The sequence below is a fragment of the Pygocentrus nattereri genome, chromosome 1 (assembly GCF_015220715.1).
Source record: "Pygocentrus nattereri isolate fPygNat1 chromosome 1, fPygNat1.pri, whole genome shotgun sequence".
Lineage (NCBI taxonomy): Eukaryota > Metazoa > Chordata > Actinopteri > Characiformes > Serrasalmidae > Pygocentrus > Pygocentrus nattereri.
Genome location: NC_051211.1, coordinates 44081026 through 44318466, shown reverse-complemented (window position 1 = coordinate 44318466; position 237441 = coordinate 44081026). Strand labels below are relative to the sequence as shown.

The window sequence follows — 237441 nt, the reverse complement described above, 5'->3', positions numbered from 1 at the left end:
TGAAACAAGCAAGGAAAAGTCAGTTTTCTCTTGAAACAATTTTAACTGAAAAATAAAACAAATTACTGAAAATGAAATGACAGTTTTCATGCACTTCTTTAATATATCAGTTTTTCATATTCACAACAAATACATTAAGCTCTTTCTTCTTTTATATTATACAATCTTAAATATTTTTACACAGAATTTTTTTTCAGAATTTCATCTATCAAAATGTCTTTTCTTAACCTTTATTTCTTCATTGGAAACATTTTTTAACTCCATGCCTCCTAGCAAACGGACAGTATTTCCTTTGTACAGCTATTTACAGGTGAAAAGAGTCTCCCAAAAGCTTTTATGATAGTTCTCAGTTGAATTAACTTATACTAGGGGGTTAAGGTGCAGGCAATGCAAAGGAACAAAAGTGGCTGGAAAGGGTGGGCGGGGAAGAGAAAGGACACGAAGGGGACACAAAACTAAAATATCTGAAAAGAAGCGAAGAGGAAAAGGGCTTTTAGAAGACCCCAAAAAAGGGGAAAAAAGGAACTGTCCCCAAGTGTTCCACAGTCAAGTGAGCAATCCTTCGAAAGATAAACTTCTTTAGTAACATTCTCATATAAAATAAGAAAATCTTGAAAATAAATACAGCACTCTTAAAATCTCACCTCCGTTATTTCCTTGCGTCCGGCTTTAAGGTCTGCCAACTAAAAGGAGGGTTGGAAGAGTCCACAGCATGAGAGCAAGAACTGGTCCATTTAAATATCTCCAAAGCTTGAGGAGACTGAACGCTGTCACATAAAACAGGGCTCCTTCGAAAGACTCGTGCACTTCCTTGTGTACACTTTATGGTTAATAATGAATTCACAGAGTGTCATCACTGATACTGAGAGAAAAAAAATGAAAACAATTCCATCCTTCAAAAAAAAAAAAAAAAAAAAGGAACTGGGTAGAAGTTCTCGTCTATGTAATGGAGCGTAAGTGACAGATTCTTTGAGAAGCCTCTAATCGATCAGTCTAATGAGCAATTTGGGCATCTGAAAGATGTAAGATACAGAGAAGTGTGCAGTGTTGTACATAATAGAGAGCAAACTGGTAACAAGCAGACAGATCTGCAACCTGCATTCTGTTAAAATGTGTCATCTGAAATATCCAACAAGCGTCAACACAGTGTCAGAAATCGCATTCATTTTTAAAAATGGTGTGGTCTGTTTCCTTTCCCCCCCTAAAGTTCTGGCTCTATCTCCTAATGTGTAATGGCATTTTAATCCCATTGTGATACAGAGAATATTTAGTCATGCTTAGAAACGTTGACAAAAATGTTTTTGTCCATTGAAAGGCAAATTGCTTGTTTTGCATCAATGTTTTACAAAAGTGCAAAGGACACAGCTTAACATCCATTTAAGCAATCACAGAAAACAAGTAGCTTTAAAAAAACAAAAACAAATGAACGAAAAAAAGAATCTCTCCTAGAGGCGAGGGAGAAAATGGAATAAAATTAAAGCTACATAAATAAATCTATTCTGCAGGCCTGCCTGTCCATGAAAAGACACAAAAACATAAACTCAACAGATACACTGGAATGGATGCCCAAAGGGGGGGGGGTGGTATGGTCCTTAAGGATGTCTCAATTCTGTCTGAAGTCAAAGCTCAGAACAAAGGACATAGCATTAGTTTCTCTCGGCCACTTCACAGCAAGTCTGGCAGTAGCATTAATCTGCTAAAAGATGCTCTGCTAATATAAAGTAAATGATGGATGTAGAATTGAACATTTGGGCACACGGGCATCTCTGGTAGGTTCCAGAACAGCTGATCTATGATGAGCTCTCCATCCTTATGAAGCTGTACTCAATATGACAAAGCATGAACTTGATCCTACATCACTTTCAGCCTTGCAGTAAACCCCCTCAGGTCGCTACAATAAAATGGCTAATTTTATTAATGGATCTTACTTGTCTTTGTGAGTCCGTAACAAAGCTCATGAGCTTTTTCATATGGCTCACACCACATTTATAAATACAACAAAAGATTCCTTGGGGTGGCATGTAGTTATAATGAATATCACAGTCACCATCCAGTAGAATGGAGCATATTTGTTTGGGCAATATTGGATATCTCCCAAACAAACATTCCACTACCGTTACTCTGTAAACGAAGCCCAAAAAGCAAAGTCCAAAAAAAAAAAAAAAAAAAAAAATCTACTGATGCTTTACCCGTCTCCACAAAGGAATGTACTTGATCTGACATCATGTTACTGAAAAAGCAAAGCTGTGGGACAAAGCAAACGAAAAATCAAAAACAAAACGAATAAAAACAAAGAGGACAAAAACATTATCAGCAGCTCTGGCCTTAGGCAACATCAAAACAAACTCAGTACAAAGAAAAAGAAACGTCTCGTAACATCATTCAAGTCATCTCCTGACGTCCTCTCCGAGATCGGTTGAGATCCAACCTCATTCCCTTATGATATCCAAAGAGAAACTGCAAATAAGGACACGGTATCGCTCGCTCTATTCTCTACTACAGAATCATGCCGTTGGTCAATGTGTAAATCCTGTGCTCCATTTGGTCAGCACTGCATGCTGACACCAGCAGAAACACAGAAAGGCTAGACAATCTTAAGCACCGTTCATCGGCCCTTTCTGTTTTCACGTCTCCAAAAGTCAGTCGTCCTTTTTTCCTCCTCAAGGCGAGACTTCTGACGCTTCATCCTCACGTCCTGCATTTGTCTCCTCTTTCATCCGGTGGCCACCTCGAAGGTTTCGCAACTTCAGTGTCAATTTTATTTTATGCGCATCATTTCAAGTTTTCTTGTTTTCAGGTTATGATATTTTTTCCTTAAAATCAGCGATGGATCCCAGCTGAGTCCCCCCCCACCTTGAATTTTTTTTGTTTGTTTTTATTATTTTTTAGCGATTCCATCAACACCGTTGCTCTTCAGGTAAAGAGGAAGAAAAACAGCACATTCTTTGAAACTAGGTGTTTTTTTCTGTTTTATGGATGAACCCACTGCAGGAACACAAGACATCTTAAAAAGTGACGAGGGATGGACTTTTCAGCTGGTGGCACTACTTAAATGCTGAGAATTCTCCTACAGGGAGAGAGAGAGAGGGGGAGAGAGACGTTTAGCACTTATGTTAGGAAAGGTATCTAGAACAATATATTTCAGAATAAATGTATGCATGTTACCATAGCCTCCAGCCTGAATGGGTGTTTTTGGAGAGGCGCAGGCGTACAGACTGAAGTCTTCCGTCTGGAAGCCAGCGCGATTGAGGGACGGTTCAGAGGCGCTGCGGTGGATCTTGGGTAGGGAGCGTGCCAAAAGCTCAATGGAGGCCAGGATCTGAGATGAACAAGTTAGATCAAGTACGTATCCCTAAAGATGACATAATACCACCTTTTGCCAGAATCAATGACATTTTTCCAATTTAATAATATTAAAACCTTGAGTGAAGGTTGTCTTTTAAAAACTATTAAAGTTTAGTCAGAGCTATTTTTAACTGAAGCACATAGGCCATCATGCTCTACTACCCCACAGAAAGAAATGTGAACACAGGACAATTTGAGTGTGGGATAATGGTATATATATATATATATATATATATATATATATATATATATATATATATATATATATATATATATATATATATATATATATATATATATATCGCTGTAGTTGGAAGAAAAAAAAATCTCTTCTGTCCAAACTGATAACTTTACAGAAGAAGGAAAAAACATTCTTTACTTTTAACTGTAAGTCAATGGAAGTAATTTCTGGTCATTTCTTTTAGTCCATTCATCATGAAATTTACAGAAAATGTAAAGGACATTATGTATTTTAAAATTATGTGATAAACTGGAAAACATCAAAAATGGGAATTTTCCTCTGACAACAGCAATATGTTTAATATGGATTAATCCCCCCTCTTCCATTTCCTGGTATCGGAGCATCATTTTCCATATAAAAAAGAAATATTTTATCGACTATTTGTTTATAGTCTATAGATTAATATATATGTGCAAAACTCAGAGGCCCATCATTTGATTTTCAGTCAAAACAGCCTTTAAGTTACAAGATACTTTTCGCAGTAAGGACTTCTGGACAACTACACAACAACGACACCCTTTCAGATCCATATTTTTGAGCTGTCTTTTCACAGTGGAAGAATGTACAGCTGGGGACTTTTTCACATCTGAAGTACTGGATACACAAATACAAATATCAATTCAGGAAACACATTCAGTGGTAAAGGCATTTAAGTAATTTAACTTACAACAATGGAATGATGGGAATTGTGAAATAGAACTGCTTTGAGTACATGGAGCAGCATGGTAAAGCCATTAGATAAACTCTGGTGCCATCTTGTGGTGATATCACCAAGCGCACTTATTGGGATGAATAAATTAGTGTTCTCAGTTCTCAGAGCACTGCCTTTTTAACGTTTCCTCTGCTCCAGCATATGTAATTCAACTTCATATAATTATAAACATACAGCCCCATTTCCAAAAACGCTGTTCAAAATAAACAGAATACCATGATGTGCAAATCATTTAAACCTATATTTAAGTAAAAATAGTACAAAGACAACATATAAAATATTGAAGCTGAGAAATGTTATTGTACTTCCCCACTCTTTTGTTCCCCAGTCTGTAAAAGACTTCATGGGAAAACAGTGCAACAATTAAAGAATAACTTGTAGCAGCAAAGAACTTGGGGATTTCATCATCTATGGCACACAATATCATTAAAAGATTCAGAGAATCCAGAGAAATCTCTATATGCAACGGACAAGGCTAATATTAATCTTTGGGCCCTTGGGCAGCACTGCATTAAAAGCAGAGATGATTCTGCAGTGGAAATAACTGCATGGGCTCAGAAACACTTCAGTCATCCACAAATGCAAGTTAAAACTCTACCATGCAAAAAATAAATCTAAATATAAATAAATATAAATATAATATATATAAATAAAACCCAGAAACACTCCTGTCTTCTCAAAGCTCATTTAAGATGGACTGACACCAAGTGGAAAAATGTCCTGTGGTCTGACAAATCAAAATATTAAATTCTTTTTGGAAATTATGAACACTGTGTCCTCCAGGCTAAAGAGGAGCAGCTCCATCTGTCTTGTTATCGGCACACAGTTCAAAAGCCAGCATCCCTGATGATACAGGGGTGTATTAGTGTACATGACATATGTGACGTGCACATCTGTCAAGGCACTATTAATGCTGAACAACACATTCAAGTTCTGGCAACAAATGGTGCCATCCAGATGATGTCTTTTTCAGGGAAGGCCTTGATTATTTCAACAAAACGACATTTAACCACATTCTGCACATATTACATAAAAGAGTCCAGTTGCTAAACTGGCCTGCCTGCAGTCACCCGTTGACAACATTCTACGCATTGTGAAATTAAAAATATAACAACAGAGACCCCAAACTGCTGAGCAGCTGAAAATCTGTATCAAGCAAGTACAGGAAAACAATTTACTTTAAAAACTACCGCAACTGAACTCCTCAGTTCCCAAACCTCACAGTGTGTTGCTAAAAGAAGAGTCGATGCAACACAGTGGTAAATTTTCCCTGTTCCAACTTTTTTTTAAAATGTTGCTGGCATTAATTTAAAAAAATGGGCATATACTTTTCAAAAAACAAACATTTCTCAGTTTCAACACTTGTCTTTGCACTACTGTCAATTAGAAATAGGATTGAAATGATTTGCCCATCATTGCATTCTGTTTTTATTTACATTTTGCACAGCATCCCAATTTTGGAAGCAGGGTTGTATTATTTTCATTTATACAAGCTATATATTTAGTTGAAGAACTGAATCTGGCATGTTGGAACAGAGGAAACACTAACCTGTTCAGAGCTACAGCTCCAAACCTGGTTTAGGAAAAAAACTACAAGCCTGTTCAGCACCGCATCTCATCTGACTTCACAAATTAAGTGGAAAGAAACAATAGCATACATCTATCAATTGTTTAACTGGTTACCTGAGGAAAAAGGGGTCGCTCCTCTCTTTTCTTCTTTAAGCAGTCAGCCATGAGCCTCTTCATGGCTTTGGGGCAGTTGCTGCGCACCTTACTCAGGTCAGGAGAAAGATAACCTCGGCCAACCATGAAGATGATCTACAGTGGGATGAAGACATTGCAACAGCCTCGCTCAGTGGTGAATTCATTTCTTAATATTTGCTGAGTAACATTGGAAAAATTTAAACATAAAATATGAAAGGAACTAAAGTTGTTAAGTCATTTCAAACAGACTTGCTTCTGTGCTTTCTGACACTATGACTGACTATTCTCTATAACAGGGGTGGCCAATTCTATATATATATATATATATATATATATATATATATATATATATATATATATATATATATATATATATATATATATATATATATACACACACACACACACACACACACACACATTTTGCACGCTTGTGGCATACATTTGCAGATTTTTCACACTGGAAGAAGCCAAAGTCTGTTGCCTCGGTGATGCTACACCCACACCCCTCCCCCTGCAAGGTGAACGTCGCAGCAGAACCACACACTGAACCAGGCTACTAGCTATCCAACCACAGAAACTTGGCAGCGTCAGGCCAACGTAAAGCCAAACGAAAATATGAAGATAAACACAGTACATTCTTACCGGGGGGGGGGTTGTATTTTTTTACTGGGCGGAAAGGGAAGCCGTTCTGTTTGATATGCCAAACGTCGTTATCCAATTTTACATTTTAAAGCTTCCAATCTTCAGCGCCACTTTACCTCACTGCATCACCTTGATCTCCAGGGGAAATTAAAGATGCTACCTGATCTAGTGCAGTCAGTATTTGCATTTGTTAACAAACTCAAACTGTTTAAAACTCAGCTTAAAAGGGAGAACTAACACATTTCCAGTCTGTGTCAAATGCAAGTGCCCAAGCAGCTAAGGTCCTAAAAGGTCCTTCACTTCCTCAGAAGGTTAAAAAAAAAGTCAACCTGCCACAACAGCTCCTCTGCAACTTCTACAGAGCCACAGTGGAGAGCATCTTGACCAGCTGCATCACTGTCTGGTACGGCAGCGCCACTGCTGCTGAACGCAAGGCCCTGCAGAGGATGGTCAAAACTGCTCAACACATCAGCTCGGCTGTCCTCCCAACCATAGAGAACATATGACAACTGATGTGAGAGGAAAGCCACCAACATATCCTCGGACCCCACACATCCCAGCCACCCCTTGTTCCATCTCTGCCATCCGGAAAGAGGCAGTGGAACATCTGAGCCAGAACCACCAGGTTCAAGAACAGTTTCTATCCTCGAGCTGTCAAACTGGTCATACTGGCAGCATCGACCTGAGCTTAACAACAACACTACAGTCTGTTAATGATCAGCCTGATTACCCAGCACACTACACACTGAGCTCCACTAGCTCAGAGGACTGTATGCTGTGCACTTCATCTCTGGCTAGCACTATTTCTAGTATATTTATACTGTTACTGTTTATTTGAGATGTTACCTGAACATTATGCTGCTACTCTGTTCCTTCACTGTCCACTTTATATACAGATCACTGTTTACATCTTTTTTTATCAATGGTACTTCTGCATTTACTGTACTGTACTGCAATTCACCATGCACATTTCTGTCTATATACCTGATACGCTTGAATATCTGACTATGCACTAACTGTCTATACGTCCAATACACCTATAACACTTGCCTATGCACATCTTGTCTACGTTCGACACCTGTACCTACTGACTATGCACATTTTATCTGTCTTTTGTCTTTGCACTGTTTACTATGCATCTTTTATTACTGCATTGGAAAAGTAGCCCAAAAGTGGTTCGTTATACTGTACTACCCTGTATTGTATAATGACAAAGTTGAATTGAATTGAAAAGGTAGAACTGCACACTATGCAACACTTCTTGACAGTCTGCAACAGAACTTTGAGGACAGATTCCATGATCTGCAGCTGAAAAGGCCACAAATTACATTCCTTGTTAACCATTTTGCTGCTGATTCAGACTGTTTGAAAGTCCCATTGGTGACAGATGAAACTACATCTCAAATGAAGATGACAACTTTTTGAAGATGACAGACTCAGGTCTGTTCTGAGTGAGGGAACCCTGGAATTTTGGAAAATCGTGCCTGTGGAGAAGTATCCCAATGTAAAACAAGCTGCACTGAAGCGCCTGTCAATGTTCGGCTCAACCTATGTTTGCGAATCAGTATTTTCCACAGTATTTTTTAAATGTTTGTGTAAATATAGCCTGTGGCTCCTAGTAGTAATGAGCATTTTGTTCTGGCTCTTGGTGTCTCAAAGGTTGGCCACCCCTGCTCTATAAGATAACCTAGAACATCCAATTCACATTTTGCTTTTTGCAACATAATATCATTGTGAAATATAATGACTGTGGAAAATGATTGCAGCTCAAGTCAGCTTAAATAACTGTAATCATCTCAAATAATTGTAACTGGTCCATTATGTAGAAATTGTGACAGTATTGTGTAATTAGTTGTAGCTTATTACTCAGCTAGCTTTCATGACTAAATACTACTGCAACAACAGCGACATCATTATCATCATCACCATCATCAATCATAAAGGCACACTCTGCACCACTACATAGTTTACAACCAGACAAGGCATTCATAAAATGTTATGTAGGTTATATTCAAACTTCACACACAAAAAAAAAATATATGATCTGAAAAAAATCTGTTGCTCACTCTCTCCTCCATGTGTAACTTAGGTGTGATGCACATCTGAGTCTGAGGCGACGGCAGGTTTAAAACAGTACTGAAAGGGGGCTCAAGGTTATGCACACATCTTCCAGAGGACTCTCACCTGGTCTCTGTTGTTGATGTTGGAGTAAGGCAATGCGCCTGACATGAGCTCATACAGCACAATGCCAAAAGCGTAGACATCTGACTGGAAGCTGTATGGGTTCTTATCCTGCAGCCGGATCACTTCAGGAGCCTGCACAAGAGCACACATATGCTAACTTAACGAAAACTTATTTCCCAAGCACATGAACCCACATTCATGCAATGGGTGCCATCCGTTTAAACAAAACAAACAGCCTGAAAGAATAAACTTCACCTGCTAAAACTGGTCCACAGAACTCCACAGTTGAGACAATATCATAAATCTAAATAATACTATTAACAATAAGGTTTATATAATATACTACACAATAGAACTCCTTAGGGCATTCTAGGCTTTCAGAGAAAGCAGTAGAATGTAGGCCTGGGCAATATTTAAAAATAAATAGCACACAGTATTTTGATTATCAATAACACCAACTTAACTGTACAGGACTGTTCTTATTTACCCTTTTCTGAGAACAAAGAAGGGCATTAGAGGAACTTCTGTAGGTTGGAGCTACCCTCTATAGTAACATCTAGCCATTTTACCTCATTTTTACTGCAGTGAGCCCACTGAAGCAAGCTATTTTTACAAGTTTTTTAACAGTAAATTAATCCTGTCATTCCTTCCTAGTTCTTTTCCAAAAACAGTGATTGTTTTTTTACACAACGCCGTCAGGCTACTTGTATATCATTGACGATATAAGATTACATCACCCTATTACCCAAGCTGAGTAGTACAGTACAGACAAGCCATGTCCCATAGATTAGACTTTCAGATCAACAACCAACCAATCTGTAAAAGTGGGATAAAACTAAAAATATGTCTTCGTTTCCAATGAGTGAGACCAAGGTCAAGAGAAAAACCAGCCATTCTATAACTTCAGGAAGTCCTAGATACATTACAAACTAAATAGGGGTGGTAGAATAACCAGGTTTCAGTCAAATGTTAAAAACTGAAATTCTTTACTGAAAGAATCATTAACAATTCTACATACAATATATATGTTAATGTCTGTTACAAGCTTCAAATAAAACATGCAGAGACTGTTACCGACCTCAAATACCCATGCTTAATCTAGAATGGCTACAAATGTATCTAATACACCACCATTAACTTGGCACCAAAACACTACTACAAATCTTATAACAACAAACATAGAAATTAGCATTATTGCTAACTGCTTATTATTACAGAGGTGTTTGGGTTTTTTCTCTTGTTTTATGACATTTGACATTTATGGCCTAAACTGAAGGCCTAGCTCAAACATTCAGGATGCGGCAGATTGCATAAAATATTCTACTCTACAATTTTCACTTAACTTTCAAGCAGATGCATCACAATAAGTATGCAGCAATTTACTTACCATCCACAGGATCGAGCCAGAGAGCTGCTCAAACTGGTGCGATCCACTCCAGCGGGACTTCACTGTAGCGAGACCAAAATCACCAATCTTTACTGTCAGGTCCTCATGCAAGAAGATATCTGGAGAGAGGGACTGTCAAGGCTTGTTTATCCAAATCTCACATTATTTTCTTTCCTAATCATACAAATATTAAAACATCATATTGTTTTATGATTAAATAATTAAGCATCATTATTATGGACATCATGCTCATGTAAATCCATTTCATTAAGTGAGAGCAAGTAAGGGAACCACTGGTCCAGCATGCAGAAAGGATACTGTTGCTCTTCAGGTCTCGGTGTATGATAGACTTGGCATGCAGATAGCTGCATTAAAAAAAGAAATTAAAAAAGAAAAAAAAGTTATAAGCAGCCATTCTAAGAATACATCCATAGAGAATCAGGATACAGCATTTATCATTCACAGCTTCCCGAATTCCCAAATTTGGGACAGTAGCACTGAAAATAACTCGCCGGCAAAGCAAGCTGATGGTCAGTCATAGGGTGTATTTGACTATGAACACCATGTGTGATATTGGCAAAATTTCCAGTAATGTGCAGTTAAATCCAGTCAATTGACATTTGTACTGGAGATATTTTACACAGTTACAAACTCTGAAGAATTATTCTTTTCTGACAGTGCAGATTACAGAAATCCATCACATCACAAAACTGTTTTGTTTTTGCTAAAATAAATATATATGACGACAACAACAAAAATAATAATTTTCATTCATAATAAATTAATGATTAATTTGTGTGGAACTGTACAAACTCTTTGGGACAATGAATTTACCACACACGTTGGGGAAAAGGTTAACATTAAAACCTGGGCTAGATTTTAACATTTGGCATCTCCAAACAAATAAATAAACCCCCTCCAAGAACTCACTCCATGCCCTGGGCTGTCTGGCGGGCGATGTCGATCAGTTTGATCATCTCAAACTTTGTCTCAATAATGTGCAGGTGGTGGTAGAGGCTGGAGCCTTCGCACCACTGTGTGACGATAGCCAGCTGGGGCTTGGTGGTGTAACCCATGAAGAGCAGGATATTGACGTGCCGAGTTTTCCTGAGAGCACAAGAGAGTTAAAGAGCACAATAGACAGAGACACACACACACACACACACACACACACACACACACACACACACACACACACACACACACACACACACACACACACACAGAGAGAGAGAGAGAGAGAGAGAGAGAGAGAGAGAGAGAGAGAGAGAGAGAGAGAGAGAGAGAGAGAGAGAGAGAGAGAGAGAGAGAGAGAGAGAGAGAGAGAGAGAGAGAGACTCATAAAAAGGGAACAGCTGAGCAGATAAAGTGGTACAGAAAAATACTGGTACAATTCATATATGACAGTAAATAATCTTCCTGAAAAGGTGATCTGTGAGCCATTCAGCATCTGATCTTAAATGTTTATTGTGAGGTATACCAATTTAAGACACCCTTCCACCCTTGAAGGCCAATAAAAGCTAGGCTGTCACAATTACAATAACCTGATGATAATCATTTGAATTGATCACAATTTTCCACATAATTTTATGCAAACAATTTCATGGACAAAACTAAATTGTATATATGGCAATTAATCATGATTTTGTGACAGGCCCATCTGATGCCTTAATAATATCATTTTTATAGATTAAGATTAAGAGACCCTTATTAGTCCCACGACGGGGAAATTTTCACCTCCGCATTTAACCCATCCGTGAAGTGCAACACCACATACACACTAGGGGGCAGTGAGCACACTTGCCCGGAGCGGTGGGCAGCCCGATCCGCAGCGCCCGGGGAGCAGTTGGGGGTTAGGTGTCTTGCTCAAGGACACCTCAGTCATGAGCTGTCGGCTCTGGGGATCGCTCTGGGGATCGAACCGGCGACCTTCCGGTCACGAGGCTGGTTCCCTAACCTCCAGCCCATGACAGCCCCCAAGCTATAGGCATGTTTACCCATTTCTCACATGAAACTACATAAGTAAGCCAATTTGAGAATTCTTAACAAAGATCAGTATCTGATGATCTAGACATGCAGTTCTGTGTGCCTGCTATATTAGTTTAGTAGCTCCAGGGCTAAAGAAGCAAACTTGAGATGCCAGTGTCTTAGCCGACAGATTACACCTGGGATAAAAAGAAGGGTAAGAATTGTATACACACAGAAATTTTACATTTGATTTTACTCTTAAGTATCTGTTTAAAATGATTTTAGAATTGTTCTGGTAACAAATGATCACAATGACTACCGAAGTAAGTCTTTTAAACACTCCATATAAAATTTTAAAGTTAAGTGATTAAAATCACTTCATTTAGGAAGGGGTTTCTCATTCCTACACTACAGACCGAACATACATATCAGCTGTGTGAGAGTTAAATCTGTTCAGTAACTCACATAAATTGGCACATGGTCTTAAAATGAGAGCACATTCTGCCTTACCTGAGAACCCCAACTTCATTCTTGAAGGCCTGTAGTTGTTGAGGAGTAGGGGCAGTGACATTCAACATCTTTACTGCCACATCACCTGTGAAGACAAAGTGCAGAAGCTGACCACAAGTTTGAATATCAAACTATAGCTTTGGGAGGTTTTGCACTGCTGTGTGCCATGCACGCAAGCATCAAGACATGGTCAGATGGGGGCTACCCGAGTCTGCTAGTCTATCCCAGCAGTAGTCATGATGTGGAAAGCCTCAATTATGCAGTGGTGGCAAGGCCTTTTAGAAAGCCTCTCTTTTAGAGAGACAAGAGTATTTATTTATAAGAAAGTGTCACCTACCTGAACGAATCAATATCCAAGTCCAAATTATTGAGCTGATCCATTACAAATCACATCAAATATGATTTCATAGGCAATTTCTCTTTTGCAAGGATGCATCCAACACTTCTAGTAAGACATTTTAGTAAAGGGGGATGAATCAAGCTGCAGAATCTACCCACTGATTTCCACTTTAGATTTTCATCAGACATAGTAGTGTTTGTATATTAACACATCTTGCATATCGTCACTGTTGGAAAAAGGTAACTTCAGAGGAGGAACAGAAAACATGCTTAACTTTCTAAGTAAATTAATATAGATTTTATTTCAATTTTTGACCATTTTTATTGGTCCTATCATCACCCATGTTTCATAAAATAGAAAAGGGCAGCTGGTATTTTCAAATTACGTCAGAAAATGAAAAGAACAAAAATGAAGCTACACAGTGTTGTTCCATCAGCAACAATATATGTCAGGAATCCAGACTGCTTTTTTATAGACATACCATGCCATTTCCCCTTGTAGACAGTTCCAAAAGAGCCAGATCCTATCCGCTGTCCCAAAGTGATCTGACCCTCTGGAATCTCCCAATCATCACTGGAGTCCCGTCGGCCCAGTGTTTTCTACAGGAGAACAGCAAACACTGTACCTTCTGCAATTCATGCAATTTCTATGGGACAGATTATATTTAATGAAATTTCTATAGGATAAATTATATTTCATGAACTGCTAAAAGATGATCTTCTGTTAGCAATTTTTCCAGCATTACCAAAAACACTTATTGTGTCACTCCATTGCCTGCACAACCTCAACTTGTAAAACAACATGAGTTAATTAAGCTAACTTGAAGTAACCAGCCAACGTCTAATTGGTCCTGGTACAGACCTAAGGATAATGTGTACAGTCATAGCAGAAGAACAAAAAGCCCCTCACCATTTTATTGCGGTCCTCAGATGAGGACGAAGACTTGCGCTCCCGTTGTTGACATGGCGACTTCTGCGGAATCTTCACATTGGTAAGGGAACCTGGCAAGGAGGCAGGGGGCGTGGCTGACAGTCCAGTAGTGGAGCCTAAAAATTTTTTTTTTTTTTGGTATTGTTTTTGGGGGAGGTTAGGGGAGGAAAAAGAATTACAGGTAACATTAAGGAGAAACAATAAAAAGAGAAGGAGAGAGAAAAGCAGAAAATTGTGAAATTGTAAAGTCTGTGCAGATAGAGTCACACCACACAGCCCCGAGACAGTGAGCAGTGGATGTAACATACTGATTCCAAACCAAATTCTGCCTGTTTTCAAAAGGCCTATCTAGCAAAACTATGAAAAACCATAAGCGACATGTGCATAAGTGACATGTGGCAAAACCAACCCATGTAAAATACTGTATATAATTATTCATTATATACACAAGGGGTGGGAATCTCTAAGCACCTCATGATCTGATTCAATTCAGTGTGCCAAGATGAGATTATAAAATGATTCTTAAAACCTAAATCTTGTTGCTCCATTTTTGTTTTCTACAAATTTGAATGTAGCTTACACTATGTACTTTTTGCACCATCTAATCAAACTACAATTTTATTAGTCCTTTGTGTCACATATTGCATTTAGCTCACTGTGTAAATTTTTCAGCAGGAATGTTTCGTCAGTAAGATGAACTGATTAACTGAAAATTCTAACAAAAACCATGTTAGATTAGACAATGCTGACTAATACTTCTTGAAAAATGTTTCACCTCGTTTTGAAAGTTGTTACTGTAAACGTGGTGTGGGTTCATGACTGGTTTTTCTCTTGCATGCAAATTAATAGCCCACCCATATGGAGAAACTTCAGACTGCTAAAGTAAACATGAAAAGTGAGGGATTTTCTGTTGTAACTGAGGTGCTCTGGAGTTTAGCTTTAGATGCCTGCTAGAATTGAAGCACTATGCTTGTTTATTATATTATATTGTTAGCTGCTCAGTAACCTCCTGAGCCGGTAGTTAAACAAACACGTTTTCCTATATAAAAGGTATGTTTACTATGGTTTTTAATTTATGTCTTAATTTATGTACATGAAAACTGACCAATTTCTGACTGTAAACATTTTCTTTCCACGTTTGTCAATGTATCCTACCTTATAAAGTCTACGGGCCCATGTGCCATTATTCCATAATAGGAGATATGCAGAGCCTATGTAAAAATCGGATTATGGCGTTTTATGAGTTGATTCAGAATATTTATAGGGAGAATCGCGATAACATTTATTTAAATTATAAACTAGGCCATTCAGAACTGCAAGATGGGCCATAGAAATGGGGCTGGATTGTGATTTGGAATTAGTGCCATTTTGCTGTGGCATACATGTATTTTTGTATGTGCATTATTACATCTCCACATGTGCCAACGTCAAGATTTTGATCATAGGTTTGATCATAGCTCAAAGGATGTGTCTCCAGCCTTTAAAAAGGCAGTGCAGGTGAGGGTGAGGGTGAAAGAAAAGGCCAAGCTTGAGTAAAACAAGTGAAAAACCAGTGATCAAGGTGGGGGCACGTCTGCAGACAGACAAACAGACAGGCAGACACAGATGGGGTGAGAACCACAGCAATGCAAAAAAGCCTAACTACCTCGGAACACAGGCTCAGGCTCAAAATCAAACACAATGTCATTGGGGTAGGAGTATGGGAGGGGAGCAGAGGTCCGTGTTCTGTGCTTCCTCAAGCAGCGGGCTAGGAGGGGCAGGGGGGCTGCAGGGGGAAGAGAGACACACATACGATCACTGGCCCCAAAGCCCAGGTACCATCTTCTGTCTGCTCCCAACGGGCACACATAACATTTTGAGAAGGAACCAGATTTGTACCAATTACAACAGTGATGGCAGGGACAGGCTGTTGATGGCTACAGCAAAAAGGCCACCCAGCACAGACAGCAGGAGGTCCAGATTTTTTTTCAGCTTTAGCAGGAGGAAAATGTATGGCCATATCATACAGTATGGCCTAGCCTGACCTTTCTAAGGCCAATGGCACAGAGACAGCACATAGACATGGGACGAGTGGAGGTACAAGTTTGTGTTTATACAGATGGGGAACTCTTACCTCCATCAGACCTCTGTAAACCTTGGTCACGAATCAAGTCCTGAAAGAGGAAGAGAATGACGCTTTCTAGCAGAACCACATAAAAAGCAATGTTGATAGTCACTGAGAAACAGATATTTAACAAAAAGACGCTCTTTGTTCAATCCAGTGGCTCTGAAACATGTCCCCATAGACTGTCCACACTGTGTTGTGAGCTAGGTTGGAGCAAAAATCTGGATCATCTCTGTGGCCCCTAAGGAACAGTTTAGAACTACTGGTTAATCACTTACTTCAATATTGACTGGCTCAATTGTGTTGATATGGACGTTGGGAGCTGAGGAAGACCGGTCTCTCTGGCCAAACTGGTTACGGTGGTCTTCCTCTCCTGGCCGGAAACTCTGTGGGATGGGGATGGATTTGGACGGGGACACACTTGGATGGCACAGTGACCTGGAATAACAAAGGTTTTTGTTCTCATGATTTTTTTTTGACTACATAAAACAGCTATTAATAAACAGTATTACCACAAAAAAGTAACAGCAAGCCGCCCTCCCATCCCCAGTGGTCCTCCTATGTTTTTCCAGTACTTTGCAGAGCTGTCTAGTAACTTAACTGCATGGCTGCTGAAACAAAATAAACTAAAAATAAAAGTAGACACAAAGGTTATGCAATGTCCATCAGAGTAATGGACCACATTTCCTCTCTCCTTTCTGAATGCTATGCAGTCCAGGACAAGGCTTAATATCTGTCCAGGAAACTGACCCATAAATACTTCCATGCAAGAATTACTTTAAAATAATTTACAATAATCAGTTTGCTTATTCATTTTATTGCTGTTCAGACCAAATATACAGACTTACCCTGTAGAGTCAGATGGTGGGATGGACGGACACATCTCTGAAACAGGGGTGGTACCCTCTGATGACACCTCCTCCTGGGTAATGGGGTGGTGCACCAAAAACTTAGATGCCAGTAATAAACTGCAGAGAAAGAAAAATAAAACATAAGTGGTGAAACAGTGTGGAATAGGCCATCTAGCTTCCACTACACATGTACCAGCCATTCAACGTTCCTAATAAATAGCTTCAGGTATGCTGGGAGCTGATACGGAAAATGATTTTGACACATTTCCTTGTAAGAACTTAAAACCTTAAAACTCACTTCTAACTAAAGCCATTGGGCAGCTGCACTATTCCATGAATAAAAGTGACTGATACAGGTCTAAGGATGAGAGATATTACAGAATGTCTTGAATTGTGGAGTAACACAGTAAAAAGCAATTCTGGTTATTTTTATTTTGCCTAAGATTTTTTTTTATGTCTATTCATGATCAGGCAAGATCTTTGGTGTTTATTCATCATCTTTCTTTTTGGAAAACTAGTCCCATTTGTTCTCAAAGAACAAATTATTGACAGCTTAATTTACATGTCTCATTGACTAAAGAATTCATAAAAGTGTTCCACAAAAATATGCATTCATTATTAATATTCATTGACTCAGGGGTGATAGTGGGAAAAATTCCTGAGGCTGAACTTTTTTCTCTGCTCTGGAGGTGACCAGGGTGGGGGTGCTATGTATGCGACACACTTAACACATAACTTGTTGGCCCCTGGGCGCAGATATACGTCTATGTATAACCCTGATCTTCATTACTGTCAAAGGATTTTTGCTTTTGAATTAGTCCCTTCAATGATAGATTGTGTTGAATTTTGTTGAAATACATGAACAACATTCAGACATGAGATAAACAAACCCAATATAAGCCTATATTTCAGAAGCTTGTGCAGATTACCAGAACTCTTGGAACTAGCAGGCCTGCTCAGGAATCCATACCTGTTTTTAACTAGTCACATACCTTATTGCTTCTATAGCATAGGAGACTACAGATACTACAGCCATACCAAGAACGGTCAGCAGGTGGCAATAACAATACTCCAAAGTAAACTAGGAATTGATTAGTAGCCTAACCATTGACTAAATGACATGAACAAGGACACATTAATTTCTTTTAAAAATATAATAGCAAACTATGGACCATGTATTTTAAATATTTTAAGTATTTTAAATACTGAGTTTATACGTTTCGCGTTGACAGTGGAAAAAAATTTGCATGTGTATTTCCCGGGATTTCCTACTGAATCTATCAATTTGTTTGGTCAAAGCAAGTCCTGTTTCTGACTGGCTTAATGGCTAGTAGGCTAGGCCTTGGTGTTGGTTACAGTGAAACCTGCGCATGTCAGATCAAGAGAAGTGTCAGATCCTATGGTCAGATCACGAGGCCAGGGGTTGGCAACCCGCGGCTTTGATCCCTCTGATGCGGCTCAGCTTTTGAAAATAATTAATTTAATTAACGTATATTATTTTTGAGACTTAAAAAAAATGTTCGGGCGGAATATCACAAACATCCGCTATTTAGTTTCGGTTCGCTTGACTGACATGTCGGCGTCGTCACCCGCCCCCCCGTTCGCTAGAGTGAGATGTCGTCGTCGTTTTAATATATTATGTGGGTCTCACTGAAATAAATTTCCAATTATTTTGCTTTTATGGCTCTCTGAGTCAAAAAGGTTGCCGACCCCTGCACTAGGCGAACCTTTTTTTTTTCTTGCAGATATGTCGGTTCGCCGGAATTCCGGCGTGGCGCCTGAAAACTATCAGGCCTGTTGACTGAATTGAGCCACTGGACATAAGAAAAACAGGTTTGTCCAGTTTAAATTGAACACTACTATGCTGTAGCCCAATACAAATCTCCAGATTTCGCATTCATGTACTCAGCAGCAACAAATCCGAACTGGGATGCCACAGGGCTGCAAGCATATAAAAGTATCAAGGAAAGAAGACTATTTTGACTCAACTGTGTGGATGATTCACATACTGTAAGAACTTATTCATTTGTCTGTAATTTTTTGGAACTGTTCCAGTTTCATCACATCACTATTGCCATAAATTTAGGGCAGCTTCCACAAACAAAGTCTGCTTTAACCATAAGTTATGTACCAAGCAGCTGCTCCAGATGAAGATGAAGGTCATGACAAATGACAGACTAGACAGCACTATGATGCTATGCATGGTAGGTCTGCATGTCTGCAAGTCCAGGGAAGACCAGAGTTTCAGATTGGGGAGTAATATGCCAAGCCTCCATCTCTTGTCTATATCTTCCACAAGCACTTACTCCAGCTGGTCGTAGTTGACGCACATGAGTGGGACCTCAGTGCTGCAGCGCTGATGGAATTTATAGCCACACGTCTGGCAGCGGAAACCCTGGAACAGCAGCTTCCGGCAGAAATCACAGAAGGCCAACGTGAAGAACGTCTTCCTTACCTGGTAACAGCGGCCATGACAACAGACAATATCAAGTAATAGCTAAGCACCCCACTCTAGAATTAGTTTGTGTTGGGCTTGGTAAGCCCCTACAAAGTACAAAAAAAAAAAAAAAAAAAAGGAAAAGAAAAAAAGAGAAATGCATTAGTATTATCTGAAGCAAATCTATAAAGCTATATTCTTGCTACATGCTAATGCTATACTTTAGTACAAACCAGTTCTGGGGGGTTACAAAAGTAGTAATAGTTACAAAAGAAAAGTTACAAAAAAAAAAAAAAAAAAAAAAAAAAAAAAAACACCTACTACTACTACTACTACTACTACTACTACTAATAATAATAATAGTTTGTAAAAAGATGGAAAAAATCCATCATGTCAAATGGCCAAAAAGTCAGTAAGTAAACTGGACTTTAAAATTATTTGAGCATATTAAAGAACTGCATGTCTTGTAGGGTAGAGTTTATACTGTTTAAATTAACAGTTAATTTATAGTACAATGAGCAATGCCACATATCAACAATCAGATTGCCTGTCCAACCAGCAGAAGAGAGAGCAGAGTGAGCAGGGTGCAGCAGTCATATGAGTATATAGTATATAGTTATTTTCAACAGATTATAGTACATTGAGGCACAATATTTAAGCAAAGTTAAATTTAGTCATCCCCAAACAAAAGACCTTCCCGCATAACTACCTCTAGCATTACCAATAAATAAACAAACATTCTGAATTATTCTTATCTTTGTTCCCCATGCTTCAGTATGCTCATATTCTTTCAACATAATATTCCAGCAGCTCCATGTCATACTCACAAAATTGTGGGTTGTCAGGGGCACATTCTCTAAAACCTCCACATGGAGTTCCTCTCCTGTCAACCAGGAAATGTCTGTGTCCCAGCCAATGGGCTTCTTTTCCCTGGTGAGAGAAGAGGGTGGTTACAAGCTGGAACTGTGCAAGTTAAAGTGGAATTTCACAGATTTCTCAAAATGTGATCATAGTTCAACCATTAAGACATAAGTCATTCAGAATGGTTTAATATGAAATGTTTCAATCTTCAGTCATTTTAGAGAAACTTACAGAGTCAGAATTATCCACATTGGTGGTGATAGGAAGCAGACATCTAATAAGTTTGTGTCTAAAAGCTTTTTACATTAAAGTTTTTACATGAAAAGATTATTTATTCACTGAGGCCCGATGCAATGTTTTACAATAGTTCTAAGAGAAACATTTGGCCTAAACATTTTGGGAAAACTGGAAAAGACATACACAGTCACCATTATAAGACAAAGTAACACCCAAAGAAAACCTTTTTTTCAGATTTTCCTAAGGCTGAATGATTAATTATTTTTATATCAATTTAATATCAAAATCATGCAATTTTCAAATAGCAAGAGTGGCTATTTTAATTATGTTCTACATTATTCAAGATTCTCTTAACACGTTTTGATTGCAGAAATATAACAAATTTAATAAATGTAATATTTCAATTTAATTAGTCAGGAAAAATATCACAGTTTGATATATTCCCCAAATTATTCAGCCCTAGATTTACTACTATTTTATAAAGATCAACATTACATATTAAACCACAAAAGATACACATAGGTTCACTGGTCATTTTAGACAATAACTAAAATGACTATATTTATATTACATAGCTTCTAAGATGTACAGTGTTTCAAATAAGTAGTAAAGTGATAATATGCTTCAGAATTAATTTATGTAGCATATCCTTATACAGTCAGCAGGCAGAAAAAGTATTTGCAAGCTTGAGGTGGTCAAATACCAGCTACCAGTTTTTCCCATCAGTCCACTTAATGCTGTGCAATGTTGACAGAAACTGAAGATATGTACTCAATTGCCCTGAACCACTCCACCCCAAAGTTTTACAGAGTGTTTCTGGAGGGAACTCTGATGGTTTCACAGGCATCTATGCCTTCTGGAATCCCCTGGGAACAGGCAACAAGTACTGCTACTTGGGAACTACTGCCCCAAGTAGCATTATTTGCATTGGCAAAGGCAGAAAATTATGTGATAACGTGTGAAATGACAATATGTGCTATTACCCATCCTGAATCCTGTAGACAGCACAGCATTCTGGTATCAGACCTCGCATCATTAGAGCCTTCTTCAAGGAGTCCCTTACGGTCATGCCGCAACGTGCCGGGACCTGAGACACATGCAAAACAAATGCGAGGTCACCATCAGTGTGCTTTGCTCACCGCAGATACTCATCAAGCTTTTATGTGCACCAAGTCTTGCATTTTCAGCAGCCTTGTTCTAAACCAACAGTCAGGCTCAGAATCTCATCAACGTAAAAGGGGTCACCTACATTTGCTGATTTACTGTGGACTCAAACTGCACCACAACTGGTAGTTAAAAAAGAATCCACAAAATTCTTGGCTTGCTTCATCCTTATTTGTCAATTAAAAATCAAATCAGTAAAGGTATCAGCATTTTGTATATGACCTTGAGCAGAAAGCTCAAATCAAAGCTTTCCCTCCAGTCTCCAAAACCAAACAAAAAGCAACGCCTTTGCAAAATGTGAGTTACCGTTATAATTCAAGCTTAATTTTATTGTTTCATTAAATATACAGTAACCTAAGGCAAGGGTTCACAATCCTGGTCTTGGAGTACCTCTGTGGTGCTGACTCTGAAAGTGAACAATCCATTAAAAGAAAGTATAAATGTATAACTGTACAAATATTACATCTGTGGCAAGATACTTTTTAAGCTAAACTCTTATCAAATTTTTGATAAAAAAAAAAATCTGATTTACTCTATTTTCAAAAACACTGGTCCAAAATCAACAGATGCTAGCTCACTTGTAGATAATAAACTACAATAACCAGTCCAAACCTCCATGTTTTTGTTTGCTTACAGCATGAAACACAGGAAAGCAATCAATTCAAATGAACAAGACCCTCTTTGGAGAAAACTGTTGCTCAATTTGCACTTTAAGGCAACATTAGAGCAGGAAAACCAGCAAATGTGCAGGACACATTGTCCAGGACCAGGGCTGGGGATCTTTTTGCTATTGAAATAATTTTCAATAACAGCTGAATAGAAAGCTTATCTGCAATTAGCTGCAACTTACCACTGTCCTCTGTTTGTTGGGCAGAAATACTCTGACAATGGGTTTCTGAGGCGAGCGGGGGTTGCCACGAGCAGCGTCTGTGGGGGTCTGCAACACAGCTAGGGTGTTTGGGGCAGCAGGGATGCCCTGGGCTGCTCCCAGCTTCACCTCCAGTGGGCTGGGGGTAGGAGAGGAGCAGAATTCAGTGCCATTGCCGATTGCCTCCAGCAGCTGCTGCTCCCTCTGCTGTAAAGCATCAAGCTTACTGGTGTACTCTTCATAGGCCTGGAAGGAGGAAAGAACAGGTCAGTTCTGCTTTGTAAATGTGTTATCACTATTGTGAGAAAACCTTGTATCCCCAAAACAGCAACTTTACAGAATGAGGAAAAAAATTCTCAATATCTATTAACAATATTTCATTTCAAACAATGTTGATCAGTATTGGTCCACTCATTATTAAGTGTTGCCATCATTATAGCTACAATATGCCACATGCATCCTAATTCTATTTGAACCTAGGGTGCAAGTTCAGAAATGCATTATGTTTAAAAGTGTACACAGATTAAGCAGTCTTACTTTGGAAAAGAAAGGCACAGTTCTTCATAAACCTAAAAATTATAATACATGCTCTATGTATAGGGCTAACAACTGTTGGCTGCTTATTTTTAAGTTCTCTAGTATTTATTTGGATTCAAAACATTGTGAAGTATAGGCTTCAATGTACCTTGGTCAAACAAATTAGTGCTTTGGGCAGTGAGGAGTATCTACTAGTCTTTCGCTTTGCCACTCGCTGCATACACAAGCTACATCTATCACCACATATATGAGGAACAGCACGTTTTGCATATGTAGCAAACTTACCTCCAGGTATATAGATGGGGGGTTGTGTTCACCACCAAACTTGTCCAGAAGTGCCTCTATGTGCTCTTGAGTCAGCTTAATCATCTGTTTGATGTTCCAGATCTGCAAAAGCAAGAAACATAACAGCACTATAACCAGTGTACAGAGTCTCATTTGTTTCTTTCATTAGCCTTAGGTGGACTTGCTCTAGCTTTATGCTAACAAAAAGCTGCTATGGACTCTCTTTGCCAAGGTGTAAAAACTGACACTGAATGCCAAATCTCTGGCCCTACCCAGAGAGCACACAGCAGCGTTTTTAGTTTGGTGCTGTGAGAACTTCCAGGCTTTATAGTTAAGTGTGAGCTGAGCTCTGAAACTCAGATCTTTCTTGAGAACTGGTCATACAACAGCAGCTCTCCAGCAGAGATGTTGATCAGATGTACAAGAAAGTAGACCGTTGTTATTGATAAGGTGAGAGTAAAAAAATATCATTTCTGTTAAATCATGGTGGCTGAAACAATTCGGTTATTCAATATATTGCAACAGCTGGAAATAACCCAACACCACCACTAAATTCCTATCAGCTTCAAAGACTGACACCGCGTGTCCAGTTTTGTATCAGTAAAGTATTCACAAAAGGTTTCCAAAACATTAATCGGTGTCAAGTTGTCCCATGAAAGCTTATGCTTTTTTTCTTTAAAAAGGAACGATTTATTTCTCCATAACACAGTCATATATCACAGTAATAGGATTTTTTTATTGCCCTCTTTCCAAACATGTACAAATGCTCTCAGGGATTTCCCATTACAATTGTAACTACTACACTCAAATGTCATTTTGCACGCTGAACTGGTCATATGCTCCTACAAGCAATCTGTGTCATGTGAGACCAGGGTCAGAAGAGGAAAACACTGCTGAAAGTATCAGCAAAACAATAGCTAGAGTAAATATGTGAAATACACTAATAATCCACAAGTCAAGTGTCTCATTGTCAGAGTTCAAGTCTAAAGAACCTCTATACACTTGGTCTGGTTTTGTGTGCAGATTATCTCACATTCTGACTGTTGAAGCTGCCACCTGATTATAATCTTCTGCGCAGATAAACTAGCTATAAATTAGGAGGAAAAAAAAACAAACACCCTCTGCTTCTTTTAAGAGACTCCTAAATGTGACTTAAAGGGTAACCACTTTAGCCTTCCCTCTGTAGTCTTGCCAGTATAAACAAATGACAAAGGTGTCCCAACGTTTGTTAAAAGAAAAATAAGCTCCAATTGTTCTGAACATGTCCTTTGTGAAATAACCTTCATGACAACAGTCCACATGAGCCTAATATGGTCAAAAAGCAGCAGCAGGACTATTGCAAAAGTAGACGTGACCAAATCCATCTGCGATGTTTACAAATGTAAAAGTAGGCCTGGCGTCAAGCAAATCACTTGCATGTAGGATCATAAAATTATTAGAATGTCACTACCATAAAAATGACAATTTAGACTCAAACTATCATTTAATATGCTAATTATCATCAATATTCTGTAGCGCAGCATTGCCTGCCTCAGCCTCATCGGTTTGACAGAACTCATAATTTTGGATCTTTCTCGTGTTTTATCAGTCAGCGTTATTTTACTACAATACCCAGCAAGCACTATGTAAATACATCATACAACCACTGGGAATCCCATAAAGAAATGCTGAACGCTAGCAATGCCAATGTACAAGCTAATCAGTAGAGACATGATATTCAGCTTCCAACCAATACAAGCAGGTTACATATCAGGCATCCTTCTAACCAGCTAGCAGAAAGAAACATGTTTCAAATAGTCTCTTTATCAATAACAGGCCCAAAGGTTCCCAGAAGTTCAATGCACCCTCAGGATGCATCATCTTCCTAGTCTTTAGACCATAAAATCTCACACAAGACTGCTGTAGCACTGCTATTAGAAGAAAGTAGTCTACTACTGTACTCGTGGCTCGATTTGTAGTTTGGGCAAGAGAGCCCCTTTAAGGTCTGTCTGAAGCCAAAGATGAAATAAACTGGTATTAGGCAAGCTCAGCATACACTTTATGATTATACAAGACGCCACAGAAAAACAGAGAGACCTTTGGAGAAACAAAACTTAAGCTAACATATTGGTTATAATGCCTGCATGATGTACTGCAACAAATTAGCACTGCATCTTCTTTCTTTATACTGCCTCGTATCTTAACCATGAACTGCCTTAATATCTCCCTTAACTTCCTTTTCTTGCAATAAAGGGGTTTTTGTGGTAGTAACATGGAACAGTGCAGCATCAGAAGCCCAAAGCCACCGACACACAAGTTACAGATCAAAAACTGACACATGTGATCATGCAGCTTAATGCAGTGTTTCTCAGCGCTGGTCCTGGAGGCCCACTGTCCCGCACGTTTTAGTGTGTTCCCTGCTCCCAACACACCTGATCCCACTAATCACCTTATTAACAGCCCTTTGTTGCGTCGAACTGGCCGTTAAAGCAAGACACGCAATAAAATGTGCAGGGCACTGGGCCTCCAGGACCAGGGCTGGGAAACAGTGGTTTAATGCACAGGAATATGTAATGCCAGTGCAGGCCCTCACTCCAGCAGCACTGGCAAATTAGGCAGACAGCTGGTAGGGAAGCACAAACCATCATGTTGCCCGTAAGAGTGGGCACTAACCTCCATTAAAGCTTCGCTAAATAAGTCAACGTTATTCCAATACATGCCACTGAGCCGTAATTCGGATCGCCGGGAACGAGAACGACACATCATGTAACCAACGTTAGGTTACGTCTGTCAGGCTACACGGACAAGATGACAACACTTGAGATTTGACCAAAAAGACAAATGCAATGCATGTAGTGCAGGTTCAGGACTGACTGTAGTTTTCAAAAAAACAGAAGAAAGAGAAAGGAGGCAGGCGAGGAACTGGTACACAATTTTACTTGGAAGTCGTTATTTCAGCGCAGAGAGCTAGGGGGCTAACGCAGATGCTAACAGGCTAGCCGAGCTGTAGCTGTGGGCTCCAGCTGCAGTGAGCTCGGGAAAAATAAAGCGAAAAGGGAATGAAATGCGGCCAGGCCCTGCTATAAACACTTTCTCGGGGAAACTGCGGGGGAAAATATGTCAGAAACTAAAAAGCTGCCGTGACTCGACAGTGCGCCTTGCGAGTGTTAGCTATATGCTGGCGTATTTGTCCGCGCACGACATAAAATTTAGGTTTTTGTGCATCATCTCGCCGCCTCCCCCCTCCCCTGCAATGCATCCCCACGATCCATATTAGAGCCGGTGTTTCCTGAAGATGTCCATCCAGCGAGCTCCGCTCAGCACCCGACTCTCCAGTCTCTCCTCTCCTCTAAGCCCCGTACCTCCTCGGGAATGTCCTGCTGAGCCTCGGGGATCCCCCCGGAGCAGGTGGAGGCCAGCCCCGCGCCCAGCTCCTCCAGCCCGGGCTCCCGCTCCGCATCGCGGTCCATGGGGTCTCCGTTGAAGACGGGCGGTGGGGACTCGGCGCTGCTCAACGCCGCCATTTTAACACTGCGAGAAACTGAGTGGAAAATAATAGAGGAAAGACACAGAGGAACGAGACAGGAGGGGGAGACAGATTCAAGAAATGTTTAAAAAATAGTGCAGGAGTAAACGGGGAGAGTGGAAATCAGGACGAGTCTCCCCCATTCATGTGGAGCAGTTGTTTATATTACGCTTTTGAAAACATAGTAAAGAAAGTAGAGCGTAATTTCTTGTGACGGTACTACAGGGTTACTGCTTCCTCTTTGGCTGACTGTTTACCACTTTCAACAGTTATCATTTTAATTTATTTTTTTAAAAGTGTTTTGTCCAATTTCAATCAGATTTAGATTAAAATACATGTCAACGCCAAGGATAAAAGTGGATAGTAGAAGTCAGGATAATTCTGCCCCTTTTTGCTTTTGTATGTTTGTTTTGGTATGTATTTTTTATATGAAAAATAATAGTGTATTCTCATTAAAGTTCTATTTTTATACTACAGCTTACCACTCAAGAGTTATGTCTGTGTGTACACCCTTTATCTTACAATTTTCTTGAATTACTTTTTATATTTGAGGTACTTTTAATGTTTGTGTGGTTTTATGTACCAAAAACAGCCATAATTCATTTTTCACCCTTTATCTCCTCGGATTAAAGGCTGTTTTTGTTACTGTGCCATTAAGACCTATATGTAAATTAGCTGTATTTTGATTGGCTGTCGTGTATTCTGAAACAGCTTTTATAACTTCAGCGTGAATGGGCGGGCTAACCTATGGCAGGCTGAACAGGCGGACAGGCGTTGACATAAAAGCAGAGGTGGACGAAGTACACAAGTCATGTACTTGAGTTAAAGTAGAGATACCCAAGGTAAAATTTACTCCAGTAAAAGTAGAAGTCCTTACTCTAGACCTCAACTTGAGTAAAAGTACAAAAGTGTTTACCTTCAAATGTACTTAAGTATCAAAAGTACTAAAAGAGTAATTTTGGCTCTGATGTCCTGTTATCATTTTTGTAACAAGACTCACTTCCTGAACTCATTTTAGGTGAAAATCCTCCAGTGTCTCTCTTGGTAAACCAGTCTTTTAATAGAACATCATTAATTAGTGACGCTGACGTCTATTAAAATGATCATAAGCATAAAACACTGAAGGTAAACAGTTTCCATCAGGGAGAATCGAGTGGCTCTGAAACCACTTTTACAAACAAGCAGAGTTTCAGTTTAAGGTTACTTTGTAAATTAGTTACAAGTTGAATAAAAACTTGCTTTAAACTCACGATCATAAATATGTTTTCCTTTACTGAATTGATCTGTAGGTCTCTGATCATAAACATAAACTAACCGAAACTAATTTACTATAAAATGAAATGGCGTTTGTATGAATTCAGAAAAAATTTTTACGCTGCTGCACTGATGTTGAAACGTGTGCTGCACTGGGTCGGTATGACCAACAGGTCAAAACAAGCTCAGAACAAAGTGACCGCTGTGCCCTGATTGGCGTTCTGCTTTGCACTTCTTTTGTTTTGACATGTTACATTTTTATACACACAAAAAAACAAAAGGAACGACAGATTTCAAAAAATGTAGTGGAGTAAAAAGTCAGATATTAGACTTTGAAATGTAGTGGAGTGAAAGTAAAAAGTCACATAAAATGGAAATACTTAAGTACAGATACAGAAAAAAAACTACTTAAGTACAGTAACTAATTACATTTACTTAGTTACTGTCCCTGCGACCCTGACGGAGAAGCGGCTTAGAAAATGGATGGATGGATGGATGGATAGTTACTGTCCACCACTGCATAAAAGTGTTGGTTCTTCATGGTATCACAAAAACAACGACTACAAGACAGGTTGATTTTGTAGCTTAGTTTCCAGATGTGGACTGTATGGCACAGGGAGTGAAGGATACGTTTCGAAACATAAACAGTGTTTGTAGAGCACATCAAACTCTTTGATTCTAAAAAGGATGTTTTGTTTCTCCATTATATGGCTCATTTAATTATTTAGATTTTAAGAAATGAGATAAGCAATGCATAAACAAGTAAAGTGAACATGAGATTCAAGTTTTATTCTCATATGCACAGTGAAGCAGGAGGTTACGCTGCACAATGAAAGTCTTACTTTGCTAATCCTCCCTCCGTTCAGAAAAAAGTAAGACATAATAAAGAGGTAGACATAAGCTTAGTAATTAAAATTACTTGTGCAAAATTGTGCAGAGTATGAAAGTAAAGTTACATGTGGAATGTTGTGCAAAGAGCAGTGAGCAGCAGTCAACAATAAAATGGACTGTGCATTATAGAAATAACAATAGTATGACAGCAGCAACAAATCAGATTTCCCTGTTCATTGTTGCCAGTTGTTCATACAGGGCTAATGGAAATTTGTCCAGAAAGTAGAAATTATTATTTCAATATTGTGAATATTTGTTACTTTTACTCAGCTACATCACATTTACATTTACATTTACAGCATTTAGCAGACGCTCTTATCCAGAGCGACTTACAAGAAGTGCTTTGTCAATCTAGAGAAAGTATCTTTGCTAGTTACCAATAGCTTAGAGAAAAAGACCGTCCTGAGCTCAGATACTGCTAGAAACAAATGTCTCTGCAGACACCAAGAGAAAAAGAACCAGAGTTGAACGCAGAATTCTGTGCCATTCAATGCAATACAATAACAATAAGATACAATACAATAAACTACAATGCAGAGTGCAGTACAATAAAATAAGTACAGCTTATAATTCAGTGCTCATTTTAGTGCTGTGTAAAGAGATGAGTCTTCAGTCTACGTTTGAAGACAGCAAGAGACTCTGCTGTTCGGACAGCCAGTGGGAGTTCATTCCACCAACTGCCAGTACAGAGAACATTCTCGACGCTTGTCTTCCGTGCACCTTGAAGGATGGCGGGTCAAGCCGAGCTGTACTCGAAGGGCTCGTGGTACAGTTCGAGATTTCACAATCAGATCAATTTATACTTTCCTGAGTAGTTTTAAATGATATTTTGACATGGACAGTAATTACTCTTCATTCAGTCACATTGTTATTTTAGGAAACGGTAAATTTATTTCATATTTTCAGAATATGCAGAAGTGGCCTGTTCCTGAACGTGCTCTCTATATGTAAAGGAAGTCATTTACACACACATGGCATTTGGCAGATGTTCTTACCCAGAGTGCCTTACAGTTGAATCATGATACAGAGGAAGGCTAATGCAGTGTTAGAGCTCTTGCCCATGGACTCTTACTGGGACAGCATAGTGAGCTTGGCTGGGAACTGAACCCCAGCCTGCATGCCTGGAGGGTCTCTGTGTCAGCATTCCTCAATTCTGGTCCCGGAGGCCCACTGCCCTGCGCATTTTAGTGCTTTTCCTGCCTTAATACACCCAATTTAACTGGAGGACAGGCTCTTCATGAGCTGATTAGTTGGATCAGGTGTTTTGGGAGCAGGAAGAACATTAAAAAGTGCACAACAGTGGGTCTTCAGGACTGAGAAACATTGCTCTGTGTTGCCCACTACACCAGTGTTGTAGTCAAGATCAAGACCCAGAGCAGCGAGACTGAGACCTGATTAAGATTTTTTATAAAATATTATAAAATATAATACACAATATAAGTTATTATATTATAGTCTTACTCCAACTGTGGATTGTAACCTTTGGAAGCAAATGATGGTGAGGTTATTCTCTGTCCCTTCTTCTCTAAAGCCTATTCAGAATCACCTCCTACAGTCAACAGAACCCAAAACCAACAACATACATCCATTTTTTGTTATTACATTAAAACATAGTGATAATAACATAGAGGACATTTGAATTTTGGAATTTATGAGCAAATAATATCCAGTTAAGCCGTCATGAAAAGATTAGTAAGATTCTCATCGAGCAGCGAACCCATTTTATTTAATGTAACCTGTAGGGTCATTAGCCTAGTGTGGGAGATTGGTGACTGTCTAGAGACAGACAGATACCACTGCTTCACCTGTATATAATTCTGTTACACCTCTGAATAAACTTTCTTCTCATCTGAAGAACATTAATCTGTCTTAGTTTATTCTCAGCAACCTTCAAGCTCAAAGAAGAATCTCAACTACTCACAACAGTCCCTAATTCATTTTGTGTTTAATGTCCTTTATGTGGGTGACAGCATCTGCACTGCTCTGTGATCTCTGACCTCTGAGATGTATCATTTTGTGACTTATTATTCTGACAGATGCTGGATGTACTTATGTCACTTGTCACATTTAACCTAGTACTTCTGTACTTTTATTGAAGTTTTTGTAAAAGTACTTTTTATCTTTTTGAGTCCCAGTTGCTGAATGAACTGACCAACATGTTGAGAGGGCTGCTGGCCAGTATCTGCACCAGCTGCACAGTCTTTTTTCCAGTCTATATCACTTTAGCTAATATCACTTTAGCTAATTAAAGCCCAGTTTAGGCATGCACTATAATGGTGCTTTTACACTTTTTATTTGCATCGGCCTTTAAGGTGCAAATAAAACACTGGACAGGTAGTAAATAACTCTCTAAGGCAATGCACCTTCAGGAAGACAAATCAAAGAATTATTCTCTGCATTTGTAACAAACAAAATTACTACAAACACCAACTTCCAACTTGGATACAAAGAATCTCATGATTTCTTTCCTCATAACTGCTCACATACTTAAAGAGACCATTTAATGGAAAACAATGATGATGTATATAAACCTTTTGACAATTTCAAAGTGGACCACACACTCTCCAGTCCATATGTGGGAAATAAGTTGCAAAAACAGCTTGTTTTGAATTCATGTTCTCTGATGTCACGAAGACCCAAGATATTTACACATATGCGCCTATTCAGCCTACAGCAGTTCAGCCCCGCACTCACACTGAAGTTATATGGAATGCTTCAGTCTGGCCTGCTTTTCTGAATGAGGCACAATGCAGGGCAGCCAGTCAGAACACAACTAATTTACATATATTGGTCTTAAAGGCAACATAACAAAAGACAGCTTGTTTAATTCTAATTGATAAAGAGAAGCTGAAAAGCAATTGTGTAAAAATGATTTATGGCTGATCTTGGTACATAAAACCTCACAAGCATCATTACTGGACCTCATGGAGAAAAATTAAATAATTTATGATCTGGCCTCACATGACTTTGTAAATACTTCCAAATGTTCTTTAAAAAATTATTTTAAATTGAAGCACTTAACCTACACTTAGATGCTCCTGTTAAGTGATCTGGCAGCACTTTTGTCTGATCAAGCATTTTCTAATTGCATTGGATGGATTGCATGGACACAGACATGCCATCTCTAATTGTACAGTATCTCATCACCTTCAGTGGTGTGAAATTAAAACAGGATGAGTTTTAAAGTGCACACCGTGGAACAGAGTACAAAGACTGTTAGTATTAACACAACCCCAAGGCACTGACAGGAAGTATGCCAGTTACATTTTGAGAAATTTGGGACACTGCTTCCCACCGATCAACATCAAATGAACTCCCAAAGACAGACTTAAATAAAAACGAATATTTAATTCAAAGAGAAAATATTTTTAAACACCCACAACAAGGATAACTGAACACAGTCGTTGAGTTTTGCACATTCCATCGACAGCTTGGTGGAGGTCACTATGTTCCAAACGAACATCCTCTGATCCATATTTATATGCAGGAACTCATCTTTATAGGTCCTCAAGCATGCTCCCACAAACAGGTCCAGGTGCAGAGTGTCTTCTTGTCTACTTCTTCTTCGTGGCTCTCTTCCCTTCTCCTTTCTTGGGCTTTCCTTTACCACGCAGCTTCCTGAGACGACGCATTTCCTCCTTGAAGTCCTCGTGTTCGTCTCTACACCAACATGAACACATCAGTCAGACCATCACTCACCTACACCAGTGTGTCCCAAACCTGGCCCGAGGCCCACTGTTCTGCACATGTGCATGTTCTCAGCACACCTGCATTAAAGGAGAATTCACCAGTTTTTCACAATTTGTAAATTTAATAGTTAAGAAGTAAATAATACTGTGGCTTTGTAATAACTCTCTCTAGCATGAATCAATCTGAACGAAACAACGTGCAATGTGCTCCTCAGTATATGGAGCTTTGAACAAGCTGGGATGTCTCAGTGTCGGAGTGATGAGGTAGGCGCTGGACAGCCATCGCAACGTTTAACATTCGTTTCCGGGTGCAGACCCCGGTACCCCTTCATGTGTCTAGTAGAAAACTGAGATCACTTCCAGCATCACATGTAACGCAACCGATTACACACATCAAGCTACGTAGTGCATGTTTTTTAGTTCACACTGCTTCGTCCTAATGGGAGTTACAGCAGAATACTCGGGGCCTCTTTCGAGTGAATCTCCCTGTATCATTAATTCAGAGTGGTCTGGTGCGAAATGCCATGTGAAACAGGAACCAGACATCCAAAGTGTTTAATGTGCCTAAAACAGGTGTGCACGATTCTGGTCCTGGAGGGCCAGTGTCCAGCACCGTTTGGTGACCTCTCTGCTCAGATACACCTGATGTAACTCAGCTGTTATTGTCAGGCTGATGCAGATGCATTTGAGAAGGGAAACTACCAAACTATGCTGCACTACAGCTCTCCGGGAACATCAAAATAGTGGCAAACGTGAAAACATAAGTTTTCTTTGGGGACTATTTTGCCTCAGACTACCCTTCTTGTGTCCTCCATGCACGGATTATTCAAATACATTGATTAAAATACATTGTAAACCAAAAATATTATCATAAAACTAAAACAATGTCTCAGTCATGAGGCCCCAGTGACTGTACTCATAATCATTTGACGTTATAAGTTTTAGAGGTATTTAACTTTTTAGATGTCTGGTTTTTATCACCATCACTTTGAACAGTTGTGACGCAATACCCACCAAACCACTCTGAATGACTCTGTTGGCATGTTAACCGTTTAATTACGCAGAAATTTTGAAAAACAGGTGGAGTTTTTTTTTAAGGACAGTGGGCCTCCAGAAGCAAGGGTGGTGAACACTGACTGACCTACACCAACACCACGCACCGCAGCTCTGTGTGGCACCGCTTACCTAAAGAGCCCCATGTACCGGAGCCTCTGGGTCAGGGAGTAATAGATCTTGTGCTGGGGGTACCAGTCGTACACCTCTTTCCTCTGGGCCATGGGCGGCTCCTTGAACAACTGCACCACCTTCATGGACTTGGAATCCGTGGAGCGCACCACATCTCCAAAGATGCGCGCACTAAGACGCGCCATGCGCACCGCGTAACTGGACAAACCGGACATGACTGCGCAAGGACAAGACGGATGGGTTAGTTTGCACAATCACAGTCCACTCACTGACCACAGGAGCACACACTCTTGCGTCGTTTCGCATCAAACAACTATGACGTGAACTGAAGCCGGACAACATTTACTGTGGTCACCGCGGTCACCGAGACAGAGTCGGCTTTCTGAAAGACAAAATGGCTCACCGTTCACTGAACTCCCGGAGGAACCTCTCCGATAACAAAGCACGGTTTTATAATGATTTTGCAGTTTTATAACGAAGCCATAATACCGTGTAAACACATCCGCTACATTCAAACATGAGACTTACTGTCTACTCAAATCGCTTTACGTGTAACCAGACGCTAAACCATCACGCGTGTGAAAACAAGAGAAACGACGCATGCGCCAGGGAGCGCTCCTGATTGGTGAACTGGTGACGGAGCAGTTTCCTTGTCTTTTTGCCTAATGTCGACAAAATTCTCTAAAATCCCAACAACTTGCATTATTTTTCATTTTAAAGGTAGTATTTTAGTAAATTATGTATCAGATAAAAGTTATCATGACTACTAGAACAAATAAAAAAGCCTTTTGCAAATATATTTATTATTGTGAGCGTTAAGGACCTGGCCAAAGATAATCGCATGTTGTAACTAGATAAGCTACTGTCTTCCGCTAAATCTTAGCATGTGGGCGTTCTTGGTTCGTGACTGCGTGTTTTAATCCTCGGAAGTGCTTCGTATAATGTTTTAATATATTTTGATAGGCGATTTATTCGCATATTGTCTTTGATAGTCAGCCTAAGTCTTTGATAGTAAATCGCCTAACCTTGCCCTCTAGCTTTCAAAAGATCTTTTCCAAAACGGTACGTCTTTGAATTGGCTCCGTGTGCTTAAACAGTTTCTGAAGGATGGTGCTGCGTTGGTTCGAAGAGCTCTGTTTTTTCACTTTCAGCAAACGTTTAAGGGTTAAAGCGCCTTTTTTATGACAAAAAGTGGTTATAACCATAAATAAAAAACAAATTAGCAAACAAATATCTGCCTTTATGTTATTTTAGCATATGTTATTTATTTTCTGTCAGGTACGGCGACAGTAAATGGGACTGAATTCTTGTGGTGTCCAGTAGTTATTAATAGTATTCTGTATTCTCCTGATATCACAGTGTAAAGGATTATAACGGTTTTACAGGTGTTCCAGGTGCATCTGCAGGTTTCCTAATGGGACCACAATGTCTGTAATGGTAGCCATTAATCTAATGGTTCTAAAACGCAGGTGTTAGCGAGAGGTTTCCAGTAATCTCACTGTGGTTGAGGTGGTATTATTGTCCAGTTAGGATGACCATTATGAAGCATTATGAGCATTATCTTCATAGCATCTACCCTCATTTTCAGCAGATTCAGTTATGCAGACATTTTCTGTTTAGTGATTTTGGTGATTTTAACACTGCGTTCATCATGGAGAGTCTAAATGATTTCACGAGTTTCCTGGATTTCTTGCATTACACGTTTAAACTGTAATACAAATAGGACGTGATAGAAACTGTCATGACATCATAATTGAACTGATGTTTGTGAATGAAATGCTCAGTATTTCTAAAATTTCTAGGTGCAGAATTCTATATTTTTATTGAAATACAACTTAGTTTGAATGACTTGTGTAATTAAAGTCTTATTTACAGAGAAGAGAAACCGGTAGAACAAAAAAGAACAACATCAGATGTACAAGTAGGAATATTTAACAAAGCAAATAAGTAAATCAAAATAATTCTTTTTCATCATAAAAACTTAACTGCTGCAATGCGAAAAACTAAAGTATTTGTGACAAAATTATTTTTGACAAAAATGTGATATTTAAATGTTATTTATTTTTACTTTTTTTTTTTTCCAAATTTAAAATGATTTTCAGTATAAGAGAATACATTTTACACTTGAATCACATATCCAAACTGGGGGGAGGGGACACACACTGCTTCCAAATGAAAGATAAGGAAAGAAAACAGAAAAGATTACAATCCTGAAAGAGGGGCACTGTTTTTACTGAACTCCACATATACGACCACACTATTGCAGAACTGAGATCCATCCATCCATCCATCCATTTTCTAAGCCGCTTCTCCTTCAGGGTCACGGGGGTGCTGGAGCCTATCCCAGCAGTCTTCGGGTGGAAGGCAGGATACACCCTGGACAGGTCGCCAGTCCATCGCAGGGCAGACAGACAGACACAGACAGTCACTCACACACTCACACCTAGGGGCAATGTAGCATGTCCAGTCGGCCTGACTGCATGTCTTTGGACTGTGGGAGGAACCCGGAGAACCCGGAGGAAACCCACGCAGACACGGGGAGAACATGCAAACTCCACACAGAGAGGAAATATGTATGAATATGTTTTTCTCTGTTTTTTTCCCTCTTTTTCAAACTTAGGACTAGACTGAATTAATCCCAAAGTTAGTCCCAATTAGTCCCAAAATGTTCTAGTTCATCACAAAGGTGTTGGATGGGGTTGAGGTCAGGGCTCTGTGCAGGCCTGTCATGTTCTTCCACACCAAACTTACCAAGTCATGCACTTATTGACCTTGATTTGTGCGCTGGGGCTCAGTCATGTTGGAACACAAAAAGGCCTTCCCCTAACAATTGTCCAGAATATCTTGATATGCTGAAGCCTTAAGATTTCCCTTCACTGGAACTAAGGGGCCTAGACCAACCCCTGGACAACAACCCCATAGCATCATCCCCCCTCCACCAAACTTTACAGTTGGCACAATGCAGTCAGGCAGGTAACGTTCTCCTGGCATTCGCCAAGCCCAGACTCATCCATCAGACTGCCAGATAGAGAAGCGTGATTCGTCACTCCACAGGATGCATTTCCACTGCACCAGAGTCCAGTGGCAGCCGGTTCTACCCCACTCCCCCCATCATCTGGCACAATGCATTTTGATCTAAGGTTTGTGTGTAGCTGTGCGTGGAAACCTGTTTTGTGAAGATCCTAACATGCAGTTTTTTTTGCTGATGTTGCTTCTAGCTGCGTTTTGGAACTCATTAGTTAAAGATTCAACAGAGGACAGGCATCCACCCCACTCTGTGAGTTTGCATGGTCAGTCGCTTGTGTGGTCAGTGGTCAGTGGCTGAGCTGTTGTTGGTCCTAGATGCTTCTATTTCACAATAACAGCACTTACAGTTGACAAACTTTACAAAGAAATTGCAGCAGAGGTGGGATCCTCTGAACGTACCATGTTTAAAGTCAGTGCGCTCATCAGTCCGACCCATTCTACTGCCAGCGTTTGTCTATTGAGACTGCATGTGCTTAATTTTATATACCTGTTAGCCACGAGTGTGGCTGAAACACCTGAACTCAGTAATTACGAGGGGTGTCCCAATACATTTGTGCATATGGTATATGTACATGAACATATACAGTACTGTGTGAAAGTCTTAGGCATCTAAGCAAATTTTTAAACAATTTACCTCAGTGAGTTTGTCAGAATATACATTAGAATAAAGTCATATTCAGAATTCAAATAAACAGAAAAACAATAAACAGTAACAAGAATTTCTTGGGTCCATATTTTTCCTTGACACCTTCACAGCCACCACAGATACTTGTTAATATCATCAATTACATCATGAGCTCAATTTACTGAAGCACTGATTGGTCAAACTAGGAGCTGCTTTTTAACTACATATAATACTGGGATATAATAATATATCGCTGTTGTCGGAAGAAGACCTTGTATGTCTGTTTTTGAAAATACACGTTACCCTTTACGTTACATGTAAATTTCATGATGAATGGACTGAAATAAATGACCTAAAATGATTTGAAAAAAAAAAATCTGGTTCCATTGACTTTCATTAAAACTAAAGCGTGTTTTTTCCTTCTCCATTTTGGAGATACAAGGTTTTCTTCTGACAACAGTGAGATTATTAATTATATATATATATATATTATTATTAATATTGTATAGATTGTTTATTCAAATATAATACTTATAACACTTTATTCAAATATAATAAATATAACACTTTTCTCAGCAAACAAATAGATTTTGAAAATGTTTCTTGGGTGCCTGAGACCTTCGCACAGTACTGTGCATGTGTGTGTGTTTGTGTTTGTGTGTGTGTACATATATTCATATATACATATATATTTAACTCTTAGAATTCCAGATGATGATAGGAGAGTAGTCCATGGTTCTGCAGTAGACACAGCGCAGTAGTACTGAGCGTTCAGCTCTGAGTGTTTAAAAATAAAACCACATCGATTTGTCATGTGTTTGTTTGTCCACTAGATGGAGATCTGCTCTTGAAATCAAGATCAGCCTAAAATAAATAATAAATAAATAACGTGATAGACGGCTCTCCACATTAGTATGAAAGTCACGACTCTCCTTCTCTCACAGAGGATGTATCTATTAACGCAATTCTGGGAACCCAAAAAAAAAAAAAAAAAAACATCCAAGATAACGCATCCTCACATAGCGCAAGACAAATTGCTCTGGTCTATCTGCTGCATTTTCAGATTACATTGTCTGGTGTCCCAGAGTGCTGCAAAGTTCCAGCCTTGCCTGAAATATAATTACAATCCAGTTGTCAAGCTGTCATTCACACTGTCCTGGGGAAAATTACTGTTGCATAGTCAAAATTCAGCTTAAAGTGGCAAAATACAAGCCATTCAGGAGTGGAGAGAACTATTGAAGCCACTTTTATTCACTCCCTCAAGGCAGAGATTATGCGAATGCTGCGTTTTGACTTCCACATTAAATACGCTGCTACTTTTCCAATCTCCCTAAAACACAGATATTCTATTGTTTCAGCTGCTCTGCCATGTCATTCTGACACTATGGCTCTCCTGAGAATGTCTGCGAGGTGGGGAAAACAAAGGCAGCGACTAGGTCCTGATTTAAAGTCAAGTGCAGTCAGTTTGGCCTCTCCTCTGTGAGAGGATAAAAGGACAAATACATAACCAGCCACTGTCATGGCCTTTTTACATGACTGTGCTGGTTTCACGGACATGGATGAGGACTAATCTGGGACCAAACTAAAGGTATCGCAAGCGGTTATTCGCTGTTAAAATCCCTGTTAGAATGATTCGGGCCCCTATCATAGAAACACATGCTTTAAAAAAAAACAATTTAAAGGGTCTATGTCTATGGAGCCCCGCTGGTGACATCCTGTATAAATAAAAATAATGCGTGGCCACGACTTAGAAAGGTGTGGGAATTAGATAATTAAGTCATGGCAATGACTTAGTAAAGCATGGGAATGAGATCCTAATGCGTGGCCATGACTTAGTAAGCCGTAATCTCGTTCCCACACATTATTTTTATTTATACAGGTTGTCATCAGCGGGGCTCCGTACATGTCCTATATGCTCCATGTAATATACTTTTTCCTCTTGAGATCCTCTTGCCATTTATGTGGTTTTATATAGCAAAAACAATCATAATTCATTTATCCATTACAATTTTCCAACCTTTCTTCATCTCTTAGAATGAAGTTTTGTTACTATGCCTTTAAGAACAGTAAATGCACTGTGACTAATTTGCAAAGCAGTGAATAAAAAGGCTGAAACACTGCTTATCATGCCCTTAGCAGGAGGAGCCGAACTGCTGTGGTCTGAATAGGGGAATATATGTAAATGTGTTAGTTTTTGTGACATCACAAAAATAATTATTTCCAAACACACTGTTTTTGCAGCTTACTTTGCATATACAGATTGCATTAACTGGGGAATGACATTTTAAAACTTTAACCATATTTGGTACTACATCAGATTTTTCTGAGGGAACGTTTTTCCATGATCTGTGCCCTTTAATGTGATGTGTAAACAATGTCCACACAGTCCAAATATGGAAACTAAACTGCTAAAAGAGCTGTTTTGATTTGACCGTCTTTGCAACAGTTTAGCTCCACCCATTAATTGATGTTCTCAGCAGTGTTTCAGCCTGGACTGCTTTTTGAATAAGGTGCAATATAGGGCAGCCAATCAAAAGTGAACTCATTTACATAATCCATTTTAACAGCACAGTAACAAAAGCCTCTTTATTCCAAGGGATAAAGAAAGGTTGGAAAATGGACATGTAAAAATTAATTAGAGAATTAGAAAATGAAAGACCCTTTATAACCACAAAGGTCTTTGTAGTTTTTAGAAGGACAGTTCTCCAAAGATGAATGACAAAAAGTGGTCACATAAGATACCCATATATAATCTGTGCATAATGCAATCTGTCAATAATTTGTTTTGCATTAATCATGATTAGGTTTAGCTGGGTATGTACACAGGCCCTTTGTAGATAAGACTGGACACCCACGGTCTACGTTACGTAAATTGCATACATGTTATATGTTTTATCACCAAACATTAAAGCCACCATACAGTTTCTAATGGTAATGAGAAGTGATTAAAGAATTGTTCAGGCAACTTGAAAACACTGGCCATCTGCAATTATGACTTACAGCATTTGAAATAAGATGTGAAACAAACTGAAAACAACTGTGCTATTACTCTCAACCACATGTTGTCTCACAGATGTTTCTTGATGGTTGTAAACAGAAACACACTGCACAACAAATTACAGAAGACTCTTCTTTCACTGCTTTGATAATAGAACACAATGAGAGCTATATTTGAATTCTCTTCTTAACTGTAGGTTAAGAAGGGAATTCAAATATTAAAATATGGAAAAAAACTATAACTACACTGATTTATGAAAAGGGTCTATCTCAAAACACACTGTCCCATAATACCTAACATACCTGACACACGCTGTCCCACAATACAGCAATGCCCAATAATACCTAACACACTGCCCTATAATACCTAATGCAGCTAACACACTGTTCTGTAATAAATAATACACCTAACACACTGTGCCATAATACCTAACACATATAACACATGCTTTCCCATAATACCTACCCACATAACACAACATCCCGTAATAACTAACACACCTAACACACTGTCTCATAATACCTAACACACCTAACGTACTGTCACATAATATGTAACACTAGCATAAATAGACTGACTGGTAAACAGAGAGCTTAACCTTATGGCTCAGCTCCCACCTCCTGGCCTCTACAATAAATGCCCTTCTGACCTCAACTACACCTTGATACACTGTCCATAAATATCGTGACAAGGTACAACCTTGGAAGAGTCCAACACCCACAATGAATGAACATGACTTAATGCTGAGTATACAGACACAGCTCTCACTCCATAAAATATCTCAGGGAACACAGTTGTAAGCATTCTCCCAGTCCACAAAACACATGTAGACTGGGTTGGCAAACTCCCTCATCAATCCACATAAGGGTGAAAAACTGGCCCATTATTTCACAGCCAGGACAGAATCTACATTGTTCCTCCTCAGTGAAAGGTTGACTATTGGTCAGTCTCCTTTCGAGCACCTTGGAATAAACTTTCCCAGGTAAGCTGAGCAATGTGATATCCCCGTAATTAGTGCGCAATCTCCAGTCCCCTTTCTTAAAAATAGGGACCACCAGCCTGGTCTGCCAGTCCAACTGTACTGTTCCTGATGTCCACACGACATTCAGAGCCTTATGCATTTTTTGGCAAATCTCATCCACATGCAGCTTATCAACTACCTCAGTGACCTCCACCAGGCAAATGGAGTCTGACACCCCAGAAGCCTTTGGCCCTGTGTCCCAGGAGGGAGGCATGTCTCTCAGGTTTAGGGGTTACTCAAAGTGCACCACTCTGACTGCTCCCGAGTCACCAGACAGTTGTCCAGAACCTCCCTGAAGCCAATCAAAGTCTTTTTCCATGGTTTCTCCAAACTCCTCCCATGTTCTTAACTTTGCTTCTTGCTTTTTTCCTGTAGGGACCTGTCTGCCGAGTCGGAATCCTCAGGGCCAACCAGTCCCTAAAGATCTCCTTTTTCAGCTTGATGGCCTCCCTCACCACTGGTGTCCACCAGGGGTTTCCACCCTGACAAGTACCATCAAGCTTTTGGACACAGCTACGCCTGGCTGCTTCCATGATGGAGGTTTTGAAGAGGATCCATTCAGACTCCATGTCCTCTGCCTCCTCTGGTGCATGAGAAAAGTTTTTCTGGAGGTGGAAATGAAATTAATTCCAAACAGGGGCCTCTGCCAGTGGTTCCCAGCACACCCTCACTGTTTGCTTGGGCCTACTAGGTCTGACTCCCAGTCTTGCCTATCATCTGATCCAACTTACCACCAGATGGTGATCGGTTGAAAGCTGAGTACCCAGAACATATGGTCCCAAGTCAGCTGAGATGACAACAAAGTTAATTAGTGACCATTGACCTGAGGACCTCTGGTATCATGTAATCTTGATGTGAACTTTGTGTTCATTATGAACAATCCATGGCACAGAAGTCCAATAACAGTTCACCCCCCAGGTTACCCCCTCCCACCCCCCCAAGGTTCTGCAGTCATTACCAATGTGAGCATTGAAATCTCCCACCAAGGCTATGGCATCTGTAGGTGGGGCCCTTCCAGAACCCCACCCACTTGCTCCAAAAAGGCAGAATACTCCTAAATGTTGTTTGTGCATACATACACACAGCAATCAGAATTTTCTTTCCTATAATTTTAATTAGCATTAAGGCAATGCTCTCATCCACTGGGACAAACTCCAATTGCACAGCAGCCAGCCGGGGGTTTGTGAGCATCCTCACACCCACCCGACACCTCTCACTCCTGAGTAAGAGAGGGACAAACCCTATCAAGAAGTTTGGTTCCAGAGCCAACACTGTGAATGGAGTTGAGCCCAACTACTTCTCAACCTCCTGCACAAGCTCTGGCTCCTCCCACCCAGTTTCCTGGCTCCTCCCACCCAGTTTCCTGGCTCCTCTCACCCAGTTTCCGCTGCAGGGATGCATGCTGTCAAAAACCTCCCGGCAATGTCCCATAGCCTATAAGGGACTGCACCGGCCCCCCCATGCTGAACCTTACCCGACAAACAATACCCTCAGGCCTGGCTCCAAGGATAACCCTCTCCCAGGCAGAGTACACGATGTATTGTGTTCACTGATCTGAAGTTGACTTTAAATTTTAAGTCGATGTTGATGTAACATAATTTATTCATGCACAACACACTGACACATTTGAATAATGTACAAGCATAATATGGTGTATAGTGTACCCAGCATTGTCTTATAATGGCTGACATCTCGCCCCATATAACCTGATGTCCTATAATACCTGAACCTGCCCCACCCCACAGCTTCTGTGACTCACCGTTTCAATACTGTCTGACAGACAGCTGCTAGTTTCATCAATTATTCAGCGACTCACTCCTCACTGCAGGCTGTGGACAGTACAACAATTCTGTATAACAGGCTGATTCTAGGGAACAGGATTGGTGTAGTCATATCATATCACTACAGATTAACCATATGTTATAATAGAGACACTAGCTGTTTGAAGAAAGCTATCCAAGCATGAAGCTACAATTTTTGACCCTGATGGGAGACGTGACCAGAGAAGAAAAATCTAAATAAACAAATAAATAAGCAAATAAATAAACCCTTAAAGAATGAAAGAAGCCTCCACTCCATCACTATAAATGTAACAGTTTCAATACAGTATTGAACACATATCAGTATTCAAAAGTGTATCAAAATTTAAAAATGTATCACTGATATACCCCCTAGTTTCTTTCTTATCGTTTGCTGCTTCTTAAAGTTTGCTTTACATTTACATAATCCAATTTTGTGTATTGGGGCAACATGAATAAAATATGTTGCAGATTGATCAGATTACATAATTTAACACATTATAATCATACAAATTCAACACCTATTTCATGCACTTGAATGTGTTAATATAGTAACAGAATAGGAAGAAGTGTAAGTATGTGTGGATTTTAAACCCCAATAACACTGAAGCGGCTGTTTACTTGCACAAGGCCGAGTGCGGTTCCTTTGAGATTACCAGGAGGGCTCATGTGTGAACAGAAGCTGATACATGACCAGGAAAGAGAACGGCGTCTTAATTACAGTGACAGGCTGCTTTGTTTTTAGGTGCTTCTGCAACTAAAGGTGTTTTTGGCTGCCAACTTTTTAGTCATTTTTTGTGAAAATGTCTGGTATTTTTAACCAAAATATTTTTCATAAATTACATTAGCTCATTACTTTTGGCAAGCATTTAGTATGTGAAAATTTTCTATGCATTATGTTAAAAATGTCAATGTATATGCAAAAATCCATAAACGTATCAGTTGTAATGACAATTTTAGTTACAAAGCTAGAGAAAATGTATGTTTCATTAGTGACAATTCTCAATGTTACACACTCATTTTCAGAATTTGGGACACATTTTCTTGAAAACAAAGAGGTCTAACTGCTAACCATGTGGCCATGAGGGACAGGGATGCAGCCTCACTTCCTGCTCTAAAATGCAGGACCGTGGCTAAAGTAAGCCTCTGCCTACAGACTAAAACTCTGAGTTACGGTAGTGACATGAAAACGTGGGACAGCATTTTTAAAAATTTCATTTAAAAGTAAAACTCATGATAAAACTAAATATTTCAGCTTCACTTTAAAGGGAATCAAAAAGATCTTTTAAAAAAATGACATATGCTATTATTTTTTAAAGTGCAGGGGTTTGGGAGTTTGGGACAGACACCTCCCAATAGAAAGTACCCTATGAATGATGATTTTGTATCTATTTAGCTTAGTACTATCTTAATCAATACACTGTGTTTAAATAGACCAACACAATCCTTGTAAATAACTAAGATCCGAATATTTATTTATGTATTTATTCATTCATTTATGTATCTATTTAATGATATAACAGTTTGAACTAATTCGTTGACTTGCTTCATATATCAGTGCACCTACACACAACCAGCACAAAAAAAAAGAAAAAAAAATAGCACTGGCCCTTTAAGAAGGTGCTTTAATAAACAATGAACGTCTCCCATTGACAGCATGACATCACCGCTGTATTTTCTGGAGCCTGAAACATGCAGAGAGAAATGTTGAGGCCATATTTGAGCCTGGCCGTGGGCTCTGCAGCATCCACCTCCTGATGTGAGGCTCTTTTTTCCCCAGCCTCTCAAACAGGCTGCTTGGGGCGAGCATCTAGTTTTAGTTGTGTGTGGCGCTGGAGACTCTAGCTGTAATTCAGCTTTGCGCGCTGAGCCTGTCTTCGATTCCGCTCCAGCTCTACGCTATGGCCACCACAGCAGCAGCAGCAGCAGCAGCAGCACTCGCTCAGGACCGGCAGAGCAGCAGGAAAACGGCCTGAGTCTGGGCTAACAGAGCCCGAAGATCAGCACTATTACTGCACGGTGAGTACGAACCGAAACACTGGAGCGTTTGAGCGTTAAAAAGGCGTTTGAGGGGGAAAGCTGTGCTTAAGCTGAGGCATTCCTTTACCATCATCATCATTTACTTCATTGATCTTTACACACTGTTAATAATCCTGCCAGTTCTATTCGTCTTAGTCTACATGATTAGAGCAGACACAGTAAAGCTGCTGTAGTAAATATATGTTATGAGCCAGTGTGGGTCATGGAGATCCGAAGGGATGAAGGGGTGGGGTGGCTGCTTATTCAGACCCTAGCATCTTCCCATTAATGCTCTCTGAGCCCGTTTTGTTGTATTTGCTCTTGGACGTCACGGCCAAAGCGCCATTACGATCTTCTTAATTTGTAGGCTTAAACTGCGACTGCTGCATCGTTTGTATTCACTTAGGTGTAGCAGCCAACACAGTTCTGGTGAGAAGGTTCAGATCGTAACGTGTCTTTTGTTTTTTTCCCCTCTTTCCTCCCAAAGGTTTGAACCGAGGACGCCTGTGTGTCTCGTTTCATTCACGGTAACTACAGCGGACAGAGCGGCGGATGCACGTTAGAGCCGGGATACTATAGGTATCTTCTTTTTCCACGGCCATTTACCCCTGACTCCTTACACCCCAGCCTCACGCCCCCCATCCCCACCCCCGCTGTCAGCGTTCTTTTGCCCCCCCTTCCTCCCCCTCCTCCCCATCCCAGCCCCCCCCTCCCCCCACCCCCGGGCGATGCTCTCGCGAGGTGATGTAAGCTGAACGCGCGGACGCGCGTGCACGCCCGAGGAGCCCCGTCCGAGGTGCGCGCGTACATTTGTGTGTTTGCGCGCGCGCGTGTGTGTGAGGAGGAAGAGGAGGTGGAGGTGGAAGAGGAGGATGGCTGCCGGGAAGCTGCTGCTCTACGCCGGCCTCTCGCTGTCCCTGTGCGCGCTGGGTATGCTGGCCGTGGCCGTGTGCTCCGACCACTGGTACGAGACGGACGCGCGGCGCTACCGCGAGCGCTGCCGCAGCTTCGCGAGCCGCCGCAAGGACCCGGGTTTCATCTACATCCCCAATAACAGCCTGCCGCTGCGCGCCTCCGCCGGCGGCCGCGCGCGCCTCGACCGCTGGGAGGAGAGACTGCTGCTCGCGCGCAACCGGCGCCAGCTGTTCGCCATGAGCGCGGCGGACGAGTGTAGCCGGCAGTACAACTCCACCAACATGGGCCTGTGGAGCAAGTGCCACCGCCTCGGCTTCGACCAGGACATCGAGGACCTAATTCGGAAAGGTGAGGCTGGCTGTGGTGGCGCTTTGCCCGGGAATCACAGAGCGCAGTAGCGGTTGGCTGTTCTTGTAGTGCGCAACGCTATGGGGAGGTGTGTGTGTGTGTGTGTGTGTGTGTGTGTGTGTGTGTGTGTGTGTGTGTGTGTGTGTGTGTGTGTGAAAATGCTCGATTTTGCTCCTGCCAACAGAAACCCTCTATAATACTTCTAAGAACGTCACTAGGTGTCCTCATTAAAGGGCCCATATCTTACACGTACCTAGCATCTTAGCCTCTTACCCGCCCCGAGGTCCAGTTATGAGTTGTGTGTGGGTTTATGACCAAAACAGTCACACCTTATTCTTCCTTTACCTTTGTCCTTTGGAATTAAACAGGCTGTTTTTTGTTGCTGTGCCTTTAAGACTGATATATGTAAATAATCTCTGTTCTGATTGGCCGCCTCACTCAGAAACACTTTAGTGTGAATGAGCGGAGCTACAGGATGAACAGAGGTAGAAATCTAAATGCTTTGTTTTTTGTGACATCACAGAATGGGCTGTTTTTTTTTTCAGCTTAATTTCCATGTGTGGACTGTATGGAGTGTGTCAATGTCCAAGTCTTTTATTTAAAAAAAGTGAGGACCAATCCATGATATGGGCCCTGTAAACTGACATATACCACTCTGTGTGGCTACAAAGTACACTAATAAACAAGAGTAGCACTTAGTAACAGGTTAAATATTCAGCATAGTACAGAAGAAGTTCTTATTTATCTATTAGCTATGTTACAGTTGAAGCTTAATGTGACAGAACACGAAACATTATCTTACACAGCCTAGCTCATGTAATGTGCACATGCTTTTGCCGCCTGGGCCTGATTCTTGTCCCAGCACATTTCAAAACATAGTTACGCCAGTGCCTTCTTTGGTCTTGGCCATGTTTTTGTTTGGTGCTTTAGTGAACATTCTAATGCAGGTTGTATAAGCAGTGTTTGTTTTAGCTCGGGCACTCAAAGTTGATATTAACTTCCCTTGCCAGAGCTCATGGCTCTCTGGGCCTTCTGAGCTGCTACCTGAGCCTGACTGCATAAACCAACTTATGTTATTTCCTCAGGATTATCTCTCAAGGGTTAGATTTCACTCAGATAAGCGTGTTGCATCTTAGGTAAGGAACACCTGTCTAAGTGTGTTTTCTTCAACTTGTCAACACTGTTTAAATTGAATTTCCATTGTTGCTGTAGAGTTAGTTAGCCACTGGGCTAATGGTTTTATGCTAGTTCTTGTAAGTTAATGGATTGAAATTAAAGAGACACCCAATTTGTGCAGTATTTTTATTTCAGTTATTGTTGTTTAATTCCCTATTCATTTTCATCCTACACTTAAAGTGAAAGTAGAATTTCACCCTTTTTTAAAAATTTCTGCACAGTTCTGTGGTTGAGATGTAAACAAAGTCATACAGCATGCTTTGATGTGAAATTATTTGATCTGGAGAAACTAAAAGAAACTTTCTCTAAAAGAAGAAAGAGACTTCCTCACAGCGGCAGTGATAGGAACCAGGAGTTTTAGGCCATTACCTTCTCTCAAAAGAAAGATTGTTTTAGACATCAGGCAGAATATTCATCTGTATTTCATGTCAACAACAACAAAAACAGTATTTTTAGAGGTGGGTGTCTGGTTTTTCTCAGCACAATTGTGAGTATGTCAGATCTAGTAGGTTTCTCTAGAGTGGAGCAATTCACAACAATTATACAACAATTTTGAAAAATTTGTGCAATTCCTCTTTAAAACATGAGGTCAGTTTAAAGGTGAATTCCACCGATTTTTCAAAATTTCAGTAACAAAGTAATTCAGAGTTGTTTGATGTGAAATTGTCAATTACAGAGACATTTACAGACTTCTTACAGATTTCCTTTCAGTGGTGGCTGTAATTTCATGGTTTGCAGTGGTGGCCACAATGTCATTAATACAAAAATAGCCATTCTGTTTACTATCTAATATGACCAGTTACCCTACGCATTTGAGTTTTAATATGTAATGTTGATGTTGGTAAGATAGTGATAAACCTGAAAATATAAGCTTTCTTTGCGTACAGTCTTGCCTAACAATGCTGTGTATGTACCTGGGCAGCATTAATGGATAAAAAAACAATGTAACTCAAAATCATGGCTCAGAACTATCATGTTCGTAACCACTGCTGGTAACGTCCTCTGAGGTAGATTTTAGAGGCAGTAAATGATTTAGACATCCAGTTCCTACCACTGTGAACAGTTGACTTGAGTTGTCTTGAGTTTCTCAAGAATGGAGCATTTTGCATCAGACCACTCTGAATGACTTTGAAAAATTGGTGGAAATAAATTAGGTAGGCACTCAAGATAGAACTTTAAGGTATGCACTTCAGTTAAAGTGCCCAGTAACCGTTTTATTCAGGAAAAAAAAACATACTCAAAATAATAGTTCAGTAAAAACTTAAATATGTGCTTCTTTATTTTTGTACTTTACAAGACTAATGTAGCTAACAAATATGGAAACTTACCAGTTAGTATTGTGCCTAAATTGCAATGGTACTGTTGGATGCTATTGGTATTTGTGGCCATATCATGTAGTGTAGTCAGTGGTCAGCAGTTGCTTGTATTTATGTCATTGTGAGAAGAGCTGGGCCGAAGCCTGGCATGCTTCTCTCTATAAGTCAATATGCTAGGATGACATGTCCAGTTCTCACCAAAAACAGACAAGACTGCCAAGGTTACCCTCCAGCTATGTCTGCCAAGGTGAACATGTTTTTATCTGCAGGTGGCAACACGAACTAGCCGGTGTGAAGTACATACACACCCAGTCCTTTACAAGGGTTTATTTGCGTGATTATGTAATTGTGTATTTGTGGTTAGAAGGCATCCTTGTAGTCCTGCATGTTACAAGTCTGTGTGTGACACAAGCTGCTTGTGTTTTGTCTGATCAGCAAAAGCTCATCTTCTCTCACTGGGGCCACTGCCAGATCCACACAAGAGCTCACTCTGCATTTGGCAGTGTTACTTGGGTGCAGCACCATCATTCCAAACCGCAAACCTTGTGTATTATAATCAGCACTGATAGACCATAGTTGTGCTGTCTGCTTATCAGAGACATTACAAAGTGCATTATGTAGTAGAATTTGCTGTTTAGAATCTGTTGCTGATTAGGTATTGCAGAGATTAGGGTGCATGTGCCTTACGCTTAATTTTGATGTTCAAGTATCCATAAGATTCAATGAATGGATGATTGGTTTACATCAGTGAATGAAGAAACAAGGCAAAAAATGGATGACATTAAAGGGCTGTAGGCATACCTGTTTGGCAACAGTGCTAGTGTTACACAAAAAATAGCAGCAAGCAAAAAAATACATTTAAAAACATTATTCAAAAATAGCTGAAGAAAATCAGGAGGTTTATGTTTTAGGTGACAGAGGCTGCATCTTCAGATGAGCTAATTTGATAACACGGCTATCCTGTACAGCACTGGATGCTGATGAAGACTTGTCTTATTTTCTCACTAGACGATGTGCCAACTTGTCAGTTTGTCCGAGAAATACATTTTTACTGTGTATCTGGATCTATCTTACATAAATTAGAGTAGTTAGCAGTAAAGCCACAGCAGTGCCCACTGCGCACTCACATCCTTACCATTGTATTCTTGGCAATGCACTCATGTTAGGCTCCCATGCTTCACAGTAGCAAAGTTAAATTTATAAAATGGATGTATAAGTCCATTTTGACTAAAATTTCACAATTAAAAATATTGTAAGAGTGATTAATTAGATACAGACTTAGGAACCAGTGTGATAGTACAGGTTTTTAAAAAAAAGTCTTTTATTATGGTTCTGAGGTTTTGTTCTTGGCTGTGTGAAGGAAGTTTTCACTATGAATCTTCAGGAAGAATTAGATGGTTGTATCCAGAAACTCACAGCTCCATCAAGAATCTTTGGTCGTTGTGTGTATTATTTTGGACTGGGGCTAGATTGGGCTTAAATGGACTGGGACTGGGGTGGTCTTAAATGGACTGGGAGTGGACTGGGGCTAAACTGAGCTTAAATGGATTGAGACTGGACTGGACTTAAATGGACTGGGACTAGACTGGGTTTATATGAACTGAGATTGGATTGTGCTTAAATGGACTGGGGCTTGACTGGTCTTAAATGGACTGGGACTAGACTGGGCTTATATGAACTGAGACTGGACTTTATAAAGAATATTAAGTATAAGTCTCAGATACACTATATTTCCAAAAGTATTCACTTGCCCATCCAAATCATTGAATTCAGGTGTTCCATTCACTTCCATGGCCACAGGTGTATAAAACCAAGCATCTAGGCATGTAGACTGCTTCTACAAACATTAATGAAAGAATGGGTTGCTCTCAGGAGCTCAGTGAATTCCAGCATAGTACCGTGATAGAACGCCATGTGTGCAGCAAGTCCAGTTGTGAAATTTCCTCTCTACTAAATATTCCACAGTCAACTGTCAGTGATATTATAACAAAGTGGAAACATTTCGGAACGACAGCAGTTCATGAAGTGGTAGGCCATGCAAAATGACAGCGTGGGGTCAGCGGATGCTGAGAAACGTAATGCGCATAAGTCAACAACTTTCTGCAGTCAGTCGCTACAGACCTCCAAACTTCATGTGGCCTTCAGATTAGCTCAAGGACAGCGTAGAGAGCTTCATGGAATGGGTTTCCATGGCCGAGCAGCTGCACCCAAGCCTTACATCACCAAGCACAATGCAAAGCGTCAAATGCAGTGGTGTAAAGCGCCACCACTGGACTGCAGTGGAGATGTGTTCTCTGGAGTGACGAATCATGCTTCGCCAAGAGAACGGTACTTGTCTTACTGCATTGTGCCAAGTGTAAAGTTTGGAGGGGGGGTTATGGTGTGGTGCTGTTTTTCAGGAGTTGCGCTCAGCCCCATAGTTCCAGTGAAAGGAACTCTTAATGCTTCAGTAGACCAAGCGATTTTGGACAATTTCATGCTCCCAACTTTGTGGGAATAGTTTGGGGAGCCCCTTCCTGTTCCAACATGAGCGCATATCAGTGTAAAAAGCAAGGTCCATAAAGACATGGATGAGCAAGTTTGGTGTAGAAGAACTTGACTGGTTCAAGTCCTGACCTCAATCCGATTGAACGAATGAATTAGATGACTTAGAGTGGAGACTGCGAGCCAGGCCTTCTTGTTCAACATTAGTGTCTGACCTCACAAGTGCGCCTCTGGAAGAATGGTCAAAAATTCCCACAAACACACTCCTAAACCTTGAGGAAAGACCCAGTTGAAGCTATTATAGCTGCAAAGGGTGGGCCGGCACCATATTAAACCCTATGGATTAAGAATGGAATGTCACTCAGGTTCATATGCGTGTGAAGGCATACGAGCAGATACTTTTGGAAATAGAGTGTATTTAGGTATTAATTACTTCTCATTCATTGAACCAAGTGGAGAAATTCTATTGCAGGGGAAGATGCAAAATTTTCGCTAAACAATGCACGAAAATGGGCCGATACACTATAAACATTAAGAGATTCTGGACACCCAAATAGTGCACATTTGGAAATCAAATAGAGATGCTAACTGAATTAGTAATTATTAATTAATCATTAATTAGCCTTGTCATCACAGTAGTGAGCAAATACTACTAATAAAGCCAAGGTTTTTGCATTAAGGAGTGCTTTATTACGATAAGTTCATTATTAGATGACAAAAATTCAGTAGTTCATGAAATGACAAAAGTAACATTCTCTAAAAGAACTAGGTTTCTTGGCGGAATAGTTGTTTTAGTTGATTAGTATTAAAAATAATTTTGTATAAATGTGTATTTTGACACATTTATTGTTGTCCTCATTTTAAGAAAGATATTAAACATCTGAACAGCTGTGCGTTACTGAGATTACTGATAAATTCACTGTAACAAACGGCTTCTTGAGGCATAAATACTTAACAGCACATAGGAATGAACTATTCATATTTTACTGTATTATTAAAACACATTAGTGGTTTAATGGATTGTTTGCCTTTCTGTGATAAACCCAATTGGTGATTTCATTGTTTAAATACTGGCACCTTGAACAGTTAACTGACTACTCAAGTATCCATAAACATCCCTAGGAGAGATAACCTACTGTCAGGTTTGTCAGAGCATGTTTGAAAATGGATGAAAGTACACTGTTTGTGTGTGCACACATGTGCGAGTGTGTGCCTGGCAGAATTTTAATCCATATTATTATCCAGACAAGCCACATATCTTTGCGTGAAATCTGCTGACTTTACTCGGCTTGGCGTCACCCCTCCACCTCTCCCAGAGGATGCTCATTCTGCTCCTACACACGCACCAAATCCCCAGAGAGAGAGAGAGAGAGGGAGGAGAAAGGGAGGAGGGTGTGATAGATGAGGCAGAGAAATAGAAGAGGAGAGTGGACTGATGAATGGTGGAGAAATAGGTTTGAGAAAGAGATCTATATTCTGCATAAGCGAAAAAGGAGGCTGAAGAGAATTCTGCTCTGCCATCATGGCTCACAAGCCCCTAAAATCTGACATAAAATATAGTAAGAGTGATTGATAAAATACAGACTTGTGGAACAGTGTAATACTACAGAGTGGTATTAATACAGCCTTTGAAAAAGCTGCAAATAAAAATGTCACCTGAGGGTTTTGAGGTTTTGTTCTTGGCTGTGTGAAGGAAGTTTTCATTGTAAATCTTCAGGGTGGATTAGATGCATTGCATACAGTAGTTGCATACAGAATCTCACAGCTCCATCGAGAACCATTAGTCATTGTGTTTATTATTTTGCATATGAAGAATATTAACCCCAGTAGTTATTTAGGTATTGATTATTTCTCACTCATTGCAACAGGAGAAATTCTGTTGGAAGTAAAGGTGCTACATTTTTGTTGAGGGATGCCCTAATATACGAGTTGTTCGTCAATGCAGATATCTACTATTTTTAATGTAAACATGATGATACATAAACATTAATATAATATAAAAATTTAGACTAAATCCGAATGGATTAGCAACAGAGAAATATAACGTTTATACTTTTAGGTTCAAAAATGAAGTGAAATAAATAAAATGCAGACATTTTAGCACAGTAGTCTGTCGTCAGCTGAAAATGAGTACTACCAATGCATGATCAAATACTGTGTTTAAAACGTCAGTCATATTTAAACAGCTGTTCGATTTGCCATTTTATTTGCTTAAATTTGATTTTTTTCCATTTAAAAGGCGGAGCATTTTATCACAATTGTAGAAAGGGACAAAATAAGCTTAATCAGAATTTATTGCTTTTAATAATTGGATAACATTCTTTTCATTGTGCAGGAGTAGATTCACATGAGTGAGAACAATAGTGGCTGCATGTTCCAGTACCTTTTACTGCTATGTTACGTTGAGTTTTAGCAGAACTGTAACTTTCTGCTTTGCTGTTGTTGTTAGTTTGTTGCTGATTGAATGATCAGAAGTTCTCCTGCAAGCTGTTGCTGGAAAAATGTCCTCCAGTGCTGGTGATATAATTTTAATGTAACATACTGGCCTAGAGCAAAACCACATTTCCGAACATCCTAACAAGTTTTAGTAGCGTTAAATAATGTTTGCTCCACACAACTACAGCAGAAGTGGCATGTGTTTTACAGCACTCAAACAGTCATATTTTAGTATTAGTGCATTCCCAAGCAGCCAAAGTCAAAGAAAGAAGTGGGTTCTTGCTAGTTACAGCACTGATTTAAATTAAAGTGTAGTGGGGATGCTGTACATGTGGCACGAGGGAGTGGGAGAATGCTATCTTCTCAGCTTAGCTGGCTAACTTGAAGCAGTGCACTGTTACTTGCACAGCACAGCCATATTGATGTTACTGTTAATAAATACTTTATTTGAACAAGGTGGCAGAGTTGCGGCAACAGGGCTTTGGGCTGGAACTATGGATGGTTTGAAGGATCAGACTAGTAAATTGCTGGTAAAAGCTAGTAAATTGATCAAAATAGTATAAATTGTGGCGTTAATAATTTATTGTGCTATCATGAACTTTGACACCACTAGTAATTATATTTTAATAGTATTGCTAAATGAAAGTAACAATGCTCTATCTGGGACATGACAAACAGAAACCAGTCAGTAGAAACTCAAGATGTGCTGTAGGTAAAGCTATTGAATAGTAGTTATTGAAGCTATTGAAGATATTAGAATAGTAGTTGAGGTAAATGTGGTACATCGGAATTGGAAGAATGTTTTGATGAAGAAATGAAGATAAAATAACGTGAGGAACAGCAGGGGAATGGGAAAAAGCAGAGGAAATGTAAAGTTAGGGGAAATGATGCACGAGACAGTGGCATCTGGAGTTTATGAGCAATAAAAAGAGCATAAAACAGAGAAAGAGCGAGAGACAGAAAGAGAGAGACAGGGATCACACAGTGAAAGCCAACCCCTCACATCGTCCACCATCTGTCCCCAGCTCCCTGCGGGAAACCCATCAGGAGATGATGAAGACATTTAGGCCACAGAGCTCAATCACTGAGAGCAGGAGCCAAAGTGAGGGATAGTCAACCCCCTACCTAAACCACACAGCCTGTGCTCTAACCTAATGAAAGAGAGAGAGAGAGAGCATGCAGGAGAGAGAGGAAGGATGGCGGTGAGTAGTTAGATGAGATGAGGATAGGATTACCCTCCAGCTCCACAGGGATCTCCCTATCCTTTGGGTGTCTAAATTTGACACTGTGGGGGGAGGGCTCTATGCCCTCTAGGTTCATGACAGAAGCCCTGATGGGACATGGGTGATGACACTAATCAACTAGAAGGCAACTAGGCTGGGACGCTGGCTGCGTCTCTAAAGAACGAGGAATCACCTGTGAAATTCAGGTCGTGGCATCTTGAATTTCACTTTAGAAATACCCTTCATCAAACATCATTTTGCTAACTTGCTGGCTTGTATGTTGCTGGCAGAGCTGAAATGTCTTTGCGTGACATAATTTCTAAGTCAGGGTACATTCTTGATAGAAAATTCTCCAGATGCTCTGGAAGCGACGAAAAAAACTTGTTCTTGCCTGACCCTGAAGGGTTCTTTAGCCCTAACCTAAAAGAGGAAAACCCATCTGTTTCTCTGATATTTAATCTGTTTCAGTTGGTGTACCATGAAGGAATTTAAACCTGCAAGTTTGTAGTTATGTTTTTGAGCTCTATTGTGCCACTGTCACAGACCATAAATTCCAAAATTCTTCAGATATTGTTATTGTGATACTGGCATAATTCTTCAGACAGCAGTGAACCATACAAAACACTTCTAGGAGCTCAGTCTCTCCTAGGTCTATCAATAGCCTTTAAAGAATCTTAATGTATTTTAAAAGTATTTTATGCAGGCCAGCACGGTCAATGCAGAGGAGTCCACTACTTCAGACATTGTATATAAGAAATCGACACTGATCAATAATAGCCACTCTAATATCCTCTTTCTTCACTTATTGGATATTATGCTCATGTGGTTGGGATCCTTGTGAACGGTTATCAAATTTACCATCCAAGTGTTCACTGATTATGGATATCTTCAAATTAGGTCATGTTCATATTGGTCAGGATGCGTGATATTCTAGATTTTCTATGACATATTTGTATACAAATCTCTCAGAAGTGATTTTATATGGTAAGCTAGATTAAAATTTCATTACTTTTCACTAAACAGTTTATAACCAATAAAAGCAAATGTACTTTTAAACATACAGCACTGTGCAATAGTCAGAGACCCTTCTATTTGTTTATTTTCCAGTTAGGATGTACATCAGATACAAGTTATTCTTTTTTGTCAGGAAAAAAGCAGAAAATATGCATTTAACAGAAAATTGCCTCAACAACTAAATATAATGTACTTTTTCCTTTGTGGATATTTTCAGATCTGAAGCAGGGATGGACCTTGATTTTCTCAGCTATAGTAGAAGTGCTAGATAGTAATAGAAGTATTATTTATCTGATTGTGATAAATCAGTCTACCAGGTCTTGATAGTCCAATACCTATATATATATATATATAGACAATAGACAATATATATATATATATATATATATATATATATATATATATATATATATATATATATATATATATATGTATTGTCTACTGTCCTCAGGAAATGAACATCTTAAATGGCCAGTGCCCACCAGCTGGTCCAAAATATTATTACACAGTTTTATAACCTAAAATTAGCTTAGCCAGTTTGCATTGAAGTACCTGTAGTTATTCAGTAATATGCCTTAGTATAAGCCTGCGGTTTCAAGGGGTTAAATAAATAAAGGGTGGTCTCTGACTTTTGCACACTACACCTAAAGGATTCAAATTAAAAGGCTAAAATTATGTTTGCTTTCAAAAATGTCATTTGAAACATTTTACTTGTGCTCTTCTGCTTAATTCAAGAATACAAATTCCTGAAACACTAATTGTAAACCACAAACAAGTGGTGAAACCAGCAGAATATTTTTATTAGAATGGTATTGTTTCAAGTACACAAATACATGTACGCAGTCTAGCTAAGAATCAAAATTAAGAGCAATCCATTGGCAGGACACCGAGAGTGCATAGTTGGCTTCATGGTTGGTCAGATGCCTCCCCATCCATCTCTTAGCATAATAGTAGCAACTGGTAGTTAATGTTCTCCTCCAAGCGTGTACAAGCAGCAGTTTGAAAAGATATGCTGATACTTCATGGTATTAGGAGGAAGCTCATGCTAGCCTTCACCCTCCTAGCTTGGTAGCATCATGTGATCTAGCTAGTAGATGGAATTGGCAATGACTAAAAAGAATGGGGAAATATAATAAACCTTGCATGCAAAAAAAAAAAAAGCTAATTTTAAAAACAGAAAAGGAGACAAAGCAGCAGATAATCACCTATGAAATCATTGTTATGGTAGATTAGAAAATGTAAAAAGACATTTTAATAATTTGGCTGTACAGAGGTAATACTAGTGGATATTTTTGCCTTGTTTGTCCACAAACAGAGACTATGACACTTTATAGGCCCAGTCGTTCATAGTAAAAACATTGTATTTTTCTGTGTGCTGTTGAATGCATGTCCAGCTTATTGCTCAGCTGAGCAATGGCAATGGTGCATGTGTTTTCAAATGAGCAGTGTGGGCTGGAGGAGTGGTGATAAATGTTGTTATTTCACATGGCCAGGAGCCAGAATGCGGGCATCAATGTTTCATGACCTGAAGTCGTTCGGTAGTTTTTTCCTGTGTCCCCCAGCGAAGCGCGCCATCGCACTGAACCAGTCTTGCATGGTAAATGCTGCATAGCTGCGATGTGGGAGTTGCTCTCACAGGAAACTTTAGAAGAGAATTGTGTTGGGACACTGATTGAAGGAAATAGTGGGCACACACACGGCACATGTGCACCTGTGGAACTATGGGTGATGTTCTAAAGTGGACACAGCTTGTTAGTTATAAGTAGATGTGGAGGGAGAATGAATGGAGGTTGAAGCTGAAGCATCTTTACCTCTCTATCTGACCTTGACTGATACGAACATTTTTTAAATTGAAGCATTAAAGACATAAAAATTTCCTTTGTTTCCTTAGATTTCCTTACTTCAGACTAACAACAGAAACTCACAAATTCTTAAATAATGTAAATATAGGTTGAGAAAGAGCTTTCAAAAATTCTTAGTGTTTTTTGTTTGTTTCTGCTTTTATTTTTTATTAATGATTATTTTTCATCAACAGAAACCTTGTGGAATGTGTTGTGGTATGTTATCCTCACACTCTTTAAAGAAAAGGTGCCTTTAAGGTTTCTTTGAGCAATCTCATAGAAGAACCTCTGTTGGTTCCCTAAATGAATCATGTTTTGATAAGAGATTTGAGTGTAAAAAGGCTTTAAGGACCTTAACATAATCTAAAAGTTCTAGAAAGAACCCATACATTGGCATGGAACCTTTACAATATGTGAGGTTCTTTAAACCTTTATGTTATGCACATTAAAAATGTAAAGATTCTACACTAGTTTTAGGGGTTCTTTCTGAAGCCTTCACGTAATGTTGGAGGTTTCTTAAACTTTTAAAAGGTTTTTCACACTCACTCTTCTTATTGAGAATAAAGCTTCTTAAAAGTAATTTACATTCAGTTTTTTTAGGGAATCAAAAGAGGTTCTTTTGTGGCATCATAAAAAACACTTTTGGAACCCTTGTGTTTTTTACAGTGCTATGGCAAAGGTTAGGTCTGGATGTGTTGTTTTTGTTATACTAATCATGATAGTGTTTTGTGTTGAAATATACCAGTTTAGCCTTTATTACAGTGACGGAAGTCACTTTTCCTTTTAAGTAGTCTTGTTAAAGTGAATGGTTTTCTTCATATCAGAGGTGTCTGTTTGTTACAACATGAAACAAGTAAATATTGTATTTTTCTGCAGGACATTAATATCAGCTGACATTATCAGCCAGTTGATATATTGGTCGGCCCCTACTCTGAATTTCCGAAATTGAGGTTTTCACAACTCTCCTCTATTGAGCTTGTACAAATATCCTTTTCTGCTTTTTTAAACGCTGCCCTCTTCTGTCTCCCATTCAGTTCTCTGGACAGAAATAACACTGAAAAAGCCATCATTGGGCCATAACCCATCATTGCCTCCTCTCAAGGCCACCATTCAGCCAATGCTGTTCACTTTCAAATATGACATTTCCATGGCGACAAGTTGCCAAGTGTTTCAAACTGGCTATCAGAAGGTAAAGCAACCCAGACCTCTAGAGTGCTTTGTATTCAAGCCATCAATCTACTAAGCTGTTATAAACAGTCAGCCACAGACTGATTGACTCTGCTGAAAATTGGCTGTCTTGATTTTGAAAGAATGATTGAGATCAGATAAGTTTCATTTGATATCGAAAGGGTCAAATTTCTGCACTCAATTTTCCAGCAGATAAGAACAGAGATCTGGAATGGATTGGCAGGGATGCAGCTGTCCAAACTGTGGAAAATATGGAAATGACCACATGGTCAGAGTATCTGAGTTAGAGCAGAGAAATAACAATTAACAGGCTTAAACTTCAAAGCAAAAGTTTTTATTAGTGAAATTACATGTGATCTCATCCACTTGTGCTATGATATGCCAGATAACATGTCTTGCTAAAAATAAAGCGTTCCTGAGTAAGGAAGTTGAACGTAGAGTAGAAATAGCAACAACTAAGAGGGAAATAAAGGTTTTTAGATGACAGGAGGTTCAAATTTAAAAACATGTTTTATGATTCAAAATTATGCAAGGAAAATTGGTAGGTTTTCATGTTGGATGTGATGTGAGCTGCGTTTTCACATAAGCTAATGAGCTCACACCAACTGACACATTGTTGGCTACCGATAAGGACCCATCATCTGCAAGTCTTTTCTCCACAGATGTTCTTGCCTGTTACTCTGCCGGAGAAATATATTTTCACTGTTTCTGGGCCTACCTAAAATCAGCTAGGGTAGTTAGACTAGTTAGCAGAAAAAGCCACGCCAGAGCTGTACACGCATTCTATGCCTTCTCAAACAGATCCTCAACAACACAGCCTTGCCAACAAACTCATGTTTGGGCACACTTGTTTCGTAGTAGTGAAGTATAATACACTTTCTTGCGAAACTGTCATATCAAAACATAACATCAGAATTTTCTTGAATTGCTGGCCTGCTTATGTTCTCTGACTTCCTGTGGTGAAATGCAACAAATACTCGATTTCAGACCTCAAACCCTGGCATCTTGAATGGGTAACCAAATGCTCAAGTACCCAGGCATATCCCTATTCATGAGGGATACAATCGTCCATCATCAGGAGATCCCTGGAGATGCCTCAGTAACCCATGTGATCCAAGATTTCCTAACTGGCCTCTCTTTTTCTGGGTGGGTAGCATGGCCCACAATCTTCGCATAACTCAGCACAGTGCTAGCTAGCTATTGCAGGCATCTGTTAACTCACAGAACTGGTAGTTAGTGTTCTTCTCCAAGCATACTCAGCTGTCCAATGAAATTGCATCATCAGCCATTCAAAAAGTGGCTTTACATGTCTTAAGTAAGCATGTGCTAACCTTTGCCCTCCCAGATTGGTGATGGGAATGAAAAACTGGGTAATACCATCCACTGAGGGTTCTTTAGGTAAGCAAAAGAGGTTCTTCTATGGCAACACTCCAAGAAGCCCTATTTGGTTTTTCAACTAATAAATGCACTGTAAATTTGAATCAAATTCAAATAAGAAGGGGCTGTTTAAGGTAAGCTCACACAGAAAGTTTCATCTGCACCCCTTACCCCATGTGCACTTCCTGCAGCCTTGAGCAGGCCTCAATAGGCTTGATTGAGCTGCTGACTGGGAACTTGACCAGCTCTGATCTCTGATGTATGACCATTCCCTCTTCCAGGTGGACATTCCCCCCTCCTTTCCCCTCTCTCTCTCTCTCTCTCTCTCTCTCTCTCTCTTCATCCCTTCACTTCTCTCTGCTCTCCTTTGATCAATGGTTTATCAGAAGGGCTGGACTTTGCCAGGGCCAAGCACACAGGGAGATGACACCAATCCGCTTCCTGTTCAGAGCACGAAAAAGATGAGGCGCTTGTTAAGAGTTGTGTAGAAGGGAAAGCTGTGGCTATTTTAATGAGAGCCACGTTCACTGCAGCTGCCTGGCTGAATGGGGAGCTTTCAGGCAGTCAACAAAGCAAGAATTATACCAGACAGAGGAGCAGTACAGCTGCTCAAACTATTTAGTCTAAAGAGTATATGATAGACAAGAACTAAACTAGTTAGCTTAGCATAACTGCAGTTTCCAAATGCTGATATTGCGTGAAGAAACAGGGCCATGTCTATAGAATGTATTAGGGCTGGGCATTTAATCAAAAAGTAATCAAAACTGATATTCAGAACCTCTACCTGATGTAATATTGCCCATATCAGTTATTTCAATTTTTTAAAATTGTGTTAATCCTTTCCCCATTCTGTGTGTTCATGTACTGTCCCCTTAAAAATGTACTACCGCATATCACATGACTCCACTCTGTGACATGGAAGTTAAGGCTCTGATTTTCTCACCAAATCCAATTTTTTTTGTTTGGCTGTTCACATTATCTTTTAAACATGATCTCTATGCGACATCAGTCTGAACAGATCGCTCCCAAACTAACCCACATGCACAAAAGAACAACGCATCACATGCTTCACGTGGCTCATCCAGAGGTAAACAATCTTGATTATGAATGAACACCAGTCACTCCCCAGAGCTCTCAGTTTCATCTTCACCAGCATCACAGCAGCCATCATGAAGCATCACTGACTCACCCAGAATTTATTCAAGCTTGCTGTAAAAAAGTCATGATCACTTTTTTGGTTTGCTAACTCAGATTCTTTAAACTTTGCCTTTAGACTTTTAACTGTTTTTTGATGTTTGGACATTTCTTTCAAACGCTCTTCAGACAAGGAGGTGTTTTGGATAAGTGTCTTCTAATTTTTGTACAGAAATATTGCCCCAAATGTTTATTAGGTCTCAGAAGCACGAAATTATGACAAATGTTGAGTTGGACTTATGTAAAATCTGCATGAATTCTGAACAGGCCGTTGAGGATGAATTGTTCAGATATTTTTGCGGTGGTCGTGACAGGAACCAGATGTCAGATGCATTTAAAGCCTCTACAAGCTACCTCACACATTTATTACATGAAAAAAAACTTAGACAACACATGTATGTTCACTGGTTATTTCAGATGACTAGAAAATAAAAAATGGCTATATTTATTAAGTAGCCATTGAGACCTGTTGTTCATATTACCACTGTTATAACGAAATCAATACATTTCTTAACAATAAACCATGTTACAGTAAACCACTCTAAAGGATGATTGAACTATGTAGAACCAGTGGAAAAAGCAGTAGAATTCTCCTTGATATTAGTTGTGACTAAGGTTTTGTTGGCCTTTGTGGCACAAATGGAAGCTTTTATAGATGTACTGAATGTTTCTCTGCAAAATACTTTTGGTTACATATCAGTAATTTTGTCTCAATTTGACTTTTGAGCATCGTCTCAGCCCTACAAATTCTACTGGCGAACCACATTACTAGTCAGGTGACAGGGCAGGATTTGTGCATGGTGTGCACAGCTGAACAGTGTTTGGCTCTCTGCAATTCTACAGTGAAATCATACTGACTTCAGACATGTTTGCATCTGGGACTTGTCAAGACTAAGCCTAGCCTGCAGACTGCCCGTTGGGTAGAGCGTTATGGAGGTGTTTCAAAGCGGCCTGTGGGTATTGATGTTTGTTTCTCGCTCCTCGCTGGAGCAAGCGAGCTGGCTCCTGAGCAGGAAGCAGAGCGACGTCATTCATCAGAAACAGAAAGAAAGAAGTGTAATCATCCCCCGCCTCCTGCTTCTGTTGTCATGGCAACATGAGGACACTGTTTGACAGATGTTATTTCTGCTCTCTGAAGCGGGCATTCGTTTCTTTCCCCTTGAGATTTTTAATTGCTTTGGTATTTGCAGTGCAGAACCGGAGAGAAACAGGAAGTGAGGTGTGTGTGTGCACCAAAAAATGTGGGTACTTTATTAACTTAGACGTTGCTCAACTGTAAGCGTCATTTGGTGAAGGTGCACAAGTATGAATATGAAATTCTAAATGACTCACCAACAGGGGTGACACAGTCATACAATATCTGTGTAGGTGCTTACAATAATTCTATTAAAATGCATCTCTTCAGTTTCATAGCAACTGTTGCTTGGTTGGACAAGTTTTGCAGAATGTGGGAAAAATCCCATTCAACATAACAAGAACTCACTTTGTATTAAAAAAATGTTTTATTTTGTATGCATGTGAAAGATCACAGTGTTAGGAATACTGGATATAGTTTCTATGTAGAGCAATCTAACTAATTGTTGAAATGGTGGCAAATTTGTTGTCGTTTCCATTGTTACAACTACCAATTGGTTCTAGAAACTTGCCATTATGTAGCAACAGGGGTAATGCTGTATAAATTAATGTGATTACGTTTTTTATGCCATAGTTGTGTAATGCACTACAGTTTAAATTCTTGTAATCAATAAATAACATACATCTCACACGGAGCAATAAACAGAGCAATTCTGCATGATGTAGGTCATGATGTATCACTGGTAACCTTTTTTTGTTATTGTTTCATTTATTCAATTGAAACGCATGTTTACATGACTTTCAGGTGGATTCGATCTACTGATGGAGTCCTATGGATCTTATAGAGACCATGCCAGCTTGAAGGAACACTGTGATTAAAGCAAAATAAAACACAAAAGAGTGCTAAGAAAGTCTGAAATGCACTGAGATGCAGTTTTCTCTCAAATTGCTATGCTGATAATGTAAATTGTATTAAAACTTTTAGTCCATAAAACTTTTGGACCATAGTGTATATACATTTACATGCATACAACGTAAAAGGCAACAGGCATTTTCAATGTTTATATATATATATATATATATATATATATATATATATATATATATATATATATATATATATATAGAGGTTGCCCTTTATGTTGCATGCAAATTTAATGAAGAATGGAAATGGCCTCAAATGACTTGGCTGGGTTCCACTGACTTGCATTAAAAGTTGAATAAGTTGGGGTTGTAGTGGGGTGGGCAGTAAGACGATATGTTATCGTTATCATGATAAATTATGTTAGTAGGCTATATTGTGGATATGCTCTCTACTTAAAGAACACTGACAAACTACGTTTCATTGCAAATTGAGCATATTTAGACCTGTTTAATTGGATATAGTGCAGTGCAGTCTGTAAACCATTGTAGTTGTAAGTTTATTATTATTATCAGTATAGCATTTTTATATGTGGCACTATAGATTTTGTTGGCATGACATCTGTCTGCAACACTGAGCATGTTAGGTTAATGTTTGGAAAAACTAATGTCTTCCTGTCATTTGCATAAAACAAATTAATAGTTGAACGAAAGCCAGCATTGAATGCATTTTTGTGGGCTGTTACTGCTCTAACTCGGTTAAGGCCTAGCATGATGCATTTAAAATTGAAATGTCCTGTATATAGATTTTCCATGCCTGTCCTTGTATGTAATTTGCATTCATGTGTTTCCAGCAGATACTGACTACATGAATTAACTTAGCAAGCAGTCTGTTGAAACCTCTACTCATTCTAATATGAAACTTATGGATGAAGATCTCCATCAAAATTAGAGAGCATCCCAATGTCCCCTACACAGACCTGACTTTATTTTAGTTCAGGAACAGCTTTTTAAGCTTTACATTTTATTCTGACTTCCAAGATGTTTGTTTTTGGGGTGTTTTTAGTGGCTAGGTTGTCTGTTTTTAAATAGCATTACCCATATTTAATTTTGGTAAAGAGTAACTGGCTATGTTCAAAGGCCCTTTTAAATGATATTTACTGTGATTGACTAGGACTTTTTAATTAAAGTAACAAAGGTCTATTCAGTTTTCCCATGTACTTTTCAGTTGGTACGGATTTGTATGGGTTTTATAGAGTAACATAAAAGTAAAGTAATAAGTAATGCGGTTGCTTTTATCAAGAAGCAATAAATCTAGATAAGTAAAATAATAAGTATGTGATATATTACTTCTTGAGTAACTCCACCTACATTGGTAGCGACACTAAAGAAACATTGTAGCAGTCTGATGTGTTTTTTCTCCTTATTCTCATCACGTTGAATGAGATTTTTGCCATCTGCAAAGCTTGTCCTACCTCGCAACCAAAGCTACGAAAGAACATGGTGCATGGACAAGTCAGTTGACAATAAAACGGTGAACGTGTACAAGAGATAGATGAAGGAGAGAGAGAGAGGGGAATGAAAAAGAGGTTGAGAGAGAAACTTGAGCTCTATTCTGATGGGAATCTAAAAGGACAAAGCGTTAAGTGGTGAGAGGAGAGACCCTTACAGAGGTTAAGTGGTGCAGCTTTGTTTCTTAACTAGACTTGCAACTGAGTGGGCATACACATGCGCATAAGATCCAAAGTGATTTGTTACAGGTGCTCACACAGATAGAGACAGTGCTGTTGAAATTGTATTTGCTTCTACACATCATACAATTTGCAATGTACATGCACTCACAAAATGCACAAGTGTTATTCATGCTCCACGAAAATGTGTTTAATTAAGAAGCCCTGCTTTTGGAAGATGGAGCTGGTCACCGAAATGGCTTTGACATTTGAATGACATCTATTTCCCAACATATAATTGGATCAGTCCCTGCCACTGATGATAATAAAATAGGTATTGGCTTCCGTGCTGCTATATACCCCATCTGGAGCTGGACACTGTGCCAGTGCTGGTCCAGCATTAGTAATGAGCAGCAACATTCAATTTTAAATAATTCTAATCCTGTTCATTGGAAAATAGAGATAGGAAATGCAGTGCTAGCAGTTTCCTCCAGCCAATGTCAAATTCTTCATTATTTTCCATTTGGTCTCATTTTAAAAACTGCACTTTACATTCGCTGTCACACATTTGCTTCATACTGGCAGTTTTTTAAGCACAGGCAGTGAAAGAATGTGGTTACATACATTTGCTGTTGTTGAGATGTGCCATTGTGTTATTCAACCTCTTGTTTTAATTAATTATACCCTTTGTGTTTGGTAAATCAGTCTCTCAGTAGGGATGAGTTAGAATTTTGAAATAGTCATTACTGTTTCAGAAGTTGAATAATAAAATAAAACTTCTGTCATGTTATACATTCTCATATTTAAAAGCCATTAGCAGAAAGAATTTGCATCTTACGTTTAATCCTATTAATGAAACATAGAAAGACTACTGCATCTGTACCAATCTACACTCTACTGGTGAGGAGTTCATCTAATAAAACTTACAACATCATGTAGTGAATTTATCACGTTTGGCAGTCAGGCACTGGTCAAGAGAAATAGCCAGGTAAAGATCTTAATGAAGCATTCTGAGACCTACAAACTAAAGCAAACTAAAGCCTGGAGGACTTAGCACAGTAATGCTAGAAATGCTTAAAATTCCAGTAATATTACATTCTAAGGTGTATTATTTAGTTTATTAGTTAATGACATGAACTACTAGACAAACTGACTGTTATTTATAAGTTATAGAACTCTGTAATAAACAACTACTTCCAATTGTGATGAGAATCCTTTGTGCTAAATAAACTTTCTAGTTAATACGCTAGTGTGTAATAGGCCGCAGCCCACATCTCCAAATGGAGTCTGACATTAGCTGACAACCGTTGCTGTTTGACGATGACACTGTGTGACATCTCTTGTATGAGACCTGGGAAATTATAAGACAACAGTCTTCAGATGTGCTCTGAGCAGACACATACATTTTAGATGTCATCTAAACCCTTTTCCTCTTCCCCTGGGTTCTGGCTTTGTGGCTTAAAGGTTCCTAATCTGTGTAGCTTCAGCAGGATAAATCTTGAAAGTGGTACCAGAGGGCAAATTCACCTACAGGTCAATCACTTTTGTTCACTGATGTGCATTTAAAAACTCTCGCAGTATGAAAATGTCTGCGTAGGCTAATCTACTCAGGTGAACCGGATGGGGAGTTCTGCCGCCCACATTTTCTTTGCATACAGCATGTAATACCAAATTCTTAAGTGTTCTCTGCCCAAGAGCAGACTGCAGTACTTGTTTGAATAGAAAAAAAAAACAATGTCTTATTTGTAAGAAAGGACAGATTTCTTGGGAAATAAGCAAAGCCATCTTAAGAAGTAGGTCTTCTGAAACATCTGTCAGGGTTTGAGCAGTTATATTTCTGGTGCTTTTACAGTACATTCCAAAGACATTGCGTATGGCTCATTTTCGAAATCCAGCTGTTCAACCCATTGTGAGTGAACAAAGTGGATTTTTGTGGAATGCAAGTATAAGTAAACCAATTTAGAAGTCACAGTTATCAGCAGGAATAATAAAAGCATAGTGTAATTCTATATTTTTTCTTATTGAAAAAGTGGAGAAATTCTGTTGAAAGGGCAGATAAGTTTCAATAAATACTACATGTGTGTTGGCAAGTAGAAGTGGAGATATTTTATCATGATTTGGTTTTGATAAAAGGTTAGTGCTGTGTACACAATCTCTATATTATTTTGCATATATTTAGCATATTTTGCATGTTTTTTATCATAAAGTGAAAATAATTGGAACTGCACATGCAAATGGAATGACTCACACTCATTGATACAGTATGTAAATCAAATATGAATGTAATTAATTACATGGTTTATTAATTACATAGTTTGTAGAGATGCACCAATCATGAATTTTTAAGGTTGATTCAGATTCCTTTACTGCCAAAATTATTTTTAGTAGCCTTTTTTCAGTTCAAAGCTCACACTCTGTGGACTAAATGAAACAGTACTATTCTATTAGCTAAATGTGCAATACAAGTAACATTATTTGCTCTTTAATGGGCCAAACTGGCATGTTGCGCTGGGATGCTGTGCAAAATATATATAAAAACAGTATGCAATAATTTGCAAATCATTTAAACCCTATCTTTAGCTAAAATAAGACAGAGATAACATGTCAAAAAAGTTGAGACAGGGCCATGTCTACCACTGTGATGCATCACCTCTTCTTTTAAAAACACTTTGTAAGCGTTTGGGAGATGAACTGTTGTAATTTTTGAATGTTTTCCTGTTTTTGTTTGATAATATGTGCCGATAATGGATTTGGCATTGTCTTGCTGAAATAAGCCGCCATTCATCACCACAGGATGCTTTTGCACTTTTTTCCATCCCTCTTAAATGAGCTCGGACCCAGAGAATGTGGTGGTGTTTCTGGACCCTGTTTATGTATAGCTTCTTCTTTGCATGGTAGAGTTTTAGCTTGCATTTGTGCATGCAACGATAAATACGAGTCTTCACAGCCAGTGGTTTTCAGAAGTGTTAATTAGCCCAGGTAGTGATTTCCACTACAGGATTGCGTTTTAAAGGCAGTGCTGCCTGAGGGCCCAAAGATCATGGCTAGCCAATACTGGTTTTCAGCCGTCCCTTAAATACACAAATTTCTACAGAAGCTCTGAATTGTGATTATGTTATGTACCGCTATTTTATGTTGAGAAATTTTAATCTTGAATTGTTGTACTATTAGTCTGTCACAGGGTGGTGAACTTCTCATCTTTCCTTCTGAAAGACTCAGCCTCTCTGGGATACTCTTTTTATAACAAAATATGTTACTGACCCGTAGCCAATTAACCTGATTAGTTGACCATTGCAAATTTCATGCTATCCCTCAAAAACATTTAATGGTTCATAAATTCATAACAAGTTATCACACATTCCTTGACTTAACTAAAACTTAGCTATGAACAATATTTCTGTTCCCCAACAGGATATTTTGGCCATAATCTCGAAATACAATGTTATGTGACAATTAAGGTGGATAGCGAAATGACATTTCTTAATGGTTAAACAAAACAAAGCCATGCTATCTGAGCTGAATTATCTCAGACAAAGATGTCGGTTTTCCTGCATAGCTAGTTAGAGGATAAAGCATAAGCCATATTCACTAAATGATGAAACTCATAATTCATTAAGGCTGTGGCTGGTGAATCAGTGCTAGTTTCTTGACGATTGCCTCAGCCTTTCACTAGAGAGAGAGAGAAAGAGAGAGAGACAGAGCCTCAGGCTATGCACAGACCACTCAGGAGAGCAGGGGTTGGCAGATGGAGGAGTCAGGAGACTGTCAAGACTAGAACAAACTGATGGGCAAAAAAAAAAGAGATAATAAAAAAAAAATAAAATAAAGCAACCATGTCCTCTAACTGCACACTGAAAATATCACAATAAAAGGATTACTTAGTTCTGAGGAGCTTTGTCAAAGATAACAAGAGTAGTAAAACTAAATAAAAAAATGAGGTAAAAAAAAAAAAGTGCATCAAGTTTCCATTTACACCCCAGCGATGGAGTACAATGGGATTGCTCTCATGCAGAGAAAGGAGATGAAATTCACTCTCGCCCGAAGGAACTGCCACTGACATGGCAAAGCAGTGATGGGCAAGAGACCACATTGATGTGGTCTGGCATGGTCTCTCTCACTCTCTCACTCTCTCTCTCTCAGATTGCCCCATAGAGTAGCACTTCAGTGCCATCTGTCCACAACACCACTATCTGTTAAATTCTCCAGCTGGAGTGAGACCAGCAAGATGCGTAGATTGGACTTTCACCTTGCCACCTGAAATGGACACAGAGCCTACTTTACTGTCTTGCAACTCGTGTTTCATTTCTCCATTTAGAATACATAAAATCCACCTACTTAGCATTCTCTACCACACAGCCATCCCACTCAGAAGCTTACTTTAATCCACAACCATCTTATGACTCAGACATGCTGTTTGAATAGTTAAAAAAACAACTGCTTCATCCTTATTTGCACAAAGACATTCATAAATACTGAATCTGACGTTCCATGTAAAAGTAGTTTACCTTAGATCTCAGTTTAAGTATCCTTATCCCAAGATTCAGCAAATGAAGACAATCCCATAATCTGTAACAGTGCCAAGAGGGGTTCTTTGGAGTGATACCATATCAGAACCATTTTTGGTTCCCTCAAAACCCTTTCTAAGGAAACCCTTTCATGGTTTCTTAAAGAGCCATCTTTTAAAATACAAGCACAGTTTGAAGAACCTTTTAGGGTGTGTTCACACAGGTTCCTGGTGTGTTACACTAGTAAGTGGACCTAGATTGCTCTGAGGAGGTCAGTTGTGGTCTGCTTCCCGATAAACCCTTATTCAGTTTGTTTGAAGTATGAATGCAGTACTGATCAAAGATGTCTATATCAATCCAACACAGACCTTCTAGTTTAGGTGCAACTGTCACAATTGGCCCCTTCCAGTCCTGTACGTGTTTGTGTTTTGGTATTGTCCACGTGCTTCTCTGTTTTGGTATAGTCCACATCTCTGTTTTGGTATCCATAGTCCTGCCCCTTGTTTTGTAACTCTGCCCCTGATTGTCACCTGTTCCTCATCTTCCCAGTGTTGTATTTAAGCCCTGTGTTTGCCCTTTGTTGTCGCTGGTCTTTGTTGTTTGAATCTTTGTTTGCTGTATTGGTGTTTGCTGTTGTTAGTATTTCTCATCATGTCTGTTTCTGAATCTCTCCGTGTTGGCTACATGAACCTGGACCGTTATGACCCTGATTTTGGATTTGCCCTTAATAAAAGACGCTTACCTCAGCGCATGCATCCGCTACCTCGCTCCGCGTTACATTAAAAGATCTCCCTCTATATATTATGTATTAATGGGCCAGGTTTTCAATGTTTTATAAAGCAGTAAAGCATGCTTTAAATACACAGTACAGTATGCATACAGTAATGCAGAGCAACTTTCATTTATTTTATTTCCAATGAAAGTGTCCATTAAGTATGTTATTCATTTTGTAGCATTTCTTTGTTGATTTTCTTTATTATAGCTTCCATTCTTTTCAGGAGAGTTGTTTTCAGTTTTTCAAAGAAATTTGCAGAGATATTTTTCCACACCCCCAAAGTTCAGTCTTTCCTGCTTCTCATGGTTTAATTAATCTTAAACACATTAATTGATTTAAAGGTTTCAGTTCTGAGAACACCAGCAGCTCCTTTGCTTGGTTCGCTAATGTTATCAGTAACAGTTTCTTAACAGCTACACATACTTTCAGACCCATTGCACCCATTTTTTCTCACATTGGAAGAATGGACAGAAACATCTGGGGATGCTTTCAGAACTGAAGCAGGAGCGGAGTTTGACTTCTCTCTCTCAAAGATGAAAGATCTGTTTATCTGAAGGGGACAGTTTTGGTGGTCTTGCATGGTTGTTAGGAGTCATTTTTTCTCTGTGTCATTTAACATTATTTTGAGCTCCAGGAATATCTCCTGAAAAATGGGTAACTTAATGACCACTTTGATTATAAATTTAATTTTTGGTACTTATGCACAGTACTGTACTTAAAACAAGACATAAATAAAACATGCAAGCTCAGATAGGTTAGAGTACAGTTTGGTTTTGACTTGCCTGCCTGATCTAATGTTATCCTTGATTCATTGTTGCCAGAAGTGCATCATGAAATCGGCTCAATCAGTTGTGACTTTTTATTTTTACAACTTTGGTTTTCTTTCTTTTTTGGTTCATTTAATGTGTCTGTGAATGTGAATGTGACTATGTATGTTTTTCTGATTTGATCTGGACCAAGGGAATGGAACTACAAAAATAAGGACACTTAAAATTCAAAGAACCTCCCCTGGTCCCAAACCAGTTAAAGATTTTTTCTAGAAGTGGATGTCTAAGAACCATTTTAAGAAAATTTAGATTTAAAAGTACCCATAAAACACTAGGACAGATATCTGGATAGTATTTGTCTGCTCTTTACCAGAATGGCATTCTTTATGGAATAATAAATAGAGACACACACAGAGCTCATTCTATATGGCTAGATAATCAGAGCAAATACTTTTCTCCCTCTGTCTCATTTGTTCTGTAAATTATGCAACAGTTGCATAATTGCACACATGATAAAGTTATGGCTTGAAGGGCAAACAGTGGCACAGCCGCCTCCACACTTCACTCTCAGGAGAAGGAGCAGACATCTCTTCCTCATCACTGCGTATTTGCAAGCTGCCATTTAATCTGCAGTGAGCTCCCTAGAGGTATTACCAGCGTCTAGAGCTATAAGCATGGCTGGAGCTACAGCCACTGGCTTTTAGCCTTTTACCAATGCATGGTGTAAAAGGTCAGTTTAGATCTCAAATACATGGATAACAACGAATATGTCAAGAAATGTAAATTTGCCTAAACTTATCTGGTCTTGTCCTTTCCTAGAGATTGCTAACTCTTGTGTCAAGAAAATACTGCATCAAAACAATGCATCAGTGCCACTGGAATATCATTAACATACTCAATCTGAATGCCTTTAAGCTGAGCCACAAGCCTTCCATAGCCATTCCTGTAAACCAACAGCTATCAGTCCATCTCCACCCGTCAGTCCATCCGTCCTCGTTGATTCGTTCAGGAGTGACAGCTATAAAAACAAATTTGCCATGCCGTTCCATTCTCATGCCATTCTGTGCCGACCTCCACTGTGACAGCTGTAAATCAAACTGTGCAATCAGAAAAAAAGACCCATCAGATGAGGAAGTAAACACAGACAACTGAGGACATCTGCTCATAGGGCTAAATGATAATGTGGAAAAAGTCACACTGTGATGTTTTGAAGAGGCTGATTTCTAGATTTTTCTTCATTTTGTCTTTTTTCCATTTGCTCCATTTGTGCCATAGGACCAAAAATATGTGGACCCTCCTAATTATTGAGTTCAGGTATTTCAGCCATAGCCATTGGTACCAGGTATATAAAATCAAGCACATAGCCATGCAATATCCATTGGCATATAATAAATTGCACTGAAGAGCTCTGTGAATTCAAGCATGTCACTGTTACAGAATGCTACCTCTGTCACAGGTCAGTTTGTGAAAATACTGCCATGCTAGATGTGCCCTGTAAGTACTGTTTTTGTAAAATGGAAGCATATAGGCACAACAATAATTCATCCACAAAGTAGTGTATGCAGACTTACAGACTGGGGCTGCTGAGCGCTAAAGTGTGTAGCACAAAAAAAACAACTGTCCTCTGTTGTATCACTTTGTCAGATTGCCTTTGGGAAACATCAGCAAAAGTATTGTAGGTCATAAGCTTCCATAGCAACGCAGATACACAAAAGCCTATGATCATAATACGCAATGCCAAGTGTCAGATGGAATGGTGTAAAATACCTCACCACTGGACTCATGACAAATCAAGCTTCACTCTGGCAGTCTGCTGGATGAATGCTGATTTGGCAGATGCCAGAAGAACACTGTAACATAGTGCCAACAGTAAAGATTGGTGGAGGGGGGATAATGGTTCAGGGCTGTTTGGGTTTGGCCCCTTATTTCCAGTGAAAGGTGATGTTAATGCTATAGCATACAAAGACATTTTCACAATTTTATGCTTCCAACTTTGTGGCAACAGTTTGGGGAATGCATGATCCAGAATGACTGCGCCCCTGTGCACAAATTGTGGTCCATAAACTCATGGTTTGATGAGTTTGATGTGGTGGAACTGCATAGAGCCCTGACCTCAAGTCCACTGAATACCTTTGGAATCAGTTGGAGTGTTGGTTGTGAGCCAGGCCTTCTTGTCCAGTGCCAGTGCCTGACCTAACAAATGCTCTTTTGACTGAATGGGCAAAAATTCCTACAGACACATTAAAACATTTTGTGGAGTGCTTTACAGAAGAACGGAAGCTGCAAAGGGGGGCCAACATCATATTAATGCCCATTGTTTTGGAAAGGGATATCCACCAAGTTCATATAGGTGTGAAGGTCAGGTGTCCATGTACCTTTGGCCATATAGTGTACATGTGAATGCATAATTTTTTGTGACATTGCAGAAAAAAATATTCAAAATGGCTTAGTTTCCATAAATGATCTGTTTGGACTGGGGAATGAATGGTGAATTTTGAGGCATTGACAGTGTGTACATACTGTGCATACTGTATAATAGTTTTTTATTCATTTTACATATTATGGGCAATTTAAAGAAATATATAATGTATAGTGAGACAGAGAAATATGTGGCAGAAAAAAACAGCTGTGAGAGCTCAGTGGAGAGAGAGCAAGCGAGCGAAAGCGTGAGAGAGAGAATGAGCGAGAGAGAGAGAGAGAGAGAGAGAGAGAATGTTTTATAAGCGTTTCCATTGCGGCTCTCTCACACTCTGCTGGTATGATGATGAAGGGAAGTCAGATAACTGTCTGTCTGGATGTATCTTGAGTCCAGCAGCAGCAGGGAGCCCTCCGGATAATTGCCTTTCCCCTGGGCTATCTGCACCTCTGCTACGGCTTGCTCTCTCCTCATCTCACTCTGCTCTCCCTGTCCCACACACTCACACACCTGCACACGGACACATGACATCACCTTGTACTCTTCACTGTGTCTTTAATAGCACCATATTCCTTTGCCCTTGAACCTGGGCCATGTATGCTCATGTCTAGGCCATGCAACAACCTTAATAATAATGGTTCCTTAAATGGTTCTTGGTATGGATGTATGAGTTTTGGAAATACTTTTGTAAGAAACACAGAAACTCCACATTACATCGAGGTCCTTTAAATTTTTTTTTAAAAGGTTCTTCATACTCCCACATCTCATTTACAGTGGGTGAAATAAGTATTGAACACGTCACCAATTTTGTAAGTAAATATATTTCTAAAGGTGCTATTGACATGAAATTCTTGCCAGATGTCGGTAACAACCCGTTCAAATCACACATGCAAAAAATTCAAACCATAGATGTCCATAAAGTGTGTGTAATAATGAGAAATGACACAGGGAAAAAGTATTGAACACACAAAGAAAGAGCGGTGCAAAAAGCTATGGAAAGTCATGACACCAGCTGAAATCTATCAGCAATCAGAAAGCAATCCTGCCACTTAGTGCAAATTAATACCAGCTGGTTCAACTGATGGCCTATAAAAAGGTGTCTCATTACCAGGGTGCCACACAAGAAACATCTCATGATGGGTAAAACCAGTGAGCTCTCTCAAGACCTTCGCAACCTTATTGTTGCAAAATATACTGATAGCATTGGTTACAGAAGAATTTCTGAACTACTGAAGGTTCTAGTGAACCTGTTCCACTGTTGGGGCCAAAATCCAGAAGTGGAAAGAACATTATTTCACCATAAACCGGCCACGACCAGGTGCTCCCCGCAAGATTTCAGACAGAGGAGTGAAAAGAATTATCAGAAGAGTTGTCCAAGAGCCAAGGACCACTTGTGGAGAGCTACAGAAAAACCTGGAATCAGCACGTACAATTGTTTTAAAGAAAACAGGAGGTGGGAACGTCATGGTGTGGGGCTGTTTTTCAGCATACAGCACTGGCACACCTTATATAATTGAAGGAAGGATGAATGGATAAATGTACCAAGACATTCTTGATAAAAATCTGCTGCCATCTGCCAGGATGATGAAGATGAAACGAGGTGGACATTTCAGCAAGACAATGATCCCAAACACACAGCCAAGGAAACTCAATTGGTTTCAGAGAAAGAAAATAAAGCTGCTAGAATGGCCCAGCCAATCACCTGACCTGAATCCAATTGAAAATCTATGGAAGGAACTAAAGCTCAGAATTCATAGAAGGACCCCACGGAACCTTGAAGATTTAAAGATTTTTTTGTGTGGAAGAATGGGCCAAAATCACACCTGAGCAATGCGTGGGACTAGTTTCTCCATACAGGAGGCATCTTGAAGCTGTCATCTCCAACAAAGGCTTTTGTACGAAGTATTAAATAAATTTCAGTAAGCGTGTTGAGTACTTTTTCCCTGTGTCATTTCTCATTATTGCACATAATTTATGGACATCTATGGTTTGATTTCTTTGCATGTGTGGATTGAATGGGTTGTTCTCACATCTGGTGAGAATTTCATGTCAATAGGACCTTTAGAAATATATTTACTTAAATTGGTAACCTATTCAATACTTATTTCACCTGCTGTACAAAAATAAGAGGTCCATATCTGAAATGATTAATTTTCTTTAGTCCAAATGTTCTCTCAGCTTGCCTGAGGATTTTTTTTTACTTAATCAAAACATTTGATTAAAAAATCTCTTGAACCCTTGAAATTTTACAACATGCTTCTGTAACCCATGAATAACTCAGCCAGTTTGCATTGTAGTCAGTGTAGTTACTGGAACCCGAACAGAAAATGATTACCACACTACGTTTAGGAAATGGCTCAGCATGGTTCCATGCTAACAATGTAGCTTAATGATGGGGAAAGAGGGAGCATACAAAATCTAAGTAGACCCTCCTCATTCCGTTTAATATTTCCTTTATTCTCTTTTTTTTTTTCTATTTATTCATACTATCTCTGTTGTCTCACATGTTTCAGTTGTTTGGATGTGAGATTACTTCTTAGATTTATTTTGTAGAATTCAATTTCTGCCTCCTGCATATTTCTTCTAAGATTTTTACTGCAGCGGTGGCAGACCCACACAGAAATCTAACTTAACATTATAGCTAGTTTAATCTACCTCTCTCTTCTCTCCAATGTCTGTCTTTCTCTCTCCCTCTCATAGACACAGGAAGTCTGGATTCAGGTTCAGGTTTAGATGATAATAATATGGATGTGCATGTTTACAAAACATGATCTGTTTTTTCCATTTGTAAAAGTTAGACAACAGCATAAAAAGGCTTTGAACTCACCCTACATTTGGGCAAATGGGCAAACATAATGGCACACATTCCCCATTATTTGGCGAATCAGTACAAACATGCCTGCAAGCCATAATTTAAGTGCTGGAGTATTCACAGCATACAAGCATGCGCAGTAAATGGTCAAGCATGCAGTACTCACACGATACGCAGTGTTGTGTAGGCTGGTCTTCGTCTGTGTTGTGTACACTTTGTGTAAGTTAGGTTTAGGTGGCCACAACTTTTAGGATTTAGCCAGTTGCAGCTTCGCTGGCCATCTCCATATTCATGGGTAGGAATCTCTCTGGTGCAGGTTTTATCACTTTTCAAGAACATTATCTTAAGTTTTAAATTGGAAAATTTAACCTAATAACACTGAGCTTGTGAACATTCTGTAGATGAATCAGACCAATCAGAAGCAACCAGATACTCGTGTGTGTAACAGTCAGACAGATTCGCAGACGCTCGCAGGTAAGATGAGGTGTTTTTAATGATCCACACGGTCCAAAGGGGAAAACACAGTTCACAGTGAATAGTCCAGTCCAGTAATCCAAAACATGAAGCAATGCAAAAAAGGCAACAGTTTCAAAGGGGCAATACAGAAATCATAAACGGGTAAACTCATCCAGCGGTCAAAACACTAAATACACAAAACAGTAGTATCAGAGAACGCTCAGTGATTGTCGAAACAATACCTCGCAAAGTTCTGAAGCTGATATCCTGCTTAAATATCCCAGTTGGGATTAACATCAGGTGTTTAAAGTTCAATAATCCAGCGACTGAGATCACTGATAGGTGTGTGGGGAAATCACGTGATAAGTCTGAGAATCCTGGGGGTTGGAGTCTACTAAGATGGAGTCCGCTAGCACGTGATCGATCACGTGGTCTCCCCTAGCACTCTGGGAGATGAAGTCTGGCTCTTTTGCTGAATGCGTGACAATGTGCTGTGACATCAGAACCACACTGTGTTTAGTGTTCAGTGTAATATTACTTTTTACACTTTAAATTTAGATTTAACAATTTAAATCATAGTCACAGTATTGGCCCAAAAAAATCACAATTAGATATTTTATCTAAATAATTTTGCCCTGTTTCCTGCTCTGTGCTGTCTTTTGGAGCAAAATATAGTCAAAAGTTCAAGATATTACATCTTCAAAAGTTATTCAAGAATATTGTTGCTTGTTCTCTGATGCATACCAATTTGTTGCAAGGGTTGGTTTGATTGTATCACCATTTTACAATTTTCCTACACATACACGTTATGCTAAACATATCAGACAAATTGCCCTTTCCCATTAAAAGAGTTCCTTGGCCACACTGAAGAAATACATCAGACCCCCTGAGAATGTGATGCATGAGACTAGGTGCACAGAACATAGGTAGAATGTTCTGAAGCAGCCACAAAAGCCTAAAGAATTGGAAACATAAGCATTGTAACCTCTTGGTCTAAAGCTTTTATACAAATGCAAACTCTCTCCATTGAACTACATACACACTTACTGGGAAATCAAAGCATAGATCAAAATGTCAGAGGCCATGCACCCTAATTTACCCTCCAAATCCTTTCAGCTGGATGAATTTATGCCCAGTCTGTGATGACTCAGAGGTTAGAGGCCAGCATTGTCCAAGGTATAGCACTGTCAATATGACAACTGGCCAGCACTCTGCTAATTAAGTCTGATTTAGCTTGTTTTTGCTTCTATCAAGTGCACTTTCCAAAAGCACTACAAAAAAAAAAGAAACAATAAACTTGCTCAGAAGCAGCAAGCAGCAATTTTTTTACTTTCTCTAACTGTTTCAAAATGAAAACCAAAGAAATGCTAATGCCAGGCCTGTAATCATCAGCAATCAGAGATTACATTCACCAATCTAATCTAAATGATATTTACAGCCTCCCATTAAAAGTCTTGCAGTATTTTTACTATGTGCAGACTGTAGCTCGATGCTGTGACGTTTGATCAATCAGCTTTGCAACTTTTCAGCTCGACAAGGTCCCCACTCTGCTAATGACACATTACAAACACAATTACAGGCCACAAATTGGCCATCTCTGCCTAAGGGAGTCCAGAGGGTACACAATTATCTGCGGGTCAGTGGAAGAAGGACCTGAAAGGTGGTGAAATTTTTTGAAGTGACTCTCTGATCAAGGCAGCTCCATTGATTTACACTCTCTTCCTGTTCCCCAGGCGGGGGTTCTGTGTAATTAGCATGGCTAGCCAGTGGTCACATGCACAAGAATCTCTAGGTTACCAACCTGCCCTCTAAATTAATGAATAAATCCTGTAAAATATTAATGTGGAAATGAAAAGTTTATGAGATCATGATATATGGCTGCAAAGCTTATTCATTTATTTTTAGCAAAAGATGCAATGTTTGGCCTTGCATGTATTAGTTAATACAGTCCAAATCTATTAATGATTAAAAGTATGTTTGCATGTGTACATTTTCACAACAGAAATTCCTTCAAATGCTTCAGATGTGCAGCAAATTCAAAATAATACATAATGGAAAATATTGCTAAGCACAGGGAAATCTTTAATTATCATAAAACACACTGTAATATATTCACTTTATTATTCCATTGAGAAGGACTTGTGCTAATGAAATATGATTTTCAAAAAGCAATGTTTGTAGAGCTCAGTTGTTACTCTATAGTGATAAAACTTTAATTAGAATAATGATGTTTCATTCTTAAATTGATTCTTTTAATTCAAAACTGTATAAAAAAGTATTTTTAAAAGTCTGTAAATGTCCCTATGAGTATCTCTATTATATATGTATATATGTATGTAAATCTCTTGTATGTAAATTGTATGCAAATTTATTTACAAAACCATTTGCTATTCTTTAGAGAACAATGCAGTGAAACAATGCAATTTCATTAGGCAACAATGCCTAATGAAATATTATATTTTGAATAATTTTGCTATTTTGACACTGTTCAGAATATTACATATTATAGATATTACAGATATTGTGTAATCACTTGATTACAATTATTTGAGCTCACAATTATTCCTGCTGCAATTATTTTCCACAGCTGCTTGCTTTTGCTTTAGATGAACTTAAGTGGATGCATGTTGCCCTCTTTTCTCTGTAGTTTCAAGATAAAGGAATGTAAATAAAAGAAAGCAAAAGTAGGCAAATTTATTGAGCCATGTCAGTCAGTAAACTAGCAAATCAACCAATCTGGCTGCATGTAAGAAACAAAAGAAGACAATTGAATCGTTCATTGCAGTTATTTATATTGCAGTTAATCATTAGTTAAAATTTCATAATCATTAAAAAAACACTGAGTACACAAGTGTGACTGGCAGAACAGTAGAGTTGAGTCGCCAAAATCACATCTACTGCATTTTTTTGGGAACCCTCACAGGCTCCCATTAGGCTAATAAGCCTAATCATTTCTGTTAGCTGAACAACACATGGCAATAATTTTCAGGTTGTTTTTATTTAATAAAGTCATCCTGCTTGTTAAACTCACCATGTATTGTAATACTAAACAGTAGTACAGCCAAGAGGATTCTCACATTGGTTAGGCATTCAGGAACTGGACAGAAGGCCTTACATGTTAGATTAACTGTCAACATAGTTAGGAAGTGGGGCCATTTTCATGTGAATAAAAGTCACTCCTTAAAGTTCTAGATACATCACTGTGAATTATGACCCTGGTCTAAACAGATTTAACAAGTTTAAAAAGTAGCAGCTCTGTGCCAGGATGCTTTATTGAAAATTCACTGTAAAACTGCTACACACACGATCGGATATATGTTAACGTCTGTTAAGTTTTAAATAAAACCTGGAATGTCTTTTATGAGCTTCAGTTGCCTGTGTTTAGTCTAAAATGGCCAAAAATTTGTGTTTTGACCAAGTTTTCACACTGATGGCCAGAACTGAAGGCCTAAGTTTGATAGTCATTGTGTAGCCCAGATATGTACTATGATATGGATACATAATACAAATTATGAATACATAATACATACATTATGAGCTCATTTGTTATGACCCTGCATCATCCTTTTTACTGAAGTGCATGGGCCAGTTTATCTAAATCTTCTAATGCTACACAGTCACCTACAACACCGAAAGCATATGCAGAGGGAGGCTGAAACTTAAGCATTAGCAAAATTAGCCTAGAGCTGCAGATGCACACCAGTTACCAGACAATCTGACTAGTTATACAGGGTGAGTCAAAAAGGTTAATCCAATTTCAAAATGATTTATTTCAATTGTAAATCATTACAGAACAATGCAGTAAATTGTAAATGGTTTAAATGAGCATAAAGTTTATTATGTAATCTTACAAGTGCTCAATTTGACCTCCTCCAGCTGTATGGACAACATCAACGACCATAGTCAGATTCTTCCCATACTTAAATTGAGCATGTTGGGTGTCACTGTACTCATGGCTCTTTCAAAGCGTTTCATTTAAATCATTCAGGATTGTGGAACCAGTGACGAATGCTGTGAGCTGTTGGAGGTTCATTATGGATGAAAATCACTTTTTCTCGATTAACTTACTCATTATGACACATTTACTTATTGTTGTGGAGAATTCAGAACACTTTCTGCACAGGGGTGACCATCTCTTTGCAGACTGAAGGGAGCCATCATCTGGTGACAGAAACCCTATGACCCACTTTTTCACTTTATATGTGATTGGTTCCTAGGCACCTCATGGTTGTGAAAATATGGTGCTTTGAAATCCACTTAATCTTTTGAATCACCCTGTGCTATTGAAAAAAAAACACTCACCCCCTATCCAATCACTGACTCACCTCAGCACAGAAAGCAGCCTGGAGGCCTACAGCTGGGCTGTTCACCATAGTACATTCATGAGCAAGTATTTTCCTCCATCTTTAACACTCTCAGTGTCTCCGAGCCCAGGCTTCATTAAGTTGAGTCCAGCGTGATGAGATGGAGAGAGTCTCACTGGTCTAACGTATCACTACACCAACGCTGTAATTGAATTCCTGCACCTAGCAGCAGGTGCAGGCTTGTATTGATGTGGAACACAGGGCCATCTGAGAAACCAGAGTGTGCTACAGAATTCCAAAAGCTAAAGCTGAACATTAAACATAATGGAGAGGCAATTGCTGCTAATTTGCTGGTTTCTATTAGAGCTGGCACAATATAACTTTTCCTTCTCATTTGCATTATCGAAATCTTGAGTATTGGCTGATATGATCCAGTATTTCTTCTTGTAAAATGATTAAGCTGTAAAATGAACTATTTTAATTGAAGTGCTTCAAGTATTTTATCATGCTCAAACTACTCAAACCCTCCACTGCCCCACAGTAAGAAATACACTATTTCAGGATGGATATGCAGCAACAGTAGATTGGATTCATTCTTAGATTCAGTGTATTCATTCTTTTTCGCTCCAATATCCCAGATCCAGCCTTTTCTCTTGATATCTTTTCTTGATATCTTCTCTTTTCTCTTGGATCAGTACTGATACCTGGTACTGGATTGGAGCCATCTTTACATGCCAAAATGTAACAAAAAACCTCTAATTGCATTGTTTTTGCATCATTTGACCTCTTTACTGAGCAACCATACAGGATTTGCATTTTAAAACAAAATTGTGAATTCATGTCAGAATTGAATACAAACCACTTTGAAATGCAGTCAGTTAACAACTGTATTACATTTCACTGTGTGGTGCTTCGAACCTGCCAAAACTAAACATAATACACATTGCATTTCTGTCTTTCTGTTGTATTCCTCCATAAAATTCCCCCTAAATATGGGGCGTGGCTGAGAAACTAAGGAATAATCGCTTGTAGCTGTGTTCCAATGAAGATGTCTTTTTGCAGTAGATTTAAAGAAGAAATCAACACTAATTCTTCAAGTTGAGGGTGGTGCAGTTACATACAACTACATGCTTTTCAATCTCAGCATTTTTTAAAGAAAATTGGACAGGTCCTTGCAGTCATTGGACAAGACTCCCAAAGTGGACGAGACTCCCAAAGACTTTAACAAACAGCTCCAGGGTTCAGATGTCCCGCAGTGAGCAGAGTACTTGAAAATGCATTTGCTAATGAATTATGTCCCATGTTCTCTGAAAATCACTCAGCTTTGAATATCATGTAGTCATCTGTAACTGCACCATTTGCAACTTGAAGTATTAGAGTATTTATTTCTTCCTTTGCAAAAAGACAGTTTGTTTATGAGTGATTACTTCGCAGAGGTTTTCAGTTCCAGTTTCAGCACAGGACTGCAACTGGAGAGATATCGCATTTGGTTATGACATTAATAACGCACTGTTTTGACTGAAATGCAATGATGTGTATTGCATTTAGTTTTGGCAGGTTCAAAGCACCACACAGTGGAATGCTGTGTAGTAGTGAGTTGATTACATGTACCTGTGATTTGTATTGAATTAAAAAATTCATTAAATTGCTTAATTTCAAATCCATACCTATTGTTTTTTTCTGTTAAGAGGTTGAATTATATCGATGTAATTTATCTTTTACTTTTTGTTTTGGTACATTTTCTGTATGTTATTGTTTAAGTGCAATTTCTTGTGCATTGCTTTCACTGTTTTCACTACTATGCATTTCAGTGTGGTATGTATGTAATATCAAATGGTGGAATGCAGTATAGTTTTAGGCTGAATACATCTTAAGGTGGTTTGAATACACAAATTCAGCATTTTGTTAAGTAAAGAGGTCAAGAGATGTGAAAAAAATGCAGGAAAGGTTTTGCTTTTCATTTTGGGACAAATTCCATGTCAACATTAAAAAGTAATGTCTTGTTTGCCTTGCATTTCACATTTTTCCACTGTACTGCTTGCAACTTGATTTGGTGCAAATTCCTCTCCATAAAATATAGAGCCTAGATTTAGACCAAAAGCTGAATTGACATAAGTAAAGAAAGCAACTGACTCATCAGAACAGAGACAGGCCACAGAAGGAAAATATATTGCATGGTGAAATAAACGATACAAAAACATAGCAGGCATTTCAGTCAGTAGGTGTTGGTTTATATGCTATAACAGAACAATAACAGAATAATGTGTCATATCAAAGTCAAATGGAGTGGAATGTGGTTGGGCTGTGGGGAATTCTCCTGAAAGGAAAATATGAGTGACAGCACTACACTGTATGCCAATAGCTTTTGTAGCATCCAGTGCAATTACTGTATGTGAATAGACAGAACAAAGCGGCAGAGTTGTAGTGGAAATCCTACTTTCTACAAATGAAATGAACAGGGCTGATTTGAGTTTGGTAGAGTGTCAGATATGGCCTATATGACCTCAAAGCAAGTTCTTCAATGTAGCAAAAGACAGAAGTACATACAAAAATCCAGCCTTCAAGATGCTGCTACTACTGTATTTGTCTTTGAGATGCACTTTTGTAATGGATACCAGTATGGCATAGAGTCAGAAGCCACATAAGCTAGTCTGTTTCAGATTACAATTCAATGTGGTTTCAGGCTTGTTCTTGTGCTATTTGCACAGTGCTGATTGTATAAACTTTAATTATTTGTTAGCTATATCAGCCTGTTAGTTCCACTCCTTAAGCTCCAAGTCTCATGGTTTATCCATAAGACTCACATTTTTTGCTTTTGCTGCAGGCTCAAAGCCATGAATGTACAGTATTGTGCAAAAGTCTTAGGCATCTAATCAAATTTTTAAACAATTTACCTCAGTGAGTTTATCACAATATACAATAGAATAAAGTCATATTCATAATTCAAATAAAAATAAAACAATAAAAGGTAACAAGAATTTTTTGGGTCCATATTTTTTCTTCACACCTTCACAGCCATATATATCGTTATAAATTAATATTCTATAAATTGTGTTTATTGTTTATTTAAGTATGAACACTTTTCTCAGGAAATAAACACATACTACACAAATAATAGGTTTTGAAAATGTGTCTTGGGTGACTTTTGCACAATCCTGTAAATCTCAGCCAGGAATGTAATGTTTTCCCTTCCTCAAAATAAATTTTCAAAAAATTCTTATCACAGTCATTGCAGGAGCAGCCCATTGACCAATATAACCACCTCAAATGGATGCTAAGCAATTTGTGGGTGAGGTGGGGGTTGGAAGGCAGACAGTTTTGATCAAAATCTGCATGTTTTCCATCACTCACCTCCATATTTATATTAGGATTAAGTTGACAGATATGACACCACCAATTCACCCTAAAGTTATAAGGAGTGTTTCAACCTGGACTGCTTTTTGTGTAAAGTACAGTATATGACAGCCAGTCAGAACAGAACTCATTTACATGTATCAATCGTAAAGGCACAATCATATAAACAGCCTGTTTAATTGTATGAGATAAAGAGAGTTTGGAAGGTGGTCATCTAAAGATTAATTCATTTAGGTACAACAAAAACCCACCTAAACATCATAAGTGTGGGGGGGGGGGTGAAATACAAAAATAAGAAACATGTACAATATGGGCCTTTTCAGGGATCTGTGTAAATGAGGTGAGAATGAACCGAGATGAGAATATTGTCCTCTAACTCTGCCTTGTTTGAAAGTCAATTAAAAAACATGTAATGACGTCTGTATCATTTGTAGCTTGACCACGAGGGGCAACATGAGTGTCCATTATGGTGAAGATCCATTTGCAGCAAAGAGAGCTGGCAGTTCTCCTTAATGAGATGGTAATTCTGAATGTAGTTCTGCTCTACAAATGGACTGACAGTTCTGTAGTAACCTCACCCATCTGTGAGGTGAAGCGAAGTAAAAGAGGCTGTCTCACCAGACTGCAGTCAAAGATGGCACCCGCCACGGCGGCCGCCCACCCAGTGTCTGTATTTACGGCCGCTTCCCAGCCTGTTTGCTATTCCGTCCCACGCCTCCCCGACAGAAGGGCCGAGACACAAAAGCAAGGAGATGCTGGGGCCAAAGTGGCAAAAGGCAAACATATCACAGCACATGTAATTACCAGGGGCTTTTGGTCAGCATCAGAATACCAACACCTGAGCCAGGTGTGGAGCAAGAGGACAGATCAGCGTAAAGGAGAAAAAAAGAGCTAGCCTTAGACCTCCCGCAGCATCCAAGACACTAAGTTATAGAGAAAATTCATTTAATAAAAATCTGCCCTCCCAGATCACACATTTTGATTGTCTGCAAGCAGTTTCATTTTCCAGCACATAAAAATCTCACTAACTGAGATTCGCTACTCTTAACCCTGATCCCATTACTCTTATCTCAGACACGCTACTCTGATTCAGGTGTCACTACATTTTTTTTAAGGACAGCTCATGCTTGATGAGGAAGTGAAAGAATAATAATAGGAAAAAGTGGAATAAAATGAAGAAAAAAGCCTTAAGAAAGGGGCATTTTGTGCACCCTAGAACAGATAAAGTTGCTAGACTCCAGCCCTAAAAATACCCCTTTACCACTTCTTTTGTACTGCAAATGTAAATGTGTATTTTTCCAATCTGTCTGCTATGTAGTGTTCAATTGGTCATGGGAAGTTTTAAATTTGATGAATTTTGGTCCCAAATATAGCCCATCAAAGTGCTGTTTATTATTCCGAGACAGAATACAACTCCATATTATTATACTTATAGTTTATACTGTTAATACTGTTCTTCCCTACCCACTGGTGCACCATCAGGTAATCAAAACTCTTTAAAAAATCAAATCAAAACTCTTTCAGGTAATCAAAACTCTTTGAAAAACGTTTCAAAGGTGGAAAAAAGTTGCTACACATTCATCAGAACTTACAGGAAAACAAGAATTTTGTTTTTACTATGCTATGGTGCAAAGTGATTAATATAAGCACAGACATGAACTAAGTAGGCCCAACCATATATTTTGATTTCAGCTTGACTTGATGATCAGCATAATGATAAGTTATTGAAAGTTTAAAGCTATACTATGTAACATTTGGGGATTTGGAGACCTCTCTGGTCACACTCTGGTGCAGAAGAACATTCTTTAATGAGGGTTGTGCTTTGGACTCCTTCCCAGAGTATTTCAATTTTAGGATTGTGAGCACATTGAAAAAATATCCAAAGACAGCTTAGTATAATAACTTGGTGAAGGACATGTATTTGTAAATGGATGGTTCACATTTGTAAAGGTAAATAACTCCAATCTGTCATTAATGTGAATTTAGCTGTGTTCTAAAACAACCCACATCCTTATCAGTAATGTCACGAACAACAAATAAACGAGCTAACAGAACAAGCATTCATCATGAAGACAATTTGCTCTTAACAGCTCCCAGCTGTTCATTATTACAGCAGAATGAAGGTGAAAAAGGGTCAGATGCATTGCTTTTTGCACCATTTACTGGCACTAACTTCAGGTCAGGTGCTGCTGCCATGTTAATGCTAAATGATGGATGTGCAGTGAAAAAAACAACACATGAATTCTGAACGAGCCATTCTCGTTAAGTTTGCATGGCCACAAATCAGATATGTACCCTGTTTAGCATCATATATGGTAATTGTTCAGATCTGATTTGAAGAGTCCATAACTTTGAAGAAAAATCTTATCTGTACCATGAAGGCAAATAATAAAATTTGTGCCACTTATGTAAACATAGCCCTTCATATGGAGTCCTAGATTGAATACATATTCGATTTGCAGCCATGCAACCAGCCAACTGGAATTCATGTTTCACTGCTCAAGCAAACATCATTCAGCATCAACATGGCAGCAGCACTTAACCTGAAGTTAGCACCAGCAAACAATGCAAACGCAGTGCATCGGACCATTTTCTCCATCATCTTTCTCTAATAATGAACAGCTGAGAGCTGCTGAGAGAAACTTTCTTCATGGGTAAAGCCTTGTTCTGCTGATTAGTTTGTTGTTCATGACATGTGGTTTGCTCACGTGACACTATTGATTATAGTAGGATACAGGATATGAGCATGCAGATTGTTTCAGGACACAGGTTTGTTCACATTATTAACAGAATCACTTACTCACACAAATATGCACCTTTAAGCCGAATGTGTACCTCAGTCAAGCCTGACAGATATTGGATATGCACACAATACAGAATTCAAGAAGAATAATCATGTCCCATCAGATTCAGACAAATATTTCAAGCTCCAGTGGAGATCTGGGCTTGCAGAAAAATACTGTGGGGTCCTACCACCATGAATACAAGGTCCTGCAAGGTACTTTACAATGGATGTTTGGAGAATTTTAAGACTGGTCAGGGATGACTTGGTCTAAAATAACTTTACTAATGCATGGCCCTGCTGCTTGCTTCAAACCACAGGCCATGAAGTATTTAAAGAAAGCGATTTTCCTTCTCTGTTTTGCTAAAGTTGCAGAACCCACAGAGAGACCCTGTGGCATTGTGGATAGATTAATTTAATTGACAGATACAATAATACATAATACATAAATAACTTCCAGGCTTAATAACCATGAGTGGACACTTTGGTTCCTCTGATGGCACCTGGAGTAACAGCTAGCAGTTTACAAATAAACTCATGTCATTGGCCATGCCACCGCTGAGCGCTTGCTGAGCCTGAAATGACAAGTAATTTGTGGGTGTTTATAAACCAGCTATTTTTAAGGTGGCTGCCCAGCATTATAGTGCTAAACATCTTCTTTTGCCACTCGTAGAAATGAAGGAAGGCTGTTTAGTCCTTCCTCCTCTTAAGAGGAAAAGAGAAATCTGTATAATTCCTAAAGAGGCATCATTGCAGATGGTAATTCAGATACTTGGCTGCACTTATTTAATGATGAGGTGTGCTTCAGGAAAGCACAGAGATAGCGTATCATTAAAATCCAGTATGAGGCGTGCCAGAAGGAGACGGCGAGAGAAAGCAACATTCTGTTCACATCAACTGAACGGCTGGCCAGAGCGGCTAAACGACGCAAAATAGCAGAGATACAGAGAACTGAGGAGATAAATATAGAGGGAGTTATCGGCTTGGAGCTGTAGCAGGCGGAGGAGAAGCTCTGAGAGTTTCCATGTGTAAAACAGCTTCTCAAACAGCCCTAGTTTTGCAACATTGAATTTATGTAGTGAGTGAGGGGAAGCCTGATCGGAGAGCATTTCACAGCAGAACATGAGTTTGGTGGAATATCAGAGGGAGCTATAGCTGCCTAATACCTGTAAATTAGAAGCATGATGGACAGATCCTCCTGAGAAACAACTCCAGGCTTCAAGCACCCTGCCGCATCGAGCTTTCCACATGGGGATTGATTGAACGTCTTGCTCAGGTCGCTTGCCATGGAAATTTGCAACCCGATCAATCAATGAAGCTTCCCTTTGTGGGTCGACAGGTCTCAATTAAACCTGATGTGAGGTCAAGTGTGTGTGTAAGAGCACTTCACCCATCACAACCAGGTGCAGGACTGAATTAAGTGCACTTGTGTAAGAGATTTAGAGTAGATATCTCTCTTCGTGAACGTGACCAAGCAATTTCTAAGCAATTTTGGTGCATTTTTATTGGTCCATTCATTAGAAAATTGTCACACAATGTAAAGAACAGATGCTGTATTCAAATGATGTAGAAAATTGAAAACTGCAAAAAAGGAGATACACGTTTTTCTTTCCACAGCGGCGATATGCATATTCCACACTTTAAAAGACATCAGTCACCATTTGCTAACATTTAATACTGCAATACAGGCTTAAAAGGTCAACTTGATGACAAAACACTATCCTCACCAAATACTCTTAGTAGGAATAACATTCTGACATAAAAACAATATTTGTGTGAAAATCGCTGATGAAAATAAAAGCTAATTAAAACTAACAAAATTGCAAAGAATGCTTGGAATCTCCAGCTCTGAGTATTTAGAGTAATATTATATTTATAAGACTGTGAGCTTTTGCTGTTTAGGAAATTTGGCAGTTGAGACATGACACACTTTGGTTGACAAGTACGTCAGCAAGTAAAAAACTGATGAACTTTTTAATATATAAAAACTAAAATACCATATAAAGTTAAATCAGTGTAATTCGTAACCCCTTTTGGATTGATACTGATGACTGAAGATACAACCAGGTCCTTCATGTCTGCTTTAAAAGTGCACATTCCAAGGTCATTTCATTAAAAGGTACATTCACATTCCAGGGGAGAAGGAATCTTAAAATAAAATAATAAGTGTGTAAAATAATATAAGTCAAGAAACAGGAATCATTGCAATAAATAATAACTGCAGTAGAATATGGAACAATAATATTCCCTGACTGATATTTTGTCTGATCTGTGTTGCAATTTATGACATAAATAAAGTGAAGCAGGCACACACAGTCACAAAATGTCACAGTATGATTATTCATGACTTATTATACTAAATAGCCAGTTACCTATCACTGATATAGGACTTTATTTGATTTATAATTTCATGTTATTTGTCTTGCCGGCAATGTGAAAAAGAGAAAATAACATAATTTATGCAACTTTTGCTAACAGAAAGTTCTGGAAAAGTGCTAGTGTGTGTCGTGTTCAATCAGTCTGCACAGTGTCTGCATGAGAAAAAAAAAAGTAAAAGTAACATTTATTATTATTATTATTGGTTTTCTGTTTGCTTACAGCAAAGGTTTATAATGATAAATCAGAATCACCCATAACAGGTCAGGAGTTGAGAACTATAGTTATGAGGATAACTTGCACTGAGAATTCAGGATTCAGACAGTGGTCTGCTTGTAATACAAAAACATTCAGGAAGCAAAAGCTACATTCCTGCCACAGCCCTCCCCCTGCTCTCCTTCCCTCACGCTCTTTATTTGAGCCCTGGAGTGGTGTCCGAGCGTGATGGCATTTCTGCATGAAGGCGCAGATATGCTGGAGTGTGTGTGTGTGTGGCATGCTGTGGTAGAGATGGCCCACATTGTTTGGCATACATTAATGCTCATGCTTCTGACTGCAGAGCCACGGGGCAAACGGACTGTGCCACGACAACACAGTCTGACAGACCTTGACTTGACACCACTCTCTCTCCTAACCTCCCAATCCACTCATGCATGGGTCACACAAACAAATTGACCTACATCTTAATAGGCCATCAGAGAGTATTGTTGTGCAGTGTGGAATGATGCGGTAGAAAGTGCAGCATTGGGAGCGGTGCTCAGTTTGGGTGATCCAACACTTCAGACGTGATGTGTGTTAGGTTCATTTTCTGAAATTAACATTTTTCTCCATTTTATCCTGTGGCATGTAATAGGAAAGTTGTAGCTGCCACTATATTGCCAAATATTTTATTTAGGGTTGGACAATACTGACCAATTGCATGTTTCATTATAAAGAGAGCGACATTAAAATACATTTAGTGTATTTTAGTGTAACACAGTATGCCAAATGTTGAATAAAAAGCATTGTATTGAGTTTTTTGTTAATATAGCACAACTGATGAGATGTCTGAAAAAATAAATATTGTGACAATTATCATATATCATGACATTTTTTTAGTATCATGTTATTATATTTTTGCCATATCGTCAACCTCAAATTTTACCTACCGCTTCTAAAATCAGCGTGGAAAGCAATATAATTAATTTTGTATTATTTGGGCTTACATGGATTAATATAATTTTACCACAGGATATTTGTATTGTTTGTAAGTGATAAGAGATCTTGGTGTAAATTACATAGATGGGAGTGAATACTCAAATTTCATTTGCTCTATTCATATTCTCAGCTTAGTCTTAAGTAAATACAGTGTCGTTATCATTGTTATTAACCTAGGAATTTACAGCCATCAGTCACCTTTGCCACATAAAATCTAATTTTTTTGTCATTTTACATGCTTTAATGTTAAAGTAAGTCAAACATCTACCTGTGGCAGGGAGATTCAATTAACAATTGCAAATTTCCAGCTATATCAAAGTTCTAGCTTATGAAGGATAAACAAATACATAAATTAATATAAAGTAAATGGCAACAAGGACTGTCTTTAAACACTTAACCATTAATGTTAAATCCAGTTGACTAATAAAAAAAGATAAGCCAATAGTTTTTGATGTACTTTTATAATCTAATGAGCATTTTAGAAAATTGTGGCCTTTGGCTGTTGTTTGTTAAAAAAAATTTTTTTTGAAATCTTTTTCAGAAAGATTTTTTTGAAGTCTTTACAAACGTTTAGAGTATTTTAAAAAATATATGTCCTGCATTTTCAAAAGGTATAATTACCTTGACTAGTTGATAACAAACGTCAGAGCCACACTGGACTGTAAATCAATGTATCACCACAACATTTACAGCCAGTGGGCTAATTTTAGTTTGCACTTGCGGCATTCGGATTTGAGTCACATCACAGAGATGTGATGTGATACTATTTGTTAAAGCAATGCAAAAATGTACTACTGTCTTTCCTACTACCTACACCACTATTACTTACCCCCCAATTTACCCACATTTGTTTGGTGATGGCCGTTGATTCCAGATGCTGATTAGCCATGCACTGGGAAATTTGCAAGTCCTGTGGTAGTGGATATTTGGTTTCCTGGACTGAATGTCATTCTGTCCAGACTATGAAGCAAGACATTCAATGGAGATTGTCTTCTCAGACTAATTTGCCTTCAAATTCACCTCACTTATTCTCCAGCAGAAGAGTACTCAACATGATGTATCAAGAAATATAGTGGCTTCAGATATTTGTTCCAAGCCTGCACCTGCCTCATTACTAAGCTCTTCTCCTTAACAAAAAAGCAATCTTAATTAGAAGAACAGGTGAAATGGGTACCTGTAGACACAGGGGCTCTCAATGAATCATGTTGTGGACCCTCAAATCTCACAGACTGAATTCAGCTTCAAATAAACAACACGCTCTCTCTTTCTGTGGGAAGCACTGTTTTGAGGCAGGAGATCAGTCACAGGCGTAAAATCAGAAGTGTGTTTCGTGACAGCAACATTGCCCACATTTTGCCCATGGCTCCCCCTCTCCTAAATCTCTCTAATGGCGAGTGATCAGCCTGATCCGTGCATCGCTCTTGCTACGGCTGCAAGCTCTTATAATCCTTTCCAACTCCTTCCCCAAAAGAGGGGAAAGCAGCCATGGCCTGAAGCGGAGAGGGGGCTGCTGGGAGATTCAGAGCACCAGCAATTTCTACAAAATGACTAGTGAAATAGAGGAGACTTTTCTTTCTTCCTTTTTCCTTGGCACCCAGAGTGAGCAGATATCATAGCGAAGGGAAGCCTCAGGCTTATGAGAAACCAAGTCTTCCTGGCATGGATTTCATCTCGCTATGTGACTTAGGCATGCCACACTTATATCTGAGTCAACGTGTGTTTACTGTTCCATGTCAGCACTATATTAAATTTTCAGCACCCTTTTTATGACACTTGCACAAGTATCATCATCTGTATTTGCGGCGTCCAGGCTAAGTGTGGCCATCCGGATCCTGAGGGACTGTCGTTTCTCTGTGTTCTGACAGGGTTTCTACCTTCAGGATTCCATCTCACATGCGCCGCTGCCTCCCTGCGGTGGTCCAAGCGCATCTGTCCTTCTTTGTACTATCCATGAATTCTGCGCTGGTGTAAAATGGAATGTGCTTGTTCACTGACTCCATCACTTTATCATTCTCCTAGAATGGAGTCTGGAAGACTCTCAGCATACATAAACTTTCTCTTTCTCTTCAGTAGGACTGTGGACTGTCCACGGCAGCTTTGATGTGCAGCTGTATTAGCATATTGATTCGTAAAGCACTTACGGAACACTGCTGAGGAAACAGCAACACTGAAACAGCAGTAAACTTCAAGTACCTTTAACTGAGGCATCATCAGTAACTTTGGGGAAACCCCTGAATGATGGGAATGTGGGGTGGGCAGGAGTTCAGGGCAACAAATTGGTTTCATTTGAATGTTCTCATAAAGCACACAGAGAACATTTGGTTCAGCCAAATCTATAGTTCAGTTTCTTTAGAGAGTTGGAAGTTGGAAACATAAAAGGTTGCCTCTACCTAAAGGCAAGGTTTGACATTTTCTCTCCAAAAAAGCAGGAAATCAGTTCCCTTCAGCATGCTCAATTCATTTGGTTGGGTGGCTGGTCCCGCAGTTTTAAAGTATATTATGACGTGCTGGGATGAAAGCTTATAGAATTCGACTTCTTGTGATCCTTCTTTATCTACCCAGCTGCAAATGTGAGACTGCTCCCAGTCAAACAATATACGGACAATCAATTGCGCTCTTTCCAGGGATTTTCAAAAGAGGTTTGACTCAAATGCTGGGGCACTATATCATACCATGCTGACATGCAAGGCATCAATCTGTACCACTGTCTAAACCCATCTCTCAAATAACAAAGCTATAAAGAGTTTACTAAGACTCTATCATCCCAACTTTTTATAAGCCTGCATCTGCCAGTTGGGTTCAAAAAGAAACCTCTGAGTTCAAGTCATGGTGCTGATACACTTTCTGCATTAAAAGCTTAAGCAAAACACAGACCATTTAACTTACAGGAAAACTGCTCACAGGGAACAAAGTTTCCACAAGGACAGAAAACCTGAACAAAAAACAGGATGATGTGTAAGGACCACAAATGAATGTCCCAGTTATTCTTATTCATCCTTCATTTCCTCTTTTGTCAGCAACACTAAGGACGTGCACTTTCTACAAGGGAATTTCTCCTCACTCGTTTGAGTGAATATTTACGAATTCCTGACAACACCTCATTGCTATGGATAATATGATAATGTAATTGTTGAGCAGGTGGAAACTGGGTCATCATCACCTAATCTGCAGCCTGGGAGATCTGACTGTGTGCTAATAATGGCAAACGCTGTGACTGTAGACCATATCTCCTCTAAAAAGATAAAAACCCAACAGAGAGTAACAATGACTTCTTTGTGTTTCAGTGACTTCTTTCTCTTTCTTTCTAGACCAAGTTCTTATAATAGTTTCTGTTACACAATTTCTGTTTTCATATGTTTAATTTAAAGCTTACACACAATGTGCAGAAGAACATTTTGCAGCATCAGTTGTGCTATGGGTCGTTTCCCCGAGCAGACAATTCTGAGGATTTTGAGAAAGAGGTCTCAAAGAGAATTCAGCCAAAACTTGGTGAAGGCAAGGCAAGTTTATTGTTACAGCAGCTTCCATACACTGAGATCATTGAAATAGTTTTACAAATGAGAAAATCTAGGTTAATTCAATATATATATATATATATATATATATATATATATATATATATATATATGATTAAAACAGCAGATTTAAAAGAGAAGATGTTAAGACATTAAATTAAAAATCAGATTAAACCTATTAAGTTTATATTAAGTTTAATTAGGATAATATAGTGCCTTTACAGGATAGAAGTGCAGTAGAGTTAATAGTGTTGTAAACTAAGCTTAAAACTGCTCAAACATAAATGCTTTCAGCAGAATCTAGCGCATTGGTCAGCAACCAAAATGTTAAGTTCCTTTCAATAAAAATTAAACCACCTTGTGAGCCACAACATTTTATGTCCATTTTAACATCTTGGCTGTCAATATGTCTCAGTATGTGCTAATGCACTAGTATAGACTAAAACATATAATCTAAATGAAAACACAGATTCACTTTGCTCTGCTTTAAGCTTCAGCTCAGTTATAGTCTCTTTTCTCACATCCCCAGCAGGAAACTTTTCTGCAAAAGAGCAATAGCTTCTTGTAAAATGTCTCTGAGCATTCAACCTTTTACGAGGCTGAAGTCAGCTTCTCATTCACCAGCTACTTGTTTGATTTTCTTATTCCACCTTAAATTGTGTCTGAGGCCCCAGAATGTAATGGTTACACCATTTAAGGTATAAAAATAAAAATAAGAAGCTGACTTCAGTTTTGTGACTTTTTAGTGTTTGACAATTTCTTGTTGCAGATTAAACATATAAGGAAACCTGCTGGTGTGCTTATAAATGTCTGTTAGTCAGCAACTTATCAACATTTGCCTTAAATCTTGCTGTTTGCCTTTTCATTAGGTACTAGCTTGGCAAGACTGTTGTCTGCATTGCTATAGTGACCAACAGTCTGCGCACCAACCTTCATGGTTGAAGATTGGTGACTTATCAGTAATACATTAACTCTAGCGTTTAAGAGCATTTATTGTTAAAACTGTGTTAGAACAATCAGCAGAGCTTTGTTTTGCCACGAAGAAGGATTATTTTATTTTTATCTAAAATATGTTTCTGCTGTGGAGCCACAACAGGGTGGTAAAAGAGCCACATTTGGCTCTGCAGTTGCATGTTTCTGACCCCTGGTCTAGTGTCTAGCCTCTTCTGATGCTCTCTGCCAACTAATTCCATTTAAGAGTAGCATAGCAGCTAAACTCTTTTTCTCCATGTGTAGTCTTTGTCTTAGGCAGGACTAACTAACTAGTTTCTAATGATCTGAGAGTTCTGCTCAGCTCAAGGAAGGTGAACATGTTTTCGGAGACTGTAAGTGATTTACGTACTGTTATATCTTATGCAGTAAAATGCTGATTTTGCATTTAAAACCTAAACATCGAGCCAGACCTCCTTATTGAGCCTGTTCATATTCTGTTATTATATAAATTAAGATTCAGAAACTTTCATTCAATATATCATTTTGAAAGTAGAAGAGGATATATTTCAGCATGATTTGTGTAAAAAAGGTGAGAGTGCAGACTTTAAGCTGCCAATGAAGAATCTAAATGCAATGCAATTACATTTGTAAATATAGTCCATTGTGTAACATACTTATTATGTAATTTGTTAATATGTGAAATAACAGTTGAATACGAATTGAGTTCTAATGGATAAACTTCAAATATTTCAGTCTTTATAATAGTAGATGACTGTATTGAGGTGTGCATCTATTGTCAGTGTACTTCTAGCATTTAAATAATTCTAGTCTCTTTTTATTCACTTGTTTCCCAGTGGAAGAAATATAGTCTGAAAGCTATTGATTCATGCATGTGTTCAGTTATATTCAGTGTAGACTTTAAAAGCTCATTAACTTCCATTCAGTGTATAATGATACACCTTAATGATCTGCAAGCTTTGTCCTTGCAATAATCTCCCTTAACCGCAACTGCAGGACCTACCAATGGTATCATAGGTCAAACTAACATTTTCCATTTGCTGAGTGGCAGTGAAACAGCAATGTGCTGTTTTTGCCTTTCTGACTGAAGGACAGTCTGCTGGCAGACGCTTTCCGACCTTTAATTAGCCATCTCTCCCCCAGTGGTCAGATAACATCGGTCAGTAATGGCTTGCTTTAGTTCTATGGGCAGCTCACTACAGATAATGATGATGTGGCTATAATCATCTCTTCCTCTCTCAGTGTGGAACTGCTGACTGATAGAAACAAACAGAATGCTTGAGTAGTGCATGACTCCCGGCACCATGAAGGTCTGAAATGTTGTTTTTTAAATTGAAGATAAATTGAAGAATATTAATGAAAGTGAAGCTCCAGCATTAGATTGCATGAATGATGCTGGAGAGCTGTGGATGACAGATGAGGCCTGATGCCCACCCATGGATTTGATGAGTGACTGGAATAGCTTTCTAATTGATACCTTTTTTTAATTGGTTCTGGGGAAGTTCCTCCAAAACTCTCCCTGCATGAGGCCAAAGCAAAGTGTCAGAAGATAAAGACCACATGCCAGCTGTTAAATTCATCTTTTCTTTCGCTAGATGTGAACATACAGTCTTCAAAGAGAATTCTTGGTGTGGCTGTGTGTTATATGTACCACTATTTGCCTTACTTAGGCTCTATAGGGTCTTTCCCATAAGGATGGTAAAGTGCCCAATGGTTCAGCTTCCTTCGTGGCACAGCATCAAAATGAAGTTTAAAGTTGTGTAAAGAAAAAATGTGTTAGAAAAATGTGTTGTAGTGCCACCACTTCAGGGTTAAGGGTTAGAGAAGTCTTAATTGCCCAGTAGTAACAATCTTATTCGTTCTTTGTCTATCATCTTTAGCTATATGCCTTTGAAAGAGTTCTATTTGGCAGACCCTCAGTCAAGGTCAAGGATTCTCTTTGGGTCCATCAGTCATTGACTGCAATCCAATAGAATTGGTTAGGATGTAATCATTTACAGCACCTTATTTTCTCCAGACTCTGCTATATCTGCTCACCAAGTAATGCATTTTCAACATGTTTATTTGTAAATGGATCATATATGAAATGTAGCTATTAAAGGATGGGGGTAGTGCAAGCAATACCTGAAAGTTTGTCCTGTAGGTATTGACTGTCAAATTTTTAAAAATTGTATTCACAGCTAGGGATGGAGATAAAGCATTCTTCACATGGCCACATGTGAGGCCAGAAGTGAAAGTGTTGACAAGTGTCAAGTCCCAGTCAAACATCAGGTCATGGGCAATCAAACCCAAGTGGATGATTTTCAATAAATGCCAAGGTAGAAGAGGTAACCTCAGTCATTCAATACTTTAAAGCTGCTTTCTGTGCAAAAAATGTTCTATATAGACCAAAAAGATTCTGTGAGAAAAGTGAACCCTTTTTGGTGCTATATAGAACCCTTTTGCAAAAAATTGTTCAGAGAACTATATTATTACATTAAAAGTGTATAGCCATTGCTTTTACTAAAGAACAACTTTTATAAGGATGTACCTACAAAAATAAAAATTCCTGCATTTTGGCTTGGGCAAATGATTCTGGTAAAACGTGTAGTAGGCATAATAGCTTGTGTGGGGGTCCTTTAAAGAACTGTCCACTGAAAGGTGGAGAGTGAAAACGGGTTCTTATATGGCTCCTCCTGGTTCTATCACTCCAGAGATCCCTTTTTCCCACCTTTACTTTTAAGAGTATACCTTGTTCCTTGTCACTTCATACAAAGATTGCTTCCAAAGCAGCACCCTGAATAAGCTATCCAAAGCCAATGTCGGCAAAATTTAATAGGATATTCATATGATTCAGTTTACAAGCTACTATTGTCTTTTATTTTAAACGAGACACTCCAGGTTTTACATTCTATTCACGGACGGACTGAGGTTTCTGTAGTAATTTCCCTGGGTTTTAATAAAACAGACAGATAGACACACCAGCTGGGTCATAGCGTCCAAGGCTGTTGTTGCATCCCTCTCTACATCTCAATCCATTAATCCCGCCTGGCCTGGGCTGGGGCTGGGGGTGGGGGTGGGGGTGGGGACGAACTAGGTCACCAAAATAATGAGGCCAGGGCATGAGTTGCGTCGTAGCGTCCATCTGCCAGCTACGTGTGCCCATCTCTGCCAGAGATATTACAGACTAGAAAATAAAAGAGGGCAGTAGAGAGCGTTCCAGTCCACCCATGACTATACACGTACCTGCACTTGGACACAGTGCTGGCAGCTCACTATATGTGAGCTCCCAATGCTGGTGAAAGTATTTCTGCTGCGGGCACGTATTGCTGATGCTTGGCACCTGTCTTGGTATGATGTGTATTAACATAGAGTAATTTTATTCCAAAAGAGTGGGAGGCAAAGCAAGACGTGGTTGTCTTTCGTGTCTGATCTATATCTTCTAATATGAGGAACGAAAAGGAGCTCTAAGATAGCTAGATATTCTCTTCATGCTGTGAAATATTATTTGAATAAATAATGCAGACACCTTCAGGTATTTTTTTTCACTTTTTTGCTCATGCAATGTGCAGTCTGCATTTTTCATACCGTTTTTTTATGAATAAAATAGCATGGTGGTGTGTACAGACACACAAATGGCAGTTGACATTACTGTTTACACTTAGGAATCCAGTACTCCAGCAATACTCAGAACATAAAACAAAGCCACGGTTTCATCAACCAGTTCTTCCTCAAGGCTTTGGCAGTAACAGCTTGTGCTTTATCCTAGGCAATGACAGTGATGTATGATGCCCATATGGGCGTTGGTGACATAATAAAGTGGCTCTAAGCACAATCTTGACTCATGCACTCCAAAAGTCTTCCTCTGTCTTTATCATCTTCATTATAAGGACACCTACCACTACAAGGCATGCTCATAATTAGGCCATGGAGCATGGGTCAAGCAGTGCCAGTCTGTTAGGTAGAACTGGAGCTCAGAAACAGCTGAGGCTTGCCATATAATGTTGATTAAGCAGTTACATCATGACAGTCTTTGGTTTTAAGACAGTATGAATAACTTGGTGTATATATATTAATAACAAATTAATCTGCTTTTCTACTTATTACATTTACATTTTAGTCATTAGTTATGTAAATTAAATATAAATCCCTTATGTAACTATGTAATTAATCATGTAATTGTGTAATTATGTTTAAATCTTATAGCAACTTAACAGTAACTAACAGTCAGTGACTGTGTATAGGTGTGCCATTCATCTCCAAATGTAGCTACACAAAGCCCAACCATCTGTTTTCCTCTAGCTTCGTCCTGGATAGGACATCTACGGTAGGAACGGCAGTGAATAATGCTGAACTTGGCAGGCCCATTCAGCCGGCTCCTGTGCAGTGTAGCAGGCAGCGGGAGTGCTTTGATTGATTGGGAGATGTATGAAAAGCATCACAGCAACTGCAGCCTTCGATAACTCCTGCTTTCACCACTGTAACTCTGCATTGCAAACACCCTACATCACCCAAATGAAAGCACACTTCACGTTTCTATGTGCAGTACAACAAGTAGAAGCTAAAGCAATAATACACAGTGTTTACCTACAGAAAGTCTTTTTTAAGACAATAAGAATTCCCTCATTTCTAAGTTGAAAGGTATTTAAAGGTGCCTTCCCTTAAACTACCATGTCAACGTTTTAACTGCTGGTATTAGGTTAGTGCCTCAGTCCATAGAGAGAAATTTAAAGGGTCATTTTGTAGACATAGAGGTAGAATCTGCGTCCAGAGTTTTAATGAAGGAACCCCACAGGCAGGGTCATTTATTGTAGGGACTCATGATATGTCAATGTCTTATATATTATTCACAGATAAACCAAAAAATTTAATTATTACTATGTTGGAATTATGGCTAATAATTATGACCTGTAACTTGTAACTTTGTTTGAGCGCACACTGATGCCATTCAGCACGGTTTCAGTAGAATTGCAGCTTGGTCAAGATACAATGGGGGAAACACACTAAAGAATTTTTGTACAACTAATCTAATGAATCAGTTAAAACCTCATCATTTTATTGTTCTTTATAGCCTAATGAATATGAGGTAGCTAGCATCTGTGGCTAAATTAACCTGGCTCTCACTGACATTAAAATTTGTGTTAATAATTAATCAGTGTAATATTAGGCTTAGTGGAAAGCAGTAGTCAGTGGTGCTAGAATATTTGCAAAATATTTAGAATTCTAAGAATTTCTACATAAATATGAACTAAAATTTAATCAGATTTTGTCTAACAAATAAAGATGACCCAATACAACAAATAACACAAGGAGGTTTTTTGTTCTTTTATTGCGCAGTCTAACACAATGTTTTGGTGAACCTGTGCTTTCAGTCACTGGTGTGACCCCCTTGAGCAGCAAATGACCAAACATTTCCTATGACTGTTGACCAGTCCCACACATTTACTTGAAGGAATTTTGGCCCTTTTCTTTCATAGAATTGCTTCAACTCAGTGATCTTGGTGAGCTTTCTTGCATTAACTTCATGCTTCATGTTCCACCATGACATTTCTGTTGGATTACGGTTTGGACTTTGGACTCCAAAATTAGATTTTTTTTTAGGAATCTTGAAATCGTTAGGAAACTTGAAACAAGCAGCATTGTGCTACCATCCAAAAAATAACTGTTGACTTATGAAATAACTTATGAACACTGGCATTAGCCAGTACTAGAGAGTCCTCCATATCCAGGGTGTTACCCTGGGGATTTTGATTGAATCCTGGAAAGGGTAACAGTAGCCTTGAGCTTTCTCCATCTGCATCTGCCTGACAGTGAATTGGTAAAGTCCATGCTCTTTAAAAATTATTTTGAAACCTCTTTTTTGCCTGATGAGCACTGACCGGTCTTTTCATGAGGTCCTGTTTTGACCTAGACATGATATATGCTCATAAATGTGTGATGAAAATCATACTTTGTTAATGAAGATTCAGGTTAATGTTTTATGTTTTATTTATGTTTATGTTTAATGTATTAATTTTTTGTCATTTGTGCTATTGGGTTTATCTTTATCTACTGGCTGATCCTATTTTACACCAGACGCATAATTTGCAATTGGGTAATGGGGTTTCTTTCTGATTAACATCTATAATATTAATTTTCTGTAATGTTTCTTTAATGTTAGTTTAATGTTTAAACAGTCCAATCAAAACAAAGTCTAGTATCTTGTTATCTTAGCATAGAGTAAAAACAGTCAAGAAAGATAACTTGGTTAACTTTATTAGTGCTGACTTATGTATCATCTGATACCAGGATATGTCTGGAAAACGAGACTTACGAGGCTTGGAAATCTGGCTTATAATTTTAAGAACCAAATAGGGGATATCCAAGTTCCCATTAATCCCCTCCCCTAAACAATTTTGAATACGTGTGAAGAAACGCATATTTTGTCAGTCTAACCTCCGGTGACTTTGACAGAAAGGCTCTAGGGATGAATGCATAATTAGCTGTGCTTGTATAAATATTTGAAGAACAGAGAACACTGTGCTCCTGATAACCATGTTTCCAGCTTGATTGTTTCAAAATGCAGAGGTAAGCCAAGGCACTATTATAAATATTTAAATGAGAAGACGTGTCAGGCTTCAACTGATTTCTGGCGGGAGAAGACTGTGGTTTACAACAGGATCTCTATGAACTGTGTGCGTTTAGAAGATAATTTGCTGTGCAAAGGCTGTGTAACTCTCACTTGTACCATATGTCTGATTTCTTTGTTGCAAATGGAAAATCCAGTGAACAACGCTTCTGCTCTGTTTATATTTGATCAGAAATGAGGTATGTATGAGGTCCAAGACAAATCTAGTGTCAAATGACTATAATACTGGATGAAGAATTTATGTAAGTCTCAATGCTGGAAGAATTCATTGCAAACGAATCTACTACCCTTGATGGAATTAATCATTTATCATCAGAAATCTGATCTTTTCCAACAGTTCAAAAGAAAATGAATGTATGTTAATGTGATGAGATGCACAGAAACAGTGTGACAACTGGATTTTGACACAGATTTGCTGTTGATGCTAATTTAATGCAGCTTCAGCTTTCCTTTGGGCGTTAACGTAGCGCAGAGAAAGGCTGTCACAATCGCGTGACAGCCGATCACGTGTAATGAGAACGCTGGCCAGCATTAATCGATCGCAGCCAAGCTTGAATCAGCCAACTGCTGTTGTAACCTTTTACCTATTGACTTCCACTAGCCAACGTACTTTGCAATTTGACACTATCTGGCATGTTGCCATCTTACACTGTTGGCAATGTTTCAGAACAGAGGCTCAGCTGTAGATGTGCATTGACCAAAATGATGTCAAGGAGTCAGATGAGGGTAACTTAGGGACAGCTAAAATGGACAAAAGCTAATAAAGAAGCCACCACGTAGAGGATCCAAGGGAAATATAAATCCCCAAAATTCAAGGATAATTAATTCTGAAATTGTGTCTCTGAGGTATATTTTAGAATCCAATATGAGGAGAGCGTGGCAAATGGATGGTTTATTTTTGTATTCAGTTGGAGCGGTTGCATCAGCTGTGGAAAATGCTGATGATGAATCCTTTGGAAAGCAGGTGAAAATGCCCTTGTGATAAGGAAGAAGCGCACATCAAATCCACCCTTCAGATGAAAGGTTAAAAGGAACCCACTCTGTAATGCTGCATGCAGAGGAAGAAGAGTGCTAGATTAACGACTAAGAAGGAGCCACTGCCAACTTTCCATAATCTTTTTGGTTAGACATCGATCCTAATAGAGTTGCTTGGCTGATAATGATAACGAATAATTAACCCTTTTATCCTGGGCCAAAAAAGCAGCCTCTTCTGCTTTTTAATCTACTCTCCTCCATTGGTGTCATGATTTCTTAGTGCTACCCTTACAAGCACATGGACATGATAAAACAGATCTTTATTTTGTTTGTTATAAGCTACCATTTTAAGCAGTCAAACAATCAGTATATGTCATTGGTAACACTTCACAATAAGGGCTGCAAATTAATGTATAATTATAGGCTAATAAGTATTTGAATATGCATTATATAATTAACTTTTCAAAGCATTAGTTACTGAGTAAGTACTTGGTAGTTAGCAGCTGGTAGTTAAGCTGGCTGTCGTAGGCTGGATGTTAGGGAACCAGCCCTGTGACCGGAAGGTCGCTGGTTTGATCCCCTTGGCTGACAGTCCAAGACTGAAGTGCCCTTGAGCAAGGCACCTAGCTCCCAATTGATCTCCAGGCACCGAGGATAGGGCTGCCCACTGCTCCGTTCACTGCACCATAGTGTGTGTGTTCACTAGGGTGCAGGTATGTGGGTGTTAAATGCAGAGATCTAATTTCACAGTGTGCAAACACAGTGACAAATGGTTGTAAATTCTATTGTATTTTCTGTGGTGTTATACACTATGCTATCCATCTGAGTGAATTAAAATGAATGGAAATGCCCAACACTGGTGATTACATATGAGTCAGTGAATGCACAAGCTAAAAACAAACTGCTAATTTATTGATTCTGTTTAGTAGTTCCAATACTGAACCAATAGTAACTACATTTTCCTATCTAACTATGAATAATATATGGCGTGCCAATTATATCATGCATCCAGGGACAGATAATGGTCTCAGGAAGCACCTGGGCACAAGTGTCTTTATGGCCTTCTGCTCCCGTATATTGACCATATAAAGAAAAAGAATATTAAAGACAGATGTAATAAACATCTTGTGTTTATGAGAAAGGTGTACTATAAACAAGTTATTGTTGGCAAAATTCTCAATTAAGGCACAATAGCTTTTTATTTCCTACACAGTTTACATATTACAATTTACATATTTAGGTAAATTTTTTAGTGTTAAATGGCTTCAATTTCTTTTAAATATAGTAACATGGTATAGGCCAAAAGGGGTCTTTATTTAATTTATTTAGTCATCACTTTAAGGGCTATTAAACTAAGGGCTATTATTTCTGTTTTTTCCATACTGCCTCTAGTTTTCACCCCGGCATGCCATACTCATCTGTAGTGCCATAAATAGTCTGCTGTTCTGCTAAAATTAGGCTGCATCTGCAGTGGACTGTCCCCAATTGTTGATCTGCCTTGGGTCTTGTGGTCTGAGGCATCTAAAGACCTTGGGTACTGGCCCCACTGGTCCAGTCAGTAATCAGTCTCTGCATGCGCAAGAAACTGTGAGAGAAGTCTGCTGGCTGTTTTTTATATTAAATTGCGGGTGAGTCCTGCAGTTGTGAAAAAGTGCCTGAAACATGAATAAACATCCTGCTGGAGCAAAAGCTGCGCTGAAAAGATAGATTCTCTTCGATAAACACAGATCTTAAGACAAAAGGCACAGTCCCACTGCTGCAGGCCTACGTGGACTTCAGGTGGAGCTGAGTGAAGTGACCGCTCACTGACAGGCTCACAACAGCAGGACAGATAACAAATGAGTAGGGAGTGCTGGGGGTGAAGACTAATGGCATTATAGGAAAAAATACACAGCAGTGTCCACTAGTGAAAGAATGTAAATTATTGTGCATAATGCATTGTGCATAAGTATAATATGTACTTTAAATTACATTTACATTTTATTTACATTCTTTACTGGTGGGCTTTGTGTTTCTTACTTTTTCATTTGCTTCAATGTTGTGATGTGACATGAAAAGGATAACTAAAGGTATATACGCCACTGAGGACCTTGGAGGGCTCCATCAGGAAGAATAAGCACATAATCAGTTGTAAGATCTGAGCTTAAATCAAACCGTCAACAGTTCAGATCTATTGGAGCTTTCTCTGATGAACCATCTTTGTGATTTTCAGCCTGTATTGTCTTATCGGAAATCTTCCCAGCTTTTTCCCAGCTCCCCCAGCCATCAAGAAATCCATACAGTAGGACAGGACTGTCCAGTGGGAGGGGGAAGAGGGATGGTTTTGGTTTACACTCCACCTTAATCAGCTTCAGGTCCACAAGGACAGGCCGTGGAGTGTTTTAAGTGCAAAGAACTGTCCTACATGCTGCGTGTAACTGGAGATGTTTGTTGAGGACTTGCCAGCGTAAGCCATATATAAAGAGCAAACACTGAAGCAGCAATCAGTTAAATGGCTGGATTGTTGGATGGAAGGAAGGATGGATGGAGAGATGGGTGAATGGAAGGAAGGACAGGTACATGATGGATAGATGGATATATGAATGGATGAATGCATGATGAAAGGAAGGTAGGATGAAAGAAGATGGACAGTTAGATGGGTGGAAGGGAGGAAGGAAAATGAGCTGGGAGGAAGGCAGGACAGTTAAATGGCTGGATTGATGGATGGAAAGAAGGAAGGATGCATGAATGGCAGAATTGATAGATGGTCTGAATAAAAGAAGGAAGGAATAATGAAAGGGTGAATGGATAGATAGAATGAAGGAAGGATGGATGGATGGATGGATGGATGGAAGAAGGGAACATGGGAGCAGTTACTTGTTGAGATCTTGCAAAAATATGGTGAAATAAAAGGCACTGGCAGAAGTGGGCATCAAAACCCGTTTTCAGACCCTGGTGCTAATCACTAATTAATCATGTGGCACTGGAATAGTCCTCTGAAGTTCTATGTAGGTTAGAGCTAGTGTACAGGTTCTTGGAAGATGTGCTGGAACAGCAGGCCAAGAGCTGGGACTGCAATTCCCTATTCAGGATGAAAGGAAGTACTTGTGTCCAATCTGCATAACATTATAATTAACAGGAAATGATATATTAGATTGTGATGCATGCTGGAAAGACTCCTGGCATGTACAGTAGTGAGGACTCAGTAGATTGTAATTACCTTTGTCAGTGACCATATTCCCAAGTGTGGTGTTTGTATGTGTGAGTGTGTGTCTTTAGGGCATGGAAGCACATCTCTCTTTTACCTAGAGAGCAGGGAGAGTGTAGTTTTTCTATGCAGGCAGAACTCTCAAAGGTGCTTCTCTCGAGTGAAATCACTTTAGCCTTGAAGCAATATGTGTAGTAACTCTTCCTCTCTTCAAAGCATTGGCATGTACATGTTCACAAAATGCTTATGCTTGGAAATCTGCAGCGGAAAAATGCGAGATAGTGAAGTCAGGCACAGGCTGAAGGAATCAGCTCTCTGATGATTATCAGAAATGTAATTGCCTTACTTTGTCCTAAGGATAAAAAAATGAAAGAAGCGTACTGCTCTCCTGGGACAGAATTTCAAGAGAGCAATGATATTGAAGTGCCTCGGGCTGAAAAAAAGAAAGAAAGGAAAGAAAGAAAAATGGTGGAATGGAGGAAGGGAGAGCGGGAGGGATGGATGAATGGAGGGAGAGATGGCCAGATGGATGGAGAAAGGAAGGAAAGAAGAAAGAATTAATGGACAGATAATAGGTAGATGTAAGAAACAAGAAAGTGTACATAGATGGATGATGAATGGAAAGATGGATGAAAGGAAGGAAGGGAGGATAGATGGAAGAAAAGAAAGAAAGATAAATGGATGAATGGATGGATGGACTAAACAAGACAGGGAAAGATGGGCGGTGGATGGAGGATGGATGGATGGATGAATGGAAGGAAGGGAGGATGGATGGGTGATGGATGGATGGGAAAAAGTAAAGAAAGATAAATGGATGAATGGATGGATGGACTAAACAAGGCAGGGAAAGATGGGCGGTGGATGGAGGATGGATGGATGAATGGATTGATGGATGGAATGGATGGATGGAAGGAAGGGAGGACAGACGGATGATGGAAGAAGGGAAAGAAAGAGAAATGTATGGATGGAAGAAAAAAAGAAAGATAAATACATGGATGAATGGGTGGATGGAGGGAACTAAGGATGATCTATGGATCAAAGAAAAGAAAGAAAGAAAGAAGGTATAGATTGAAGGTGGGGTGGATGAATTGATGGATGGAAGAAAATATGTATGGATGGATGTATGGAAGGAAGGAAAATTGGAGGTGTTATTGATCTCACCAAAAATGTATTGATGAAATTAAAGGCAACAGCAGACGTCTGTTAAACAGATGCCGAATAAATGGCTTCACATCAAATTCACTGAAGTGAACAGTCACCTACAGTGAGAAGCTCTGTGAATTTGCAAGTGCTGGGTTTATTCAGATAAAGCAAAAAGAATCTGTTCCTCCGCAGCTCTACAGAAGAATAAAACATGCAGCAGAATCCTTGATATGATAGACTGGAGTTCTTACTATATATATATTCTATACATGCTTCATTGTGGTTGCCAGGTCGTCTCATAACTGGTTGATCTCTTTTCGGTTTCAGGCTCAATTACAAGATGTTCCTATATCAAGTACCACTATTCTTCAGCTACGATACCCAAGAACCTGTCCTACAACATCACCAAGACCATCCGGCAAGATGAGTGGCACTCCTTGCGTGAGTAAACGGGTTTCTCTTTATTTCTGAAGCTTTTTTTTGGTGCATTGTAATATGGCCATTTAATTGACTGTGTTGTACGAAAACACTGTGCACGGTATTTTATTCTGCATAGCAGGTTATGATGGTGGCAGCCGCCACTGTGCTAAATCTTTTACAACAAGAATGTTCAGCATTTAAATAAACATGTAGCAGCAAAATAGTCCCAGACAAGTTATACAATCACATGCATTCTGTTTATTGCATTGACTGGGAGGTGGACATCATAACACATTTACATCGCTCCATTAGTGGGATATTAGTTTCTATTCATTTTTTTTCAAATTCTATGTCTGTAGGAGGTCATTTTTACAGTGTATCTTAACATGTTTTACAAAAACACGAAAATCCTTTAAAAATGTGTTTTTTTGGAGATAATCTTTAGACTATCCTTCAAGTGATGGACAAACATTCATTCTCCGCTTATCCATTGAATTATGAGTCATAATTTCATACCGATGATCTAAGACAAACCCAAAACTAGGTAAAGAACTTGGGAAAAACATTGCAGTTCTCCCAGTGGATCAGATGTAGCTATGGCAATTTGTTGTTCCTTCTAAATAGGACACCAGTCTCAAGTCCTGATGCCAAGTATGCCTTACTAACCTAATTTATACTCTACAAAATTATTTAATATGAGCACCCAGGCTGCAGTGTAAAGTTTGGCTGGTTTAAAACTATGATACAGAGAAGCACATGTTTCATGTAACATATACAGCCTGCACATTCCAGTGCTTAAAAGTATTTTCTGGCAGCTGTGGATACGAAGCTGAACTATCTCTGAAAACAGCAGGAAATATTAAATATGAGTAAACATGTCACAATCCAGTCTCAGTGATTTCTCATGGTCGTCAGCCATGACTGCAAAAGAACAAACATCTCTTTAACTTCTCTTCAGTGGTTTATAGCCAGTGTTTGTAAGTTGAGCAGAAGCGTATAATCACCTCTGAAATGGTAACTTTATTGGGGGTAAAAGCATTTTGATAATCCTCTTTAGAAGATCATAAGCTCATATTGTTAACGGTTAATCTACACACTTAAAAGATGGTTCTTCAGGGGTTCTTCAGTAAGAAAAAATGGTTCTATATAGAACCATGAACACTCAAATAACCCTTTGTGTGCTTAAAGGGTTCTTTGCATCATGAAACCTTCTTCAGATTGATGAAGACTGTGCTGACAATGTAGAACCTTTTTGGAAATGGTCTCCTGTATGTCACCATTCTTCTGTTCTTCTATTGGTACAACCTTGGCATCATGACAACAGAAAAACTCTTTTTGGTGCTATATAGAACACTATTCAAAACAGTTCTATATCAAACCATCTACAGCACGTTCTTCATCAAACTGAAAAACACTTTCATGATGCAAAGCACCCTTTAGTTATGCAAATGGTTCTTTGAATGTTTGTGGTATTATATAGAACAATTTTCTTTACTAAAGAACCCTTGAAAACCCATAATTTTTAAGACTGTAGGGAAACTTGAAGAGAACATCATTAAGGTTTGAGTCAGGTTTAGGATTAGGTGTAGGCTTTGGGCTGAAGTTAAGTTTAGGGTTAGATTTAATAGAATTGATCACATTCAACTTAAAATTCAGTTCCATACAGTAGATATTCATTTGAATGTTGAGGACATGGTGAGTATCTACACAGCGTCCAAACTTCATTTATTCACTGTAATAACAACACATTAGCTTTTTAGTTTCCTCTTAAAAATAAAGGTTCCAAAAGGATATTTTGAACAATGCCATACAAAACCGTCTTTAGTCCCCTGAAAAAAATGGGTTTAATGGGTGGTTCTTTAAGAACAGAAGATCCTTACTGATGCCACAGCCATCTGTGGTCTCACTTTCTCTGTGTGGGTAGAGTGATCGTCCCTCTTCCCCGTCACTGAAGGCGATGCAAACCAATGTGGGCATCTTGTAGCTGACAGAAAACAATGGGCAGGTATTGTTCTCCTCCAAGCATGTTGAGTTGTCTAGTAATGTTACATTAGCAGCAGTTTGGCTTGTCACGAAACCTGTTGCACTGTGTTCCTTGGAGGAACGTAATTTCAGTCCACTGTGTACGTGTACATAGATGGAATGACAATAAAAGCCTCTTGATTTGCCTTAACTAACTAGCAGGTGGGAACTTGCCATGACTAAACTAGGGAGGAAATTGGGGAGGTAAATAAAAAGAAGAACCATTCACTAAATAATGTAAATAAATATGATGAACATTTTAAATTTTAAGGTTTGACAGAATGGCCAGCCTCTAGAGCAACTAAAGGTTTTGGAACTGTACATCCAAGTGAGGAACTATTGAGGAGCCTTTATTTATAGTGGCATAGTTGTTGTATTCATAGTAGTTACTAGATAATAAGTCTTAAAGATGAACTCCAGCCAGGTGTAATCTTTTTAGGTTAAATATTGATTTAAAAGATCACTTTTAATGTGCAAATTCGCACAGTTATGAGTAAATTTGTTGTAATGTATATTCCTCTGTACATCACTATATGCTACACTAGAGTGAGATCCGGCTGAACAGATAAGGTTGAGATTTGAAGATATTAAGATTAGCACCTGTGAGCTAGCTAGAATGCACCTTTTGGTAACATCCAGTGAAAAATCACCCACACTGCTGTCACTTTTGCTATCGTGATCTCTACATGGTCACCATTTCCCCAGGTTTCCCCATCCAGCTTATGCTTTTTGTTTATTAAAATATTACTCATCACATCATACTGCAAGCTACATAGGTCACACCTCCATACCCCCCAAGATTTTTTACTGAATAAAAACCTATTTCTAGGGTTTATCTTTACATCTGTTGCTGAAACTTAAAGAGCGTCAAAGGTTGTTTTTCAAAAGTTTCGCTTTTTTAATGATTTGTGGAAGATTCGTGTCTTCAGATGGTGTAAAAAAATGATGAAAGTTCTCTTTTGATGGAAGCGGTATGCAAATCGACTCTGAGGGTCTGGCTTGGACACTACTGGCTTGTCAGGTTGAGTGTGAGGTTGTGAGCTGCGCAGCGGCAGGGCTAACACATTCAGCAGAGAGAGCAAGATGCAGCATTGCCCTCAAACTGTCAGACAGTTCCACTCCAGCAGGCTGCGAAGATCGGACTCTGTCAGGTGACAGGAGAGAGACGCTGCTCCTTTAACCCACCAGCAGCTCTCTCCTCAGCTCTCTCACTCTCACTCTTGTAGCTCTCTCACTCTCACTCCAATTGTCTCACTTTGTCTTAATTCAGCACTCTCAGTCTGACTTTCTCCAGCTCTCTCACTCTCACTGCAGCACTCACTCTTACTGTAGTTCTCTGTCTTACTCCACCCCTCTCACTCTTACTGCTGCACTCACTCTTACTGTAGTTTTCAGTCTTACTCCAGCCCTCTCACTCTTATGCTAGCTCTCTCACTCTTACTGCAGCATACTCTTACTCTAGTTCTCTTAGTCTTATTCCAGCTCTCTCACTCTTGCACAAGCTCTCTCATTCTCATTCCAATTATCTCGCTCTGTCTTACTCCAGCCCTCTCACTCTAACTCCACTTAGAGCACTCATTCTTACTTAGATCTCTGTCTTATACTAGCTCTCTCACTCTTAATACAGCTTTGTCACTCTTACTCCAGCTAGCTCACCCTTAATGTAGCTTTGTCACTCTTACTATAGCTTTGTCACTCTTACTCCAGATAACTCACTCTTGCTGTGGCTTTGTCGCTCTTACTACAGCTACTGTATCTCACTCCTTCTGTAGCTCTCTCACACACTGTTACTTTAGTTCTCTCACTCTGACTCTCACTCCAGCTCTCTCATTCTTACTCTCTCAAGATAGAGGCTTACATAACTGGGGTTTTGAAACAAGTGAAGGGGGCAAGTGAAAAAAAAAGAAGGAAAAATAGCTTGATAGTGAAACAATAGAAAAAATAGCAAATTGAGGAAGAAAAGAGAAAAAGAGGTGGAGAAAGGAAAAGAGAATAAAGAAATATGCAGTGGATAGAAAAATATTTAAAGAAAAATGACAAAAGTATGGAAAGAAGAGACAAGAAGAGAGAAGAGGAGTGAGAAAGATATTGAGAGGCAGAAAAGAGAGGATAAAAGAAAGAAAGACAGGAGAAAACCGGGGAGAAGGAAAGAAAGAAAAATTGAATGGTGAAAAAGAATAGATGGAGAAAGTGAGATTGAAAAAGACAGAGATGGAGAAAGAAGATATTGAGACAGAGAGACCGGGACAGAGTAAAAGAGAAGGATAGAAGAAAAGAAAGAATAGAGATAGAGACAGAAGAGAAATGAAGCTGCAGCTCTCAATGTATTCAAGTGCTACCAGTGAAAAATGTGTGCTCTGCAGTGGGCAGCATTTCTCACTGTTATTTTTTTCTTGGTCAGTACAGTCACTGAGTCTGGATGAATCAGTGCATCATGTGCAGGCGAGCGCCGTGTAGTGTGACTTTCACTCATTTTACTCCTTTCATCACTGCTAAGACCACCTCTCATGGTGGAATCTTGCTTCCAACAAATTGCCAACTACAAGTAAACTTGTATATTTTTCTATACTATTATTTAGCTCTATACTGTTTGCAGTTTCTTCCTTTTACCTTTTAATCATTCAAATGGTTCTTGGAGTGGTCTTGGTTCTACATAGAACAATTTTCTTTACTTAAAACACTTAAAAAAACATTTCAAGTTTTCACTGTTTTGCACAGTGTAACAGTACCCATGACTATAAACAGTCATTTGGAGTGTTTTGATATGTAATGCTCCACTGTAGAGAAACTAAGTCAGAATTAGACACAGCAGTAGTGATAGGAACCAGACTTCTGAATAGCTTAATACCTCTAAAAGCTCCCTCCAGGAACTTATGTGAAATTATTATAAATGCTCTCCTTGATGCCTGAGACATAGTTTGAGGATAGTTTTGAGATAAGCTTTTGTCTTGAAATGTATTTTTTAAAATCCATTCCTGGAGGAATATATGCAGGACATAGTGCTCAAAGTAGTGCCAACATTTGCCCCTATTTGACCATTATCAACATTATATATAAAAACTCAGAACTGTAGGTTCACTGGTGGTTTTGAATTTTAGTTTATTAGGGAACCAAAAGTGGTTCTTCTGTGACATGGCACCTTCATTGTTAAGAGTATAGATCATCTACTGTTCCAATTAGAAACTAAGGTCACTCATTTAGAAATGTGCATGGGACTGAGTGTTCAGAGAGCACTCAGTGGGCAGGGTGTTTGATCTGAGAGTGCTGGGCTGGCTGATGGAGATGGACGCTGCCCTCCTCAGAGCAGAAGGTCACTCTTTTAGTCAGGCTTGCATCAGACTGAGATGTTTAATGTCCTTATTACCGGCTGTGCTGGCATGCCGTTCCTCATCCAAGCAGACCACACTGCTGTGATGGATGGGCTGTCATGTGACGGTGGAAGCGGAATGGGGAAAAAAATAAAAGTAGTGATAAAGGCCAAATAAACAAAAGCAGGTGTCTCTGAGGATCCCACATCGCTGAGTATAAGATCAATAGTCAGGGCTATGGAAAGCAAGAGTTTCAGAATTTTTTTGAGAAAAAAAATGATATCAAGCTAAAAAATCACTTCGCGTTAGAAATGAAGAAAGAACAGAAAGCAAGAGATACAGACAAGCCCGGAGCTCTGCTGGATATTGCGGCTCATATCCGCTCATGATTGGCAGAGCAGTATGAGAACACCTGAACCATTTCGCAGAATGGGTCTACAGATCTTATGGAACAGGAAGCATCCTGTCACACCAAGCCTGGTCACTTTCAAACTCTGTTCCTAGATGACAGGCTTAGGCTTGACTTTCATGAAGAGCGTGAAATCACACAGTGGCAGGTTGGGACTTTTTTCTTGCCTTCGCGACTATATAATACGTAATCTGTAGCAAACTCTCTGGTGACATCAGCCAAGCTACAAAGCCTGCAAGATGTACACAGAACTCATTTGTACCTGTCAGTCAAACTCCTGGAAGCAGCCGTGACAGCGATAAAGTCGCAAATGAAGGCGCCTTTTCTATTACAGCCAAACATCAAAGCAACAGCTGCGTATACACGCTATCTGTGTGCACGCACATGCCTACATCTTTTGTTTGCTGCTGTGGACAGCGCTGGTGCATATTCATTTGAACCCACTTGATGCTTTAGGGATTTCTCTCTTTTTTCCCGGCTCTTTGTTTCAGAGGGAGGAGGCCTCGCTCTGTAAATATGACAGCTTAGGGATTTTGTAACTTCAAAAGAAGGCACACAAAATGAGCTGTCAATGAACATGACAGGGAATAATCAGAGGCAATGCTTAAAGGTGTCAGACTAGACTAATTATTCCCCTGGAAGCCAAATCCCTTACATCTCAGCATGCTGATCACAGACAGGACTGTTTGCTGACTGTGAGGGAGCAGCACACTGAACATGAATAGTGAATCATCAACTTGGATATTGGTTAACGAAGACTGTAGATTTGAGCGTTTAAATGGTTTCACTACTCTAAAGCCTAAAATCTTTTTTTTGCAGTTCGTACCAGCTTGAAACAACTGATGGAAGACATTACTGCAGGGCTTTTTCGCTACTTATGGCTAGGCTAGCAAACACCATACCCCAAAAGACGAGAGCGAGAAGATACGCATGGGTGCCCGGCCTGTCAAACTCGATCAACCTCATCAGGTTTCAAATTAAAAATGTATTTACAACATTAGGAAGTTTGCAAACAGTTGGCAAGATGCCAAGTGTGAATTATGAATACTACTTAAGATTCAGTTTTTCTCTCAGCCTTAGATTTGCTATCTGTTATTGGCTGTACAGAATGTATCTGCAGCTTCCATATTAGGTGCCGAGCTGGGGAATGCACCCCAAGACAAGCATACAGGACATTATATTTGCTCTCCAAAATGGCCACTAAAGTTACAAGTGTGAGTTTTTATATGTATATGTTGATAACTGTGGTAAATCTTAAAAAAAAGTTTTCTTTGCCATACACTGACCTGTCTATGGATAGATTTAAAAACACATAGTAAGACAAAACCTTATTGCAGATCTACACTGTTAGAAATAAAGGTTCCGTGCAGGTATATTTTCATCCACCAAGGTACAAACAGTGTAACTCTACCCTCAAAGGTACAACAGTCATTTGAAGGTATGTGTTTGTACCTTTTTAGAAGCTAATATTTTAAAACAGAACAATAAAATAAAAAGTCTGGAGACGAGACAGGGTGTGGAGTCAGTACAACTTTTTCAATGGATTATGGTACAATTATGTTCCCTGACTAGCCTTGAGGGTACCACCCCATTGACAAGAGGGGCACAGCCCCAGTGACAGTTTCATACCTTTTTACTGAGAGTGTACTATAAAACAGCGTCTAAGACATCAGGCAGTGAATTTATAGCCATTTCTTGTAATAACTTTCTGTGAGGGAACTTTTAGAGGCATTATATATTTCTGTGTCCTATCACCAACGCTGTGAACAGTTCTGACCTGGAAGGTTTCTCTAGAATGGAGCATTTCTCATCAAACCACTCTGACCTGACTTTGTTTACATTTAAACCACGTAATTGTGTAGAACTGTAGATGAATCAGTGGAATTCCCCTTTAACATTTAAACTACTAAATGTGACAAAGATAAATGGATGCAGGAACTATCTAAAGCTTGGCTGAAGCAATACAACATCAATGGGAGATCAAAAGAAAATTCAATTTACTATATACCTTGTGGACTAAACAAACGTCAAGACAGTGAAACTATAAATGAGAAGTAAATATAGTTTGGCTGGAGGTGGGTCTCCAGAGAGAAGTGAGCCAAAGAACCGTCTATTATAGGTAATTATTAAGCAGTCATCTATAAACTTTACTAGAACAAACCTCATCAAAATCCATCCATTATTAATCATAAGGGAAGCTGCAAAAAGGCTTAACGGGGCATGAAAATCTGAGCAATAAATTTTCAGCTCACTGAGCTGTCATGGGAACTGGCCAGTCAATGATGTGACTGTCACACACTGATGGTCTATGGCCAGCTGTTATAGATATGCTATCAATTGTTGTAAAACTTGACGTTTTAAACCCATAACAGTCTCTCAGTAAGAAAGAATTTATATGATATAATGAAATATTTATTATACTAGAACTGTGTTAGGCTTTTTGTGATAACATAGGCATTGCTGGTGGAAGCAACTGTTACTGTGAGTAAAGTGTTGGTAAGCGAGCAGTTAATTCTGCATTCTCAGTGTATTTGCTTGATAATTCCATTCATTTCTGAATTCTGATGTGCTGTATATACCACTATATAATTAATGAATCCACAAAGGTAGATTTAATTAACTATCTGTCTAAATTATAATAATAAGAATTGGTTTGAATGGTTCCTTTTATATGTAAGACTCAGTTTTTGCTTTTAACATTGTTATCATTATTTTATTATTTTGTAAATTTATGTATATAGCCACAGGAAAACAAAAATATCATTTGCAGGCTGGATTTAAGGGTAAATTATACATTTTTGTTTGAAGCTTTCTTGGTATTTGAAACCCCTGGTGTAGCAAAATCCTACTTGTTGCTTGATGCTTCCAGAATCTTAACTAAAAAGTAGCAAAAAAAATCTAAGTATCTTGTTTTCCAACCTTGAGACCACAAATCTGCACCTGTATCTTCACTAAGAAAAGTCTCAGTTTCATTGTTATTGTCTTTGGGATCTATTACTGGCTGATTACTCACCATTGTAATTGAGTACGCCCATTGGTAATGACAGCATTCCAGGCTGTAATTTAGTCTCTTTACCCCAGATTGTGATACTCAGAGGAAATAGAATGTTGAGTGTAATTAACTGTCACTGGTATAATCAGCTGCTGTTAAGGTAGGATACAGCAATTTATGGCTCTATTAAAATTGAAGTGAATTCAGTATTTGCTTGTTTTTTAGCTAAAAAGTCACATTTCTTCTCCTTCCTGGTTACCAGCTCTCTCATAACTATTCATCTGTGCTTTGCCACATTCCAGCTATCACTTCATGCTTTCAGTAGATTTACTTTCCCACATTTCCACAAGCTTTTTTCTTAATAGCTAATGAAAATGGAAAATGGTCTTAGCAAACATCAGGGATCATGTGGAGGCTGACATCAGTGTACTCACAAGGATAGCAGGCATGAGTCAGATAGAGGGAATGAGGCAAGGAGGGGTGATGGAGAAATCTTTCAGCAAACATTTGGCATTTTGACATTTCTGATCATGATATTTTCCCCTGAAAGAGCCATGAGACCTTTTCCTTTATGCCATGTTACATCTTTGGTGTGATATCCTTAACCTTTCCAAAGGCCGATTCATGACAATCATCAGGGACATCTCAGTGGCAGTCCTAAATGAGCCAGCAAGATCTTGCTTCCAGGCTTTTATAACTTCCACTCTTGTTCATAAGCCAGATAGAAGGAATGGGAAAAAAACAGTTACAAAGGTTATTACATACATTAGCACATTATGTGAGATATTTAAACAGCCTCTTTGCATATTCCCACCTGTCTTTCACCAAGTGGGTAAAGGAGTTCAGTGTGAGAATGCCAAGCCATTAGTGGAGACACACTCTGTATTGGTTGTCAGTATTTGCAGTTTTCTTTTGGTAACTGAACACTTGAGGTTTTTGTAATTAGGATGAAATCCTTGTTAATATAGCACAAGTGACTTTGGTGGCTTTGAGGAGCAAAGTTGCTTCACAGAAGATGGGGAAAGCCTACAGCCAATAGAAACTGAAAAATCTCATCTAAATGTGGCAAGGATTTGTCTGTTTAAATGGCTATGGGATTGTATAGTGTAATAGGAGCACAATTTGATCACCTATTTTGTTCATTCATAATGATTATCAGCCTGATTGCCCACCTTATTTATCATATAGAAAGAAATGATAGTTACATTTATCTAGGATAGTTAAATGTGTCTAGGATTGTTGCTGCTGGTTATATTGGCATCCAAGTAGTGTCACAAGCCAGACAATTGCTGAAAGTGTTTTTTGCAGTCCATCACTTACTATGACCAAGAACCATCTATTTTGACTAGAGAGGGCTGCTTGATGAAATACTGAACAACCAACCACAGATCATTCTTTTTGCACGATGTGTAGGAGCAGATAACTTTCAAAATAGGACTAGAAGAAAAACAAACCTACGAAAACATATTGGTGTAGTTGAATAACTCTTTACAACTCCATTTGGCCTGGGCAATATCCAAAAATAATAAGTATCATATTTTCTAGCTAATAAAAATCATGATTATCAGTTATGTGCCCTCCTCCCTATCCAAACAGCTTAGACCTACTTTCTAATACATTTTTAGTTTATAAACTTTTTAAAACTTTTTAGATGAATATCTTTAATAAAATCACATTAAATAATGTAATAATGAGAAATCCAATATCTCATTTTAAATGTTACTGCAAACATGCATTTGTGAGCTCCTTCTGGTGTAGGTTTATGCCAAATTTTGTGCTAAAGCACCCCTTGCTGGAGAAACATTACAGTCACTCTGGAATTCTGCTGTAGATGCCATTGGAAAAGCATGTTGTATTATATTTTCATAATTTTTGCAACTTCTCAGATGGTATGTCACATTCTGGAAAAATCCACAGCAGAGACAGCGGGGTATTTACTGCATTGTCGCCTAATGGCTCCTAATACCCCAATGTTCTAACAGTAAAAGTGAATAAAATGGTTTATATGTTATAATATTGTTTAAAGGTAAATTAGTTTTCTGCCACTCCTCCTTCCCACAATAGCTTTTTTCACCTTTTAAACATCATTGTTTACAAACTGGTTTACTCAGCATTGTAACTGCACTTGCCAATAATTAGTGATATCCTATTACATCACTGTGATGGTCCACGTCTGGTTGCCATATTTATAAGGCTCAGCCACAGCATGCAAAGCAGCCAGCACCATGGAACTGATAATACCCTCTGCATGGAAGGGGGGTGCTGGAACCTGTCCCAGCAGTCATTGGGCGGAAGGCAGAATACACCCTGAATAGGTTGCCAGTCCATCGCAGAGCAGAGACTAGTAACTGAATAATGTACTGGATAGTTTGTTATAAATTATCAAGTAATCAGTTTTTAAGAAAGATTCAAATTTACTACACTGGTTTTCTCAAAAGCACCTTAGTGCAAAGACGATCTTCATAAGTTAGATAATCTTAACCTTTAAGACACTTAAGCTTATTAAAAAATAAATAAAAAATTAAAAATATTTTATTGGAAAACAATAAAGGGAGAAAATCTAAATGCAGAGAATTGAAAGAGAATTGAAAATATGCATAATCATCATTGCTTCTGCCAGCTAATCACTGCCAATTTGTCAAGAAGGTAAATTTCAATAAATGATTTTAAAATCCAGTAATTGTAAAAGGCCTATATGTATTATTGTGCCTCATTGAAACAATCATGGCAAAATTGCACATTTTCAGACAGACTCAGTTTTGTATCCTCAGTACACAGTTGCTAATCACTTTGCTCTTTAGTTCAGTAAAGTCAGTTGCTGACTGCACTTCTATTTCCAGCTGCTGTATTTTCCCAACCATACTCATGCACCAAACAATTGAAAGAATAGCAGACCTCGTGAGCATTTAAACCCCCTTCCTCCTTCCTTGTTTGAGAATGATTGATGGGAAATACAATCAAGTATAATTAACAGGAGAGAGAGGGGAAAATGCAACTTAACAGCCACGCAAAGCTTGCAGTCTTGGATCGATGCACCTCATTACACACATGCATGTGGGGCATTTCAGATTAGCCAGAATCCCTCTTGGTTTGACTGCATGCCCGGCGCTGCAGGGGCTGTAATCCGTCAGTCGGATGCTGGATGATCAGTCTGATGGAGCGCCAGCCGGAAGCGACTCGTGAAGAAGGATCAGCAATGCACTTTGATCCCACACCCACATGGAAAAACGGCATAGAGAACAAGTTTACCGTGACATGCGGTGTGTCCACGAAACTGCCAGGGCTGTCTGTGGTCCGTGTACTCATGGTAACCTCCAGGGTAATCTCCACGTCCATGATGCCAGGCTGGAAGTTAAATTGTAATGATGACAGTTGTGCAGCAGAGAGGAGTTACTTAGAGTCTATGGAGTATTGCTATAACAAAAATATGTCACTTTTGCATACTATTGTATACAATAATGTCAATAACAGAACTTTTTTGTCCAGTAATTTTGAGGTGGTTCCTAACACTGGAGCAGAAGTAACACTGTGTACACTATGCTTGAACATACGGCTACTATCATGGATTCTATCATAGCAGCATACAGCACCCTAGCAGCTGAATGTCAGCCTATACTATCACAGTTGGTCCAAAGGGTCAAACTAAGAAAATGCATTAATACATTATCAAGATCTGGATATATGCCACATAACAACTATTGAACTACTACTAGTTGTAGATGTTGTGTGTGTGACTATCAGTTGATCTACTGTTTTTTACCCAGTGCTCAGTGTTCCAAGTTTTGGGGTCGTTCAGCATTTCTGCAATGTATTATGAACTGCAGCTGTTCATAACTGCATGCAATCATAACTCAGGGGGGCGGTCAAGCCTTGGCCTGTTCTTATTCTCTCATCCCTGGAGTGTGTGCTGACTCAACCATCTCTGAACCGTGTTGTGCTCTAGTGTATCTTCAGATTAAATTAAGCCAAAGACTCACCACGAAGGCCCTGTGGCAGAAAACGTGACAGAAGAAAGCAAGGTCACATTGCAAGCCCTGCTTTTTGCATTGTTCGTGAAGATTGCCAGGTTCAGCAGTTCTGGCTTATTGCAACAGAACTTACTATAATGAAAAGAACGCGACTTCTGTTGATTGTAAGTTCTGTTGACTGTGGTGTAATTTAAATATGATCAGGTAATATCCTCAAGGACATCATGTCAGCATTTAACAACTAATGTCTGCTCTGTGTAGTATTTTTCTATGCACCTTCAGAAGTCAGGAGTCACAGCATCATGCAGCATTCAAAAATTAGAAACCATTGTTTTTAATGAAGGTGTGCACAGCTCAAAATTTTGCATAGATAAACAGCAGCAGTAGTCAGTGACAGTGTGTTTGAGCACTGCTTTATATTGAAGATTGTGAAAATGGAAAAATTGTCTGTTGTGGTGTAAAAAACCAAAAGTCCAAAAGTTTTGCCAGTTTATTGGATGAAACCGCTGAACAAGACGTTTTTATGATAATGAAGGAAATATGAAAAATAGAAATCAAGACACAAAAATCATGTTAAATCTGAAAAATTTAAGAAAAATGAAATAAAATGGAAAAAATAGGCTTGAGAGCCTTTAGGGCACCCATCACCCCAGTAAACCTGAGTGTGGACTGAGGTTCACTCTTTCTCCCATCTCCCAAGACAATGAGTTCCCACTTATGTCTCCAAGTCTCAACTCTCTGTGCTCCTTCCCAACCTGCCTGCTAAGGTTTTACCGAATTTATAACAACCCTGTTTATCTGAAGTGACCTCCTTCACCCAATCAGCATTAGCCAGAGAGACAAGCACTCATTGTCAGGGCTTACAGAGATCAACGATCCAACTGTGCACATACATTGTAATACACACAAGAACATTGTAATACCTGATTTTTATACTACCTAAAACTCAAGATGAAGTGTAATCAATTGAGGTGAAAGGTGTGTGTGTGTGTGTGTGTGTATGATGTCCAGACTTAATGGAGCCTAAAGTTGTACGTGACATCTTCCCGTTCCCTTGATAGAAACAGCCTTGAACATCGTAAAGATGGCCTCTATTCACAGAAACCTCTAATCTAACTAATAACCCCCACCAGACAGACCCTCATTCAATAAGCGTTGAAATGTCATCAATTGAAGTGAGAGTCACCCCTCTAATCTATGCGTGGGTAGGTTTTCACGTAGGTATGTGTGTGTGTGTGTGTGTGTGTGAGAGGGTGTGTGTCTGGGTGTGTGTGTGTGTCTGTGTGGGTGTCTGTGCATGCGTAGGTGTGTGTGCATGTGCGTGCATATGTGTGTGTGTGTATATGCGTGTATGTGTGGAGCTTGACTCTGATAGCTTCCCTCAAGCCAGACAACCTTGACCACACAAATAAGCTCTAGGCACAAAAGAACATCTTCCCACTGGCACATTTTAAACTAACATATGTAATGATTATATTTCTAATTCTTTAATACCATTGAAAAAAATATAGTTTGGTAGTCAAGATCCCCAGATCGCTTACAATATCATATGTAAAATGAGACCAAGAGTATCCATAGTAGATGACACCCATAGGGAAGTCGCCTTGTTTTTCATGTTCAAACACAGGTTGAGAATTAAGTGGAGCTGATTACAGGTGTTGCAACACAATGTGCTTTGTCACTCCCATATACAGTTATATTTGACACTGTGCCAATGTTCTACATGATTTGTTAACAATAAAATATAGAAATAAAGTTTTTAAGAATGTGTCACCTAAATGGACTACATTGTCTGTTGCCCAGATAATGTCACTATCACACATTCCACAAAGCAGAGCCAGCATCAAGTCATGGCTTCAGTTGTACTTTAATCTTCAGAGTTATATGACTAAGCAAGATGTTTGCTATTACATTGTATTTGTAGCTACTGTGCTGTAAGTTGCAGCATTAAGCAATTTTTGAATCTGTGATCAAAAATAAACCTATGGCAAAATGAACAGCAGTATTAAACATTTTAAGTCCAAACATAAGATGGTGTATGTCTGCACTTTCTCTTGAGGGGGTAGATAAAGTAATCACTTGGTTTCTTCTTCTGTTTCACATGGTGTCTCTTAAGCTCGGCCTAAAATGCACAGTTATAGCCCGATTTTAATCCCAGTTTGTTCAGTCTGAGAAATTTCCACAAACTGAAGATGTTTACCTGCTCTGCAGCTTGATCAGAAGATGTGGATGATCAATCGAAATGTCACAGTCTTCAGGCTTCCAAGCTTCAGAGAGTGACCGGAGGCCTTTCAAATACAAAACATTCATGAGTCCTGTAGTGTGAGATGGTCAGTGATGGATTTGAACAAGCAATTAATGCAGTAGCCAATTAGAGAAGTAGGAGAAAGAAAAAAGCTGAGAGATGTGCATGCATACCATGTGTGCAACATTCCATGGAAAAAGAGGAGCTGCTTGTTGAACACAGGCAAAGAGACACTCTCCTTACAATTTACAGCAAGTTAATAGTAAATATTTCACAAGCTAGTGCTGTGGTGTCTGCATTTCTCAACCCCATATGTATCCCAATTTTGCAGTTGTGCTACAGTTACTGTGTGTGCATAAAAGCCCAAGCAGGTCTCTCCAGTTTAGCATTGTTTGCATCATGTGAAAACAGCAAGATTTGTGGTTTTGAGTGATATTTTGTAGCAGAAACTCATTATGTGTGTGATACCTTCTTTTTGCCTTGTCATCTAGTGTGTTCAAAACTATCAATAAATTTCACTGAACTGTTTGCCTGCATATTCTTCCTGTAATTAATACCATTGATTTCAGCATTCACATATGGGCCCCTCCAGTGGTTAACTGAATACTCATGTGCCCATGCCCATGTATAAAAGTTGTGTGGTGTGTACCCAGTTAATCAGTAAAACAACTAGGTTGTAAAGATTTATTTAGCTGATATGACCATATGTTAAATCTTTACAAGCTAGTTGTTTTACTGCTAAACTGGGTGTACACTATACAGCTTTTATATATATACATGGGAACAAGTGTATTACAGTTACCATTTGAGGGGCACATATTAAAAGATGTTCAGTGACATTTGTATTCCAAATCTGTTAGAGGAGAGAGTAAAATTAAACTATCCAACCTGAAATTGACTTTGAGCTTGCATGTAGAAAGCTCTTTTAGGTTCTCACTATAGTGCTTCCTATGTGCTATAGCTACACTTTGTCTGCAACATGATGCTGCATAATGCCGCTTGATCAGTGTGTGGTAGCTTTAAGGGACTGTAACATAACAAACGTGCTTTGAAGAGAACAGCATAACAGCAGGTTACTGAGTAAGGAGAAAGGTCACTACTAAAGGACATGACTTTGTCACCTCCATCCACACAGCACAGTAGGCCAAGGGCAGGTTATCCATAGAGACTCTCTTGGATTAGCCAAACTGCTGGACTGTGGCTGTGGCTTTGAGTTCATTAGGCGCGTGAGTGTGGGCAGCTTAATGACATCATCCTAATGATGCATCCTCTAATATATATGTATATATACGATGGGTTCAGCCCTGGTCCAGCTGCATGTCCTTCCCTAAAATGAAGTGCTGCAAGATCAGCAGGCAATTACAAAAATCAGTGGATTTAGATAGTCGAGATAATTATTTATCTGATGGTCTTCCAAGAAAACCTCTAAATGTACTTGAGTAAAGAAGAAATTTTAATTGGGTTTTTAAAGGCACAACAGTCACACTGGATAATTCAGTAAGTTAAGAAACTGTGCTTCTTCATGGTCTGGTGATTTTGCTGCTTATACTTAGTAACCTAGTGGGTGATCTCTCAGGAGAGCAAGAATCAGTCGGATGCTTTTAACCGAGCTTGATCTGATGTATTTTTCCAGGTGCAGGCATTATCCATTCTACACGAATTACATCAACAAATGACCGGTGAGCCATTTCAACCCTTTCAGAGACACTGTAGTAGACATAATCGATGCATGACCCAGTCCTAATATGGCTTTGCAGCCTTCATCGTGTTGTTGAAACCATATCAGGGCTGTGCACAATCACTCACCGTGTCCTACTTTGCCCTTGAGCACATCCATTATGGATTTTATGCTAAACGAGCTTCAGCAATCAGATTTCAGAGGAGAAACAAAAGCCCTAACCTTGATGTTTTTGATGAAGTTCTCCATTCTGCATTATTTCTGCATGTTCGAAAAAGGATGTTCGCTTGAGGGAACGAGCTCGTCATGCAAACAAACAGGCTAAGTAATTATTAACTCTTAAACAGAAAACAAAATTGGTGGGTGAGCATGCGCATTGGCTGTGCTTATAGTGATGACTGAAACACATGCTGGAAAGCTGGAAGGCTTGAGTGCCTCCGTGAATCAGCATGAGTTTTTCGACCGTAATCGCTTCTGTTAATCCGTTCGGTGCTGCTCTATATTTATGCGTATGGATAATCTCTTTTTCTGTGAGCCATTTCCTTCAGTCAGGAGAATAGCTTTCTGTCCCTTAGACTGTCCTCTGTGCCTGAGCCAGAAAGCTAGAATGTCACTCGTTTCTCCACGAGCTGCATCTATAGCAATGGTTCACGTAATTTCTTCAGCATGCAGTCTATAGAAAGCTCAGTATGTCTTCCTCTGCACAGCCAATTTTATAACTGGCATCTTACAGCTCTGTAGCAAAGCCCCTTTAGCTTGGAGTATATATCACACAGGCTACATGCTTTAGCATGAGTAAGGAGACAACTAAATGAATAATCAGCTTGGCAGGGATCTATCTATCTATCTATCTATCTATCTATCTATCTATCTATCTATCTATCTATCTATCTATCTATCTATCTATCTATCTATCTGTCTCTCTGTCTGTCTGTCTGTCTGTCTGTCTACCTACTTACCTACCTACCTACCTAGTCTCAAAGAACTAGTGGACAAACTGACCCAACATCTCTAACAAACTTATCCCAGCCCGCCACTAATGTGTCTGATCCAGTCAGAGTCAAAAGTGAATTAGCTGAAGCAGATGTGGCAGATCGTGGTTGGAACTACACTCCACAAGAAGGTAGATGTCATGACAAGGATTGGAGACCACTGTTGTATAACATTGCGCATGGGAGAGAACACTTTAGAAAGTCCTAATAATTACATACAGATGTTACCACCCAGCCTTTGAGTTTGTTGGAGAACACTGATTACATTGAATATATATGTTCATCATGATTCAGTGATGAACATATAAGATTTCGCAGTAGACTCAGGTCAGGTATGGAAAGCATCAGTAATTGGAAACCCAATCATTTCTCCTCAAAATCTGAGCAGTGATTGTTGCACATAACCTGATAGAATCAGATTAGTTAATACATTTGGATTGTCCACTGTAGAAGCTTTGTCCCTAACTCTAACCCTAACCTCAAGGCAAAAGCTACACTTGCTCCTAGACCTAATCTTTGCCTTAATGTTGCTGATGATCAACTGAGTATTCCCAGACAGTTTGTTAATAGTGTATCTGTAGATCATCTACATTGGACCATCTGAGTAAAGTGTGACTGATTATTCTAATGCAGATAAGCTTTGATGTCTTGATGTCTCTTATTAGAAGTGGTGTATATCATGGTCTGTTCTCATCCAAGTGAGGCATAAAACATCTCTTTTTCTGTTTGTGTGGATTGTGTGGCAAAATCCTTCCTTTCACATGCAACAGCCACAAATACAGGCATTTGTAGGGCTTTCAGCAGGCACTGACGTATTTGGATTTAGCAATGACGTTATAGGCACTAGGAATCTCCAGCACTGCAGTGGTTGCGTCCAGCGAGAGTGACAGATGTTAGGTCCCTAGGATGATCATGGGTTGGAAATGTCTGGGGTGTGTGTGTGTGTGTCTGTGAGTGTGCAGTGCTGCTTGAAACTGCATGAGTAAGAGATGGAGGTTGGAGGTGTGCCATGTGTTGGCTCAGCATCCTAACATTGGTGCTCCTCTTAAGACACCAGAGACAGAAGATGTACAAATAGTACTGCTCCTGCCAAGTCCAGCACAAACGCACATGAAATACTCTCAAGCTGTTGCAATCTGCTGAGACGCAACCCATTAATCAGTCATGAAGATGTTCCATTACTATTTGACATATAATGCTGAACCTTTGACAGCAAAACTTTCATCTAATGGCATATTAAACACTATTCATCAACTGTTCATATAGACAGGCCATGATTGACCCATCAGCATAATTGCGCTATAGGCGTTTTAACAAAAAAAATTACTGCCCATGTAAAGAAGTCATATATGCAGTGCTGTATAAAAGTCAGACACTTTTTTATTTCTAGTTTAATTTCCAGTTACAAGGCCATTAAGTACAATTTATTCATTTTTCTGTGTCAGGAAAAAAAAAGAAAACAGAAATGTCACTTGAAGTCTCAACAAATTACACAGAAGTCTCAACAACCAAATAAACTTTTTTTCAGTATTTAGTATGTTCACCTTTTACCTTTATTACAGCTTTGATTCTAATTTCAGTTTTTTGAAGAAAGATATCCAAAGTTCAGTCATAGACATTGGTTGTATTTTCTGCTTCTCACCATTCAAGTAATTTCAGATCTGAAGCAAGAGAGGAGCTTGATTTTCTGTCTCTCAAAGACAAAAGCTAAGTACTGTTTATCTGATGAATACAGTTTTGGTGATCTACAAGGAGTCTCATTTTAGGAGTCTCATTTTGTGCTTAACTCATTTTGAACTTAATGTTTTGAATGAGAAATGAAGGGTCTCATTGTGGTCTCTCTCTCTCTCTCTCTCTCTCTCTGTCTATATGTGTGTATGTATGTGTATATATATATATATATATATATATATATATACATATATATATATATATATATATGTGTGTGTATTCATATATATATATATATATATATATATATATATATATATATATATATATATATATATATATATATATATATATATAATCTCACAAACGTAAGTATAGCCCTCGCATTTCCGCAAATTTTGGAACTTGGAACAGGCCTCGGCAGGGTCAGACAAAGAGGTTGAGTCCATTTATTCAGCATCACATCCAGAGTTTGACTTAAAAAAATGGATGCATAAGTGCTGCCAGCATTGCTGCAGAGGTTGAAGAAGTGGGAAGTCAGCCTGTCAGTGCTCAGACTATATACCACACAATGCATCAACTCAGTCTGCATGCAAGGAAGCCTCTTCTGAAGCTGACACACAAGAAACCCACAAACAGTTTGCTGAAGACAAGCAGTCCAAAAACATGGATTATTGGAACCATGTCCTGTGGTCTGACGATACCAAGATAAACTTTTTTGGCTCAGATGGTGTCCAGCATGTGTGGTGGTGCCCTGGTGAGGAGTACCAAGACAACTATCCCTTGCCTACAGTCAAGCAGGGTGGTGGTAGCATCATGGTCTGGGGCTGCACACACACACACACACCCACACACACACATACATACATCAAACTGAATGATAGACCAGGGACACAGATAATATCTGACCTCAAACATTCATCATCATCATTTCCTTAACTAATGGTGGACCTTCTCTTCGTTCATTTATGAGCTAATAGCCAGTGCCTTTCTCTTTGCTGCACTGATGCCATTTCCAGGGCCACTTCCTCCACCCAAAAGCGCGGCAGTAATCTGGTTAGTCACATCGCAGAGCCTGGGTGTCCACTGGCTGGCAAATCCCAAACTAATTTAGACTTTAAAGAGGAGGAGGTGGCTTACGCTGCTTTGACTGGCTGCCACATAGAATTTCACACCACAGCGTTTGGTAATGCTCTTCTGTTTACTGTCATTACATCAAAACCGATCCTCGCCGACCAGCCCCACTGCGGAAAGGTTTAACGCTTGTGCTGAGCACCCACCTCACCCACTACACTTAATCTGACATTAATGCTGATTAAAATTCAACAACCTTTAGAGCTGGAGCGTTGCACTTCCACAAGAAGCACTCCACACAATCAATGCATGTATATGTGTTATGAATATTAATGGGGTGGGCTTACTCATTGTTCAAATCTGTATGATTTCCACATGAGCAGGAGGGCCTAGCAGACTGCACATATTGTAGCTTGAACTTTGTTTGAAGATATGTCCTACATGTAATGGATATCATCAACAGTGGCAATTCTAGGACTTTTAGGGGGTCCAAAGTCCATAAATATGTATATTTATCAAAAATGACCCAGAAAACTAGATGAAGTCTTATTGCATTTCATTTTTCTATGTTAACCAAAATTATAACATGGGCTTTGGATGAATGGGTAACATGACAAAAATGCATTTTATCAAGTCTTGTTGTTTTTCTTTTAGTTTTTCAAGATGATCCTGTGAAAATGACTGTTATGGGCAGTCAAAGGTTGGAAACCTATAAACTTTGTTTGCTTTAAGTGTTATGTATGTAGCAAAGCACACCACATAGCATTAGATAAATACAGTAACTATAGTTATCTGGAGCAGTCATCAGCCAGCATATTAAAGTTATGTTGGCCTCTATTGCTCCTTAGTGCAAAGGACTTTCAGTGCCACCTGAAAAGCTACAGCTGTAAAATGGTGCATTTTACAGGCATCAGAATGTAACTGTTGCACCATTTCAAGCGGAATGGAAATTTCCAATAAAAAGCTGCCAAATCAGAATCTAACTTGAGCATTGTTATGCAATACAGACAGAAGTAGGAGCCATTTGTTTCTCTGACTTCGAGTTTTGTGTGTTCCGAGAGGTGATCCTGCCAGTCTGCAGTGATAGCAGAGGAGGGTAAATTTCAACCACTTTGCTGCTGGGCTTTAGGTAAATTTAGGGAATCATATGCCTTCAAAGAGGGGGGATGCAACAGTTATTTATTATTGCCCACCCCTAATTCTTTGGTGATATGAAGTTGAAGTCAGCTATTTGCCAGGTCCTCATTTGAATTTTCCCATTCCACCATAAATGGTGCAACAGTTACGTTCTGACGTTTCAGGCTTCAGTACTGTTGGACCATGTAAGGTGGAACGGGAAATTTAGCTAGCAAGCTGTTAAGACATCAGCATACTATTTACAATGTTTTATGCTTTTTATGAAGAAAAGGACCATGATACACTGCAATGACATTAAACTAAAATAATGCAATGCTTATCATACTTTTGTAATGGAGAAAATACTCCATTTCTTGGTTTCTTTGGTCACTTGCTCAGCCATCTTTCCATATTTTACTTTTTTTTCCATAACATTCTGTTTGGAGTGTGCTTCTGAAAAACCTACATTTGAAGTGCTGTGAAGCCCTAACACTTCACACTACCGCTCTATCTTAACAATATTCGGGACACCCTGCCCCTAGAAGTGAACATACAAAACAAAGGACTAAGAGCGGTAGGGTGGTAGGGTAGAGGGGTGAAATAAGACTGGACCTTACTTTTGCTGGTCATAGGCTGAACATCTCTCCCAGTTGTGTGAGTAAAAGTGACCTAATCAGCCAGTTACATGAAATAAAGTTTTGGGGTGGTACCAAGGGTGGCCTATCGCATTTCAGGGATAGTCAGTGCCATCCTGGACACCTTATTACTAACTACACCCTTGATCTTCACTATCAAAACAGGACCTTGTAACATTGCATTTCATCATCACTTACATTAACATGCATTAAAGTTAGGATCGTTGTGTTTTTCTCCTTTAACATTTCCAGTTCCAATATGAGTTTATTAAACAGGGATACTATGTGGTGTCCTCTGACTCTCTGATCAAGTAACAGCAATTTGTATGTAGAGTACGCTTGGGCTTTTTAGCTAAGCGTAGTTGTAGCTTGTCTCCTGTGAGACTAGCATGTCAGTTTTTTTCACTGCTGGCAGCTGAAGGTCAGGCAGAGTGCTGTGCTTTTGTGGAATTGCTCTTTTAGCACCTAATAGGAGGTGGAGGCAGAGGACAGGTAACAGCCACAGATAAGGAGGTGTAAAGTAAAAGGCCTATTGATTTACAGCAAGGCTTTGGCCCCTTGTCGTTCCAAGTTCAGCCCAGGGACAAGCTTTTCTCAGACTAGTGTGTGTGATCCAGTGTAGGATAGGGGAACAGGATCAGAGGGAGAACGCTACCCCTACATGCACTTTTTCACATCCCTCACCATCTGCTTGTGGTCTCCACTGAAGGGAAATAGGTCACCCAGTCCTCCTCAGATCCTTCTTTAGATAGTGGAGATAAGCTTTTACTTTGCTGTGATACAGTATCAGGAGATCAGTATGCAAACATGTTATCTGAGATGCATTTTAAGTGTGTTTAGGTGTGAGAGGACTAGAAGGCAGGGCTGTTTACTTTCTAAGCCTAAAAAGAGATTCATGTTCAGCATAAACCCAGAATGCAGTATCTCATTCTACAAAATAGCCACATAAAATAGCTGCAGAGGAGGAAAAAGTAAACTCAAAATTTGTCATATTTTTGCTTTTCATTAAATCACTTCTTTAGCCTTGATTTTAAGGAAGACACCACAAACATTAGAGTCACTCTGAGTTTTCAAGACGGATCAGTTAATGATTTGTTCAGATGGTCTTCATGAACTAATAAAGTTGGAAAATTATTAGCAAACAATAACCACCAGTTGGTTGTGTTAGCGTGATCATAAAATACAAATAAATTTCTCATGCGAACACTGCAAACACGCAAAAATAAAGGTTCTTAAACGGTGGGTTTCTGTACATTCTTACAGTCCTGTTGAAACTTTGTCTTTTCCGAAATTCTGTAAAGCTGCTTTGTGACAACATCCGTTGTAAAAAGCGCTATACAAATAAATTTGATTTGATTAAAAAAAACTTTAGACCCTTCACATTATATGTCATGAAGTGGTTCTTTAACCTCCTTCACTTTGTTGTTCAGTCCAATTTTTATTTCTCCTTGCTATTTCTAACTAGTAGTATCTACTACTAATGTAAAATTGTATCTTTTAAGAATGCACTGGAATGCATCTGTTTATTATGGGTAAATTAACCATTATTAAATTAGTCATGGGCTGGAGGTTAGGGAACCTGGGTGACCGGAAGGTTGCCAGTTCGATCCCCTGAGCCGACAGGACATGACTGATGTACCCTAGAGCAAGGCTCCCCAGGCGCTGTGGATAGGGCTGCCCAGGGCTGTGATTTATTTTCACTTAGAAAGTCAACCAAATATTTAATTTGACCAAACTTTTAAAACTTTTGCATACGACTGCATGCAGTATACTTGGCTACTCTTGGTCTGCTAGACTTTCTTATGCATAAACTTTACACTAGCGTTGTCCCACAGTACTCAAATGAACATGATTAATGCCTCACTGGCTCGCAAATATTGGTCATATTGTTGCTTCAGGCCGAACATCAAATGATGAAAACTGCAAATAAACGTATTTCAACATAAAAACATGTTTTGTACAATGTTTATTTTTACAATACGCTTGCATGGCAGATCAGTCTCTCCTTATGAGAAGATTTATTTTTGATACAGTAGTTTATAAAATATAATATCTGCATAAGGGGAATCAGAGTCTCAGGAGGCTAAAAAAGGTTCTTCATACAGACATTTCACATGGTTCACAGGGCAGACTATACAAAGCAAAATCAAGTCCCAGACATTTAGCATATTTATTGTGTTGTGATCTCCCAAAAAGAGAACATATGGACACCCTAATGGAGCTTAATTGTGTTGCTTTTACCACTTCCATTTATATGCATTGTCCAAATGGACCAGGAAACAACACTTCTAATCAGTTCACTGCTGTCTGTCATCCCCTGGTATCTAAAAACAGCATACTGTACTGAGAAGGACAAAGATCTTCACTTCAGTCCTGAATTATGCTTTGGGCAGCATATGATGCATGGAGTGGATTCCAGTGGATGTCGAAAGGTCAGGTATCTGTGTGAGCATGTTTCTGTCCACACAGCATATGTGGCCTTTAAGCGTATCAGCAGGATCAACATTCCAGCGCTGATCGCTTGTTTCACAACAGCCTCAGTCACAGAGAACATCTCCCCTTTCCTCTGCATTACATACCACGCCATTGTTTGCCCACTGTAGTTGGCAGGAGGCTGTCAGTGGATTAGAGATTACGAGCGCTTGATTTAGGCCACCGAGACTTGAGATTATATTGAATGGGCCCATGCTGCTGAATGGTGTAGCAGATAAAGGCTTGAAGGATTATCATCTGATTATTTTGGACCCATGATGGATCTTCTTGGGACAGTGAGAGATGGGCTGAAATGAAAGGCAGCTCCTCAGGATGGAAGTACATGATAGATTATATACCCGGCTGCTCTTAGGAGCTGCAAATTTGTGCAGTTGGCATTAAGACTGCTGTGTCGTTCCTGCCTTGTAATTCTGTTTTTTTCTTTAAACCATTTGGAAACACTGGCTGCCCTTTATGCTGTGTGAGGAATGGAGCAATAGAAATTCTTGGAATGAAACCTCATTAACGTGCATTAAAGTTAGGAATGTTCTTTCCTTTTCCTACCAAGATATCAAGATGGACATATATGGTTTTGCTACAATATAAGGAGGCCTTTGGTTAGTCTGCAGATAAGGAGTAAAACAAATTAGGACTGCACTATATAGGCTAACCACACAAGCCATGTACTTTGGGCCTTTGACCTACATAGCATCCTGTCTCAGATGAATTCTAGCAGAAACATACATTTCCAGAGTGGAAAAAGCCAACTTTCCCTCCTAAAATGATAAGCAAAAACAACAAAAACATAAATTTTACTGCATGCCTTGACAGAGTTTGTCAAAGACACAGAGCTACAGTCGTGAGACTAAGATAAGAGTTGCCTCCCTGGCTGCCCCAACTGAACAAAGTCATTCAATGAGCGCTGGAAGTTTGGCCTCCACCAGCAGTGGCTCTGTGAGAAGCCTTACAGCTTCATCATGCTCTTTTCCCTGTCTCCCTGGCTGTGATGTAAATGTCCTTTGCGTCCGAGCGCTGCTCTGTCAGAGCTTGTGACCGGTGTTTGGAGAAGGGGGTGAGCATCAGCGGCTGCAAACCTTATCTCCCTGGCACACGCGGCCCAAGGACAGTCTGTAACGCCCAAGGTCATCTCCATCTCTCTCTGCCTCTATTCAGAGAAGGCAGAGGCTCTGCAAAATACAAACAGTTTGTTTTTGAACACCCGTACCCACCTAACAAATATGCTGTAACTTCTAGGAGAAAGCATTTGGAAGGAAAAACATTTCCTTAACTTTCTTCTCTAATGGCTTTTGAATTCTGTGCTATGCAGACTGATTCCACTGTGTATCATGTGATGCAGAATGTACCAACATGCTTAATAAGGATCAGTCACTTCTTATTCAAATACTGCTGTTAAATACTGTAAAACAAACCACAAAGATGTACAGTGTGATAGTTCATAACTGTATGTACCGTTCCATAGTAGATTTATTTCAAAGTCAAAGAGTTCAAAATATGCTAGCCAGTACATGACTAGCAAACACAGCTTTGAACAGTTGTATGCACGCATAAAGTCATAATACTTCTACTAAAACAAAATACAATTTTACTTAGTTACAGAAAATGTTTCAGTAGTGACAGTTTTTAATGTCACACACTGATTTTCAGACTTTGGGACACATTTCCTTCAAAACAATGGGATCTAACTGCTCACCATGTGGCTGTGAGAGACTCTTTATTTTGGTGGTGATATGAAAACGGGATAGCATTTTTTTCTTTCATTTAAACTTGTGATGAAAATAAATCTTCACTTGAAAAGATAGCAAAAAGTGCTTAAAACTTAGAGTTTGGAACAGACACTTCCTAATAGAAAGTACTCTGTAAATGATTGTGTTTATATTTAGCTTATTATTGTTAGTGTTGGCTAGTTAATGCATTGGATTTAACTAGATCATATTATAATCCTTGTAAATATCTAAGGTCTGAATATGTAATTGAAAATTTTTTTTTCGTACTGTGGAACTGCAGTTTGAACGAAGACTGATCTGCGTATATTAGTTCTGTTCTTATTGGCTGTCATGTATTGTATCTCATTCAAAGAGCACTCAGAGCTGAAACTCTCCTTAAAACTTCAATATGAATGGATAGAGTTGAACTGCTGTAGGCTGAATGTGTGGAAATATGTAGAAGAGTTGGTTCTTATGACATCACAGAAATATTTTTTTGTAATAATAATAGTTTTAAAATAATAGTTTTTGTAACTCCATGAAACTAAATTAAACAAAACATAATTAAAACACAAAACAAATCAAAACTAAAAGCAATTAAATTCTGCTTATCACTGAATAGGTTCTCAATCTTCAAAGAAATCCTGTGTCAGAAAGTGTTTTTCAACACTGAACAAATGAACAAATTCAGTTTAATTTCTTAAACATATAATATCAATATATGTACATTTGAAAATATATTGGATGTGTGGATGTTATTATTTGTTTCATGTTGAAGAAATTTGATTCAGTTAATTCAGTTCAGTTAGGGAACATGGGGCCCTGGGTGTAGAGTGCTGTTGCCTAGAAATTTAAATGAGAAAATGAAGGGCCTGAAAATATAGAACCCTACAAACTCAGAAATGACTGTAAAGGTCAGTTGCAGATGTCATGGCACTGCAGTAGAAGGCCAGAAGGGCAATCCTCAGGCTTTCACACCAGATAGTGTGGTGCTAAATTGCCTGTGCTCATGTTCGTGTCTCAGTGCTGTAATGACGTGACAGGCGAAGCCAGGCTCTTCGCACTTTGCACTCTCTGTCGCCGATCCGAGGAGCTAGCCAAGAGACTTGCACACGAGGGCTGAGGCCCTAGGTAAAAATAATTTGAGGCACAAGACACACTGAGGCAAATGTAGGGACCAAGAAGGAAAAGCACAGGCCCTCCACTTCATAGATTTGGCCAGAACGTGGGCAAAGCTCCAGCAGCAACTGGGTCAAAACAGCCAGTCGTAAAAACTTTAGGCCATGAAATTAACCAAAGGAGATACTATAGCCGAACAGCGTTTTAAAAGTCCTGCCTATCCACCACATACCAGGGTCTCTGCAGAGGCTTTATACACGTTTTAGGTGCTGTTTTTATTAGTGCTCATGTGATATGTATTGCCAACTAACTGGGAAATAAAAACATTTCAGGTAGCTTCACAAAAATGCTTTGAATGTGAAGAAATGAGCAGAGGTGAGTTTATACAGAGGCCTTAAACCGTAATCTCACGTAAAAAGTTATTTTGCAAATATTTGTAAATATACCTGATATAATAGTCAGTGAATGACATGCTATTGTGGGTACAATGTTGGGCCATTGTGGGCAAAAAAAAATTGGCACAAACCCTCATTGTAGGGACATTGTATTGGCGGCATACACTAAACCCTCATACATGTGGGGCTCTATGTAAAAGAAGCTATGTTGGCAGCCCACCATAAGCTGTGATATAAAAGCTTAGTGTGGGCTTCCCATAGTAAGGCTCAAGTCTGTTGTGAAGCGAGGAGCACATCCAGGCTCACATGTCAGGGCCCCATGGTGGCAGCCCACCTTAATTTGTGTTAGAAGGGCTTAGTGTGGGGTTCTCACAGAGGCACCCCAATCCATTTTGAAAGCACGGGCACACGCAGGGCCACATGTTAGGGGCCCATGCCCACACTAAGCCTTTATATCACCCCAACTGAAGGGGGTCCCAAACTGGACCCACATGGGAATGTTTGCTGGGTAGGCAGAAAGTAGGTGCCACATGTCAGTCTACTGAAACTGTTAACACTAGCATTAGCTCATTTACTGATTTAACCCACAGTGACTGAAAGATTTCCTTTTGCTTTTGAATCACAGAGGTAATAAAAAAAAAAGTCTGTGGTACTGAATTTGACTACTAAAAATAAATATACAGCCCTGTTGGTCTGTTATTTAAATGACTGACTAAAAGCTTAAAAAGGCTTTCAGTGTTCACCTTTCAGAATATAAACAGTATTTGAAGAAATTAATCTAGTGATCTTATTTGGTTCCATGCCCAATGGTTGAATTCTTTCCAAATGGTAGTTGTCTACAGCAGTCTCACTAGACACCACATGTTTGGCCGCACCGCTCTACAAGCATGCACCACCGTTTTATATGAGATTAAACGTATGTACTCTGTGCATGTGCAAACTTCTACTAAAATACAAGTTCTACTTCTACAAACATGCAGGTTCTGCTTCTACCGACATGCAATACCTCACTTTTTGACTGCAACAGCTATTTTATGTGACTTGAAGAAATGGATGACTTGGTCTACTTGGCTCAGTTTCATTTCCAATAGATCTCAAGCATCTACTGAAGTGGCTTGAGTGCTCAGATAGCAATCCCTCTCAAATTGAGTGCAATTACACATGGCCTTTCATGATCGGATACCTATCTGATCAGCCCAAGATGCATGAAGCAAGTTTAAAAAGGCTCAATGACTTATTAGGCTAAGTAGAGAAAAGTATTAGGACATAAAACTTTGTAAAACTACAGAGGAACTTTGTAGTACATCCAGCAGCATACAGTGGGGCAAAAAAGTATTTAGTCAGCCACTGATTGTGCAAGTTCTCCTACTTAGAAAGATGAGAGAGGCCTGTAATTTTCATCATAAGTAAACTTCAACTATGAGAGACAAAATGAGAAAAAAAAAAAATCCATGAAATCACATTGTAGGATTTTTAAAGAATTTATTTGTAAATTATGGTAGAAAATAAGTATTTGGTCAATAACAAAAGTTCAACTCAATACTTTGTAACATAACCTTTGTTGGCAATGACAGAGGTCAAACGTTTCCTGCAAGTCTTCACCAGGTTTGCACACACTGTAGCTGGTATTTTGGCCCATTCCTCCTGCAGATCTCCTCTAGAGCAGTGATGTTTTGGGGCTGTCGCTGGGCAACACGGACTTTCAACTCCCTCCACAATTTTTTAAATGGGGTTGAGGTCTGGAGACTGGCTAGGCCACTCCAGGACCTTGAAATGCTTTTTACGGAGCCACTCCTTCGTTGCCCGAGTGTTTGGGATCATTGTCATGCTGGAAGACCAAGCCACGTTCCATCTTCAATGCTCTCACTGATGGAAGGAGGTTTTGGCTTAAAATCTTACAATACAAGGCCCCGTTCATTCTTCCCTCAACACGAATCAGTCATCCTGTCTCCTTTGCAGAAAAACAGCTCCAAAGCATGATGTTTCCACCCCCATGCTTCACAACGAGTTGAGTTTTTACCAAAAAGTTCTATATTTGCGTAGTGTGTTACTGAGGGTAGCCTTTGTTACTTTGGTCCTAGCTCTCTGCAGGTCATCAGGTCCCTCCGTGTAGTTCCGGGATTTTTGTTCACCGTTCTCATGATCATTTTGACCCCATGGGATGAGATCTTGCGTGGGGCCCCAGATTGAGGGATATTATCAATGGTCTTGTATGTCTTCCATTTTCTTACAATTGCTCCCACAGTTGATTTATTCACACCAACCTGCTTGCCTGTTGTAGATTCACTCTTCCCAGCCTGGTGCAGGTCTACAATTTTCTTCCTGGTGTCCTTCGACGGCTCTTTGGTCTTGGCCACGGTTGAGTTTGGAGTCTGACTGTTTGAGGCTTTGGACAGGTGTCTTTTATACAGAGAATGAGGTCAAACAGGTGCCATTAATACATGTAACGAGTGGAGGACAGAAGAGCTTCTTAAAGAAGAAATTACAGGTCTGTGAGAGTCAGAAATCTTGCTTGTTTGTGGGTGACCAAATAATTATTTTCCACCATAATTTACAAATACATTTTTTAAAAATCCTACAATGAGATTTCCTGGATTTTTTTCTCATATTGTCTCTCATAGTTGAAGTGTACCTATGATGAAAATTACAGACCTCTCTCATCTTTCTAAGTAGGAGAACCTACACAATCAGTAGCTGACTAAATACTTTTTTGCCCCACTGTACATCAACATAGGAAGTAAATTTGTTAGGCACTACTCTTCTCTTTTTGGGATCCTTTTGCTGTAAAATAAGATGCTAATGCTCAAAAGTGTGAGAGGTGTGAGCAATAGCAAAAGTGTCCAGGAGCTGAACTGACAGAACAGAATGAATATAAACCCCAAAAAAGGATTTGGTAGCTAAATGTGAAGGATTAAAATGGAACTGAAATAAAAAATTCCTGCTTCTGCCTGAGAAGAAGCAAAAGTATTACCATTTGAAAACAGTCACATCTATCAAAATGTGACTTAAGTCTATGGAAGAGTGGAAATGAATCTAGGTAGTACCTGAAACGCATTACCACATTCAGTGTTCTCAACTTTTGTAACAATGTTCAGTCTTTTGAAAACCCAGAGACATTTTGCTGCAGTGAAGTCACAGAGTATGAGTGCCTTTGCTGTTTCTTTGCAGTTGCGTTGGTTGCTAGGAGCACTTTCTTTATCTTCTCAGAGTGAGGGCTCGGATTCAGGTGGATTAGCGCGAGAGAGGGAATGAATGGGGAGCAGAGTCAGTAAGTCACCGTTCTCCGCTCTTCCAATTTCTGTCCTACTTTTCCTCAGGCGCAAAAATGCACAGAGTCAAAGTTTTGACACAAATCTTTGAGAGTATTTTTCTCTACTGCAAGTCAAGGAATGCACTTTGTATCTGAGCAGTGTCATATAGTTTACGAAGCTGCATCCGCACGTGCTTGGGTTGGACATGCTGTCTGAAAACACTACTATATCCCCACACTGTAGTTGCCAGTGAAGAAGCTGCCATTTTCACTGAACATCAAACGTGTGCTGTATATTGTTCTCAGTCCAAATTTAGGCCAGTCAGAGAGGCACTATTCCAGGCCAGTTAGCCGATGACATCATCACTCCATACAAGAGGTGGGTAGTAAGTAGTTTCAGTCATTCAGTTCCACATAATTAAGGAATAGTCTACTGAACTTTTTGAGTATTTTCAAATGATAATACTTCTACTTACATTTATGCAGAAATTAAGATTTTTTTTTCTAAGTTACATTTTTTAATTCGTCTTTGTGAATAAAGGAATTGTTAGGCCATATATTTAAACACAGCTAACAATCAATACAAGCTAGTAGCCACATAGTATACAGATTTACAGCTTAGCCTTTTAAGGCCAGCACAACAGCATGGCTATTTCTCCTGTTTAATCCATTCTCCTTCACTAATGTGATTTCTCAGTGCTGTTGTAGCATTTATGTGATATATCAAGAATATGATCCAAGAAAGCAGAATGTTTTTACATGAATAGGAATGTAACTCACATAACAGGTGTTTTATTTTTGCTCTGTTTAAAAAAATCTTAAATAAGTGCTTATTGATCTGATAAGTGCTCTGAATGAGCTCATGAACTCACTTCACAATGCATCCAATAATAAAGGGAGACTCGTGCTTCTTTTATGTAGTGATAGAAATTACAGTGGCACGTGGAAAGCTCTGACTCTACGCACTGATACGTTTTACTGATGTGAACATGCACACACCCTAAAAACATTGACAGAGGATTTAGCAGCTTCCCGGTGGCTTCTATTCTAAGTGTATCAGTGGGTTTTCTCATCTTAGTACAGTGGAATAGTAGGGAGTGATGCTTCCTTTCCTGTTCCTTTTTTGAAAATCGATTCTTGTGTGATGATATCAATGCAATTTTTCTTAAATGAGAAACTGCTGAGTATATGTAAATTAGTATTAATAAACTGGTGATAAAGTGTAAAAATTATTAATGGGTTTTAATTTTTAATTTATGGGTATTATTAATTGTTATCAACATCTGCATTTTGAGCTGAACAGTTCCTGTCTTTTCTGTTCCTTTGGTGACAGCATGTGGATTGCTTTGCTATTGTTCAGACTCCTCACTTCTGAACTTCAGCATTTTATCTCACACCAAAAGCATCCCAAAAACAGAAGAATAGCACCTAACAAGATTCAGTTCTACAGAGAGGTGTTGAGTGTGTTTCACTGCAGGTCTATTGGGAGCTCTGAACTTGTGGAGCTTTCTGATCTGATATGTTTTACTCCTGCTGTTTTTGGTCTCTATTTTTACTTTCTCTTGGGTCATCGCTTCATCAAAGTGACAGTACTTTTACGTGAGTATGGTTTTAGGCTACTTTACCCACTTCTGCTCCGCACTCTTCACTATGCATTTATCCGCGGCACTTGTCCATTCATTCAGTGTTGAATCGTCCTGGCCACCGGGGCGTATCTGTCGGTGCCCGTCTGGAGCGCAGTCACTCAACTAAGGAGAGCCAGGAGGCCTTCTGTCCCTTTAATTTGCCTCGCAAAACTTAAGACATAATTACTTCCCTGTCTTGCCCCCCCTTTCTCTGCCCTCTTAGTCTGCTCCCATTAACTTAGGCCAGCCGGCTCGTGCATATATAAGTGAAGACCACGCCAGAAGGAAAGTGGAGGTATTCTTCGGAGGCAGGTTGGGCCAGATTAATGGAAGAGAAAGGGCACAGTAATTGAACGGAGGGAAGGAGGACGGCTCCTGGGGGTGGCGGTCCCCTCTTAATCAAATGTCTAAGTATTGACTGTGGCAGGACATTGGCAGCATCCGGAAGGCCCTCCGGGCTCGAAGTGCACAGTGACAAGCTCAGTTAAAAGGAATACACCAGTGTTTTTTCAGACTGATCTCTATCTGATGCATCTGTATCCTCCTATCAATTACCACAGACAATGATTATGATGCGTAATTTCTCTGTACTTAGAAAAAAAAAAAACATTCTCACTGATAAAAGAAGCCAGTGGGCAGTTGATAAATTCCATGAATAAACATAAAAAATATTTGAATATAACATAAGTTCCCTAAGGTTTTCTGTGTTGCATGTTTGATGGAGCCTGTACAAACTCCAAATGCACCACTGTGGTGCTACAAAATAACTACTAATTCTTATTTAGGAAGAACTAACCCCATCTTTGAAAGAACGAGTTATACAGATTTACAGCTTAATTTGCAAATGCCTTATAAGAAGTTATGAAAAGGTTCTAGAAAAATATTTACACTGCTCAGAAAAATAAAGGGAACACTTAAACAACACAATATAACTCCAAGTAAATCAAACTTCTGTGAAATCAAACTGTCCACTTAGGAAGCAACACTGACTGACAATCAATTTCACATGCTGTTGTGCAAATGGAAGAGATAACAGGTGGAAATTATTGGCAATTAGCAAGACACACTCAATAAAGGAGTGGTTCTGCAGGTGGGGAACACAGACCACTTCTCAGTACCTTTGCTTTCTGGCTGATGTTTTGGTCACTTTTGAATGTTGGTGGTGCTTTCACACTCATGGTAGCATGAGATGGACTCTACAACCCACACAAGTGGCTCAGGTAGTGCAGCTCATGCAGGATGGCACATCAATGCGAGCTGTGGCAAGAAGGTTTGCTGTGTCTGTCAGCGTAGTGTTCAGAGGCTGGAGGCACTACCAGGAGACAGGGCAGTACACCAGGAGACGTGGAGGAGACCGTAGGAGGGCAACAACCCAGCAGCAGGACCGCTACCTTTGTGCAAGGAGGAACAGGAGGAGCACTGCCAGAGCCCTGCAAAATGACCTCCAGCAGGCCACAAATGTGCATGTGTCTGCACAAACGGTTAGAAACCGACTCCATGAAGAAGGTATGACGGCCCGACATCCACAGATGGGGGTTGTGCTCACAGCCCAACACCGTGCAGGACGCTTGGCATTTGCCAGAGAACACCAGGATTGGCAAATTCGCCACTGGCGCAATGTGCTCTTCACAGATGAAAGCTGGTTCATGCTGAGCACATGTGACAGACGAGTCTGGAGACGCCGTGGAGAGCGATCTGCTGCCTGCAACATCCTTCAGCATGACCGGTTTGGCAGTGGGTCAGTAATGGTGTTGGGGTGGCATTTCTGTGGAGGGCCGCACAGCCCTCCATGTGCTCGCCAGAGGTAGCCTGACTGCCATTAGGTATCGAGATGAGATCCTCAGACCCCTTGTGAGACCATATGCTGGTGCGGTTGGCCCTGGGTTCCTCCTAATGCAGGACAATGCTAAACCTCATGTAGCTGGAGTGTGTCAGCAGTTCCTGCAAGATGAAGGCATTGAAGCTATGGACTGGCCCACCCGTTCCCCAGACCTGAATCCGATTGAGCACATCTGGGACATCATGTCTCGCTCCATCCACGAACGCCATGTTGCACCACAGGAGTCCAGGAGTTGGCGGATGCTTTAGTCCAGGTCTGGGAGGAGATCCCTCAGGAGACCATCTGCCACCTCATCAGGAGCATGCCCAGGCGTTGTAGGGAGGTCATACAGGCACGTGGAGGCCACACACAATACTGAGCCTCTTTTTGACTTGTTTTAAGGACATTACATCAAAGTTGGATCAGCCTGTAGTGTGTTTTTCCACTTTAATTTTGTGTGTGACTCCAAATCCAGGCCTCCATTGGTTAATAAATTTGATTTCCATTGATGATTTTTGTGTGATTTTGTTGTCAGCACATTCAACTTTGTACAAGTCAAAGTATTCAATGAGAATATTTCATTCATTCAGATCTAGGATGTGTTATTTGAGTGTTCCCTTTATTTTTTTGAGCAGTGTATTTACTGATGGAATACAGTAACAGCCCTGTGGAATCTATTGTACTTCTGTTTTGAGCTTAATCCAGCATGAGCAACAGATGTAGACAGAAGTTAGGTTGAAAAACAGTGTAGTATTTCTTGCAGTGTCTGTGTCCTCATCTTTCACAATGTGTCACAATGTTTGGGCTTTTTTGACAAATTAGAGCAAAGAACGATTCCATTTCATGCTTCTTTTTTCGAGGTGATGCAGCCCCAGTCGTCAATAAGCCACACTGGGTTTCCCGTTCACTGAGCTGTTTTGAAAGGAGGGGGTGAAAAAAGGAGAATCAAGCCACCTGACAGCTGGGCGGCACCACATGAACACTCAAGGCTTTGAGTTGAGATCTTTGGGCTGTGAGACAGCCAGTCTGATCTGTGGCCCACAGTGAAATGTGAAAGACGTAGGCTTGGCTATAAAAGACAGACTGAAAGAAATGCACAAGAGCGGGGGCTGATGTGAAATGTTTGAGATTTGGGTTGATGAAGAACATTGGTTTCCTTTATTTGACTCTTAGAAGTCTGGAGTTATTATTGTGATTCAGTGATACTATTTAAATGTAAATTAGTAGCTATATAATTACATAAAGACTGCCAGTATTAAGAATGCAGAAGTACAAGCCTGCATTCCTCACATTTTTGTTTGTGAGGGCAAACAAGAAGACAAGATGTTTTTTTCTTTCTTTCTGCAGAATAAAACAAATCATCAAATTCAGATTATAAATGTGGCATCGATTGAAAGTTTAGAATCTGCACTTTTAACAGAATTTATCTGCTCATAAATTACATTTGGCAATAACTGCAACTTCAGAAGGTTAATCCAAGAATTGAAGTAGTTGACTTGAATAAAACCAGTTAAACTGCTGGTTATTAAGTGAAATAAATTTTTTAGGTTGAATAACAAAAATGTTTTTACAGTGAGGTTCTGTCTCACTAACCTTGAGTTTCTGTCTCTCTATTACTTTCTTGGCCTCCTGTGAGCTCTGGCTGATCATGTGGCTCTGAAGCAGCACCAGGCTCTGTCTTTAGCCACTCTCCAGCATACATACCCCTGCCAAAGTGGCAGAGAAGGTGATAATTTAACACACGGGCAGGGGTACGAGGGAGCCGTCCAAACACACAGTGGGACAGCACCTCCACCGCATGCCTACCCTTCAGCCACACGGCATTTGTTTGTTCACTTGCTGCCGTAAAGCTCACTGCTGTTTAGTGTTGATGCTTCACAGCAGCGACATGTTCTAAGGAGTTTCCTGTAGGAGGCCATCAGTTTAGACTATACACACATTGTCAGCTACCATCAAACAGAAATTCTATTTTCATTCCTCATTGAGTGCGTTTACGTGCACTTTTTAAAAGCTGCTTAAAGGTTTGAGTTTTACATTATGTTTACGTCACCTTTTCTTCTGCAAGTTTATTGGCTGGTTGCAAAGCAGAAATCTGATTACTGACTCATGTAAAACCAGAGTTTTCCCATTATTCAATTTCTCAAGTGCATGTAAACACATTGATCAGATTACTGACAAAATATGATTTTCTACAGTTATCAGATTATTAAGTGCATTTAAACACACTCATTGTGTTTAAACTCTTTTCTGAACTTTGTCTCTGTGTGATATGGACATAATGTAACTTTAGTGTTTATATTATATTTTTTCATATTATTTTTTATATTTTATATTTTTTATATTATATATTTTCAATATTTCAATATTTTTCAGTATTTTAATTGGCATGCACACACAATGATAAAATGAGGGCTGTTGGTAATTTGAAGTATGTATTTTGTGTGGTTAGTTACATTTACTAATAATTGTCAATTTAACTTACCCTTGTACACATTCTTGTCTTCCATAATGAGCGCAGCTCTTCATTATTGGTGTGATGAAACATCAAAATACAAAAAACGATGTCTTTCCTTGTGAAGTATACAGTTTTGTAGTTTTACATATTGACTTCCTCTCACATATCAGGTTGGAGGTTTCTTCAGCCAACCTGGCCAATTAACACCTATTTTGACATAAAATGACCATTTGAACGACATACAAAGTGACCTGTCCAACCATGTTTAGCATCATGCAGGGGCAGGCGACTTTCGAACAGTGTATGAGAGGAAAAACAGATACAAGAAAGAAATTGGTTTGTCTGTAAGCAAATATGCAAGACATCTCATTTATTGTCTACTAAATGCTTTAAAGTCTTTAATAACTTGAATAACTTTTAAAGATGCAGTGCTGTTAACTAATGTTTTGCAATCTAGTGACTAGATCTTGATCTGAAAGGCTTGTTGTTGCACTGATGTCTGGAATAGTGAAGTAGCCGTGCTGATAGCTAAACAGAGTGCAACTGACAAAATTCTGATAGTTGTCTCAAACTTACAATTATTAGGAGTGGGCTATATGTAAAAATGTAAAATCATATCACAATACTAGACATTTTCATGATACATATGATATTTTGATACACAGACAATGCAATAATAAAATAACATTAAAAAAACTTTTTTGATTTGTATACAACTTTTCACATCTTGTACTGGACTAAATCCATTTAAACATGACAAATTATGCTCTCTGTTTTTTTATCAAACATGTAGTTGATCAGTGTTGTTTAAGTGCTGACGATATCCATAATATGCTCAGTAAAGCATATTGTTGATGGCCATGCCACAGTTTATCACAATAATGACAAAATATTGTCCGGCAATTGACAGATGACTTGTGTACTGTAATGTTCAGATCATCTGAGGCAGTGACTACCGTTTTGCAGACTCCCTTTCACAAGTCAAATTAAGGTTCTGAGGAGCTGCTGAACATCCCTTCTGGTAAAGAGAATGCATTTCAAGATGGCGGCAGGGATTCCACTGAAGGAAAGTGTGGAGAGGGAGTCTGAGGCAGCGTAGTAAAGTGTAAAATTCATGTCTGGAGATCTAAAAGCACTCAGCCCACACAGTTCCCTTAAAACACCACATCACTATGACAGTGATTGTGCTTCCATAGTAACATCAGCTTATGTCTATGTACAGTAGGCCTACACATCTGTTGTAAAATGTACTGTAATAATTCATATAATAATATATACATACAGCATACCAAGCATGCAGTATTTTTTCAGCCAAATGTGCAAGGACACTGATAAACACAAGAAAGTTGATCTTGCGTGTTCATAACTGAGAGCTGCATCATTTCAGACTATAGTGGGGGAAAAGGAAGTAGGAGCAAGTATTGAGTTCCATCACTTGTCTTTTGGAGCATTAGACCTGTACTTATTCCACTCCCTTAAGCCTCCACCTCCTCATGGAAAGCCACATTTCATTTCCATGATCCAGGGCAATTATGAGCATGCTCTCTCTTCCAGCCTCTCTAACTCTCTTTTACTATCATTCTCCCTCTTCTAGTCTCCCTCTCTCTGCTTAGCCTGCCGCTCAGCATGCAAATCCACCATCGCATGAGCATTTTCTAACCAAGCCAGACTCCCAACTGATGCACTATGGGTGACAAACAGGAGTGAGTAGCTTTAAAGTAATGCATCATCCAAAAATCTAATTTATATAATTTTTCTCTGAACCCCAATGTAATTGATCAGGCAAGACATGTCTTATGTCCAAAGTTTTCTTCTTTCATTTTGAACTGGAACTACAAGGCTACTGTAGCTAATAGTTTGACACATTTTGAGTTAAAACTACTTATAAATAAAACTACAGAAGCAAAATCAAGCTTAAAACATCAAACATTTCCTGGATGAGTCACGACATTTCTGCCAGAAAGATTCAGGAGGCAAAAGTGAAGGAGGACAATATGAACAAGTTGAAAGATACAATTCAGTAGAAACTAAAGAGTCTTTGGTGTAGGCCCTGTCCTTGGTCCAGGTCTTGGAGCGTCAAGACCCTCGCTGATCTAGCTGGATAGAGATGGCAGGGATTGGAGCCTACCACCAGGACAACCAGACATGGTCCCAACTGGTGGTGGTGGGGAGGAAGGAGGGGGAATGTCAAAATGTAGGCACCTGACAGCAGTAGGGTCATTTTAAAGACAGGTGTAGGCCTGTGATTGGTCAGGAGTAATGAATCAATGAATTTCTGACGTTAGAGACTTACTGGTGGAACTTTCGCTAAGGCTTCCATTTGAGGTAAAGGGGAAATTGTGTACATTTCATTTTTGAACCATCATTTTAAAGACGAGAGGAATACAGGGGCAAACAGCAGGGATGGCCTTTCACCTTTAAGCCCTGCACCACCACTAAGCATAAAAGAACATAACCAGAATAAAGCGGCTGTCAAAGCAAATCACAATTGCCGATGCTGCCCAGGCATGGCAGATGAAGGGCAGATAAAGTGACTGACATGTTGCAGAGGCTTTCAGTCAATAGAGGTCCATAAGGGCTGCTATTGTCCAGACCTCTGTTAACAACATTAAGATTAAAATGAATTAAATAAATAGATAAATACCTCATAGCTACCCTAAAGAAAAGATTTGTCGCCACAATAACTACAGGATAAAGCAAAAATGTTCTGGAGCATTTCTGTCGATCAATTCACCATGACATTTCCACACTATGTAAAGGACAGATATCAAATACAGAAATATCAAAAACACTGTGAATGTGAAAATAATAACTGCCATTTCGGTTAACGTTACTTGAACTTTTTTCCCACATAAAGTCCAAATTATTTTTAAAATGGTAAATGAGAATGCTTGTAAGAATGCAATTAACTGTAGTTTTGAGAATAACTACATTTGTAGAAGTGTAGTGCTATTTTTTCCCCCCACATATTTTTACTGCCAAGAGTTTTCACAGTTTCTCTATTTTTTGGGAAGCAGCAGAGCAGCAGCTCTATATTTACTGTGACATGTTTTGCCAAGTTTCATGTCCAGCAAGGCATAAAATAGAGTAGATGCAGTTTGTGGAGTTTTCATCACTCTGTATTAATCGCAAGGCCTGATGGGGACCCAGTACCAGTATACAGATTACGCAGGCCTTCCTCAAGCATGGAAGATTAAACTGCAAAGCTTTGCCTGCAAAAAGTGCTGAGTCATGCGTCCAGCGTCTCGGCGCGAGCCAGTCTGGTAGCTCTGTCATGCAAACCGACGCGTTAATGATGTGCCGTAATGTGCAGAGGCTGCGGCTCAGGCTGAGTGATAGACTGTCAGCACCTCGACCCTCCAACATACACACCCTCCACCAGCCCTCCTACATCAGCACTCCTGCAGCCATGCACGACTCCATAAAACCATTCAAGCTCAGCGCTTGATTAAAAAAATGTTATTAATTTTTCTCTCCACCCCTTCCCCCCTGCACTTTCTCCTCCAGTCTGTGGAGAATGAGGGCGATAGGATGATGCAGGGACGCCAGTTGTGCTCAATGTTTCTAGAAACGTCCTCCAGCAGATATGATTTTTTGCAGCTTTATGAGGCGGTAAATAAGTGGAGCTTTTTTGTTGAGTCATTTAGGCAGAGTGCTGTGTAAGTGGTTGCTTCTGAATGGGATTTTCGTGTCTATTTGAGCAGCGCTGGATGCATGATGATACTGATAAACGGGATGAGGATCTGTAAGTGAAAAGAGATACAGACTGCTGTGGATTGCTTTAGAGGCCTTCTGTGGTTGATCAGTAGGATCTCTGGGTTTGTGAGATTTTGAGCCACTTTCATCAAAGTCTTATCCACTAGTTATTGTGGTTAAGTAGTTATTGGGCCTGCACTTTGTGTGAAAAATGTTTTCACTGATCATGTATGCTCCTTGGTACAACATGGCCAAAGGTGTGTGGACACACACAACACAGCGATATGTGTTTGTGGCACTCCTCATTTCAAAACCGTGGACTTTAATATGGAGTCTCTGCTTTGCTGCTGTAACAGCTTGCACGCTTGCGAAAAGGCCTTCTACTAGATTTTGGGAAGTGCCTGTGGAGATTCGATTCCATTCAGCCATAAGGGCATGAGTGAGGTTGTGTTGTGCGATAAGGCCTGGCCCTGCTGTAAGGATTTGATTGCGTTCAGCCACTGGAGCATCAGGCACTGATGTTGGATGATTAGTTCTGGATCACAGACACCACTTTAACTCATCCTAAAGATATTGGAAGGAGTTCTATCACACCAGAGAGCGCAGTTCCACTGCTCCACAGCCCAGTGCTTAGGCCCATGTGCAGCGGCTCTAGAGCGTTATATGCTATGGGCATTACTTTGCTATGAAAATTATTAGGGCTGCTGGTTAATCTCAGTACATTTACATTTACAGCTTTTAGCAGACGCTCTTATCCAGAGCGACTTACAAGAAGTGCTTTGTCAATCTAGAGAAAGTATCTTTGCTAGTTACCAATAGCTTAGAGAAAAAGACAGTCCTGAGCTCAGATACTGCTAGAAACAAAATGTCACTGCAGACACCAAGAGAAAAAGGAACAGAGTTGAACGCAGAACTCTGTGCCATTCAGTGCAATACAATAACAATAAGATACAATACAATACAATAAACAACAATACACAGTGCAGTACAATAAAATATAAGTGCAGCTTATAATTCAGTGCTCATTTAAGTGCTGTGTAAAGAGATGAGTCTTCAGTCTACGTTTGAAGACAACAAGAGACTCTGCTGTTCGGACAGCCAGTGGGAGTTCATTCCACCACCTGGGTGCCAGTACAGAGAACAGTCTCGACGCTTGTTTTTCACGTGCCTTGAAGGATGGTGGGTCCAGCCGAGCTGTACTCAAAGCTCGAAGGGCTTGTGGTACAGTTTGAGATTTCACCATTTCAATCAAGTAGGTAGGGGCTGGTCCATTTTTGGCTTTGTAGGCAAGCATTAGGGTTTTAAATCTGATGTGTGCAGCTACAGGAAGCCAGTGAAGGGAGCGCAGCAGTGGGGTGACGTGGCTGAACTTGGGCAGATTGAAGGCGAGTCGTGCTGCCGCATTCTGGATGAGTTGCAGAGGCTTGATGGTCTGCATGGGAACACCAGCCAAGAATGAGTTGCAGTAGTCAAGCCTTGAGATAACAAGAGACTGCACTAGCACCTGGGTGGCCTCTTGGGTGAGGAAGGGTCGGATCCTTCGGATGTTGTACAGGAGAAACCTGCATGACCGAGTCAGGTTCGCGATGTGAGTTGAGAACGATAACTGGCCATCCACAGTCACACCAAGACTTCCTGCCTCTACAGATGGAACAATCAGGGAGTTATCGAATGAGATGGCAGGATCATGATGAGGACCTGTAGTTGCAGGGATGAATATCAGCTCAGTCTTGCTGGGATTGAGCTTCAGGTGGTGAGCTGCCATCCATGTAGAGATGTCAGACAGGCATACTGAGATGCGACTGGAAACCTGTGTGTCAGAGGGAGAGAAAGAAAACATTAGTTGAGTGTCATCAGCATAACAGTGATAAGATAAGCCATGAGAAGATATTACATCATCAAGAGAGCTAGTGTAAAGAGAAAAGAGAAGAGGACCCAGGACCGAGCCTTATGGGACACCAGTGGAGAGCCTGCATGGAGAGGATGTGAACCCTCTCCATGTTACCTGATAAGAGCGATCCTCCAGATAGGACTTGAACCACTTCCACGCATAACCAGTGATTCCGAGGTTGGTGAGGATGTCCAGAAGGATTGTATGGTTGACTGTGTCAAAAGCTGCTTGAGAGATCAAGAAGGATCAGGACAGAAGACAATTTGGCTGATCTTGCAGATTGGAGCTTCTTGGTCACTGCGATGAGGGCAGTTTCTGTAGAGTGTGCTGGTTTGAAGCCAGACTGGTTGGGGTCTTGGAGCTGGTTCTGTGTGAGAAAGAAAGAAAGTTGATTATAGACTGCATGTTCAAGAATTTTTGAAAGGAAAGAAAGAAGTGATACCGGTCTGTAGTTCTTGACATCAGAGCTGTCAAGCATGGGTTTCTTCAAGATGGGGAGTACTCTTGCAGTCTTGAAAGTTGATGGAACTTCACCTGATGCCAAGGACTTGTTGAAGAGAAACGTGATGAAGGGCAGTAGGTCCTCAGAGATTGACTGAAACAATGCCCATGGGATGGGATCCAGTGGGCAGGTGGTTGGGTTACTGGATTTGATCAGTTGAAGGACAGCATCTGTGGAAAGAGAAGAAAAACAGTTTAAGGGATTGAGAATGAGATGATGCGGTCTAGTGGAAGGTGTGGGGACAGAGGGAAAAGACTGGCGGATTCTATCAACCTTCTCCTCAAAGAAGGTGACAAAATCCTCAGGGGTGAGAGAACAGGGTGCAGGGAGAGGAGGAGGGTTGAGAAGAGAGGAGAAAATGTTGAAGAGCTTGCGTGGATCAGATGCTGATGCTTCCAGTTTCCCTTTGTAGAATGATGACTTTGCAGCAGTAACTTCAAGTGAGAACTTGGAAAGGAGAGATTGATAGGAGTGAAGATGCAAGTCAAGCTGTGATTTTCTCCACTTTCTCTCAGCCTTCCTTAGATCTTGTTGGTTGCTGCGCAGAACACCTGTCAGCCAGGGGGCAGGTGGGGAAGATCTTGCTGGCCAGGAGGAGAGAGGACACAGAAGGTTAATTGCGGATGAGAGTGAAGAAAGGAAAGCATCCGTAGCTATGTTCAGTGAGAGAGAGGAAAATGAGTCAAGATGGGGAAGGGTGTTCAGGATGGTTGAGGTGAAAGATGAGGAAGGAGTGGAGTGCACGTTGTGCCGAGAAGAGGAGTACAAAGGGGTATAATGAACAGGATTAACAGGGAGGGCGAGTGAGAAAGATAGGAAATGGTGATCAGAGCGATGCATGGGAGTTACTGTCACATCCAGCACAGAGATAGGTCTGGTGAATATCAGGTCCAAAGCATTGCCTGCTCTGTGCGTCGGAGGAGTCTCGTTGAGAATGAGGTTGAAGGATGAAAGCAGTGGTAACAGGCAGGATGACTGCAGCTTGTCTGATGGCAGGTTGAAGTCACCCAAGAGTATGAGTGGGGTTTTGTTGATGGAGAAAAGACTCAGTAGAGTGTATAACTCATCAATGAAGTAGCCTAGAGGAGAGGGAGGATGATATAGAACAATGATGTGAAGTTTAGTGGGGAAAGATACAGTGACAGCATGGTACTCAAAGGAGTTAATTGAAAGATGAGAAAAAGCAAGTGGAGTGAAACGCCATTTTCGAGACAAGAGCAAACCTGTGCCACCACCCCTGCCAGACTGCCGTGGAGAATGGGACAAGTGAAAGGCAGAGGACAGTGCTGTTGGAGTTGCTGAGTTCATGGGGGTGATCCAGGTCTCTGTCAGCGCCAGGAAGTGCAGCGAATGGAAGGATGCGTTACAGGTCCTGTGATGAGTAGTTCTACATGATCTGTGGGATGAGTAAACAGGTATTGTAAAGCACATGATGGAAGCAGTGATTAGGACATAAAAAGTTAATGGATAGTAAAGCAATACTTAACCAAGTTAAGCAGACGCATCTCAGTTGATGAATTAGAGCTGCTACAGACCGCTACAGCCTTGTGACTGATAGTCTGACCCCTACAGTTCACACCTTTCACTAACCCGAAACCACATCTGAAACTAGTAATTACAATTAAGCACTAGGTACAACAAGGCAGCCTTGTAACTAACAGTCTAAGCTAGAGAAAATCTTAACTCAGAGCCTACCTTTACCAGCAGAAAGACAGTATTCAATCAGAAGACAAGCACACTGGTTAACCACACAGTAGTTAACCAGCTGTGTGGTTAATTGTAATTAATCATATTTGCCTTATTTGTCTTAATTGGAGCTATTGCTTTTATAAGTTTCTCTCTGGCAAGCACTGTTACTGATATCCATCCATCCATCCATCCATCCATCCATCATCTTCCGCTTCTCTGGGGTTCGGGTCGCGGGGGCAGCATCCTGAGAAATGAAGCCCAGACCTCCCTTTCCCCAGCCACTTCCACTAGCTCCTTGGGAGGGATTCCGAGGCGCTCCCAGGCCAGCTGGGCGATATAGTCACGCCAGCGTGTCCTGGGTCTTCCCCGGGGTCTCCTCCCTGGTGGACTTGCCTGTGACACCTCCCAAGGGAGGCGTCCAGGAGGCATCCTAACCAGATGCCCGAACCACCTCAGCTGGCTCCTCTCGACGTGAAGAAGCAGCGGCTCTACTCCGAGTCCCTCCCGGATGGCCGAACTTCTCACCCTACCTCTAAGGGAGAGTCCAGCTACCCTGCGGAGGAAACTCATTTCGGCCGCTTGTATTCGCGATCTCGTTCTTTCGGTCATTACCCAAAGCTCATGACCATAGGTGAGGGTGGGAACGTAGATCGACCGGTAAATCGAGAGCCTTGCCTTATTGCTCAGCTCTTTCTTTACCACAACAGACCGGTAAAGAGCCCGCATCACTGCTGACCCAGCACCAATCCACCTGTCAATCTCCCGCTCCCTTGTACCATCACTCGTGAACAAGACCCTGAGATACTTAAACTCCTCCACTTGAGGCAAGAGCTCATCCCCCCTGTTACTGATATATAGAAGCTAAATTGACTAATTAGAAGGACTGTCATGATACTTATGGGACGCTGTCCAAAAAAATCATGCATCTCCATTTTTGTTGTTTCTTTTCCCAACATCATTTGCTCACTGTGCCTGTTGTTTACATTGTATGAAAATTTCATGATGAATGGACCAGTCGAAATGCTCCAAAATCTGTCCTAAAACCTTGTCCTAGCAGATTTTATTAATTAGTGATCATGAGTTAGAGCATGTTAGAAGACACTATTTCTTAACCGCAAGAGTGAACAATACGTCAAAGACCGGGCATTTAAACCGGCTGCAATCATTGCGCTCCATGGCTGCAATCATCACTATTTAGACTAATTAAATGGGTGGCGGAAATGTTTGGGTTGCTGCTTAATTGTCTTCCCTACAATCTGGCTGCAAGACAAGAACATGACAAGACATTCTGTTTAGCATGCTCAGCTGTGTAGTCACTAACCCCGGTATCTGATGAAGCGTACACACACCAGTCACCATCCGCAAGAACAAGCCTGTCACTTCCTCTCTCCATCCCCTTGCCGGTGATGGACAGTATGTAACCATAGCAACTGTCAGGCATGCCAGCTGTGCTGTCACTTAGCACTCCTCTCCGTGGGGTTCTCACTGAGCTTTTGATTGACAGCCTCATGCCCCACCCTGCCCTTCTTCAACTCATGGACCCAGCGTTAGCACCACGCCACCCGTGGAAGGATACTATCGGTCTGTACTCTCTGACTGGCATGTCACTGAGGATGGAGAGTCCTCCAAGCCACTGAGCACATCAAGACTGTCACTCATAGCTCTCGATTGCTGCATCATCTTGGGAGAACTGCTCTCTTAGGCTATTTTAGGGCTCCCAGTAAAGGAACTGTTTGGTCAAGGGCTTCAACAATTAGTTAACAGTATTATACTTCAGTGACTTTTATTGTGGAAGAAACATTGATATCATGGCTGACATGTCATAATCTCGTAACTTCATTTTTTTAGGTTTCATATTTTATACTATTTAAAAATGCTTGCTGCCGTTTACTTAGGATGAACAAATTGCATGAATAAAATCTTGTTACATTAATGTCCATTATCGTTAAGAATATTTTTAACTTTTCCATAAAGTTACTATTTTAGAGATATGGGTCCAATCCCACTTCACCTCTTACCCCTAACACTTAGCCCTTACCCCTTTGTTTTGCACATTCACGTCTAGGGTTAGGGTGTGCTGATTTTTGTTGAGATAGAGGGGTAAGGTGGAGTGTTAGGGCTACATGGCTCTTCAAATGTACGTTTTTCAGGCTCACTCCAAGTGTTATGGGAGTGTTATGATAATTTAAAAAAAAACGGCAAGAGACATAAGAAACCCATAAATGTGGTAAAAAATTACAATAACTATTGTATTGTCTTAGTTTAATGTTGTTTCAGTTTATTGTGGTCCTTTATAGCAAGCATAAAAATTGTATGCTGATGTCCCACCCTAAATGGTGCAACAGTTACATTCTGGCACCTCTGGCATCAGAACTGCTGCTCCATTTTAAGTGGAACAGGAAAATTTGAAAAGAATCTGTTGAATAGCTGACTTCAACTTCATGTTACTGAATAATTAGGGGTGGGCGATAATAAACAACTGTGGTACATCCTTCTTTGAAGTCATATGATACCTTAAATGTAACTAAAGACCAGCAGGAAGGTTGCTGAACCATCCCCTCCTCTGCTATCACTTCAGACTGGCACCGGGTTTTTGAGGGTTGTCCCAATCTCATGCCTCAGCACATCTGCTGCGTTTTTGCCAGTGGTCACTCACAACCTAGCTAATGAAATTAATGTTCCTCATATCTTAGCTTGTCAACATATACAGACCAGAAAGATAATAACAACCAGAACAACCACAATACATAAAGAAGTAATAGTAAACAGATTTGTGAAAACTCATTATGACTAGACTTTGTTTTATTTACACATGATTTATGTATGCAAAACCTTTTTAAGTTTTCAACACAGGTTCTCTCAAAAGGATTTAAAGGTAGTGCCTCAGCCATATTAGCAGGCTATATTTCTATGTCTCCCAATTTGCTAATTAAAGGTTTCATTAGGAGGAAGTTTGTCCAATCGTTTTAATCGCCATTTTGTCCAGTGCATTGAGCCAGTATTTATCTACTATACTGAACTCTCAATCACACTGAACTAAATGAAGAGTTAGGAATCTACGAACACTGATATCTGCACCCTGCAGCACAGAGAGAGAGAGTCCACAAGCACATCTTCTAGCTGTTTTGAATACTTAGTGCTAAGTATTTAGTAGAAAAATAGGGATATGTATAAGGTAATTTCTTCTTTTTTTGCTTGTGGTATATGGCAGGGCAGTGCCCCAGCACTCCTAATGCCTGAAACACCTCGAATATTGCAACAGCAACAGTAAGATATACTCAGTCATTCTGACAGATTGCAATAGACTACAAGAAGTAATGGCAGCGATGAAGTATCTATTGTGTTAATGCACCAACAGTAAAGAAGAAATCACACAGATCGAAAGATGCCTGTGAGAGGAAACTGAATGATTGGTCGTATAATAGTCTATAAATTAATCAATTACAGAAACAATAATTAGCTGCTGCCCCAAAAGCATATATTTATTTTGGTCTTCACCACAGTTATTCAGCATCTTCTTTCTTAGAGGCAGAAAGGTTGACTTGTAAGCAGCACCAACTGTGGGCGAAGTCATGGCCCCTCACTTTGTAGACTGTCACACAAACACATCCTCCCTTCAGCTTGTAGGCTGTCACACACACGCATCTTCCCTTCAGCTTGTAAATTGTCACACAAATGCTCCCTCAGAGAATGCAGAGTGTGAGGACACCACCCCGCACCCACAGCTACCTTCTCCCTTGTTGGGTGTAATTTGCTTCCAGGGCTGTGACTATTCTCTCCCTGGTGGCACTTTGACACAGAGTAATGAAATTAATCTCTATTATCCTCCCAGCCAGTCGAGGCGGAGCTGTACTCCATGACGACCAATCCTGAGAGAAACAAACACACCAATAAAGTCAGCTACTCTCGGCATAAGGACAGCAAATCTGCACTAAGCGTAAGCCTCAAAGGTGTTGAGTCATTACAGATCAACTCTCACAGTCAAAAGACATGATGTATTCCTCACAGAAGTAAACAGCCAGTTTGAACTGGTAGTTTGTAGGGCTTCCAACCAATATGGAGGACTAGGGCCAGCCTGTATCCAATCTGCTAGAAGCAACACAAAACCACTTGTGGTTTACAGAAGCTTTTAGCAAACTAAGTCAACTTTCCATTTAAGGCACAGTGAACATCAGAATTTGAAGGTTTCAGGGGACACATCATTATGCACGTCCATTGTGTGCCGTAGCACCACTAAAAATATACGAGTTTGCTTATCTAAATGCACAGCGCTAATCAGCAACAGTAGAAACCGAATTTTCCTTTTGTCCCTAAGAGCTTTTCATTTGCAGAGTCAACTTCGAGAGCAGCGATATAATTAAAGGAAGACAGTGGCATAGGCTTGAACAATGCAAGCTAACAAGCCAGATAGGACCAACAAACAGTTCTCAGCCTGTCAGCAGCTGATACTGTAAATAAATGAACGTAGCCGTTATCCACACTGAGCCAGGGCTTACTGGTCTAATGCAGGAGAAACATACAGAAGCTGTCAAGCTAGGCAAAAACAGTCTCAAACAGAAGCACGCTCAGAAAATATCATCATGTTCATTCTCAAGCAGCCCACTTTGCACTCCCTGCAAATTTTCCTGTAGTGCATCTCATTGCCATAAACAGGTCCTCTCTATGAAAATGACCAGACTCTGCGTTGTATCCTGTGGAAAATGTCAGGAGTGAATTTCTCCATTCTGCCTCTATTGTGTCCAACAATGTTGTCACACGGCCGGACGTTCACACAATGCTCTCTGAATGTGCTGTTGGCAAGTGGACCGGCCCTTGTGGCTGCACAGAGCCTGTTAAGCATTTATCCTGCCATGAGACATCTTTGAAACGAAATGCAGAGGGAATAGAAAAAAGGGGCTTTCAGGCAGTGATGATGCTCTCACAAAAAGGGCTGTGTAGAAAGTACCTATAAGGCTGGCCACGCTTGCTAATTCTTGCTTTTCCACAAAGAGCTTGTGTTTCCCTCCTAAAAGGTATGGGGGTGGCATGTGAATTCCTGTCATCGAGCAGGTGCAGCCATTAGTTTCCCATCAGGAGTCAGTCTTGTACACAATCATAGCCCTTCTGCCTCCTCTACATACAGTAGCCCTTCATTTGGCGTCACTGAGAAGTGCTGCTAATTGCCAGATTGGCACATTTTCATGGAGATGTGCCTAAATAGACATAAAGTGGGATATATGTACATTTGCATTTTACCAGCTCAGTGAGTAATGCCTGTTCAGACAAGAAAGTGTAACTTAGGCCTGCTCCCTGAGACAGTTAACCGAGTTACTGCAGTAACAGTCATCATCAGTGTTAAAAAGTAATTTATCATCAGTATAAAAGACATTGTCCATTTGTCGCTTTATTTCCAGCAAATCGTAGTAAGACACCAACGTTCCTATACATGAACATGACTGAACATATAAACATCACCATGTTGAGTGATGTGATATCCTGCATCAAAACCACTTTTACTATACCTGACATAGATTAGATTGCCCTCAAAGTTCAGCTGTTGAGCTGCACTGGTTGAATGCTCAGCACAGCATAGTGTGCTATTGCCACATGCAGATATCGCTACATGCAGATATGCCGAAAAAAGCCACCTATGTTATGGTGTACATTTTAGGACATCCTTAAAGAACAGCATCAGCTTTCATCAGACAAAGCTTCTGGTCTTGGGAAAAACCCTTACCTTCACAGTTCTGTTCTTGCATAGTAGAGCAGAGGTGGGCAATAAAAAGATTGCTTTATTGTTATTGTGATAAATTTTGTTATTGTAATAAACAATTTTCCTGAACATATCATAGATATCATCAGTACTTAAAGAACATTGAAAAACTGCACATTTCATTAAAAACAGCACATTTAGTCCAGTTTAACTGGATTTAGTGCAGTGTGTTATGTAAAACTCTGAACAAGTCATTATACCTACAATGTGGCACTACTAGTGCATTGTGTCTGTGTCTGAAAATGCCATGATACTTATCTTGTATTGTGTGTCTAAGTTTTGTGATATATTTTTGCGATATTGCCCACCCCTATACTTGATAACAGTTTAATGTGCAAATCAAAGATGACAGAGCACTACAACCACAACTTGTAGCAAGCACAAAATAGTGGGTTTAGTGGAGGGTGATGCTCACTAAATGACCCCCTGACACCAAGCCTTACTGTGCTTTTTGACAAATCTTAAGCTTCAACTCATTCCCTGCCACTTCATTTGCTTCCACATCTGCCTCAGTGATAGTATGAGTATGTATGAGTAAATGTTAATAAAACACTGTTTGAGAGCTGCCATATTAAATAACACAAAGTCTGAAAGTTTCCTGTAAAGGTATGCTAATAACGTCTTGGGTTTTGAGTGTGAAATCTCCATGTGTAAGACAGACATAAAATCTGCCTGTTCTTAACCTCAGCAAGTGTTGTTTGAAGAGGCAGGGCAGTGATTCTGCACATCACACAATAGAGATTTTACATTTAGTGAAGTACAGAGGATTATAAACTGGAAGTGAGGAAGATTAAGAAGATTTTGCACATAATGTCAGAATAAACTAGTAACTGTTCTAGGAGTAGGAGCGGATAAGAAGCTAAGGGACAATTATTCCTCTCATGACTATCAAAAGTACTCTAGAGGATTTGCATTGCATGAGCCGATGAAACTCCCACTCAAGCAAATGCACCACTGGCAAAGATTCAGCGGTAACTTGAGTGTGCCTCAGTCGATGCAGCTCTGCCAGAGCTGCAAGTGATCAAAGTGGGGAAGTATGTCAGCCTAGATTGAAACCGCAATTAAAGGATCGACTTTCTGGATGGGTTTTTTTTGGTCAGACATGAGGCACCTGTCAATTTGCAAACGTATTCCAAGCTCAATGTGGGAGAGCCTACAGCAGCATTCAGTTGACTGGACATATTTGACTGTGATTACTGTGATTAAAAACAAGCTCCTGCCTCAGGTGATGGCAGGAAGAACGTTTTCTTCTTGCGCTCATCTCATTTGCACTCTCGCTCACTATATTCATGCGAGGTCTAATTGCCGGATCCTTCCAAACGCATAATTACACACCTCTGCCTTAGGTTTCAAGCACTAACATTCACGAACAGGAAGACAGCTATTGTCATCTCACTCTAATTCACTTTCCATGAAGGGCAAAAAATAGAAAAAGGACAGACTGATCGACAGATGCCTACTGGCTTTAGCAACATAGAGATCAAAATGACAAGAATTTCAGTTGGAGGAGAAGATTGGCGAAGATTGTGGAGACACTTTCTGGCTCAATTTCAGAATCAGTACTGACTGGCCGATTTTTCTTTTTTTCCTGCTCTTCTTTTCCTCCGATCTGTAACCTGCCCAGCAGTTCATGAGAAAGATGCTGACGCTCCTTTGGTTTGGTTCCAGAACACAGCTTCCATAACAGGCTGTCTGTAACCTCCCCTTAACCTCTGTGCAAGCTTCTGTCCCATTCACATGCTCTGGGCTGATATGTAATTCCCAAGAGAGCACGGTGGACCTCTGTGCCCAAACAACAGAAAAGACCATAAAATCTCACTCAACAGGTGAGCCAGCTGTCACTCACCAGCATGTTTCAAAAAAAAGGTCTCCAGGAAATAGTATGAAATAGTAAGTACAGTGAACAACGCTGAGTAGAGCTACACTGTTGGGGTGGTTACACTGGAAATGACTTATTAATTCTCCAAAACTGTAATGGGTTTATTTTGCTGATTGTTTATTGGAAAAAAATAATCTCATTACTCATTACTTTGCCTCTGTGTTACTCTCTAAAAGCCATACAAATGTGTACCAAGTAGCGAGTACATGAGAAAACCCAGTCGACCTTAAGCATGTTAACTAAAGAAGGAGTTATGAAGCCCAAAACCTAATTGGATTTGCCATGACAAATGGACACACCCCATATGTACAGTGTGCTTTATAACCTTGAGGCTAAAGCTTTATCTAATTTTTAGTATAGCAGCCTTGACCTGTACTTGTTATTGCTGAGTAAAAGCAGCTTGCTGTTCGACTAGGCACAAAAGAGTTTTGCACCATAATTATTGTTGCGTATCTACTACTCTTAGCAGACCAATATGAACATTTAGAATGTGAAGTTAGATAGAACTAATTGGTTACAAGCTTTTAAAGGCAATATCAACACCTTAAATAGCCAGACTTCCATTCCTCATAACTATAAAATCAGGATAACTCTCCATTTTACATGTTTCCAATGCAGTTAGTGAATAATATGCCTTAGGGTGTAATAACCGTTCGAATTTAAGGGGTTATTAGAAGAAACCCTTGTGAGATAGGAAGAGGTTGAGGTTGTGCCAGTAATAATTGCACAGTTCATTAAAGTGTCCACGACAAAGCAGGCTATGGAATCAGGGTGTAGAACACAGGATTCGTGGTGCTGCAAACAGAGTTGTACATCTGTGGCCTCAACCATCTGAACATGGGGGTCATTTGAAAGCAAGTGCTAGCGCATACGAATCATACGAAAGTGCCACAAAAATGACTGAGGTAGTCAGCTCAGTGCATTGCACTGTGCTTGGTTCAGCCCTCAACAGCCACAGTACTTTTGGGATCAGTCAGTGGATAACAAAGTTCATTGGTGTTATTGACCCACAGAGCTGTATTCCTGTCTTAAGAGGAAAGCTTACAAGATAAATTAAGTATCTTCATTTGATTACGGACAACAGGGCCAGACTCACTGCGTGTGCTTTTTGAGATGCTTGTCTGCAAATGAGCATCACACAATTTAAGATTTTGTTTCACAACGCTCTCCCTGTGCTATTCCAATAAGTGATTCTGAAGGCTTGTGGGCATGGAGTTGTACAAGAATTATGTTCTGCATATCTCGCAGCTTCAGAAGAATCTGTCACATGTTATTCTCATTGTGCTGCCTCTTTAATCACACTTTTCATCTCTTACAAATTGCTCTTCGTTCAGAAGTCAAATCAAATTAATTTCAAGCGCACTCTGCGCCCTGCTAGGGCAGGGTAAATATGGTTTTCTGTTACCAGCTTGGTTCCATCCACTATCTGCTGATCCTCGCCCCAGGGCCACTTCTGTAACCTTTTCACAGTTGGCTGGCCTAGGCTGCCGTCCCAGGCATTTTTGGAAAGCTACCTTTTCCATACTGAGAGAACTCAACTGTGAGATTAAAAAGAGCAAGTGGACACTGAAGCCGTGTGACCTGCCCTCTAGCTAACGGAGTTGACCCTTCTACACATGGCGTGTGCCTTCAAAAATACACACAACCCACACCACACAGAAAAGCCTCATGGAAATGATGCAAAGGAATTCTTGCTTTACAGTGCAGGAAGTTTGAAGAAACTTTCAAGCTAAGCAAGATTTATGCTTTCTTTTAGGTTTAATCACTGCTTTAATTTTTTCAAACTGCATTAGTGAGAGTAGGATGTTCCCTCTCGTATTAGTTTCATTCTGAGCCATTTTCATTTCCATAAGTCTGTTGCATTTGGGAATTAGCATTTCAAAACCTTGCTACTTTTTTACACTGTTTAGTATTGTGACTAACTCACTTAGAAAAGCCCAATCAGAGCACACAGAGCTGGCAACTGCCTGCGATCACGCGTTTCCAATCTGACTGATAAAACCGGATGCATAAATGTGCATAAGCAAGGCTGTGAGGATGGGAGTGTACCCATGTTCCCAGGTTCATGTTTTATGGATCTTTGTATCAAAGCCTTTTGCTTTGAGTGACCCAAACCTTAATTGTGTTTAATTTATTAAAATATCAATATGATTGAGTGTTCTATTTTGCTACTACCAAAACATTCATCACATTACCAAACCTTTACCAAATGACTGTTTTTGTAGTGATGATTTTAGCTAATATTGAGCCGAGCTCAAAAACGCTAGGCAGTACATAACAGCTTTGAAGATTTAAGCACACACAACATTTTATTGTTTTTACTAACACAAAAAATGTACTTTATTGCAGAAAATATGTGGGTGACATTTTATTTAAGAGGTCCTTTGTAGATGATTAATAAATGTTTAACAGATTATCAGTAACACATCAACAACATATCAGTGAAGTAGCGGTAGTGAAGCATCTGAACACACTGAAGTAAATATCTTGTAGATGTTCTGTTGGTACATTACTGACATTAAGTAGATGTACTGTTAATATGTTAATTCCATTACACAAAACCTAAACCTAAAACTTAACCGTGGCCCTAATCTTAAGCCTCACCTTAACCTCAACCTGAAACCTAATCCTAACCCTCATATTTATTTGACATGTCACTGAGAGCCTAACAGGACCACTCAAAATAAACTGTGAGCAGTATGTGTTTTGGTAGTGATAGTTCCTAATATTACAATCACAGTTTTGGACACATTTGCTTCAAAACAGTGGGATCTCATTGAATGCCTTGGGTTTAAATATATAATGACATATCTACATATATAAATAAATCATAAAATGTCTGAATGTCTGAAAGCTTAATTGTTTCCTTTTTAACTGTGGGATTACAGTTTGAACTAATTGGTGGATTGCTTCTCATATCATACAAAATGTCTTAAAATTATGCTTTAAAGGAAGTTCATGGGGTAATCAAAGGTCATACACTGTTAGAAATAAAGGTTCAGTGAAGGTACATTTTTCATTCATCAAGGAACAAATAATGTAAATGTTCCCAGCAATGGTTTTAATGTCCAATTGTGAACAATTACTAAATAACTACCCCAGTGACAGTTTAGTACCTTTATTTCTGAGAGTGTATAGGGAAAAATAAGGAGCAGATTTTACAGAGGACTGCACTTTGCCTCAGTGTGCAAACTTTGTAATTCCGTTCATTTTTGATAGAGTGTAGAATGCATATACTTCAGAATAAAAATGCAACTTTGTCAATATTGTGAACTTCAAATCCTGCCTACAACTCAATAGGTTCTCATTATTCTCCAACGAAATGTTCACTCAGAACCTGTTTTGATAATGGAATCTTAGAAAGCAGCATATAAAGCAATTTCTGATTTCATATGAAATTGTTATGTTTTATGTTGAAGCTCTTTTAGCTCTGATTCACGGTGAGTTTGACTGTACTGCTGTGTGTTGTGTGCTCTTACAGACCTGCGGAGGATGACGGCTGGCTTCATGGGCATGGCTGTAGCCATCATCCTGTTCGGCTGGATCATCGGCATGCTCGGCTGCTGCTGGGACCGAGGCCTCATGCAATATGTGGCAGGTCTGCTCTTCCTCATGGGCGGTGAGTCAGCCACCCACACAGAGCCTAACACACTGGCTGTGTCTATACTTATCCATGTTCACTATACGGTACCCTATTTGGGGAGTCTGTCATTTTGTAGTGCTGTGGGAAAAACACTCATATGTCTCTTTTCACTGACTATATGCTAGTTTCTTACCCTTTACCCTGCATACTTCCCTGTGCCTAAATGTTCTTATGGAAAGTGTCGTTTTAGAACAAACACTAATGTTTTCAGTAACTTTAAATGAAAAAATGTACTGTACCTAACCCCATTGAATCAGACCTGGGATAGCGATTAGCTAACATTAGCTGTAACCTGGTTATTATTATGACATTTTAAAATCCTTAGCTGCATATTGCAAATAGCATAACACTAATAAAACCACACAAAAATTGTGGATGAAGGACAATTACATTTAACTTGCATTTGAAATTTTTAAAACTGCAGCTTCCTCTAATAGATCCAATGCCAGTACGCCAGAGCAAAGTCCCACACATCGTATTAACAGGAAAGTACTTGTTTCACAGAGCCAAGCAATGACCATTAGAGCTAGGCCTTCAACTCAGTCACTCGATATCAGAAACTCCTGTATGATAATGCTGATATCTGCTAGCACACCTTAGGGATTTCCTATGGTAGTGTTAAGCCAACACTGGTACACATTAATACGCCATTCTAGATTAAACACAGACACTTCTAAAAGATATTCCATGCTTTATTTGAAGCTTATAATAGACTTGAACATAGATTTAACCCTGTATGTTGAGGCTTTGTGACACTTTCACTAAAGAGCTGCCCCTGTTTTCCATTTCTAACAACTGACTGAAACCTGCTTAGATTAGAGCTTGCATTCACAGTCAGTGTCAAATACGTATAAGACCTAATATGACCTTAAAAACCTTTTTCCCACAAACTTGGCAACTCACACTGGAAGGAAGAATGTCACTGGTGGATTCCTGTCATCTACTAATTATGTTGGTGGACATAATTGTAAAATGGAAGTCCTTCAGGCCTAACTAGTGGAAAAGATAGCTTGGCTGTATCGACCTAGATACAGCCAATTTGATCATTTTCCTTTGGATTTTAGCCCTTTTGTGTCCAATCAAGGCCTAACAATGATATTATCTTCAATACATGGAGAGTTTAAATACAAGTATGAATGTTCTGTTAAATAATATGTATTTATATTTCACAGAGATTGTTAGGCTTTTCATTACATGCACTCAAAGCTGTAAGTACACAGAAATACTGTAGTATTATTTTTTAAATCATTGAAATAATGATAAGGGGACCATTTTGAACATAGCAACTACAAGTTACAAGTCACAAGCTAGTAAACAGTCCCTGTCAACAAATACTATAACTACTGTATATAAAATATGTGAAATGTATATTATCTTCATTATAATATGTAGTATTTAAAGAATAGAGGGCCAGTATAAGAAAAATAAAAATGTTTTTGCACATTAAAAATTGAGACACCATTTATAGTGACAACAATCTCAATATATTTAGAATGAGAACATTTGGACACAGAACGGCGTAAAGTCTCACTTCGGCAGGGCTGTTAAAAGCATTTAAATTGTCTCTCCCGTTCATACTGAAACTGTTTTTGAGTCATGTTTCGCCTGTCGCTAGTTGAAGCATTTTAATTACACATTAGAGAGAGGTGACTGATGTAGGCGTGTGCCACGGCTAATTTCATGGATTTGAGCACATCTCACTCTTTTATACAGCTCATTCCAGCTCTTAAAGGGCCACACTATTATATCTTTCTCTTCTTCAGCAATATATTATAAAAGTGTGCTGCAGTGAGCTACTTATCATAGCTGTTATGGCCTGCAGTGCTAAGCTCAGGGAATTAATTAATAAATTGTGGCACAGGTGTCCTTGAGTTTGAAACACTGTCGGAGACACTTCCAACAATTCTTTTATGCTTGAATAAAAAGAAACAGGCAAAGACTTTATAGCAGGGCACATGGGGTTAGATATTCTCAGGTATTGAGGTTTTATGAGGAGATTTATAAACTTACAGAAGTGTCTCTTTGTTGCAGTGAATCAAGTTAATTAAGACAGTTCTTTTAGTCACATTATTAGACTAAATCAGACAGCTAAGTGCAAGGGTGAAAGATACATTGAACTCTGAAAGTTTCATATTTCTTATTTTTTTCAGATTTTTTTTTTCAATTATGTTATACTCTCAAAGGAATGTGTGGCTTTTAAAATATGTATCTCAAATAATTTGAAATGCTTTAAATATCATTTATTCCTATACCCAATAAACCCTTTATTAAAGCATGTTTCTTTGTGAGGTCCTTTCACAGCTGCTGTAAAGTTCCAGTAAAGCCTCAATCTTTCTAAAGTGGTCACATTATGAAATGACTTGCTATAAAGGCTGTAAGTGATCACATCTGCCACAATTTCTACACAAGCAATACTAAGAGCAGATTAACTGTGACAGCCAATGGGGAGATCTTCTTAAATAATTATTTTTCCATCCGTCACCTCTTATTATGATAAGCGGCATTGTTTACAGTGGCACTTGAGCGCTTGGTGCCTTCTGTTTTGAAGCCAACTGACAAGCCAATCATCTTGCTACAGATGAGTTGCCAGTTTATTAGCAACCCATTCGCCAATTTGTTTGAAACACCTACCGTATAGGTGCCCTTTGTAGGTTTACAGTTTACTGACTGTAGCCCATCTGCTCTTGCAGAATTTATCAGTAGCCCGCTATCTCATCCATCAAAGCAAAGGACCACCACTGACGGCATATTATTGGAATGTCTTTTTTCAATTAAAGTACAGTGTAGACTGTAACTAGAAAAGCACTGTCCTTGAACAACTTTTAATTTGGCTTGGCAGAGGCAGCTGATAATGCTGCAAGAGTTCAAGCAGTTGCAGAACGCTGGTGATTGTTTTTGGTAATTTAATTGCATAGTAATTCCAGGTAGATGCTGTGGTGTTGCTATGAGGTTGCTGTGGTATTCCAGATGGTTGCTAAGGTGTTGCTAGGCCATTGCTATGCTATCCCACATGGTTACTAAGGTGATGCTAGGCCATTGCTATGGTCCCAGGTGGTTGCTAAGTTGGTGCTAGGCCATTGCTATGCTATCCCAGGTGGTTGCTAAGGTGTTGCTAGAATACTTGTATGATGGTGACATAAGAAGAATGTCCAAAAATGTTTGGTTGCAGTGTATACTAATAAGGGATAGAGAGGTTTAAACATAATGAATTATATAGGTAATTTAACATTAACATGGTAATAAAAAGAAAACACACCACCCAAGTTATGTCTGGTCTGTAGTGGTTCTGTGGTGGTGCCTTTCCATTGATTGATGGGGTTGAGGAGGTGCCGAAAATTGTGCAGCAAAAGGTGGGTTACAGGGAGGTATGGTATAGCTACATAGCATACAGAGTGATAGGTGTTTCAGATAAAATGGTCAGTGGTTGTAGGAACATCACAGGCATACCTAATAAACAAGCAAAGAGTACGTAGGGGGATATGTGTATGTCAGTAGAGGGGAGGGGGCATGCACCTCTAATTTCAATATTACTGTAGATGGTGATTCAGAGTTAAAGTGAAGAACAGAGGGATCATGCCCTGCTTGCTTCACATCCCGCGTGCACCACGCAGCTCCAGCACTGCGGTGAGCAAAAAGTGAAGACGCAATTAAGATGCGTAGGATTAATGCAGTGCCCTGCTCCTGAATAATGAGAAGGCAATTAAAAAGCCAATTAAGATGCTAAGTCATAAAAGCAGAAGGAGCGCTGAGGGTCAGATTACGGCGGTAGGGGAGGGGGTCTGAATCCCAGCTGAACGCTCGCTCAGTCACACCACACAGAAAATGAGTCCACAATTAGAGCACGAGTCCTTTATCCACTAACGTGTGACGACGGCATTATCTGTGACGCCAGTAAGCAACGGACGGAGCTCATGTTTTGTCTTAGATGTGGTTTGAATGCACCTTCTTAATAATTCAGTGGTAAGGATTATAATGCAAACGCAGTAATCTCAGTGCTGATGATTTACCCCCTTACAACCATGAGATAAACCATGAGATATAGTGCACTATTTGATGAGCTATTGTTTCATGATATGCGTGCCATTTTAAAGCTTGAAATCCGTTTTAATAATATAAAACCAGTTTGTTGCAGATTCATAGTTTTCTAATAATTATGTATTTAAATTGTGGTGATCTTGAAGCAGAGAACTTGTCAATGAACAACTATAAATAGGTAATTGCAGTGTATTATTTATTAGTGTTGCATTAAAATACATTTTTTGGCAAAACCAAAACTCAGGAATTTCAGGACACATTTGGCTGAAAATAAAAAGCAGTTTTCATAAAATAAACGATGATTACAGTGAAAATAATTACAGTATGTAGAGCACAGAATGTGACATCCTTGACAACAGAGATGGTCTTCCAAGGCAATTAATTACATGTTTTTTTAGTAATGTTTTGTGTTTTGGCTGTCATTTATAATTTTTCTGCTCCTGCTGTTTTGCTGTATTCTGCATTCCGAGCAGGCTGTCATGTTTTCACGTGGTGTATCAAACAGGTGATGGAGATGTTCTTGGTCATTATATCCTCCCAGCATAAACAGTGATTACAAATGTCTTGTTTAATGTTCCTCTTGGAAACTGTAAAATGCTATTTACTGTTTGATTGTGTCTACACTGATCAGTGCAGGAGACTCAAGAATTCAAACAGTGTTGTTAATCATTATCTCTCATTTTCATTACCATTAAAATGATTAATATTTGCAAAGTGTTTGATTTTAATATTCTGTTTAATAGGGATGTTTAATAGTTTAAAACCAAATTCTGTAAGTGCGTTTTGACCATTTACCAAATTTAGGTGCATCCAAACTATTTATCATTTAATAACTTCTTGTTGTTAACAAAAATATTTAGCTATTAAAAGAAACATCTGCAAATACTTTCTGGTGTGTATTAAATATTTTAATCTACACCACACAAGTTGTGGAGGAAAATTATTATTAGTATGACAAGTGATTCCAAACATTTGAACAGCAGTGTATGTATGTATTATATACAGCTGTATGCAAAATATGGGCAACCCAGCCAAATTATGAATTTTGTTGATTTCTGTAGTGAAAAGAAGTAAACAACCTCTGCAGTGAACTCACTTAAAGTCTTTATTTCTGCCAACAGTTCTTTATGTTTGATTAACTTAATGAAATAGTAACTGTGGCATGTATGAAAGTTTGGACACTTTACTAATTCCGTACTTAGTAACATCGGTTTTGGCAGATATCACAGCTTTGTAAAAGCTTGTTTTAGCCAGCTATTTTTATTCTATTTTATTTTAGATGTTTTCACCCACTCTTTCTGGCAGAATACTAGTTATGTGATATTTTGGGTCATGTTGCATGCACAGCCTGTTTAAAATCTACCTCCAGACTTTCAGTCCAAAAGATTTCACATTTCTTGAATACACTATGGTAGATGTTGAGTTAATGTTGTCCTGTTATAGGAGCCAGTTAAAGCTTAGAAACCCATTAAAGCTTAACAAATTAAACTTTTTCAACTTTTTGCTGATTCCACCATTATTATTTAAGTCAATCAAATAGAAAGTGTGTATTAACATTTGCTGAAAAATGTTTTTTAAATGGTTGTTTACTTCTTTACACTTGAAAAATTAGCAAAGTATACAGTTTGACCAGGGGTGGCCAAACTTTTCCATACAACTGTAGAGAATAGGGATCCTTTTGAGTTTTAGTCTAAATGACACTAGCACGCCTCTCTTTCTGTCTTTTCAGGCACATTCTGCATCATCTCGTTGTGCACCTGTGTGGCGGGGATTAATTTTGAGTTGTCTCGTTACCCACGCTACCTATACGGGCTCCCGGATGACATCAGCCATGGGTACGGCTGGTCCATGTTCTGTGCCTGGGGTGGACTGGGCCTGTCACTAATCGCCGGCTTCTTCTGCACGCTGGCGCCCTCCGTCCAGCCGCTCCCTCGCTCCACCTGCCCCAAGTCCCGGCAAGAAAATGGCACGGTGTGTTAAGCGGAGGCCTCCCGGGGCACCACGTCCACCATAAAGCCACTGCGCGGACATATACTCTGTATATGTCACCCAAGGAACATATACATAGTAAGACAACTTGATGACCCAAACCATGCGTTCATTTCGAGTCATTTCTAATCTCACCGACCAGGCCACAGATGCCATTTTTGTGTGAATTTGCAAGTGTCTTGATCGTTCAAAGAAAAATAGATGAAAATGTAACAAACATATACTACTTTAAGGTAGTACTCTTGTGTTGGTGGACTTTGCCATTCCTGAGATGCCGAAGGGGAGACATTAAAAAAGAAAAACTTTGCAAATTATTTCCCATGCCCACAAGAACTTTGAGAAGGGCAACATGAAATGGCAACAGAGACTTTGTACATCAGTATATGAAAAATACAGAAGCATGGAGCTTGACAGGTTTGTGACAGAAGTTCCTAGATGTTTTGTCTTTGTCTCCATGTCGCTGAATTGGTGCTTTGGGACTGAGAAAAGGTTCCAGCACTTGTGTGGGGTTTTTTTTCTTGTGCATTTAGAGAACACCAGGAACAGCCACTGAATTGAGACAGTGCCAATTATGTGAAGGCAGCAGTTCACGGTGGTTACGGAATGCAGATGAGAGAGGGAACCTTCAGAAGCAATGGATTCTGCAATGCAGAAACACTGACATAGATGTGAACGGTCCAGTTTAGTCTAAAGTGTCAAAGATCAACATTGGACACTGGAGACTACAACAAGGCCTTTAGGGTGCACCTAAGAGATTGGTACTGAACACACACAAGTTGACGTTTCTAAGAGAAGAACATTTTGAGGAACGGATGTGTCTGCTGGTGCCAGTATTTCTCAACTGCTGTATAGCAAATTGTAAATAATCCTCCAGAGAAAACAAAAAATCATTACCATGGGGACAGATTTTAGAGCATTTACTTTCCCCTGGGAGGGGGTTCCATTCTTCCATTCTCAAATGGGATCAAACATTTTTAACATGGTGGTCCACCGTTTTTTGTGTGCTTTTGTTTTCTAAAATTGACGAGTATCATGAATGGTTGTGTGTGTGAGTATCTGTCCTCCATTTTGCTCTCATAGATAAATGTGTTGGAGGGTGAGTGTTTTTAGCCTCTGCAGAAGAAAAAAAGAGGAGAGGGAAAAACAATGCTGTCACAAAAAATAACACAAACTCAGAACCTGCCTTGAGGGAACAATAGGTAGGTTCTTTGATGAACAGAAGACAACTAAAAAGGAAAGATGCCATATCCTGTTTAAAAGAACTAAGCCCCGAGTTTCTGGAAGTCACTCCTGTAGACAGAGCTTGCAGAGATTGAAGGAAGCCTCAGCATCACAGCGTTGCTGCCTTAAGCTCGTCTGTGAGGTGGCACTTATTCCTTTTGATAGGAACACACGCTGACTCTCTTCTGAGAGTGCTCGCTAAAGAAGCCCTCATTTGATGTTGGTTAATGTGATGCCCCATTGTAATGGGGCTCGCTGAAAAGACATGGTATTTGCTAGGGGTGCACAATATGTTGGCAGCAGATATATTATAAGTGGATGATACAGTTGTGCTCAAAAGTTTACATACCCTGGCAGAATTTTTGCTTTCTTGGCCTTTTTTCAGAGAATATGAATGATAACACAAAAACATCTTTTCCACTCATGCTTAGGGGTTGGGTGTAACCATTTAGATAGATGTTTTTGTGCCATCATTCATATTCTCTGAAAAAAGGCCAAGAAAGGGAAATTCTGCCTGGGTATTTAAACTTTTGAGCACAACTGTAAATGCGAAAATCGGCTGTATATTGACATTACAGCCCATAAATCAGCACCCTGTTTTTAGCTTACACATGCACTGATAGGTAGTCCCTAGTGCTGACCATTCCCATTCTTTTCTTCTCATTAAAACAGATAGCATTGTGGATAACAGCACCAACCCTCCCACAGAGTATTACACTAATAACTGTCCTTGGGCAAGACTCTTAATGCTGCATTCAGCTACCTTTGTAAGTGGCTCTGGAATTATAATTAGTGTACTAAATACATAAATGTAAATGTTTACAACAGCTATTACATCTGATTTAGCTAAGCCATGGCTATCTAAAATTAATCAATGGGTAATAATTGGTTCCTATTATCAGCCCAGATATTCTGCACTGCCCCATTCTGCATCTCTAGCATTTGCGTGCTTCTTGATTAGTTTAGACAAAGGTGATTGAGAAAATGTGGCTCGAAATGCAAAAAAGCAACCTCGAAATGGAGGACGAAAGCATTCATTAAATAAAGCACAAGCTTAACACAATCGCTAAGCCCTTAACGCTATTGGGTCCTTTTGATCCCAGATCAAGCCGTGATGCTCACACTGATCTGATTATATTATTTCTCCCCTGATCACAGCAGCATTAATTTCATAATTTAATATCCATGCTTCTTCATTGTGCTTTTCTGTGAGAACATTTTAAGTATTCCAGGTATACAGTGCATAGTGTCATCCTGCTCACATCAAATCTCAGATGGTGTCCTGAATCCCAGCCTGGCCCAATCATAGGCTGGGGTGATACTGTAGTGTGCCTCTGTTTGTGTAACTACTAATCCAGGTGCTCATCCCTTCCTGTAATCATCACAGCTGTAGCTCCACACAGGTGACGTAGTTACACAGCACAGAAAAGAACATTCCTGCCTCCACAAGCCATTTGGGACGTAGGACAATTTAATGGACAATAACTGTAACATGTTTCCCAGTATATAAATACTTAAAAAGAATAGAAAATCTGTTTATTCAAAACACGCTTATAATAATGGCCAATGGGGAGTTGCTTCAGAGAGATTTGGCTGAAAATTGCTGGAGTATTCTAGTATTCTCCTAATTAACAAGTGGACATCACATGATCAGATGATATTGACCTTAATAAAGTAGGGCTGGTCTGAATGATTTAAATACTACAGTAGTCATTCATTCATTCAGATATTCGTTCCCTTATTAAGTATTCGTGTTTACGATGGAAGTGATATTAGGCCATAAATAAATCAGATCATACCCACTTAATGTTAACTTAAGTTTGGTACACAGCCACACTCCCCCCATGGTTTCACAAGTCACTCCTTTTCCTTGAAATACTAATGCAAGGTATGTTAGTGAAAGATATTAACATGGTCAATAACGTATAAACAAAGAGAAGAGAAATTCAAGTTAATTTGCTTGGCTACAGTTGTGACTGTTGACCAACATTCAGATGAAGAAGCTGAGTGTGGCCTCTGTCACTCATTTAGCCACTGCAAAGCTGAGAAAAGGGGATTCCTATAAGATATGAACAGATTTATGGTCACCTAGCAAACTTGTTTTACTCATGACAGCAATGAACGTGGACGACTGAATTGGCAATGGAATACAAATTCGTATCCATTCGGAAAAACAAAGTACACCTGCAGTTCCACTCATAATATCAACTACTTTCTTTTTGTTGTTACTGAATATAAATAAAACAACAACGTATTTGTAGCATAATTAGAGTTTTTACTAATTGGCAGCTATATAACAATTGATAAGACGACTCTTTAGCAAAACAGCTGTGTACGTTTTTGACAACTGTCACACAGCTCCCAAACTTTCTTGCTAAAGTGGCTGAACTGACTATTAGAACACATCACTAAACAAATGGGAATGGTTGGTGATATTAACTTCCTGTTTCTTGCACATTAGTATATGGGAGGGGGAAAACTTCTCAAGATGGGTGGTGACCATGACGGCCACTTTGAAGTCGGCCATTTTGGATCCAACTTTAGTTCGTTCAATGGGAAGAGGGTCATGTGACACATCAAACTTATTTACAATTTCACAAGAAAATCAATGGTGTGCTTGGTTTTAACGTAACTTTATTCTTTCATGAGTTATTTACAAGTTTCTGACCCTTATAAAAAGTGTTCAAAGTGCTGCCCATTGTGTTGGATTGTCAATGCAACCCACTTCTCCCATTCTTCACACACTGATAGCAACACTGCAGAAGAAATGCTAGCACAGGCTTCCAGTATCCGTAGTTTCAATCCACTTTCCAGGAAACTGTTCATCTAGGAATGCTCGGACCTGACACCCATAATGTGGTGGTGCACCATCTTGCTGGAAAAACTCAGGGAACGTGCCAGCTTCCAAAGTGGATTGGTCGTCGTGGGCCAGTTGAATGGCCCCCAAGGTCTCCCGATCTGACCCCCTTAGACTTTTATCTTTGGGGTCAATTTTCTATGCTGTGAAGATACGAGATGTGCAGCACCTGAAACTACAGATACTGGAAGCCTGTGCTAGGATTTCTTCTGCGGTGTTGCTATCAGTGTGTGAAGAGTGGGAGAAGAGGGTTTGCTTTGACAATCCAACACAATGGGCAGCACTTTGAACACATTTTATAAGGTTCAGAAACTTGTAAATAACTCATGAAAGAATAAAGTTACGTTATAACTAAGCACACCATTGTTTTTCTTGTTTGATGTGTCACATGACCCTCTTCCCATTGAAAAAACTAAAGTTGGATCTAAAATGGCCGACTTCAAAGTGGCCGTCATGGTCACCACCCATCTTGAAAAGTTTTCCCCCTACCATATACTAATGTGCCACAAACAGGAAGTTAATATCACCAACCATTCCCATTTTATTTGGGTGTATCCATATAAATGGCCCACCCTGTATATCTTTTAGTGTCTTTGGGATGCTAATTGGTACAAGGATGTATAAATTTATGGAACTGTTACACATTGAAAACTGGAATATGTTGATGTGTTCAGTCCAGCCCTACATTAAGGTTTCTGACCCCATGTATACGATTACTCTATTTTAAGAAATTTAAAAAGCAGCTTTTTGGATTGGACTAAATTTACACCAAGGAGACACCTACACAGAATTGTTAACAAATGTTTGCTGTATTTCAAACCACTCTTTCAAAGCAAATCTCCAACATCCAGCAAATTACTTTTGCAATTAACCTTGGTTTTTTTTTTGTTTTTTTTGTTTTTTTTATCTACCAATACTACCAAAAATCAATATTGTAAAGTGACCCCAATACTGGTATACTAGTACAGACAATATATCACCCAGCACTACTGGGTTTAGTGCTAAAGTGGGAGTCAACTGTGGGGCAGACTCTGCAAGCTTTGGCCTCTACCCATTTGTGGCCTAGATATTTAGGGAAGGCAGGGACGCTCCACAGGACGCTAGCTGATAAAGCAATTGGCCATGAAATTACATTAAGTGGTTATACTTCAAGAGATTTTTTTTTGTCATGCACTTCCCACAACCAGGCGCTCACTAAAATCTGCCTTATCTGACAGAAAAACTCCACGACCCGGCCCACACGGAGTGTCCCCGATTACTATGTTCTCACACACACAACATCTGGGTCATGAGCAAAGTAAATAAAGAAACAATCCGCTCTCAGAGGCATCTTGCATTAAGCCCATCTGGCCTTATATAAGATAGTGTTCCTTGACACACTTAAGAAGAGAAATATTTATTTCAGTCTGCACGGATTACGCAACCAGGCATAGATGTAAACGAGGTCAGTGGCTGCCTGCACACAATGCATATCAAAAAGCAGGTAAAAAGCCGGCCAGAGGCTGCAGGCCAGCACCAGTGCATCTGCCTTTCCATACCATGAAAATAAATATATTAAAAAGGAATTCCACCAATTTTTCAAAAGTGTCTCCATAATTAAATGGTTTAGTCATTCAGAGTAGTTTGATGCGATGGTGGTGATAGGAACCAGATATTGAAAACATCTAAAGCCCCTAAACTGCCTCTTTGAGAAGGTTTTGGCTTAATACAGAGGAACATGCAGGGTATTGTAAGGCAAAATACTCCCAAAGAAAAGACATTATTTTTCAGCTTTACCACTATTTTACCGTCATTAACATTACCTATAAAAACTCAGAAGACGCATGTAGGTTCACTGGTGGTTTTGGTTAGTAAATACCGTGATTATATTTGTGCTGTATACATCATGATCCCTGGTTCCTATCACCAAAGAGTTGGTCAGTTTCTCTACAATGAACCATTTCACATTCAAACCACTCTGAATGAGTCAGTTCATATCTCAATGATTGAATTCTACATAAATTCAAAAAATATATATATTTCAGCCATTCACCACCCTCTTCATTCACTTATCCTGAAAAAGGTTTATAGGAGGCTAGAATAAGCAGGTGTATTTGAGGACAGGCACTGAAATCTGATGCCAAAGGGCACTTTTTATTCTGGCTGGACTTGAACGACATCAGTTCCGGGCGGATTTGTTGGACAGGGATTAAATTGCATTTTAGAAGCTTAACATGGAAAAGGACAAGATTGTGGACAAAGCAGATCAGGCAATCTTTTAACTACAGGGTCAGCAACCCAAAGCTAACCATAATCAATATAACACTGTTTCACACATTTATGATGCTACTATACTGAAGCGACTACTTTATAAAAACAGAAACACAGCACATGTAGTACTTTGAATAGATTACAGCTTCATCGAAACAAGACTGGCAAAGAAAAAAAAATCATATCTTGCCATTTCTCCATCAAATCTAAGTCAGTGTTTACATGAAAGCCGCCAAACATGTTAGCATTGTGTCTTTTTTGTTTGTTTGTTTGTTTGATGGACGTTTGGGTATAAAAGGTTGAATGAGTGGGTTTTTTCTTCTTCATATGTTGTAAAATAGTAGCAGAGTCACAGAAACTGCAACTTTCATTTTTATGGGACAATTCAAATCTAAGGATTTATCAAATCTTTTTCATCAGTAATGTGTCTGTTGCGTAAATCTAAAAATAAAAATGTACAAAACATTGAAAAAAAATCCTGGAAATGTTCAAACTGTGGAATGTAAAACCATAATAAAATCTCATTGGTGTGTTTATCTGTATGGCATGTTACATTACACACACACACACACACACACACACACACACAAACAACACTGATGTCTTCACACATGCTGACCAGGACACCGGTCAAGATACGTCACTCTAGAGCTAAAACACGACATTATTTAACATCATTTTACTGACCAGAGAAAGCATAACTGACTGATAATAGTAATTGTAAGCAAGTTTAACATTTATTCTACCATCCAATATGGAAGTCAGAGACCAGTCCAATCAGCTATTAACTACAAGTCAGCCTAATCATTTTTCAGCATCGGGAAAAAAAACATTTAATGGAAAATTTCACAGAAGTCTGAACTACATAGAACATGCAGTATTTAGTGTGCCCACTCTGCCTTTATTACAGCTTCCATTTTTTTTTCATCAAGTAGGGATATATTTCCACACCTCTAAAGTTCAGTTTTAGAAGTTGGTTGCACTTTCTGCTTTTCACTGAAGTAAACCTCATAGATCTGGACTTAGTCTATAAAACCTTACTCTACATCTTGGATGTCCAGTTTTGATGTTCTAGTGCAAATGTACTTTTTTTTGTCTGTTTCTTTTTTTCAGTAAGGGCTTCTTAACAGCTTCGCGTTCCTTCAGAGACATAGTGCTGAGCTGTCTTCTGTTCTGAAGCAACAATGGATCTTGATCAAGCAACGTTTATCCGATGGTAACAGTTTTGTGATCTACCAGGTCTTGCAGGTTGTTAGGAGTCATGCTTTGTATCTTTTATTCTTTTTTCTGAACTTCGGTTTTGTAAACTATGAAGTGGATTATCTTACATTCAATCTTGTCAGAAATATCTACTTTATTTTCTATTAACATGCGAAAGAATTTTGCAAGGCCGCTGGGGTGAGCTTGGTTAGTTGTTTGTGTGAATGTTAGTGTCTGTTTAAAGGGGAACATGATGTCTGTGAGATCTTTGGAAACAGCTTTTGTTGGGAGGACACAGCTGTAACTGGTTGGGTTTAAGATTACACAGATGGAAGAGTTAAAGTGGCAGTGGGTGCACAAAAGAGTGAACAAATGAAGCACTGATAGATTTGATATAATACTTAGTGTTGGAGGTCTCTGTGTCGTTTTATGTTAAGTACACATTTCCTTCTTTGTTTTTCTGACACTGAAAAATAAATACTCTGTATGTAGAGGCCATTTTGACTGAAAATGATATAAATAGCCCTGCATGTTAATTTATGGTCATGGGATCTTTCAGATTATTCAAGCAAAGTAAGTTGTCATAATACACAGACTGTTATATAATTTAAAGGCTATATAGTTGGATAAAGATAAAATAGGACCAATTAACTAATAATAATAATAATAATGCAATTGTTATTATAATAAATGAGGTGCACATCAAACTGGAAATTGCTGCTTCATGAAAAGCAATGGGCAAAAGATGAAGATGAAGCTGCAAACTGGGTCTTGTTGGCTACAAGTACACTGCAGCAGAACAAAATGACTAATAGACTCATTTAAAGAGATGAAAAGCTCATGTTTGAGGCTTAATGAATTCTTCATGAAAGCATTTAGAATGGGTGCACTGCTATGAATACCCAGTGCTGATTAAGATGGGACAGCTCTTGATTTGTGCTCCAGAAGGCCAGCGAGCTGGAGGCCATCTTCCGACCCTGAGCGCTCGCCATGCATTTGATTACCTATTTATTTCACTCGGAGACGCCACTTTGGCTCTGAAATACGTCATTAGGCTAATACTACACGACCCACCAGTGCAGGAATGAGTGAAGTATCCTCTAATAGTTCACTCGCTCATTAATGCAGTTTGAGCTACCCAGTGTGATAACTTTTTAAAGAGCATTCAGGTCACCATTATGGGGTCTCAGGAACACTTTGTGTTCCTTTCTCCGCATGAACAGCTCAAGCAACTGCTCAAAATCAATACGTGGTTCCTGCACTGACAGGCTATGATCACTCCAGTCTGACACACAGGTCTGTACATCATTCACCAGCCTGTGGGGGATGGGAGGTTGCCAGAGCATCTGCATTTTGATTCAGAAGAATGATCTATCAGAACGTTTAAAGGGAAAAAAAAGCAAGACATTCATACACGATAACGATTGGTAGGTTACACGATAACTTACTGGAGGTTCTGTTTTATGCTCTTAAAGGGGATTTTTTTGTTTAATTCAGTGGTCAGGATGTGAACAATGTCAATCAGAGAGGGTAGATATGAAATGTGCTGACATATAGAGTCAGAATTGTTTACAAAGGCAGTGATAAGGACTAAGACCTGAATGCATGGTGAGCTACAACACAGAAAGCTATTAAAAGAAATGGCTACCAGTATGCTGTCTGATGCTGTTTGAGACATTGTTTTATGAGTTTATGACAATATTCTTGATTGAGAGGTATATGCAGGCTGTTGTAAGACCATATAGCACAAATATATATATATATATATATTTTACAATCACCTCAACTTAACAATCAACTTTTTTTATAGTTTTTACCATCACAAACTCAAGTGTAGGTTCATTGATTCTTCTTGGATAATAAATAAAATGGATATATTTGTGTTGATATTGTGACCTCAGTTCCTGTCAACACCACTGTAAAGAAATCTGAATCAGTGAGTTTCTCTACAAATGAACCATTTCAGAGCAAAACACTCTAAAATGACTTTTGTACATTTCTACGATTTACTTGTGCAGAAACTTTGAAGACTCAGGATTTTCCTATTCTGAAATCATTCTTTATTTGCAGAGCGTCCTTAAGCTTTACATAGTTTGTTTCAAGCTAATGTTACTTACAGAAGTGCTTCTTTTAAGGCAGGGGTGCCCAATCTTGGTCCTGGCATTCCACCACCCTTACATTCTGCTTAGCCTGCCCAGTTGGCATTTCTTTATACAGATCAAAGTATGTTCTACATAACAATTTATACTATTTTATACTTTTAGATTCATCCTTTGCTTACTTTATTAGAGTTGTCCTATGTGTATTTGAGGTTACACACAAAATGTTTAAACTTCAGATTTTCAATCAAAGTACTTTGATCAGCTCAGCTGTGGTCTGTTAGCATCAGTATCAGTCATACCCCCTTTCAGACGCTGTGCTATTTTGTGGCTTCTGCCAAGATGCTCAGCTCTCTAAAGTGGACATCTTCCATCCTCAAAAGCGTTACAGACATGAGCTACTCAGCGCTGATTGCTATATTAAGTGTTAGATAATTTATGGTCCCTTTTGACATGTAAGTTGTTTAATCAGCATTTTATTTCCAACAAAGGCTTGTCAGGTTCAGAAAACATCTCCAACCCAAAGTTTTCTTGGAAGCCACCCACCAGAAGCAGAAACTTTCATTTTCTCCTGCGACTGCATTTTTGTCTGAAGCCTAATTTGGTGGGAGAACTGCTCACCTGGTAACTCTATTGGCAGGTGTGCACACTGTACCAAACACTCCACAGCACAGCCAAGAAAGTGGAGAAAATTTTCATAACCATGTCTTCTGCAGAAGCATATGCTTGGCCTGAAGTTAATTAAAAAGTGTATTAGAAAATATTAAAACTAAAGATCTTGAGAGGCCCAATTTGGGTGGAAAAGGGGGACTGTCACTTTACAAGGGTTTTTTTTACCATTTGTTTTTACACCTCTACTGCACATTAACACTTTAGCTTTATACTATATTTCCAAAAGTATTTGCTCGTCTGCCTTCATACGCATATGAACTTGAGTGACATCCCATTCTTAATTCATAGGCTTTAGTATGATGTCAGCACACCCTTTGAATCTATAACAGCTTCAGCTCTTCTGGGAAGGCTTTCCACAAAGTTTAGGAGTGTGTTTATGGGAACTTTTGACCATTCTTCCAGAAGCGTATTTGTGAGGTCAGACACTGATGTTGGATGAGAAGGCCTGGCTCACAGTCTCTGCTCTAATTCATCCCAAAACTGTTCTATCGGGTTGAGCTCAGGACTCTGTGCAGGCCAGTCAAGTTCTTCCACACCAAACTTGCTCATCCATGTCTTTATGGACCTTGAGCACTGGTGCGCAGTCATGTTGGAACAGGAAGGGGCCATCCCCAAAACTGTTCCCACAAAGTTGGGAGCATGAAATTGTCCAAAATCTCTTGGTCTGCTGAAGTAGTACGAGTTCCTTTTACTGGAACTAAGGGGCCGAGCCCAACTCCTGAAAAACAACTCCACACCATAATCCCCCCTCCACCAAACTTTAAACTTGACACAATGCAGTCAGACAAGTGCTGTATCCTGGCAACTGCCAAAACTGGACTCGTCCATCAGACTGCCAGACAGAGAAGTGTGATTCGTCACTCCAGAGAACACGTCTCCACTGCTTTACAGTCCAGTGGCGACGCTTTGCATTGCGCTTGGTGATGTAAGGCTTGGATGCAGCTGCTTGGTTTATACAACTGTGGCCATGAAAGTGATTGGAAAATCTGAATTCAATGATTTGGATCTGTGAGTGAATACTTTTGGAAATATAGTGTATATGAACACAAGGCACGCACATTCATTCATTCATTCATTCATTCATTCATTCATTCATCCATCCATCCATTTTCTAAGCCGCTTCTCCGTCAGGGTGGCGGGGGTTGCTGGAGCCTATCCCAGCAGTCTTCAGGCAGAAGGCACATTCATCCATCCATCCATTTTCTAAGCCGCTTCTCCGTCAGGGTGGCGGGGGGTGCTGGAGCCTATCCCAGCAGTCTTCAGGCAGAAGGCACATTCAGCCACTCCTAATTTCTGACACATCAAAAAATATATTGTATCATTATACCACCGTAACTTTTTTGTCAAGAGTATTCTTTCCACAATTGGCTGGTATATTTCAGCAGCTTCTTTGCAGAGGGTTGTATCAAAAATGTCTTTGTGCACTTTATGGTTCTATCAATAGACATAAACTCATCAACCCTGTAATAAACACAGCCTGACATTGATGTGCACCTAAACACAGAGCACCTCTGTGGTCTGTACAGTGGCCTACAGCGTAGCCTTTTTGGAATTCTTCTCCATGGAAAGAAGCCTCCCATCAGTTTGATGTTGATGCTAAAAGTTGTTTTCTCCGAAACAAATATTTTGTTAAACATTATATGAAGTAGCTTAAAGAACTTCATTAAAGTTTACCAATGGCCAAATGGTTAAAGTGTCCAGATACATTTTGGGCCACTATACATCTACAGTTCTTTTGTAAAGTTGGTCTAAATTGGCCTCTCTCTAAATGATGTAATACCATTAGCCTATATATCTATATCCATATCCATATCTATATCCTTGCGATGCTTCTCCTGCAGTTGTTTTTCTACTCCAACTTCCACTAATAGAGTACAGATAATATAAGCTGTCTCTAGTTCCTGTACTTCACCTCAAAACATTCACTTGAATCACAGGGACTTCTCAGTTCATACCCTCAGAAACCACTCACACTGCCTAAGGAGTACCTAACTCTGATAAAGGCTCTGTAAGATGTAAGAGAACATGCCAGAAAGCAAGTTCAGGGTCTCAACTCAAACAGTGGGTTTCCAACAACTCAGAGCTGGGATATATGCACTTTCAGTTTCAGATGCTGTTTCAAAAATGTAGATGTGTGCTTGTTAAGGCTAGAGCTCCAGCACAGTACTCCGGTAATTTCCGCTAGATGAGAGCAGCGGCTGTGATCTGCTGTACGCCAAGAGCTGAGAGCTCAGAGCGAACACCTAATGCACTCTTGACATTATCTGGCAGCTGCTGCCTCCTCACTCACATTAAGCTAATTGGCCCACATTGAAAGCATTTGAAGCCCTCTAGTTCAGAGGTTGGTGCTGACGCCCACTAGAGCATGCAATGAGAACCTCCGCTCTCTGCCGAGCGTCAGCCCTGACAAGGGCTACGAGAGCTTGGTTTCCAACAAACACCAATGACGGACAATGACTGGCCATCCGTTCAAGAAAGGTTCTTTTTGAATGACTCAAATGAGAATCAGTTCACGATCACAGATGAATCACAAAATAAGCTCTGATAATAAACCACATCCAAACAAGATAGTTCAAGGGTTATTTAGTAGAGACAATGGTTCCAATATAGAACCATGAACACTCAAAGGACCATTTGCATGATTAAACGGTTCTTTTTATAGTGAAATATTTCTTTAGACTGACATAAAATGTGTTGTATATGGTTCCATATAGCACCAAAATGGTTCTGTTATTGTTACAATGTCAATCTTGTAACAATGGAACCTTTTTGGTGTCCTGGTGCAACACGTTCTTGGTCAAATGAAGAACCATTTCACCATGCAAAGAACTATTTAATCACGCAGATGGATCGAGTGTTCATGCTTCTAAATAGAAGCACTGTCTTTACTAAAGAACCTTCAAGAACCAGCTTTCTTAGGAGTGCAGCTGTGAGGACTTCTCAGTTAGCCTGGAGTGCACATATATTCCCATGGCACTATGTTCCACCTCAACATAATACTCATTAAGGAAACTTATATAAGGCGTTTCTAAGGTCATGGTTTGGGTCATGGTGTCACAAAAAGGTGATTGATGGAACAAGGAACAGTTTTTTTTTTAAAAGAGGAATGCTAACGCCCTCATCTAGACAAGCCTGTGGTAATTAGCTAGCCAAGTGAACATTATAATGCGAAGTGTGTAACACCTACATTTTATGAATAATTGCTTTATCTGGCGTAAGTGCACGAATTTCCCTTGTTTTTTGCTTTAGCCATTAACTTGTAAAGGGTAAGGTAACAACACTTGCATCAGCGGGAATGCATAACAGATGCAGTAGTTACAACATTAAGCCCAGTTTGAAAATGGCAAAAGTTATAGATTTAAAATAAAAAAAATAAAGTAAAAGAAGAAATGAAAGCTGCATCTGATCACAATGATATCTGGACAAGTTCTACTCCTGAAGAACTTGAGGAAATATTGAGACAACTCAGGGCTGAAATATGGGGACATGTATAGTAAATAGGGGAAATACTAGTAACCCAGAAAATACAGGGTCACTTTCTAGAAGTTTCAGTAGGAAAACAAAAGGTCCAGGTAACAAGACCCAGGGAACACTTAGCCCTAGGAACACAGGGATGGCCCCCAGTTAATCAGATAAGGCATGTCCAAATTCATACCTTTGCAATAAGAGTCAATAAGAGTAGAGAACAGGAACACAGCCCTCACTTTACCCAGTTTGGCTGAGAACTTCCTTCTTATTTAGATTACATGTAGCACAAAAGTTAAACTGTGGCCTAAACCATATTATTAGATGTCCAGAGTTACCATCTCCAGAAAGAAAGAAAATGAAAAGTTTAGCATGACTTGTGTGAAAGAATCAGACTATCCTGTCTGTCTGTCGGACGTAGTAATGATTCAACAGGGCTTAGTCTACGTAAGGCCTGGCATGGTTAGCCAGAAAAAGTTTTTGGCAGACATGTCTGCCATGTGTGTTGATTCACAGGAAATCAAATGAGAAGAGAGGTGTGTGAGTCGAAATGTGGCTGTCAAACAAGGAGCACAGATTAAAAGATGGGAAAGAGCTCAACATCAGCATCATTATTTTCTCTTTTATTTAAGATTGTTTTTTCTTCCAGACCTGCAAAGAGGTACAGTTCCTTTAGCTCTTCATTTTAAACTTTCTCAACGTTTTAGCATCGAGTAAAACCCGTGGTTAAACTGCATTGGTTTCTTCTTGAGATCTTAATTTAATCATTTCCTCTTGAATACTGTTGAATACTGAACAGTTGGCAAGAACCTACACAGCTGATACAGGATTAAGACCATTAAAAGAAAATTAAAGAAGGCAGATGGAAGGGAGAGTGGTTTTCATACGGCCCTCAGCAAGATCCTGCGTTGACAGAACTCTGTGTTGCCCATCAGTACTTCTATCCCAGCATTCACCATCAGTGAGGCCAGATTATCGCTTTGTTCAGGCAGTGTGCGAAACACGATTTCTTCAGTTACCTTTTCAGATGACCCTAACATGCCTTTAGAACAAACTATCCCTGAATGTTGATCTTGAAATCAAATTGCTAATTAAATAAAAGATAACATACCAAGTCATTTTCTCACGCACCATATCAATCATAACTTACACCCCAAGATTTCTTTTGTCAGACACCCATGAGTGCAAAGAACTTTTTCCTCACTGATACTACAAGCTGAGGGAAGAGACATGACCACTGTGCTTTGTTGCCACGTGTCTCCTCAAAACAAGTCTCATATCTATATAGATCATATATCTTACCCAGCAATGTGTCCCATATCCCAACATCCATCTTATTTCCTTGGGGAATCTAACCCAAGAACACACAAACTCTTTTTGGATGTCCTTTTTAGGTAAGGGCAGCTGTGAAAGACACCACACAGTGGTGTCCTGTTTGCTACGCCTACCCTTTGCTTGAAGGGGTAATACAGTTCCCCTGCTCTTCAAAAGAGGCTTTGGTCAATTTTGCAATGCACCACCCTCTGATACAGAGGTTAAATGCAGAGCTGCAACTGAAAAGCCTCCTGTCCTGACCCAGTACCAGACATTTGGTAGGAGGGTCAATGACAAAGGTCTACCACCTAAAAGGCTGCACCCAGTAAAATGAAGCATGTGTCAAGGACCGGCTTGTGTGTTTTTCCATTTTTTTTCCCCTTCTTCAGGCCTGGCTTTCAAGGACCATAGCCACATTCTGAAAGGAGACTAAGCAGCAGCAAGTATGCTTTTGATTTAAAAGGGGGAAAGGCAGGAAAGATCTTGACTTGATTCCTTAGAATCCCATGGCTTTAAGGACATGTGGGAAGCAGATTTTTCTCTGTACAGGTAGACATACAACAGGTGCTGATCTTTTTTGGTATAGCTTTAAAGGCAGAAAAGCTTATTTCTGATCTAGGTGCTCCATAGTTCAAATAGAATCTTCTCCAGGACTTCAATCCATTCACATCATTTTCATGATTTCCATATAATCATTATTTGCCAATTCTTTTCCCCTAAACACCCCCCACTGTGAATCTATTCAAATTGCTCATGCTGTGTCAGAGAATTTCTTTGCTTATGTGATCACACGCCCAGAATGCTGGGATAGAGCACCAGGACAACAAGAACAAAGACTTAACCAAGAAAAATGTGAAACCAAGAAAGATAAAATGAGCTCAAAAGACCAGAAGGAGGAAGAAGAAAAAAAAAAACATTATCTTATAATTACTTTGTTAATAGTTTTGTAATGTTGTATTGATTCGGCTTGCTGTGTTTGTTGGGTTTTCTCAGAGTAAACGAAAGGGTGTTAGTTTCACAGTCCCTAATGTCGGTCCATGGCAGCACTCTGGAGCAGGTCTGTAGGGGCCTGGGCTGACGGTCTGAAGGCTGTCTGGAAGCCTGGGGGAGGTGAGTGGAACTGGCTGGCGGGGTTGGCTGAGACTGCGGGTGGATATGGTGCCCAGCTGGCTCTGTGGAGGGGGACCTGGGCACCAAAGGGCGTGTTGTGAGGGGGCTGGGTGGGCACTGTGGAGCCAGAGGTGACGTCCATCTCTGTAAGGGCTTGCAGGGACTTGAGCCAGTGAGGAGGATTGTCATCCTGAAGAGAGTCCAGACTGTTGCCTGATGACGCTGGGATACCTGCGGGTGAAAAAGCAAAGCAAAGAAGTTAAGCGAACCTCCAAATACTGCCATGTTGATGTCCATTTACCTCCTCAAGTCTATTCAGAATGCAGGCAACCATGGAGGGAACTCAAAAATATTGAGCAGCTATTATGGGACTAATTACCATGGAAACAGGATCTCTTTTTTTCCCCTTTTTTGCTTGGTATAAGGAAGTTGAAATGTTCCTGGTCCAGAGGTTTTGCTGCGAGTCATTAATTTCAAACCTCCTGCAGATGATGGATGTCGCCCGGCAGCAGCCACCAACACCCAGACAACAGACGTGACTTCCATACAGATTGCAGCTTCAACCTCAGCTAGCTCCAGGCATTTTTGCCCAATCTCTATCTTTGTAATAGCAAGCGGCATCATCCTTGTAATAGCAAGCGGCATCAACTTTTAAATTACTGCCCGTTTGCAACTTATATTTCACATTTAAAGAGAGCCTCTTTCTTTCATCTGAATGATGCACAATGACATCTCCCTCATCAAAGTACAGATGTAAAACAACTTTGTGGCAGAGATTCTAATAACATTCTAATGTTTTCCGATGGATAGCCATAGGGTCGCACTTGAGGATAGGTAAAGCTGGTATGGGTTTGTGTAATGTGTGGCCTGGTTAAAACTGCAAGTGGAAAAATTGATCTGGAACAGGTGCCCTCGTCTCCAACCTACAGAATGCTTTTGCATTGCTGACATTTGTAGTGAAAAGGTTACAGAAACAAAATGTTTTTGAATGATTAAATGCATTATTTGTTCCTGTTGCAAGGCATTTTATATGCCATTTGTTTGCAAAACAAACAAATAAATAATAAAAAAAAAAAAAAGCTAAATAACAACAGTTCTACAAAATGTCAGCCAAGTCCTTCTCTATGACATGGGATCTGAGAATTTGATTGGCACCAGCCTAAAAAAGATGACTGATGAATTTTGTGCTGTTTACTCGCCCTACTCTTCATGAACAAACAAACTCCTAACAGCTCCAGGCAGCAGTAGAATGACCTTAATATCGCATTGCACATAAACTCTTGACCCAAGACGCACCAAAAATTGGCTACTTCTGTCATGCTTATAGACAGTGTGGCAAATTTGTTTGCATATTGATACAAAAGGTTATATGGTTGCAGATGTCATTAAACTACAAACAAGAACAGCAAAATATTTCTTTAACTTAACAAATAATTTTTGTAAATGGTAACTGAAGAAAACTAATTCAGTAATTCTGACTTCAACTAAATCACTTCAAAGTCCCTAGGGAAATAAATGTCAACTTAGTGAATTAAATTTCACTCCTTAAATTAGTTGGACTTAAGTTGTATTGCCTCATACCCTAAAAATGACAAGAGTTAACTGTTCCAATGTCACTATTCTAAGGTTCAAAAGAAAAAGTAGTGGACTGCTTCTTGACAATTATTCTTTCCCAGAACATAATCAATTACACCTGTAATGTGTAATGTATTACCCGTGATGATGGCAGGGTCCATCCAGCTTGCTGTGCCATCCCAGCTCAGGCTGTGCGTGATACCCCCTGTGTGATTCATGCCTGACGAGGAGGACGAGGAGGAGGAGGAAGAGGAGGAAGACGAAGAATTTGGCAGCCCACCAAAATTGATGTTGATGTTTGGTAAAAGCGCTCGAAGGCCATCCTGCCACTCTTTGACATTTATACTCTCTACTGAACTGCTGTTTTCTGAAAAAAGAAGCAAAAATAGATGCATGAGGAACAGACATAGTGCATTCTTCCAAGTTAAGTTCACATTACATTACATACATTACACATAAAAATCAGGCTGCAAATGTGTATACAAATAAACAAATGAAAATGTATAGTAAGGAACACAGTCTGCTTGAATAATACAATAATTGTGCACCTGGACTCAAAACAAAACCCAGAGCCTTTTTGCAGTAAGCACCTGAAGCTTTTGTCCATAGGGAGGATGTGTACGCGTATGCGTGTGTGTGTGGGGGTTGGGGGTGAACTAGAGGTGAGAAGGTCAGTAAAGAAACAAAACATGAGGGAGCAGGGCATAGTGGTGAGGGGAAATTCTAGTAAAACAAAAGAGAGGGGTAACAAACACACACTGAGGTGGTGCATCACACAGAGCCAGCACCACCTGCCAGAAAAAAAACAAAAAAAAAACAACAACGAACATTTACACATTGGGGGTCTAGTTATACCCTGTGGAAACATCTTCCTTACAATTACATAGCCAGAATATAAATATAACAAGCTCTACATTTTAGACTTTTTCCCCCAACACGGCTATTCAGGTAAGACCATGGCTGTCTGTGTTTGAATGAGTTTATAAACTTGTGTGGAGTGAATATACCAAAAAACATCTGAAGGATAATTTTAATCTAATACTTGAACAAAAACTGCCTTCTGAAAAAAATTTAATTTTTATGAGTAGAATGTTTACTAGACTATTCATTCAATGACAGAGACACTGGTAACTAAAGAGTCTGAATGACCTGTGTACTCTGTCTTACGTTTAAGCCTAAAAAGTGTTAACCACATAATTTAAGTCAAGCACTCAGAATTACCCCTCATTCTGCAGTATGCGATATGCACCCTGCTTTTGACTTAAATGTGCATGTAAGTAGAGTGAAGCAAGCAATGATCACCTGTGGTGCTATTTGCATGCATAGATAAACAAGCAGTGTGATTAATTCATGTAGATGGAATGAGAGCTGGTCTCAAAGTCTATTTTAACTTGAGACGCAAAGTTGTGTGAAAGTGCCTGCAGCAAACAGAACTTGTAGGTTCCCTTCAATAAACATCACTTATGTGTAGACTACACTTGCCAACATGTGCTTCCACTTCACTGTGAGCACATTGTGCTTCCCTGATGTCTATAAATTGAAGCGTGTTGACATCAATGGACCAAACTGCTGCTCATTTCAAACTGAAGCAGAAAGTACTAAAAGATACTACTTGAGCATTTCATTTTATTATTATTAATGGCAACTTTAGAAGCATGGCCTTGTTTCTGCTTGTTTTGTATTTTGTAATAACAGTACATTAACTGCTTCCATTCATAATTTACTTAAGAGTTGATTATTTGATGACTTTTTCATTCATCCATTCTGAGTAGAATGATCATAACACTAGTGTGTGAAAGACGCACTACAGCAAACATAACCATAGTTCTGAAACATAGGGACTAAGTCTGCTGTCATGAATGGTGATAAAGCCAATGTATGTTTGCTATAAAATGTGTATGGTGAAGTTGGCACACAATAGATTAGTAGTGCATGCTTCTGTTAACAAATACAGCAACGGGGCAGGGGGGGGTGCGGTAAAGCATGTGGATGTGACTTTGAAAGTGACTCATTGACTCACAACCTTGTTTCCAAAAAAGTTGGGACACTGCATAAAATGTAAAGAAAAATAAAATGCAATGACATGCAAATGTTAACCCTATATTTAACTGAAATAATCAAGAAACATCATATCAAATGCCAGCAACATGTTCCAAAAAGTTAGAACTGGGGCATGTTTACTACTGTGCTGCACCACCTCTTCTTTTAACACTCGGTAAGCGTTTGGGAGCTAAGGAGACCAACTGCTGTAGTTCTGAAAGACAAAGTTTTCGCAGTCTTGCTTGACACAGGATTTCAGCTACTCAACAGTTTGGGGTCTGCATCATATAGTTGGTTTCATAACAGGTCATGAATGGGTGAAAGGTCTGGACCGCAGACAGGCCAGTTCAGCACCCTAACCCTCTTACTACAGAACCATACTGTTGTAATATGTGCAGAATGTGGCTTTAAACGGAGTGGATTTACAAGCACTTTAATAACCCAATAACTGCAGAAAATCAGATTGTCAGTTATCTGATCTGATGAAAACGTTTGCATGCTCTTGAGTAATCAGATAATGGGAAAATTCCAGGTCTACATGAGTCAGGAAATCAGATTTCTATTTTGCAACTAGCCAATGAACTCACAGAGGACAACGTGATGTAAATGTTATGTACAACAAAACTCCATGCCATGTTATTTTTTTTTTCTTTTTTCACACTTCACACCACTTCACCTAAAAATATGAACATGCATCACCTGGAAGAGGAATATTTAACTCCTTCATTTCTTGTTTGGTTTCAGCACCTTTCCGAAAATGTTTTGCTGCCATCTCGTGACATCCACCATCTGTTCTCAGACTGAGAAATCCGATAGAAAACATAGTACGAGTATAGATGCACTGTGAAATATGATTACTGAGCTAAAATCCAGCTTTTTAATTGGATTCCTAGATCAGATTATGGTGTTTACATGACCTTTTGAATAATCGGATGACTGTAGAAATTAAGACTGGATTATTGAGTGCATGTATATGCACTCATTGTCTTGCTGAAATAAACTAGGAATACCCTGAAAAAGATGTCATCTGGATGGCAGCATATTTTCGCAAATTCTGTACATACTGTTCAACATTAATGGAGCCTTCACAGATGTAAAAGCACCCATGCCATGGGCATAAATGCAACCCTATACCATCATGGATGCTGGCTTTCGAACTGTGCGTTAATCACAAACCACGTAATCTTAAGCCTAGAAATGACAGTGATCATGATTTTCAAAAAGAATTTCAAATTCCATAGGACACTTTTCCACTACGACTCAGTCCATCTTTAACAAGCTCAGGCCCCGAGAAGGCAGGATCCTGTTTATATATATTTTTTTGTTCTTGAACTGTTGCACCATTTACTCATGCAGTCTTTCACAGAGTGGTGAACCCCTCCCCATCTTTACTTCTGAAAGACTCAGACTCTCTGGGATGCCCTTTTTTCTTACCCAATTATGTTACTGACCTGTTTCCAATTAACCGGATGTTTTATTAGCATTACACAAATTTACCTGTCTTTTGTTGCCCCATTCAATCTTTTTTGTAATATATTGCTGGCAGCAAATTCAAAACAGGCATGAATGTGTCAAAAAACTTAGCATCCACATTTGATATATAGTCTTTGAACTACTTTAAATTCAATAAAAAGGGTTTCACTAATTTGCACATCACATTCTGATTTTATTTACATTTTGAACAGCATCCCATTATTTTTGGAAACAGGGCTGTAAGTAGTAGATGTATGAGTTTGAAGATTATCCAGCATTCTCCAGTAGGGCATGGAATATGCTTCAGTGCACATCTTTTAAAAAGAAGAGACAACTACAAACCTACATGTCTGTAGCAATGACTGTCAAAACATGATGTAAACAGCTTCTAAAAATGTTCATTCATTAAGTCAGTTACTGCTAGAAAAGCACATCAGCGAGTTTAGTGATATCACTTAGGACTACTATAAAATTAATTACACAAAAAGCTGAGAACAGTGATTTAACATTAACATCTGATCTACAGGTTTTCTGAAAGAGCACAGTAAAACAAATATCCCGATTCATCTCAAAACTGCTCCATTCAAAATCTGAATCATCATCATTTAGTTCTTTTTACATCATCAGAAGATCTGGACCATATTCGAAGCCATGTGACAAGACTCTACAGAACAAAAGCACATTAAATGGCCATGAGACAAAGATGACCAAAGCACCCTAAGGGCCAGTGTAAGAACAAGAGAACAGAGGTCTTCCTGCTTTTCAGCTCACTATTCCTTTGCATACACTCAAATGGAAGTTTAATCTAATCTTGAACTTGGAACCAAAGGCGTGCCAGGAAACAAAGCAATTTAGCCAATACTACACCCTGAAAGCAGTCTCAGCGAATTAGGAAGATGATTATTGTTTCATGTAAGATGGCTTCGAGCTAGACCGAAAGGAAACACAACCAGTGTTTAAAAGAACAAAGTCAATGAAAGATTAATATGAAATTGCTGTGCAAGTGCTCTGGGTGCAGGAAAGATCTGGGGATAAGAGAATTCTCGCTGTGAGCTCTACCACATGTAGGCAACGGCTTCAGAAATACCACGTTTGATGTACAGTAGTGGGGCAAAAAAAGTGTGAACTCTCTGGAATTAACTGGATTTAAAAAAAGTTCAGAAAATGTAAAACTTGAAAAGTTTAAGATAACTTGAAAGAATACTGACAATGGCATATTTAACAAACAGCACACAATGTTCTATAGTTCTGGCTTGGTTCCAATTAAGGAACATTAGGTTACTCCTGTTTTTTCGGATCACTTTCATGTTGCAAGACCAACCTCGAGTTTTGGGTCATAGACACATGCGCAAAAGTTCTGTTGTGGAATCGAACACTAAATGTAAACAATCACTCAGCTGAAACGGTCAATGTAAGATCCTTTTTCCAGTCATTAAAAAGAGCTTATGCTTGGATGCGCATGTAGCATTTGTACAATACGGAATGCCTGTTAACATTCACAAATGAAATCAATATGCATGCTGCTCAGGATCAGAAGAGGTCAGACTGACAACCTCCATAAGTGAACAGCAATGCAGTGTGCTCAGACGTAAACAGTCTACCTGTGCAGACACTGCTACAGAATAAACTGCAATCACTCTTCGTGAAATGAGGAACAGCTCCAAGGCAAAGACCTTAACATTTACCAGAATTTTCTTGATGGGGACAATTGATGTAGTCTACATCTACACGTCTTATCCTATTACCAACATAGCACCACACTGCCTCCTAGTGGATAAATGTTCCCCTTTAGAAACACACTCAAAAGATGCACAATCCTGTTCTCACTGAACTTGAAGCATACCATATTGAATATCTAAAACCTAGAGAAAAACAACACTAAATGTTTGCAGAACAGTACTACTTCCAGTACCAAAGGTTTAAGTTCTCGCTTACTTGGAGGTTCTCAGCTCTAGCCCTTAAATCCAGAGTCCTGTTCTGGAGTTTGCCACCCAGTGTCATTCCTAACACTGATTACAAAACTGCAGAACCAACATCTGATATAACTTGTAAAATTAATATCACCCTTATTGATTCGACATTAACTCAAACCGAACGCCTATACATTAAATTTTGTATAAAACACATAATTGTCAATTAACCAGCAGATCTGCATTTCGCATAAGCCCCTGTCCACTCTTCAAGCTCACCTGTGATGGGGATGCCTCCCAGCCCTGTACTGTGCTGCTGTTGTTGAGCTGGCAAAGTCAAGTCCAAGAAGCTGTTGTGCTGTACGGTGGAGGGGGCAGCTGTGGTGTTGTGGTTCAAGTGCGCGAGATTGCTCCTTGCAGACATTGCCAGCCAGCTGTGGCGTGAGGCTTGTGTCTGACTGGGAAAGCTGAAGGAGTTGTACACAGCCCGCTGCGAGACTTGGGAGAACCCACGCGGGGGCAGCACAGAGTTCGCAGGGAAGTGTGCGGTCGAAGCAGGGGGAAGTAGTGGGCCTTTGCTGGAGGGGGCGCTGTGGAGGGGGCTGTGCACAGGGACATGGGGGAAGCCGTGTGCTGGAGTCATGTGACTCATGGACAGTGAAGTTTTGTCCTGCACTGACAGCTCTTTCTCGATGAGGTCAGCCAGCGCCTTTCGCGTAATATCAAAGGGATCAAAGCCTAGGTCATCCTCTTGCTGTTTGTTGGAGGAGCCAAAGCCAAAGGCCGCTTGCCAGTCTGTTGAGGACGATACTGGTATGGTATCTGCCAAAGAAGGAGGGGGTTAATTATTCATTTACAAATATAAGAGACTGTATCTTAACTTTTTTAAAACCAGATATTAAAAATAAGTATGACATTCATTATAAGAATCACTACAGCTAGACACATTTAGTGTTTAGCCTCCTCTAAGAAATCCAGTTAAACACATTAAAGAAAGTAATTACCTGAAGAGTTGAATTATTGTTAAATCAGAGACAATACTTAACTCTGGGGCTGTCTAATACGGGGGCCTGACAACTCACAAGTACCAAATCTCAAATGTAACTGTCAAAGAGCGCCCATATTTGTGTTCAAGAACACTGATCAATTACCACCTGTTCTTGAAACATAGCACTGACAATTTAATAATTTTCTAAACCACTGAGCTCCACTGATTGTCTGGCTTGCTAACCTGAGGTGAAGAGGCTCTGTGGTTCAGGAGCAGTGGGCCAGTCCGTGTTGTTATGGGGGGAGCTGGGGAAGCCAGGCAAGTTGCTTGGGATGGGGTTAGGGTGCCTGAAGTTGCTGTTGTCAGAGAACAACGACTGCGACTCTGCTGCGGCCCCTTCAAAGGGTGAACGCACGGTCAATCCAGATACACTAATTGGCACCACCAGGCAAGGCTTAGGCAGACCTGGAGGGGGCGATGGCGAGTCACTGCAGGGAATCTGAGTGGAGAGAGTGCAAGTTGGTGTGTGTCAAAGAGCAAGAATATTACTCAAAAAAAGAAATGAGAAACCAGGATCAGTAATATAAGAGACATTTCATACACTGGAAATACAAGATATGTGAATTCATTCAGAGTGCTACACAACATATTTCTGAAATGTGTACTGAGTAATTGTGATGTAGAAATCACCTGTGGCAACGTTTCCCCATTTCCTATACTGACGGCTTCTGGAGGTTTGTCACCGGGGCTGAGAAAGGAGAGAGATCATTTGCTAGTCAAAGGCCACTTCTAATAACATTATTTGATATAAACAACCTAGAAAACTCACCATTAATCTCATTATTAAAAAGGCATTAAGTTAGTACATATGGACTATGGTTATATAGATTTTAAGAGTCTATGCAAGAAAGACAAAACTGATAAGTCTGGGCAATATTTAAACAAATGTTGCGCCACTGAATGCTGTCAAGATGTGTAAAATTTTCTAAAGTTTTACGATCCATTAATTATCTGCTGCAAAAAAAAACGTTTGTTTATCTAGGCCTCTCACAATTATTACATAACCACTTAATCGCAAGTATTTGAGGCAATGGCAATTTTTCTGAACTGACTGTAATCATTTTTCACAGTCAAACAATGTGAATGAGGTGCATTGGGTTGAGGTCACTAAACGTAAATAAAAAGAAAGCAGTAAATGCATTTAATACAATATGATGGGCCTTATGAAAGCAAAAACTAACTTCTAATTTGGTACTCTAACGTGTGAGGGTAGCCCTGGGTAATGTTTGTTAGCTATGCAGCAAATCCTTTTTTTTTTTTTTAGCACGTATGCTGGCAGAATAAGTATTCTCTCTTATATTATAAATCTCATGAACATGTAGTGTTTAACAACACTTGAATCTGTGTAGTCATTTGTGTGGTGTGTGCAAACAGTACTGACTAAATAGTTCAAAAAGAGTTAGCTACTAAGTAAACATAGCTAGTAAGTAAGGTGGCTAAACAGGCAATGTCAATTAAGGCTCATATTTTAATAGTTTCTAACAATTAAAAAGAAAAGAAATTGTTAATCAAAATTGTTTGTATCACAACCTATTGTGTTGTGACCTCACTTGTTATCTGCCAGTCTGTATATGTTCAAAGTTCTTCTATATTACTGAAAGTAGACACTTGGCACTACTAAATGACTGGAGGTGGTGCAAAGCACAGTGGACAGTTGTGGGCCTGTTGTAGGCAGTGGCACATTGTGTGGACCAAAAAAGCCTATGTTTACCACTTGCTATTTCATGCAGGCTATCCCAGACACAGAGGCTACCTGTACTGTGTTACAGGCTTTAATTCAGCTCATTTAAAAGCGTTAATAGTAGCTTGTTAACACTTTCACAGGGCTCAATTCAATCCTAAATATGTGCAGGATTCATTATTTTCATGCCTCAAATGTTCACAACCACTTGGGTATCTTCTTGCTTTTCCTCTCTGAGAGCCATGCATCACAACATAAACAACCACATAGCAGACGTGCTGTTAAGGCAGGGGCTTCTGTGGAAAAAGTAGTTATTTCAGAAGGTGATTTTGATGATGTGTCAGACAAGTTACTGCTTTGGCAGATTATTTGCCAGCACAGACTCAAACCACTACCCATTGTGATTCTAATTATATTCATGCAGCTAGAATGTGCTGGTCATGTCAGCCGCTTAATACCTTTGCACTATTTCACCCCATCTCTGTGGTCCTGGTGAGGCCACTGAATCTGAACCAAGTTGGAAAATGGTACAAGGACAGTCTCCAGTTATATTTGTGGCCACTAGGTGGGAATCACAGCTGAGCAGTTGCAAGCAGGCAGTGTAGCAGACCATATGGCATGCAAGTGCCTTGCTGATGAAAAATAATGTATGCCCATGATGGGAGAACTTGGTGTGAGGCTGGTGCTGTTTCCTCTAGACCAGAAGTCTTCAACTCTGGTCCTTAAATTCAGTTTCTAGTTGAGAACCCTACATCACATATGCTTAACCACTATTTATTTTAATCACAGAAGTGTGGAGAGTCTGTGCCTAAGTGCAATATTACTTGATCATTGCCTTGCGGAAACTTCACCGTTTGTACTCAGCTAGAAGTCTGCTACACATTGAGCCTCTGACACAAGTGGACGTCAAGTGAAGCTCACAGAAGTCAGCTTTCTTACTGCAGTCTACCACATGAAAACGTGAGAGAGCTGCACAACCATCTTTGGATGAATTTTGGATGGTACATGCCACACACACACACACACACACACACACACACACACACACACACACACTACACCCCATTCTACTGCTTCTACCTCAACCCCTCAATGAATTGGTGTATTCCGCTGGCTTTCTTCACTAACAAGCAGTATACATGTCACTCTGTGTTGTGCTCTGTACGGGGCTTGAGCTATCATGTGGACTTATCGCATGGCTTTGGTCAAAATCGAAGCTTTCACACTGAGTGAGGGAGGTAATCTCTTTGGGATCCAGCAGCTGACACTAGGATCAGCATCTTGCCACTCTGCCCAGAACACAGCCATGTTCTTGGCAATGTAGAAGGGCATGTACACTGATACCAGGTCATTGCAATTACTTGTTCTTTCAGGTCTACAGCATCTGTGTGCCCTCCCCTCACACAGTGAACTAAGCATTACTACCTGAGGCTGAATAATTTCTGTGAACACAAATCCAATTTCTTGTGACTTTGTTGGCACCATCTTTGCTCACCTTGTGGTCAAACAACATCTGTCAATATTTAGAATCCTAAAAATGTGATCTCATTCCCTGATATTACAATATCACTGTATCATTGTATTTGAATGAGTATATCACATAAAGTGCCCAATTAATTAAGTGGATATACTATAATTGATGGAATAAATATATATATAAAAACCTCCAACATGCAAATGTAAATTTTTAAGTTAGAGAGATGGATTCCAAGATTTCACAAAGTTTGCACAGATTATAAAACTAGCGTACATTAGAATCATGTTCAACTCTGTTGTCTTTCTGGTTTCCTCAGACACAATTTGTATTTGTATTGTGGAAACTGAAAAGGGAGGCTACTGGGGTAGCTACCTGGCAGGTTCACAGTTTGAAGAGAAGGGGGAAAGAACTGGGAGGGGACCAAGGCCCAACTCTGAGTCTGTCCCATCTGGAGTTAAGTGCTCACAGTCTGAGCCTCCATCAAGAGGTGGGCTCTTGCGGTGTTCTGAAAGACCATTGGCTGTTTTTCCTGTGGGCTGTAATGATGGCCATGCATCTTTGTTGTTACTGTTGGAACTGTAAATAAAAAAAGAAAGATTGTAAGTGGAAATGATGGAGAAGACGGAACGAATGGAAGAAAAAATACTATACTGTACAAAATTTAAAAAGTAAACAAGTACAAAGACATGGTTTAAATGACTCCCTGGACATCCAAAAAAAAAATAAAAATCAAGAATTCAACCCAGTTTAGCAATCCCAAACCTCTGTAGAGAGCCCGATTTGCCCTTTGTCTTTTCCCCCGTCCCTGTGGAGGTCTGTAAGAAGTTGGGGTTCATTTTGTAGAGCTCTTGTAAAAGCTTCTGTTCATATTCTTGATGTTTTCCAGCCTGCAATTAAAATACACAATTTATTTGAAACTTTGGTCTGGACTAACACATCAGGTGGAGTTACACATGTATAACACATGAGGTGAAGGTAAAAGCATTAAAAAAAAAAAAAAAATACAACTTTACCTGCATCTCTTCTTTTGTAAAACTAGCTGCCTCATCACCCAGCTCATGAAGATACATGCAGTCTGGTTTGGGGCACTGCATGCTTTTTAGAAAGTAACTGCAGTACTTTGTTGTCCCTAAAGATGCCTGCAGAAAAATATTGTCAGTCATTTGAACAATAACAAGGACACACTTTACTTGATTTCCATTCAATAAAATCTTTATTACATTACTTATTATATTACCTTAAGTGTTCTGCCATCTACTACTACATTGTTGACACACTGTATAGCTCTTAGGGCATCTTCTGACCGAATATATGTGACATAGGCACTGGCGCTAGGACCCTGGTGGGAAAAAAAAAAACAGGTGGAAATTTGGACAAATTAGCATGTTTTGCAGTTTTGGCAAAAAAAATTGCTTTTAAATTGAACTTTTAAGGCAGTTTAACATACATTCAGAATGATAAGAATGATGAGAAAAAACACTTTTTACCTGTGAGCCTGCATATGAGGTGCTGTTGTTGATGACCACTTTATGGATTTTCCCAAACTTCCCAAAATATTCCGGCCTCTTCAAGACCTGAAATGCAGTTTGGAAGAAACAAAGCCAAGTTACTAAACTGTCTGGAAGGAGCACAAATGTGTCAAAGGCTTACTACTAACAAGAGCAAGAAAAACTATTTCTTATCCCTGTTGGAAAGCACAGAAAATACAATAAATATTTTCTATACTTCTATATTAGGCCATACAGGCCACAAGGATCAATGATCATCAAAAGCTGGACTAAGCCTAGGTTGTTACAACAAACAGAAACGAGATGGAGAGCAAAAAAAGCTGAGAGGTCTAAAAAGGATTACAAATTACAAACACAGGTACCATTACAACAACACTGGGGGGGCAACTTATGTTGGAATACAAAGTCGATCTACTAACCATGCTTTCAGCAATATTAAACACCTTGTAAACAACCCATTCTGGATGCCATAGAAAAACAAAATGCTGCATTTCACAGCCATGGGAACAAAAGGAACAGTCAACTGTTCATTCAGAACAGAACTGATGACCTCAACGTCATCAACAGGATGTTTACAATGTTTACAGAGTCAAACACTCATGACCGAACAAAACCAAAGACTGAGCCTAGCATAAAGAGACACTACCAGGCCTTTAGTGTTTAAGTGGCATCTCACTGGCAAAAGAATTCTGTTCAACAGACTGCTTTTGAGATTCTAGTCACTCTCAAACCAAGACCAGGGCCCAAACATTTCTTTGTGGGCTTTGTTCAACCAAGGCCGCTTGCATTAATGCCGCCCCTTCCCCCCAATTCAACTCCACCACAAAATATAAGGGCATGACCAAAGAAAATAAAAGATGACAAAAAAACTAGGCAGTTTTCAGACTCTGTGAACTAGATGACAAAATGCACTTAAAATTAAGCCCTGCTTTTAGTCAGTAAACACTTCACGTGCCCTTAGACAGAAATGTTTCCTCAGCTTTGTGTTCCTAATCTCATTCAACACTTTTGGAACAGGCAGGCATGCTTTCACTTTGCCTCTGCTTTTTTGGAGTGAATAATTTGCTTGGTGCCGGGAGCTATTCAGGGTGCATGACGTCAGCAGTGATGGCACAGAGAGAGGGAACGAAAGAACGTCAGAGATACATAACAAGAGAGGGGGAGAGAGATATCCATGGGCATGCTGCAGACTCTTAGTTGAGTCTGAAAATCTGGTTGGCAGCTAGTCTCCTCCCCCCATCCCCTCCTCCCCCCCCTTGAACCTTTTTGTTTATTAGATTCTGATGAGTTACATCCATACAAATGGTTCTCAGTATTGCCTAATAAACATTCAATGACCATTCCAAAAGATTTTTGACTTTTTTTTTAATGAAATTTATGAAAAAATTATGGTACAATATTATCTAAACCTCTGAAAGTATAAAAGTATGCTAAATGTGTTGTACTTTATTAATAACACACTTCATGTAAATATGGGAGAGTACACTAGTATGGAATCACCTCAGGGTCGGCGAGTCTCTGGGATAGCCCAACCACGAACACCAGGTTCCGCTGGACAACGCGTACACTGGCTAGGTGCTTTCGGTTCTCTGTGATCTTCTGCTTGCGCTCATTCTGCTTCTGCTTCTTCTCATTCTTTATCCTCTGCAGCTCCTCCTGAGAGAGGGGCTTGTACACAGCTGGGTCCTCTGGATAAGGCTAGAGAAGAGCATCACACAACCCCTCACTGACTCAAAATACAGGTTTAAAACTAACAGTTTGTGCACCACAGAGAACACAGAGACAGCCAACTGTCTCAAACATCAGCGTTGGGAAAGGCAACATCATCTCCAGTGTGGCCACTAGAACAGCATAATACAACTTTTCACAACTTTAGGATGTTAAGGTAATGGATCTCAATCACTCATTTTTTTTTCCTTCCAATATCCTAACAAGAATTTTCTGATAGCGGCCTCAGTGGGCTAAGTGGCCAAATGACGGAACAGAGGCCAAGACCAGATTTCACAGAGCTTCCCTCCAGAGGTTCTTCTTAGATTCAGCATTTTCTGTTGTTATTGGCCCAATACAGATACCTGGTATTGAATTGGTGCCATCCAAAAATCAGCAATGCATACGAAGAGAACACTGCAGTCAAATCAGTCAGCTCCACACAGGATCAGAGAGAATATGGATAGCTGTGAGGAAGTAAGTAAATCTTGCTGTCCTTTGCAGCCAAAACATTAAATATTACCAATAAAATTTTCATGTTATTATAATTAGCAATCTGCTTACAGACTGTTAAAAGTATAATTAATGTTTCAAATAAGATGGGGTATCTCAGTTTAAAGGTTAAATAACATTGCTACTACTAAATCTTGCACCTTTATACCTTTACATAATTTCAGACAGAGAAAAACCTTTATCCACCCCAGGAATCCTTTAGGATAACAGTACTTAGCAATAACCTGCTGGCCTTGCAAAAGACAAGAATTTAATCTGAAAAGCCCCATCTAATATTTGTTCTCTAGAGGAGCCTTAGGTGCTTTAGTGGTATAGGTTAAGTTAAAGCTTTAGGGCAGTGAAGATTTGGGTCTTCTTGCATGTACAGTGAACACTCAGGGAATGCCCCTTATTGATCAGTGGACAGACGAGGGGCGTTTATGATGAAAGGAGAGAGAAGACAAATTGTTGAGACTCTCAGGTTCTTCTGCCACATTCCCCCCAGACAGCTGCAAGCACCGCAATGATAAAAATCACTCAAACCCTGAGGCAGTGGAGCAAGCATGAATTTTTCTATCAAAGCTCTCTGGGATGTTGAACACCAGCCATCAAAACACTTTTCTACACCAATTCCCAAGGAACTGTTCCCTAAAAATAAAGTGCTGCTCTACAAAAGATCCATATGGAGTTCCTCAGGCTAAGAAAAAATATTAAAAGGAAAGCCTTTGAATGTGACTTGATAAAAATTGTGCTTTTTAAAGACGCCTCTATGCTGTTCATCAAGCTCATCATGTAATCTAGGGAACAGGCAATTTAACACCACTTTCAAAGTTAAACTGTCAGAGCTCTCCATGACTGCCACGAAAACATACAACACCAAAGAAACTGTACTGATTAAATCTTCAGCAGTCAATTATTTTGATTCATCACAGCTTTAAAGTTTAAAGAAAAACATACATAATTGATCAGTTGCATCTAACGACAAGGCAATTCTTCACTTTGTCTAAATGCCAGAACTACCCATTTAAATGGCAAACTATGGCTGTAAAGGCAGATGAAGCTCTACCTTCCTGCAGGCGGGACAAAGGCCATTCTCATCTGTGCGAATGCGGTGCCAGCAGAAACGGCAAATTTGGTAGCCACAGGTGCAGGGAAAGAAGTTGACATCGTCAATCTCCAAAGGCTCCATGCACAGGGGGCACTCCATGGGGTCCTCTTTCACTTCAGGGCTACGGGACATCCTATGGCACAAAGTGGCAAGAAGTGGCATTATTACAGTGTGAGGGAAGACTGTGCACAAAACTGAAGAGAAACAGGAAAAAACACTCACACATACATGAATACACAGACATGTGTGTGTTATATATCAACTAAACACTATGTTTTTGCCCGTTAAAAACTATTTTGCAATAAGGTGGCCTGGTGTCTCTTAACGAGTCACAGCAACCCCCAATAATGGCAGAAACGTATTTACCGCTGGTATTGTGTTGGTAATGTTGTTAATTTATTGATTTATTACATGTAAACCACAGCAAGACAGAAGTATGCGCATATATAAGCATAACTGAACGTTTAAACATGTTCAGTGATATAAAAACCTACATAAATGCACTGTTAAAGTACCTCACATTAGGAGCTGCATAGACTAATCGAATAGTCATCTAGTCCATCCCCTAGTCACAGCAAGGGGGAGCTGTCGACTAGTTGGAAAGAGGAAAGAAGGGGGGAAAAACAAAAAACAAAAAAAAAAAAAACCCACTACCAAGGACTCATGCATATGGTAAAGAAAGTAAGAAACTGTTAGTCTGGAAATACTTCAGAAAAAATTGTATCTAATTCTACAGTCAGCTGCACAATGTGTAAAGCTATGATTAAGTACTATAAAAACACTTCTGCAGTGCATAACCATCTCAAAGCATTCAAAATGAGGCATTCAGTGCTAACCACTAACACCAGTAGTAGCAAGACATATCACGCTTGAAACAGGCAGGATAGCATCACAGAGTTGTGATGAGCACAGCAGTCATGCTAGAAAAACATTCAGGAAGGTTGAACGCTGAAGGCTGAACGCGCTCAGTGCAAGCTAAATGGTCTCAGTTGGTAAAGTTTATGCTACATTTACTATTTTGTTCTTTCATCTCCTGTCTTGTTTATTTACAAGCTGTGTTAGACATCAATATGAACTAAACATTTGAAACAGCTTGTACACATACACAAACATGGACTCGAGGGACTTTTTTGTTTTTGTTTTGACAATTATAGCGAGAGACTGATGTAATAGATCTGTGTAATACCCTTTCTCCATTTCTTCCAGTTCCAAAATCCTAGGGGTAAGCAAATATACGCATGTCTCGCTATCCACTTACAATCACATCACGTGAAACAGATGCTAAAAGCATGGGCGAAGAGGGTCTTAAACACATCAAGCAGAATCAGAAAGCACCCAGCAGGTCCATTTGAGATTACTTCAATAACTAACAAAGGTTAACGTAATTAGCCCAATGCTATTTTGACGCCTCCTCATGGTACGACGAGGCTTGTGCGCATCAGAGAAGCAGGGAACTTTACAGCCTGGAGTTTTAACTCCTGTCAGGGTCTCCCATGGCAGATACAGTGGTCCCTTTAGAATCTTCTATATTTCTGCATAAATATGACCTAAAACAATCAGATTTTCACAATCACAAGTCCTAAAAGTAGATAAAGAGAACCCAGTTAAATGAATGACACAAACATATTATACTTGGTCATTTGTTTATTGAGGAAAATGATCTAATATTACATATTTGTGAGTGGCAAAAGTATGTGAACCTTTGCTTTCAGTATCTGGTGTGACCCCCCTGTGCAGCAATAACTGCAACTAAACGTTTCCGGTAACTGTTCATCAGTCCTGCACATCGGCTTGGAGGAATTTTAGCCCATTCCTCCGTACAGAACAGCTTTAACTCTGGGATGTTGGTGGGTTTCCTCACATTAACTGCTCACTTCAGGTCCTTCCACAACATTTCGATGGGATTAAGGTCAGGACTTGTCCATTCCAAAACATTAACTTTATTCTTCTTTAACCAAACTTTGGTAGAATGACTTGTGTGCTTAGGGTCGTTGTCTTGCTGCATGACCCACCTTCTCTTGAGATTCAGTTCATGGACAGATGTTTTCCTTCAGAATACTCCGATATAATTCAGAATTCATTGTTCCATCAATGATGGCTAGCTGTCCTGGCCCAGATGCAGTAAAACAGGCCCAAACCATGATACCACCACCCCCATGTTTCACAGATGAGATAAGGTTCTTATGCAGGAATGCAGTGTTTTCCTTTCTCCAAATGTAACGCTTTTCACTTAAACCAAAAAGCTCTATTTTGGTCTCATCCGTCCACAAAACATTCTTCCAGTAGCCTTCTGGCTTGTCCACGTGATCTTTAACTGCAGACGAGCAACAATGTTCTTTTTGGAGAGCAGTGGCTTTCTCCTTGCAACCATGCCATGCACACCATTGTTGTTCAGTGTTCTTCTGATGGTGGACTCATGAACATGAACATTAACATTAGTCAATGTGAGAGAGGCCTTCAGTTGCTTAGAAGTTACCCTGGGGTCTTTTGTGACCTTGCCGACTATTACATGCCTTGCTCTTGGAGTGATCATTGTTGGTCGACCACTCCTAGGGAGGGAACCAATGGTCTTGAATTTCCTGCATTTGTACACCATCTGTCTGACTGTGGATTGGTAGAGTCCACTCTTTGGAGATGGTTTTGTAACCTTTTCTAGCCTGATGAGCATCAACAACTCCTCAGAAATCTCCTTTGTTCAGGCCATAAAACAATTCCATAAACATGTGTTGTGAAGAGCAGACTTTGATAGATCCCTGTTCTTCAAATAAAACCAGGTGCCCACTCACACCTGATTGTCATCCCATTGACTGAAAACACCTGACTCTAATCTCACCTTCAAATTAACTGCTAATCCTACAGGTTCACATACTTTTGCCACTCACAAATATATAATATTGGATCATTTTCCTCAATAAACAAATGACCAAGTATAATATTTTTGCATCATTTGTTTAACTGGGTTCTCTTTATCTACTTTTAGGACTTGTGTGAAAATCTGATTGTTTTAGGCCATATTTTAGAAATATACAAAATTCTAAAGGGTTCACAAACTTTCAAGCACCACTGTACACTTTCACATATAGGATCAATGTCAGTGCTGTGTGTTCACAATCCACTACTTTTAACTGCAGGCTATGGGATTTTTTTTCTACTAATGTTTTGTTTCCTTCTCATTTACGGTATTTGGCTGACGCTCTTATCCAGAGCGACTTACAATTTGATCATTTTACACAAGTAGGCCAAGGTGGTGTTAGGAGTCTTGCCCAAGGACCCTTATTGGTATAGTGTAGGGTGCTTGCCCTGGTGGGGGATTGAACCCCAGTCTACAGCGTAGAAGGCAGAGGTGTTAACCACTACACTAACCAACCACAGGCCAATTTGGACAAATGGGAAGGTCTTTGGTTCCTGTCACTTTCGAATACATTACCACAGTAAACAGTTCATCATCAAGTGTAACCAACTGTAACTGTTAGGGTGTGAAAAAGAGTCTTGGCACACCCCATATCTAAAATGAGAGCGAGACAGAGACAGAGACAGAGAGACAGAGAGACAGAGAGAGAGAGAGAGAGAGAGGACTGAAGTAAAAACATCAGAAGTGCACCCCATCACCAAGAAGACCCCTTTAAGAACAGAATAACAAAAGAGGTACAACACATTAACGACAATCTTTATGGAAGAAAGAGAAACTGATTAAATTCAATGCTGGATAATGGCAAATGAAGAACTGCCCATTTGTATCTTCTGCTCATGTTTGTTATGAAGGTACCATAAAAATTTTGTTTTGTCCAGTCCATTTGATTGGCAAGTTCTGTTTATTTACATAGCAGTGTTGAAAACACATTCCAAACAAGCTGCTAAAATTATTGAATGGAATTCATACAACGATGTTTGTTCAAAGTCCTTATTAAAAAAATCTGTCCACTTTGTAGCCATCTTGGCAAAGCCCCTGGCAGTTATTTCTAGCCATACAAGACCAGGCTCCTCTCTCTTTCAATGAGGAGAAAACTATATATCTGAAACTGAAGGCCAAATTATTGTTTTTAAAACATATTTGAAATCACTGTTCAAATCTAACCAAAATCTCTTAGTTTATAGCATTTGGCTCATATAAAGCACAAAAAATTGTGCTTTTCAGCTTGTTCTTTCAACTGCGCATGTGTATATCTCCAAAAAAGGGGGTTCTTTTCCCACTTGTGGCTTTACTAGCAAGCTGACTGGCGCATGAAACTAAGGGCAGGACTTTGTTTGTAAACAGATGTCACGTCAAGTTTTCCCATTCACAGTTCAACCAGTGACTTGTCACCATCTTTATAACATGTCTGGTTTGGTTTAGTAAGAAAAAAGGACTTCCCTCCTGTGTTTACTTTGGCCATTGCAGCATAGGACAAATGTGAAACTCTGGTACAGTCACTTCCGTTTCCATGCACTCAAACAGCACCATTTCCTCATGATGACTGCAGTCACTTCACTTACTAAACAATTCTTTCAATGGCCTTACTGAAAAGGAAGAAAAATCATTTTTCAGTAAACAGTGAAAACAAACACTGAGTAGTGTGATGTTTTTTCTTCCTCGTACCTGGAACAGTTGTCAGACTGTACCTTACATTAGAAATGCAGTCACTATGACTCAGCCTTGCCAAATCATTTACAAATGGGCTGCCTAACATGACAGGTCACTTTGCCAAATACCATCAGGCAGAGGCCTCCAAAGAGACCATGTGTACTTTGTGCTAGCCCTGACATTTGGATCACATCTTTGTTACTGTCCTTCTACAATTTATCTGTACCTTTTAAGCTTTGACATGTGCGTGTTGGGCCAGCGCGTCCAGTGCTTCTACAGAGGGAGCACCACGAGTGTGAATCGGGGCGGGGAGGCGGGACAGAGAGAAGGCATCTAAAAATATCCTGCAAAAAGCAGACCGGCTGTCGAAGGAGATGCCAGCCCCTTTCGTTCTCTCTTTAAAAGGGAACCAGGGATAGAAACGCTGGGAAAGGGGGTTAACGACCCCTCCCCACAATCAGCTGCTCTACATGTAGGGTCATCAGTATTTCCTTGGACCAACGAAGTTACAAGCAGCCAAGAAGGCCCTCTAAGCCTGCTGAAATGCACCATCTCCTGAGAGTGCCTGGATAGAATTAGTAACGGGGGTCTAGGGCTGTTGTTTGTTCCCCCTCACTGCAAGATTTGTTCAGTAATGCATTCTCACTGAGAAAGGGGCCTCTCTTCCATTGTGTATGAGGAACAGACCTGCTCCAGATAAACGTAGCCTGCCAGTGCTACATCCAGTACAGTTTGGTGATTTCTCTGCTCTAGTAAGTAGTACTATTTGTCTTTTTGCTTCTGGTGTGTTTGAGCAGGGAAATCACCAAATAGTGCTGGACTATGACCCTCCAGGATCAGTGTTCAACACCCTGGGCGTAAAGCAAAGCAGCAAACAGCCAAAACAATAACACATGAATGCTCAGTCAAACCAAACATGAACAAAATCTGGCTGATGAAAATGTTGATACGGTAAAAAAGGAATCTGCTTCCAGCAATGGTTAATTTAGCTTGAGACCAAGTAAATATCTTGATGAACCTTAACCATGATAATATGTAAATCTTTCAGGCATGAAGAAATCAAAAAGGCTGTGGTCTTTTCTTTCCAGGGAGTGGGAAGATCTGCTCCTCAGCCAACACACTTTTGCTTGTCACTCACAGTTTAGCTATCTCAAAACTTACAAAGTAACATAACACCAGGGTCAAACGATTTCTGCTCCGAAAATCTGGTATGATTACCGCATTAGATTATGATTAAATTATAGCATGACAGAAATAGTATTATGAATGCAGAACAAGATGCAGTGGCGCTGGAAACTCTAGCAGCTTGCATAGTCACATGACACAGCTGTAATAGATGTGAGGTCAGTAATGCAGCTCAAAAACAGAGCAATAATGTTCAGAGAGTAAACTCTGACCTTGGCCATATGTTAAAGCAGGCTAAGTAAATAAGTGCAGGCTGTTTCAGTGAACTACTGTAGGATTACACTAACAATACTAACAGAAAAGGGAATCCTGTTTTTAGATTAAAGCCCCTCATTGAACTCACTCATGTTTTGCAGGTTTCAAATTCTCCAAAAGGTGGAGCCATTAGCAGCCAAATAATGTCAATCTTCCTAAGAGCAGTACTTCGCAGAAGGGGCACTGTGGGTCCTTGTTTAGCCTTGTGATGCATGAAAATGTGCTTGCTAATGTTCTGATGTAAGCAGTCATTAGCATTTCGTTATTTCTATAACAGTGAATAGTGAAATTGTATTTCTTATTTATGTTTACATAGTAAAATAAAAGGGAAAGGGAATAAAAGGGAAAAAAACCCTGAAAACTTTACTGCAACATCAAAGAAGAGATGGTTTCCAGCAGAAACTAGACATGGCAAGATCCTAAAATTTTATTAAAACCAAAGTAAAAGGGGGAAAAAAAAAAAAACAAAAAAAAAAAACACACACCCTCAACTAACCCAGCTGCATTTAACTGCGTCAAAACTGTTTGAAACTTCACTGCTACGTGCTTATTAAATGTCAGTTATCAAAGCTAGCATACAAGCAGATAAATTATCATGCTAAATCCAAACCCGCTTCTTTAAATGTCTTCTCTTTCCTCATTTGTCTTAATTATCAATTAAAACGTCCTCGCCAGGTGCTGACCACCTATAAAAAGGGATCACTTCTGGAGGTATTCTGTTCACAATACATGGTGCATTAGGGGCTCACAACATAATAAGCAAGTGATTATTTGTAAGTGTATCAGCAAGACAGGATATTAAGGTGTGATGTGAATAAGAACTTATGGCCAAACAAGGCACACCAGGTAAACTAAGCTGCTTTCACAGTATCTTTGACATTGAATGTAAAGCACTGTTTTTTTTTTCCCAGTTCCCATTACCCAGAATAAAGATGCCACTTAAAAGATACTACTTTTAAATGTTTCTCTGCTGTAGTGATTGTTTTCAATTTTTCACTGTAAAATATCATTTGTCAGTTTAGCCTAAAATATTTAATGTGGTTAAGTGGTTTAATTCAACTTAAAACATATTACCAAAAACAACCAGAGTGGCAAAACGTGTCAAGACGGATGAGCCGAGCTGAGCTTTTCTCAGTGAACGGCATGTAGAAAAAAATATCAGATTTTTCATTAACACAATCTATGTCTCTGTCAGAATTTAAGAGGTCATCTGCACAACCCCAGTCTGACTCCAGACCAGTAAACTATTGACAGACGCACACGAAAATGTATACGAAAATGTAACACACATATATATTACACACACATAGAAATGATATATATAGATCACATGAACATCTACCCTTCACCACTCACCTCCTTGCTAATGACAAAAATGGACCAGATGTGTCAAAGACGTATGACAATATGTATGAAAAGAATCAGGCACGGTGGACAGCAGAGATACATAAACTACAAAGCTGACCTGAGATGTGTTGATAAGCTTAATATGTTTGCATATTACTCTGCAATTAAAAAGCTGTTGCCACATATTTTTTTCCTTTTAAGCTCATTTTTTATCTGGAGCCCTGTGATCAATAAATCCAAGTCATAATGGACCAACTAATCAATTATATAAATAGGCATTAGCTGCAGCCATAATGCAGACACATACAACATTCACTATAACCTGTTAAGTAGTAAATGATGACTAATTTGAATGGGTTAAACTAGTGTCACTATATCACTACAGCAACAAAACCCAGGCTGGTGCAAACACTTTTAACCCAGACTTACAGGATTAATGACAATTTGAACTAAAGAACCTGATTTGCTCCATGGAAATCACAGGGCCAAAGGGCAAATTAAATGTCATTGTGCTGTTTAAAAAAATTACTTTAAGAATTGTAATTGAGTAGCGAGTAGATTGAGTGAGTAGATTAAAAGAAAACCAGAAAAGGAAAATATTTTGTGATTGATGATAACTAATTTGACTAAGCTGACTCACGCACCTGTAACCCTTCTGTATCGATTTGTGACCACTTACTGTGAGTATTGACACTTCTTTACAAGAGATTCTGGTTCAGCTGTAGTGCCAGGATTATCAACTTGCCATACACATAACATTGGTGACTGTAAGAGTGATTGCATATATTAGAAGTCATAAGAATATGAAATTAGACCATTTTGTTTTGATTTACTATGCAGTTGATCAACAAGAATTTCTGTTATGTTACTATGGCAACAATGATATGCTGTTACATTCAGAAACGATATTTACTAAACAAAAATATATAAATGGAAAGACTAATGGAAAAAAAAGGAAGAAAATATTAATGGAAAAAAAAAGAAAGTGCTGGGGTCATAAATGCTAGGCTACAAGTCTCAGTTCCTGTTTAACAAAGTGTTAAACCACAGTAAAACAGTTTGTTTACCAAGAAGATGCAGACTACTCTAATTATCTAACTGCAATCTATTCACTCTCTAATATTAATACACAGAACAAATTATAGGAGCTATTTGCAAAGTGTAATCAACAAATATCCACAAACTCACAATTTTTATAGTAATTTTCACCTTTTTCTACCTATTTCACCTACCATAGACATAAACATCACTGACAGTGATCAGTATAGCGATGCCATCTCAGATATATTTTGACCCCAAGAGTTCCTTCCATTAAAGATAATATACATTTCACTAAATTACTAATCATTTTGAATGACTATTAAATACAATAAAGGCGTTCATTTACATTACAACTAGTTACTTCTGCTACACACTTACACTGCAGAGTTTTAAACACTCATATTGTTACCGTAGTTAATTTGACTAATTCCAGCATAATCTCTGAAGTGATTAAAATGAGTCACAGTCTACAAAATACAACAGCAATAGTGGAGGCTACAAGCTAATGTTGTCGACATGTATCCAAAGAGGTTTTAGCACAGCAGGAGTCAAAGGCCTATTGTCATCTCAGCATGCTCATTGACTATTCATTCATCAGACAAATCATTTAAATTCTAAGCAAAATTTTAACATCCAGTTGAGCCTAGACACACAGTGAAAAGACCATTACAAATAGCAGCAATTATATCAACATTTACACTAGAGTCTATATTAAAACGTGATTAGCAGTGATGTATGTATTAACCTGCCCACAGTCTGGAAGAGCAGTCGATTAAAAACTGTGACCTAGCAGATCCAATTTTTTGTAATGTGTAATGGGGAAACAATTCACATCTGCTATTACAAATGTCCTGATACAATAATACACTTTGTTGTATAAGCCTTCTTTTTTAATGACCATTTTAAGTACTGCTAATATCCTCTATATGCTCAGAAAAACTTATTGTACAACTAAATGACAATTCATCATGACAACAATAAACACAATTATTTTGCTCACATTTATTTGCAATGTGTTTTATTAAAATCAATTCTGATATATGAATGTGACTGATGAATCTGATGACTTGGCTATCTTATACTTTAAAACGCTGCAATAAAATTGCTTTAAGTTCTACTTAAGTGATGATCATTTTTGGTGTCTTGAATTCATAACATTTCTCGAAAGTATATGCAATAGTACACTCCTTTCTCTCAAGCTCTGAACACAACATTTCCTCTAACGTCAGGTTTAAACTAAAAGTGACTCGTTGCATGTTTCACATGCTCATGTTTTGATGCAAGGCAGCAAGCTTAAATGCAGTCAAAACTCTGACGCTGTACATTTTACACATTTTCACTTCCACTTAAAAACAGTTCCACAGTGCAGACATTCACATTTTGTTAAGTTCAGAAATCTCACCTCACTGTCAGTCAATAACAGTTTATGTTACCTCTATGACAGTATTTTAAATAGACAGAGGGGGAAAAAGCACACGATACTTCGTCATTAAAACATGCCTGAAACTGCTGGGTTGGATTGAAACACCTTACCTGCCACATCCACTGCTTAACACTCATGTGAGTTAATGTTTGTTTTGCAGGTGGGCATGGCAAGTCAGCTGGTTGTAATACAAATGCTTAATTTTAATCCTACTTTTCTCATACATTCTACTATACTTGCCTATTTCTATTTACACTGTGCAGGGGTCAGTAAGAAATAATCTTTAATCCAAAGTGTATCAAGTATCAGTGAAAGCATTCAGGCACTTTCCCACAGATACAGTTTCCCATAAGCCTATGCACTGTGTAAGCCAAGAGAATGCACATTCTTTTTCCGTCTTGAAAGTCTCATGAAAGAATGTGTTTCACAACAGAAAAATGGTGTTAATTGTACATATGTTTAAGATTAACAGAGACATGAGGCTATAAACAGGTCAGCAACAACTATGTTTCCGAATATGAAACGGCTGTTTGCCATTAACTGTTGGCTAAGGGTCACTGCTGCATCTTTATCAAAACATTCAGGAAAAGATCTTCACAAACACCCTAGTCATAAACCATGTCTGTGATTTGGGGAGAGAACAGTGCTGAAATCTGCTTGTATTAGTAGGGATGCACCAATATGGAAATTCTGGGCCAATGCAGATGCATATATGGGTTAGCACTATAGAGAAACCTAATATTTATTTTACAGAGTGGTTCTAAATGCAATAAAATGGTAAAAATGCATTTAAGCATAGTAAGCCAACACACAAATACATAATTAAACACTGATGTGAAAAATCAGTCAAATCTAAACATCTGTCCAATGCTATGCCAATATTTTTTCAGCATATATCTGCTCAGACATATGATTCCGATATCACTGTGCATCCAAACACAGCATCACATGACATTTTAGACATGGAAACTTTCTTGTCAATTCATTGGTGAACTGAGGTTTAACAAAGATTTTTAAGCTGCTAAAAACTGCTTTATACACCTTTGTCACTTACAAAAAAATCAGCAAAGACGCCAACTACACCAGACGTCTTCAATCTCGTATAAGACTGTATTTAGAATAGTTTAGGTTTTTTTTTTTTCTTCTTCAAAGCACAGTAAAGTTGTTTTCTTTCTTACTGTAATTCTCTCCAAGACTACATTTTAGTCTGTGTAGTGTTACAGTTCATTTCCAGAGGCAGTTAATCAGATGCAAACCAGTCTCCCTCCAAAATAAAAAGTCTTACGAAGTTTATCTCTGTGAGCGGAAAGACAGTGGAGGGAGCAAACTACAGAACTGAGATTTGGCATTAGCTTTGCATGTTAATGGAAGGCCCGCAACCATGTCCAATAAATGCAAACTCAAAAATCACTGTAGAGCTTCGCTGTCAAACAATTGCAACCTTGACACAGGAAAAAGCTGATTTGCAAGTTAATATCCCAAAGTTTTCATTCATTTAGACTGACAAAGGGTTGGTACGTGTGTGCACACAAACATTTACTGTTATCTACCCAACTTCTCATTTTTCTGCCTGCGAATACTAAGAGGAAGTGCCACATGTGACATGATTAACACAAGAGTTTGACAGTTAGAGCTGCATACTTTATGTCCATGGTCTGGCCTGATGGCTATTACGCTCTGTAGTACTGTGACAATCTGGTAGCAGTAGCTGCCAGGGAAATGACAACAGTGGAAACCTCTTGAATCTGTACCTGCAATGGTTTATAAAACAAGAAGATCCAAGATCTTACGGATTGAAGTAAAAACCTTGTCATTGTTTAGGACAACGACGCCTTTAACGATGATATAGCTTTATCAAAAGTGCCATCAGGATAAATAAGCTGACAGACACTGTTTTGGTGGCTAAACAAAACATACTATACTGCAGTGAAAGGCAATCACGAGAGCTCTCCCATCACTGCAATAAACAAGAGACCATGGCTAAACAATTCTCCAGCAGATCTGGCCATGTTATCACTGGAATTTAGAAAATGAAATGGTCCCTATCGCTTCCTAAGTAATACATCAGTAAACCATCAATTAAAGCAATTAGCATCCTTGCCTTGAAAACACAAGAAAATGGTTTCAGAGAGATTCTTAGTCCAATCTCTCTGATTCATCTATAATGAAACTGCACATGTTGACTTCCAGAAATAGCAATGTAATAAATAGTAACTGAGCTGACTAACACAAATGTTCTATTACAGCATAGAGCCTGAACTGAAGGAAAAGTCACACAATATTTTTTAAGGAATCCAATCAATAAGAGAAGGCAGAAAATTTCCTGTGTAGGTGTGCAAGCTTATAATCCCTGATCAGAAGCTCTGAGTAAACATTATACAAACTGTGCTAACCAGCTTCAGGTGGGCCTACTCAAACAAATGCAAGCAACTCTGTTACACTCTGCAAGCTTGTTCTTATGTAACTGGCCTCCTATGGCTTTCCGCCAGACATTTCTATGCAACTAGACACTTCAGCTTGTGCCCCCTGGGAACAGTGTTAGGTATCAGCAGTGACTCTCGACAAAAAAGTGACTTACAACATTGTGTCTGCCACAGACAACATCTGCCAGTGCATACTTCTCCACATGGGGCCAAGAAGATTCCTCAACATTAATCTTTTATTCATTAATATCTCATCTTGGTCATTTCTCCCAACTTCACATCTCCTCATACAAAGGACAAAAGGCAAATAGGCTCTTTCTTTTTTGAAATAATTCAAAATATCAATAGTTTCAAGTATATAAGGGACTATTTCCCCTAACTGACTAAAATGTATGAACATTTTAAGTAGAAGTGGGGAACTTAAAGTGACTTTTTTTTCCACTTATTCAATTTCTGTGTAAATCATTAAGTTTGAAAACATTCAATGCCTCTGAATCCATGACAGAAAGATACATGCTGGGTATTGTACTGCAAGATAGAACAAAACTTATTTATGCAGATTTTCCACTATTTTACCTTTATCAACATCACAAATACTCAAAAGACACATGTAGGTTTATTAGTGGGTTTGGATTGTAAATAAAATACTATGTTATATTTGCATTTGAGACATTGTGACCCCTGGTTTCAATTACCGCTGCTGTAAAGAAATCTGAGCCAGTTAGTTTCTCTACAATTAACAATTTCATATAAAATCATGCTAAATAACAACGTATCAACGCATCTCCAATTGAATTACGCAGAATTTTTTTCAATTTGAAAAACTGAAAATTGAGCTTTACTTAAAATATGTTAAGTTAAATAAGGTCAGCTACAAATTACTAGACTACTGCACTTTCTGCAATGCCAGCTAATTTTAATAGGGATATATGTAAAACATATAGTACTATGATGTACTGTTAAAATGTGCATGGGCCTGCAATTACAACAAATAAAAGAATTAATTAATTCTATCTATTGATAGAATTGTTAGGTCAAGATCAGAGGCCAAAGTGCTGAGTAACCAAGTGTCAGCTGTGCTTTATTAGTATGACCGTGATGTTTACTCTCAGTGATTTATTATATTTATAATGTCATTGTGGCACTTCTGTCTCTGTATGTGTGTTTTAAGAGTAAAAAATGTTTAAAGAGTAAAAAATGCCCCCCACAAATGCACCCACATTATGCTGTTGTGATTTATTATATTTATAATGTCATTTACATATATTTATTATGTTTACAATGCATTATTGATTTGGGGCACTTCTGTCTCCGTATATGTGTTTTAAAAGAACAAACACTGTTGAACATAGCGGCATTTTTGTCCTTTGCCCTCCCGACACTGCACCCACATTATGCTGTTGGCAAAAGATAAAAGGCTTTATGCCTACAGTACCGGGCTGGAAAATGCCTAGAAAACACTTAACAAGGTTTAACCACAATAAAAGCCACAGCTAACACCTAAAATGCATAAGGATGATTAAATGCTTATCGTAAGCAGACAGACAGGCTTGCTTTTCAATTGCTAAATAAAGGTGGGAGCAAAGTAGTAGCCAAAGTAGCTGTGTAATTGGTCTATTGAATGATGCTGATGCAACCGTTCCTTGCAACTGAATCTGATCAGGCATACATGTTTATTATTATTTTTATCTTACACAGACTGGTTTCAGAACACTGCTCTCTATGGGATCAAACATGCTGACAAAGACAAAGCTGTCTACTGTCCATACGTTGGACACTGCTATGCTATATTCACACATTGAAGTACTGTGTGCACAAAGAAGCCTACAGGCTTGCAGAGAACACTGTTACACAGTACTACAGTATGCTTCTAACACAGCCCTGCTCCTAGAGAGGAAAATGTTCTCCGCTATATGAGTCTTGCAAACAGTTCCCTAATCTTTGCTGAGCTGCAATGTTCCTATAGGCCTAGATGCTATGATTGACCAATGAAAAAACCCCAAGGCCTGCTTTCAAGAGTATGACACAGGTGGAAAGAATGTACGCACAAGACTTCAAATAATGATTTACCTCATCTTTGTTGTGATATTGTAACATGCAGGAAAAAACAGAGAAAAACCTGGCACTTCAAGTGAACCGAATGAGTCTAAATGCAAAGCAATAAATGCATATATACAAGTCAAAAGTCACAGGACACAATTTTATTTTATTTTTTATGCTGTTATGCTTTAAGCTTTTAAGCATAACAAAACAAAAGCATTCTTCTGAGTCTAAAGGTTATGTTTACATGAAGGTGGTGCTTATTGAAATAAAGCATAAAAACAGGCATAAAATGTGCACTGCTAACAAGCAGCAAGGGTGGAATTAACATGTGATTGCACACTTACTAAAATCCAGTAATAATACATTAACACTTCATATGAGGCAGCCCCTTTAGAATTAGTGTCCATGATTTTATAGACTGCCTATTAAATGTAGTTATAATTTCGCAGTTTATATTTAGAAGGCCAATATTTAAAAAAAATAACTGTCGTTGCTCCTTATACTAGCAGTTTGACAGAGGCTATATATATATAAGACGTCAGCTTGAAGGAAGCCAAATTATGACTTAATGTCATGTTGGAACAAGCCAAATTATCTAAAATAATAAACGTTAGTCAGACTGTCATGAAAGAACGTAAATATTTCGTGTGATAAACGCTACGGTAACAACTAACATTAATGCTACGCTTGGGTAACGTTAGACGCTGCAAAGCAAATAAACTGTCACCCTAATATTAATACATTTGCTACCCGGACCACACGGAGACACGTTTATTAGGGTCATACTGCAAAATATCTGTCAACTTTCTGATTTGATTTTTTGAGAAATCACATTAACCTATAGTACTGTTAGCGACTTGGTTAGATAGCTAACGCTACCTAGCTAAACAAGCGATGGGCGGGGATAGCTAACTTAACCTAGCTAGCAAGCTAACCTAGCTTTTATGGGGAACTGAAGAAGTTACCGGGAGAACCGAACATGCACGAAAAACAGTGATACGGTCAACACAAATAACCCCTCGTATCTTAAACACGCCCAGGGCTGATTTCTGTTCTGTCCTCTACCACAAGGCGTTCAACAGCCGGTCAAGTGTAGCGACGAGCTTGCGAGCTAACTGACAAGCTGAATTAGCGGGCTAGCGAAACAGCTACATCAAGTGTCTGAAATCAACACATACACATATCTGGTGTTTATATATAGTGTTGGTAGAGAGCAGCACAAAATCGCACAAAAGAGTAAAAAACTGGCAAAAATGTATGGAGGCAAGCTCTAAGTGCCAGATGCTAACGTAGCTAACCAACACAGTCAGTCTGCCTGAGCTCATCATTATTTCAGTAGTGAGGCCTGAAGTAGCCCGGTACAGTCTGACATTCTACCAAGCCGACTTCAAGACTTTGAAAAACAGACAGAAATACATTTTCTCGACCAACCATAACACAGATATGCAAGCACGACTAAGCGCAGTGCTTGTTCGGTTTGGTTTAAACACAAACTGCCACACAAAAGTGCACAGCAAACTTTTTTGTCATCCCTTTGGGTTGACTAGCTAACGCTAGCTGAGCTGCACGGTTTAAGTTACTGCTTTCTGGCTAGCCCGGGTTAGCTAGCTTTGGGGATACTCACCCTGTCTAAATCTGTTCTTCTCAGGATTTATGCACAGCAGTTGGGGCGTGGATATAAGAAAGATTTCTGCACGCCGAAGTGTTAGGAAACTGGGAGCTTGATTTTTAGGGGAATATTTCTCCGTTCTAAACTGAAACTGCCGAGCCTTTATGGTAGCCTCTATGACCATGTACAGCGGCTGCACCGTCTAACCACCATCTTACATGAAGGGGGGGGGGCAGGAGTGAGGGAGGGTAGGGGACCAGTTAAAACTCACGGCGCATGCGTCGTCACCCGCTCTATGGGTAATGCAGTACCAATAACGAACCTGATCTCTAATGTTAGCTAGATGTTAGCATATGACTGACTGAAACAGAGCTTTTTGTTTTTGTTTTGAATGCAAATGTTCTTGAAAATATATTATGAAGTTGATATAATTCAACAAAAATATAATATTGACTTAATTGTCAATTAAGAAAATGTCAAACCAAGTCTCGTTTATATTCTTCCTCTGCAGGTTTGCACACAAAATGCCCTTATACACTTAAACCCAAGCTCAGAGACACCGGTGGGAGAAAAGCCTCAGATTCTTTCCACCCCTGTGCCTTACAGAACTTAGTCTGTCTGGGATTCTTCTCCAAACAAAGAACATTTTGTTGAATATAGCATAAGGTAGCCTAAAAAAACAACCATTAGCGGTGTACTTTGTGTACTTCTGGTGCCGGTCCCAAGCCTGGATAAATGGTGAGGGTTGCATCAGGAAGGGCATCCAGCGTAAAACTTGTGCCAAAATGATCATGCGGATCACAGATATGATTGCCATGCCGGATCGGTCGAGGCCCGGGTTAACATCGACCGCCTCCGGTGCTGTTCACCAGCAGGGTGCCGGTGGAAATTGGACTACTGTAGGTCGAAGATCATCAAAGAGGAGAGGAGGAAGGCGGGTTAGAAGGCAGCGAGAGAGAAGGAAAGGCAGGAGTGTGGAGGTTAGAGTAGGGACTCTGAACATAGGGACAATGACTGGTAAAGGCAAAGAGCTTGCAGACATGATGGAGAGAAGGAAGGTAGATATTCTGTGTGTCCAGGAGACCAGATGGAAAGGAAGCAAGGCCAGGAACATTGGAGGTGGATTCAAACTGTTCTATCATGGTGTAGAGAGGAAGAGAAATGGAGTAGGGATAATCCTAAAGGAACAGCTTGTGAAAAGTGTTCTGGATGTAAAGAGAGTGTCAGACAGGATCATGAGCCTGAAGTCGGAGGTTGATGGTGTAATTTTGAATGTGGTCAGTTCATATGCACCACAGGTTTGGTTGTCAGTTAAAGGAGAAAGAGAAATTTTGGAGTAAGATGGATGAAGTGGTAGATGGTGTCCCTAGAGAGGAGAGATTAGTGATTGGTGCAGACTTCAATGGACATGTTGGTGAAGGAAACAGAGGGGATGAAGAGGTGCTGGGTATGTATGATGTGAAAGACAGAAATGCGGAAGGTCAGATGGTTGTAGATTTTGCAAAGAGAATGGAAATGGCTGTGGTGAACATGTATTTTCAGAAGAGGGAAGAACACAGGGTGACATACAAGAGTGGAGGGAGGTGCACACAGGTGGATTATATCCTTAGCAGGAGATGCCACCTAAAGGAGATTGGAGATTGTGAAGTAGTACCAGGGGAAAGTGTAGCAAGGCAGCATAGGGTGGTTGTCTGTAGAATGAGATTAGAAACAAAGAAGAGGAAGAGAGTGAAGACAGAGCCAAAGATTAGATGATGGAAGCTGAAGGAGGAGGATGGTTGCAGGCAGTTCAGGGAAAAATTGCAACAGGCCCTCGGGGGCAGTGAGGAGCTATCTGAGGACTGGGAAACTACAGCTAAGGTGGTGAGAGAAACTAGCAAAAATGTGTTGGGTGAACAGAGAATGATGAGAAGATGGAAGGAGTACTTTGAAGAACTAATGAATGAGGAAAACGAGAAAGAGAGGAGGACAACGGGGGGAGAGATAGTGGGTCAGGAAGTGCAGAGAATTAGTAAGGTGGAAGTGAGGGCAGCTTTAAAAAGGATGAAGAATGGAAAGGCAGTTGGTCCAGATGACATACCTGTGGAAGTATGGAAATGTTTAGGAGAGAAGGCAGTGGACGTTTTAACCAGGTTGTTTAACAAAATCCTGGAGAGTGAGAGGATGCCTGATGAGTGGAGAAGCAGTGTACTGGTCCCCATTTTTAAGAACAAGAGTGATGTGCAGAGCTGCAGTAACTACAGAGGTGTAAAGTTGATGAGCCACACCATGAAGGTATGGGAAAGAGTTGTTGAAGCAAGGCTAAGGCGAGAGGTTCAGATCAGTGAGCAGCAGTTTGGTTTCATGCCCAGAAAGAGTACCACAGATTCAATTTTTGCGTTGAGAGTGTTGGTACAGAAGTACAGAGAAGGTCAGAAGGAGCTACATTGGGTCTTTGTGGATCTAGAGAAGGCATATGATAGGGTGCCAAGAGAGGAACTGTGGTACTGTATGAGGAAGTCAGGTGTAGCTGAAAAGTATGTTAGGGTGGTGCAGGACATATGAGGTATGAGGTATGAGGATAGTGAGACAGTGGTGAGGTGTGCAGTTGGAGTGACAAATGGTTTCAAGGTGAAGGTAGGGTTACATCAGGGATCAGCTTTGAGCCCCTTCTTGTTTGCAATGGTGATGGAAAGGTTGACAGATGAGGTCAGGCAGGAGGCTCCATGGACCATGATGTTTACAGATGACATTGTAAGAGACTAGAGAGCAGGTGGAAGAGAATCTGGAGAGGTGGAGGTTTGCACTGGAGAGGAGAGGAATGAAGGTCAGTAGAGACAAGACGGAATACATGTGTGTGAATGAGAGGGAGGTTTGTATTTCCATGTCATTTTGGACCATTTCCTTTGGCCTGTTCATCATAATATTTATGCACAACATAAAGGAGGACAAGTACTTCCAAATTATATCAAAAACTGAAAAATGAATTAGAAATACATATATTTGTTTTAGAATATATATTTAGGTGTTTGTACTAGAATATAATCAATTCTTATTTCAAATTGTATTGTCCATTCTTAATGTTTAAAGTTTTTATGTGATTTTTTCCAACTAATTTTAGAGATATTGCACAGAAATAAGCTGCTTTCAAATAATTAAAAGGTAAAAGAAGAAGGATAAAAAAAAAACAAAGAGATCTAACAGTGACAACATAGTTTTGCTTTGCTGTAATATAATATAATATAATATAATATAATATAATATAATATAATATAATGCATTACTGTCCATATTTTTCTTTTCAGCAGTAATTAGGTCATCCATGATTTATCTTCTTTTAAAATATATTTATAGCATTATTACAATGTAAGCTGCCTTTCTCTCTGGAACATTCAAAATCAAAAGGAGTCGCAGCTTCCTGAACAGAAACTAAATGAATAAATAAAACAGTACCTCCCAAGATAGCACAACAATCCAGTTATGAGAAGAGCAATTGTGATCATACAAGTGAAGATTTATTGTGCTGTCTAGTGAAAGAGCAGTGGTGCAATGTGTATATTGTAAAAAGGAAAACAAAAAGTGTAATATGTAAAACAATATTTTGTGTTCAAGGTATTTAACAGCAGGTGGAGACATTGTCTAACTTTTCAGTGGTTTCATAGGTCTGCCGACTATGGACAGTGACTACAGTGATTACTGGAATAATTAAATAGTTTATGAAAAAAAAATGCTAGTCAAACAGCCTCAGTCGTTTGTGCCTTTGCTGTATAAACCAAATCATGACTGTAAACATGTGAAATTTAATAACTGATTTGAGAAGTGAACATAATAACAGACAGGAAAGATCAATCCAACTGTCATAGTAAAATAAACATATCAAGTGTGTTACCAAGTGAAACATATCAAGTGAAACTGATAACTTTTGACTGAGTAGAATTTCTGTTGGATAGAGAAAGCAGAGCTTCCCTGCATTCTTAGCAGTTTTGGTGGTTTCCATTTAATAACTCTTCCAAATAATTTCCAAATAAAGCTAACTTTGAGCTATAATATATGATCTTTGCACTAAATGTGAGGTTTGGCTATATTTTACAAGTATTTGTGAAAGATACCCTAATGGTATTTCTGTGTTCAAGATTACAAGGTCACTGTCAGCGCCACTGTCTAAACAAATATTGACATTGTTATTTAAAGTGTGATTATGTTCTATAATTTAAGATTTGGCCAGACTGACAGTTAGTTGTGTTAGTGTTGTCACGTGCATAACACATGGCTGTTTGATTGCTTTTGATTGGTTAAACACATCCACCAGCTTTTCACAAGCCAGACATATTTCCCCACTTGTTGATAATGAGGGTGAAGTGTATCAGGCTTGATAAAATGTTATATATGATATTGAAATGATATTGGGCTCTAATATACATGTAGCTGTTTGCTGTTTGAAAGTACTATGAGAAGGCTCCATATGTTTCAACGGAGCCCTGGCTGAAAAGATAAGGCTCTATGTGTGTCGACGGAGCCAGAGCGAGGGGGCCCTAGTTTCAGGTCCCAGGAGAGAGTTGGGCCCCTCGCTTTAGAATAAGCTGAGGCCATAATAACAAAAATCAGAAGTAAGCCATACCATAAGATGTTTTCACATGTTAATGTATGGATTTTGCGTTATGTGTGTGCATAAATTTTGTTTAAAAAGCTGAAGCATCTTGGACTTGAGGGAGATTCCACATTGGCTTCTGGGTCTCTGTAACAAGGGCTTTAAGCGCTATCTTTAATTTTAAATAAAGTTGTTCATGTTTAAATTCAGATATTGTCTACAGAGCTTTCGTCATCCCACCTACACAACTGAGAATAAACAACAAAGGATCTGCTTTTAAACTGTCACCTTTCTGACTTGAAAATTGAACTCTTTGAAACTGTGGTTGCAATAGAAAATGATTATTAATAAATTGTTTAGCTCTAAATAGAATCCCTTCAGATGTCTAATTCCAGTTATTATGAAACCATTTGTAGTCTGTTAATCAATTGCCACAAAATATTTGAGTAGTCACTCGTGTAAAAAGTGGTAATTATGAATATAGTTTTTAATACTTTCAAAAGTTTTATTATGTGCAAAAACATTGTGTGCTCTATTTGTTGAACATATTTGCTGCTTTAATCAGTAATTTAAAGGGCCCATATAATGGAAAAATGTATGCTTCTGATAAGTTTGATGTAGCATATAAAACTCCTCAGTCCATACATGGAAAATAAACTGCAAATTATTAGTTTCTGTGATGTCACCAAACCCAACATATATACATATAGCTGCCTGTTATTGCAGCAGTTTATCTCCACCCACTTACTCTGAAGTTACGTTGAAGGCACTAACAATAACAGCCAGCCTAATTCTAAGCTGAAAAAGAGAATTTGGAAAATGATCATGTAAAAAACGAATTATGGCTGCTTTTGCTGCATAAATACACTCCTCTGAAATGATTATTGATAAATATTTTATAGATTTTCTTCTACTGCAGCTACAAGAGATATAAAGGTTTGACTTGAGTCATATGACTTATGATCAGTTTCCAGACCAATATTAAGTTTAGACTAAATAGAATTTGTAATGGTGAAACACCATCATCACTGCTGTTTAGTCTGAGACCAGGCATAATTCAAATCCAAAAAGTCCACTGGCAGTGTATAGGGAGCCTCACCCCTGAGCACCCAGTAAAGCCACATCCAAAGCAACCTGCTTCAGAATTATGCTTTTGTCTGCAGTCTGTAGGATGGACCTGAGACTAGACCAAAAAAGCTTCTTCTTCTGATCGTCTTTGGGCCATTCCAGGTAGGTTTGCTTCCTTAACAAGGTTCTGAGCTTCAAGAACCTCTTGGGCAGTGAGTCAACTGGGATGGGCTCCAACAGAATGAAGACCAATAAATCATCTTCCACACTGATAGCTCTGTGCTGAGCAAAGAAGAGCTCATAGTTGCACCATTCGCTCTGAACAAAGTTATTTGATAAGACAAATATGGTTTTGTAGCTGCTTTCCATGCAGTTAATTATGTTGTCCACAATCCACTGGCCAGGTGCAAAGTCTCGCTCATGAATGCAGATGGACAGCCCGGAGCCCTCTAAAGCTGGAACCAGCTGAGAATCCACCCAGGCGGAGTCATACTGGCTGTAGGAGATGAATGCGTGATAACAGAAGGTGGCATTCATCAATCTATTAGCATGTTTGCTCTTCCGCCTTTTCACCCTGATCCATACCCAGAACATTTTGTTGTACCAGACGCCATCACAGGCATAGAAAATTATGCCCAAGACAGTTACTGTGACAATAATAACTGACAAAGCCACTGCTGCCTGAAGTCCAGCTTGACAGAACAATAAACCTTGCTGACTCTGCTGGTACTTCTGCAGAGTCATTCCTGCTTGTGATTCTGGAGCGCTGCAGGTATAATCAAATGGCCAGTCAGGGAGAAGTGTCTTATTTAATGCTGTCACAAACCAAAAAGAGTCACAGTCACAGACAAATGGATTATTGCCTGCTTTTAGAGTCTTCAGACTGGGGAGGCCTTCTAGCACATTATGGCCAATGGAGGTGATTGCATTCTGATCGACATACAGGGTTAGCAGCGCAGGGGCATGGAGATAGGAAGGGATAGACCGTATGCTGTTAAAGCTCAAGAAAAGATGTGTAAGTCTGGGAAATTCTGAGATGACGTTATGGGAGATGACACTTATGCCTGTTTTGGAGAGATCAATCTTTTGGAAATAAGGTGACAAGTACTTAAAGACTGTGTTGCCTAGGTTGTTATGGCTAAGGTTCAGCTCGGTCAGGTGAGAAGGCCAGGAGCACGGATCCTTAATGACAATTGAGTTGAAACTTAAGTCCAGGGATGTTAGGACCTTCATTTCATGAATCTTCTTAGAAATAAATGCCAGGTCATAGAAGCGGTTATAGCTTAGTGAAAGATGCCTCAAAGCAGGAAACATGCCTTTGTATGAGTAGCAGAACCACCAGAACCCGGTATCTTCCAGAAGATTATCCGACAGGTCCAAGATCTGCAGTGACGGTATAGCTGAAATGAGTCTGCATGGAAGGATGCTCATTCCAGTTCCTGAGAACTTCAGATAAGTCAGGTGAGATAATAACTCTGTGCTCATGTTGATCTTAGGGTACTGGTATTGATAATGCTTCACACCATCAAAAACAATTGCTTGTAATTTGGTTGTGCAGTGCTGTTTTGGAAAATGAAACCCATATGGAGTGTCCTCGTTGTAAATTATATTTCGAAATGCAATTTTTTCAATAGGTGATTTCCAAATATTAAGCATAAGTTTGACCATAACAGAGCTATTCATCCAAGTGTCCTCAACTGTTAAGCCGCTGATGAAGCGGGTCTTAGGAAGGCTGTCAAAAGGATCACCTGCAATAGTACATTGAGGTGGAAAGAGCTTCACCAGCCTGACGGTCTTTGTGCGTGTTTGGTCGAGGTCCGTGAGCATTTTTTTGAAAATATGAAAACTTTGACAGAATATTACTCTCAGAGCCACTTTCTCTAAAGATCTGAGCTGGGCAAAAGATCCAGTTTCATACTTTTGCAACTCAGAAGCATCTCCAAAACTGAATTGCTTTAAAGGTGCATTCTGAAGAGGTGCCAGATCATTAACGGACACAGAAGTTGCTCTTGGACTCCCGATTGAAAAGTCATTTAGATGTGTTAAGTTGTTAAAAAAGCCTGGCAGGCCATAGCTGTCATAGTTGTTGCTGGAGAGATCAAGGATCCTAAGCTGTAGCAAAGGTAAATATGGAACAACAGTCAGCTGGTTGTAGGAGACGTTCAAAACCCTAAGTTCTTGGTTATTATAAAAGGCATCATGGGAGATAAACTGAATGCCGCAGTGGGTGATCGTCAGGAAACAGAGTTGAGTCAGCCGATTAAGATCACCATGGACAATATTGGAAATGTTGTTATGCGACATGTCTAAGCATTCAATGTCATCTGGCAAATCTGAGGGTATCCTCTTCAAGTTGTGGTTTGATAGGTCTTTCGAGTTCTTCCTCGTACAGGAACAGACTTGAACATTTCCATCTTTAACCAAAACAGTGGGTCTGACCACAAAGAATAACAGAGATGGCAATGTGATTGTCCATAAGGTGGCTGGCATGCTATAAAAAAAAGAATGAAATGAAATGTTAATTAATTCATACGTATTCTTTTATTTTAAAGGGTCCATAACAAACTGAATTTTTAATTTTTTGATGAAAGCTTTTTAGGTAAAATGTTCTTGGCACTATAAAAAAGTGCCATAATAAATTAATTACACAAATGTTACACAAATGTAACTTCCTCTGCCCATTCACACCGAAGTTGTAAGGACTTGGACTGGTTTTTGAAGGCATAATACAGGACAGCCAATCAGCACACAGCTCATTTACATAGTAAAGTTTTAAATGCAGTAGTAAAAAAAGAGAGCTTGGAAAATGGCCATGTAAAAATATAAAAACAGAACACAGACCATTTGAGACAAAGTAGAATTAACTTCTATATATTGTTGCAGCCAAAAATAAATACATAAATGAAGTTTATTAACCCACGTAAAAAACAAAAAAACAAATAAAAAAATTAAATATCCAAAATGCACAATGACTAGGCAAAACAACTTTTAACTTTTAATGTAAGTTAATGTAAATAATAGTTTTCTAAGCAAATTTGGAGCATTTCTATTGGTCCATTCATCACATTTGTTACACAACGTAAAGGACAGCTGCAAATGATGTAGAAAAATAAAAAGTTACAAAACTGCATTTATTTTTTGGTTAATTTATATTTCCATCAGAAGTAGGTTTATTTGTCTTTGAAAAAAAATAACAGTTTCATCAGTGTCATAGAAGAGACATAAATGTGGAAACAAACATTTACTGAAAAAATGACACCTTAAATTATGTTTTGATTTAATATTTAGATTTTATCTTAAAATTGTATGATATTATATTAATAGTCCCAATTGCAAAGATGTAATTTTGTAATTCAGTAACTTCTTTTTCTGCATTAGAAGATTGAAATGACAGATGTGGGATATAAATAAAACTTGTATTTTGACCTGAAGCATTCTTAAACTAAATTAGCCAATTACTGTTAGCAACAAAATCAGATGTGAAAATATGTTATGAAACCAACAAAAATCCAGTCCACTCCTAAGACCTAAAAAGTGCCTGTAGTTGCAGAAAAACTCAAATATATTTCTGTATTGTTTTCACAATAGTGAAATTCTAAATGTGGTTGTCAAAATTGTTTACTGTTCTCTGAACTTCTCAGAACATAGAATCATAAACGTGTATGTATTTATTACATTAACAAAAAATTCTGCTCTAAAATGTTGATTTACCTTAATGCCTTGCTTGAAGCCACTGTTAATCACTACAATAAGCGATGGAGGGGTTCTTTATTCTTTCCTTGAACTTCTGCTTTTGAACATCTGACCCCTCCTCTGCCTTTTGCCTTTATACACTGTCATGGTAAATCTCCTCTATTGCACCACTGTTTTGAAGAAAAAAGTGTGTGTGCATGTGTCTGTTGTTTTCATGGCAACCTTGAAGTCAGGAAGTTCTCAAACATAAGACATTCTTCTTCACATAATTGTCAACAAAATAGAAACTTCAATATAAAGTCCATACTCCAATATTTAAGCCCATACATGGCTGTATACAGAACCTACAGCATCACAGTCATATGCAAAATGTATCCTCTACAGGGAACAAGCTTAAATATGGCATTTTTCTGCAAATTTTAGTACTCAATTTCTATTTGATACACTTTGATGTTCTTAACATTTTAGGGGAAAAAAAAACAAAATATAAAAAGTGCCAGAAATTTTGCACAAGCCTAATTTGATTCTTTATGTTATTAACATTGGGGAGCTCAAACATGCATACACCTGTATAAGAGTACACAGTGTATCAAAGTATATCAAAGCTTTTTTATTTCTAAAACTGAGAGTATGCATTATAATAACATTCTTCAAAATCACCAAAAGAACATATGCATGAATGGGTGAATGTAACTGTGATTAGAAAAGTTTTTTTAAAAAACTGTGGAAAATTTTCTGTTCATGTCACGAGTTACAAAAAGAGGAAATCCAAGAGTTTCGCAATGAGTGGTAGAGGACAGTTTTGCAGAGAGAAGGAATAACAATATGTTACAGTTTTGATTCAACTTTGCATTTTATACTCAAATGTCAAAGGAGCAACACTATATTTCCATAAGTATTCACTCACCCATCCAAATCATTGAATTCAGGTGTTCCAATCACTTCCATGTCCACAGGTGTATAAACCAAGCACCTATTCATGCAGACTGCTTCTACAGACGTTTGTAAAGGAATGGGTCGCTCTCAGGAGCTCAGTGAATTCCAGCATGGTACCGTGATAGGATGCCACCTAATTTTCTCACTACTAAATATTTCACAGTCCACTGTCAGTGGTATTATAACAAAGTGGAAGTAATTGGGAACGACAGCAACTCAGCCATGAAGTGGTAGGCCACGTAAAATGACAGAGTGGGATCAGCAGATGCTGAGGCACATAATGCGCAGAGGTCACCAAATTTCTGCATAGTCAATCGCTACAGACCTCCAAACTTAATGTGGCCTTCAGATTAGCTCAAGAACAGCGTAGAGAGCTTCATGGAATGGGTTTCCATGGCTGAGCAGCTGCATCCAAGCCTTACATCACCAAGCGCAATGCGAAGCGTTGAAAGCAGTGGTGTAAAGCACTGCCACTGGACTCTAGAGCAGTGGAGACATGTTTTCTGGAGTGATGAATCGTGCTTCTCCATCTGGCAATCCGATAGACGAGTCTGGGTTTGGCAATTGCCAGGACAACGGTACTTGTCTGACTGCATTGTGCCAAGTGTAAAGTTTGGTGGAGGGGGGATTATGGTGTGGGGTTGTTTTTCAGGAGTTGGGCTCGGCTCCTTAGTTCCAGTAAAAGAAACTCTTAATGCTTCAGCAGACCAAGAGATTTTGGACAATTTCCTGCTCCCAACTTTGTGGGAACGGTTTGGGGAACAGTTCCTGTTTCAACATGACTGCGCACCAGTGGGCAAAGCAAGGTCCATAAAGGTATGGATGAGCGAGTTTGGTGTGGAAGAACTTGACTTGCCTGACCTCTACCTGATAGAACACCTTTGGGATGACTTAGAGTGGAGACTGTGAGCTTTATTTTAATTAAATATTTTTTGTTTGTTTAAGTGACCCTTATGAGTCCCACAATGGGGAAATTTCAACATTTTTACTATCATCATGACAGTATAATGTTGAGCTTCCATGTGAGACCTAAACATAAGGCAGACCTACTTTTTGAGCTTCTGTGCGTAGCGTTTTTTTCTCAGTAATACTCAGACTCAGTAATACAGCGTCTTCCAGTTTTAACCAAATAAATCTTACATAGTACAGCTTTATATCACATAAATATGATGAGCACACATGAAAATATGATGGAATTTTTTTATTAAATATCATGGTGACATATATATATATAAAATGTATTTGCCAAAAAATTAGATAACCTACTGGGTATGCGTGACAGTCCCTTTAGTTAGTTGGCCCTTTTGGATGGAGACACTGCAGGAATAGCGACCCAGACATCCAGCAGAGTCAGATTGCACTTCTGTGACTTGATCCCACTTGAAAGAGGACAGAAGAGAAATGACTCCAAATGCTCTAAATGAGGCCTACGCCAGATATTTATCATATCTAAAACTTGAACTAACTACTCAGTGTAACGTGGAGAGAGGAGGTGGACGCATACACTGAGATAAGCAACTTTTATTGAGGGCAAATCCATGGTCGTGGTCATGACAGTCCAGGTTCAAATGGCCAATGCGAAGAGATCGCAAGACAGACATGACTAACAGAACACAGGCTAAATACAGAGAACTAATAGTGAAAGTACAACTCAAACAAGCATACATCAAAAAACAAAACATCCAGCAAACAACAATTCAAACAAAGACCTGCAAACACACAGGGAAAAACACAGGGCTTAAATACAAGAGGGTAAACGAGGGACAGGCGGAAACACAGGTGGAGACAATCGGGGCGGAGTCATGAAACAAGGGGGCAGGACTGAAAACCAAAACAAAAGCACATGGACAGGACTGGGAAGTAAACACAACAGGAGCACATGGACAGGACTGGGAGGGGCCAATCGTGACACTCAAGAACACCTAAATGTGTGGATCTCAATCTCTTAAAAATAGAGTTCTTGGCTTGAACATGCAGTTCTAGGAAAAACCTTATAAACCTCTATAAAAAGAACCATCTATTGAAATCTTCTTTAGAGAACCCTTATTAGAAACTTTATTTTGAGAATGCAACTGAGTTATTTAAAAATGCTTTATATGCAAAGTATCAGTCTGACTTTTTCAAACTGATCCAACAATAACTCATCTTTACCATGTCAGAGGTGAATTGACCATGTTGCTGACTGTGGACATCATTATCTTGTCCTGAGCCAAAATCTCAGAATCTCTCAGTTATCAAAACTGGTCCTATCAAAGGACCATCCGCTTCTTTCAAAGTTTCTGCCGCTGTACTCGGGTTGATCAGAAATGCGTCGTATGTACTTTCCTCTTAGCAATGCAAAGCCATCATCATGCATCCCAACACGACCACCTTTCTGCACTCTAATGACCCACTCAAAGCTGGCAGCTACTAGTGTTAAGAGCAGGAAAAGAAAACAGCTGGGAGTCAATCTTGGTTTTCTTGAGCTCAAATTCTTGCTAAGAACCTGGTAAATGCAATAGCGCTAAACCACTTATATGCGATAACCAGCACCGCAACTTTTATATGTTCTTGGCTTAAGCCTGGATTAATAGGTCTTCAGTGCCCTGAAAACAAAACAGATCATTGCTATACAATGTTTATTAGTTAAAATGAATAAATAAAGGAATATGGAATGGGAAAAGATGACAAACGTGTGGCACATGAATGCTGGATTAGTGAACAAACCATTTGCAGTGTTCCTTTATTTGCAGTGGAATCAAAGGCATATCACTTTTTAATAAAATATCAAACCGACATCATTCTTGTGCTCTTAAATTTTGTGTGTTTGGTCCATGAGTGGAATGTGTGTTTGGTAACCAGGCACAGGTTTTGGCTTTTAATCCTCAGTCTAAATGAGAGAAGGGGGAATGCTAATGGAGGGCACTGAGTGACTGACATGAATAGGGATAAGTTCACTTTATCTAGTTTTCAGAGCCACAACAAACCAGCCCTGAATCAGCTCTGGAAGTGATAAGACATTCCCACATATCCCACACATCCCTCATGCAATTTCATTTCCAAGGAAACACAGCCTGAGTGTCCTCAGTGATTGGTAAAGCCAGTGATTAATTATCACTGTTGGAACAAAACCATTTTCACCAAAAAGGTAACTTTGAAGGAGCATTAAAAAAACATTGAACCATTACTACTGGTTTACTCATTGTGACATTTTGACAGAGTGTAAAAGACAGTTGGCAATTACACATTATGTCATTGAAAATTGAAAATGACAAAAAAAGAGATTCAAGCCTCAGCAACAACCAAATGTTCGCCTGAAATAATCGAGAAAATAAAATCTGCTTCAGTATAAATAGTTTGATCCTCTATTGCACAATATTGCCTCAGGGTAACAAACCCATTCTCATTTCACAATGACATCATACATATGTGATGATAATGCCAGAGTTAATAATAGAGGGAGGAGTTTGTGTAAGCCAATAAAAGCACATACTTAGTCATACAATCTCTCAGCAGGCATTTTTAAAACTCTTTTTGGATGGTGCAGCTTGTGGATGAAAATTATTTATCCAATGGACAGCATCCATAAGAACAGCAAATATTCATTATTTTCATACAAAAACATTAATTGAAATATGTAGTTCATTTTTTAACATTCAGTATCAAATAAATATTTTTTATGAGAATTTGCAGAAATATGTTATGCCTAGAAGCAACACTGGGTGACAGTGGAATGGATTTAGCTGCTCACAAGTGAAGTGTTACTCATGCAGCAACTTCAGGAAACACAGCTCTGCACCATTGCTTTTCAGTGTTACACAATGTTGCCTCAAGGCAACACACCCCGTAAGAACCTCTACACCCCTGATTTTTTTATGTTTTTGATTCTAATAATCAAATCTTTTTTTATTTTATCCAAGAAAAGTCCATCTTTTATCCATTACTCTATCATGCATGCAGTAGAGGGTTAAACAATTGATCTAACACCTAAGCAAAAAGATACATCTGTCAGCCACATATTCCAATATTTTAGAAAGAATTGGGTGGTCTGCCACCAAAGGTTGCATGTTTTAAGTTAGTTAACACATGTAGATGTAAATATCATGAAATAAAAGCTAAAATTCTGATCTGTTATCTTATTATATTCATGTTTTGATCTCATGTCCTCAGTGTATAACAAAAGCAAAAGAATTGGCTTAGCTGTTCCAAAACATTCAGAGGATATTGTATGTTTGTGTATCTTTACCAAAACATCACCCTGTCAGAATGTGACCCTGAGTCCTTGCCAATCATTTTAGGTGACATTGACACAGAGATATCAGCATTAATAGAGTAGATTAGGAAATAATATTGTCTCCTGATATACGTATTACCTCAATCACGTAGAGTCGAAAGGTATGATATAAAAGATAAAGTCTTCCATAGTATGGAGTGATGCCCATTAGAGATGAGCTGTTTGCATTTTTTGAACGCAGAAGGTGTGTGGAGAGATGGGACATGACTCCAATCCAATATCACTTCTAATCCTCTTGGCCATATATTAAGCCAATTTTTTATGTATAAAATTCTAGGTAGCTAATTCCTGCCAGTTGTGAATTTTGGTACAGAAGTGACTGTAGTGAGCTTTCCAGTTCTCAAAAGAAGTGCACACTAAACTTCTAAAAACACTGATTTCATTTCAACTACAGCTCATAGTATGTAGACCTGAGATTCTCAACCCAGCTCCCTTATGGTTCAGAAGAGTGAAAACTAAGTGTGTACCCCATATTCCTGATTCTCTCCTGATTTATGCAGTAACCTTGTCCTACAATAGCAGCAGTTTTAAACAAGGAGCGACACACAAGCAACCTGAAGCACCAGCACTGAAAAAAATATTAGTCAGCCAACGTTTGTATGTCCTCAACATGGATAATGTGCAAATGTCTTTCCCCACCAGATCATTACAGACACTGGTTGATGATGAAATGAAGTCTTTAATACAAAGAGACATTTTTGACAGAAGGAGAGTTATAGCATTAGAAGCTGAGGAAAAACAAAACAAGTTAAACCAAACAGGAACTTGAACTCCAGCACATTGGTAATTGGTAACTAATATACAGTAAGTTTACCAGCTAATGTTAGCAGCAACACTTTACAGAAGTTATTTAAGCTAAAAGCTAACTGGGTGGCAAATAAACACTCAAGCCAGTTACCAGCATCCAGTTTCATTCAGCTAGTCAGCCAGTCCACAAAAACTTTTGATATATAATAAACTAACGTATTATGAAGGGACTGCCCTGCGATGGACTGGCAACCTGTCCAGGGTGTATCCTACCTTCTGCCCAGTGACAGTGAATTTTTTCATGTAGCTATTTAAACTGATTCAAATAAAACTGGCTTCTTGTCACTTCCTCTTACTACCATAGCAACGTGACACCTGTCTGACAGACTTATCTTGAAGACTGCACTCTTGTACCATAAAAGTGACTGTGCTTTCTGATTACTAAACTATTCATATAAGTGTAAGATTGTGAAAAATTGAAAATTGTTCGTTGTGGTGTAAAAACAGTCTAAAAGTAGTTTTGCCAGTTTACTGGATGAAACCGCTGGACAAAACAATTTTATGATAATGAAGAAAAATATGAAAAATATAAATCAAGACAAAAATCAGGCTAAATATGAAAAAGTTTAACAAAGGTGAAAGAGAATAAATGAAACTGGCTTGAGAGCCATTAAAGAGCCCATCACACCAGTAAAAAATGAGTGTGTACTCAGCTGCGGTCTTTCTCACACCTAGGCCAAGACAATGAGTTAAGGCTTATCTCTCAAAGTCTCAACAATCTGTCCTCCAGCCCGAACTGACCTATGTTTTCACCATAGGAATTTATAACACCCCGGCGTATCTGAAAGTGGCCACTTGGCCCAATCAGCATTGGCCACGAGACAAGCATTCATTGCCATGACCTACACAGACAAGCAACATTGACTGCACATTCTAAGTCTTACTCCCCTTAGAAAACATGCATTGTAATACACATAAGAATACATTTTAATACATACAGAACTGAACTCATGACCATCAACCCATGACCAGGAGCACATGATTCTAACACCAAATGTTCATAGAGTAACCTCAAGCATATATTGTAATACATACAGATGTACATTGTAATGCATAAAGAGAACTCATAACCTTCACCTCCTGACAGGGAGCACATGATTCTAAACCAATGTCCAGGGAATACCCCCAGGGAGATGAACTCCTGACTGGGAACACATGATCTTCATACTACCTAAAGCTAAAGATGAAATGTGGTCAATTGACATGAAAGGTGTACCTGTGTATGCATGTCTGCGTGTGGTGAAATGTAGGTGTGTGTATGTATGTGTGTGATGGGCAGACTTCTTGGAGTCTAATTGTATGTGACATTCTCCCGTTCCCTTGATAGAGTGACCACGGACATCTGCTTTGACTTAGATTAGTGTTGGGTGTTTCGTCTGGTCAGAGGAAAGAAGACAGGGAAAGTTGGTGGTGGAATGAGGAAGTCCAGGAGAGTATTCAGAAGAAGAAGGTAGCTAAGAAAAAGTGGGATAACCAGAGAGATGAAGGAAGTAGGCAGGAGTACTGTGAGGCTAGTCGCAAAGCGAAAAGAATGGTGGCAAAGGCTCAGGCCTATGATGAGCTGTATGAGAGGCTGGACAGTAAAGAAGGAGTAAAGGACTTCTATCGTTTGGCTAAACAGAGCGATAGAGCTGGAAAGGATGTACAGCAGGTTAGGCTGATAAAAGATAGAGAGGGAAATGTACTAGTGAGTGAACAGAGAGTGTTGAGTAGATGGAAGGAGTACTTTGAAGAACTAATGAATGAGGAAAACGGGAGAGAAAGGAGGACAACGGGGGGGGGTGGATCAGGAAGTGCAGAGAATTAGTAAGGTGGAAGTGAGGGCAGCTTTAAAAAGGATGAAGAATGGAAAGGCAGTTGGTCCAGATGACATACCTGTGGAGGTATGGAGGTGTTTGGGAGAGAAGGCAGTGGACGTTTTAACCAGGTTGTTTAACAAAATCCTGGAGAGTGAGAGGATGCCTGATGAGTGGAGAAGCAGTGTACTGGTCCCCATTTTTAAGAACAAGGGTGATGTGCAGAGCTGCAGTAACTACAGAGGTATAAAGTTGATGAGCCACACCATGAAGGTATGGAAAAGAGTTGTTGAAGCAAGGCTAAGGCGAGAGGTTCAGATCAGTGAGCAGCAGTTTGGTTTCATGCCCAGAAAGAGTACCACAGATGCAATTTTTGCATTGAGAGTGTTGGTAGAGAAGTACAGAGAAGGTCAGAAGGAGCTACATTGTGTTATTGTGGATCTAGAGAAGGCATATGATAGAGTGCCAAGAGAGGAACTGTGGTACTGTATGAGGAAGTCAGGTGTAGCTGAAAAGTATGTTAGGGTGGTGCAGGACATGTATGAGGATAGTGAGACAGTGGTGAGGTGTGCAGTTGGAGTGACAAATGGTTTCAAGGTGAAGGTAGGGTTACATCAGGGATCAGCTTTGAGCCCCTTCTTGTTTGCAATGGTGATGGAAAGGTTGACAGATGAGGTCAGGCAGGAGGCTCCATGGACCATGATGTTTGCAGATGACATTGTAATCTGTGGTGAGACTAGAGAGCATGTGGAAGAGTGGTGGAGGTTTGCACTGGAGAGGAGAGGAATGAAGGTCAGTAGAGACAAGACGGAATACATGTGTGTGAATGAGAGGGAGGCAGGTGGAAAGGTGAAGATGCAAGGAGTAGAGGTCACAAAGGTGGATGACTTCAAATATCTTGGGTCAACCATCCAGAGCAATGGACAGTGTAGAAAAGAGGTGAAGAAGAGGATGCAGGCAGGATGGAGTGGGTGGAGACGGGTGTCAGAGCTGCTTGTGACAGAAGGATAGCAGCAAGAGTGAAAGGGAAGGTTTACAAGACAGTAGTGCGTCCTGCTATGGTTTGGAGACTGTGGCTCTGTCTAAAAGACAGGAGGCTGAGCTGGAGGTGGCGGAGATGAAGATGCTGAGATTTTTGTTGGGAGTGACCAGGCTGGACAAGATTAGAAATGAGCAGATCAGAGGGACAGTGAAGGTGGAGCAGTTTGGAGATAAAGCCAGAGAGGCCAGGTTGAGATGGTTTGGCCATGTTTTCAGGAGGAATAGTGGATATATTGGTCAAAGAATGTTGGAGATGGAGCTGCCGGGTAGAAGGAGAAGAGGTAGACCTCAGAGAAGGTTTATGGATGTAGTGAAGGTGGACATGGATGGTTGGTGTAAAAGGTGGACATGGATGGTTGGAGTAAAAGTAGAGGAGGCAGTGGATAGGGTAAGATGGAGGCAGATGATCTGCTGTGGTGACACCTAAAGGGAGCAGCCGAAAGAAGAAGAAAAAGTTCAGCCAGAGACACCGTAAAGATAAACTCAAGGCACAGAAAAATCTAATCTAACCATTTTAATAACTTGTACACTATGATTCATGCATGTATATGAACTTTAATAACACTCCTGTAATGATTATATTATATGGAGATATTCGAGGGTAGTTATTCATGTAGGGGCCAATGATATTCGTCTGCGGCAGTCTGAAGTAACTAAGGCTAATATTAAAGAGGTGGTTAAACAGGCCCAGACGCTGTCCGAAGAGGTAATCTGTTCTGGCCCCATCCCAATGAGGCGTGGCGATGAAGCTTACAGCAGGCTTTCTTCGCTGAACCGCTGGATGTCCAAGTGGTGTACGGACAATCATGTGGGCTTTATAGACAACTGGCTAATGTTTGAGGGCAAGCCTGGTCTTTTAGGTAGGGATGGTGTCCACCCCACGCGGGATGGTGCTGCCTTACTTTCGTGCAGCATAGCACATAGTCTCTTAGTTAGTCGGCAGAGTAGCAGTAGCCTTAGAAGCTGCTGACAAACCGGAGCCGGGACCAGGCCGCAGACAGAGAGGCTTAACCGACCGTCTGTGAGCTGCAAAGAGACGTTACCTAGATACCAATGTATTCAGACTGTGTCTGTCCCCCGAGTCAAACATAAATGTCAAAAAACTCAAACAGTAAATCTAAATAACCTAACGTATATTA

The 237441-nt window shown here is 39.5% G+C and overlaps 5 protein-coding genes across 8 annotated transcripts; 1 reads left to right on the top strand and 4 right to left on the bottom strand.

The window, feature by feature from the left end:
* Window positions 1-77: 77 nt before the first annotated feature.
* On the bottom strand, window positions 78-26950 carry braf (B-Raf proto-oncogene, serine/threonine kinase). Of its 2 annotated transcripts, XM_037539217.1 has the most exons (20): window positions 26652-26950; window positions 23311-23412; window positions 22471-22734; window positions 21440-21543; window positions 20186-20288; window positions 19228-19376; window positions 16919-17038; window positions 16349-16508; window positions 16080-16119; window positions 15612-15731; window positions 13946-14082; window positions 13518-13635; window positions 12697-12781; window positions 11149-11325; window positions 10537-10583; window positions 10219-10337; window positions 8832-8963; window positions 5982-6116; window positions 3166-3319; window positions 78-3067 (listed from the first exon to the last, which is right to left on the bottom strand). In XM_037539217.1, exons 1-20 carry the CDS (start codon window positions 26811-26813, stop codon window positions 3045-3047), a joined length of 2451 nt encoding a protein of 816 aa, XP_037395114.1. In that variant the 5' UTR covers window positions 26814-26950; the 3' UTR covers window positions 78-3044. The 2 variants fall into 2 exon arrangements, with proteins under 2 accessions (XP_037395114.1, XP_037395116.1); XM_037539219.1 differs by lacking the exon at window positions 15612-15731 and having other exon boundaries at window positions 26652-26947.
* Window positions 26951-32288: 5338 nt separating this feature from the next.
* Window positions 32289-34443, bottom strand: mrps33 (mitochondrial ribosomal protein S33). 3 transcript variants are annotated; one of them, XM_017695844.2, is made up of 3 exons: window positions 34238-34443; window positions 33835-34051; window positions 32289-32620 (listed from the first exon to the last, which is right to left on the bottom strand). In XM_017695844.2, exons 2-3 carry the CDS (start codon window positions 34047-34049, stop codon window positions 32515-32517), a joined length of 321 nt encoding a protein of 106 aa, XP_017551333.1. In that variant the 5' UTR covers window positions 34050-34051; window positions 34238-34443; the 3' UTR covers window positions 32289-32514. The 3 variants fall into 3 exon arrangements, with proteins under 3 accessions (XP_017551333.1, XP_017551334.1, XP_037401955.1); XM_017695845.2 differs by having other exon boundaries at window positions 34363-34430; XM_037546058.1 differs by lacking the exon at window positions 34238-34443 and having other exon boundaries at window positions 33835-34231.
* An 11588-nt stretch (window positions 34444-46031) lies between these two features.
* On the top strand, window positions 46032-173752 carry tmem178b (transmembrane protein 178B). The gene is made up of 4 exons (XM_017695843.2): window positions 46032-46586; window positions 107890-108003; window positions 163842-163979; window positions 169768-173752. The coding sequence occupies exons 1-4, from the start codon at window positions 46196-46198 to the stop codon at window positions 170016-170018; spliced, it is 894 nt and encodes a 297-aa protein (XP_017551332.1). The 5' UTR covers window positions 46032-46195; the 3' UTR covers window positions 170019-173752.
* A 10641-nt stretch (window positions 173753-184393) lies between these two features.
* Window positions 184394-218340, bottom strand: cnot4b (CCR4-NOT transcription complex, subunit 4b). The gene is made up of 13 exons (XM_017695842.2): window positions 218137-218340; window positions 202193-202367; window positions 200428-200625; window positions 198907-198993; window positions 198657-198758; window positions 198433-198558; window positions 198182-198306; window positions 197792-197995; window positions 194892-194949; window positions 194445-194700; window positions 193493-194035; window positions 187930-188157; window positions 184394-186446 (listed from the first exon to the last, which is right to left on the bottom strand). Exons 2-13 carry the CDS (start codon window positions 202364-202366, stop codon window positions 186130-186132), a joined length of 2418 nt encoding a protein of 805 aa, XP_017551331.1. The 5' UTR covers window position 202367; window positions 218137-218340; the 3' UTR covers window positions 184394-186129.
* A 3544-nt stretch (window positions 218341-221884) lies between these two features.
* LOC108426396 (toll-like receptor 2) lies at window positions 221885-226246 on the bottom strand. Its single transcript, XM_017695841.1, has one exon. It carries the CDS (start codon window positions 226244-226246, stop codon window positions 223784-223786), a length of 2463 nt encoding a protein of 820 aa, XP_017551330.1. The 3' UTR covers window positions 221885-223783.
* Window positions 226247-237441: the final 11195 nt, after the last annotated feature.

What these genes read in the sequence shown, in the direction of transcription:
- braf (XM_037539217.1), bottom strand. Translation starts at nt 26,813, where the DNA reads ATGGCGGCGTTGAGCAGCGCCGAGTCCCCACCGCCCGTCTTCAACGGA. An exon ending in CCCTGACAACCCACAATTTT is followed by an intron (nt 19,377 to 20,185) that starts GTGAGTATGACA and finishes CGCTGTTACCAG; the next exon opens with GTAAGGAAGACGTTCTTCAC. An exon ending in AGCGACCCCTTTTTCCTCAG is followed by an intron (nt 3,320 to 5,981) that starts GTAACCAGTTAA and finishes TGTTCATCTCAG; the next exon opens with ATCCTGGCCTCCATTGAGCT.
- mrps33 (XM_017695844.2), bottom strand. Translation starts at nt 34,049, where the DNA reads ATGTCCGGTTTGTCCAGTTACGCGGTGCGCATGGCGCGTCTTAGTGCG. An exon ending in CGGTACATGGGGCTCTTTAG is followed by an intron (nt 32,621 to 33,834) that starts GTAAGCGGTGCC and finishes ATGTTGGTGTAG; the next exon opens with AGACGAACACGAGGACTTCA.
- tmem178b (XM_017695843.2), top strand. Translation starts at nt 46,196, where the DNA reads ATGGCTGCCGGGAAGCTGCTGCTCTACGCCGGCCTCTCGCTGTCCCTG. An exon ending in CGAGGACCTAATTCGGAAAG is followed by an intron (nt 46,587 to 107,889) that starts GTGAGGCTGGCT and finishes TTTCGGTTTCAG; the next exon opens with GCTCAATTACAAGATGTTCC. An exon ending in AGATGAGTGGCACTCCTTGC is followed by an intron (nt 108,004 to 163,841) that starts GTGAGTAAACGG and finishes GTGCTCTTACAG; the next exon opens with ACCTGCGGAGGATGACGGCT.
- cnot4b (XM_017695842.2), bottom strand. Translation starts at nt 202,366, where the DNA reads ATGTCCCGTAGCCCTGAAGTGAAAGAGGACCCCATGGAGTGCCCCCTG. An exon ending in AAATCGGGCTCTCTACAGAG is followed by an intron (nt 197,996 to 198,181) that starts GTTTGGGATTGC and finishes TTTTATTTACAG; the next exon opens with TTCCAACAGTAACAACAAAG. An exon ending in GGGAGGCATCCCCATCACAG is followed by an intron (nt 188,158 to 193,492) that starts GTGAGCTTGAAG and finishes TTCTTTTTTCAG; the next exon opens with AAAACAGCAGTTCAGTAGAG.
- LOC108426396 (XM_017695841.1), bottom strand. Translation starts at nt 226,246, where the DNA reads ATGCCAGCCACCTTATGGACAATCACATTGCCATCTCTGTTATTCTTT.